Raw genomic sequence first — 267,213 nt, 5'->3', positions numbered from 1 at the left:
GTTGGCCAGCTGTGTGAGCGACAACTCAACAGCACTGATCCAGGCCCTGTGTGTGTGTCCATCTTTATTTTACAATCAATGATGCATGTTGCACAGACTAGTTATGTTTTATAATGTGGCAACACTGTGGTTAATATCTGCCAAAGTTTAAGGACAACAACACTCGGTTAGGGTTAGTTAAACACTGTGGTTTGGGATGAAATGATCTCTCTTTCAACATGCACAGTGGGTTTAGGGTTACTATTTAGAAACGACCGTCACTGTTTCAATAGCAGAAGTCCAATGAAAATAAAAAAACACTGCAAAAATAAATAATTAAGTAACAAGCTGTTTTGATTGACAGTGAAAACTCACATTCTCTCCTTTTCCTGTCCTTAAGTCTTTCCACTCGCTCCACCTATCCTCCTTCCTAACTGCTCTACAATCCTCTCTAATAAGCCATTTTCAGAGGATTAAGGGAGCAGGATAGATGAGTAAAAGAAGAAGAAAAATCACATTACAAACTCTGGGCCAGTAGAGTCCAATACATCTTTTAATACAGGGTGCATATCTGCATGACTGCTATGCGGTCCCTCATTTCAGCACATCCTTTGGGTATTTTAGCAAAGGCTTTTGGCAGTAATACATGGAGTAAACTGCAGCAGGATACTATTACAATCCCAGTGGAAGACTACATTTATATGGCGCAGTGGCATTTTTCAAAGTAATGGCTCTACTTGTGTGTTTAGCAACAGCCACTCAGAGTGTGGAGCCTCGCTGCAGAAAGCTATTATGGCTCAATCTTGTGATATGCAGTTGAAGTGTGAAGGTTTCGGCTGATGGTATCGTGACGGTGGAATTAATTCATTTGAATGCTGGATGGCTTTCACCCTCGAATGCAATACACCACAGCCTAAACCTCAACACTTTCCTTTTTCCTCTGCGGGCCTCAGAGCGGAAGAAATGCTGAATTTCAAGCTGTTTATATATAATCAAAGAACACGATGATGATCTGTGGAGAACTGCTAAGCCTCGGCGCTCCTCGCTCTCACCTCTCCTCTCAGCGATCTGCAGGTAGCCGGTGGACAGGTACTGCTCCATGTCTTGCTGGAAGGCCTCCTCAAAGAACTTCTGCCTCTCTTTCAGCTTCACCTGGGGGGGTGGCACCCCGCCTTGTTCTGCCCCAGGAACTCTCTGTGCATGCTCCGCGTCTAACTCCACTAGGGGAAAAAAAGAGAGGAAAGTTTCTGGTTAGTTAAAGACAAAAACTTGGAAAACTAGAAGAGCATGAAAAGCATAAAATTCCACCAAAAATGGCAATTCTTACAAACATATCCATGAGATTCATAATCATGTCTCAAAAATCATTAGAGGTCAATTTATTAATTGTGGCCATTATAAAGTGTCACTGGCTTCACTTTAATTGTAGCCTGCAAATATTGCTCATAAGTCCTCATGACAGTCTTATGGTCATGGTACAACTGCTAATAACCTTATGCAGTGCTGTCACTTAAAATAAAGATCACAAAGTCATGCTATAGCATGTTGATGTTTATAAGACATTATTCCGTTCGGGAAACCCAGGACAGTTATAATTCTTTATTATAATAAACATTGTTATAAGTTGTCATGCATTATTACAAACATTGATTGAGTTTTATAAAGCCCTATAAATGCATTACAATGTCTTTTGAATGTATTTATAATGCATTATAGACATGACCTTCAGAGTAAGCGTCACCCTTACTTCTGTGCAAATTTCTCTGACCAAACTTCTTTGATCTAAACTTAATTAGTGCAATGGCAGATAGAAATCAGGCTGGAGACAATCTTTACTGAAGCAGAACGATGTTGAGCTCGGTGCTCTACAACATTCACATATTCTGTGAGTCACCTCACTCTCAGTAACTCAATATTCTGTCTCCTGTGTGCTGCACAGGAGGGACCACACTCACTGAAGACTCGAGCACGCAACCCCCTCTGCCGCACACACTTCAGTAAACCAAGACTCATCTCCTGCCGTCTGTGTCCTCTGTCCTGCTGCAGCATTAAAGAGATGCTCCATCTATTCTTTCTTGAATTTAAGGATTACACAGTTGGTCATCAGTTATTATTTAGTCACTGAATTTGACATCCATTAGGGGGTTGGCTAAAAGGGTCTGTTAGATACTGAACGTCTGGCTTTGCATTGTTAAAAGGTTTTGTATTTTCTCCGATTTAAAACATACAATTACAGTATTTTGAATCATCCACTGGCTGGATATAAAAATAAGGGGATGATTTAATATGCTGAACAATGATTCTTAAATGTGCACTGTCTTGACAAGGTATTTACTGGATTCTGATTGGGCCATGAAAGGACTCATTAAGATGTCTGGGCAGTCTGTGTGGACCAGGCAGGAGAGGGAGGAACATATTGAAGAGACGGGGTGATATAGAAAGCATGACCCTGCAGATATGTGTGTGTGTGTGTGTGTGTGTGTGTGTGTGTGTGTGTGTGTGTGTGTGTGTGTGTGTGTGTGTGTGTGTGTGTGTGTGTGTGTATGGGCACGGCTCTTTGATCCAAGTTTAATATGGAACAAAAAAACATCCAATTTAGGGAATGATGGGTCCAAAACATGCCCTGCCAGTTTGAATTTACTTGTTCTTTTTCTCTATTAGACATCAGTGCTCCTCAACAACATAAATCAACACGTTCTTCTGTTGAAGTCTGGCTTTTGCCACACAGGCCATTCTGATTCAAGTGCAGCATTTAAAGCACAGTTGTCGTCAAAAGTTTACACACACTTGTAAACAGCATGTACAGGATATCACGGCGGTTTTGAGCATCCAATGATTCGTATACCTCTTAATTTTCTATGATGGAATGACTGAAACGCGTATCTTTGTCACAAAAAACAATCATGCATTTCAGTTATTTCATACATCTACTGGATCAGAAATATACATACAGGGATGCTGTTACTTGGTTAAATGTCCCTTGGTAATTTTCACCTCAATCAGGCACATTCTGATAGCCATCCACAAGCTTCTGGTTATATTTCTGACCACTCCTCTTGACAATTGGTGCAGTTCAACTAAATGTGTTGACTTGTTTCTTCAGCACAGTCCATAGGTTCTTATCTTCATCTCTCATCCCCATTTTAACAGAGAATATTCTTTTCCTAAACTGAGAGATGTGTTGAATAGAAATATTATCTGGATATAAAACTTTGTTAAAGGATAATAAATACTAATAAAATGTGAAGTGCATCTATTAACATTATTTGGATGACGATTATAAAGGACAGAGCGATGGGTCAGTTGTCTGATGTGAACAATACATCCCTGTGGATGTTTGCGTTTAAATCCCAGGTCATATCGTGCTGCCCGTCTTCTACAGCTCTGCACCATTCTCTTCCTTTCCTCTGTGTTCAGCAGCCCCCCCAAAAAAAATCAATACACAGCTTTGGGAGTGTTAAGTCTGCTGCAGAATCAGAGCTGGGGCAGCCTCACACACACCAGAATTCTGATAAAATAGGCTGGGCCCTAAAGGGGCTCGCAGCAGATGGACACACACACACACACACACACAGACGGGAACAATGAGGTCCCACCAGAGCTCCCTCACGATAAACATCACACCAACAGCCATCGGAGACTTGGAAAAGAAAAGCTGTCTCTGTGTCACTCCTCGCTCAGTGTCCAATTTATCTCCTTTATCTGACTGCCCCTCTTTTTTTTTCTCCGTCACTCTCTCATCTTTCCCTCCTGACTCTGTCCTGCTCTCTCTGTTGGCTGGTGTGTGTGGACGTCTTGTAGAGACTGCTCTATTAGATTAGGGGCCTCGGGGAAGCTTTGTTCAGATTGTCAAGCATTGTGTGGGGTTAGAGAGAGAGGGAGCGAGGGAGAAAGAGGGCACTGTGTTTAGTTATAATTAGGGCTTGCGGACAGACAGCATTAATGATAGAGCTAGATCATGTCTTTTGGATCTCTCTGTCTCTAATCAAATTCTCAATCCATTATTAGCCCGAGCTGTCTATTTCTGTAGACCATCTATGCAGCTTCTGAGTGTGTGAGACCATCTGTTCAGGGCCGGCCTTAGGATTTTGGTGGCCCTGAACGAGATTTTGTCTGTGGCCCCAAAACACTCGCAACAATTGCACACACTGTGAATAAACTACTTGTTTGCTAGCTAACCTGTATTACTATGGCTACACATTGGGCCTCATTCACTAACGTGTGTAGAAAAGTTCTTACTGTGTGCACAAAATAAGTTTCCACACAAAGTCACTGTCTGATTCATGAAACATGCACATTATCATGACGTTTATGATAAAATCCTAAAAACAAGGAAAATAAAACAAGATAAATCAACCATAATGACACTTCCAAGACTCCTATTAAAGCTTTTTTTTTAATGAATACAGTTTTGATATGCTTTATATTTAGTTAAAAGGTGTGTTTCAACATTTTCTCAACATTTTCTCGTTCTTTCTTCGTTTGTACGAACACACGGTCTGAGGCAGTTCTAAATGTGTTTGATGAATCCCAGATTTGTGCCTCAAACGTTCATATGCACAGTTTAAGCACAAATTTGTGCATACACACAGTTTGTGAAAGAGGCCCAATGAGTTATTAAAGCAAACAAGTCAACTTAACTTAAAACTGTTCAAAGTGTAAGAAGGAGCAGCCTGGAATTTAATAATTTTAGGGACGAGGCCACTTGGCCTTTGGTGTTATCAATTTTTTTAGGCCACAAAAATAAAATAAAACAATGATTATTAAGTCCACGGAAATAATGATTGCATGGTCCCTCGTATACAACCGCATAGACTGTCCTATTCTCCATCAAATCTACATATTAAGAGTTTTAAGAGTTATTGTGAAAGTCACGTGCTTCTCAAATTCTTCAAAAATGAAGAAAGAAAAAATTAGTGGTTTTAAATTCATTCCAATTACCACATTAATATAAACCCAAAAAGCTTCTTAAGACATTAAGTATAGATAGTGATGGTTTATGTCAGTATTCACCTCACAGAAGAATGTAATTTTCTATGTTAAATTATAAGCATTTTTTTTAAAGTCACCAGCCTTTTTTAGAACATAAAACCACCTGTCATATAAATTTCTTCTCTTATGCTATATGTCTTTTCTTCCTATAGAATCTCCCCCTTCTTTCTCTTGGTCTTTTCTTCATCATCATCTACCAGACAACCATATCCTGCTGTGCACGTTACTGTAGCTACGGCAAACTATTTTTAGCTCTCGCTCATATTTAGCCCGCAGGATTAAGTTTGTGCTGATGACTTTAGTGTAAGAGTACAAGTCATTAAGTCCACCAAATTCCATGCTTGCCAGCTGTGCTGTTCACACTGTTCTATACAGATGTGTACACAGACAGATTCATGTCACACAGCCACACAAAACAGCTTATTACACACTGTGTGACATGATTCATATGTACAACGTTGAAAGTACATTCACACAGACATACACATCTGGTGATGATTCAGAGGAGCTGAGGCAATTGCATTATGTTAGTCACAGCAGATGACATCATTTGACTCAATTACAAGGACAAATGTTTCTTAATGGCACTCGTGTAGAATAAGCTGCTACGATCTGTAACTAAACCAGCTCTTCTGAAATTAACACAAAGACGAATTTCCTTCATGAGAAAAAGACCAAATCAAAGCATAAATGAAAGTCAGAAAGTCTCTAGCAATGAATTTTCTGTGATACTTCTACTCACTACATGAAAAACAAAATGTTTTCAATTGAAAACCCCCTACAAGAAACACATGAACTGAAAAATTCTAGCGTACTACCTGATTCTGTATTTGCTGTGTTACTTGCTGTGTCTGTCCCCGCAATCATCACGTAGACCAAAAAAAGAAAAGTGATACTGTCCCCTCACAGGCCGTTTCTGTTGCTCGAACGCTCAGCAGGCAACAGCACACACCATGTACTCAAAGTGTTGCCTGCTCTCCTTCTCACCTCTCCACTGTGTGACCCAAAACTCAGGGGAAATACAAAGAACATAAATTGCATTAAATAATCTTGTTCTGCTTGCTCAGATGGCTATTTGCGCAGACGGGTCGATATGAAATGAGACTTTTAATGTAATTACGCTCATATCTGTTTTCAGCCGTAGAAAAAAAAAATGTCTGGTATGCGCTCTACAGATGCAGGAAGCAGAAGCCACAGGAAACAGGCTGGTATGTCAGTGTGTGTGTCTTTGCTTGCTTATGCGGATGTGTGGGTGATCACCTAACATGCACCTGTGCGTGCCCCTTTTTTAGATTTGTTTTCAGAGGTGTGAAGTTGAGTCACATGACTTGGACTTGAGTCAGACTCGATTCATAAATTTGTTGACTTCAGACTAACAGTGTGCCACAAATCCCTTCGTTTCCTGAATGAACTAATGTTAACTGTAGTCATTCCTCCCAAACTGACACTTTTCCCCAGGTCCACTTTGTTTGAGCCAACTAGCGTTATGTTACTGAGCACCAATTGGAAAAATATGACACAAACTTTTGTTCGGGTACAAAAACTACTTGAACTACTCGTTAAAATGGCAATAAAACTTCTTTATTACTAAAATCTCATAGTTTAAGACTTGAGATTTGACTTGAAACTTTCCTTTCTTGACTTGGGAGTCAAGTGCAAAGGACTTAAGACTAATTTTTGACTTGAAAAACTCTCATAAACATGCAATCTGCTTTCAGTTTGCTTTGTGTTTACAAGTGTGCGCGAGTTTGTGTCTGCAACCGCAGCAGAACTGTGAACGTTCTTTTATGTGGCATGTAAATGTGTGTCCATATATAGAAGCGCAGAGACCAGCTTCTCAGCTCTGCCCTTTATTTGTCGCTATTGTGTAGTGAGAGAAGTAGCTGAGAAATGCAGCTGAAGAGTAGAGAGGAAACACGCCATCACGGGCAATTCAAGTCTTTACGACTCAACTCGTGCTTTAGATTTGACTAAATGGTGTCATTTTCTCACAGCTTGTCTCACAGAGCAAAAAATGCAAATCTTATAGTTAAGTGTTCATCATACAAGCTTGGTCACCACATCTCTTTTGTGTAGGCAATGCTAATTTGGGCTCCCTTGAAACAGGAACTAATTTTATTTTTAAGGACATTCAAGACGTCTTTTCAAGCATGTATTTTTTTTACGTGTCTTAATTAGAGCTCTTTCAGAGTGTTGTTTAGTAAGATTTCTTAGATAGAAAGATTATTGAGTTAGAGCACTGACAGACTCATTTGAGTGACCGTAAATAACAAGTAACACTCACAGCCCCCTTTTCAAATGGAAATATATCTTTTTATGAGTCATCAACAGCCAATTCAAGTCACCGCTGAGCTTTGTCCACAGTCATTTACACTTTATAGAGTACTTCACATATCAGGTACCATCATAGGCCGTGCCAATGGAGAGAAGGTTATGTTTGAAGCCTCGGTGGACAAATCAACGGACAGACAGGCACAAGGATGAAAGCATCAGTGGACTTGCTGGACAGTTTGCCTTTAATGCCCGTACACAGGTCTGGGACTAGAGCCAGCGTTTGTGCGCCTTCTGTGTGTGCAGACAGAATTAGACATGTAAGTGGTCCTCTGAGGTTGTTTGTGTACGTGGGGTACACAGACAGGCAGGAAGTGGCATGGATGGTGAGAGGCAGGATGTGTCAGGGGCTAAATGTTTTCACTTGTGTGTCATATAAAGAGATATAGAGGATGGTGACATGGCCGCAAGACTTGACCTCGAACTTGAGGCTAAAGAGGTCACAAAATTTTAAACTCTGATAAATGCATCCTGCATTCATGTGGTGTTGGAATAATTGGAAAAACAAGCTCTTGACTGGAAAAATGTATGTGAAAACTCTCCTAAGCTGGAACAATAACTAGGAAAAGTTGGTGAAAATTTTGCAGTGCAGTTTATACATTTCACTGATACCCAACAGAATTACAGAGAAACCTGAGGCTTCGTGATGAAACTGTTTTTGTATCACACCAACACTTCTGTTTTTATATTTGTTCACTCTCTATTTCTGCTGCAGTCACACTCTTTTAAATAAGCTGACAATGTGAGCACCGTTATCTCCCTCAGGAGTGAACAACACTCACGTTCACATTCATTAATTAAAAACCGATTCGTTTCACCGTTCACTAAAAATATGAGTGAGTTCAATGAAGGCTGGTCTTTTAGCACTTACATGCACAACACTGACTGCATGTGCAGTGCTTTTGCCCACTGTAAACGCCAATCGATGTCTGTGACAACTCCCTTCTTAGCTGCCCGTTTACAGGAAACGTGCAAGCGATGAACACGCAGCTAGTCGTTTCATGGGAACTTTAACAAACTACAATACAGCAATCTGCAGCCCATCTGCTCACCCACTCCCACACCAAATATCACATCACCCAAGTCCTTCAGAACCTCCACCAGGTCCCCATTCAACGAAAAATCCAGTTAAAGACTCTACCTACAAAGCTCTCCACAACCTAGTCCCCCTCCTAACTCACTACATATCCCTCATAATCACAAAGCCAACCTCCTCACCCCGATCCTAGCATCTGGGGTTACAGAGCCTTCTTCATTGAAGCTCCTCACTCTGGAATGTTCTCACCCAACCCCTCTAACATTATCCCTCACTCCCCTCTGTCAAAACTGCACTCAAAACCCACCTATTTAAATCTGCTTTTAATATGTCCATTAGTCCCCATGCTTCTCCTTATCATTACTGTAGTTATTATACTGATATTCCCTATACTGTTTCAATTATTGTCTTTTTTCTTTCTAAACTGTGATGTGCTTTGGATACTTTTTAAAGTGCTATACAAATAAAATATTCTATTATTAAGCATGGATGAAACTCTAATACTCATGCCTCATGACTTCAAATTATCTTTCCTTTTTTCCCATTTTGTTTAATGCTCAAACAACCGATCCACAATCTCATTATAACTGTTTCATACACTTTGCATCACACCGACTCCCCAAACAGATCAATCGTTCCAATATCTGATATAAAAGCCCCCTTGTTCTACCCGTCACTTTAAATTAGCTGTCTGGTCTCAGATGGATTTGTTTCCGTTTGCTTATAAAGGCCTAATATTTCATTCTGAGACAGCAGCGTGCAGCCCTGAAGACCAAGAGGCAGGCTTGACAGTGGAGACAGCCACTGCTTCTTCTTCTTCTTCTTAAGCCCTGCTCACTGAGCCGTGGTATTTTTAGATTCTGTCCGCCTCGCTATATCTCTCAAGTGCTCAGGTTTCCGCCAAAGGCAGCCCCCGTGCTGTAAATAACACACACACACACACACACACACTTGCTTCTTTCTCTCTGTCACATACACGAACACACACCCCATGGTAATGACTTGCAGTTAAGTGACAAAATATGCAGGATATAGTCTCTGTGTATTGGATGAACTTTGTGTGAGTTTGCAAATGAGACATGCTTCAGTGTGCACAGGTGACGAGGCGCATTACACATAAAAACAGAGGAGGAGTGAGTCATTATTGTGCCAAGTGTGACTTAACTGTGTATTCTCCAGAATGAACCATGCAGCCACTTATCTGCATACTTGACTACTAACTTGTATTGACATTTATTGGCTGCAGATAATCTAAAATCACAGTGCATGTAGCCACTTACACTCTGCTGGCCTTAAAGTGACTCAAGGTCCACATGACATGGAGTGCTATTTGCTTTCACATATTTACATGTTTCCTGTAAAAACAAGCATCTGGGGGCAACCTGTCATATTAGCTGATATGAGTGTTAACATGCCAGTGAATATGGAGGGACCCGGACCGAACACTGCCTCAGAGACTGACAGAGGTATAGCGACAGGTAATACACTACAAAGAAGGTTTTCTTGTTGGGTTTCCTTGCCTGGTAACAGCAGCTGGGTTAGGAGGAAAGTTGAAGTTGAGCAGCCGGATCATTCCCCTTTCACACATGCACTGCGACTCTGTAATTATCTGGAAACTTCCTGAAGCTGTGTGTGACCACAAAAGTCCCTATTTAATGCCCCAGACTTAACCCTGCCAGCTCCGTAGTCCAAAGTCCAGGTGAGCTGCATGTGTGAACAGAGCAGCTCAGTGTCCCGTGTGCAACTGTTCATCTGTGAATCCAGTTTTTCTTTCATACAGACAATTTGCTGATCAGTATCAGCCCACACAAGTAAGTAAAGTAACAGTCAAAAAACAGCACACCACAGAGTGTCTCTCCTGCTGAGAAGCATGGCAGGATATGCCTTCGCCATCCTGGGAAAAGATAATCGCTGCCCAGTCACCACACTGCAGTCAGCTGAGCCTCCAATACAGTTTGTAAATTAAGGGTCAAAGGTGGTGAACATCTTTGTAAGACACACCATAATGCTGCTAGCGAGTTAACCAATTAATTTGCCTGAATGTGCTCTGCACCACTTTAAGTTGAAGATTGACTGATAGATGGATGTCATGATGTTATTTTTGAAATAACATAACATACACAACATAATATTTTTGAAATTGGTTAGTTCTAGCTTATGTATGTATGCATCATATTTTCTTTAGCAGAAGGAAAAACTGAACAGATATTCAAAGATTTTGATATGAAAATACAATCAAATTGATTTTTTTTGTATTTTTTTGCATACATTGTTAAATAACTGCACAATGTGACCAGGCTGGGACCCAAAAGGGTTTAAGTGGCATTTTTCATTTCATCTCGATTTTTATCTTCAAAACGATCATTCTTCTCACTCTGTGGCTCTCTCTTACACACACACACACACACACACACACACACACACACACACACACACACACACACACACACACACACACACACACACACACACACACACACAGTACACATTTACGGCTCAAACTTCCCTCACACACACTGTTCTTGTTTCATGGTCTGTCTCTTCTTTCCTGTCGATAACACCTGTCTGTTTTCACTCTGTCTGTCTGTGGCAGCTTCAGATGGTTTCTCTCCAGGCTTTTTTCAGGCTGCACAACATCAGCTGTTCAGTTCGTGCACTCACACAATCACTCAGCAACGCCTGTGAAGCTGTGTGGTGTGCATTTGGCCTTTTGTGCCATCTTTTATTTAGCTCAGGAAACACAAAATCATTATAAGCTCCTGCATTATTAGCACATCACTAGCACAAATTTAAATCTAATTTTAAGCCTCAGACAGCCTTCCAGCATGTTAGTGATATTGTTGTACTTTGCAGTATAAGTTTGTTTTCGTAAGAACTCTTGCCTTGGGGGTGCAAGATTGAAACTGCAACTACAATTATTTCCTCTCTTTGTTGAATAAAGCGACATTTTCAGGAGCAAAACCTATACAGGGGCTTTCTGCAATATTAAAACGTTTTTCAAAATGTTGCTGCTGGCTTCACTTTGCTCTAATTTACATGGAAATAAGAAACCTGTGTGAACTTTCTTGTAAAATTCAGATTCAGATTGAAACCATGTGTGAATGAAATAGGTCACTAATGGATGAAGACAGACAAGAGGAGGAATGTGGCTGTTAGGTTTCTGAAACAGTTTGTGAGCTGCGTTTGAGAATGCAGCATTTTAGAAACAGTAGAGGGCTGTGTTGTCGTGTGGGCAACGCTGCACTACATGGAGTGTGGGTGTCAAACTGAGTTTACCACACAGTTTGTGTTCCTTTCATGTTTTCTTTGGCCAGAGGACAATTGATTTCTTTATGGTTTTATTTATTCATTTTCAAAAACTTGTCATAAAGATAACCTTTTGCCTTCTGATTCACTATTTTGATGTTTTATGGGCCATTGAAACTGTATAGAGAGACCTCAGCATTTGCAACGAGGATAAGCTATATATTTACTTTAAATATACTTACTGGTCTCATTAAATGAGTGCTATGGAAAATATGTAACCATAAAACAAAATAAAATACAATTACAACCTCAACTTAAAATTCACTGGGTTTCTGCAGGTTTCAACATGTTAAATTCAAGACTTTTTAAAACTCTTTTAAGGTTATTATAAATGCAATTTATGCATCCGCTTCATATCCATACTGACAAAAAAAAAAAAAAAAAAAAAAACTAAATATATGATTTTACATGACTGATGTCACTTACTGGAGTTGCACACTCTAAAAACTCAACAAAAGGAACCAGTGCAACAGTTTGCATCAATCTTTCAGAAGTATGACAACTGAGTCAGGAGACTTAACTTTTCCTCTAAAATTAAGGTATTTTTAATTTCCACTTACTTAATAATTGATAGCATACACACAAGTTTTTAAGTTGATTGCTCTTAAAAATTAATTTGTTCCAACTAGTTTTTACATGTATTTAAAAAGATGTTTATAGCATTATGTGCTTAATTACCATAACTGTGAAGACAAGTTTTTAATTTGACAGCTGTTTAAACAATCAAGTTGCTCCAATTAGATTTTCTTAAGTTTAAATTACACACAATATTAAGCTGATGTAATTACAAACATTTTTATGTCAACACAACTCATCTAAATAATGTTTGCATAATGTTTCATAAGGTTTATCTAAATCAATTAATACAAATATTTATCTTAAAACAATGCATTTAATTAAGTTGTGGTTAAAGATCCCCTGAATTACATTTAAGAGTGTAGGGGTTAACGTTTTTAGTGCAGACACGGTCAGACTGGGGCCAGATTCTTCCCCAAAACACATTTAAGTTGAGACATAAAAGTAACATTAGCTTCATAATCCAATCAACTTTCCAGACCAGCTAAAATCATGTTTAAGACATTTTAAGGTGGACGTCCTGAATACATCTGTTTTTCTACTTATACTTATTTCCAGTTATCCTTTTCACTGTACTAAAACACAAGTCTCCAGGTCAGACCTTTCTAACATTTCCAGTGAATTTATGCAGACTAAAGTGTCACAGTCGTGGTTCACAAACGCAATTGTTACTTTCTGTGCCAGACATTCACAGCTGGCGAGCGTGCAGAAACTAGTGTTCACTGGTTTGTAATCACGAGTGTTTGCAGTGACGCGGCGGTCAATGATGGGTATCTAATGAAGGGCCTCACTGAGAGGAAATGAACACAATAAAATACCGAGAATGCTGCAGTAACATGATGCATTTTAGATTTACTGTGACTTTCAGCTGATCATATGACAGATTATAAAGTATCACTGAATCATAGATCTGTCTAGAATCATGTGTTACATCAGAAACAGTGAGTGGAAATGTTCAGCAACACTTCACACACTCTCTATGTCGGAAGCTGCGTTTTGAAGATAAAGATGTGGCCTCTTATGTGAGAAAAAAGTAAGGAGCTTGTTAAATATTCGCCTGGCATGCATCAAGGTTTCTCTCCGTCTCTCTCTGTTAGTAACCATCATCTAATTTGAGTGGGAGTGAAAACGCACATTAAACCAGTTTTGCTAACTACACATGTAACCAGGCAACCGCTCACCAACATGTGAGGCTCAGCTCAGTGGGAGGCCTCCTTCCTGCTAAGTCATTCACTGTCTGAGCACCACCAGAGGACAGAACATCTTTCATTACAAATTAGGACTTATTATATGTTAAAAGATACCATACAGCTTCAGAGGCCCCATACAAAATGTAACAGCCCATTACACAGCCACGAGTGATCCCATTAATTCCTTCAGACTGATTCCACATGTGAACACATTAAACTAATGTGTCAAAACAACAAGCTGCCACTGTTATTTACCTGGTTTACTGTCTGTCAATTAGTCACAGAAACAGAACAAATGGATGGGAAGACATAAATTGCTCAGACAGGCTGAAATGTGCACACACACACACACACACACACACACACACACACACACGACTAGATAGACTTGATGGGTCACGACTCGGCCTCGCAGCAAATCACAGGTGTCAGCTTGCTGCCCGACCATTCAAAATACAAGGCTACAGTGGGAACAGGAATGTTCCAATTAGATGTGAAAGGGGTGAAGGTCACATCCAGTGGTGGACAGTAGTGAAGTACATTTACTTGAGTACTGTACTTAAGTACATTTTTTGAGTATCTGTACTTTACTTGAGTATTTGTTTTTTTGGAAACTTATGACTTTCACTCCGCTACATTTCAAAGACAAATATTGTACTTTTGACTCCACTACATTTCTAGGAAGGTTGTTGTTACTTTTCGACTGAGCTTTGAAGTCAGCTGTTGCTGTTTTTTCTTTTCTAAAATGCAATTGGTCACATGCTGTGTTCCTCACAGAAGGAAACCAATCACAGTAGCTCCTCTCAAATGAAACTGATGTAAAAGCAAAAATACGTCCAGGCGCGCTCTGTAACAATAACAAGCAAGCTCTCCCTCTTTCATTCAAACAAAAAGCAGTAATGGTGACGGCAGGAGAAAGACAAAATTAAATCTCAAGATGTTATTATAATTATTAATTATTCCAGGTAGCTTTTAAAGTTGGATTGTTTTTATAAGGGTGAAAAATACAGCATAATTCATGTATATACTGCCTCTGAAGACAGAAAGAAATCTCAGTTATTTAAATTTTTGATTGTATTTCTATGCTGAAGTTTTTATAGGTGTTTCTATAGACTTTGTGTAGCAGAGTGGTTCTACAAGCAGGTCAGTGCATCATTAGATGGTTTCAGAGAGTTACAAGCTTCTGTAAATGCATCATGAAAACAATACAGCATGTATTGATATTAGAAAATGTACTTTGTAATTTGTACATTTGAATACTTAAGTATTTTTAAAAACATGTACTTGTGAATACTTAAGTATGTTTAAAAGCAAGTACTCTAATACTTTAACTTGAGTAAAGTTTTGACTGAGCAACTTTCACTTGTAGTTGAGTAATATTTGACCAGGAGTATCTGTACTTTGACTCAAGTACTGGGGTTGAGTACTTTGTCCACCACTGGTCACATCTGAAAAATGGGAGGCTAGTAACCTTCCTGAGTGTGTTTGAAGGAGACTGGACACGTTGCTCTTCTAAAATGTTCTTGTATTTTATCAAAAAATTTTAAATTAGAGGGATAGTTTGGAGTCCACCTCATTTGTTCAATATAAGTTTAAGTATACATAATATTTAGAACATTTTCACAACTTTACTGTCAGACAGCCTTTTTCTGACGGGAGACCACTGTTAATTTTACCTCACAAAGCACAGAAGGTGCTGGTCTACTGCTGCCGTGATCTGTTATTTGTGTGACTTTAGAGTTATAAATGGACAGTTCGGATTCACCATGAGTCAATAACAATAACCAATAACACAAACAAAGTAAGTGATCGTGGCAGCAGTCGACCAGCAATTCCTGTGTTGTGCAAGGTAAAATTACTGATTTCATCTACTGAGTATGGCTGGTTTGAAGACCAATTTTTCCTGTTGGTAAAAAGGCTGTCTGACAGAAAAGTAAAGAAATTAAATTATTCTAAATATGGCGTACACCAGTGCACATTGCTTAGCTTCCATGCTGGTGCTCCTCTACTGCAGGTAATACACTGATTCTTGACACGCACCTCATCTAAATAATCCAAACTACCCCTTTAATGCCACTAGTCCATAAATGTAAAGTTGTCATAGTCCCAGCCACAGCAAACAAATCATTTATTAACCCAGTAAAACATTTGTGGTGGTCAACACTGGCCTGGCCTCTCCTCAGCTCTAGTGTTGCTGATGCTCGAACACTGGGGAGATTCTGGCAATTTTACAGTGAATGCACTGCAGGGGATTTAAATGCAGCCTCAGTCTGTATCATCTAAAGAGCTTAAAGCCAGATTTGATAAAAACCCAGGAGGCTAACAGAGCATTTCAACTCTTAAAGTAGTCAAAGCACCAACTATATCAACAGTTTAGACCTTAAGAGGTAGAAAATAAACACAGCTAAGGCGAGGGAAGGTAAAGTCTTAAATGGCCACAGCAACTTAAGGTGAAATAAAGTGTATGATGGGTTATTTAAATGATTTTGTTAAGAAAGTCAGGGTGTAAGTGTTGCAAATGCTCTAACAAAAATGTATAACTCAGTATATGCAAACACACACGTTATCGCGCACATACTCAGTTACATAACATGACACATTGTGATGACAATAGCTGCACCCTGGATCTCAAAGTGCATTTATTATTTTGTCACTTTTAATCTGATTTGACACAGCAGGGAAGCAAGAGAAAATATCTTATGATTTAAAATGATGTGAGATATTCATCCTATTTTAACAAAAGCTCAGAGATAATGGTGTGATATTCAGCCATCTTTTTAGAGAGGACTTTAGAGACTGAGCATGTGCACTTGTACTTTTCAACTCTGGGATGAGTGGCCATGTCTGCCTGTTTGTTTTGTTCTGAATGAGATCAAAATCTAAATATTGTTGGTAGAAACGCCTAAAGCAAAGAGGCGATGGAAGGGAATCCGAGCAAACCTTCTCTATGGAGGCAATGTAGATATATATATATTTTTTTAGCTTTTTGCTTCCCACTGCCAGCTGACATTTACCTCAAAAGATTTCCATTGCTGCGAGGCATCTGGCCTTTTTAAAATGTGTATATTCAAGGGTACACTACATGTGTATGTTAGCATGCAGTCGCACAACAGAGCTGCCAGGAGAAACTGGTTTAAATCAGCAGGGGCCAGATGGTCAGAAAGGTCAGTAACAGAGGAGATAAAGGGAATGGAAGATAACCGGAGAAGGTGGTAATATGAATGGACACTAATATCAAACAGGGAATTCAGCTGAGGAAAAAAATGGTTGTGTATGTTATGTTTGACAAACACCACCTCAGCTTTATTAGAGATAACAGTTTAAAAAGTTTTGTGGACTTCGGCGCGTCAGAGACTGATGGTGAAGGGGAACATTTTTGTTTAAGAGGAGGATATAAACATTTCAGTGCTCAGAAATCAGGCCAGAGCACTTCTGAAGCATGAAATATGAATGCATATACAGATCAAAACAAACTACCACTAGAATATACTGCACATTATATGCGCATGAAAGTGGGCTCACATAGCGAGATCAATCTCCACAGTGCTATCTCAGCCCTGGAGAATGGTCTGACTGCACACATTATCCTTCTGCTATAGGGGAAAAACACTCTGGTCCTTTTGTTTTTCTTTAAACCAATCACAATCACCTTGGGGAGTGCAACGCCCAGGGTGCAGCAGTGGTGAGGTGGAACCGGGTGGGGAATAGGCTTGGGTTATATCTGTTTTATCATACCTTCCTAAAATTTTACCAGGGTGTACAGTATTATGGACCTAGACAATAATCAGCCTGCTCACTAGAGTTACATACTCACTATGATACGCCACTTTGACCAGTCATTGGTCTGCGATGTTTGTTAGCTCACCTTTATTTTTCTTTATTTTTCGCATTTTTCTCTTTTACTAGTTAGTCCTGTAGCTTTATCCCCATGCCGCCATGTTTGTTTGCTCAGCTGTGCCTTGTACAACAGTAGAGTGACTGACCTCTGGTGGCACGACTGTGCATATTAATACATCACCTCAATAGAAGATCTCCATATCAATTTAATAGAAAGTGGAGTGTCTATATTTATGACAATGTTGAAAGTCAGGCTGCCTATCTGCAGGTAACATTACAATGGCTAAATCCCTGCATAAGACAAGGTGATACCTGCGAGCTTGTTTACGAACCATTAGTGACCAGGTTAGGATAATTTGGAACTTTCAATGTGTGGGATATTAGCACTGAGATCGAGAGATTGTTTCCAACGTTGGGCATGTTCCTGAAATTATGAATTAGTTACTCCTCTCAAAGGTACCTGAATTACTTAACCAAAGTAATTAGTTACCCGGAAAAGTAACTAGCAGCACTTCTTAATTCTCTTAATACACACAGCTATATAATTTTAGTGACAAATGTCAAATTTTGATCCATCAATGTATCCATTATCACCGATAATTGTAAGCTACTTGTAAGCTACTCTTTTATTGCCACTGGTTTAGACAGGATTTGGTAGAAGACGACTAGACGGCATTGGATGTGTTTAGAAACCAAGCATTGCTACAGTAGTTAATAAGTGATTAATGAATGGTTTATATACACTACGATGAAAAGCAAGTTCACACTGACTGAACTGTCTTGCACTACCGTAAGGTCAGATAATGTCAGATCATAGGTCAGATTACAGTCTGCTATCCTGTGCAGTTGTCTGCTATTTTCAGGTCAGACAAAAGTAACAAGTCCATTTAAATTTCAGTAACTGTAACTGCGTTATTAATTTGAAAAAGTAATCAGTTACGTCTTGTGTACTAATGTCCAATTAACACCACAAGTAGTTGAATTACAGTAACACATTCCCAACACTGGTTGTTTCCCATAGTGACAGGGACTTTGAAAATGGTAACACGCAGACAGGAAAAGGGGAGGAGTATGCTGTCTAAAATAGGAAGCTAACGGCAGGCTTATGCCCACAGTCTACATCCACTGAGTCAGACAAACATCAAAGTAATAAAAATAGATGTGTAACATTTTTAACTTCTGATGACAGACCGGCTCTGTTCTCGTGTTCACAATGACGAAAATTAAGTAAACACCAACTGTAGTAGCATTCTCATCTTAAGTCACATGCAAATGATTCAGCGTAATGCTTATCTATTATAGCTCTATGGCCTTGAACCTGCATCTCGATAACCGGTGACAGAGAAAGACAGAGAGATAGATGGTAGGTTGTTTTATCTGACAGCGTCTGACAGTACATTGTCAAATAGAGGGTCTATCCATCACAGAGACAGAGGAGGAAAGGGGAGGTCTACATGTTCTCAGAGCTCCTCACGAGCCTGTCAGACTGCCCACCTCTCACAATCTGCTCAAAAATGACGTTCCCGTTTGCCAACAAAATGTGCTGCCCACATGAACCCTCTGATGCCGTTTCAGCTGACTGAATCTGGCTGTGCTCTGCGATTCTTCCAAGGATACTGAACATGCCATGCACTTTTATATTGAGCACCCACTGTAACTAATGTTTGAGGCATGGGTGATAAATGATGTTACCTAATGTGTGGAAATTGAATTCTTGGGCTAATCAAAATTTTGCAGTTCCAGTCCCTGCTTCATTTACCATTCAAATGCAGCTAAACCCATCCTTTCAAACAGGGATTAAACGTGTCTTAATGAATAATGAAAAATTAAATTTCCCATACTCTTCCCTGTTCGCAGAGATAAATATGGCGGAAAAAGATTCCTTGGGCTGCCAAATAAATCAGCACTCAGCCACTGGGTTCTAAGCACCTGACAACGAGGAATCGAACTATGGCGGAACTAGATACAATTTATTACCTCCACAACGGCTTTAACCATATGCACATATAGCAAAGCTGTGTCATGCTGTACTGCTGGAAACAGATTAAAAAAATCACCCTGCTCCCCTGGAGACAATTAGAAAAGCTTACATCACCAAAAGCTCTGTGAACTGTTAATAGCGGCCGAACGTGGAGGTGAAAGAAGGAGGAGAAGAAGAAAAAGTGAGAATGAGAGGCGTTTTCTAACAGGTTAATTGCTTGCCTTGAAGGGAGCTTTACTCACACCGATAAGGGTGATGACTTGTTTAACGATGGGTAGCGTAGTAATGGCTGTTAGCTGCTAAATTGGGAAACCTGGTCAATCTGATCCTCACAAGGAAGAGGCAATTACAATCTCTAAAAGGCCCCGCAGTGACTGAAAAACACCAACAAAAACAGTCAGAAAAAGGAAACCAGAGTGCACACATGCCCTCAGGTGTTCTGTGCAATCTAACTCAAGCAGCTGGGATATTCTGGACACACAAAGGCTCTTCACAAAAGGATATTACTGTGGCACGGCTAAAATGTCTCGAAAAACATGTTGATGATTTGTAAGTGAACATGATGTTTCATTAAACAAAATCAAAACACATCTATTCGAGCTACTGCCAGAGAGGATTGTACAACAAAATATAGAATAAATAACTCTGGTCTGTTGAGTTCTTCCTTTCAAACATACCTGGAAAATACCAGCAGAACTAAGAAACATCACATATCTCAACTTTTAATCCAAATCTATAAGAACATGAGTCTGCGACTCAAGCTGCACACAGTGACATGAGACTTAAGTCAGACAGATTTGGGACTTCTGAACAGTCCTTTTTTTGGTGCATTAACATGGAACATGGAAATGATGAGCTGAATGTCACTCCCTTCCTTATTATCATCAGGTGGAACCTTACAGATCTGGTATGTGTGGGCCATAGATGACTGCAAGCTGCAGCAACAACACATGGCGCGCACACCTGTTGTGCTATTTCTCATCACCTTCTCATCCTACTCTGCTCCTCGCTGGACTGTTACACTGCGTAACCCTTGTCTCAGCTTCCTCACAGCATCCCTTTGTGGAAAGGGTGAGCTATTCTACTGTGCTCCACAACTGGGGTGAATATGGGGTTCTGTGGTGCATCACTATGCATGACACAGCGCCTGGGTGAGTTTCATATTGAATTGCAGCCTGTTTAAAGTGGTCTTACCAAACAAATGACTAATGCTGATAATGTATGCTAATAGATAAATAAGTGATGATGATAAAGTACGTGCAGGAATCAGAACACTGCATTTATCTGACTAAGTAGACTGGCGGTATGCAGTGGATGTTAGGACACCCATTACAGCTGTAAGAGACTTGACTTTGACTTATGATCAAAGACATGAGACTTTATTTGGATTCAAGCGCAAACACTTAAGATTTAATTTGGAAAAAATTACTTGCGAGTAACTGATAAAAACATGAACAGATTAGGACACCACGCATGGTGTCCTAATCTGGGGTAGTGTATGTCATTGTTCTTCTATTTGTCTGTGTTCATGTGCTTTTGTCTGTAGATTGTCTGATTATGTGCTCTTGCACGTTTTCTCTTAATGTTTTACGTGTCATCAAACTGCCAGGGACTGCAGATGAAAATAAGCCTGTACAGCTAAACCTGGCACATTTATATGATGAACCCAAGTGCTCACGTTGTGCGCACCGTTCCCTCTTAAATAAAATAAAACATAAATGAGGAGCTCCATGCATGAGGATATTCACATCCAATATGCACATCCACGCATACACTATGTTTATTTTTAGGAATAAAAATTTTAGATTTCTTGAACATTCATGCAGGCTTTGATGCATTATGCAGGAATCTCCTCTTTTCTCCCCGCCGCAACAAATACAGCCTTACATCAGCAAAACCCGCTGCAAGCTCTCAGTGAAGACGCCTCTCAAGAATGACCTCCTCACTCCCTCCTTTATTTCTTTATTTTACTAAGCGGATGAAAGTGAAGCGAGAGATACAGGAGACAGAGACGTGGGATGACATGCATCTGAGGCGGTGAGGCCAAACTTGAACTTGCAACACTGCAGAAGTTCAGCTCTCCTCACTTCAACACTGACACTGAGTATCTGTATACAGTATACTGTACAGCATGTAATGAATAATAACTGAGTTCTGCAGTGCTCACCATGCAACAAATTATTAAAGATGAGGTCTGCAGTGTTGGAACATCACCTTGTTAGTATACACTATGAGTTTAAAACGCATTCAGCTGTGAATGGTTGCATGTGTTGTGATACAACTTTTATAACAATAAAGAAAGAGACAGTGGGGCACTGTGGGGTTACACAAGCACAGCAAAGACAGGACAAAAACAGAGCATCAGTCCAGTGAAGCATATGCACATTGTGGGACGACAAAAGCATAAAAATGTTAAAAAATCTCCTTGAAAAGAGCTGCAAAATTTCTCAAGTGAAGAAGTTCAGTGACTTTGACAAAGGTAAATGTTTCACAAATGCCTGCAGCTATATAACTTGTGAGAGATATTTCCTTAAATAATTTTGGTGTTCATAAATGAAACACCAACGAAGAAGAGTCTCCTTGTGCATGAATATCCCATGATCTCAGCTAAGAACATGTGTCGTACACAGTAGAGTAACCAGGCCGTGCATAACAGGCCTGCACACATGTTCCCTTTGATCAATCTTTTATCAGTACTCATGTTAGAGCGAGAGCCAGCAGGATGGATGTGTACAAACACTGTATGCAGGTCTTTTCATTTAGGGAAGCTGATAAATGATAGATTAGTTTATATGCAAGGTGTCTCGGTGAACCTGCGTAAATATCTCAAGCAGGTGTTTGGACATATGTGCAATATGGTTGTTTTATTATTTAACGTAAATTTAATCAGGTAGGCTGATTGGCACCAAATGTATTTTTCTTGGATCAGCTGGAAAGGCGGGTGGGAATTAACGCTTCATTCTGTAGTTACAGCATGTTGCTCTCTGTTGTTTGTTTGCTTAGAGTTTAATTGGCAGTTTGTGGATTTCTTTTTTTTTTTTTATTCTAAATTTTAAAGCTTTCACAAGTAAAGCAGATAAAGAAGAAGGCCAACAACATTTAACTGATGGTACATCTGTGTTAAAGAGATAGTTCAGATTGTTTAACGTAGAGTTGTATGAGATATGCATCGATAGTCAGTTGAATGGTTTGCACACCCCCAGTTAGAGGCAGAGAGACACCAGTACAGAAGCTATGTAATAAAATGCAGTAAAAGGTATTTTAGCTACGATTGGCAACTTTAAAAAGGAAAAAATCTGAAAGTTTATGGTATGTTCAGATTATTTTCTCCACTTTATTTCGCTGTCAGACAGCCTTTTCTGATGGGAACCTACTGTAATATAATCCAAATCTCCAAACCAACCAAACTCCACTGGTGGAATCAATAAGTAAGTAATTTACCTTGCAGAACATGGGAAATGCTGGTCTACCACTACCTTGTTAGTTTGTTTGTATTATTGTGTGACTTGGTGAATCCAAACTAGCCTTTATAAAACTGAAGTCACAATAACAAATTATTTTTAACAGTTATAACAATTTCACCCATAGGGTTTTGGTTTGGTTGGTTTTGGCATCATGGTGGCGTGGGCCCATGGTTACTGCTAATATAGCTATCAGAATATTATAAAGTCATTTGCAATCATTTCAAGAGTCAAGAATTATGTTTCTCTGAACTGTTAAACCATCTGTGACCAAATTAATTATTAATTTCTGAACTAGTTTTTAAAATGTTATTATCTTGCTTTGACATATTCATTGTTATATTTTACAAAAGTCTCAAAAGAGTGGAGACTAAAAAGACATGGTGTCTTTGTTCAGTTTTGAAAGGAATCAATGAAGATTTCTTGCAAGTGTTATTTTATCATTCTTGTTAATATCTTGATCAGTCTGTGAAATTAAAGCCATATGTATAAACTTTCTTTCTGCTCTAAAAATTACTACTATTGGGTATAATGCTGAGCTACTTCTAATTTTCTATTTTTCACCTTATCATCTTATTAGAGAATGCTACTCTTCATGTCTTCAACATCATTTTCTCTCTTTCTTCATGCCATTCATAACCTTTGCCTTTATTTAGCAACCTCATTTCCTACTTGCATGGCTCAACAACAATAGAGAAGCTCCCAGCTACAGGCAGTGGTGGGAAAGTGTGTGCATGGAGATTTAGGTTAGGAGGCAGCCATGTGGGATAATGGAACTGTTGGATGAATCCGCAAATGTGATTCCTTCACATCCCCAAGAGCTGGCCTACTGTCATCCTGCGGTGAAAAAGAGGGAGAGACTGGGATATTCTATGTCTGTGTGTGTGTCAGTGTCTGCCTGTTTAAGTATTTACAACTCATATTCAATTTATTTCCCCGACTTGTAGTCTGTGACCTTGATAAATCCACTTTATTACATAGTTTAGACAGCAGTTTGTACAGACATCTCGTTTTACTCCTCCTTCAATTACTATTCCTCTGTTATTGTTCTAGGAAAGACTACAGTAGCCATGCTGCATAATTCAAATTAGTTTTTCCATGGCGTGATCATTAACATGCAAAATCATGCACCTTAAGAATTTTTAAATATTACAGTTAACCAAAATTGATGCAAAACAGTTGAATGCATCCACTTTGTTGTAGTCTTGCCAGTGAAAATGTCTAATTTATGAGACAGGGCGAAGGATAAAAGAATAAATAGAGCTGTTGAATAAAAAGAAGAAAGTTCAGTTAAGGTTGCCAGTATGTAAAAATGTCAGCACAACAGTTAACAATAAAAAGAGGATGCTACAGTGGGCCCATAATTATCTGAATAAAATGTGCAAAGTCTGGAAAAAATGACTGATTTGGAAACAAGCCGAGGGAAAGACCAGAAGGATCCGTCCAACTGGGTGTCAAAAGCACAGCATAATTTCAGTGCCACAGTAAAGATGAAAAGTCTTACTAACCAGGTGATCCTTTCATGGGATTATACTAATCTCTTTCAAATTGCCACCTCCAGCAGGAAAACACACTCACGTATTTCCACATCTTTTCCAGTTGGTTCAAGGAAAGACTTTATGTTCCTCTAATGTCCCGCACAGCTCTGATATATCAAATCGACAGATCGCCTCAAGGTGAGGCTGACAGGATGTTCACAACATTATCCATATGGCTGAAATATCCACAAAACCTCCACCACACCATCAAATCAAGACTGAGCAAACTGGAGATAAAAATCCTGAGGCAAGCACATAAAGGACCAGTGTGTAGGATTTTAGTGGCATCTAGTGATGAGCCTGCAGAATGCAAACATCTCATCTCACTCCTCCAAGCGTGTAGGAGAACCTACGATGGCTGTGAAACTATATCCAGAGTGAGTGTTTGGTTTGTTCATTCTGGACTATTGTAGAAACATGGCGGTGCAACATGGCCATATTAGAGGACCTGTGGGATTGGTAGATATAAATCACTGATTCTCAGGTAACAAAAACACAATAATTCTTATTTTCAGGTGATTATACACTGATTAAAACACACTTAAGAATATTACATTCCATTTCTGCCATATTCCACAAAAGAGATCCCTGCAAATTTTACACATTGGCCCTTACATTGAGCCTTGCCTTGGTCCAAACCTTTTCTTGACTGAAAAATAAATGACCAATGAGCACCGCGGGGGATTAACAGTGTTACCAAGGGTTGTCACGGTGTGCACCAGAACCAAGAGGCGTAATAACAGCAATGGTGACCACTACAGGTATGACAGACACTGCTACCGAGGCTGAGATCAGCTCAGATTGAAATAAAACAACTACTGGACTGTGGTGTTTGCTGGCACAGAAAATAAATAAAAAGTCCCTGTTTATATTATGCATTTATGCAACAGCAGAGCTAGCTGATTAGCAGCCATGAGCTAACTTCATGGCAGTCCATGACCAAAAGAAATGTGGTAAATCATCAGATGGTGTTTGTTACTCTACCTATATCTAGCTTTTCACAATTTCGACCAACTCTGCTGTGAAGGGTACATGAGGACACCGTACTAGCATTAGAAGGACGTCTTATTTCTTTTCTGTTGCAGCAAACAGCACACAGGTGATCTGCTCACTTTATGGCTGACTAAAGAAACATAACCACCCCTAACACACTCACTCTCTCACAAAACCATAGACAGTGGGGGCAAAAACAAAGTATGCTGGCACGGAAAGGCACCAGTGTCAAGTTTAATTGAGGGGAAAATCAAATCCCCCGCCTCCCCAAGAGAAATCAGTTAGAGTGGAGGCAATGTCAGACTAAATATGGAAAGGAGCAACAATTCGGTCTGATGTCAGGCTACACTGGACCTTTAAATGCAATTAAATTTCTAATTGAGAATGGTACAACAATAAACCACAATCAAATGTTGCTCTAATATGCCAGGCAACATGCTGTGGAGGATTTGTGAGATGAAGATGTCAAGTAGTGGAGTTTTTGTTGCTCTACAAACCGACGTTGTCATGGCAAAATGCCTTTGTATACTCTACTCATACAGTAGAAAACATTTAGATGCACAGTCAGCTTCTGTGTGCTTCACTGCAATTTCCATTTCAATGACATTTTGATGCCGGTGCAAACGGGCCATGTAAGCAGCCCCATAAGCAAAAATGAAAGGATCATGTTCCAACACAAAACATTTCTTGTTCAGCCTGAAAGACTTTTATTCTTGAAACATTTATACTTTACTTTTCCAGTTAATGACTTGAAGGTGTCGTAGTAACGATCTGAAAACAGAGAGAATCCATACAGCACATTCAGGTCTCTATCGAACTATCGAGCAGAAAGCTTGTTCTTCCCCTAAATCTTTCCAGGGTGTTTTTGTTCGACCCTGACAGAGACATCAAAAGCTATCAGCAATGTCTCTTTGTTTTGCCAAGCTCCACTTCTCATCTCTGTCACTTCTCACATATTCTCTTCATCCCTCTTTTGTTGCTTCCCCCCCTCCTCTTTCTCTCCCTCATTTATCTGCAGTGTGCCCTCATGTTAGCCCCAGCATGAATTGTAAAAAGCCTGAGCATGGCCAGGGGGAGAAAACGTAACAAAGAGCATTCGCAAAGAGATGAGGCACAAGAGCACATACGCGCACACACACACACACACAAAACACTCATGGTCATGTGTTACACCATGCTGTGCTCCCCACTTTGATATTATCGCATCTTCCCTGTATTATTTCTTTTTTCTCCCCATCTTTCTTTAATGTAGTGTACACTTGGTGCAGCATGTCCTGAGGCATTACAGTACAAGTGCTGCATCATGATAATGGGGTTCAATACTGCTGTCTGAATACAAATACCTAAGCCCTTGTAGCTCCATGATACATAAATTTTCGCCTCTAAATCAGAAACAATTATTTACGCAATAGTTTATTTTCACAGCAGCCATTTTGACATGGAGCAGTAGTGTAAACACAGCTATTATCAATGATGCGAATTAAGGCTCCATTCCATTCAGGTCAAACAGAGTCAGGGTGCTGCTATTGTGCATGTTGGCTCACTGGAAAGGCTCCACTACACAGAAAAAGACCTTAGTTAGTGAGGTAAACACAGCAGATACCCATGATACTGTTTCTTAAAAAATATGACTGCTGTGAAAAATGTGTTTTGTTTTGTACAGTTAAAACTTTGTAGCCAGTATTCAAGAAAGAAATGTGGCAATTTAATTTCTTACGCATAATTGAAAGATGCGGACGAAGGCTATCGTACAAGTTTTTAAAATTTATCCAGTGTTTCCCCTATGATGGAGTAGCAGTGGAGGTGAAGCACATGTGGAAACCTCGAATGTGAAAAGAATTTTTTGCATGCTTTTTTCTCTTGTCAATCTGCAAAGCCACCCTGATGGGAGGTCGCTATGGATCTATGTGTCCCTTCTAAAGACAGGCCCTCTGCTCTCCATTTATAGCTAATGATGTACTCACAAGTGTTAACTGACCTGGAGCATCCATAGGGCAAAATAATATAGTTTGAAAGAGTTAAGTCTAATTGCTTATCTTAGCATCCTTAATATACAATAAAAATCAAACAGTCAGTCTGAGGTAGTGTATGTTTTTTCTTTCCTCAAGACAAGTAGATTTTGCAATAACATCACACCTTGGGATACAACACTTGATTAGTGGCCCAGTGATGATTCTCTATTGTCAATCCATCTGTTGTTTTGTTGTATTGGACTTCTAGTTGGGCCACACACAGTCACCTGGCACACAGCAGGAAAGCCTTCACTCCCCCACAGCAACCTGTCTTACCGTCTCTCCTTTTGTTTGTTCACACACCGCTTACAAATCCGTGAATACACACAAGAGACCAAGATTCACTGATAGTCTCATGTATCTATGTAACATGCACACACATATTCACTCAGTCTTTTCTGCAGAGTAAGGTACAGAGAGTCACAGAGATGGGGAGGAGAAAGATGTGTGTGCCATGACCTCGGTCCAAATGAGAGGTCCTTGAGGGGTTTATCTATCGCTGCCTGACCTGAGTTATTTACCCTTATATAAGTAAGCAGGCAGGGGGTTGGAGGACAGAGGGAGAATGGAAAAGACGGCATATAGGAGGCAGAGCAGCAAGAGACAGCAGTGCTGATGACATCAGCATGTGCACAAGCACAGAAACACTCACTTTATAGTACATACAGCAAATATACAGACATACAGACCCTTGCATAAGTATGAGGGTGACAGAAACCCAAATGCAAAAACATTCAACTCAGGAACGGACAATATAAACTGTACCAGACTCCCTCCCCGTCTGGGTCTGTAAATACTGTCTGTTCAACCATGGACCTAATTAGAGCAACTCTCTGGCTGTCTGACCACACTATTACTTCTTTCTCCATCCTCTCTTTCTCCATTTCCCAGAGGAGTAGGAGGAGAGGAGAGAAAAAAGCGATAACCCACCTGCTGAGGTACATCACACGGGGATGGAAAATGCAATTTCTAAACCATCTGTGAACAGGATTTGAGAGAAAAACACAGATTATATGTGCTTCTTTTTGACTAGAAGATAGATTTTGCATTTCAATAGATAGGTGGCTCTATGGGAATGTACGGTGGTCTTTGTTCATCTGTATATGTATCTGTGAGTGTGTTTTTGTATGTCAACGTGTGCAATATGATTTAAGACAGTCTGTCATTTTTGTCCTCCAGTTTTACATCATCCACAGGCACATTTGAGTGGGTGTTCGAAATCATTTGACAGACTTAAACTCAGATTCCTCCCTCTGACTCTTACTTCACCCCTGCAGTAACTGGGACACATCCTTAAAACAAAACAACTGCCATAACTCTACGTGTAGAATTATATACCAGTCACCATTGTCCCTTTAATTACAATCATTATGCCCCTTGCAGATCTGTAAGAAGTATTTATTTTTGTGTCATGCTGCACAGCTCAGAATATAATTTATCAGCATGATGAGCAGCTGGAGCTTATTTGTAGCTGTGGCACTGAAAAAAATGGTAAAGTGCAGGATGGATGTCTGGTGAAAGTGTAATCTAATCTAATGATCTTTAAAAATCAACATAAATCTCACTGAAGTGTTCAGATACATCAGCGTTTCTAATGATGAAGCAGAGTCCTGGTGTGCCAAGTTATGTGAACTCCTGACCTTATTCTGATTATGATAATCAAGAAAAAGACAGTTTGCTGAGCTCCCTTGGTTACTGTTGCTATGCCTGTCAAGTTTTCCGTTCTCACGTAGAATACGCATTTAAAATAACAACAGGAGGCAGATTCATCGCTTGTACGTACAAGATCAACAATGGAAGTTAATTGATCCTTGATTTCAGACAATGACAGGCTTCTCATTAACCAGCAACCATCACTTTCACCATCTGAAATGACACAAATGTGATCACCTGCAGCTAATTAAGCACATTTTAGCTCCATGATTTGGTTGAAAATGCAGTGTCCAACCTTTTAATGTTTCCTGCTGTCTCATATTGAAACAAAAACCCTGAACATGGCACCATAAAAATGTACTCACTGGCTACATGCATGATATCTTGCTAAAAGACTAAAGTTAAAAGTTCCTGGTATCCTCACCAGGGTTGTTCACACTTTTCACAGCACATTTTCACTTTTCACAGACATGCCATGCCAAGTTGCTGTATGGTTGCTAAGCCATTGGACAGCTGTTCAGAGAAAGGGTTCAGCCAACGGGCAGTCCCAATACTTGCTAAAAATTCCTCTAATAGGTTAAAGGAAAAATATGTAATGTATTTACCGTACCAAATCATAAAATGACCATGACATGTCAACACAGATTAAGGAAACATGTCAAATGAAATACAGGCGCTACAGCCAGCATGTTCTCCTGTGAAATTTCCATTCCAGTTGAGAACATCTGTTTGTTTGTCAATTTCACATTTATTAGAGTTAAAATTAATGCTGAATGAGTTAGTGTCTGTTTATTTGCTACTGAGTATCTATAAATATCTAAAAAGGATTGGAAATTAGTTTTAATCTAAATTTGAAATATTTACCAACCCAAAACCTTGGTATTTGTCATCCTGAGAATGAAGATTCAACAATCAAATATCTGGTGAATTTACGAACCACTGAGACGAATCCTAGTAATCCTACCTTTAATGAGACACTCAACTTTGGTATCACACACTTTTACTGTTTCAAGGCAAAGTACCAGAGGTTTTAAAACAGATAATCAATTTGTTGTGTACCAATAGATGAACCTCCCTGTTAACACGTCTAGTGGTTGATACTTTTTTTTAAAATATGGTGACAGTATTATTAGAGCAATAAGTAAAAATTGCTATTATGTAGTAAACTTGCTAACAAACATATTGCACATTGCAACTGTTGTGGTACTGAAACCACAATATTAACTGTATTAATCTGAACTTAAACCTCACTGACTGCACAGAGCCAAAAGCTCAACCAATATGCTCAGGCTGAAATAATTGCAGCATTTATTGTGTTCAACAAGGTTTCAACTGTCATTATTTTTTTTTAAGAATGAAGTGTCCTGTCTACCAGATAGTAGAGGATAGAGATTCTCTATTGCTGCAGCCTGTGATCTCTGTGCAACCTCTGTACCACCACCACCAATTAGCAGACTCCCAGATAGTGTGCAGGCCTGTCTCAACTCTCCTACGTCTTTTTATTATTCTTTTTCATTATCTGTAATGTGCTTTTTGGTTCAGCTCAGTCTTTTTAATTCCTCCTCTTTACCAATATTCTCTTTCTATTATTCTTGAGTCACTCTCATTCTGTGTCTCTTCACCCACTCTCCTTCATCCTCCACCTGTTATCTCTGCCCACCCCTCCTCTGCTGCGCTGTTCTCTTCTTCCTCTGCTCTTTTCTTCGCTCTGTCATCCTCTTTCCCTGCTCATTGTTCATCTCATTTCCTCATATTGTGCCCTCTTTTACTTCCCTCAACCATCTCCCTCCTCCTCTGTCACTCCTCTTCTTTTATCCCTCATCTTCCTCCCTTTGTCTCCTCTCTTTCTTTCTCCTTCTGCGGCTCTCTTTGTAACATGCTGAATCCCAAAAGCATCTTTGCTGTGAGATTCTTCCTGCTAATCTAATTGAACAAGGATGATCTTAGCATAGAGATTGCTGGGAAACCCAGGCAGTGGTACAGTTGAGTAAACAATATGAGTGTTGGGAGAGGAGACAACATGCTCACGGTTTGCCAGCAACACCTGTTAAGCCAGGTGGACACTGCTGGCAACACAGAGTGGAAGGGAAAGAGGTGGCAATAAGCTAGGAAAGGACAGTAAGCAAGGTAGGTGAAGTAATGTGAGAGATAAGGTGTCATCCATCTCAAAAGACTGTAAAGTCCTGATCCATGGTTGACATTCCTGCAATCCTAGCTTGAGGATGACTGATATGGGACTTTTGAGACCAATACCAATTTTAGAGGGGAAAAAATTCACAGACTAAAGATGCAAATATAGTGAACTTCTGAGCTGTGCAGATTGTGCACCAATTTAGCACTGATATGTCTATGTAAAGGTACTCAGACGGTTTGTTTCTGAATCAAATATCTTTATTAAAAATATCTAAGTTAAATATTCTTAGACATGTCAAATAATCGACAACCAATGGAGAAACTGAGAAATAAAAAATAAAGATTAAATGAAAATCTAAATGAACATCAGTACTGTGGAGTGTCAGTCAACTCCTGAACATTTCAATACTGTAAATAAATTAGAGGCAGGTTGTAAAAAAAAGAAGCATAGCTTCTCAGCATTTACTCCTGCCACGGAGTTCCTGTTGTCTTCATAAATGTTCCTCTTCGTGCTAAATGTAAATCAAACCAAACCGTTTTCAGCATTATTTGATTACACTAATACCAATATATCTGTGAAAGGCCCATATCAGGTCGATATATCGACTCTAATCTCAACATATTAAGTGCATCATACAAAAAAACAAAACAAAAGAATGAATGGATCAACGGACTATTAGAATCACAATCTGCGAGGAAGTTGTTTGCAACTGTGTTTGCATATTTGTGGCAATGTGCATGACTCGACATTTATGCAACTGCACACATGCATCAGGTATGCAGCAGTGGGAGCACACTATTCCAACATTAGATTTTCACACAGAACTGTTTGACCCTTCAGCCCACAGATAAAATTATTTTTTCATGTCACTTGCAGCAAAAACTGAAAAGGTGGAGTCAGTCAAGGTTAAAATGTGATTATTATGTCTTATGCAAATAAAGCTGCGCTCTGCTCTGCCCTTCTCTTTGTTCTTCTGACACCGTAGATTCTTTAATCTCTTGACCAAAATCCATCTCTAAAGACAATTGATGCCATCGTTCCCTTAACCTCCTTTGGTGGCTTCAAAGGGAGCGTGACCTCTTTGAGAACGAGCAGACAAATTAAGACACGTCTGCCTGTGCACACAGCGTCTGTTTACATGCTTTGCAATTAATGTTTGAATACACTCATTAGCAAATTAACTGCATCTTAGTAACGTGAGTTTGAGGTGCCTGCAGAAATGTTTGCATGCACAGATGAAGCACAGAAGCATGCACAGACAGATATGGTCTCGTCTCCATCAGTTCAGAGGACATTGTATTGACTTACATTCATTTCTGGGGGAGTCTTCACCCCAGAATTTCATGATTTATGTTACGGGGACTTGAGTTTGGTCAAAGGGAAGGTCTGTCCCCACAATGTCAGCGTGGGAACAGGTTTATGTCCCCACAACATGAGTAACACATGTCCACAAACTCTCAGTCACAGGAGACACTAGATAAAAAGTCAACACCGCATTCAAACTGTTTCACTTGGCAGCAACTGTGTCACCTAAATAAGTGTTTAAACTTTTAAGCGCAAGTAAATATTTGGTTGAAAAACAAAACACTTGAGCACCTTCTGTGCTGCCGCCTGCTAAATGTCACATCTGAGACACTCTTGCTACCTTTTTCTGTTACTCCATTATTTGCCAAATTCTTCCCAGAATGAGTCGACCGAACACTAATTACCATTTTAAAATGTCAGCCAAACACAGTCCTCTTGACATATCATTAGATTTTCTAACATCAACATCATCATCAACATTTTCAACACAAATATACTGTATGGTGATACTGTGGTATCACTTTACAATATGTCTGCCATTATAAATGATTTATAATTAGGGTGTGAACACTTAATAAACCTAATAACAGTGACTTATTGCTTTCCAAATAGTGCGTCCACATTTATCCATATTGTTAAGCCTCAGATCTCATTACTTACTTGTCTTCCTTTGTCTTGGGTACTAGGTTACTAGGATTTAACCACCAACAGCATATCTTAATAGTCAAAAAATTTCTTTTGGAATATCCGATTAACAAATTACATATTATATTAACATATCATCAGATTCATATACTAAGATTTTAGCAGTTTTATTTACCTTGACATTTGCAGCATGTACCATTTTACTCTTTACAACAATGCTCCATTTTGCCAATTATAAATGGCTGTGAATCACTAATAAATGGTCATGTGTTCTGCACATTTCAGAAAAATATGAATGGTAGTCAGTAGCGAGAGACATGATCCCGTGTTAATTGTGCCACAAATTACACATATGGTGCTTTTCAATTTATAAGATAATTTTACAAGACAAAAACTTTCAAATTTGTGGTTGGTTTGTTGTAGTTTAGATTAGTTTTGTTTTACATCTCCTGTCTCGCACAATATACGTCACCAATACTAACACTGCAGTCGCTTGTAATGTTATCTGGTACGTGATCACTGGGTGTGTAATCTTTATAAATATCTTCACAGTCTTATCCTTTAACTGTTTTATGACAAACAACATATTTTGAAAATGCTCACCACTACCACCAATTTTTCATTTTTTTTTCTCATTTAAGTTTAAGTTTCCTTATTCAACTAATGCCTCTGCTAGACAAAACAATGTCAAATATGTCACACTACTGTCATTTCCAGACTATTGACAAATTACTGATTAATACATATTTTATCTGTTAAATTGTGAACAGTGATTAATTCATTAATGATTAATCATTAACATCCCTACAAATATATGTGCAATTTGTGGCATAATTCAAATGTGGCACAATTCAAACAAGATCAAACCATTATTTGTCTTTCGCCATTGACTGCAATATATATTAATGATTTATAAAGTGTATTTAAACCCTTCTTAAATCACTTGTAAGGGCAGTGTTATTGTAAAGTTGTACCAATATGGTAGCAATGGCCGATTTTAAAACCCATTAAATACCATTTTCTGAATAGAGCTGAACATTTATACAGATTTTTATGCAGAACCAATAAACCTTCAAGAGTAATGACATTCAATGTGTTCGAAAATCCTCTCAGCAATATTTTTTTTCGCTTTATCCCTGAAAACTCTACTCCTTCAAGAAAAAAAAAAGGGATGTTCTTCCGGCGGTATTAAAAGTTGATTTTGCCTGTGGCTTGAGCCGTCCAAGACAGTGCAGGAGCCAGCTACTGTACCATATTTCAATAGTCCAGACCCCACTCATTAAAGCAGCACAAAAGACTAATCACATCTGCAGCGCTTTGATTTACATGCAATTAAAGTTTCATGTGAACCCAGATAAACCAGACAGGAGGAGAGAAGGATGAGAGAGGGAGAGGGGGGGAGGAGTGCTACTGGATACAGAGGAGAGGAGATTAAGGAACAGATGAGACACCAGCAGAGAAGAGAGCAGATGTGTACAGCAACCGGCGCAAAAAAAAAAAAAAGAAAGAAAAGAAAGAAAGGTAGAGACAGAGGGAGGATGAAGGGGAGGGGAGAGTAGACAGGGAGAGGAGAGGAGAGGAGAGGTGAGGCAAGCCATCATTTGGCAGGAGAAGTGATGACACAGCACATCCATCTCAGTGGCAGGTGCCTGCTGTTGCTCCTTTACAGAGGACACAAACTAACAGGCGGCAAGAGCTCTGCACCAGCATTACACTGTGAAAAGAGATTTTAAAACGCTACTGATTGTCTTATCTAAAAATATTACTGCCTTACCAATAAAGAGCTTTAAACACAAGCCCATAAATAGACCGTAACTATGCTCTATTTTTGTATCAACTGGTGTAGCATTATGTAATTACAATATCTTATGTGCTGCTATTTTTAATCACCAAAATAAGCACAGTAAGCCTTTTATTTGATGTCTTAATGACTTTATATCAGAAATTATTCTAGCTAATCTGGTATTGTTTGAGTATGTTCCTTTTATATTTACACCACAAGACTATTCACAACTCATGAAATGAAAAAAATGTGATTTGTTCAATCTACTACTCTAATCACCATTGTTTTCTGTTCTTCAGCTGTTGTTTAGCCGAGACGATGCTGACGTGTTTCCTCAGATGCTACGTTTGGTTATGTAACATTATGGTTAGTAAATCAGTAATCGTAGCTTGAGGCCACTTGATATTTCCATTCGGAGGCACTGCTTTGTAAGAAGGTAACATGATGGATGTGTCTTGACAAGGAACAAACTGGTCAAGTACAAAGCAAAAGCAGCCAAGAACTCGAGCTAAAGATGCAACAGTGAAGTGGGAGTTACACAACAATAAGCCGGCACATTACTCAGCCAAATAATTCAGCACACAATGATGTAATTATTTAAAAGAAAGAAAGCCTACAGTCATAAACACACAAAGGGTGTCTACTGTGGGTGGGTGTGTCAGTGTCTGATCATTAACACATCACCCAGACACACAAAAGGTTTCCAGGCGAGTTATATGCAAGGTTGGGCAGTAAATAACATCGAGAAAATAACAAGGGGGAGTCTGGGAATGAAAGCGAGAGGAGGGGGGATGGTGCAATAATAATGAAAGCAATAAAAGGAGACCCATTTTCCCAGATGTGATCTGTGCCTCAGTCAATGTGTGTGTGTGTGTGTGTGTGTGTGTGTGTGTGTGTGTGTGTGTGTGTAAGAGGGAGATTTTCTGAGTGCACATTCCCACTGAGCTCTCAGATGAGTAAAAATGAGTCACATCATTTTATCAATCACCCACTTACAGTACAGCAATCATTTGTGTGTGTGTGTGTGTGTGTGTGTGTTGCCTGAGGCCAGAATGAAGTCAAACATGAAAACGCCAGTGCAGTCCCACACACTTTCACCCACTGATAACTGATACACACATTATTGCCATATTCCTTTATCATAATCCCTACAGTGATTAGTTGATTAATCAATTAGTTGTCAACTATTAAGTTAATCGCCAACTATTTTGAGAATCGATTAATTTTGAGTAATTTTTTAAGAACAAATGTACAAATTATCTGATTTCAGCTTCTTAAATGTGAATATTTTATGGTTTCTTTATTCCTAGATGACATTAAATTGGACATTCAACATTTTTCACCGCTTTCTGAAATTTTATGTGCGAAACAACTAATCAATTAAATCAAGAAAATGATCAACAGATTGATCAGTGATGAAAATAATACTGTAGTCAACGGTACACTGCTGTTAACTGTGCTGTGGCTGGACACACAGCCTCAGAGACAGACAGAGACGATTTACAGGTCAGGAAAATGAAGACACGACAAGCTCAGGCCGGGAGAGGAGCCGTAAAACGATTGAGAAGCCAATTTGTAGAGAGTTCATTTGTAGAGAGTATACACCATCCATCGTGTTGATAAGTCAGTGAGTATTTGTTTTTGTGAATCTGTTTTTTCCTGTGTCTTGAACAAGGAGGTTATACTGTGTTGCAATAAATTAACAAAATGTTCGGTCTCTAGATGCTGGTGGTTGTTCCAACATTTCCAACATTGGAAACGTGTCAGATATTTTTTGGATAATGGTGCGTTTTCTGCTAATCGTTGCTGGTTGCTATGACTTACGGAAAACACGGGATATGTCAGAGAGTGGGGGAGGAAGTTGGCAAACATGACTACAGTAAACAATGCTAATAAAACTAATTTTATTTCATCCATGAAAATGACTTCAGCCTGAGTCATGTCAGATACATTTTCATCAGATAACTCCAATGATCCCATTCCACTTCACAACATCATCAAATTACATCTTTTCTTACTGTTTTAATGTAGGAGAGACCCCTGGTGGTAGAACTTCTATGTTGTATGTTTAAGTCTCCTTATTAGTCGTTTTCCATCATCGCTGATATTTAAATAACCAAATAAATATCATAACATGCAACGACTAGGATAATCTTAAGTCAGGGTCATTCTTTCTCACTTATCCATGCAGCAAATAGAAAGTATAGAAAGTGACAAACTAAAATAAAGACGTAAGATTAAATCCTGGTTATGGTTAACAGGTTGTTCCGTCTCTCCACGATCGAAAGGAAATACTCATCAGTTCGACAACAGTGAATGAAATCGGCAAGTCATCTTAATCTCTTCCTCTCCCTGAAAAGATGCAGCTGGCTCGTTTGTCAATCGATGCACAACACCTTTCCAATAGATCGACAGCTGGAGGCGCTCCAGGGAATATGTAAACACGCTCATGCATGTTCCCACACACTCCCACATTACACACCTCCCCGAGCTCTGCTCCCATCATGTAAACATGTACGAGTGTGCACATAAGCACACATTACTTTTACTACTCTGCATATTATCCTTCTAGTGTTACACAATCCAACTCATGGTATCTTGACTCCTACTCACCATCTTTCTGCTTCTTCCTACTACCAGTAAAAAACACATTAATATTAATAACAGGATGTACTTCTTGTTACATCCCCTTGAACTACATGTCCTCCTTCTGTCTTGGCCAGGTCTCCCTTCAAAATAAAGACCCTGTGTTTGGATGGACAAAAGGAAGGTTGGTTTCAAATATGCCACACACACGTTCGACACACTGACGCACGCCACCACTCCCAATCACGAAAGAAGAAAAAAGTCACTTACAAGAGTTCCTTTGGCTCCCGTCTGTTGTACCAGGCGAGGTGGACATCCCAGCAGGGTGCTTTTTGCCCTCACGAGATAACCAAATGGGAGGGCGGGAGGGGGAGGCAGGCGGCACGACGATAGTACACCGAAAACTCCACCGATCACAACAACACCTGCCCACCACGCATCCTCACACAGTCTCTCACTCTACACACATGCTCCTCCATACAAAAGATGCTCACACACACATCCTCGCGCAGACTTACACACACACACACTCAAATGGCTGAGCGTTCTCAAGAGCCCGGCACCCAACGAAACGCACACGTGTGCATGTATGGACGGACGCTGCACCAGTGTCTAGCTCCGGTGTGGAGACTGCTGAGGCTGAAAGTGGAGAGAGGGAGGAGAGGAGAGAGAAGACGAGTGGAGCATACCACTGGCTGCTGCTGAGCGAGGGAGGAGGAGGAGGAAGAGGAGGAGGGGGAGCGGAGGAGAGGATGAAGAGAAGGGGTGGGAGAGAGGGTGTGTGCGAGAGGAGGAAGGGAAATAGGGAGCACAAATGATGATGTTTCTATAAGCCATGAACACATTTGCCTCTGACCTTTGTACACACACTGATGCCTCTGAACCCAGTCTGCATACTTCACACACCTCCTTTGTTTACATGAGTCAGTGGCTGCAGGAGCGAGCTATGTACATAAATAGGGATGAGTACCTAATAAAGTGGACACAGAGTAAAGATGTCAGTTTCACTTTTGAAAGGTTAGCTTTCTCTTCTCTGCTTTTAGCATGCACAACACATACACACAAACAGCCTTACACACAAACCACGCCGTCAAAAGTGAAACACTTGCGCCCACACCCACTCGGTCTGCCTCCACTGCCTGAGGGGGGGACATAATAATCCTCCTCATTAGCATGATGCTGTGAAGAGCATCACAGTTCCACCTAGCTCTGTCTCCTTCTGTCCTTCACTAACTCCTCCCCCTTCTTTTTTTCCTTTGAGATGCCCCTTTTTTTCCAATGCATGTTAAGTAGAATTGATGGGAACCAGTAAAGACATGTCCTCTTGCTTCTGCACTCATGCCAGAGCCAGTGAGTAACAGCATTGTGGATTTTTTTCAAATTATATTATTTTAGGGCTGCAACTCAAGGGTTGAATTGTGTTTGGAAGCTTGATTAATAGATAGGTTGTTTGGTCCATAAAATGACAGAACATAATGAAAAATGTTTAATCAGTGTTTCCCAAAGACATAATGACGTCCTCAAATATCTTGTTTTGTCCACAACCCAAAGATCAGGATTTAACTTTAATGTTTTGGTTTTTTTTTCACTTGCCCAACTGAGTCAGAAATGTACTTCTCATGTTTAATCAAGCGCTGTCGATAAAATGTCAGACAATATTTGAAAATGACCATCCCAGTTTCTAAAAGTCCAAAACGATGTTTTTAAATGTCCTGTTTTGTCTAAAACCCAAAGACATTCAGTTTAATATGGAAAACTATTTGAAATGGCGAATTCAGGAATTTTAGCGCAGTTTCTCGTGGCTTCATGTCCTTTGCAATGTCAGTGTTTTCACTCATGCACAACAAAGGCACGTCCCTGCCGCACCTGCTTCTGGGAGACTGGTGCCAACTTTGGTTGATGCTGGACAGTATTTAACATGAGTATCAGTCCAAACAGTTGTTCATAGCTCTATTGTATTGAAAAATAAAGCATTACTTTTTACTGTATCAATTTAAAATTAGTGCAGTGGAGAAGTATCAACAGAAAAATAATAATTAAAGAGTGCATATCTAAAATGAAACAACATGTGACTTAAAAGTCAAAAAAGGGTAGTGAGTCATCCCGAAGAGAAATTAAACCCTCAAGCTTAAGTGTGTTAATACACACACACAGACCAAATCCACATAATGTCAACTCTAGCCTTCATCTTTATGACACATCATAGCCCTCAATGCCTCAGGGGCCGTTGTGCAGCAAAAATAAGATACAAACACCAGCAGCCACAATCAATAGTGTTTGGCTACAGCTGCGCAAGTCACAGTGCAGGGAATTCAACGGAAATATCATAAGCTCCTTAATTAGCTATGGGTGATTATAACTGCAGCACAGAATGAGATGGGAAGGGGGAGGGGGGCGAAGAGCGCACCGGCTGGACTTTAGGGTGGACTACTGTAACATGACATCATGCAGCACAAGAAGACATATAAAAGATAATTGGAGTCCTCAGTTCACATCAAGAACCTGAGAAAAACACTTAAAAATAAGACTACAGACAATAGTTAATTCAGAAATAACTGCACTAATCAACAATATTTCCACAAGTACGTTGCTTAGCAACTACATTGTTTAGCTGCTGTTCAAGAAGTAACTGTTTCATAAAAGCATAATTTTTCTTAGACATTAAGAACAATTTTAAAAAATAGGTGCTTTTATTAAATGGCTTTCTTCAGTTCTCCACTCTAACTGGTCAGTTACGGTACTTTAAGGTGTATTAATTCTGAATAGCAGACTGTTGCTATGGACACAGTTTTGATCACAGTCTGGAGCAACAACAAATTCATTTTTTTTAAACAAAGAAAACCATTTTTTAATTTTGGATTATTATTTTAGATTTTTTTTTTTTTCATTTATTTAAGTCTGTAGCTGTTTAATAAGCTGCATAATGTACAATGACTTGGATATTACTGTGAAATAAATCCCTTCAGGGTGATTCAAAACCCCTCTACTTTTTATTGGGGTCCTCCACCACTCTGTTGGGGGTTATTTTGCAATAATGACCCACTCAATGTAAATTATTCCTTACTTACTTTTCAGTAGTCCACAAAGGCTACACGTTATATAACAGTTTTTATCTATCCTGAATATCTTAACTCTCACTATTCATATTTTTTATGGTTGACAATGGTAAAAACCTGAGAGATTTTGGAATGTGTGACCAGTAGTGCTGTAGCTGCACGAGCTATGGAAACATGGGAAGTGGATTAAAGAAAGAAATTCAAGGTCTTAACCAAGGATTTCACACAAATCTCTCACAAAGCCAGCAACTTCTGACCATGACTTCCCACATTCACTGTTTGAATTTCGCAAAGAAAGTGAGAGAAATTATTTCTCTCCTTTTACTACCTTGCTTTACAAACACTGAAATGTGAGAGATGACCGCACACATCCAAGGTCAGCTCATCCCCAGCACTGCTAACCACTGACTAATGATAATGCCTTGAGCTAACAAGTATGAAAATGTTAACGAGAACATAACATAACCATCGTCTTCCAGCAAAGAAGTGGGAGGCAAATATGTGATTCATCAGCCATGGGATGGGACCTCAAAGCACTTTTTCTAGTCTAATAAACAAAGATTCATTAGATTCAAACATTTGTATTTCTCTGGAATAACTGCAATGAAGACATTTGTAGACAAGACAGCAGAGGTGACATGTGCTTACATTATAGGAATCGTTTTACGCTGTGCCTGACAATTATGAGGGGCGAGAGAAGCTAATTTCCCAGGAGAGTAATCTTTCATATTCGCTTGCCAAGTGGTCTGAGATTGATAGTAACATCTAGTGGCATCTTTTACCATATATCACTGTTTACAAAGCAGCTAGGTGAAGGAAGGGACTCCACACACCTGTGCTTATGCTTTACTATACCCGATAGACCGTGAAAATAACCAATCACACGGGTTTGGTTGCTCTGATATAAAATTCCCTCAACCATTCACATTTTTCACTTCCATTTGAAAGTGTAAGGAGACTGTATTCAATGCTTGCAACTAGACAACACTCTTAGTGGTGTGAAAATGTGTGGGTGTAGAGAGAAAATTAACTTCACTGCATTGGAAACTTGAATATGGAATTTAAGTAAATTGTATACAAAGTGTTATGGAATTAACTACAAATGTGTATCAGAATATTCACTATGCAACCATGTTGATATTTATGTTTTCTGTGCATCTGCCTGCACATTTTAAGCATCTCCAATGTCTCTCTCCTTCTGCATAGTACCCTTCTATAATTACTACAGAATATCATCTTTCACTGGCTGCAGAATAGATTGTTGAAGAGACAGTCCTTGCATCTCTTAATATGGGCTAAAATGTTGGTCATGTCTATATGACAACATATATGTTTTTTTTTTGACTGAACATAATGCAGGTTGTTTTTAGTTGTTAGCTGTACCATCTACTAATATGATCTATCTTTGCCCACTAACACACGTTCCATTCCTAATGTTTTCTTAGTAGACGTGAGATGGTTATCTTAAATATCTGACACCGTCAGAATTTTGTCCCAGGCTAACTTTGGTGGCAAGACCATGAGAACATCTGACTTTGAACCTCTCTCCCACTGCGACGTGGGACCATTTTGGAGTGCTGTGCTGTTGCAGTGTAGTTGTTAGGATAGAAATGTGTCAGTTAAAAGCCTCAAATATAAAATGCACTCACAGAGTACACACAGTTATATAAAAGGTGGGGTATGCAGTATATATTGGTGGAACTATGACATTTAGTTAAATGACCTTTAAGTGCAATGTAATACAAAAGGTCTGTGACTGGTGACGGGAGACTTTCACTAGTCAAAGGTCGGTAAGATAATTGATTGTTGAGTTTCATTCCCAAAATCCAAAGTCAATAATTTGACAACCTAGGAATGGGAATCAACAATAAATATTTTTCCAGAATGGCCTCCTGCACCTTTAAATAAGCTGAAATGAGAAAAAGACCTGGAAACTGTGCATGGGTTTTTCAGGGAACCTAATAGCAACGTTCTAAGCTTCATTTGTGTATTTGGAATTGCACCTCCATGGATAAAGTATAGCAGCAACAACTACTGACCAGCTTTCAGTGCTCACACACGGTTGCTGACCACAATGTTTTTCTTTCAGTCTCATTTTTAATACCTCACTCTTTAATTCAGAGCAATATATTTGGTGGACAAGTTATTAAGCTCCATTGTTTAGCAGATAATTAAATTTTTTCAGCAGTCTGCTAACAACTCAGACTGTCTAGGGTCAGTGTAAAAGTGAGAACACAGTGGAAGATGCATGCATGCATGCCTACACACACACATACTGAGAAGTATATGTAAATATAGGAGGGCAATTAAACATTTTCTCCTCCTCCTCTCTCTCCGTCCTTTTCTGTGGATCATTTCTTGGTTACCACACAACAAGAACTCATTTCCACTTTTTCACTTTCTTATGACTTCTTGTGCAATCGCAGTCTTGAGAAACACGTTTTCCATTTGACACTTAACCGACCATTACTAAAGCTTACAAACACACAGAGTCCTCGATTGACAAAAACTGCCAAGTGTACTGATGTACTGAGAGAACTGACAGATGAGAATGAGAGCAAAGAAAAAATACAGTTGCCTTGGAAACTGACATCTGCGATCCAGTTTTATGTAATCTATGCGGAGACGTGCCAAATTCTCCAGGCCATCCATAAACTTTTCAACTTTTTTGTCCAAAAGCCTAACAAAAGTTGTTTTGCCATATTGTTGATGTCACACAATTGCCCGGGGAGCTCGCCTAATCTACTCTCACGATAGGAAACGAAAAAAAAATCAAAATAGACAGAATACTCATCCCTTCAAATACTTACAGTAAGTAGGGCTATTTGTTATTTTAATCAGTGCTTTTTTTCCCCGACTAACTTCCACTTCATTCTATCCTCACACTAATTAAATCCATCTCATCTCAACACCTGTGACTGATCAGGTGCCGTCTTCACAAAGGATCTTATCTTACAGCTGGGGGTCTGTGTGAATTGTGCTCAAAGCTCAAGCTAAGAGTTTCATTTTCAATCTTAAAAAAAACACAAACAAACAGAAACCCTAAGCTAAGAGAAGGGGCGGGGCTAACTGTTGTGTCTAGAGGGGAACCTGAGATTTGCCAAAGAATTGCACAGGTGCACTTGATTCAGCACAGTAGCACGACGTCACTTTTTTCAGACTTAGCTAACTTATTTTCAGGTTTTCAAAAACTATTTTCAGTTTTCAGTCACTGCTTAAGTGGTTAGGTTTTAGGAACAAAATGATCCCGTTGCTATGGATGACATCATGTTAATTTTAATGAATTAATCAGTGATTGGCTGACAGGTGACTGTGTCTATGTCAGCAAATGTGAAATAAAATATTAATCAATACACAAGAATGGGAGGCACAATTTAACAAGAATTTCATGAGATATATGTAGATTTGATGAGGAAATTCCAATTCAGCGATGGCCATGAAACAATGTTTGTTTATTTGATTCAGTTGGTGTTACCGTACACTTAAACTGTCCAACAAATGGAGATCTGAAAATCACATTTTCGGTTTGATGAATAACTGACAGGCTGAGATACTTCAAGTTCATCAGCGCTGCAAACAGAATTTTTCCAGCAGCCAAGTACTGCAGAGCTGTGTAAACAATCAAATCCACTGTTACTGGATTGTTTCAATTTGTTGCTCGACTTCCTTATTAATTCACCACCATCAAAATAAGCAATTAAATTATTATTACAATTACAATTTACCAAATTGACACAGTGCATTACCCGCAGCAAGTCCTCTGCCTCAAACAGATTCTTAGACTAAGGAGCTAGGTTCAGCACTAAAATGGCGAATTTCTCTCGGTTCAGCAACTAAGGAGTCTTAAATTAGGACTGACATGCTCCTTATTTTTAAGAGGTTCTCCTTAGCCTTTAGATGTTTTGTGAAAAAGGCCCCAGTCCTACACTACCATCATGCAGCGCAGGACTGTAATCTAAACATGATCTAAACTCAATCAGGGTAGTGTCACAGCTGGAGATGCTGACTTTAAATAACATTAGAACTGTAAATCAGCAGGGGCAGCTTGAAAGCCAAAGGACCAGAAACGCTCTGCTTTGATTTTCTCCACTGCTGGGAAAATGTGACTTCAGAGTGCATGAATGACACAATTCGCCCCCTTCATCAAGCACCACTAAGGTGCCCTTGAACAAGGCATCCAACCACCCCTAATCACCCCCCATGGATCTGCCAACTAAAACATGGAAACTGTGGAATCGGTGCTTGTACTGGACACCTTGTGAAAACGTGTGGGTCTGTTCGTGAAACAGGGCAGTATTAACAGAAAGTATACATGCTCACAGAAACCCTGAACTCCACAAATAATGTTTAAAAACAAAAAAATATTTGATTTATTTTGTACCACTGTTGGTGGGTTTATCCTGCTTTTGTGCCATGTCTGCAGTATGGGAAGGACAGGTAACCTTACAGTTATTCTGACTCGGGACTGTTTATGCATTAGTCAAAAAATGGTTACCCCCACTAAGAGCCGTGTGGTCACACCATTTAAGTATGGGGTTCGCCCACTGGACCAATTATTCTACAGTCCCAATAGTCCAAAAATATGTCCCATTAAACCTAAAGCCCATTTGTCCAACAGCCCATTATCCCCCCTCCCCTCTAAAAATGCCCATTGCTCCTTGCGGTTCAGTGACTGCTGGCCCTGTCCATGGTGCTGAATCAGTGGGGCTTTTGCCCTTAATCGGGTTATCTTTCTGGCCTTACACTAAATGACATTTTGAGGGATTTTACTGTTACAGACGAACTTACAATGTCTGAATATAATCATGAGAGTTTTTTGATGGTTGGTGTGGATCTCTGACAACAAAATCATTAGATGGGTTAAGGTTAGCAGGGAGAGTGTGTATTAAGGGAGTAATGAGCAGTTTGTTTTCAGGACAATGGGCTGTAAGACAAATGGGCTTTCAGTCCAATGGGATATTTTTATAACTGTTGGGGTTTTGGAAAGATGGGCCTTTGGAACAATAGCACCTGAATTACATACCAACATGAGCAAATTTTGTTGTGTTTCTTATCTGTAACTGTTTGTTAACAGCTGAGACAGGATACATACTTTGTACACATGAATCAATTGTATTAAGCGCTAATACTGGATAATACAGTAAGCTGATATAACTGCTGATGATGTCAGCTATTTTGCCAGCTGTTGGTAGTTGGAGATTTTGTAGCTTTCAGAAATTCCTGATGTGTTGGACTTTAACTCATAATTCAATTTGAATTTTATGCCATGACTAAAGTTGCTATCACTCAGCTCAGCCAACAGGTGAATACTGGCTGCAGTGTGCTACTTGTTGGCAGCTGATGTCAACATCCAGCTGTGTAATCCACTTATGAGCTCACCAGCTGTACTCCAGTGGCCAGATGTTGGGTGTGGTGCCTGCGGAAAGGCAGAAAACACTGATACTGACACTATGTACAGAGGGCACAGTAACACTGGCATTGTACTGAGCTGTGATGACAGAGAAAACTGAGTTTCTATAGATTTGATGGCCAATATTTTAGCTTAGCTTAGATGCAAGTGGTAGACATGATGTTTCTCCACAGGGGAGGTGACCTCACTTTTTTCACTGAGGGAGATGTCCCACAACTGGAAAGGAATTTTTTCAAACCACCGCTTTTCACTACTGAAAGGAACAGCTTGAGTTGATTCAAGCTGGTGGCCCCCCAGGTGCTTCCATTTCAGACTGAACTAGAAGACACCCTGGAGCAGAGCCGGAGGGATTACACATCCCTGCTGCCCTTTGAATGCCAGAGGGAGCTGGGGGACATCACCGTAGAAAAGTCCATCTAGGCTGTTCAGCTTGATCTGTTGCCGCCATGACCCCGACCCTGGATACGTGACTTGAAACTGGATGGATGGCCTACAATTCTTGTTGGCTGACACTGCAGGAAGGCACCAGATAGTGACTTTATGACAGGAACAAATGCATGTCGCCAACAGCACAATTGCTGACATTCTACATAAATGCGGCCTCAATCTAAAGAAAGATATTGCAATTCATTATTTTTTTAACTTATAGTGATAAAAGTGACTAATTGGGGACAGTGCTCTGATTAATAATATATCACAAAATACTTCTTGATGCAAGCATCTGTCTATAACATATTTATGAGAACGATCAGCCAGGAGTCTAGTCTAATCTTGGTATCCAGCTGAGAGCGGCTGTGCTTGCAATTATTTTTTAAACGTTGTTATCAAGATCACGAGTTCATTATTCGTTATCTCAAGATAATACACACAAATTATCTTGTGATAGCAGGTTAATTTATACTGTTCTCTTGAGAAAACAAAAGGCACACTTCTCAACAAATAACAAGATAATTTGTCATGAGAATGCAACTTTTGTTTTCTCATGATAAACAGGATAATTATGATAGAAGATCACATCTGATTTCAGCGTTCAAGATTTAACTCAGTAGTAAGTTGAGGCATAAAAGTGTATGTGAAAATCACATCCAGTTGTTTTTCACAACAACCATGTCCTCTACAAAATATTTTCACCAACATTTTCTACCAATTCATTAATAATTTCTTGTTCATTTTTGTAGCTGCTTGTGTGGGTGTTGGTGGAACGAGCCTGATACAAGGGTCATAATTACAGGAGGAATTAATCAGATATTTCATGCCAGCAATCATTGGTATCTTTGGATCACGTTAATGTAGTGAAAAGTTACAGCAAAAAAAAATGCTTGAGTACTTTTAGCCTGCCAAATATTAAGATCACCTCTTGCCAACAGAATGCAGTGTTACTCTTTAAGGATATATAAATTATGTAAAAATAGCAAACAGCAAACAGGCAAACATTCCCCATAATTCCCCGCTTAGCTTTTCCTCTTTTGGAAAACATCCACCTCATGGGGTGTCTTGTGTCATCGAGAAATAGTAATTTGTGGTACTTTGACGGTTTATAGTGACCTACAAGGTACATAAAGCATCAAGCCAGTACCGGTATGATTACTGTTGAAATGCACGACACCAGGAAGAAGCTCATATCCCGACTAACAGCAATGAAAATTGACAAAACGATGGATAGAAACAAAGAAATAGGGACCTCACAGTAAAGTCAACAATGATTTTTCTGGGCCACATTTGAAGATGAAATACAATTACCCCAGAAAAAAGGGAAACGCAAACATGGGGGAAATGAGGACAGAACCTCTCTCACTCTTAGAGCAGGGATCCATTATAAATCCTAAGTCCTCCATTAAACCCCCAGGCCATGGGGGATGAGGATTTCTCTGGCTTTGCTGATATTTCTTCAGATTTCGAGAGGGAAAGAGGAGTCAAAGTCAGGAGAGGAGGCATGTCCAGAAGTCCTCAGAGGACACCTTGCACCAAATGGACCCTGCAATGATTCTTCACTTGACCCAATGCTTATTGGGACACAAATAACACATATTCAGTAAGGTTCAATTAAAAAACAGAATTTAGTTGTAAGACAAAAGCTCTGAGATCTGAGGCAGTGATTTAGAAAATTTCTGTTTGTGAATTAAAAATAAACTTTGCACATTGAATGAATAAATTGATCAGATATTCTAGAGCGCTGTTATCTACAAACCATTTTTTAATAGTTGTGGCATTCCCCTGTATCCCTGTGTTTAACGTCACAACACTATGAACTGCGGGTCATTCCCTCCGGCAAAGTCTGCAGAAATTCAGGCTAATGGAGAATAACAAAGCACAAAAAACACAAAAGTCTGCGAGAGAGCCCTCGAGGACTTGATGATTTGACAGAGGGACGGCCCTAAGCCCCAGCAGACTTATCGGGAATGCATCTCAAAGTATGTGAGGGTGGACACTGAGGGTGGGCCCCAGACTAAGATGCATAACCTGTGCCTCGACTAGCTCCTTGTGGAACTCCACAGCAGAGTGACCTGCGGAAAAGTGAAGACCCATCATGCCATCAATACAGTCCTCAACGTCCAAGTACAATCTTGACCCCTGGCCCTGCTCAGAGGAACGAAGGAAAGAACAACATATATTATATATTGCATGAGTCTCTACAGCTACAGAGGAGATTTAAAGAGGCCTTTCCACAGATCCAGTCCAGGCCACAGGAGGTTTAAGCTCCATTATGTCTAGAGTTTGGCTTGTGACCCAAGTGGATATTGACCCTCAGCTGCAAGTCTATCCTCTCCTCTAGCTTTAAGCAGAGGACCACGGGCATTAACAGGACACCCTGTATGGAAGCAAGACGCTACATCAGGCTGTCCAACAAAAGAAGTGGGATGTCTCTTACACTCATATGTGACACTTTAAAAAGAGCACAATAAAAAGATATTCCGTCAGAAGAAAGAAAAAACTGACAAAAAGTTGTTGAAATGAAGGTCATTGCCTATGCTGTATACCCAAAATCAACTGTCAAATTTGGCCACCCCATGTGGTAACACTTTCTTCTTCATCAGTTACTTTTCTCCACCCTCTTTTTTCTTGTTCCTGCCTTTCACCAATGTGTGTAAACTTTTAAGCCGGAGTGTTTCTAAATGTCCTCGCTCCAATCTGATGAAGGCCAACTCACACAAAGGTGGGAAGTTGTTGCCAGGCAACTCTACACCTCAGGCAGTTCTCTTTATTTTCCTTTTTTTCCTTTGTTAGATCACACTTTCTTTGACATCACCACAAAATAAGAGCAGTTTTATGCTGGTTCACAGTCCCAGAGTCTCTTATTGTCGGTGAAGTCGAACATAAAAAAGACAGAGGATTTACAGGGGAGATGCCTCGAAGGTTGGCAAGGACTGCGGGGACTGGATCTAAGGAAAGGTGGGTGGAACATGGGACTGAAGACAGGGACTGAGGATAGATAAGAGACAGAAAAGTAAATGATAAAAGGAAAAGTCAAGGAGAGAACCTTGATAAGAGTCTTTAAACAGTATTCAAATAAAATAACGATGTAAGAATTTACGTACACATTGCCATTCTGATCACATCTGGGTTACAAAATATTACAACAGTACTGCAAAGTTGTAGTACAGTAGCAGTAAAAAAAGGTCAAAGAAGATTTCATTTCTCACATTTGAGCAACTTTCCTGACTTTTTGGGTAACGAGAAAGTAGCTGCTCTGTGAATGTTAATAAGTTAATAAGTTCTGTTTCATGAAATATAATGTAATCTTTCTCTCATCCTCTGACGGGTCTCCATTCCTCCATTCCACCACTGTGTCATTTTGTCTTCTTTGTCTTGTTATAGAATTATCTTTTGTAAAGTTACTGGAGCTGTCTCAACCACAAAATGGACATCAAGACAGTTATTTTATTTAAAATATTCTATGGTTGGGCAGGTTTTTTTTTTGTTTTGTCATTTTATTTAACTAGTTTAATGGTCTGCCATTAAGAACGAATGAGCGAGAGCCCCTGACCAGCAGAGCAGTACGCACACCCACTAAGCTAAAGAACAAGTGGGAGGAACACCGCCTGTACAGCCAGAATGTTTTCACATCTATCTCTCTGAACTAAGAATTTATTCTGACTAAACCAGAATTGGCAATTGTTGGAACACTGAGACCAACCAAGACGATTTTGAGTTTTATTTTGCTACTGTTGTGTTTTACGATGAGTTACAAAGCAGTTAAGCTACAGTCTTAAGGCCTTTTCACACCAGATGCAGATTCTTTTCATGCAGTTAATTCACCGGTTAGTAATATTTTTCAAACCTGTATGCAGTCAAGGCAAGTTTCCACACCAGCGATGGGATTTCACTGTTTCAGCCCCTGAACCGAGCAATGAAACTCAACAAATCCTCCTCTTCTTCTCTATATTGGATGTACACAGCTATGTTGACTTTTTATGATTCAAAAGATAGAAAATAAAGTAGATTTATTCACTGGTTGGATATATAAATGAGAATATTCATGCTGGAAATCGGCAATTAATTTTCTGCATGTTTTTTTTTGTTTCATCCCTGATATAAAAATGCCTTTAGTTTGGTATAAGAAAGAAACTTGAATTTACAAAAAATACAGCTCAATTTTTCCATTTAATAAGGAAATGTGAGAATATTTCCTTTCTTGACATTTTGCAAGTTTATTTTATTTATTTATAGGATGTAGCAAACGTATGCAGTGTAATTAATGCAGCAAACTCAACACTCACACACATCCCCCAGCTGAAACTGTATGGGTATGTGTACATGCCAGTATATGCATGTGAGCGCTTGTCAGAAAGTCAAAAAATAGGTGTGGGGAACAGATGCTGTCTTCAGATGTCAAAATTTTTAGCTTGTTTGGCATCTCTCGTGTCAACAAGTCTCGTCTTGGGGGGGTACGAGCTAGAGGCTAGAATGACACATTGCACAACACCTGTAACTGTTTCTGCCAGTCACAGTTCTGTCAAACACAGGAGAGCGGCTAGCAGACTGCGAGCAAACAAGTAGAGGAAGTGATATAGACAAGAGACCCCTGAGCCTGTTCACTTGCATTTGATGTAGCCGGGGAAAAAATCTACTGACAGGATGTGTGCACATCCTCCCAAGACCCAAGGTAAACTCCACAGACATGTTTTAAGAGTGGTGAGACGTACAGCCATACAATTCTTAAAACATGCAAAGACACTAGATTTACTTATGCAACCACGCTGGCTGACTAAGAGCACTTTCTTATTCAGAGCAATGGCCTGCAGGAGCAAATGTTGGAAAAGAATCACACACATTCACATACACACAAATGTTCATACATAAACTGACTCACGCGCACGCTTACTTTTCAAAGTTGTCACAGGCACAGTGAGCGTGTCTGGATTCCACCCGTGGGGCCATCTGTTCTAGCATTGGCCAATTCGAGTAGACACAAACTCAGGAATCATTAAGGATGCAATATGGCTCCTATGTTAATCACCAGCCTTCGTCATTTCCATTGAAAATGAGCCACTGGGCATCGAGGGAAGTGGGGACAGTTTGTTATTCACAATCTGTTCGAGAACGCAACATTTTTACAGGCCATTTTCAAAACAGTGGGATAGACTGTGAAGAGTAGGCTTTTAAAGGTTTTTGGAGCATTAATGAAATATAAAACAGCTATACAAAATACCAAACAAAGAGACAGTACAATAAAACACTGTGATATTATTAGCTTCACTTTTACTCTACCACATTATTTAATACAGGATCTGACATTTGATTCTGAACAGCTCAAATGCATTTCCATTAGAGAAGTGCAGCATCTGATACAGTGTCTGATGAACTGAACTGATGAAAATCTGCATTAATGTGAAGGATAACAATAACACTGACTTCTTTATCCAACACTCTTCAAGATGAGGAGACATATTTACCATTTCCTTTGTCTGGGTGCTGTAATTTCAGCTGACTTACTTCAAGCACTGCTGGTTGCCTAAGATTTTGCTTGATGGATTTGAGTTCAGTCAATTGCATTAGCATTGTATGTCTGAGACAGAAGTCATGGAAAAAGAAGGAGATAACTATGAATCTGTATCATACAGTTTTCAGATTTTTTGTAGTTATAAAACTCCTGCTTCGTATTTTAGGGCTGTGGAGATCACTTGAAGGTGAAATATGTAGGACCTTTGCATTCAAAAATGATTACAGCAGTCCAAGTAGTGAGTTGGAGACATAGACGGTTTATTAAATAGTTTAAATCCCTATTTAACATACCATCACACCATTTAGGTTGTTCCCCCTCACCCCCTGCACCTTACTGAACCTAAACAAATGAAAGGCAAATGCAACATCACTGGACAATGACAACGATGTGTCCTGCACTGAAAGCTGATCAGCTGTTTATAACTATAAATTGTCAGTCGATGTAAAGCTTAGCTTGTTATTCTCAAAACAGAAGCCCACTGGTCTGAAAATTCACACTCTGAAGTTGGAGTTCAGTCAAGCCCTGTCTTATTGTCTGCCAGACTTCATTAACATATTGCCAAATATAACCATTATAACCTGAAATGAGCAAAGAATAACAGATGTTCTGCACTGTAATGGACATTTCAAAGGAGAACATACTGGTGGAGACGCCAGTCTTTCAACTTAGCACATTTCCCTAATTTCTGTTGACATACAGGGTCGTTTTATGATTTAGTTAAATAAATATATTGCAGACTTCTCCTTTAAGTGAAGAAGACAACCTGGATTATATTGTCTTATTAACATGAAAAGTGTAACTGTCTTCTATACCTCATGGTCTGCCAAGTGAACATGCTGGCATTAAAGTTAAAAAGTTTTGTCACGTCAGTTGCTCCCACTCAACACTTCCCATCACAAGCCTGCTGTTGTATCCCTGCAAAAGCACTTCCTGAACTCAGTCCTGGGCATACAATATCTTCCTCTCATGTTTTTAAAGTACAGTGACCCGACCTTCCATCTCTCTGTTCTGCTACCTACTGAAACTGCTACAGGCAATGACTGACCTGTGCCACTTCCCTTGTTATCACTTTGAATTTTCCCCATTTCATGCCACAGGGAGCCTTTTTGATAGACTACATTAGACCATAAAAAGTCAGCCTTTTAGGAGTGACTTAATTTTCCTCCCTCTTCATGTCGCCTCCCTTTTAAAAGTGGTCTCCTCCACGAGCACAGTCTTCTATTCTGGTAGGAATTATGTTAGATGGCTCAGTGCTGTCACCATTCAGTTAACAAATACAGTTTACAACTTGGATTACAGGTCCAGTTTGTAGAGTTACAAGTAGATTTATTGGCAAAATATGGCAGAAGCAATTAAGTTTTCATTAGTGGATGATCACCTGAATATAAGAATACTTTAAGTATCGTACCTTAGGATAAGCTGTTTATATCTACAGAGGCAGTGGGTCATCATGTTGCACGACCATATTTCTACAAACACCCAGAATGGCAAAACCAAACATTGGCTCTAGATACGGCCTTCCATGTTTTGCACAAGTTTTGCAACCTCCGCTATGAAGGGGAAAGTGAGACAATCTGCAAGCTCAACACAAGATGCCACTAAATCTTACTAGGGGTATGCAATATGACCTAAAACTTCTAACACGTCTTTTTTTGTTTTGTTTCTTTAAACAGTGACTGGATTATATTACAGTATTACAAAAATTTGATTTTCTATTTTGGGGACATTGTTGTGGGGACATTTTCAAAATTTAAAAAATCCACTGGGGAGTAACATCAGATGAAGATGTTTGTGTTGGTTCTTGAAAATGCCATGCTCTGCTCCTTCCACATCTTGTATTATACAGTCTGCAAAATCGTTGTTGTTGTTGTTCTTGTCCTGTAACTCAGGATGTGTGCAGCTCTCTACCTGCATGTTATCATATGTTGCAAAATCCATGTTGACGGTGTACATGACACTGGTGATGGTGACATCTTTGAAATATAATTCTCACCCTTAACTTCTGGTCCTTTAAATCAGAGTGAAACCAGCTCAGTTATCAGATTATAATTATGTGTGCCATTTTTACTGTTATCAAAAGAACCAGTTACAAACACTACTAGAGAAAAGGTCAACAAGGTCCAATAATATATCATATTATTAACAAAAAAATCCCTGATAGCTCACTTTAGAAAGACGACTTTCAACAAAGGGCAACGACTTAGCCCAGTGTCTTATCTGAAAGTGATTTAAGCCTTGCAGATCACAGCACACCAAGTGCTATCTATAGTTTCCCCTAAATTTATACAGAAAGCAGTGAAAAATGTACTCTATAATAGCTCATGTAAAATGCATGAGCTGCATTTTATTCTTTGTCCCGTCCGCAGATAAAACCTGAATAGGCAAATTAAATCAGTGCAAATATCACAATCCAAACAATGTTGTGTGGTAAAATGAAATTTGCTCTTTAACACAGGTCCTGGGTCTGCTCAAAGAAAGCAGAAGAAAAGAAAAAAGGGATTTGGTAATTACTCTCATCGTACGGCTCGCTGCGCCGTGCGAAAATGAGCCCTCGAGGTCTCCTGCAAATTTTAAGGTTTCAACTGAAAAGCAGAATGTGAGGATTATCTCACATAATTACTCCACTTGTTCTACCTTATGCCTCTGAGATGCTACCCAAACAATACTCTGACCTCCAGCACACATTTAATGGGGCACTGGTTTGCTCAGTCTGCTCTTTAGGTGCTCTCTCATTCTCCCTCTTTCAATACATTAGTTTGTGACTCGCACAGCCATTGAACGTGTTTAATTAGAAGTTAATGTCATCAGTTCTGGATGACTTGTACTCGTGAAAGCCTGGATTAATGGCACTGAATTGGTAGGCAAGGTGTTGTATTTTGCTTTCCATATCAGGTTCGGTAATATCACACTGGACACACACACGCAGGCTGTGTGTGTCCATGTGGAATGGAAAAGTCTCTTGCTGGGGAGAAGATGACATCGGCCTATTTAGCTCAGAGATTTGAACAATCAGAGCAGGTATTTTCTTTGTACCTCCAACATAGCGAGGTCCTCTCAGAGAGAGAGAGTGAATCGGCATACTGTGAAAATAAACATGTAGAGACTTGAAGCTCAAAATAGATGATCCATCACAGTGACCGTCATGTCCACCTTTATTATTGTCAGGGGTTATATAATCACTGTGCAGTAATGCAGTACACAGTATTCAAATCAATTCTAGCTGCACGAACACAACGACAGGTTAACTTTGACAAAAATAAAAGCAAACTGCTTTTTTTCACTGCTCACAATTCATTCAGTGATATTAGTTTTTTTAAATATATTTCTTATGTTTGCTACCTGTGATGACTGTAACACTTAATGTATGTTTTTACATGTTGATTTCTGGAGACCATGATGTTTAATTCATGTTCTTAGATGTGTTGAGTTTGTTTTTTGTTTTTTTTTAGATACATATTTTAAATGTATGTGTTTTTAAATGTGGACCCAGTAACTTTGCTTTAGGGCACAGCTAATGAGGATTCTAAAAAATACACAATTAAATTCTATTTATGCATTCTATATACTCTATTTTTTAACTTTAACTTCATTATTATTATTATTATTCACTGGGTTTATTTTCCATATTATGCATGCTATACACGCTATTTTCTTCTTTCTCGTTAACTTTCTTGTACTAGTATTATCAAGTGTTGGATTTTATTTTTAATCTTATTTTACATTTATTATGGCATTCTATTTCCATTTTTATGTTAATTCATTGTCTTTTTTATGTGAAGCATTGTTGTATGTAACTCCTTTGTTTTAAAGCACTTTGGGTTTCATTTCTTGTATAAAAGGTGCTGTGCAAATGCAAAAAGTTTATTATTAGTTGCAAGTATATGGTAGTTGATTTTCAAGCCATAATGAATTGAACCCTTAGCTGCATGAAGGGAAAATTAAAAACAAAAACAAAATCTGGTATATTTCGGACAAAATATCAATGTTGTCAAGCATGCACAATTATCATTTGACGATGGGCTAAACATGCAATAACTTAAAGGGGGTGACTCAGCTTAAAGGTTGTAACAAACACTGCACACTGCCTGGCTATACTGACACTTTGTCATTAGATAGCCCCATCTAGTGTGAGAAAAAGAAAATACTTCAACACACATAAATGATAAGGAGCAACTTGTCCATATTTCCTTGATAGAATTTTGAAAAGGTTCCATATACTATGATTTATATTGATTGACATACGGGACAACATCAGTGGGTATAAACTGTAGCCTTGAAAATGTTTAATGTTTTATACAATCACCAAATTTCCCACAAGCTCAACAGTCACAGGCATATACTGGAGATTTGTTTGCTCTAAAATTAATAAGACCTTTGACAAATTTCCAGAGTTTACCCTGAAATTGTTAAGTAAGATTGTGATGAGAACAGAATATCACTTGACAGAAGATGCCAACAGCAAGAGACACAATTGTGGGAAGATGGTGGCATGAATACAGAACAGAGCGAATGACTGGCTTTCTCTGTTGCTGTCTCAAAATGCAGCATCGTCATTCAGGCAAAGTTGCCAGTCGCCCAGTGAAAAAGAGGATTAGATAATGACTGGCAATGTAGCCTGATAGCAATTTTGTGTTCTGGTACACAGATGTTCAACTTTTAACAATATTTTTACATTTATCCATTCTGTAGGATAGACATTACACATATGTTTTCCAAAAACCACACCTTCTTAGCGCTCATATCCAAGATACAGATATTCTCTCCTGACAAGATTCAGTGTTACATAACATTACTTGTATCTGAAATGTAGGAGTAGGTTCATTTAAACTGGAGCAGCCATGTTCTGTTTGATATTCAAATGAATTTGACGAGTTTTGAAGAGCTGTGCGATCCAATAAGGCATTTCAGCAGAATTGTCTATGAAGTCTTGTGTGGGCACGAGCAGCTCATATATGCACTGCAACGGTCAGGAAAAAGATTCAGACACACAGTGCAGGCTGTCCTACTGATGTACAGCAGTTTGCAGATGATCAGTTTTTCTGATTGTTCAGAAAGAAACCACAATAATAATCAATATGGTACACAACCAGTTACTCTGATAGTTACTCAGGAACAAGTCAAGAATGAATGGGAAGCTGCTTAATAAGTAATAAACAAGTAATTCCTGAATTACTGTGATTCAAGGACTGTATAGTAAATAATACAGGTGTAAATCATAATATGATTCTATATTGATTCTTTGGACATATCCATTTAAAACATTCAGTTACATTTAGTTCAGCCCACAAAAATCAACTAAATTATGATTTGAAATCAAAATACGACAAATTCGAGTAAAAAAAATAACAAAATCACTGAAATGTAAGATAAATGTAATTTGTCTTTCCTGTATTTTTGTTTTAGCTGTTACATTGTCACAATCACGCAAGTAGCACGCACATACGTCATCAACGATTACTGGCAGCTACATGCTAAACTGTGATGGCAAAACAGTAATCCATGATTCATGAAGAGATTGGTCAGTTTGTTGATTCACAGATATTTATGAACTAATTATGACCTAATAATTAATTAATATAGTACCTCACAGCCTGTTCTCTGTAACTCATCATTATTTACTATATGATTCTCAAGTCACAGTTATTCAGGAATTACTCATTAGCGTTCATTAAATATCAAGTTGTTCCTGATTCATTCCTCACTTGTTTATTAGTAACTATCACATTTTGGTGTATTACATTTTTGCTGCCTCTCAACATGTGCTCCTAAACTCGACAGGAGCACATGTCAAATGTGTGGCATTGTTTATGTACATGACATGTGATGAAGCACTCAGCAAAGCATCAGATCTGGTGTCAATCACGTGTTGCTGGTTGATGATACGTCACCCACATCAATAAGCCGGACGTCTCCACTGCACACACTGACAGTTGCACTCAATTTCCTCTGGATGCTTTGATAGTCGATCCAGTTTGATCCAGGGACGGCACAACGTCTGGTGATTTATTGCTGTATGCTAATGAAATATAATGAGGTTCTGTTTGTCTCTGTCCTGACATGCGGGTTTTTGACCCACTTTTGTATTCAGACAGAACAAGGTTTATTTCACTTGTTAATGGTAAGAAATAGCTAGCACTTACAACACATAGGGTTGTCATTAGACAGGTATGCACTGGCCTGAAAAACACTGGTATAAATTCAAAAATGGACTGGTTAAAGTGATAGCTTGCATTTTTTGAGGTGGGGTTGTATGAGGCGGTTATCAATAGTCGGTGTATTACCTACAGTAGATGCTGGTTGATTCACCAAATTTGGAGAAGCTGAGAGAAACGACAACATGGAAGCTCAGCAATTTAATACTTTGGACAGGTTCAGCAGAAAAATGTACTTTAGCCATTTAAAAAAGACCAATCCAAATAAATCAATATTAGCAAACTCAGCAAAATCAGCAATGTTACCCTACAAAATATTGGAGTTGCTGGTCCTTGCTGCCTCAAGTGGTTAGTTTGTTTGTGTTATTGTGTGACTTCTGTGTTTGGAAAGGTAAGCTCAGGTTCAACAAAGTCACACAATAACGCAAGATAAAATTACTGTGAAGTGGAGTACTCCTCTCTGCTTCTCCAATCTTGGAAGCACCAACTGTCATTCCCACTTCAAATAATCCAAACTATCCCACAACGGCAGCCAACTTGAGGAAACTGCCCCGTGCAGCTCCCACTTAAGAATTTGTCTAACTGTGTAAACGTGAAGCTGAATGATGCTGACAAAGAACAAATGATTTGAAAAAGTAATTCCCAACCCGTTTCACAAGGATAAATGCATGAACACGGCTGGCGAAGTCGAAACGCAAGCAGGGAACAGGGAAATGAGGAAAAAAGCAGTGTGTCGGAGGCATGGAATCAGATCCTCATATTCATGTCTTTGGCTTATTGAAGCATTACATCCACAGGCAGCATATTCCCCACTCACTCTGCCTATTGCCACAGAAAGCTCAGAGGGAAGTCAACTCTTTCCTATTACCATCCCCACAGACTGTGTGCAGAGAGGCTGCATAAAGATTCACTCAGTCAGATGGGATAAAGTCAGCGTTCAAAGCAGGAAAGAGATTAGGATAAGGAGTGTGTGTGTGTGTGTGTCTTTGTCTGTGCACACATGTGTCTGTGCATGCTCTCATATTAGGAGAGGATAGAGCGAGTTATTCAACAGACTCCAGCAGAGTGTGTGAGCAATATGACGAAGCAAAAAGAGAACGGAAGGGAAAAAAAAGAAAAGTGGAGTGAGTGGGAAAAATTCTCCCTCGGGCTCTTCAGTGCGAGCAGACTCCATCTTTTCCTCAGCCAGAGAGGGTCTGTCACAGTGTATATTCCACTGAGACTGCCCTGCCACAGTCTGAATCAAAAGCCCTGCAATGTACTGCCCCACAGGGTATCACACACAGCACACAATGCACCACACACACAAACAACCACGCATATAAAACTAACAGGCGGAGAGATTCTGGAAGAAACAATGGAGTTGTTCTATTATGTGATGTACATGTTAGAAGGGTGGACAGACAAAGAGGTTATAGTGATTTTTTTTTGCATTGTGTTTTTTTCATCCTATTTAAATCTTTTCATTTTACCTTTTTTTTAGCAGTGCATTTACACATGTGCCCTCTAATTAACCCTTCCAAAATCCTGTCCCTTTTGAAACCTTGGTCAACTTCTACTAGTTTGTGTATTTAGATCTGCTCTGTGCTGGGCTCGTCTATGTTGAAAAGAAAAACTAATTTTGAAGACAGTTAAAAGATGTTGCTGGGGCACCTGTCAAAGCTGCATGTAGTCACATCTTAAGTTAATGTTAGCAAAATGCTAGCAAACTAGCTGGCTAACCTCTGATGTAGATTAGCTAGTTAGTTAGCTTGCATTTTGCTGACATTAGCTAGCTAATGGCTCTGTAGCAAAATGTGACCTAACTAGCAAGCTAATCTACATTAATCAGAAGCTACTAGTTACACCTGATAGCTACTGTTAGCAAAACACTGGCTAATTAACTAGCTAATCTACATCACAGGTTAGCCAACTAGCTAGCAAGTGTTTTGCTAACATTAGCCAGCTTAAGAAGAGACTACATATCACTTTTACAGGTCCCCCAGCAGCACAAACGGCGAGGGAGAAAGTTGACTGAGGATCCAACAAGCAACAGTCTTGCTCAACTGTCACTGGAGCACAAAGCAAAAAGGAGTGAAACTTAGGACAGGGGAATTATACCTAATGGGATTTTGACACTAACACATTTACAACAGTAGAAAAAAGGAGTTCATTCAATCCATATTCAATCCATTCACCATCACCATTCTTGACAGATATATTCTAATATGACAAGTTAACTGTCATAAGTTAATTTCAAGAAATGTCACGCCTTCAGCTAATGCAAAATGCACATGTATGCTAAGAAAATACAGAAAATCATGGCATATTACACCAATCCTTATGCACTTGCACTGGTTACCAGTGAAACGTAGAGTCTGACTACAAGATTTTACTTTTTGTTTTACTCCTGCATCTCTCAGTGACCTGTTACGGCTCCACTTTCTGACTAAACCACTGTGATCATCAGATAAGCTGCAGCTTTCCACCCCGGAGAGTCATTTGAGGCGTAAAGGTGACTGTGCTTTTTCTGTAGCCGGGCCCAATTAGTGGAACTTCAAATGCACACTAAAAACCAACTTGTTTTCTCTGGATTTCTAACACGTTTCATGTATACCAATATATGTTTTTGTGATTTTGTTTTCTTTTGTTATTGTTTTCACTGTTCAATCATGGGTTGTTTTTAATCTGTGCAATCTAAATAAATGGACTTTAACTGAATTAATGTCATATGTGAATATTATTTGGGACACTACCTGTGTGATCTAAGATCTGACCCAAGGTGGTAATTATCATTTTTTAGGTGTTTTTAGCAATAACTTTGGACAGTCAAGTGTAAAAATCAGCCTGACAGACCCCCACTGACTCTAATCAGCTTTTATCTCTTAAATTTAAGGAAAAACCCAACTGTTATAAATTAACAGGTCATACTGAGAAAAGAGATGATGTTGAATCACTGGATTTAAAAAGATCAATGTCTCCATCTAGTGGACTAATGTTGTGGTACAAAGGGGTTTGTCAGCGTAAGCTTTGAGCAGCAGGGTGTAAAAAGTTCAGTAAAATTATTAGTTTTTAACGGGCTGAGCATTTATTTTGTCTACTATGGAATATTTTTATCTCTTTTATCTCTATCTCGTAGAAGTGGTAAAACTAAAGCATACAGATATAAAGCTGTGTGTTGTTTATGTATTCAGCATCAGTTTGGATAAAAGTTATTTACAATGCACACTACAAATACAAAAACAAACTGCCATAACTCCCTGATTTTTATTAATGTATTTTAACAGATGGACAATAAACAACTGCACCTAAAGGCAGAAGGAATAATAGAAATGAAGTACAAACTAGGAAAAAAAAGTTTTATCTGTAACTGCACAAAACTATTCAGATTCATCAGCTTTAAAGGTATCCCTTGTTTTTGACCACTGCTATATGAAGCTATGTTTCTATGAGTGTGTTCCTGTTTTGTGTTTTCAGAAAACAATAAATGCAAACATACTGCAACAAAGCCTGGACGTTCTCTCAATACATGAGAAGAATTCAAGCCGTATCTGTCAGAGACAACAACTGTACCAGCAGAGGGTGACTCTTTCCCTCTCCATAGGCCACATTTTCAAGCACATCCAGCTCAGTATCAAACACTTTCTTTCTCCCCCATTCAACACATGCAGAGCTTCAGCCACGATGTCGTCCAGTACAAAGCATTTCATATGGCACTTCGCCCAACAAGCACTACCAATCAAATACTGTGAATACTGCTCATAGTCTGTCTGCTCTGCAGGATAAAGACAGAAAAGAATCAGGTCTTCGCTCTGAATCCCTGATGAGGGCACTATAGCTCAGTAAAACCTCTTATTCCCATTCACACCATCAGCTCAGCTCCTCTCATTCTCCTGCTTTCATATATAATACAGGTCTATTATTCGGGATAATCATGCCTCTGCCTGGATCAATTACGGTTCATCTTCAGCTGACAGAAGTCAGTAATGATAGACTGATGGGTCCAGTGGTTTGGCCCTGAGAAATAAAAACAAGTAATCTTGATTTCTAAAACCAGTCACGGTGTGAGCACTGCTTTTCTCTATTTGCATAAAATGTACTTGCTTCTGCAGGTTTTGGCTGTACTGTGTGTTAACACAACTGTAAGAATAAATTCTCAGTTCTGAAAAATGTGAAACACTGAACATCTTATCTTACGTGTGATGTGTATAAATGTCTGGCAGAATAAATACATGTACACCACCATCATGTACACACAATCAAAAGTTTGGAATCATCCGTTATATTTAAGTTTTTCTTCTTTCCTTCAATAACGGCTATTGCAACAGATAAAATATGTATGTATGCTCCAGACACCAAAATTATTTACATTAGAAACACGTAGTTTTGGCCCCAAAAAGTCGATGTCCCAACAAGTGAAGAGCGAGAGGACTGTCGGACATCAGCAGCAGGAAAAAAACAGTGTACAGGGACAGAATATTTTCATATCTAACTCTGGGAATTAAGAGTTTATTTCAACCAAACCAGACTTGATGATTGTTGGAACAGTGGAAAGAACCAAGATTGTTTCGTTGAGTTTTATTTTGTTTCCGTCAAGTTGGAATAAAGTGTGTTTTCCAATAAGTCAATGAGGAAATTAAGCCTGTCTTAGTTACATGAAACAAAACATAATTCAGAACGTGTACAGTTTTAGTTTTCACTTTAACAAGGAAAACAGCTGTAAAAGTATTTCCTTTATTGATATTTTGTGAGATTATTTTGTGTATTTATTAGTCTAAAAAAAACCTGAGCTTGTGGAACATAGCAAACTTGCTGCTCACACACATCTGCAAGCTAAAACCATTATTGAACTATGACCTCTTAAGATACAAGTTCATGCTAACTTCAGTTCTCTCCGCAACACAATACGCCTCCACAGAAATCTTTGGCGTAATGTCAAAACCGTTATTTGTTCATACTCCTACTAGTTTTTGAATGTTTTTGAATGTTTTAAAATATAATTACACACTGGATCTTTAATCTGTGACTTGTCAGTCCAGTGTTTGTTCAGCTGATATTCTGCGATCTAATTTCAACAGCGCTAAAACTAAAATAACCTTCTATTTTGAAGTTTTAAGAACAGCTTTGCTAGAGCAACATGCTTGTTAATTCCAGCTTGTTATATGAATGATTGCACACTTGACACTGAAACAGGAACCTGTTCTTATTTAAATCAGCACAGATTTTGATGATAGCTTCCAGTTTCCTTTACCAAAGAATTGTGATTTCTTTTATTCTAATTTACGTGTTGCTTTCTTTGTCTCTTTCTGCCTTTTCAATTTTCAATCTGGTTGAATCATTGTACGTTTTCTTCTCCATGCACAAACCATTTTTTTTTTTTGGAAACCCTTCATACAAAATACATCTATTTGTAAAGAGAAGTAGTCCTCTTAACCATCTGACAAATGAATCAAGATTTTTGTGGCAGGAGATTCCAAACTTTTGAGTGTGTTAGAAAACCAGTCAACAGTCAATTTCAAGTGTGGTGATCTGGAACATTTTAAATTCACAATACTCTTCTCACATCGTAACAGTGTTTCCTTTGTTTAACTGCTTCATCCTGGCTAAAAATAGAGTTCATTCTGAATTCTTCATTTACAGAATTAAACATTTACCACTGGCATGTTTGTTCTGTCATGAATAAGAGATGGAACATGAAACAAGGACAAGATTGCTCCAATGAGCTGGCAGCTAACCGAGCCAAATTAAGCATAACACGCTCCCTGCCTCTCTGAGAGAGGGGTGAAATCTACAGTACATCTGAAATGTATACTACAACTTGTCTGGTTCACTGACCTAGAAATATCCTCCTGACTCAGTGAACTCGGATCCGAAGTGAAGTTTACTCCATATCTGTCGGAAAGCACTCGCGTTCGGTGCTCATTCTGGGGAATGTGGGGCAGGTGTGCCCACTCGGCTGCAATTACTCACATTTTGAAAAGAAAACTTCTCCATAGTAATAGCAGGATGCTAGTGGAGAGGTCCAGTAGATGTGACAACTGCCTTAGATACTCAGCAGAATGTGGCGGGAAAGAAAAAGATGGCAGTAGTTCAATTTAGCTTAAAATTTTCATTTATTAGCCCACATATTTCTTCACGGGGACAACATCTGAACTGCTGTTTTCTATGCACAATGTGTAAAAAGTCATGTTTTTTTAACTAATACATTCAGAAAAGAATATTTATCAGGTTTAAATTATTCATCATGAGAAGCAGCGTCCTAAATTGCAGTTGTGGCTACAAATTCAGTGATGCGTTAATGTAAGAAGTTGCCATTTAATGAATGTTTGGTCCGTGCTGCATGACTAAAAATGTAACCGCTTCACAAAATAGAATTTTAATTTACTTTCCTAGTGGCACATCACATGCATGAATTAAATATCATGGCTCCACGAGTCAGCCATAATAATTTCCCAAGGCAGCGCTGCTTGGTAAACTCGGTAGACTCGCTGCAAGGAGGAGTTTGACTCCAGTTGGATTCGCAGACTCTAAATAACATCACATGCGAATGCGAGTATGAGAAGCCACTCACACTGCAAGTCATTTGATTTTACTGGTTTAGTCCAGTCTGACAGATTGTGAATGGTTTCAAATTGTGTGTCATGAATGTTTGGTGTAGTTAAAAAGATCAGAACAGCTGGTTGCTTTGGCTGCTTTGCTACTGCCAGTCACGACACATTTTAACAAGTTAGGTGGCAAGTGCTAATTAAACACATTAATTACTTGGAATTACACAGGAAAAAAAAAATACATTCACTTTCACTTATCATGATGGATACTATTCTCTGAACACCATTGTTGAAATGATAAATCATGTATTCATTGATGTAAAAGTTGAGAGAAAACTAGGAAGCTTTGTAAATCTGTGATCATTTAATTTACAACCAATATCCCCTTGTCAGGTAGAAACTCTTCTCATTAAATGAAATCTCATCAGTAGATAAAGTTGGACAAATTGAACTGAAAAGTGACTTTTAAAGGTAAAATAATAGAATCTGTCATTTGCTGTTTGTGAACACACCAGAAATATGGCTGATTAAAGGGCTGCCTCCTAAATGTCACCAAACCGTTAGTGAGGATAATCTTAGCTGATCAAGTTTTCATGTATCTGACAGTCGCAGCTGATGAACAAGTTTGTAGCAGGTTAATTTGTTAGTATATTCAACCATTGTGTTGATAAGTCTGTGAGTATTTGTGAAGTTGGAAATCATTTCTTACAACAAGATTGTGTGAAATTACACAAAAGGTGAAAAAAATCAGTCTGTGTGAAGGAAAGTCAGAGCTTTTCTTCTAAACACATCATACATGTAAGAAAATAGTTGCTGTAAATGTGACAAGACTGAGAAATATGTAGTACCATATTAAGGAGTTAGACTGTTAAACTGCTGTTTCAATCATTTCTGTGCCGAGGAATTTTTGGGCGGGTTGAGAGAATGGTCCCCCAACACTTAAATGGGCCGTGGGTGATATCTGAGAGAGATTATTTTTGTTTGACTCTATGCATTGTTTTTTGGGAAAATCCAACATATTTGGCCTTTAATAGTTCTACTGAACATTTTATCCAAAAACTTTAATATTTAGTACACAATACAGAGCAAACCAACTGGAAATGTGGTAAACAGGAAAAAACTGAGTTAAAGTTATTTCTAATGTGAATGAGTGTTAGCTCTGTGATGGACTGACCTATCATGAATGTTTCCTGCCTTTCTGCCCAACACATTCAAGGATAGACTGCAGATCACAGGACTACAGGCATGAAACATGCTGTCCCTGAGAAACATGTTTTTCCATCTTTTTACAGCATGTAATGAAGCATTACATATAAATGAACATTTAGTTATCTTACAAATTAGCAGATTGATACAAGAAACTGTGATTACATCAAATGCCAACAGAACAGCTTTAAAGCTCTGGTTGGCTTGGCCACTATAACTAGTGTTTCCGTCACATACTCTTAAATAATATTATTTGTAATCTTATATTTAATATTCAAAGGGCTATTTATCCATCAATTTTCTGTATGTACTCTTCGGGATCATGGGTTCTATCCCAGCATGCACTGGAACGCCTGAATGACAAATAAACATGAGGTCACCAGTTTGTTGCAGGGCTCCTGTAAGTCCCAGTCTGAAAATCTAACAGTGTTTACTATCTATTGCCTCATATTTCTTTCATTCAGTCTTTAATTACCAGTAAATTAGCATAGCCATTCCACTGTAATTTGTAGCTGCGATGCGCCAGACAATAGTATCCTGTTGGGGAGATGTGCTGTGGGACTTTAACACAATGTGAAAAGATTGATATGTGGCCTTATGCTTTGTTGAAGCCCACACTGCATATCACAGCAGTAATATGGGCAGCAGCGTTGGCAGCTGTCACAGCCACCAGGAGATGTGCCAATTTGGATCTGAGCCAACACAACACGTCAGACAGGCACAGCACGGCACGGCTACTGTCCCTCTCTCCAAACGCAAGGTGATCAAGTTATGTACGCACATCCGCAATACATCTGGTGAGCTATATATGGAATACAGACTCAACTGTGCTGGACTTGATAATTGCTTTTTCATGGGTAAATCATTTCTCTGCCCAGAAGCATTATTCATCTACTTTGAGTACATTCAGGAATCTCAGCATTTTCCATCCTTTTTAATCCTGCAACTGACCTGGACTTTATGAGAAATTTTGATTCTTTAATGGCCAAAAACATTATATTGGAGGACACAAAAGTGGAGTTCATTCTTTGGGCACAAAGCTGAGACGTTTTCTTAATTAAAACTTGTTCGTTCATGCTTGAAAGGTGCTATAGGAGACACAAATTCAGAATACTGGTATCAGCTCGTTAGCCACATGCCTACTCAAGCCAGTCACTACTGAAAACAGACACATCACATTATGTACCATCAAGTTACTTACAGATCGAAGTGAAGAAAAGCTAGCACTGCGTCCAGTTGGAGCCCTTTACCAGCTCGTAGTTGCACTTGCATGGACGCACAGCCAGCCCAGCTACCAAAACAAAAAACAGAGAAACTCAGATTACAACACAACAAAGAAGGAGTGTAACTTCATTCTCTGCTCTAGATGCTGTTACTCAACTTTGTGCTTAGCAAGTAGTTATTTGCTGCTACATTAATGTTGTAAAATCTCATATATGGAACCTTTAATGGAGACTGGCAGATGTACCTACAGGAAAAGTTAGCTTTAAGTATCTTTCAAGCATTTTTTAACAAATGTAACCCTGTGATGCAGTCATGTTCCTTAAGAACTTTCATTTACATCTAAAAAGCCTGAGATGCCTCAGATGCAGAGCGAATGCTGTTTCCTGTCAATTTCCATATATTATATTATTGATGCAGCAGTTCCTCTCATCACAAATTCACAAAACAAAACCTCGTCTGTGTGTTTCAATGCACTTTATACTTTCAAATTCCTTAGGAAACAAATAGTGGGACAGCTGGGAACAAGCAGAGCCTTTATGTTTCCATATTCCATTAATGACAAAGGTGAAAAGATGCACTCTAACAAAATACAAGGTCAAAGGATGTCGCAGCGAAACTGCATATTGACTGTAAAAGTCAAAGAGACAAAAATGCTGCTGTTTAAGACATAAGAACTGCGAGCTTTGTCGTACCACCATTTGTAACAGGAAAAACTGACTGAAATGAATTAATGTAAATGGATTTGCGTGTTGAGGCAAGTCAGATTGCACAACATGTTTGCACAGAGTTAAACTTTGGTGACCTTTGATATGCAGCTGACCAAGTGCAAACGATCTACCTTTGAGGAAAGAGAAAGAACTAAAGAGAGTCTAAAACGGAGGAAGCATTTATATTAATGGAGCAATATGTCAGACCTGAGCATTCAAAAACAAGCTCTGCTGTTCAAATAGCAAGTTGGAGCCTTACAATTAACAACTTAACTGTTATGAACATTTACTCCCTCTAAAAGATTAATAATAATTTGTTACAACTCATAAACAGACGATCACTGAGCAAACATCCTGCATTATTTTTTAACTCTAATAAACATGAAATCGGCAAAAACACACTGGAATGGAAATTTCAAAGGAAAACACCATGTTTGTAGCGCTGTCAGAGAAACAAGTATTTGTTCTTAGCTTGTTTCCTTCATGTCTGATGACATATCATGGTCATTTTATGATTTAGTACAGTATATCTCTCACATATTTCTCCTTTAAGCCGTTTTTTTTTTTACCATACAAAATTAAATTACCCTGCCACATGGCGCGGTCTGACGTCAGCTGTCAGAAAGCAGAGGATGCAACATGTGTCCTTGATTTAATTGAGATAAGATGTTGCCTGGTAAGTGATCAAGCTCTGCATCACAAAACAACCAGCGCCACATTTTTTTCCGAAGATCCTCAGACTGTAATATTTTTACTGTTCTGTCTTGCTGTGCTTACAATCAAAATATGATTACATGTTGTTTTGAACAACATACAGTATATCCACTATAAGCACATTCTCTATATGGTAACTAATCAGCAAAATTATATGGTTGAAAAGAAGGCATGTAAGCATGATGAAATTACATTAAAGCTCATTAGCCGTGGATTAAAAAAAAGTCTTACAGGAGTGTGGATGTGCTGCCTCTATCACCCATTTCTAATTCCTGCTCCATTTCTCCCTGATGCTCATCCAGTCATGAATATTTCCCCCTCCCTCCCCTCTCATTCTCTTTACTGCGTGTCCTAAGGCAAGGTGACGTAGAAAGCACTGAATAAGCTTTAATGTGTAGCCAGACACAGCCTGTCGGCTTTGAACTGTACTTGTCTGACCATCTTCTCCGTGCCCATCAGCCAGTGTTAGAGAACTCTTATCCTAAATTGATTCTGCGCTCAAAAGATCTATGAGGAGGGACGAGGACAACAAAGCAGGACTGACAGCAGACTTGAAAAGTACTTAGGGCATGTGAACAGAGCCAAGAGAGGGGTGGTAGATAAAGTGGGTGAGATATAACAGCGATGTCTTATTTGGCTGCAGGGCAAAGGTTCATATCATAGATTTTTCCCATGTGTCTTTGCACTTTACCCAGTGTTGAGGCAGTGCTTAATGCAGATGTGCGCCCGTCCCCTGATCCTGCTGCTGGACAAGAAAGTGATGATTCTGCTTTGGATTGAGACATGTGACTGAAAGGTCTCAGGCGCAATCCTGACATCAACTAATGCGATGTGACATGGTCCTTGGGCAATATGCTGACCTGTTACCTGCTCACACACTCGATGAACAGCGTCAGCCAAATGGCTAAAAGTGTAAATGTGAAAGTTTCTTGAGTTTCATATCAGATCATAACTTCTGTAAGAATTTCAGACCTGTCAAGGCCTTGTTTATCTTACTTTGCAGTCACAGTATTTATCTGCACAAATAGGTAGTGATAGACTGGCTGGCTGTCCTTGAAATAGCAGTGAAAGGGGGATTGTCTAAAACACACAGAGATAAATTTGGCTTCTGCAACACTGCCGTCTCTAGATTTTAGAGATGATGCTATTTTGGCAGGGATATGCTTGTTCCACAATTCAAACTGTTGTAATAATCTACACTCAGTTTACGATATCCCGGCTTTACCTAATGTGCTTCTATGGATTTCTGTTTATCAATAAACCTCTTTTGAAAAGCAGTTTAAAGGGATTTCTGTCTGGAGATGGAACGAGATGAGACTGGTGCAAAACACCTACTAACACGAGAACGATGCATCAGTGCAACTATTTAAAGTGAAAGGACTCACTTCCAAAGAAAAATCCCATAAACTGTTGGTTAGTGAGCTGCCTGTATTATACACCAATATTAGACATGATGAAAATTTGTAGTATTTTATCATCATTATTTTATTGCATGTCTGATAATGGATGATCTCTTGCTCAAGCAATGAGTGTAGGTATATGGGTCGCATGTATAATCAGGAGACAGAGACGCATATGCATGCAAACTCAGTTTAGCAGGATTTAACATTTATCATGGACTATGGCCGAATGCCAGATTCCATTATGTAAGTCACTGATGACATGGACGTTGTCAGTGTGCCACTGATACCACTTTATTTATCCAGTGTAACTGCATGTGGACTGTATGTACACGAGTGGGATAGTTACATAACAAAGAAATTAGACTTGCGTACTATGCCCAGGACCAAAATCTTTCTTTAGGGCTGTATACTGTAAACCCAAACCTCAAACGGTAACACTTTATAATAACCATCATTAAAGCTACTACAAGGAACTTTAATATTTTGTTCATTTTGGAGGCACCTTTGAACGAAAGTGGGAGCGTTTCCACCATAATACCAACAAAATAAAATGTCAAAAACAAAATTATCTAAATAAAAATCTCCTGCTTCTTTTTAACTGGATAATGCACTGCTCAGTCTAACTTTGCTTGGTAATATAGCCTCAAGCCACTTTGAGTTGAGCACCCTGTGTTAAATAGACATGACATTGCCCGATATTGATCGCATATCAAGGTAGACTTTGTGATATCAGCTAATACTGTATAAGAAAATATAAGAATCAATAAATTGTATTGTGCTGAAACTTATGATTTTAATCCATAATGATAATACCTTGTGCACTTGCATACTTAACTTTTTCTTTTTTAACCCAAAGTATGATCTTTTCCTAAACCCATCCAAATGTTTTTTACATGTTTATGTTCAAAATCTACCCTGACATTGCATATATATTACTGCTGACTGTACTGTGGAGTCCCCTCACAAGCAAATATTACACTAGAGGGGTACCTCCAGGGACACAGTTTGAAGTGTAGGGCCACTGACCAAGCTGCTGTATTTGACGAGCTGGGAATGAGAACGTGCTGTCTATAAACATTACAGTAAAGCTGCATCTGATGTTTGTACAACTTTACAGTTGCTTAATAAATGGTTTATACAGCATAAATACTCATTATTTGAATGTTTGTTAGCAGTTAATTAATAGTTATTTTACTATCAATCTACCACTGTGTAATTATGGTTCTTATAACCTATAATAACCTAACCTATAATTATTATAACCTAACCTACAAACCTAGAACTTTTTCTCATGCCAAGGACACACAGACCATAATATGAGCCCTGGTTTCACATCAGTTACTGTTAAACGTGAAGAACGACATGAGGATACACACTGGTAGATTGGAGCAGATGCGGCACAGAACACATCAGATATTAAAACTCACTATTCTGCTCACAGTCTGTCTGTCTGAGACATGACAGCTCTGCAGGGTAAAGAAGCAATTAACAAGGAAAATGATTAGTCTGATTGAAGCAGGAGAGAGGCAGACAGGAAGAGCACGTCAGAGTGGGAGAGATAGCAGGAAGAAAAACTTCTGACAATGACTTTGTGACACAGACTTTGCACACACACACATACACACACACACACTAGTGACTGATTTTCCCCAAGAGCCTTCGGGCCTGGACCATAGCTGCCTTTAGAGATAAAACCGGGCTGCTATCTCTTGGAGATTTCACTTTCTTATAAGTTCCATGAAAGCTGTCGCATGCGTTTTTTGAAGTCCGTGTAAAGCGTGCCTTACTTTCGCTTGCATGTTTAAATCCATCTTTGTAGTTCACAGAGTTCATTCTTACCTTCTGTAACAACCAGATTGCTGCTTTTCTAAAAAGTTTTAGCCGAGCTTTCCAATTACCACACGTGTAGGTTTCAAATGTGTCGCATGTGGACAAAAATACACAGGGAACCACACAAAATATGGATTGATTTGCCTCCCCCCGCGTTTCTCAGCCTTGCACAGAACGCTGCTTAGCTGACAGTATCCGACTTGGTGTGGTGACAGCCCATTTATTCTGGTGGCACACTGGTAGTTTTCAGATAGTGAACGTACACGAGACATTTTCAACCGCACACCTGGGCGAGGAACATGTCTCCTAATAGACTGTATCAGCAAGAAACTGTTTGTGCTGATTGTGTAATTGTGTGTGTAGGAGTGTGTGTGTATGCACGCAAATGATATTCCAGCCGCATTTATCACTCACATACACTGATGCTGCTAAGGGATGTGCTGTAACTGCTGAAACTGGAAATATCTAAATTACAGTTGAATTCACTGTCGCAACTGTGCTGTGTATGAAACAGTATTTTTATAGTTCTAGCTTTGGGAATCATAACTGATCTCTCTGCTACACGCTGTCTAACACAAAAACAGACAATACACAAAATTCTTCAATGAAATGAGGTCATTTTGAACAAAGCACAGGATCTCCCTGCATAGATACTTACAGGAACACTTTCCCTTCTTTGCCCAAAGGGATCCAGATAACTGTAACATTTATCTCATGATGACTTGACAAAGAATAGAGAGTGACTTTTTGTTTCAGGAAAATAGAATTGAGTACTTTGTTGTACATTGTTACAAGTATCACTAATATATGGTGTGCACCTTAATTTAGTAAAACACCAAACTACTTGGTTTAATAACTTAAAGGAGCAGTGTGTAGGATTAAGGCGGTGGTTGCAAAATGCAATGGCGTGCAACATGGCAACCTCTGTAGAAAGGAATCCATGTGCTTTGTAGATATAAAGGATCATTCTACGGTAACGAAAACACAACTATTCTTATTTTCAGGTGATTATACACTGATGAAAATACTTATGAATATTATATTCCATATTCTGAAAATTAACCCCAGTACATCTTACACAATGAACCTTTAAAAAACATGTTTAAAATTGTTAAAAGAAAAAAACAACCTTGTGATATATGTACATGTATGCATCCACACCTGCATGCACACACACACACGCAACCACTTGACCTCTATGGCTTAAGTATAAAGACTGGGATTAAGCCACATCAATGGAAAAAGGAGCTCTCTGTCAAGATGCCTGCAGCGAGGTTCTATGACCAACAGTGTATTGGTTCTGAAAGGGGAAATGACTAAAGTACAGGGATTGAGGCAAGCCAGTGCCAATGAAAAATGATGTCTGCTTAGTCCAATGACTCCCACAAGTGTCTAAAACAAACTGTAAATGAGTTATGAAGGGGTGTGGCCAAAGTGTAGGGGGTGTGGCACAAGTCATTAATGATAAGGGAACTCTGCTGAAAGCAATGATGCCTCTAACAAGACTCTACACCAAACAGTTCATGATTTTGGCCATGGTACATGAATCCATTTAATCAGCTGTCTTTTGGCTCATGGTCAACCTTTGGGAAAAATCTTGTGTGTCTCTGAATCCATTTGAAACTCCTGCGCATTTTTGTGGTGGGCCGCTCTAATTCTTATGCCCTCTGTCAGCCAGTAAGTTATTTTGTGGACCGACCGACCAACAGAGCAACTTACAGAGCTGCTGGTTGCAACTAAAAATAATGCCACAATCAACAAATCCATTGTGCATCATCAAGTTTTTGAAATGATAGTTAATTGTAGGGATGTTCTTGTTATTTTGTCCAGTTGAGAAAAAAATTACAAAGATGCATTTTTGGTAAATAGTAAATATATCATGGATTTGAAGAATCATGACACGTCTACTCATTTGGGATATACATTACACACTGTAAAGTGCAGGATAAACGTACTTGACTGGTCCTGTCCGGTTCTCTGAGGACTGCACCTCTGTTGGCCATGTCCTTGCGGAAGGCAGCCCAAATTACGTCTGCCAGGTCATTTGGCCCCATCTGGGCTTTTTCCTCTCCTCACTCGAGGACATCCACATGTTCCATCACTCCGGTCCTCCTCTGTCATTTGATTCTTGGTGTCCTAATGAAGAAGACAAGGCATTACACAACTGTGTACAGCTAAAAATAATAACCACCCCCTCTTGCACGATTTCAAAGTCACGATTCTCCTTATGTAATCAGATGAAACATATGTGTTCAAGTCTTGTAAACAGAATAATTATTACTTAGAGTGGTATTATGGAGAATTGACACTGAACATTATTTAGCCCATACATCTCACTAAAAGAAAGCATCTCATTGTGATGATGTATTTATGGCTGCTATTCAAAGTGCTCAGCTTGGATGCCAGAGTCTCCCTGGGGCTGTGCATGTAACATACTTTGAACTATGCACTGTTCACTGAGGTATGCAGAATGAGTACAGTGGGGCAGATGTTAACGTGTCTAAAGAAGCCCCGGCTGAATTCAGCAGTGATGGAGGAACACACACAGCAAGCATGAGCACGAAGAGGCAAGCAGAAGCACAGACATGCAGATGTTATGTCAGTGCTTGAGAGGCTATAGAAGAATATGAGCCTCTTGTCTGGAAGAGGCAGGGTTAAGATGAACAGTGTCTGCAGCTCAGAACTGGGCTGTATCGACCTTGTGATTCTTCACACATAACCAACTATAACCTCCTGGTATCCCTGAGGCAATAAAGGCACACTGAAAACTCCTGAAAACCCATACAAGCAGACAACTAAGGCCTTCTTTTGCCTTCTAATAAGGAACATTTGTTACAAAGTACTGTGCCTCATTTTTCAAATATTTCATGGGTGTCTTCTCTTCTGCTAAAATTAATTAGAGTGAGCCTGTGTAACTTTGATTTAAGATTTCATACTAATGAGGAGTTGAAATTGGAAGCATCCTCAGTTCACACTGCCGTGTACCTAACTTTCTTCTATGTATTGAGGAGTTTTGGTGACTTTTGAAATTTTCTCAAACTGCTAACTTATTGTTCAAAGTAAAGGCTCAGCATTTCAGTGACTTTTGAAGAGAAGTGATTAGTGAGAAGACACTGCAGCTTGTTAGAAGACATGCTTGTTCCTGTTTCCCGTTCTACCAACTCTTTAAAACAAATGACTCAAGAAAATCTTAGGAAACGTATATAAATTTAATGTGCTACTGCCCTGTGGATAACACTCTTTGTTTCTATGACTTAATTAATTAACTTATTAAATTAACTTGGTACAAGGATGGACAGATAAATCAGATATTTGCTATATTTAATAACTGCAACTATATTTTAGTTGTAAAGGCACTGTTATATATTTGAAGAGGTTTATACAACGTGAAACATATCTGGATATGTTTGAAATGTATCACTGAAATGTTGGAATGATTCATAAACACAAACCATCAAAATAAACTGCTCTTACCAGGGACAGAATAAAGAGCATATTTAAGCTCTTTTAGTATAAAATACACATCAGAATTATTCTTATTTCTGTGTAACTTTTGTTCATCTTCAGCTAAGACTTGTCTTCGCCTGCAATAGTTCACAATCTGATCCTGCTCCACTTTCCACAGCCTGAAAGGTCATCACACAAAGATCAGCCTTCTCTCTGATACTAACAGCCTCACTTATCCTCTCAGAGGAGAAATAATTGAATAACCTAAGGACACTAAACAAAACAAATATTATCATTCCTCTGCCTTCACAAGACAGCTCTGTCCTTTTGCACAATACAGCCTTATTACATAGCTTGTTTACTAGAGACATAAAGACAGCACCTTGGAGTCAGTTTTGGAGTCCAACATGGAAATTAAAGCAGCTACCACAACATTCTTGCTGAAACATCTATCATCCATCATCTAACAGAAATATGATCATAGGCAAGAGAAAATGAAGCATGGGGTTTTGGATGAAGTGGATGAGATCTATGCTACAGCTGGGACAGCTGGGACAGCTGGGACAGCTGGGACAGACGACCAGTTAGACCGGAGGGACGGATCTCCTGCAGGGGGCAGACTTTGTGTTTTCACATCCATGATGCTTTGTGCTCAGACACAGTCACAGTTGATGGACAATGTTTCCCAGATATTAAACTTTTAACGAGAAGATGTCGACCATCTTCACCATCTTCTTACTGCTGTTTACATTCGACCTGTGTATGTGTATGTATATATGTAATTATTTTATTTTATATTTTCACCCATTCTGAATTTAATTAATCACCTGTATCTACATTGTATTTTGTGTGTATTATGGAGGAACTACAACTGTGTGTTGTATAACAATAATAAATGTCCTTGGATCCTTGAATATAACAATCACAATTGCATTGTGGGATTTACTACCAGCATAGTGCCCAGTGTTGGCATACTATACTATTTCCCTGGAAGTAGTGTGCACCTCGCACATTATTGGTTCCTTATTTGGTATCAGAAAAAAATCACATACCGTTTTAGTGCACTAAATAGCATTTTAGTATGGACTTTTGGACGCAGCCATTATTTCTATATGGGAGTAAAACTGATCCACAGGCCTAGACAAAGCTTTTGTTTTTCTGCAAGATAAAACCCAACAAGGAGCAAACTGATGCCACAGAAAATTGACCCTTATTTGTGTTTCTGTATAATCTGCAACCATTCACTTTAACAATTTACTTTTTTTTTTTTTTACCTCTTCTGTCTTGATCAACTGATGAAAAATTGTAAACTAGTGAAATAGGTTGGATCTGAAACTGCTGTAACCAGATGAGAAATGTATCCAAGTGTCTGTATAATGTCAGAAATAATGTACTTTACAAATAATGCCCTGTATTTACCTCTTTCCCTCAGTGTGACCTGACCAGAGTTCAACAAATTACAGAATTTCATGTTATGACTGTGTAGTTTATGTGAGGAAAACTGAGGGAAAGTTAGACACATACCTAAGGAGAGACTGTAATCAACAACGGTGTGTTATGAATGATGAACCACAGAAAATTAAAAATGTCCAACTCACTGCAAGGGTTGCTATGACAGCAAATTTCTATCAGATTAGTTCTCAACTGAAAAAACGTCTCGAGATTAGTCAAGCCTTAAAACAAGGCGCTTATTGTCTTTCATGCATTTTGGAACATTTGTGCAAAGGTTCAGTAATGTCTAGCGATGCATTTCCCTTCCAGAATGTGCAATATCACAGTGTAACACGGGTGATTTTTCACTACCACTTCCTGTGAAACTGGAAAACCTCTTGAGGCATTTCTTAGAAACCTGTGGCTACAACCTGAAAGCAACCCCTGTAAATGATCACCCAAGCACATCAATGTAAATGGTACTCAGTCTCTTCCAGAAAGGCTTCTTTGAGATACTAACCAGTATCGATCGACATGGCTTGACTCATGTCACACTGAACCATAAAATACGACTCGTACGGGGGTTTTTGACCACTGAATTAAGAAAGGTTGACTGTGCCCTGTTTACATTATATAACAGTGAGAGTCTCTACATGTATTACTGAAAGAGTAAAGATTTCTCATCTTCAGCAAAAGCTTAACGTAGACTTTTCCATAAAAGTCCATGAAACTTTCTGCACTATATTAAAAGGGTGTGTGAGCGCTTCAAAATTAAAGCTGCTCACCCACATGGTACAAACTGAAAGTTTCACGGTGGTGTTTTAAAGACTTTAAAGGTTCCCTCCATAAACTATATTTGGCTACACTTATTTTCTTTTGACAGTAATGACAGACTCAGATCAATGACTGGTATTTAAGATTAAATTTCTCACATCAGAGCAGCTTAAGCTTCCAGTTGTTTGTAGAGACATTTTGAATTAAACATTAAAAAAGACTTATGTTTGAATTTCAGTGACTTTTATTCAGTTAAACTGGGGGAAAAAACACTTTAACTATTAGAGTGAGTGAGAGTAGTTTTAAAGGAATAGTTCACCCAAAAATGAAAATTCAGATCATTATCTACTCACTCTCACACCAACTGAAGGTCAAGTTTAGTTTTTTAGTCCACAGGAAAACATTGTTGCAGAATCTCACAAACCATGGAAGTGACTTTTCACTTTTCAGCTGTAAAAAAAATGTAAAAAAAAAAAAAAACAGAATACAAACATAAAATGCCTCCATACGGCTAGTCTGGTGTAATCCAAGTCTTCTAAAGCCCCAGCGTGCCAAGTTGACTAAAAAAAGTCAGAAAAAAGTCACAATCAGCCTGAAAGTGACTAGATAACGAGTGAATTTTCATTTTTGAATGAACTATTCTTTTAAGAATAACTCTTTACATTGTATCTATCTCTGTGGTCAGTAGTTTCCATACTGATCCATTTAGTTGCTTATTACTTTTATCCATTATCAGCATTTCCTCAATTTCCACTATTTCTTTGACTGTCAACTGTAGAGGATCATTTTTCAGCTGAACATAATATGAAGTGATTCCGGAGTCCGAAGGTTTTACTGCAGCTGATACCTTTCATATAGCAGCTAAATCCTGCCCTCCGCTGATTAAAATTTAGACCTTGGAGTAGATTAACCCGTCAATGAGAGGACGTGTTTAAAAATTTAGGTATTCGACTGAAATCTTGAGTCAAGATGATTTAACACTATTACACTGACAACAACTACAGCACTAGAGAGAACTCAAGGAGAGCAATCATCAAGTCTGCAAAATACTTTATGAATGTTAACAGAGAAATGAGTTAAAACACTAGATTTTAATGGATCTTATCATGTGGTTTGTGTTGGATTGATTTAGTTAAAACTACATCATATTCAGTTAGGCATGTTGCGGTTCCCAACCTAAGGGTCACAACATGAATCTAAAGGTTCATGGGATGATTCATGTGGTAAGAAAGAAGAAAAAAGGCCCTGCTACACAAATTTGCATGTTGAATATGACATATAATTTGACGTCTTTGGGCCTTGAACTAGGCCATTATTCAAATGAAACCATGTGGTAAGTTTAGAGGAGACATGTCTCTTTGATAGAACCACTAAAAACTCAGAAAACTGAAATGTCACCAGGGGCCCACAACCAGAAACTGCTATTTTTGCAAGAGGCCAAAAACTAAAAAGGTTGAAAAGTGATAAACTGAACTATATAAGTGTATACTTTTTCCATTATGAAATATTTGATGAGTAGTAACTACAGCTGGTACATAAACATAATGTAAAAAGGACAGTATTTTCCCCAAATGTATAGTAGATAAGTATAAAGTAGCAAAAAATAGTACTTCAAAACTGTTCAAGTACTTGAGTAAATGTACTTAAATACTTTACACTACTGCTTGTATAGCTTTTTACACTTATTTACACTTATTAAAATCTCAAGGCACGCCTGTGTTCATATCTGTGTAAAACAGCCTCTATGACTAAAGGAGGCAATGAGTACCAGCCAATCAGAGGCAGAGCTCCCAGAGTGCAGGTTGGAAGAAATGTTCACCAGATATACCGTAAATCTACCATTTGTTGCTGGGCAGGCAGTGTTCAATGGGATTTTAGCAATGCTTTTGTTCCAGTGAAAACAGTCTGTTGCAGCTGAAAACGACACCATAAGGCAGCGAGAATGAACCAAACAGTAAAGTTGTGGCTTGGACAACTAAGCGATGAGGTGAAACTCACTATAAAGCTCTGTGAAGGTGAGGGGAGCTGCAGATTTGAGTGATAATTCTCTGCAGGTTCATCAGTATGAGAAACCTGTCTCACATTGCACTGTAATTTGATACGTTCTTATTATAATAAAAATTGATTACAGCTGCTTTAAATCAATCATATAGCCCTACTGTGTTTGTATTTTAGTGACACTGGTCGCTGTCTTTTCACTCTTCTAGATACAAGAAGTGGGTACCAATAATGCCAATAAAAAGCAAGATGACAAAAGCAAACGTGCAAAGTTATTCCAGATTTTTAAAAGAAGTTAATTGGGCCAACCAGACAGGTCTTAAGCAAGTTCCATTCATCTCTATTACCAATTTATTTGGAAGTGAAAATTAAAAGGGTCTTTGTCATCTAAGCCATGGAATATATCATTGCTCATCTAAAAGGTTTTATTAGTTCTGGGGAAGAAAGTATGATGAAGCCTCTCAGATGAGAGGAGAAATTAAATTTCTTACTACACAGCAAATTCAGTTGCTTAAGGCTTTCTGGATTTTATGGTTGAGGATGGAAGAAGGGCATTATTAATGGAATTTTTTTAGTGAAAATTAGCCATGCCCACCCCTCACAGCAGCAAAGTCCGGTACGGTTTTGAGCTTGGTAATGTTAACCAAGCAACCAATACTCTGCGTCTTCCACTATATGGAAAGCAAAGAGATACACTGTCAGAAATGCCTGTGTGCAGTTTACACTACTAGCATGGTGTCACAGGAGAGTTTATGTCTGTGTGTGACAAGAGGAGGGAATACTGAGGAGCCTCATGATAGCAATCTATCACACAGTTAAGCAGCTCTGTGCTGTAGCATAATGCCACCTTGGTATTCCACGCACATGTATGCATGCGCACGCACACACACACACTACTGTAGAGTCAGCATGCAGCAGACTATGAGCCCACAAGGACAAACACATCTCATAAGAATCCCAAACAGCCAGTAACATTACCAGAGTACATTTGGCCATCTGCAAAGCCTGTTGGTGAGAGTTTGCACGTGAGTGTGTGTCCGGGGCTGACTAATCTTGGCCGTCATCACAAATGCCCCCCTGGAATAATCTATCACGCTCTTCTTTGTCCTTCCCCAGACACACACCACACACGAAAAACACACACACCGTCGACTCCCAACTCCCAATTCATCATCCTGAGTCAAGCGTTCAACTTGCCAAGTGTCCCCTTTGCCCCTCTGTGCCACTGTTGGCATTATTTTACTTCAGCAGCCTCACACCTGAGCTGGAGTCCCGTCTCCACGCTTTGTACCACACACACATGCGAATGATAAAGTACATGTATAATACATAACAGAAGCAAAGTGAGCTCTGATGAATGGGATTAACCTCCAGTTACTGACAAAATGAAACATTTTTCCTTGTTTAAAAATGTATACACCGGTGCAAACAGGAAATTATCTGCTGACTATGTATCTATCCAAATCTATTTACATTAAGCTGCAGGATACAAACATTGCACTGGATACCCACACTTATATAAGTGAAAAAACATGCATGCAGATATGGCCTTCGTCTATAGATGAAGCAAAACTGTCTTAATTCTGTCAATATCCTCCTTAGATGTACTAGGTTATCATTTTTTGTTTCTTCCATGTTGTTAACCTCATCTGAAAATGCAGTAGGGATGTGGACATGTACCTGATAATGGCATTAAGTGGGCATGTGCATGATTAGTCAGTTAAACAATCAAATGTTGCTACCCTCAGTATTTGGCACCGGACATACTTGTTGGTTAAGCAAATTCTGAATATTTTATTGATGCACAATGCCAGTTTTCTGCCTCTAAGGTGATACACAGCTGCATGCCACTGGCCAGGGTTGCAGCAACAACAGAGGGCAGCACCCCTCTCTCCGTGCTGATGGCCAGATGTTGTAATCCAGTGTGTTAGCAGAAAGATAACATCATGCTTTTTAACCACAATATTTGACTTATTCTGGTCTGAAATTGTCGTCAGATTCAGATGTGGAGGCAGAAACTACAACAGTATAAAGGCTGGTAAAACCTAACCCAGTGCAAATTGGATAGTAAAAGGGAAACACCAGAGCGAGCAATAACTCATCCATCACAGGCCTTACACAAATATACTTGCAGTCACACAGTGTGCAAGAGATTAGAGTCTCTACCCCATCTGACTTGAATGTCAGGGACCGCAAACCCATATGAACACAAACTCTAAGCAAACAAGACTTTGGCTGGAAACTGAACTTGAGACCTAGTTACTGTGAGGTGACAGTACAATCTGATGAGTCACAGTCATGACTCCCAAAACAAACAACTCATCGATATACTCTAATCCTTCCCATCTAATTTACTTGAAGGCTGTCAAGAGGGACAGCCATGCTCAGTTCTCATTCTTCATTCCTAAAGATGTTAAGATCTCAGCAGAAGCCACGGCAAATATTTTCAGTACGTTAAGTATTTTAAGACTGTGGACAGGCTTTGCTTTTCCATATATATTTTAAGACATTGGTCATCAGATAATCTAAGAGAGCAAAGCAGCAGTGGGCTTACATTTGGGGGATAGAGCATAATGGCTTTTCTAAAAAGCTTTAAATCTAATAGAATATAACTAAAAGGCCAAGGAGATAAGGCAATTACTGTCTGGCGAGCCTCCTAAGACCCCAAAATTCCATGAAGTCACATTTGTCCTTTGGCGACTGGAACGCGTGTCCTCTGCCGGGATTTGCAGCCCATCACACCGTTATGTAACTATCTTTGGGGACGGTTCCTTCCAGCACAGTTTACAAACACACTTGCATGACTGAGAGCTGAACTGGAAAAGAAGAACTTGCCGTTCTGTGTCCCTCTCTTGAAGACAGACGAGGAGCACTTGACAATTGCCAGAGTATGATGGTGTCATTTCAAGTCTCCAGCACTTCCTGCCAGAGGAGGTCAGGTTGGTGATAGTTTCTAGTGTAGCCAGCCAAAGACAAAGTCATAAAAAAAAAAAAACTTTATGTTCAGAAGTAAAACTGATGGCAAACAGTTGGAGACTGTAAAAACTCCTCTCTGCTTATAGACAGGGGTCCTTACACTCCAAAGCAGCCACTGGTTAATACAGATTTTTTTTTAGGTGGACCTTTTTTAAATGGCTAAAATACATTTTGTTGCAGATCCTGTCACTAGCAATATATTGCTTAGCTTCTATGTTAGTACTCCTCTTTGCTTCTCTGGTCTGTTGACCACTGTTAAACTATAAAACTATTCCTTTAAATGCTGATGTTACTGAGCTCATATTATCTGACTTCTGCACTTTGAATTGACTTGTTTTACACTTCAAGTATTGCAAAAACAACAAACAATTGCTGCAAATATGAAGCTAACCCCTCAATCAAACCTGCTATCCTAATTGATATTACTGGTTATATATAAAGAATATAAAATACACATATCTGAGTGTTTTATGACTTTTGCAGCTGTGCCAAACCAAAAAAAAACCCCTATCAAATCTAATTTCATTACCTATTAAATCTAGGATGCTGTCCAACACAATTCCCTACTCTAACATCAGATCATTTTAAGTTGTTGAACGTTCAGGGCTTTCAGGAACTTGTACCACTCTGTGGTGTTTCAAAAACTAGTTTCTTCCTACATTTTTGGAAAAGCTCTCCATAGAAATGAATGTGACTTGCACTGCACATAACTTAAAAGTTAATGACAATGGATCTGGTACTTAACTAATAATCGCTTGACTGAATTCGCATATCAGATGCATAAATCGCATAAAGTTATTAAAGTAATCTTAAGAAGCAGGACTGTGGTTACTTATTATTCATGTAGACCCTATTTTCTCTCATTTCAATAGTTTATAATGACTCAGAGATGAGCAGTCATACATCCAGTATATAATTGTGCTTTATCCAAGAGGAATTGAGTTATCATTGAATACTCCCAACAAGACTGTGTCATCGTCAGTGCTACATGTATCATTAGCTTAATGAGGCAGTCATTAATGATGATGGATTGCCAGTTTTGTAGCTTTTGGGGATGAAACTCCTCATTCACAACAGAGGAGACTAATTTCTTCCCTTTTCGTCATCCTTTTCACATACGCGCACGTTGCTTTTTTCATCCCCTCCTCCTCTTTTCCCATCTTCCACATGTTGCTATAGGCCAGATATAAAGTGTGCCGCAGGCTGCACGAAGCTCTCACAGGTAGCATTCAATACTTGAAATTCATAAACTGTTAGCAGGATACACATGAAACACTCACAACATGGATAGCACCTCCATGTTGATGGTGTTTTCAGTATCAGTGCAACAGAATTCATAAGAAATAAGAAAATGGCCTTGAATGGCCTTAAATTATTGGCTGACATTTCCATCTTACTGCCCTCAAACAGGCCATTGTGTTCAGTTCACCCCAAAAAACAAAAGCACATATTCTTCCTCTTTCCTGTACTGCTATTTATCCATCCAGATAGTTTTAGTGGGAGTTGGAGAGTGTCTGAGATATAAGCCGTAGAGATGTCTGCTGTCTCTCCAATATAATGAGACTAGATGGCACTCAGCTTGTGGTGCTCATTTGAAAAACTCAACAGCAATGTGTCTGTTCAGAAATCATGTCCCAGTTACACGAGATAATCCACAGACCTTGTTGTGAGCAGTTTCATGTCAAACTGCTTTCCTTCTACAGTAGAATCTACCAGAACTACTTTCTCTCTAATCGAAACTAAATAGTTGCTACATGGAACTGCTCACAACAAGGATTATCTTGAATAACTGGCTCATGATTTCTCAAAGGAGACACTGCTCTTGAGTTTTTCAAATGTAGTTTTTGGCACGTCTAACACTACAAGAACAGTGCCAACTAGTTCCATTATACTGAAGAGAAAGCAGATATCTCTACAACCCATAACTCCTGGATGGATGAACAGCACTACAGGCTAGAGGAAAAATATGTGTTTTTGATTGTGGGGGTGAACTGTTCCTTTAAAATCCTGTTTATCCCTTATACTCCCCCCCTCCCTCTTCTTTCTCACCTTCCTCTTTCCCCCAGCACTCCTCAATACACTGATGAGGGTAACTGGTGCTGCCAGCCAAGCCAAGCAAATATCTCCACACCCCATGCCAGCTCCTCAATGCAAATATGCTCCATTTTCCTATGGTTACAACAATCAGTCACAAGGCTGAGAAACTGAAAAATGCTCCAGTGATAGAACAATTTGTTGCATGTGTTCGGTTAGACAATATAATTTGCATGATGTACTGCCCACTACAAATGTGTTTACAGAAACAGGATGTAAGTGGAGTAGAAATAAAGCCATGAAATGTGAAAATTAATGACAGTGACAGAATGAGAGTGCTTCAGAAATGAAGAAAACAACGCATACATGTACAGTCTGCATACATTTGCACTAACAATGAGGAGTTAAAGGGATATCTTTATACTTATCGTCAAATGTGATGCTGCTTAAGGAGCTACAGTGTACACATACTGTACGTGACCCTATTCCTAGTCTGTTAGCCTGTGGAAAAAAAAAGTCACGCTTGTGCATGCATGTTGAAAATAGGTTAGAGCCCTGCACACGAACACTGAGGGATGCTCCTGTTTGTGCAATCATAGTCGCACTTGTCATGTAAAATCCCAATTATGCAGCCACACATTGTCATATCGCACGTCATGACTTCAAAAACCACATTAAATCCATTCCTTTTGTCTCATAATGTTGTAATGAAGGGCTGTTAGATTTGAGCATTGATTAAAAACGCCCCCACTCGTAATTTTCTTCATCTGACGGACTGTTAAAAGCCATTTGGAAATGTAGTTACTCTGACAGACATGGACTACATTTAAATAATTCCTGTTCTTACTCACACGAGCCCCAAGAGATTAAACACGCTGTCTGAGACTTTTAAAACACAAATCATCAAATGAATAAAAGGAAAAAAAAGTCAGTGGGATTGACTAAAGAGTGCTGGCACACACTGACCATTAAATTTTAATTTGGGCTTGGGTTGTAATCTGCATTGAATTTCTTCTTTCTTCTTCTTTTATTGTTCTGATGCACAATGGCTATGAATCCTAATTTGCTGTAAAAATTAAGTAAGTGCATGAACTCATTCTAGGCATACAAACAAACCAGAAGAAACAAAATCAGACGCTCCAAATTTGTCTCCCATAGATAATTTGTGACAAATTTCAGCATGATCTGGCACTTTTCCAATATTAGTAGCTATAAACAATACACCTGCATTCATTTTAGAATAAATTAATATTAAAAAAATATATAACCCATATCACAAATAAAGGCTTTTATTCAAGAATACATGACATATTCTATTAGGTCTCCCTTGCCTTCCACACATGGAACCAGCCATGTATAAAATGTTCTCTGAGAGACCCAGAAAGGCGGAAAGGCAAACATTAACTCTGACTGTGCTGCGTTTCTGAAAATAGCCTTTCTAATTAGTTAGCTACAGTCACTGCATTTGTATCAGCACAGTTTGTATCAGCACACCGCAGTTTACACAGCCATCATCATGCAAAACCAATCAGACTGATTATTCACTGAAATCTAGGCCACTTCTAATCAGCAGTCGCACAAACTAAGATTAGATGATTATAATAACCAAATTACTGATGGTTGCAATAACCAATCTATCTTGATGATGGGTGAATAAATAATATAAAAAAAAACTACCCCCATCAAATCTCTAACTTGATAGGTCAATCCATCATTTTTTGGCTTCGAGAGAGCCAGACTCCCTCTGCCAGTTCCTTAGTCCTCTCTGACAGCTTCCACTCTGCCCGGTAGCGTAAATCTTCCCCCTCATCGCCTGAATCTACCAGCTCAATCCTCAGGAACATTTCTTTCTCCAGGATCATGGACGCTAACAGTGAGTCTGGAGTTTGTCTGGCTCTCAGCGTTCTGGGGGAGGACCGAGAAATCCCGCGACGAGGGGGTGGAACGCTTTTAACCCCTCTGCTTTTGACTTCCTCTTCCTCGTGCTTCACCGATGTCACTTCTCTGTCATCTAAAGTGGATGAACTACTTGAAGAGCTCTCATTGGTTGATCCAGAGCTGATGGATGACTGCGTGTCCTCCGATTGGTTGAGGTCCACTTGGAATGCTAGTTTCTTGTTACTTTGTCTGTTGATGGACAGACAAGGAGGCCATCGGAGTGAGAGACACCTCGTCATTGCCAGCCATAATGCTTGAGGCCTGAACAAGCCTGACCTTGAAGGTTGATTTGTGTCACAATAACTGTCCTGCTTCTCTAATCGGACGCATTCTGCTGCCAACTCTGCCTCCACCAGTTCTGTGACAGGTACTCCATTGGAGTTCTTCGGCGACAGTTCTTCTTCTTCTCTGTCCTCGCAGTTTGCTTGCAGCTGATTATCTTCTCCAAAGCTGAAAGAGCTGCTGAACCTCTGGCTCCTCTTCATCGCACGTTCCGCCTCCGCATCTGATTCGGACGATGAGTCTTCAGACGACGAGTCTTCATCTGATGAGCATCCACGTGGTGACGACTGGTCTTCTGAATCCTTTGACCGTGGCCGTGGATTCTCTTCGGACTCAGAGGAGCTGCTCGCCCTCTGGCCTTTCCTCATACTTGGGCAAACAATCCCCTCCGTTCGCCTAATCTGTCAGCCGCCTGGTGCTGCTCCTCTTTCGGCTTAGAGTGAAAAGAGTAAAGGAATGTAAACAACAACAGCCGCAGCAGCTCTGCTAGCATGGCACTTTCTGACATAATCTCTGCTTCAAGAGGCACAGCTTTGGCTACGGAGATGGGCAGTGATGACGCTGTGATGTCATGTGCCCACACACAGACACACACACACACACACACACACACACGCACACACAAACCCCTGCATGGCTATGTGTTCACGCTCCAGTCGAGTGAGCTGTGACTTGCCTCAGAGGGAAGTGATGTCACATTGCATGATGTCATACCTAGCCGCGAACCAGGAGTCTGAAAATGGTCTGTGTTTGTGTGGGAGCACAGATGGTAAAAAAAGATGCCCTACCCCAAAAGATTGACCTAGATGTGCAAAAAGGGAGTCTTAATAGATGAATGTTGATTTTTGTTTTTCCCTATTCATCCTACTCCATTTCTTCTTGCGGTTATTATTGCATTAATATTCAATTCCACATTATATATTTTTTCATTTTCCTAAACAAGTCTGTCTATAAGTATAATTGTGCACTAAGGGAAATGTTAATTTTTTTAACTGTATGTGAGCATCTATAAACAACAGGGTGTCTTTTATCTGTTGTCTGCATGAACAGTGACATGGAGGACAGTATAGCAAATAAAATGTTGCAAAATAGACTAAATATAGCAACACCTGAAATTGTTATTCACGTTTTTTTCAGTGCATTACAGAGAATTGTTGATTTATATTTTTGTCTGTTAGTACTTGTGCATGCTTGACTGTTGTTGCACTTTAGAACAGTGGTTCTCAGGGATCGTGACCCCAAAAGGGTCTGCGAGATCATTTCTGGGGCTCCCCAGGTGGGTGTGGAGAATAAAATAAGATAATGTGGCAAGCAGGATGAAATACAACATACGACACAGGATTTGTCTGAGCTGTTGGCAACAAAAAGTTTTATTGTTGTGTCTCATTCCCAGGACATACGAAACCAACTTTTTGGGTTGGTGAAGTGTCCTGAGCACAACAAAATAATGAGAAATACAAGCAGAGGATAGAAGAGGGTGCAGACACAGACACCACCACACATTTCTAGTGGGTCAAAAGTGATGATTGAAGGGCATTATGTTAATGAGTCTATAAATTGTTTTCTTTGGGAAAATGTTGCATATTAAGCTTTTAAATATATGCAAAATACAGGTCTCCTCAAGAAATGTAAGCTACTTCATTTATGGTTAAAACTATAAACCAACATAATAGCACAGTTACCAACAGAAACCACCATGTTCTAATCTTCTTCAAGGTACCAGTGATATAATGAAGTTTGGTAGCTTCCATGTCTTCTACAGGGATTCCTGAAGAGTCTTGGGCAGATGGGGGGGTCACGACCGCCATTCTCTTTTTTCTGGGGGTCATGATTCGAAAAGGTTGTCAACCCCTATTTTAGAGGACTGTGAGTCAGAGTTAGAAAGAATAACAGACGCCCACCAGCTCTGTATCTGCAAGTGCTCTATGTCCAGTCATAGAGCACATGAGTATACGTGTATGTTGCCTGCTCTGTACGTCCAGCCCCACGTTGACAGAGGACATTAGGTCACTCACTATCTTCCCTGCTTTTCCATTTATGGTTATGAGCTCTGCTCAGACTGCACGTCTGTCCGCTCGTCCATTGTACACCTTCTTGCATCACCTCGGGGCAAAAGGACACTAGCAGCTGCCGACTCCACACTGGCTGACCATATCACACACACACACACACACATAGCTGCAGCTGATAAAATCTGTTGAGTCAACGTTTGTGCACAGGGGGCTGTGAATCACTCGAATGATTCCAAACCAGCATCAGATGTGAGAATATCTTTCCTGACAGTTACATTTCACACAGTGACACTGGGAAATGTTTACCATGCATTTTCTCTCATCTTTCACAGTAAACATGGTGTAGCCTATTAATGTGCAACCACTCTTTGAACCAGTTCAGTGGCAAACATGACACACCTTGCTTGGTGGGAATGGGGCCACAGTAAAAGTTGCCACTGCTTACTGGAAAAAAAAATCATGAAGCACAGCTAGTGCAAAATCAAATCACTGATGGTTTTGAGATTTGGATGTGATACATGAATGAATGCAGGATCCTCCATGGACCAATCAAAATAACTTAGCCTCTAAATCAATGTTACAGGCTTCCAGTTTAGCCAGCAGATATCCTGATAACTGATCATGAATATCCAGACCAAGACTACCATTGTTTACAGTCTGATTAGCAACTTGAGACATGAGAACAGAGTTAGAGGATAATCTCTATTATAAGTTATTGGCATATAAATGCAGATAAATTTTAAATAAAGCTAATAAAAAGCTAAATCATAGGATGATAGCCAGTGGGTTCCATTTCAGTCTATGCGTTCCACCTCTTTTTCTCTGTTTACCTGTATGCAACCAATGCCCTCTCAAATGTTATTTTTCAATACAACTGACTGTAAACAGAATCCAAAACACTTTAATAGCAAAATCTTGTCCCTTGTCTGCAGATTCTGCATTCACATGCAGATATCTGTTTAGATAGGCCATCTGTAAATTACTACCATTTCAATCAAAGTGCGGCAGTCACTTTTTATAGCTCTTATCAGCTTTTTCTTCATCTTAACTGATTGAAAAGAACACCTAGATAGACCCAATCAAATGCACGCACAATGCATCTTCACACATGCAGTATGTAAATTCAAATCTCATCTCTTATTCGAAGTAACTGCTTCAATACAATAACTGAAGTGAGGTGATTGTGTTTAGGAGCTCTATCTGAGTCACTGATAATACATCGGGAATGCAGTGGTGGTAGAGCACAAAAATATGGAGAGACACACTGCTGTCTCTACTCTAAAATGTCCCCTGGCAGGCTAACACAGGGCTTGGCTGAACATCATGCTTCCCTTGTGTAAGTATGAGTGTATGTGGCTGCAGATTTTTCTGCAGTGTCGCCTGGCCTAAACTGTCTCCCACTGTGGAAATTACAACACGTTGTTGCTGAATAATAAACCCCAAAAGAGTGTTTTGGAGGAGATGAGGCTGAATGAACACTGAATTATTAAATGGCTCTCTATAAGTCAGCTTCAACTTTCAATAACCAAACAACACAGTATTTCAGTAGCCTGAGTGAAAACATTTTAAAGGCATTTCCCTAAAGAACAATGTATAGATTCAGAAACATAATCCCTGTCAATCATCACTTGTAAGCCAATAGAAGTGTGTGGTGGTGGCTATATCTGCAGAGACCCTACCTCTGCCTGTTTTTCTCAAGATGTTGCTGTGCACAGGATGCTTTAACAAACAAAAACACCAGTACTTCACATTCTGGGAATGAGACACAACAATAAACTAACTTTGTAGTGCATTTACAAACATCTTAGACAAATCCTACTGATTCTACCTTTAAAGTCTGCACAAAATTAAAAAAAAAAAACAAAAATCAGAGTGCAATTGGCTTCAACATATTTACATGTGTCCTGTACAAACAGGAAGCTAGGGAGGAACTTGTCACAGCAGCCAATAGCATTGAATGAGTGTTAACACAATGTTCCCAAAGCCATGCAGACAGCTACAGACAGCTGACCAATGAACTCCCAGTGAACATGGTGAGTCTGGGACTAATCACTGTCTAAGACACCAGGTTTGACTACTTTAGCAACAAGTAAAGCTATCCAGTCCAGATGCGTTCACTGGGAGGCTGCTGAGCCGAGTTCTGTTATCCGCTACAGACTACAAAAGGCAAACCAGAAAGCATTTTCCCCGTATGATATGATCAATTTCATCCAAATCAGTGAATAAAGTCATTAAGTTGTGTTTGTGTACAGTAACAATCAGTGAGGCCTGGCCCCAGCCCAATTTATGCTCCATATAGCTAATGTAAATTGATGAAGCAGTTCACTGTAAAAAGCCTTAAGCATTATCTATGGTCACAGATACCACCTTCCCAAAAGTGCATAAATTCAAGCCAGCAGGCCTGTAACTATGGTATTTTGGGAAAACAAAACAAGATTTGAGGTCTCAAACATCTTGAAAGACACAGTGATGTGACATAGCCTACTGTTGCTACATGCTGCACCGCTTAAAGTTGAAGATTAACAGGTGGATGTCATAACCTTATTGGTTGAAACTAGTTAGTTTACAGAAAGAAAAAAATGAACAGATTTTCCATGATTTTGATGTAGAAATACAAAGAAATTGATTTTATGTAGAGCAGCAAAGACTAGTCAATTAAATGGCAGACTATTTTGATAATTAATTAATTGTTTTGAGTCATTTTAAGGAAAAAAAAATGTTGAAATTCTATTTCACATTTTTAAATTAAACTGAGTATTGTTTGGTTGTGGCCAAAACAATATCTTAGAGCAGTGGTGCTCAACCCTGGTCCTCAGGGACCACTGTCCTGCATGTTTTAGATGTTTCCCTGCTCCAACACACCTGATTCAAATGATCAGCTCATCATCAAGCCTATGCAGAAGCCTGACAACAGCCTGATCATTTGAATCAGGTGTGCAACACATGACTGGGTATATGATCTAAAAGGCTTTTTTTTCCATTTTGACTTTAAATAAGGTCAGGGGTTCTCAAATGAGTCTGGACGCCAGACAACTTCTATCACAGCAATCTCATTATGATTTGATTACACTTCATATCAGCACTGAAGACAGGGAAGTCACCTTTGTACGGGCCCTTTGTTCCTCACCTCGATAAGGTGCAGCTTAAATTAAAAAATCTGCACCCTGTCATTTTAGCAAACGTGCCTCTGATTCAAGGACAAAAATTACTAAGTTGCTCCAAGTGTTACACAAGCAGGGACACAACGAAAAAGGTGGAACATGAGCTGGGAAACAAAAAGGGGGCCGCCATCATGAAAATTTGATACATTTGGACAGTAGATTATCACGGCTATTTCTGGCAGCATTCCCATACATTATTCACACAAACCGAGTGGAGAACCGTATACAAGCCATTAAACTCACCCCGAGGCCTGCTGAAGTTCGCTGAAATGTCTAATTCATTAGGAGCAGGTGAGTTGAAAGAGCTACTTCAGGTCCCTGCAAAAGGCGAGCCAGACGAGGGCGCAGTGGACTCCTCACACTTCCAGGCACGGGAGGTGAGCTCCAGCCAGAACAGCGTGCCGATGTAACGCGACTTCTGATTCGTTGGAACGTCGCAGCGATTGTGTCACGCTCGCCGTGATTGGACGGCTGTAAGTGGGCGGTGCTGTGCATGGCATTTCATTGATATAGCCTACAGCTGGTGGCTTCAGATCCGCCACACGGAGAGTGGAAGGGCTGAGAAAGTGACGAAGGATTGATGTAGGGTTTTTTTTTAAAGAGGGCTCGAGAATTGTTTTATTATTTTAAATCGAAGGGTGGCACACCAAAGATTTACACAAGACAGAAGCCAAAATGCTCTGCCACGTTACTCGTCCGGACTCGGTGGTGATGGAAGTGGAAGTTGATGCGAAGGCGAACGGAGAAGACTGTCTTAATAAGGTAGGATGTGATAGAATACACATCACATTTTATTATTCATTTTACCCTTTAAAAAAAACGTATTTAAATCAGTGACAACATCCGACGGGGTGGCAGCGTTCTTGTTATCGTACGAAACTTTTAAATTTCATATTTTTTTTAAACTTGAAACGTCTCGTCGTTTTTGTGTGACTCGCATATTCTGGTAAATCAGAATTGAATACAGGACTTAAAATGAGGTGCATTTGCTGCTCGACACAACATTCACTGCGAACTTATTCTGTAAACAACAACAACAAAACTATCGCTGCATCTGCTTTGTTGTTGTGCACAGCCGAGACAAAATGTTCCGAAACGTGCAGGGAAAAAAATGATACATTTGTAGGAACGAAACCTTTAAATGGCTACAAAAGGTCGAAACGTTTTAGTTGAAGTACAAGCAGGAAAGTTTTAATACCGTGGTGTAAAACTGCTGGCTGTCGCTTGTCTACCTGCATGGCTTAGTCAGAGGCAGATGGCTTTGTGAAGGTTACTAGAGTTCATTCTTCTGCCTTTGCAAGCACTCTGCGTTCTCACTCCAGTCAAACTGAAACTTAAAAAACCGTCAGGAACTCTTTATCTTAATGAAGATGCCTTTAATGCCACGACGTGGTGACGTGGGACCCTAAAACAAACAAACAATACCAGAGACATAACGGGGGAAAGCAACTTCAATCAGAACTAAAGTTGTTTAGATTCACACGAACAGGAAAGCATGAACTCTTCCTTTCATCTGTCGCCTCAAGATGTTTTTTTTCCCTTCCTGTAATAAAATGTAGCTATTTCACATGCATGGCATATCCCCAACTTGCCATGGGTATGATGAATGAGTTTTATCTCAGCCTCCCTCCGGGCTCCCTGCAGACGTCCACCAGCATTTTATGTAAGAACCTCGTGGCCGCCGCCGCTGAGGGGGCGTGGGATTGTGGGTTTGATGAGCCCCCTTCACCCCGGGAGAGCCTCCAAGTTCACTACTTCCACCCGATCGTGAGCTTTAGAATATTGATGGGTTTTTATCTGTGTGAGAGTAGCAGCACTGGGGAGCAGAAATCCTAATGAGTAAAGTGATAAAAGCACTCATTTTCTCTAGCTTTGTGCAAATCTTGAGCAACTTTATTGATTCCTGTTGGGTGAATTCTGTTGCTCCTCAAGGAGCCCAAAACTAATATGGATTGTCTCAATAAAGGACATTTTAGCCTTCTGTGACCAGTAGCGCCGCAACTATTAGTCTATTAGTCAATTGAAAGAACATTTTGATAACTGATTAATCGAAATTTGGAGATTACTCATGAAAATAAACAGCAGAGTCCTTGTCACAGCCCCCGCTGTGCAGGGCTGACAGGCTGAGTCAAACTGAGTCAAGCCAGGCCAGTTCCATGTATGGAAAAGGGCCAAAGGTGTTAGGTGCCCCCTCTGTCTGCGTCCTGCTGTAAAAAGAAAACTTTTTATAGAACCTGAAAAGCTCCCTTTGTCTAAATGATTTGCTATGTCCCCTGCCCTTGATACTGTCTCCCATATAGACGGTTTTAAGATCCTGTTTGAGTTTCTTTCTTTTGTCAACTTTCTTTCATCTCCCCCCCAGGTTTGCAGAAAGTTGGGTATAATTGAAGTGGACTACTTTGGGCTGCAGTTCACGGGCAGCAAAGGCGAGAACCTGTGGCTGAATCTGAGAAATCGCATATGCCAGCAGATGGATAATGTGGCGCCCTGTCGACTGAGGCTGCGCGTCAAGTTCTTTGTGGAGCCCCACCTGATTCTGCAGGAACAGACGAGGTACGTTTACCAACTCACCCTCTGCATAGTGTTGTCTAAAATGCAGATTGATCGATACGATATTGACTAATGCTTTTGTAACAGAGTTGGTTGAGTTAGCTTATCGGAAAACAATAACCAAAGACTCACAGCTGCACTGGTACTGGGGTTTCCACAATGCTCATCATTTATTAATGGAAGCTACACATCAACCTTACTAAACTGGCTGTCCAACTAATATCTTATCATGATCAGGATGAGCGCTGCTAAACTAACTCAAGAAAAACATGGTGCCATCTGATGATGCTGCTTTTGTTGTATTGTGGCAGCTCAATATGTCATAAAGATACATTTTACAGGATCAACTTATACAATTGCTGCACTCATTTTCCACACCATCAGTACAACGGCACCAGCTGCAAACGCTGCAGTGCCCACAACACCGCCACTTTTGACTGGTCAGAAGTAAATTAATTTAGACACTGACAGTACTATTAACTTAAATTCTCAGATTAGTTTATTAGATTGTTTACTTATGTTTAAAGGCCTAATCTTAAGAGAAAAAACAAATGTTTCTAAATGGGTTAGGTCTCTTGTTGTCAGGTTATAGGCTTGTTATAGTTATCTTTTAATAAAAGTCTAAAAAATGTTATGCCCTCAAATGTTGTGTCAGTATTTTTCAAGGTATTGTATTGAAATTAGAAATTCCAATATTGTGTCAACACTAGCATAGCTACTGTGTGCAAATCTACCACATTAAATTCATTTGTTTATGGGCATATGAACAAGTATGATAGTATTTAACCACTTCTTTTATGACACATTCTCTACAAGATCACAAGATCTACAAGATCAACTTGTCACCTGCTCTGAAAACATTCACTGAACTGTTCATTATTAAAATATATTTTTATTTCCTTATGACATGCAATGATGAGCACATGGCAGTAAAAAAACAAGGGTTAGTAAGTTCCCCTAGCATAATCTTATCTCTTTGTTTCCAATACAGTGAAATGCCCTGTAGTAACCTCTTCCCTGGGTGCTTCTGGGGTTATTATAGGTCATTCTGACAGAGGACCAGGCAGGAAATGTGATCTAGCAGCTCTGGGGCTGTGTGTTTCTCTGAGCCTGCCCCCAGGGACCCTCTGTGTGACAGCCTGGACCTCTGTCACTGCCCCCATTCAACTCAAAATAACTTTTGTTGTGCTGTTTTTTGTTTCAATTGTTTGTGGTCATTTTTGTCTGAACAAAGGCACAGCCCTCTGTTTGACTTTTCTGCAGATGCTGTTTGGAAACTGTGCGTCAGGTCAGTGTAGGGTGTTTTCATCAGGGTTTTGGTTTTTTCCACAGGAATAAGTCATTATGAATCACTGTAGCAGCTAGTATTCAATAGTTTTTGAAAGCACTGGGATAAAAAAAAAAATTGCTCATTTGTGAGATTTGTAATCACATGTACCCAAAAAGTGAGGTTTTCCCTTAAACTTAATAACTAGCAAAAAGTCTCTGCTGCAAATACTGAGTCGCATCTCTCCCCCATTATCTCTCCTTCCTGCCAGATTGGACCAAAAAACCCAAGTCAGAACAAAGTAAGAAGCCTTGACAAGTCTAGATCCTGACTCAGTATTCCCCAGCACCAGTGATGTTTGAAGTTATAAATAGCAAGTACATTCGCAGCCTTCGGAACCTGTCCAAAAAACTTATTTTACACACAGTGTCTGTCTGGCGTGATACTGCGGATGTTAGATTCACCCTCCAGGCGGTGCCGCGAGTGTTTGATACTGCAGGGTTGGAACTGTAGATGTGTAGGGAGGGCAGACTTGAGGGGAAATTTGTTTGGTGTCTTTTCAAGCTCCGCCACGCTGCTCTTGCCCTCACACACACAGCACGCCACTAGAGCTGTTCATTAAACTGACATGTATCTGCTTTGGCCGGGGTCTGGCATTCCAGTTCACTCTCAGTTGCTCCCCCAGTTCACCCACATCCCCACCTCCAGCTGCTTCTCGCTCCGCCTTCCCTCCCATCAGATATAAAGACATCAACTTTGCTATCTTGCCATATTTTTAATCACTGTCAGAGAGAAACTGTCCCTCCTCACACTTCCTCTTGCCCTGCACACCCCCCCCACGCCGGCCCATATTTGGCAAACCTTTTGAAGACGAAAGTGAAAGGCGGCGGCAGCGGGTAGGGGGAGCGTGTGTGTGCGTGGAGGACACTTGGCTGCCTGCGCTCTGACCTCCACCAGATTAGCAGGGGTTATCAACAGATGGCTGACGTCGGGTGGGGGTCGTGGGGTTGTGAAAAAAGGTGAGATAAAGATGCGAGATGGCAGGCAAGGGGATGCGGGGTTGCTGCTAATAAATACTCACACATGGCACACACCAACAACACGCTGTCAAGTTATGTGTTAGATATTTGGCGCAGCCTTCATGCCATCCATCTGCTCAGATGTGATATCATTTAAGTGGTAGAGGAGCAAATGCTGGCATCCGGTTTAGAGCTGAGAGCAAGATGTTGACACCACACAGCAGTGGCATTTAGGAGACCAACACACAGCACTGGGAAACTGCTGTACATTTACAACACCGCAAAACTGAATGCTCAAATTAATTGTAATAAGTAGTGAAAGTTTAAAATGTCAATACGGATGGCGTGCTTGCCGGGGGCAGTTAAAATGCCATGTTGGGCGAGTAAATCCAGCAGCTCACTTTCTTGCCTGGGCTAGTGATAAAGAATTAAACGAAGTGATTTTACATCTAAAAATGTCAGAAAATGCTGTTTTCAGCCTCTGACATTTAATAGACACTTCAGCCCAAGATTAAACATGGCAATTTGATGATATTCATAAATGCTTATAAATAAAAGTAACTAAACTAAAAACTTTAGACAAGGAGACCTCTGACCCACTTGCCTGAACATGCAAGTGGAAAAAAAACCTTGGAATATGAGGTTTTTTGCTTTGAGGGACCAGGCAGAGACCCATTTCAGTCATTTCATGTGCTGTCACCTTTGACCTACTTACTACCACAGCCTCTGCACAACTCGTTCTGCTTGCAGTCACACCTCATCATAGCAAATGCAGAAAACCTTCCTGTATTGCACAGTTTTTGCTTGCTCATTCTCTTACTCACAGCTTACAGAAGATGTAGTTGTTGGGTTTTTTTTGTGTGTGTCACCTGGCATGTTTGTTGTATTTACCTGTGAGCAAGTGAACAAGTTGATGGAAGAAACTCAACATCAGCCGCTTGACTTGCTCTGTAATCACACAGCATGTTTCAGTAGCTTTGTAAGTCGCAAGTGTATGTGAGCGGGAGTCGATGTTCTCAGCAGCATATGGACAAAGCAAACGGGCCTTTATGGTACCACAACTCTCAGCTGAGCTGCAGGGTGGGCCTCTTTTTCTACGCCCTTCTTATAGGCCTTATTACATAACCACTGGACTGAGCGTGCACAGAGCTGCTTATATAAGCTGCTGTGTGCTCTGCTGCCACGTAAAACCTAGCAGGTCACGCCGATGGTTTGTGCTCACATGCAGCCGACTATTTTGGTACTTTTTGTTAATTTGTGTGCTGCTATGTTTTCATAGTATTTAAATCACAGAAAAAATGGATACTGGCTGCTTATAATACAGTTGGCTGGTCTAATTTCCTACAATCAGTGATAACATTACCTGGATAACCTCTGGAAGGGGTTTTTCCTCACGCACACAACCGTGCAGGCCCTATCTGTTAGAGTTGTAAGGCTTAAATTCAGACTGATTCTGTGGCAGCCGTGTCTCCTTTCTTCTAAAACCCTTTCTTCTTTAATCTCATTGCTTTGGATTCTCCATTTACCCATTTCTCCCAGGCCTGCTTTATAAATGTAGTATTTCCCAGGTTGCTTTGCAAATGGGACACTTTTTTGCAAATGCATAACGCATGCATAACGTGTTAGATTGAACAAAGACTGAGGCAGGGTCATTCAAACCTTCCAGTGGTTTGGCTTAACCATTTCCCCAAAATACGATTGCTTCTAAATCATCTGAATTGCCTTCATCTGTATTTCCGTGAGGTATCAAGTGACGTGATGTAACCGCCTGCCTGAGGGAAGTAACAGTGTTTATTGGTTAAGGGACACTGACCCAAGAGCCTGAACAACAGCCTGTGTTATCTGCATGATTAAACAGCACTTGCTGGGGGGTGTTTCTGGTTTAAATATGTGAATGTTTCCCCTTCATTAGACCCTGTATTTAACATTCTGATCAGGCAAACTTTGGATCCACACAGCTATTAGAGGCTTTATCAGAGGCCCTGATTGTTAACCTGTTTACCCCCTTTGGGTGTTTTTAGATATTTAGCTTAAATCCAAACCAGAAGTCAAACGAGTTTTAACTTTAATCACTGTCTTTTTAATTATGATGAGGCAAGTTTGCCCCCCCCCCCCCCCCCCCCCCCCCATGAAGATCTCATGTCTTTTCTGTAATGTAGCACAGTATTGGAAATAATTCCAGATTATAAATAAAAAACATTTAAATCCAACTTTAAAGACTTTGCCCCACTGATGTAATTTCTCTCACAGAAGAGTGATCCATCCTTCTTATATAATCACAGGCAGTTCAAAGACCTGCTGATCGGGGGAGAGAGGGGGGATTGGTGACTATATCTGTAGAACTGAATGTGTTGCCTGCCTTGCGACAGACTATCGATCCATCCAGGGTGTTTCCTTGCCTTTCCCCCAGTACATGGTGGGATAGGTTCCAAGCCTGCCTAAAGTTTGTGGAATGGATCAACTGAGCAAAGATTTTACAAAACAAAGACTTCACTTTGCATGGATTTACCAAGAACATTTTCACAGCTAATCGTTGATATATCGCAGCTGCACGAACCAAACTAGCAAGTATTGACAGCCCAAACAGCAAGTTTGAGCCATCGAATGTTTCTTTAATCTCTGACATATGGTCATTTTATGATTTATTACATCAAGTATATTACAGGTTTCTCCTTACCTCGACTTAATTCTATATAGTGCACCATTCTGCTTTGTTTCTACAACATCAAATTACAGTTAAATTTTATATTAGCTCACCCACGAAAACTGAGACAAGAAGATTATCTGTCTGAGAAAATTCCTCCGCTGCCTCTTCAGCTGGATGTTCCGCACAAAACAATTTGAGGTAATTTATTCAGGTCACACACCACTTATCATTTCTAGCTCTCTGCGGCAGGCTACGGAGACGATCGAGCCAAAGATCACACAAGATGCCTGTGGGTCTTCATCAAATGTCCCAAAATACCACACAAGTTTTTATCAGCATGCTCCACCGTCTGTGATTAGACGTTTTTACTTTCCCTGTGAGTTTCTTTGCCTCTCCGTTTGTTTTGCACTCGAATAACCCAGCCCTGGTTTGTCTTGTTTGAAGTCATAACATTAGTCCTTGTCCAAGAATGACAGAATTGTTATATTTGTTTGGCGTCTGAACTTAGGATTGATGCTGGGCTTTAATCACTGTTTTACCATCCAGTACAGAGCACCAGCCTGAAGCCCCGAGGCATTTAGCATACAAACAGCTTCTTTGTTTTATGTTGTATTGCTTTCGGTCCAACTCTGCAGAGATAAAAAGGCCTATGTGTTATATTTAGTGCTTGAAATGATCATTTTGCAACCCCCTGGTTAAATTAAAACTACAATAAGCGTTTGTCTGACTTTCCATGCAGCCTACATGTCGGGAGAAGATGTTTAGCGGAGTTTACTATAGTTCATTGACAGATAGTAACCTCTGAGTACACAGCTTCTGGCAGTGTGTTATTTGACTAGCTCACAAACCGCATTGTTGAGAGCCCAACCGATGAGGTCTGAAACTCTTCTGGTGATTGGCTGGGCGAGGTGCAGTCTCCAGGCAGAGGTGTTAGGTTTCAGTTTGGTGAGGACGTTTTGTTCTTCTGTGTGGTGCTGACATTCTGCCGACTGGAGGATCAGACACTGGGGTAGGAGCAGAAAACATAAAAATGAAACAATGAGTTTTATAGATGGGCGGAACAGACTGGAGAGAGTTTAGTTGACTTGGTAATGAGTCTCCAGCTACCAGAAAAAGTGAGACTGTTCTTGTTTTTTCTTGCTCTCATAAAACGCTCCAAACGATCCAACACTGAGGTGCTCAGAACGCACCAACACTGCGTTTTTGGGGATATTTCAGTGGTAGAAATTTGAACAGGTCAAAGAGAGGCCAGAGGAAATCAGCTGAGTTATCTCATCCCCTGTCCCCTAAGCTCGGCTCTGCAGTCAGTGACCCATTTTCAAATATTCTTTCTCAGAGTTTGGGCCTGCTTTAATTTAATTATTCCAGCCAGGCAATCAAGTATTCACACATTCCCGCAGCAGCACCCCACATGACCTCTCCTCCCCTGTAACCACTGTTTTTGAAGAGCGTTTATTTCTCCTTATGCTGCTTGCATTCACAAGGATATATAACTGTAAATGAGTAAGCCTCTTAAGACTATGATTATAGGTTATCTCTGTGAAGGACAAAACAATGACGAGGGTGTATACAGTGTAATACGGTAAAAGTAGGCCAGGAGTCTTTGGTCTCAGCAGCACCTGACTTCCTGGCATTCAGTCTGCGTCTAAAGAATAAGGGGCTGCTGTGCTGATGGCTGCAGCACACTTCACGGATGACTCCACGACACCACGTGTGAATGTGTCTGAATAGTAATGTGTGTTGCTCCTCCACATTGTGAATCAAACTGGCTCATACAAAGGAGCGGTTCCAGCATGAGACAGATTTTAGTCTTGTGAATTCTGTTTGGCCAAGTCACCCTCATGAGTCACAGCAACTTCATTTCCAATCAAAGGCCTGTTCTAATGGTGTCAACAACCTCAATCCAGCCGTTTGATCATTCATAAGAATGAAACAAAATTGTATCACATGCTAAGTTCTCACAATAAACCTATTCAGAATCATTGTGAATTATGGATGTTGTTTATTAGAAGATTATCTTAAGCACAGTTATGCATTTTATTAAAGTTTTAACACAGGATGTTAAGGCAGAGAGGATTTAGGAGAATCAAACTGATACAGGAAATGTGCTTTTTTAAAAAAAAAATCTGGCCCTTCTAAAAAAAAGTAATTCTGCTCGGAGTGCGTATTGGTTGAACACTGGGGGTTATTTATCCATTCTGTTGTCTCTTGTCACCATGGTTACAGGCTTGCGCAAATCTGATAGCTTTATAAAGGAATAACATCTTTTTTTTTTGTGCGTGTCCCCTCGTCCAGTCACGCCACATCAGTTTGTCTCAAATGTTGTGGATTTATGAGCTGTCATCTCTCTCATGCCCTGAATTTAGGATGGACCTTGACATGTGCTGAGGCAGCACTACACCACCTGAGAAACTGGTCTGGTCCAGCTGTCGGAGCAGACAAGGAGGAAGCTTAGATATCAGTGTAGCAGTGTATGACACTTTTTAAATAATAAATCAGGAGTTTATTGGTGGGCATGGGTCAAAATCTAACACCTATCATTTTTATATGCAAAAAGGTACTAAGATACTTTCTCTGCCAAGTGTCACTCTACCTGCCATGATCTGATTATGAAATAAAATTATAATAATGAGGGATCCTATACATATAAAGAGCATTATGCTTCACAAAAATAAATCTGCATTAACAAAGATTCATATTAAATTTCTTGTGTTGCATACAGACTCGGTGCTCTTTTCTGTTGCCACTAGTCTCCCAAGAGTTGCCAGCATAATTTTGTGTATGCCCATAACTGCTATCTGCTGATTATTTCTACAATTAATTAACTAATAACTAGTCTATAAAATATAAAAAAATGCTCATCACAATTTACCACTGCTGAAAGTGATGTCTTAAAAATGCTTCTTTTGTCCAACCAACAGACCGAAACCCAAAGTCTTTTTATTTACAGTCATAAACGATAACGAAAAGCCGCAAATCCTCGCATTTAAGAAGCTGGACCCAGCAAATGACGAATGCAAATAATTGTCTTTCAGTCTATTAATTGTCTAATTGTTGCAGCTCTACCTACAACGAAAAATAAATGAATTAAATTATCTTTAATTTGTTGTGGCTAGAGACTGCAGTCCAATTTTGGCCCACGTCCCCCACCAGCAGCCCTGTTCTGAATAATTATACAGCTGGAAAAATGTATGACTAAAACAGTCAACAGACGAGTCAGCCTGTGTTTAGTATGATCTGTACAAAACTTCTGTCCTTGGTATCATAAAAAGAGTGATGTAGTAAATTCTCACAGCTGTGTGAAGCTGCTGTTTAGAGCAGATACAGTAGCGGTGCAGCTTCACAGGGGCCTCAGTGGGAGAAATTATTACCTTCGGCATGTGAAGCAGCTGTGTGTTGTCGATTTGTAGTCATGTTGTTTTTGTGATGTTTGGCAGGGTGCGTTATCTGATGTCTCTCATACAGCCTCAGGGAAGTCAGTTAGATAGTCAGGCAGGCAGGAACAGCTCTCGGTGAACTGTAGTTACCTTTTCCTACTGTCCGCCTGGTTTACGATCGGTGGTTTCTTTCAATTGATAATTGGAATCTTGGCTTAAGCTCAGCAAGGCATGCGCACCTGTTTACACATGTGGGTGCCCACCACAGTGGGAACAGACGAGTCGGATGTCTTGCTCAGCAGCTTGGTGGACAAAAGTTGCGTGCCACAGGGCACACTGTCACAGATGGTTGGTCAAACAACACTGAGGTTAAACTCAGAATAAGTAACATGAGGAGACAAACTGTCACTGTGACAGGCCTGGACATGTTGACGAAACCTGTTAAGATATTAAATGCCTTGCTCATCGGCACAGTGACCGACAGTAACCTCTCGCCAATCCCCGCCTGAACTAGAGTAACCTCCACGGCTTGCCCTATAATAACCCTGTGTCGGCACCCTGTAGTAAAAAGTCAGCCCTATTGTTTGCGTCGGGCAGGTAGCTAACTAGCAGCGCTCCATCACATGACGCCTGCTGGGCCTGACACAATAGGGTGCAGTGTTTGTGTGTGCGTGCGTGCGTGTGTGTGTTGGAGGGAATGGGATGTTTAACACCATATCAAAGCACTATTTGTTATGCCTGAGGCTAGTCAGCTACGGGGCTTCGTTGTTATGGTCTGGCTTTATCAGGGGCGGTGTAGGCCGACTTTGTTTGTGTGCCTCACAGCTGCTTTTGCGCTACTGTTGTTACTCCTCAGAAGCACCGTGAACGTGTGCTGGATGAGGTGTGTCTGTTATTGCATACTGGAGCAGCTACAATACACGAGTGTGCATTTTCTGCTCCCATTGGAGTCTGGGATTTTAGTCCCACAAGACGACAAAGGAAACGTCACCTCCAGCTCACTCTCCCTTTGTAGTTATTGCAAGACATCTCTCCAAACAATATAAATTGGACTTGAGGAGATCTATATTCAACTCAATACAGTACAAAGACCAGATATTTAATGTTTAAATGAAGAAACCATATGGGTCTTTTGCAAATATGCACTCATTATGAAATTGATTGCATTATGGTTTACGCAACATCCCAACTTATTTCTAAGCGGGGTTGTAAACAAAACACAATGGGTTCATATAAACTTAATAAAAGGGTGATCATGAGTGCTACCTCCCCCCTCCACTCAATTGTCCCTCTAAACCCTCTCAAATATCCCCAAGTCACAGTTTGACCTGATTTGCACAAATGAAAAATGTCTCTGCATCGGGCTTCAAAGAGAACTGTAGCCCAAGGGGGATTTTTTTTTCATGTGGAAATAACAAGCAGTTTCAGGCACAGTCTGCTTTTAGTCTACCACATCAAGATCTAGTAGGCCAAAACATTCAGCTACATGCCTTGAATTGTTCTACTGCTAGAACTCTTAGTCAAAACAGGATGCCAAAGTAGAGCTTTATTCAAGTACAAATTTTTCAGATCAAGTCATTTAAGCAGTGTCCTTTCTTTTATTTACCCAGGAAGGTCCCATTAAGATACTAGATCTCTTCTTCCAGGGAGCCCTGATCAAGACTGAACCACCTGTAGTTTAACACGGTAGAATACATACATTAGCCCACAGAAAACACAAGAGAAAAAAGAAGGCCAAACATTAAAATAACAGAACTGTTAACAGCTAGTCAGCAACACTGTCCAGTGAAAAGCTGTCCAACTTGTTTGTCGCACAGAAGCAGGTGACTACAAGCAGGCTGGTGCCTGTACAATCTCCTTAAGGTTAGTGTGCCATAGGCCATCCCAAGGGAGGATCTCTTTAGGTTACTTTAGTTCAGGGCTTGTCATGCCATCAGGGTGTTAACTCCTCATGACGTCTTGTCTCCAGCTGGTAGAAGGGAAGAATTCCTCACATCTTCTGGTCAAAACAATGGAAAGCACCAGCCGTGGCTTATTTGGTTTTTGAGAATTTTGCTGTTTTCCTTGGCCACAACAGAACTGGGTGTTCTCATTTAGTCTTGCAGCCTAAACAATAACAATTGTTGTTCCTGGCCACCATTAATCTTTGAACTATCAAAGATTAAGTATTACTTCATAAACCCAACAAAAATTCCTGTACGTCAGGCAAAAAAAAGATTAGTGGCAATGTGGTTTGTCCTTTATATGGGCGTATTGTTTAATGAGGGGGTTACTGAATCACATTTAGGCAGGATGCCAGCCATTGTAATTCATTATTCTATTCAACATTCAGACTTATTGCTTAATAACACACAGTGGTGGTCAGACATTGGCCCACAGTTGCCCTCAGTGAAGTACTTCCTCTGCTGCAGAAAACACTGATTCATTCCTGTAACTACTTTCCCCTGTCGCAATTTCCACTTTCAGAGCCTCTAGCGCCTTCGCACTTAAAGGAAGTTCTATCCGCGTGTTTTTAGGAAGAGATTGACAAAGAGAAAGTGAGTCACTGTGGCCTTTCCCGTCTGCTACACACACAAACACACATTCATACAAACACCTGCTGTCTGTAGTAAAAGTCCCTGTAATGACCACCTGCTCTGGACTGTGTGTGTTCCAGACGTCCTGACTCCTCAGTGATTACACATGAAAGTCAGTCGAACAATGAAAGTGACCACTGTATATTACCGACTGCAGATGGAGGTCAGGCACCCTCGTCTACTGCATCACAATTGAAAGATTTCCCATTTGGCAACTATTTTTTTTTTGTCTTCCTCTCCTCTAGACATATCTTCTTCATGCACGTGAAGGAGGACCTCCATAACGGTCACCTACGTATGGGCTCAGAACAAGCGGAGGAGCTAAGTGCGCTACTGGCCCAGGCCGAGTTTGGCGACTACAACCAAAACACAGCCCAGTACTGGTACTCTGAGCTTTGTGGAGAGGAGCCCAGCACTGCCACTATCGACAGGTACAGCACTCTTTGCTGAAAACATGTTAAAACACTGAGAACTGTGTAGTGCTAAACCATGGTGTTAGACTGGTAAATGTTTTTTCACCATTTCTGTGTTCAGGGTTTTTTGGTGGAACTGAAACAGACCTAATTTTATATACTTAACCAAATTTTAATGATTAAAAATGTTATGTGGTTAATAACTAATTTCTGTGGTGTGACAAACTCAGAGCGCACACATTGTTGATTTACAAGCTGTTTCAGCAAACCCAACATACTGGTAGTCTTCTAGATGAGCAGGAAATTGAAATGCTTTAAGCATGATACACAATGAATGTATTCACTGTTTTGCTTTTCCCAAGAATGCTTTTGTTCTACCCACATCTAACTTTATTAAAAACCCAACCCTGACCTCAAACCACCAGTAATGATGTTGGTGTTTCAGCGTGGTGTACAAGACATCTGGAATTTGCCCATCTTTTTAATAGCCTGTGTACATACAAGTTAACAAGCTCTGGCCAATCATTAAAACCTGTTGACTTATTTTCTGTGTCCGTTCTCCTGAAGCCCTGAATATGTCCATATGAGTCCACCCCATAAAGACAGGAAGAAAAGTAAATAATGGGTCATGGCAATCGGCCGAATTTAATGTGGCAGCTGATGTTCAAGGAAATGAAAGGAAAGGGATTTTAATAAATCAAAATGCTATCTTAAGCTACTGATTTGAGCTGATAGTGCTGTCTTTTATATTTTGCATCATTTTTATAAAGTGCATTGTCTTTCTAGTAACTATCTATCTGAGGAGAAAGATTTTTAGATAAGAGTACATCACACTAAGCTAAGTTAATACACACACACACACACACACACACACACACACACACACACACACACACACACACACACACACACACACACACCAGCCAAACAGAGCACCTGACAGAAGGTCACGTAGCGTTTGCACTGACACAGAACCCACAGTACATCTTGGATGTTTTCTCTCTCAACAAGAAGAGGGTGACAAAGTGTCACTCTTGAAAGGTTCTCGACTCCCAGACCGTGGATCCCCTTGTGTAAACACCACACCGCGCTTCCCACAGCAGTGCCCGTCCCTCCCGCAACTGTTAGGAATTGATCCAAGAGTTACTGCAGTGTCTCCATTCTGTAATTTGCAGCCTTTGGCATGCCTACTGGAACCATTTGTTGTACACATGGCACTGTTCCTCAAAGGCTGAGACTCTTAAATTATACATTATCAAGCCCCATCTGCCAAACCTGCTACATTAAACTCTTTATCCATGTGCCGCATGAAGCCAGCAGGCACTGCTGTGCTCTGCTGCACCTACACTCAGCCTTTTGGATGTGCAGGAGCGTGCATTTCCCAGCTCTTACAGCCAACACATTTCATAGAATGATCTTCCTACTGTGGATCATTATGTTATACATATGCAAAAAGCAAGAGAGGAAAGAGTACTAGAATACAGCACTCAAATAAAAGCGCTGTTGTACTTAAGATTAGGGCCTGACCAATACTGGATTTCTGGGGCCAATACCAATATTAGGGACTTACAAAATTCTGATATATCCACAGATATTTTTTATTTATAAAAAATGACAGGGCACAGATAGAACAACCTGAATTAAGAAAAAACATGAACAATGCATAAAAGCCTACCTATATAACTAAAAAATAATAATAATAATACATTCTGCGTTATCTGTAAAATAATATCAAACAACATATACAATTATAGCGAAGAAGCTGTGATAGGCCAATATCAGGCCAATAGTATCAGTCAACTGAGATATTTGTTAGGCTCTATTCTGTTTATCATGACTTCTTCTAACGGATGTGACTTTAAATGTAGTGTACAATACTTGTGATAAGAACTACTTCATACAAGCGAAATTACAGATTTTTGAAAACACCCAAAAGTACAAGAACACAACACCTCATTATAGTAGCAAGGGAGGCCTTTTGGCATTTTCTACCACAGTCTGTAGAAATCAGCAGGCTTCACAGGCAGAAAGAAGCATTCAGCTCTGCTGCCTGAGCATTGATCTCGTAAGTATAGTTGTCAGAAAAGACCCAGTTTAACATCAGAGCTTTCTGCCTGAGGCTGTGTTCAACTCTGACAGCTAAAACACACTCTAGTGGTGTATTTATCCTGCTCATATAATATACCCGTCACCGTGGGTGTTCTTTGATAGAAGATTGTCTATATAATAAAGTTTGTGTCAGAAAAATGTCCTTCCAATCTGAGCTTTAGAGCTAAACAAACTTAAAATGGTTGTCTTTCTTCTTCCCTTCTGTCCCCAACTTTATCCCTTGTGCAGCATCATATCCAGACACAAGGCTCTGGAGGGTTTGAGCCAGGGCTCAGTGGAGTATCAGGCCCTGCAGCTGGTGTCGTCTCTGGAGCATTACGGCGTGGAGTGGCACTGGGTTCGTGATGCAAATGGCCAGCGGTTGGCTATAGGAGTTGGACCTGAGGGCATCGCAATTTGCAAGGAGGACTTCAGCTTAGTAAACAGGTATGTGCAGGTATTATAGTGATGGGCTGTACATCCGTCCAGTTCTTGTGAATGCAAAATCTCAAACTCCTTGACCTTGACTCAAACCAAATGTCCACTCGGACTCAAGGATGAACATATATTATGAGCCTGAACAGACATGGCTGACTGGTTGGTGGAGACAAACAACTGCAAGGCTGTAGTTCTAGTTGTTTTATTGTGATTTCAACAATATTCAGTATGTGACCATTTCTCCTCTTTTGTCTTCTCTTAGAGTAAGCTATCCAGTCATCCAGATTGCCACTCAGTCTGGTAAAACTGTGTACCTGACGGTCACCAAGGAAACAAGCGACAACGTGGTGCTTATGTTCAAGCTGATAAGTAACCGAGCAGCCAGTGGCCTGTACCGGGCTATTACAGAGACCCACGCCTTCTACAGGTGAGAGCCAAAAACATGCTGTATTTGAGCCTAGATCGATAATTCACACACACACACACACACACACACACACACACACACACACACACACACACACACACACACACACACACACACACACACACTGCAGCCATATAGCTCTGCATTTGGATTTTAATAGAAGTGGATTCAGGCCTTTTTAATGACTTGTTCCAAGTCAATACTGCCTTAAATTATTAGCAGTCGACTATAGACTGCAGCTCACCTCATGTGTTGAGCCAAGATAACAATTCAAATTAATTTTAAGCTCCGCTGCTCAGTTGAGTTCTGTTTTTCTGTATGGATGTCTTTCCACCAACTGCGAGTCTCTCACAAATCTGACCTGCTTTAGAACAATCTTCTCACTAACTGTAGCATGTTTTGATGAAATACAAGTTTATTGTTCACTGTCCTTCACCAAAGACTAGTAGATGATTTAAGATGTGACCTAAACAGGGTTCTTTGAACAGTTGTTCTGCTCTACTTGGCATGCAATGCTTACTGCATTCTGCCACATTTGTACATGTTGACTTAACCCTTTTTAACCCTGTGTTGTGGTACAAATACATGCAAAGTGGCACACACAGCCACATAAAACATGTCCTTGACCCAAATGACTGTTGGCAGAAATACAGATGCACAGGGCAATCTTTAGTGGGTTAAGACAGTATTTTTTCTTTCCATAGACAGTGTGCATGTGTGTTTGTGTGTGTGTCTGAAATTTGCAGTGAGCAGGGACAATTCAAATGGCTGAGCTATGAAATTGCTCTCAGTCAGTCACAATAGTACAAAGGTACAAAAGACAGCCCTGTGCTTTTGTTTCGGCGATGGGTTTTAGCTCAGAGTCTGCAGATTTTATTTTTTGCAGGCATGTCTTCGTCCTGCTCACTCAGACACAAGTTTAGTGTTTATCTGACAGTGGCGAATGCGGCATCCGAGCAGGAGGAACATTACGTGTCGCTTATTTAAAGAGCACAAGCAGGGGATATTAAATAATCAGTGACTACAATGATGGGAAGAAGAGGTTGTAAGGCATGTGTCTTGCTGCAGATAACTTTGGAATTGGTTGTTGGTTGTCATTTTTATAATCATGTCTTATCTTCGTTTCTAGGTGCGACACAGTCACAAATGCAGTGATGATGCAGTACAGTAGAGACTTTAAGGGCCACCTAGCTTCACTTTTCCTCAACGAAAACATCAATCTGGGCAAGAAGTACGTTTTCGACATCCGACGCACCTCCAAGGAAGTATATGACCACGCCCGCCGCGCTCTGTACAACTCCGGCGTCGTGGACCTCATGTCCCGCTCTGGCAGCGGCGAGCGCTCCTCTCCTTCACGCTCCCCAAGCAGAGACGACCAGCAGGACGAGGGGCTGGACTGCAGCAGCTGCCAGCAGAGCCGAGCCCTGCAGGAGCGGCTGCAGAAGCTCAGAGAGGCTCTGTTGTGCATGTTGTGCTGCGAGGAGGAAATAGACGCTGCGTTCTGCCCTTGCGGGCACATGGTGTGCTGCCAGACCTGTGCAAATCAGCTTCAGGTGAGACTCATCTTCACGCACTGTGACAATGGCCAATAAACTATTCAATGAAAAATCGAGAGACACAGTGGGGGGCTTTTCATTAGTGTGTTGGCCTTTTTCTTAAACAGAACTATCCTTTTAAGTCATATATACTGAGACATGACAGCGCTGTTGGCATGTGCTATACTGCAAATGCTGATGTCATCTTTTAAGTAGCACTTCATAAAAGTTAATTGGACAACAAGGCAGAAATTACTTTGTTTTTGTTTGGTTCTTAACTCGAGGCATTTCAGCCTCCTTTAAGTTTCTGGCTATACTTAAAACTCTTTAATTATACTTTAGTTTCTGCTTCTGATCCTTTTTATGGTCCTTTAAACAACGGCCGAAGCTTTGCTTACACTCTGCTGACCCGATTGTCCCTTCACTTAATCAGCTAAATGTTGCCCTTCTGTGTGGAAGCAGATGGTGTGTGTGTGTGTGTGTGTGTGTGTGGGAGTTTGTCTTATGAAGGGATTATAGCAGCCAGCCAAGTCTTACTTCCATTAACTCAACTAAGAAACGTGACCCAGCTGAAGGCGTGTGAGTGAGTCAGTAGAAACTTAAGATGACAGAAGTTCCACTGCTTTCAGCATGATTGTGGAAACAGTTTTCTCATTATTGCAATCTTTTAAACTGGTTCATGAGTTAGTCTGTTTTTATCTTTTCCTTAAGATACTTGTCATATCCTTCATTTTCAACAGATGTTGCTCAGATGCAACATCTGAATGCAACATCTTGGCTTGCACCTTTTTTTTTGCTGGCTATGACATCTCCTGGGTTCACAAGTTTAATGCAGTAACCACTTCACAGCTGGCTCACAGCATAAGTGCCCACTTCCAGCTTTGTATCACATCCTACCAGAAGTATGTGAACTCCACTCCTTTATAGTCTTTGACATCAGCACAAAAGATTTCTTCCTTTTTTTTCCTCATGTGTCAGGAGAGGTCATGAACCCCCACATATACATACAATACAATGTCACTGTCATCCCTTCCAAAAAACAAACAAAACACAAATTGGTAATATTAAGGGAGAATAGCATAAAAAAAGACGACACTAAATACATACAATGAGCAGAAAAAGTAACCAAACAGTAAACAACGAATAACAAAGAAATTCATAAACAAAACATGATAAAGTGGAGGGAAAAACACTATGTATAGAGCTGCAACAATTAGCTGTATAATCGATTAGTTGTCATCTATTAAAGTAATCGCCAACTATTTCAGTATTGAATTGTTTTGAGTAATTTTTTAAAGGAGAAAATATCAAAAGTCTGTGATCGGAGCTTCTCAAATATGAATGTTTTCTGATTTCTTTTGTCCTGTGTGACAATAAACTAGCTAGTTACATCTGATAGCTAATGTTAGCAAAATAATTTATTAGCTAGCTAGCATTTGCTATAATTAGCTAACTGAAGCTGTGAATATAAACATATGCAACTTTTACAGTTCTCTCAGCTACATCTTTTTTTAACGGTCTTCAATATTTGGTTTCTTTTCAACAAAAGTGAGCCTAGCACATGGCATGTCTAAGAAGAAATAATTCAACATCTTGAAGCTCACTATTAGAAAAATAAGCTTGATGCTTAATACTTTTTTTTTCTCCTTCAGTTGTGTCCTGTGTGTCGGTCGGAGGTCGAACACGTGCAGCACATCTACCTGCCCACCTGCACCAGCCTGCTGAACCTGACGCTGACTGACAACCACCAACACCGGAGCAGCAGCATCCCCGCACCCATCCACAGAGAAATGGCCTCTCCTCACAGCTGCACTGCCACGGAGTACGACCACAAGATGTACCACACATAAAGACAACTCCACTGAACGCACCAAACTCCACTATGAACACTTTGAAGCTGTTGCCAGCCAGACTGAGGACACATAAAGGAACATTTCTCAGATGACTGCGTTTTCTGCTTGGACTCCACGAACTACCAAACATATATAAACTCCTGAGCATAATCAAAGATCTACACACTCAAAACCACTCCCTCAACTTGTGTGTGTGTGTGTGTGTGTGTGTTTTATTGTTATTTCACTCTGTCCCATTGGACTTTAAGTTTGTCTGGTTGGTTCTTAGTGTTGTTGCTATTGGTTGTGTGCCATTCTGTCCAAATCTTGTTTGTTTTAAACATCACTGACCCCTGCCACAACATGATTTTAGATTATTGCCCTTTAAATTATTATATCAGTTGACCTGATACACAATAGAAACATTTTGTTTTTGAACTATTGAATTTGCTTTGAATTTGTGTGTTGTTGTTTTTTTTTCTTTGCCCCATATCAGGCTCCTGGCCCCAGAACCCGAACCATTTGATGCATTTTAGAATAGCTGAACACTGTACATAATGAGTATTTTTTTATTTTAAAATGCTTTCTGACATTTTTAAGGCTCATCTGTTTCTGATTTGAGAACAGCATTTTATGGTGTAACAGAGTGAAATGCATCGTTTTATTTTATTTCTCATTTCTTTTTCATGTCTCATGTTTTTCCTATGCCAATTAGGGGTTATTTAGAGGCTAAGTAGCTCTGCTCCAGGTAATGCACTGCATGCTGATGAGACACACCGGGCGAAAGGGCATCACAGTCCCATCGGTGTTACATTCGGGTTAAATGAGGATCTTTCAGCTCCCCAGAACTGTGATCGTTGACTTGAAATGCAGTATCTTGCCAACACTCCCTCAACCTCTGTCACCTCGAAACCTCTTGTTGATTTAACTGCCACTTGTCCAAAACAACAAGCCTGGTTTCTTACACTGCTGCACCTTTACATTTTTGTCTCCATGCCAACAGAAAGTTAGAAATTAAGAGCACAAAATGCTCTTCTACTAGACAGAGAACCACATGGTTATAGATAGATATATATTTTTTAAAATGAATTTGTCCAGCAGCAGCTGCTTCCTCTGAAAACCTCAGCTATAAATTTCTTCTCTGGGGTGTACTGGTGAGTTCCTTTTGATATTTTTAAAGGGTACTAGGAGATCTGTCTGTGCAATACTTGCTTGCTTTTTGAAAAACTTTTCATTTTCAAGTTTTATTTAATTTCAAAGATTATTTAAAAAAAAAACAAAAAACGACATCGTCACTTTACAAAGGAAGTTTTCCACATGTCTGTAGGGGGTTTGGCCTTAATGTAGCAGCAACACCGTGTTTGATAAACTTTCCACAGACTTTTTTTTTTCTGGTAAGAAAAGGAAAACTTTATTTCTTTATTGCTGACTCGATTACGCTCAGTCACTGCAGGGGAAGGACTTTTATTTTTCACATCGTACAAGTAGCGATTTGTTTCTGTTTTCTGAAGCAAAAGCCACTATGCTCTGTAAAATAACTCTTAGAATTAAATCATTTTTATATATTCTGTTTTTAACAAAAGAGAAAGTATTAATAAAGTTGTTTTGTAAAAACAAACTGTGTTGTGATGTTTATGCAACATTTGTCAGAGTTTTGTATGTATTTTGTTTAGGTATGCTGATGATTTCAGTGGGAACCTCCATTGGTTCCCAGCGTGGAGCCTGGGAATCCCCAAATGTCTGAAAATAAATCCGAGCGGTCACAGATTATTAAAGGGAAAAGGAAAGTTTTTTTTTTACTTTTCATAAATCTGTGCCTTTTTTAAAAGAGAAATACTGGATACGTTTACCTCTTTAGCTACAATGTATGAATGTAATGAGTACAAATTTGAGGTACTTGTGCTTTACTTGAGTTTATCATTTTATGCAACTTTATTCTTCACTATATTTTAAAGGTCAGTGTACTTTTTACTCCATTAAATTTATTTGCCAGCTTCCAAATTTGGATATTTTATGTTTATGATGAACTGGAGGATTAAAGGGAAAATTCTTTTTCGTTTTCATGTGAACGTCCAGTCAGTGTTGATGGTAAATGTAGTCAATATGTAGTTTATTGCTTCAGTTGACTACATTTACCATCAACACAGATTGGCCATCCACATCCCTTTAAGGATTATGAAAATTATATTTAAGATATATAAACTGTTAAAAAACCTCTTGGATTACCTGGAAAGTGCCTTGTTACAAAGCACAAAGGTCATGAAAGGTTGACCTTTTAGACAGTGACACTGCAAACATGATCTTATACTGTAGACTACACTCCTCAACAGTAAATAAGGTAGTTAAATTTAGCTCAACCTTAAATATCTACACCAGTAAAATGCAACATACACATTAATGCAGCTGTAATAAAAACATCATATAAAATAGTAAGACACTGACAGGGACTATTTTCTGCGTATTTTTTACTTTAAGTTGATTTTGCAAATAATACTTCCTTTTACTTAAGTAAGGTTTTGAATACAGGACTTAACTTGTAGTTAAGTTTTTCACAGTGTGCCATTAGTATTTTACTTAAGTGAAGGAATACTTCTTCCACCACTGCAAATAAAACATGTCAGAAAACTAAAAAATCTCTTTGGTTGAACTGCTTGTAGATCATGTCCACCATGGCCGTGACCTGTGGTGAGGGGTTTAACGGGGTAACCAAGTAAAAATGTTGGGAAGTCCAGCTCTAGGCTGACCGGTAACCTCCCTCATGACACTTTTTACATTCAGGTCTCTGTTCTAGATAAAAGATTTACTGATAGACAGTAAAAACCTGGATTTCCCTCAAATTATGCTGGTGTTAACACCATTCAAGACGCCTGTCCTTAGTTTCCCTCAGCAAAGTTGTCAAGATAAATCAGTAAAACTGTTGTCTTGAAACAATTAGGCTCCGGAGGTTTCAGATGAGACATGGTGAGAAGAGAAAGGTCAAAAGGGGCTTTTGGCCTGCTGTGTGGAGAGAATACCTGCCATGACTTTAGTCCTCACTTCTCCAGCACCACAGGTGTATTGTACACTGAAAGGTCAACGCGTCATTTGTCATTGTCGAACGAGAAAAGGGATTTGAGAGTTGCACAGCCTGTGGTACAACGAAGCTCTCTAGGTTGATGAGAAATGACAAGCTCCACTGGACTGTGATTATGAAGTCTGCAAATACGAGTGAAGTACAGCAGCTATTGATTAGTCAGACTTCATCCCTCTCTCTCTCTCCAAACCCCTCTGTCTTTTTATGACCTTCTGGATGAGAATGCTTCACTCTTTTCTGCCTCCTTTCTTTTGTCTTATCTCTTTTTATTAGCTCTCAGGCAACACTGCCATTAAACAAACTCCAAGGACACTGATGACAGCAGGGGGGAGATGAGGAAGAGTGTTGTGAGTCCCAGTCAGTCAGCCATGCAGAACTCTGCTATCATTGCAGGCTGGAAACAACAACACAACAACCAGCATCAGAACAGAAAACAACTACAGAAACTTCAATCTCAAGCCAGCTGATGAAAGTAGAGCAAAATATATATTTGCAGTGTAACGAACTAGGTGTCTGTGATAGCATTCGCAGGAAAAATGTTGTATTAATACTTCCTTTAAATGAGGTTGTTTACAAGAAGACACCATATGAACGCGCCCCTCTTGTGGTTATTCACACCCTACTGACTGGATATTTTCACCAGTTGTGACGTGTTTACTGACGATGGAGGATGATAAGCTAATATATTTTAGTCATATGGGGTTTTTCTTTGTAATTCTACGTCTGAGGAAATTATGATTTTCCCAATGGTCACATCTTTTCATTAACCCTTTGCATTTCATTACCTGCTTGCTAAAAAATTCTATTAATCGATTAATCTAACTTTGTTTTGAATTATTCAATTAATGTAACAATTAATTTACCTAAAATAAATTTCAATATTTCAATATTTTATCCAACCATAATCCTGAAAAAAATGATACATATAAAGCATATTAAAATAATGATAATGGTGGAAAATTTCCACTCTATTTAATATACTTCACGTCAGGTACCTGATGAGAAAAAAACTGAACCTTAGATTCAACAGGTTCTGTGACGCATATTTCATATAATCACTGATCACTGTGTCCATCCTTTCCCTGAACTGGACAATGAGCGCAGTGCTTGGCTCAAAATTTAAACTGGTCATGACATGCACTCGTACAGAACAGTCGTACTGCTGTAATACCTGTAATATTTCCGCACTTTCAAGGATCATGGCGAGGCTTGCTCTCTGCAACTTGCTCTGGTGTCTTGCTCTGGCGTCTGGTGAATCCATACGGTCACCAGACGCAGCAGTTCATAGCATGTTAGCACAGCAGGCTATGCAAATCAATGTATTTCTGTAATTGATGATGTCATTTACTTTGACAAATCGCTCCATCCCTTTGACTGAACCACTTGAGGACCGAGCATATCGTGTCCACGACTTCCTGTCTCATAACCACAAACTCATGAGTTCCATTTGAAGGCAGCAGCCATTACTGCTAATACAAACCAAACATTTCTTACTGCTGTTTCACATTAAAAAATCATTTAACTGGTGAAACACAAATTAACTTTTATTATGAAGTAGTCACAGGATTTTCAATGTAAGTAAGCTTAGCACTTACTGCTATTGTTCAATTAGCTAACGGTCATTTTGGAGCTTTTTGTTGTTGTTGTTTGTTTTACAGCGGATCAGTTTGAAATGTGTTTGAAATATTGCAGGGCAGTATTAGAACAAGGGGGAGCAGCCACAGTAAGCTGTTAGATGAAGAGCTGCAGGTGACTCATGTCGTGTGCAGCAATTCAGATCACAGAATGATGGGAAAAGGGTAGTTATCGCCTGACTTATGTATTAAAACGACAATAGTTCGTTTACCTGCTCCCAGACTTCTGAGGCCTGCAGTACAGCATTAAACTGCATTCACTGTCGCTGTCAGTAACTACAAGTGTTGCAAAATAAACCAGGACTGAAATCTTAATGATTACAATCATAAAGTTAAACTTTAACGTTAAGGTATAAGGAAGTGAAATGAAAAACAGCTATAAATGGGGAAAGTTGCAGACTCAGAACGGGGGCACATGTTGTCTGTTGAGATTAGTACCAGCCAGTTTTTATACTATCTGCTTTCTTGGCACAGATCACACACACTCTTCATGCACGTGTAGCCATAAACAGGGCTGATGCTTTGCCCTGACCCAGTGACATGTAGCTGAAGCACACAAACAGGAAAACCATCAGTCATGTCAGGAAAAAGGCAGATAAGCTCATGGTATTATGATACACGGCTGAAGACAGCGATGGAAAAAACATGGAAAGACTGCAGGGATGTTAAGCTCTTTGAAACGTGAAAATCTGAGAACATTTTCTTTTGTCGCACTAATCCAAAACTGCATTAATCTCTTGTTGAGGAATTTCCAACAAAATATGGATTTTGCAGTGGGAGGTGACATGTGGAGCCAGTGTCAGAGAAAAATAGAAAGAGAAAACTAAAAAGGCTTAGTGGTTTCATGGGAGACTGTGGATTTTGGATTTGCCTAATCTGTTGCATATTTATGTTCTACTGGAATCGTGTTTCAATAAAACACCCCTGGAATGTGGGACGTCTACAGCCCTTTTAATGATTTGTTCAAACAGTTAAAGGATTGGTTCACCGTTATTCAAAAAAATATGTGTGAATCTCCTTTTTAAGACTAGAAACCTCACACAGACACATCTTCACATGTTCTGCCAAAAACTGTTACCAAACTATTCTTCCTACTTTATCAGGTTGTATTGGCTTTACTTTGCAAATTTCTCTTTTCTACTGTGGGTGCAGCCAAGAGCAATAGTCAATAAAACCCAATAGAAGCGTGCACTGTGACCCATTTACATCACAGGACATACAGATATGTGTGATTATACTAAACTGAAAGCTACTGTATATTTTGATATTGCTAAAAGCACTAAAAATACATTTGAAAAAATCAAAACTAGTGTGTCTTTACAAAAATTACGGCCCAGTTATTCAAGATAATCTAAGCAATTTCATTTAGGAACTACTTTCTTTCTACCTGAACTATTTTCTTTCCTACTAGAGAGCAAGAAGTTCCTACATAAAGCTGCTCACAACAAGGTCTGTGGATTATTTTGAGTAACCGGGTCATGATTATGTCATGTCATAATCCACAGACCTTGTTGTGAGCAGTTTCATGTAGGAACAACTTTCTCTCTGGTAGAAAAAAGTTCTGGTAGAATAAAGTAGTTTAAAGGGTCAGGGTAAGGGTGTTTCAGGAGAGATGTGAAGCTGCTGGAAAGGAGACTAGTGATGACGCAGGCACTTTCAACCATTTCCTATGAATAAATCCCCCGTTTCAAATGTTTTAATTTGTGAAATCCTGACCTCCTCTTAATGTCATAACAGATCCATATCTAATAATTTGCACTGTTGGCTTCCTGTGTGTGTATTGGCCTGTTAGAGTACATTTCCTTTATATGCTGTGTCAAACCCAGGCAGAGGTTTTCCACTGACCTGCCCTGCACTGCCGTCACCAGTGTCAAATGACTTCACGGTCGCACGCTGAGAGCGAATGTCACGGAAACATCTGCTACAGTGATGACTGACTTGGATACCTCGCCTGTGTTTACTTCACATGCCAGAGCCCAATGACAAAGAATAAGAGTTCAATTTAGGACTCGGAGAACCTTAACATTTCATTTCTATCAACTCAGACAGAAGCGACTGATGCAAAAGATGTGAACAAAGAGTTTGTGCCTTGACCAGCACTGACTGCATGATGATTAAAGGTTACGAGCTTGCTTATAACTTAAATGACACACTTACAAATTAGGATTATCATGTAATGTCCCTTTTAGAACCTCAGTCAACTTAGGCTAGAGTTGTCTATGTTGAAAAGAAAAACTAATTCTTAAGATGGTTAAAAGATGATTTAAAAAAGTTGCTGGGGTACCTGTAAAAGTTACATCTTAAGTTAGCTGTTAGCAAAACACTATCTAATTAGCTAGCATTTTATTCTCTAGCAAAAATGCTAGCTAATCTATGAATTAACAGCTTGCTAGTTACACCGGATAGCTAATGTTAGCAAAAAGTTAGTGTTACGGACTACTGAAGTCTAGGGGTTTTGTTTGGAAGTATTGGATGCTAGCCCTAACTTGGAGTGTGAAGAAGAAGAAAACTGGATGGGTTTTGATGATGAACAGACTAGATCTGTGGATTATCTTGAGTAACGGGTAGATGACTTTTGGGTAGATACACTGGTTTTGAATTTCAAATGTATTTTTGGATTTGAATACAACTAGCCAAGTGTTTGAGAAAAGGCAGACTATGGCAAATATTTATAAAACTCTGTAACTCACACACACGAAAGATAAATAAATAGAACTACAGACCAAGGGAAAAATATGTATTTTTGATTTTGAGGTGAACTGCCCCTTCAACTGCACCTCATTATTATTTCTGAGTGAAAACCAGAGAGGTCAAGAGGAGACAGACACCTCTATAGATTCACTCTTACCATTAGCTTAATAGCTAGCTATTTACAACAATCGTTAGCTAGCTAGTTGGCTAGCATTTTGCTAACATTAGCTAACTTAAGATGTGATTATGTTTATATAGGCCACAGTATGTCATGGTTACAGGTCCCTCAGCAACATCTCCTAACCATCTACAAAATTCTTTTAAAGTAGGCTAACAGGACGGGAGAAAGTTCGGGGTGGGGCGGGACTTAGGAAGGGTTAATGATATAATCTTTATCTCAGTAGAGAAGATAATGTTATACACTACTTATGAGGCACAAAGCATAAGAGAATAGATATAAGCAAGTCTGCTCCATTCTACTGCATGTCACAGTGTCTCTACAGACATGCCAAGCTTGCTAGTTAACCCAGAATGACATTTAACCCACTTCTCTGGAGTTTGAGCTTGTTGTTGTTATTTTTTACACTACATGCAATCCACGCAGAAACCACAGCCTACAGAGAAAGAAGAAGTGCTGCACATTTAGCTCAACGTCGTCTCCTGGCTTCAGATTCTAGTTCATCACTTCAAACCTCACAACATAAAGCTGTGCATATTCCCTGACGGAAAAGATTCCTCTTCATCATTACCTGAGCGCCTCGCATAGAAAACAAATAGAATTTTTAAGTTCTCATCATTTCAACTCATGCCAGGAAAAAGAACATCAAAGATTCTCACTTCACTTTCACCCACCCACCTCCATGTGGCTTTCACATCTGCTTAGCCCAGTGACACACTGCCAGGGGAAACGCAGCATCTCTGAATGTGTTTGAGATTCGTTTCCTCAAGGCAAACATCAGCCCACCTCTGCATCGCATCGTCAGCTGGTAACTGAATACAGGGCGAGACAGTGTGGTCTAGTCTCTGTGTGTTCTACAGGAAGTATTAGATGAGTGTCAAGAACATGTCAGTGACAGCTACAAAATGTTCTCCATGCAGAGAACTGATGTTGTCATTAGCACGTCCACTTCACAATGTTACAGTGAAGTCTGAAGCTAACACAGACTGCAAAGTAGGGATGCACTGATACCGATATCAGCATCGGGTATCGGTCCGATACCGTCCTCTCGTACTCGTACTCGTATTCATAAAACTACTCCGATACCCAACACCCGGTACCATGTCACAAAAAGTAGTTGCTCAATACAAGTAAACATCTAAAGAACCGCCATGAGGTAAAATGCTTTAAATGAAAATGAAATATTTATCATAAATAACATCAAGTCCATAATAATGTTCTGAAATTATTATACTGAAATATACACAGTAAACTGCACAGCTTAATAAGGAACACAAAATCAGTAAAGTAAATTACTAGAAATAACCTAAAAATGTACAGTAACCATGGTTACACTTGTAGCACGAAACAGCAACAGTGATTTTTTACATTAAGAAAGTGACCATCTAATGAAAATAAAACATGTTTTAAAAGTTATTGTAAGAACTTTAATGGCATTATTAAGTACTCGTATCAGTACTCGGTATCAGCGTGTACCCAAATGTAAGTACTTGTACTTGTACTCGGTCTGAAAAAAAGTGGTATCGGTGCATCCCTACTGCAAAGGTCTTACATTCTGTGTAGACATGAAAAATGTTTTTAAAAAATAAGTGTAAATCATCATCATTGCCATCATGCAACTGACCAATCAGAATTGAGTATTAAACAAAGTCATGTAATAAGTAAGAACAATAATATCATATTATAATGTTACACAGAGGTCATCCTGTTGCCTAATCAGTACTTATACTTTGATACTTTAAATACATTCTGATGCTGATAAGCTATTTCAATACTTCTACTGAAATATGATTTATTATTTGTGAAGTAATTTTACACTGAGGTATTGCTGCTTTTACTAAAAGTAAAAGGTCTGAATACTTCTTCCTCCACTGGTGCAAGTGCACACCTGAGAAAATAAAACCAACAAAAAACATCTTCAGTGCCAGTGTGAGTAAAAAGGTATGTTTACATGTTTTTTATAGGCCTATAAACCTGCGTAACGGATGGGTAATGAACACGGTCACGTCATATAAATGCTGTAAAAACATGTGCATATGAATAAGACTAAGAGCACTTCCTGTGACTAAGAGTCTGCAGTCATGCTGTAGCTCCATTAGACTGTAGCTGCTTTGATCTAAATGCTAACGTTAGCCTTCCAACATGCTGAAAATGGCCATGCTAACGTGCTGATGTTTAGTAGATATAATGTGTTTACCATGTTCATCATGTTAGTTTACGCTGCTAGCACGCTGGTACTTGTACTGATACTGTACTGTTACTAGTGATACGAATAAAAGGGATTCATTGAGATTCATCATCTGGGAAAAAATTAATTACAATGGATTCGATATTTGTTGAAATATTTCAGTCTGGACAAAAAGGGGTGGAGCAACTGACTTCTGGGACCTCAGACTTCTATATAGGACAAATCTGGACATCAAGTTAAACATTACAGGTAGTGTACAAGTTCATACAGTGAGAGTGCCTCATGCCCTACAAGCAGTAAAACCTGCATGGACATATAGAGACAGCTATTTGTTGCACTTTCACCTACTTCCACACCTCAGCCTGTAGCTCAGACGAACACCTGAGACTCCAGCTGTGGCCACGGCAGGCTGACACAGGATACACGGAGTACACGGAGTTAAAGGCAGACTGTTCTTTTCTTATCAGTTGAACTGCCCTGAAAGGCATTAAAAAGGCCGACCTTATTCAGCACCTTCTTATCAGTGCAGTTCAGTGTGACGTGCACAAAGGGTTAAAGAGCAGTGGGTTTATAGCGACTGCTGATTTACCTCATAGCTATAGATTAGTCGCGTCTCGACAGTTACATAAGGACTGTGGTTAGATATCTGTGGATCCAGTGCCAATCACAATTATAGTAATATTTTCTTTTTTTAAAAAAAAAAAAAGACTAGAGTGCATCAAAAACAAATTCAATGTATTACTGTCAGAATGTGTCTTTCATTTCCATCCAATAAACTGTTTCAGCTCTGTGCTACAAATTTAATTTAATCAAATGATACTTTTACCATACTTGATTCCTTTATTGCTGTTGAAGTGCAGAGTTTACACTGACATGTTCTGATGAATAAACCCCATTCACTTTTCTTTGTTACAAGCTTGCAGTGCGGGAAGTGAGAGTGTGTGGAAAAAGTTCATAATGTTCATGCTTTTAAGAGTTACTGCTTCCTTCATGGACTGACTACAAAGAAACCTCAGTTACACACAATGTACCAGCGCCGTAAAGGCAGTGACAAAAAGACATAAATATCATAAAGGCACCTCCTGTTGCCAGGAAACACTTTGACCCTGGCACTCATTTTGCTCTTTATTTAGCAGCTATTTTCTTCAGCTATGCTGACATCTACTGGCCTCACTTTGTACTAACAATAAACAATAAATGCTGGGAAACTGATGCTTGTGTACAGCACTAAGGGGCTTTCTTATGATGTAAGCATCTGTTATGAAAAAGATAAAACATAATGTCAACTTGACCTACTTTATTGGAATTATTTTGAACAAAAGTAATTACTAAGTACTAATTTAAGCACTGACTTAAAGGCAAATTAGAGTTTCCCCAATGCACAGACTCATAAAAAAACGTTCCTCTCAATCATCACCCTCAACTCAACAGAAGTGTGTGGCATCCGCAGAGACCCTGCCCTCAGCCTGCACCTTTGTAGTTGTAGTAGTAGTAGTAGTAGTCGTAGTAGTCATTATTTTGCTGTGCTCGGGATGCTTTACCAACCAAATGGTTGGTATTTGACATTCAAATGAGACTCATCATTGAACTATCTATCTGATGCATTTACAAACAGCAACTGACAAGTCCTTTTTATTCTTCCTTTAAAGCTGCTCATTACCACCACTGATAAGATTTATTAAGTCTTCTCAGGTGTGGTTGCACAGCAATTGCTTTCCTGCTAACATACAATTATGTGTTCAGAATGACTTTTCAGGACTATATTATAAGTCATAATTAGTAATTTGTATTCATGTTTTATATAAATACCCCACTCAGGGATGTTTTAAGACCTATATGAAAATGAGATTTAAAGGTAGGGTATGCGAGTCTATCCAATAACAAATTCAGGAAATATTTTTGTCACACTGCTTCCCAACTGGAAGTAATGCAAATCAGTGAGCAAGATAACATCAGACTGTTTTTTTCTGTTGATGAGGCAGTCCTAATCAGTCCTCCATGCATCAGCAAACAGGCTAAGTGATGAGTCAGTTATTTGAAAAAAAATTGCTCGCAAAATTTTGCAGAGAATCTTTTCCTCTTCAGGAGATGAATGTTTAAACTGAACCTTCTAATGTCAAACTCTGCACAGTGAAGCTCAATAATCCAAGTGAAATAACAATAAGAAGAACACATTTCTAAGTGAAGGTGGACTGTAACAGTAATCATATTACATTTACTAATTCAAGTAACTCTTTGAAGTAGCTAGGCTAACTTTTGATGACACGTATGTGCGGCGGGTCAGGGCAGGTCATGTCAGCTGCTAGACAAAAAACTGAGTGAAGGATAGAGGCATACTTTCCACAAGTGGAAGTACTGTCATTACTTTGAGTTTGTTTGGCTCCTTGACAGTGAATATGCAGATATGGACTCACAGCTAACAACAAAAGCTTTCCCAGTGTTCATTGGCTTAACAGTTCAACACTGGAAAGTGACAAGGCCACCAACAAGGCACAAAGCTAATATAGTAAAGTAACAAGTAATGTAATTTATTACTTTTGATGCCAACTAATAAGTAAGGCAAGGATATTACTGATCATATGACAGAAAGAATCAGAGCTGTTGCCACAGACTAAAGTTTCAGTCTTTTTCTCTTCTTTGGTCTGCAGATATGACACAATACTAAAGCAGAGCAAAATACAGATCAAAGGATGCATTAACAATTTAAAGATCAAGGAAAGATAAATATAAAAACACATGTAGCAAAACAACAAAGCATTTTGCTCCCTATTGCACACTATGACTAATAAATTACTTCTCTATTTTAGTGTGCTTGTCAGTGCACTAATCCGTCTCCCTCTGTGTCTCCACATCTCTCCTCCTCACTCTGTCTGTCTCCCCCTCTCTCTGTGCTGTCTGCCAGTAGCGGAGGGAGCAATCCCCCGAGTGGACAGCAGGTGTGCTCTTTCGCACTGCAGCACACAACCCACTGCAGTGCTGCCATGTCTGTGTGTCAGAGTGTGTGTGTGTGTGTGTATGCGTCAGGCAGGCGTGCCTGCCAGCTTGGCCACTGCTGCTGCTGCCACTCTGCTGAAGAAGAGGGGGGAGAGAGGGAACGCTGGAGGAGAGGAGGGAGACAAGGAGCCAGGGGGACAGAGAGACAGAGAGAGAGAGGGAGTCCAGGCCCAAATAAAGCCATGGGGGCCGGGGCTGGGCTGGGCCCCCTTCTGCTATAAATACGCTGGCCGCCTGGAGGTTCGGGTTTGGTGGTTGGGGCTTGGGACCAGTGACCACCACTGCTGCAGCAGCCTTCCTCAGGGGATTCTCCTCCGCATACTCATCATCCTCATCCTGGTCATCAGTCTTCTGGGCATCCAAAATGCCTCGCGTGGACGTAGACCTTAAGCTGGACTTTAAGGATGTCCTCTTTAGACCCAAGAGGAGCAGCCTGAAGAGCCGCTCAGAGGTGGGTGACATTAATTAGACGAACTCTGATAATGTAATCTGAATATTACAGCTACAGTTCACTCAGTCCTCAGAGCAGGATATCTCTCAGGAGGAGTGTAATCTGTTTACTGTTGCATTCAGGAAGTGCACTCACGCTTACGCCTCAATGGTGGATGACGCAACACAGATATGTTAACTATTTATACATGGGGGTGAATCGTAGCAGGACAGTATTAACCCTTTTTTTTATTAATATCATGATGATATTTAGACATATTTATTTTGCAGAGCAGCAGCAGCAACATTAATTAATCCCACAATCTTGATAGGACGTCTTACTGCAGCTGAAAAGTGCACGTTCAGTGTAATTCTATATTTGTGCCTTTTGTTTTGTGTACGCCAGTAGGTGTACACCGCCTCTGTACTCTGGGGAGCAAAAAAGCTACCTTAGAGAGACAAGTTACAGTGGGGTGACCTTCTTAAAGGTGACAGAAAACAAGGCCAGCCTGCGCCAGACTAGGCTATAAACACTAACTGTCTACAGAGAAAACAACAAAAGAAAGTGAGAGCCAGAGATTTAAAAAAAAAAAAAGAAGATTTTGATCTGAATGAACTTGATTTTGTTTTCAGTCGTCGTCATTATAAGCAGCTGCAACAGGCCACAGTGTATCCACCACCCACTGATTTGTCTCTCTGGGACAACACAACCGTCTCCTTGATGTTTTATCCTTGCGACTTCCTCTGCTTAGCTGTGTGTCATCAGATGAGGGATTGATACCGATTCAACATCATGATACCGGCGTGGTGGCACCAGATCCAGACTGGAAGGTGGATGTGGGTGGGAGTTGGCTTCTGACAGGTGGCAAGCAACATGAGACACAGGAGACTTCTCAGAAAACCTGTTTAAAAATAGTCCTGTGTGTTACAGTCAACCAGAGCACATTCCATATTCCACAGTGCTACCAGGATAACATTATACACTGACATAGATAACAGCACAGAGAACAGCCAGTACTTCAGACTATGCATTGATGTGTACTGAGTGTTGTAAAAGCCAATATTTTGTCACATATATCTCACCTCATTCTCCACATTTCGTCACATTCATTTTTCCTACAGCAGCTACAGTATAGTTTTAAGAAAACACCTGAAATAACTAACATGATTCCAGATGCCATTGGTTTTGTACAGTATGTCTTCATTGCAGCATACTGCAGCCAATATACCGCAGGCAAATCTAATGGCCCATGCACTCCGAAAGCATCCATCTGTTGACATTCTAACAGCGCTTGTTTGAATTATTGCTGCATTTAGCAGGAACAGAAATCCACCTGCCAAAGCTAAGCTTACCAGACATCCAGAGTTTAGAGGAGGGGAGGGTGTATGAACATCATGGAAGACACATTGCATCAATAACGAGCGGCCACATGGTGAGGTGGTCCTTCATCAAGCGCTGATGCACCGTCACCGAGCAGAAACGTGTCCCTTCAATCTCAACATGATTTTTGCAGATTTTGACTGCACCATTGGAGTCAAAAAAAACACCTGCAACACGCCAATAAATACAAGATGACGGTAAATGCACTGTATTTAAAAACTGCATGGCTGCACATCTGTTCCAACTTAGCCAGGTGTTTGTAGAATCCAAACCCTTGCTATAAATGTGAATTTATTGGTGTATTTTTTTAAATTCTGTCATGGATTAATGCAAAAATGCAGTAAATATCTGGTATATTCAAAGCTAAATTCACATACAAACAACAACACAGCAGAAACCTTAAGCCTGCCACAGCTGGAATTAGTGTCATACTTGTTCATGATTTACTGGTGAACCAACTGGGAAACCCTGAGTCAGCATGCCGTATTAAAAGAAGAGGCCTATATTGATTTGCTGCAGCAAGAAAACGATGGATACGCATGACTCGATGCTCCTCCCTTCTCATCCATACTTCTGTCACCACTTCCTTCTTTCTCCAGCCATTATGACTTACAGCCTCGTTTTTGCTGTGGCTCTGAAAATGATTCCACCGTGAAGGTTATGGCACACTTTGTGCTGTTAGCCTATTTCCACAGCTGCAGTAGTTTTGCATAATAAATGTGTTGGCTCTGCTCAGCAACAGCACTGAGCACTGTGAGACTGAGTGAACAGAATAATTTGAAGGACTAAAATTAGGGTTTAACACTGAACCGAGTTTCACTTTTCATTACAACCCTCTTTATAATAATTTCTAATCTAGTTCACCTTCCCTGTAGCAAATATATGTTTTCAGTTGGGTATAATTGCTTAGAATATCGAGCTCCCAGCAATTTAATATTAAAAACATTTCCTGATTCAGTGAGACAATGTTAATTTAGCTAAATAGCAGAATTTACCATTTTATCATCATGCATTTATGCTAAAATGTAATGTAACAATAGCTCAAGTAGAAAACGGTCAGAAAGTCAATGTAATGACTCAGTCATGTCCGTTAGCAAACCAAAGTTGTAACAGCAAAAAACCCTGAATGTGTGTCCAGTTTGGCATAATAACATAAAACATGTTCCCAGCATGTTAAATATATGTAAACTTTTTTGCAGTTAAACACAAACCCTGTGGGAACGAGTCGCACGTATAAGGTGGTAAATTTACCATTTTACAGTTAGCATTCATGCTAAAAACAGTAGTACAAATAAAAAAACAGTCAGCAGTCAGTTGCCGTTGGTAAAGTTTGTGATAAGTTAGCTAACATTAGGTAACAGTCTCTACCTTAAGCTAGTGGTCATACCACATATTGAATTGAGACAGGGTGTGTTTTATTGCTTATGAATTAAAAATTTTCATTTGTAAGATGAAAAATGTGCTATTTCTTTTTTTATGAGTAATTTTAAGGCCATGTGAGCTCCACTCATACTGAGCAGCTAACAGTCAAGCTAAGTCATGTTGACCGTCAGAAATAAGATTTATTTTTAGACATTTTGAAAAAGAATCATAGCTATGACTTGAATCATCAGTGCAGATAAATACTTTACTGTAAAAGGAGCAGCTAGTGTGTCACAATGAGCCCCGCTTGTTTCATGTAGCTGATCACATTACAGCAGCACAGACTAAGCTAACCTCTGGATCTAAATGATTCAGTGCATCCTCATTAAGACCACACAGACTCTGAACACGAGCTGCTCCCTTTTTCAAGAAAATCTGCAGTGCCCTCAGTCAGCTTCAGACACAAAAGTAATCCATCAGTCATATAAAACACCTTCCTGTAACAGCCGATGATTAATGGTCATGAAACACATAGTCTAATCTAAAATTACTCATGTCTCGCCCCCCAGGTGGACCTTCAGAGGACCTTCACATTCCGCAACTCTAAACAGACCTACACCGGCATCCCCATCATCGCTGCCAACATGGACACCACAGGAACATTTGAGATGGCGCAAGTCCTCAGCAAAGTGAGTTAACGCAGAACTGAATGACAAATAAACAGCATCAATGCTGCCAACGCCTCAGCGTCCTTCCACTGAGACTCCTCTGCAAGTATTTTACATAGAATCACAAAACAAAAACCAGGACGCTGTGGGAAACCTTGGGAATTACATTATTTAGCAACCTTGTCCTAGACGCAGTCAGACATCTGCTAGCTTGATGTTGCTTGCTTTCTTGTGTAACACTTAATGACTCAGGAAATTATGGTTTGGTGTTTTTTTACAGTGTAATATCTAATTTTTTTCTTTCTTTTTAGCACACCCTCTTCACAGCCATTCATAAACACTACTCTGTAGAAGACTGGAAAAACTTTGCTGCTAATCATCCAGACTGCTTAGAGGTAATATCACCATTTTTTTTTAAGTAGGTTGCTCCTAATTAACAACACGAACATAATTACACATATTTTTTTTATCTGTAACGGTCTAAAAAGAAATCGTGGCTCTTCTACACAGCATGTAGCTGCCAGCTCAGGCAGCGGCTCTGCAGATCTGGAGAAGCTGTGTGCCATCTTGGAAGCCATCCCCGCCCTCAAGTACATCTGTCTGGACGTGGCCAACGGCTACTCCGAGTACTTTGTGGAGTTTGTCAAGACGGTCAGAGGAAAGTTCCCCAAACACACCATCATGGTAAGAGAGATGGTTCACCGCCTTGGCTGGCAGTTATGGGATGTACGATGAGATTGTCTCTCGGGGGTTAATGCTGTCTGTCTTACAGGCCGGCAACGTAGTAACAGGGGAGATGGTGGAGGAGCTCATCCTCTCCGGTGCTGACATCATCAAAGTTGGCATCGGGCCAGGTGGGTGGGTACGACTGTCTGAGTGTGTCTGAGGAGTAAGTAAAGATGAAGCTGCACAGGCCTCACATACAAACAGACACAACTGAGATGTGACAGACATGCTGTTTGAGTATTTTAAACAGCTAAGTTTGACTTGTAGTAGTTTTTACTTTTAACTCATGAAGTACATCTGTCCTCCATGTTCAGAGCCGGTGCTGCATGACCCACCTGAAAGAGTTACAACTCTATGTTGTTGTGAATTGAGTAAAACATGGTTTTATTACCAGTAGATTAGATTTATCACGCGGCAGAGCCGTTATAAAATCACAACTTTAACAAGGAGAAACAGCTCTGGTGTCAGTTATTTTATCATTTTTTTAAATCTCCCCAAGGCCTGGCGTTTATATACTTATATTAAATAGCTTTTTCAATATGAGGTGGACATTCTAATTTAATCTGGTGCTATTTTCTGTCTCCAGCCTGTCAAATAGCAACCTGAGCTGACCGACTGCAGGTTCCTGTAGCCGAAGCAGCAGTAATTAATCACAGGTACATGAAGATGGACTTGTTTAATGTGTGCTCTGTGTGTTGCAGGGTCTGTGTGCACGACAAGGATCAAGACAGGAGTGGGTTACCCACAACTCAGTGCTGTGATAGAGTGTGCAGACTCAGCCCATGGACTCAAAGGACATATTATCTCTGTAAGTGCCACATCACTGTACACACCATGGAAAAATACAGAGTTACAAGTTAGTGTTATGTAAAGTGTATTAAGTTATCTTTTCTTCTGGTGGAGAGGAGAAAAATGTAATTATCTATGGTCAAGCCAGGTTAAAGGGAATCCTTCAAAGATTAAAAAGGGGGCCTGGCGTGGATGCAAAACATGTCTCAGTATGGACGCCCAGTTCCGCAAATCCGAGAGGGGAAATAAAAGGTTGTAAGTCGTAAAATTTTATTGACATAATGAGCTAGTATGTAAAAATAATGACTTAGTAGCCTGTGTTAAAATAATGAGAAACTAAAATAATTACTTTTGAGAAAAGTCTTGAGAAAATCTTATTATTTTGAGATAGTAACTCATTATTCTAGGAAAATTACTCATTATTTTTGAGACAAGTAACTCACACTTTTTTTTTGAGGTATTAACTCATTGTTTTGAGAAAGTTTCGCATTATAACTTACAGAATCTCTATCCAATCACATTGGTGGAAATGGGCTTCCACACAGATATAGATGTTGAAATTCAAATGACAAACAAATAAGAACAACAATATAGTTTTAGCATTAGCATTTAGTTGTAAGTTAGAATCTTTTTATGAGAAGCTACTGAATTGTGTGTCCAGCCTGTAAGTGTACAAGACAGGATGCTAAAATTATCAAAGGACCTTTACAGTAGCACCGAATCCAGTGTGTAGATCAACATGATATCCTAAGTGATGACTGTAATCATGGATAATAAGTAGGGATGCACCGATACCGATACCAGCACCGTGTATCGGTCCGATACTGCCCTCTCATACTCATAAAACTACTCCGATCCCACGTCACGAAAAGTAGCTGCTCAATACAAGTAAACATCTAAAGAACCAACAGGACGCAGAGTTCAAGACGTTTGTTGATGCTTACCTTCTTTTTTTGACTCGCTGTCCTCAACATCGTCCACTAACGACCGCAGCTGTCCATAAATGTCCATGTAAGTCCATGTAAAACTTGAATAAATGAACAGAGTGCAGCTGTAGACCGCAGCCAGCCGCTGTCCAGTCAGTCCTGGCGGGTGTAAACTAGTTGAATGTCTCGGCAAATTAATCCGAAAACGAATAAAAACACTTTCTTCGTAATAAACTGCTACAACTTCTCTTTCTGTACTTATTCTTCTCCAAAACGTCCTGACAGCTCAGGACACACAACTTCACTCATTGAGGTTCACAGCGGGGTCAATAAAACTGATGCACACATGGCACCACACTCATACCTGTCCCCCCCTAAACAATGACAGGTAGGAACTAATTATCTCTTAAAAAAGAGGAACATGAAGAATTCTACACATGTAAATGTTACGTTAAAATACTAGTTAAAATGCTATAAATGATAATGAAATAATTATCATATATAACATCATTTAAAATAGTAAACTTAATTCTGCAAGTCCATAATAATGTTTTTTGTACTACAAATACCCTAAAAATGTAATCTGTACAGTAACCATGGTTACACTTGAAGCATGAAACAGCAACAACGATTTGTTTCATTTAGAAAGTGACCATCTAATGGAAATAAAACATTTTTTAAAAGTTATTGTAAGAACTTTAATGGCATTATTAAAAATTTGTATTGGTACTTGGTATTGGCAGGAACTTTTTTTTTTAAAAAAAAGTGGTGTCGGTGCATCCCTAATAATTAGTGTTAATTGATAATGTGTTAGTTAATGCTTATTTTAAGGCCTTTTGTTTTTTATATTTAACATGAGTCTATTTTATCTTGTTGCACAAAGGTTCTACTGTTAATAATAATACTGGGTTGCAGCCAGTAGAGGGCATCCTCAGTCTTCAAAGACTGGTAGAATAATGATCTTTGACCTGTGATTCAGTGTTTATGACTGACTCGGGCCTTTTCTTTGTTCAGGATGGTGGCTGCAGTTGCCCAGGAGATGTAGCTAAGGCCTTTGGTGAGTATTCAATCCACGGTTTTACCTCTCTTCATACTTGAATGAGTCACATCCTGGGGTCATTTATTACTGTGCTGTATGGTTTGACACATCTAACCACCATAACTTGTCTGCCTCTGTTCCTCAGGTGCGGGAGCTGACTTTGTAATGATGGGAGGAATGCTCGCAGGCCACGACCAGTGCTCTGGGGAGATCATAGAGAAGAACGGGAAGAAATACAAACTCTTCTACGGCATGAGCTCCGACACAGCCATGAAGAAATATGTGGGTGGAGTTGCTGAGTACAGGTAAGACTGGGGTCGGACCAGGAACAAAATTCAGCCCTGGTATTTCGTCATCCACCCCACCCACCAGCAGGACTAGAACTCAACATAATTCAAAAAAAATACATTTACAGGAAAGATCAACTACTGACATTAGCAACACAGACCAACCCCTGACAGATATACAGACATGGGAGATTCTCCCAGGATGTAATTTCACTATTCATCACCAGACTGGGACAGGAAAGGAAAAAAGCAATCAGGAACAGGCAAAAGCAGGATGTGGACATCTGACAATAGGTCAGTTTTTTAAGGTGTGTAACGTCGGGTGTGGACTGTGGAATAATGGGGGCAAGATGGAACAGGAATCATTCTTCTGGGGTTGGGACAGGACAAATATTTTTTTAATCTGTCACGGGACTGGGATGGGACAGGAGATTCCTTTGGGGGGTGGAGCAAGACAGGACAGGAGTGAAACTCCTCACATGGATGGATCCACTTGAAGGGGTGGAGGGAGAATCTCAGCTCCAATGCTTGCTCCTGTCTTTACAGCATTGGGACCATGAACACCCCCATCTGATGGACTGTTCCGACATAAGGTGGACAGTGGGGGTGTTGCACCTGGGGTGGCCAATTAAATTTCAGGGGTGGCAAAATGGTTCAGTCTAATTAAAACCACTCATCTACCAGTCAAAACACTGTATGAGAAGTGTATTTAAGTACTTTGCAATTAGAAAATACAAAAATATTTTCTATACACCCTCAATATGTACCCTCGATGATATGTGTATGACCATAAAAGAGCAAAATGCAAGAATTTTAGTTAAAAAAAAAAGCATAGATTATCTGCAGAATGTGAAGAAATAACAGTTTTGACACCAGGGGGGTGGCAGGCTGTTGTACAGGTAGTACAGGTCAGGTACTGGCTTCACATACTGTGCATTTTATCAATGAAACTGATTTCTGTTTGAACTACAAAACGTCCTACTTTCTCCTCTCTGCTCTGCTCTCAGGGCATCTGAAGGGAGGACAGTGGAGGTCCCCTATAGAGGAGACGTGGAGAACACCATCCGTGACGTGCTGGGGGGGCTCCGCTCCACCTGTACCTACGTGGGCGCCGCCAAGCTCAAAGAACTGAGCAGGAGAACCACCTTCATCCGCGTCACACAGCAGTCCAGCCAAATGTTCACTTAGTATGACGTGCACATGTCCGCACACATACACACAGGTTGCATGATATGCATTGTAGGTGTATTATGCAAAGTTTAAAAGTGCAATACGAGGACGGTGGTGTAACACATACAGGACGCAGACACTTCTACATGATCACCCAACCTGTTTCTCTCAGGATATCTGCTGTCAGAAAGCTGTTTGTCTACTGCAGGTTGTGATTTAAATTAACTCAAAGTCTGACTTTACATCCTTCCAGATGAATCACGGCGCTCTAATCAACTTAATCCTGCAGCGAGTGCGTTTACATTGCTTATACACACCATAATATGCTTTTGAATATCGCAGACTTCATTACTGACGGGACACGTGGAAAAGTTCAGTGTGGATAAATTCTTCTCATTTTTGGGAAACAAGAACAAGAGACTACTGAAACATGTCTACTTCAGATCCGGTCTTTAAAAATACTCTTTTAACTTATGTATTTTACAATAGTCGGGACCTTTCTAGATTAACAGCATAAACAAGAATGTCAGTGAACACATCGCATGTAAACACACTCAGCAGGAGGAGGCTGATATTCGTTCTTCCATCTTTTGGGGAAACTGCTGAACTGTATGTTGGAATGAATGTGCAAATCAATATGCAAGATTCAGAGACGTCACCCTTTAACTGTCACTGGAGAAATCATATCGCAATAAATTGCATGCAGGACCTTCTGCTAATTTCCTCAGTGGTGTTGATCATTCTGTGAATTTTCCCCAAGGTGTGCAAATCATCACAGTGTATGTCTCCTTAGTGTCTGCGTGCATGTATTTTGTGTGTGTCGTAAAGATTACACTGAGCCAGACGAACATGAAGACCTCCGGATTTATGTATTCCAAAGATCTGACATATTTGAGACGTTACCCTGCTGTGCATGTACAACACATCACATCTAAGTCTTCCTCACTGACTCCACTGTGCCTGATATTTTAGATCCATGGCGCCTTAAGATTTGTGGCCTACACTGTATTACAGAGTTGCTCTCTTACAGTTTAAGCAATGAACTTCAGGGAAAACATTACATTAAACACTGTTAAATAAAAAATCTAATTCTAATATACAGTATATATAGTATGAAAGAATAGCACTTACCCAGTTTTATTGTTATTGCAAAGACAACAGAAAACTGTGCTAATAAACCCAAATGATCAGAGAATGATCAGTGTGATTCCTCTTTCTGAACAAGATGCCATCTATTTGTTTAGTTTAGAGGTTTTCGGACAAGCAGAACAAAACTATTATCTATCTAAGACAGCTAGACTGGACTTAAGACTGTTCCTTTCCCACACACCTTTGCTGGCAGAGGTAATGATGTAAAAACACAATTTAATTCTGTCAGAGGAGTTGTTAACATTGTGTTAGTGGTTACCTAGTGGGACTAGCTTGGCAATGCCAGACTAATTTGCACATGAAAACATGAGCTCAGCAGATTTGTGTGGTTCCCAGCTACAGTGGAACTATTCTATTCCATCAAATATATAAACCACCTCATGTTTTCATGTCTGCTGTGATTATTCTAATCTAAGGATACACGTTTTTGGGCAAAATGTAGTCTTGACACAGAAATGACAAATTTTACACATCTGACTCCTTCCAAAATGGCAACACTTTTTTGAAGAGGTGCAGTACACGATGTGCTGATGTGTGCATGAAGTTCAACTTTGGTGAACTTTAGATGGGAAAGTCTTGTGTGTGTGTTCGCCTCAGCAGGTGATGGCCACACCCCTGCATGTATGACCCTGTCCCATGACTGACATGAGACTGTCATAACCATGACATGACACCTAATCTGAACATGAAGGACTGTCAAGTGTCATTCAGTCCATTAAGTCATTTCACAAACAAAGACAACTTTGCATCAAAAATTACAGAAATGATCATAGGACACTTGACGACAACAATCAAACATTCGTAAAGACTCATGTTCATGACAGATGTCATGTCGTGGTTATGACAGTGTATTGGAAATCTTATGCACACTCCTTTCAAATAAAGTGTGTTATTTAAAGAAGGACTTTACTATTCATGCCCTTATAATTTATTTACTATATTGCAAAATGAAGTGATAAAAGCACAGAATTTATAGCCTATCATTTATAACCCTTATTTGTGTAACATAGATGAGTGGACACCAGAACAAAATTATCAGACAACCAGAGAAGGGAAATGATTTTAAGACCAACTTGCTGTCAGCTAACTGTGGGTGGTGAGGATGTCATGCAGGATGTTGTACACTAGAGGGAGCCATTATCTGCTCAATTTCAGCACTAAGCCAACTCAATGTAGGACAAATGTCATAGCTAACAGGGGTTTTAAAAGTAGTATTTGTGATTGTTAGTGTTAGCACTCAAAAAAGACACAAGATGACATTTATTCCAGATATGTCAAGGTTTCATTTTCTTTTTCAAAGAGGTGCATTTGTACAGATGTCAAATACATACACCGACAGGGTTTCTCCATCGCTATAGAGGAAAGGGGTGGTGAGACACAGGGACTTGGTGAGTACAATATAGTACAAACAAGTTGGCTGGGAACTGCTGTGGCCCCCTGCAGGCCAGACTGTCCGTGCAGGTCTGTGCTGATGTCCGCTTCTCTGCCCACCGTCTCATGGGCCAAAAGAGTCTCAGTTCAGTACTTGGTGTCACAGGTTAGCAGAGAAACATCTCGACAGACCGGTTGCTAGCCTCAGGGCTGAGTGTTCAGAACAGGGAGGAGGAATCACATGAGCCACAGCTGACAGATAAGCTCCACCCCATCCGTGGCAGTGGGCAGGGTCAGAGGTCACGACGCGTACAGCCCGTCCCCTGCTGAAGTGTTTGTCGCCTCGCACAGAGCGGCAGAACAAAGACGTTCAATACACTGAAGAGTCATCCAAGCCATCTCCAGCATAATACACAGAATATCATAATAATAATTCATAGTTAATTGTCGATAATGACATTTGTTAATCATATCAAATTATATGTAATAAATTTACATATCTTATAACCCATATGAAACAGCCCACTATGTAAATTGATTGGGGTGAAACTAAACTGTTAAGTGGGCCTCTACAAGTTTTTTTTTTTTTCTTTCTGCCTGAGTTGGTTATCCAGCGCTATGGACATTGACGACGTCATACAAAAAAAAAAAAAAAGAAAAGAAAAAAAAAAAGAATGAAAAAAAAGGAATCCTGATCGAATTCTGTTCACTTTTAAAACACGACAAAGTGCCAAAAACACATCCTTTTTGCAAAATGAAAGTACAAACATCAAGAAACAAAGAGCACACATGCCTTATTTTTCTGATCGAAAAGTCAAAGCTCACACACCAACATTCATTTTATTTGTAAAATTGTGCAAGAAGCCAATTTTCTTTTTTTAAAAAAAGACGACATTAGCAGTGTTCCTCCAGTGAGGAAGCTTGTCATAAAAACTCAACAATGACACATTCTCTACATAGTTTTAAGTCCCCTGACATTATATTGAGTGCTACAAGGAGACCAAAAACACAGAAAAAGCTCCTGCACCAAAGATAATGCAAACAAAGCGAAGGTTTGTACGCACCGTTTTCACACCACACGACCACACTGAGCTGTGCTGAACTCCTTACAAACTTATCTGCCAAATCGGAGCTTGAAATCTCAACAAAATAACCTAATTAGCGGCACAGCCCGGTTGGTGCACGGTGGAAAAGATTCCAAACAAACCCAAACACAACAAAAGAAGGGATGCATTCCATGAGAAAAGGTTTTCCTAGTAGAAAAGAACCAAGGAACCACCTAACACCTCGGCCCGTTGGACCCAAGAACGCGCCGGGCGCCAAGCGAGATGGAGCACAGACAGATAAACACAAGGTTACGGCAAGGTGATGTGCAAAAACTTAAACTGAGCCATCTCTCTTTTTCATCCTCATTCGCCCCCTTTTTTTTTTTTTTTAAATCATTCTCATTCTCTCTGTCTGTTTTGAATGAATGTTACCCCTAGGGAAGGTTTCGGTCTGAGACAGAGGGGTTAGACCAAGCCCGTCCTAGGATTAGAAAGTGCTGAAACATTATCAAGTCTTTTAACATCTACTTACATGTGCATCTCTGTTGGTTGGTTGTTTTTTTTTTTTATTTTCTTGGTTTTTTTTTTCTCTTTTTTACAAAAAGTGGTCCCCACTAGCAATGAGGTTTCTTTTTTCTCTGTGGGTCTCACCGTGAACCGTCGAGGGTCAGGGTTTACGATCTCACAGACGATTAGAGGAGAAAACACTCCGTTACACACATGCGTCACACACTCTGACACGCTCATACACATTTAAACACCAGGTAAGCACACACACTACACACACGACATATGGTGCAGACACACACACACACGCCAAGGAGACATGACAGTCTCGCGCGCTCAAATTTAGGAAGGCCGCAAGGACAAAAGGGAAACTCTCTGTTGGTTTTGTTTCTCTTCACAAACATCCTGACTTTTACATCAACAGACAGTAAAATACACAAGCCATTAACAAGGAGGAGACACTGGAGTAGGACTATGCTACATACACTTGGCACAGCAAAGGGAGGGGAAACAAAATGTAAGTATTGCACATTGTGGTACATTTCAAGGGGATAAAAACTTGGGATTATCTTTAACAAAATTAAAACTACACCAAACCTCCAAAAAAATGTTGCTATGATGTGCCGTTCCCTCTCCCGCATTCACAAAGTGTCTACAATTCAGATTGCTTTGTTTCATAGTCTAATATTAAGCATGCATGTCCACTCAAGTATAAACACAATGACCTAGTAGTGAAAAGGAGACCGAATATCAAAAAGATGTTGCGAGGGGGGAACGGGCAGTGCAGGACAGGCTGCACCGAAAGGTAGCTAACGGTTGTTTGAGGGTTAATCGATTGCTTTGCCTCAGGAGGAGGTGCTTGTGAGGCTGGCTGGCTATGATTGGGTACCTGAAACAAAGTTAACGAGGTCACTACGGGAGTCGTGGCAACGAGACAGACGTGGGTGGAGTCAAAAATGTCTGCTTGTTACTTCAGGTGACACACAGTTTGTTCACCCGCAGCATGACTACAGAGTTTATGACTCCGACCGGCTGGGACAGTGGAGGTTTCGGGGGTTATGTTCAGTTACTGCATATATGAGACACTTCCCTGAAAAACTAGCAACTTGTGTTGCAACTGCAATTTTTTTACGTTTAAATGTACTTCATGATAAGGGGAATAGTGTTAACTGGTATATCAGCTGCTAAAAAACATTTTCCAGTATATGACAAAGATTGTATTATCTCTATGGGAAGAAAGTTTTGGTTGTAATGCTAGAAGATTATTATTAAATGTTTATTGCAGAGAATTTGAGTGGAATGACTGTGTGTGTGTACGTATGTGTGTGTTCCACTCGTATGCGAGGAGAGTGCCTGAATTTTGTCAAACTATTGCTTTCTAAAGTAACCAAAGCAAAAAAAAAAAAAAGCATCACTTGGCTTTGGCTAAAAAAATGTTTTTGTTTTCAACCTGACTGACAGTAAAAGTTTTGATGGTCTTAGTGACTGATAGGTTTGTTTACATGTCGTGGTTCTGCTTTTTCATTTGTTGGGAAAGGGGGGGTTGGACAAGAAAAGAAAAAAAAAAGACATACATTTACACAACACACAGACACGCACACACACAGATTGCAAAACATGCACACACACACACACACACACACACAACTATTTGTACTAGTAATGATCGTGATGTTTCAATAGGAAAAGGAAGAAATGAAAATGCACTACTGTGGTGGTGTTGATCTGAGAAACCCTGTTTTATTATAAAAAAATAAAGCATTTTCAAATCTCATACGGGGTCTACTCATTCACTCACCATCGCCATCCGTCTGCCCATTTACTCCCCCGCCACCTCTCCATCCGTCCCTCATCCATCTGAGCACGCATCCATCCTGCCATCACCCTGGTAAACTCCCACCACCTGAAACAGTGTTGCCCCACACGGCTAACAGAACAGATATTATCAGTGGGTTGAAAAACACGACTGATCCGCTTCTTTAGAGGCAACTGAACCAACGATGCTGCCAACTAAAAGATACCTCACACCTAAATACAGAGGCTGAGTAGAAAACTCAACAGATATGCCTGCAGGAAGCCACCTCTTTTCCACCTCCTTAACAACACTATTGTGCCAGCAACCTGCACAACTCCGGTGCCTGATCATACCGTATTGTTACATGCAGCATGAGAGAAACATTTAAGAGTTGAATGGCACCATATAATCAGAACATATTGAATCCCAGACCACATGTGACCACCATCACTGGTAGATTCAAAAACTGCTGCTAGTCCCACCCCTTTTTACTCAGTACTCCAATAACAGTTGAGCAATCTTGGTACCCTGTGGAACCTCGGTCGACTTTCAAAAGCAACACTCTACAAATATAAAACCTCTACGGATCAGAAATTCATAATAGACCTTGTTTGCAGTTTTGGAGATTCTCTTTTATAATGGTGGCTTATATGGAAAATACTTTCTTGCAAGCTAACAACCGATGCAGATTAGGAAGCTAGTTAGTGAGCATCTTCCTAACATTAACATCTTTTAACCATCTTCATCTTCTTTTTATTTCAACGTAGACGAGCCTAACACATAGCATATCTAAAAACTGGAAACAAGAAAGGTGAGAGTTGACTGAGGTTCTGCCGGGTACCAGGATTTATAAAGGGTCTTTTGTTTTTTCTCATATGCCAAAATTTAAGTATGAAACATCAGTATATTTTAGTTACACTGACATTAGAAAAAAAAACTTTCTATAAGCGGCATCATCAGATAATCCCCAGGTGGTAAACACTTCACATTACACCTCAAAAACCATGGTGGAACAACCAAGCAAGCACATCTGTTGAGGTAACTGCTACATCTTAGCAAAATAGGGTTTCAGCTGTCTGAAAGCACAGGCCGTGTTCAAAACTGAACCCTAGTCCCTACTACACCCTAGTTTCAACAGTAGGAAAAATGGTCAAACAAAGTCAATTTTTTCCTTTCACACACTACAAATGGTATATCTTTAACTAAAGTCAGTAAATTCAGTAGGCAGGCACATGTTAAACTTCTGGTTTACAGTTGTGGTTAAAAATTCAAATGTAATTTGACCTTAACTGCGTCGATGTAGAAACTCTTCCTCTACAATGTGCCTGTTGAGGAACAAAAACCCTGGTCTCCTCCAGTGTGTTACGTGGTCTAGGGCTCGTTTCAGGACAGGGCCGTTAAAAATTAGGTCTCCACCCATCTCCCTCCTCCTGATGTGCAAATTGCAAGATTCTCTTAAGTACAACTCCAAGTAGAAACACTGGACATTTAGCACTGTCAATATATCAAGTGAGTTTATCCTTTTCCTATACACAGTATACATACACTTATACACAAACTCACACACGTACACAAACACACAATGCACTTCCTGTACTGTTAGCAGTGTGCACAAATCCAATGTCAGTCAACTAGTGTCTTTGCAGGAGGGACAGAAAGCATTCATCGAAATGCTCATCAACAAATACAGTACATATTATAGGTCATTGAGTTTAGGGATGGTCTGTACTGTTTTGTGTTTGTGTAAGCATGTGTGTGTGTATAGACAGACACAGACCAGCATCATGCACACTCTAGCACACGCGCACACATTACAAATATATGACACCCTTCAAAAATCTGTGGCGTGAGCTTCTAACCAACGCTCTCAGTTGAGTACAGAACATTATTGGGATATTTCAAAGTCTTTTCCTTTTAATCTTTAAGCCAGATCCCAAACTTTCACAACACATTCCAATACTTTTCTCCTAACTTTTGTACGGCTGGCTGACTGGCTGAAAACCACCATATTTCTAATTCCTTTTGTCACCATAAATTTTTCCTCTGACCATCCGGTAATACCTGTCACAATCATCCCTTTCTCCGTGATCCCATGGCACATCCAAACAACCCCCTTCACTTTTCCAAAAAAAAGCTTCACCTTTCCAAAGTGCTGCTGCTACTTTCTACCCCTGTCTAAATTTTAAAAAATCTAAAAACATACAGTACTGCGTAAATAAAGAGACAACAAAAAAGTTTGTCGGCTGTATGGTGAGTGTGACAGGTGTGTTAAGTGCTTTGAAACATCTTGACCCTCTCGGAACTGACGCGCAGATTCTCTCGGTTCCTCTCACACAGCCTCTCGCCGTAAAAAAATATAAAGAAATTCATCAAAAAACTATGAGGATCGTATGAAGTCTTCCTCTTAAAGTGAAGTTTGCCAACCCAGTGTGTTTGCACTTATGTATTAGGTTAGGGTATCTCACATTTATGTATACATTAACATTGACCCACGTAGGTTCAACCTAGGACTAAATGACCCCTGATTAAGGTTTTCGACAATCATTGAAAACAACTATCTGGTGAGATAGAAGATGAGGGGTTTAAGAAATAAAAAAAACAAACTAAAATTAAAATGCTCAAGATGAAAGTAAAGACTCCACCATCATCAACTGAACAGAGTAGTTGTTCCCTCTCATTTGTGTGGCACACCGGCGCCGCCTGATGACATCACTGGCTGGGGCTGGCACTCCCTGATGATGACACTATGAATAACACCCATTTTACTCTAAAAGACAGAACACAGAGAATTTTCACCCCGTTTCAAATGAAAAATTTTCATGAGACACCCACAAAATCTTCACGCTCAGAATCAGCTGATGTTGTATCACTCCTGTGTTCCAGTGTAAAACCACTGGCGAGACGAGGGGCGGTGGGAAAGTTGCACAGGGAGTGAAATCGCTGTCAAGAAGCTAACTGTGAGTTAATTCAATTTCAAATTTACATAATGTGTAACGCCATCCAGGAAGAGCCATCAAGCATTGCTCCTGTGTGCCACACAGCCACCGACAAACATTTAGCACGCCTCACAAATCCCTCGCCATAAGTCATCTCATGGAAACCACCAAAACGGCACCGATTGCTTGTGTGATATCAAATCCATCTATAAAAAAATGTGTTATAAACTACATGGACTTAATGTAAGGTGATACCATGTAGGGTAAAGTTACCTCTACAGTACAGTATTCAAGATTAAAAAAAAGAAAAAAAGAAACAAAACAGAAAACTTTAAAACCAAGACAAATGAAACATTAATGTGGGCATTCATGTTTTTTTTTTGTAGAATCCTTTTGTTTTTTCCAAATCCCAATGGTTATTTAACAGTCCTGCTAGCCTTCACTTGCCAATATTCGACCTTCCCTCAATGCTGACTTTCACCTCATGAGGGATGAAGGAAGGTTTCGGCAGGGTCAAAGGTGGCTCCTCCTCTGATTTTTCTACTTTCCGACCTTCAGGAGCAGACCATCTCCGCTTCCTGCCCCCCGATGGCTTACTGGAGCCGGATTCTGCACTGCCGGCAACCTGACCTTTAGAAACTCTTTCCCCAAACATGACATCTCCGTTTTCGACGTTGGTGCCCCCTCCGCTCCCGTTCCCGCTGCCGCCTCGCTGGCTGATGCCGTTCTCCCTCTCGCTGTGCCTGGAGCCTCCTCCGCTGCAGCCCTGGGGAGCCTCAGAGCCGACTCTGTGGGGTTTGAGGTGGCTGGAGGGTGGGACAGAGGCGGGGGTGGCCAGCTCTAGGGGCTGGGTCTTCTTCAGAGATCCGTTCTTTAGATTCTTGAGGGTGAGTGAAATACAAACATCGCCCACAGAAAGCTTGGTGCAAGGCAGCTCCAAGAGCTGGGTGGTCCGGTCGGGGCAACACGAAGACCAGCCTTGGCCAAAGACGAAGAAGGGGTATTCCACCAGGACCTCCACACTCACCTGAAGCAGAGGGAACAGTGGAAAGACACATCAGGACAAAGACATTCTGGTGCTTTAACAATATTCAAGTTCTGCACATTAAAACAACAACAAAAGACAGTTTAATTATGTTGATATGATTATGACAACAACTACCATTAAATCTGTTTGGCATGATGATGTAATATTCAAGTTACTCTCTGATGAATCCGATGTATCCCGTGTTTTTTCCAGAAGTTATAGCTACAAATGGCTAGCAGGAAATGCACTGTTACCTTGAATAAATTGCAAATTTCTTTGGGTTTGACCATTGGAAACATCTGGGATAATGTATGTACACAACTCAACAAAATATACAGTATAACATAGATCTAAGATAAAAGATTGTTTACAAATCCATAATTTTTTAAAATTACATTAAATGCCTATGATTAGACAAGCAACACGGAAATTTAAATTTAGGGGAAAAAACAAACAAACATTAACACAGGTGTTGTGCTGCTGCAGTGTATGGGAACGCTGCTCCACCGGTGTTTGTAGTGAGAAAAGAGAATAATAGCAGCTCACATAATTATGATGAAATTCATGTGCATTATTTAAGCACTTACAGATGCAATCATCACTAAGGCCTAAGTCATGCAAGAGAGCAAATAAAAATAAATGCAGTGGTTGAAGGGGAGGAAATACCGGAATGCCCTGCCACCTGCTATAAGGAAGTCCGCTACATATCCCACTTTTTAGACGCATCTCAAACAATGGCTTCAAGCAAACCAAACCTTTTCACCAGTGTTTTGTGTATCTGCATTTGTATACTGTCATTTGTAATGTTTCTGCTTTTATTACCTGCCTGGAGATAACAGATGTAAATGAGCATTTCTGCTAAAAAATCTGACATGTTTACATTTTTATGCTGATGCTCAATAGTGTGTGCTATCCCTATCAAATAAACAAAGTAAAGAAGAGTAAATTAGGCACTAAGTAACATGCAAGAAAACATCCCCCCTCAAGAACTGCCAGCAGCTGCCAGTGGCCTTCGAGCAGCACAGTGAATTATTTTTTTTAATTTTTTCTCCAGTCTGCTTACATTAAGTAGTCAAAATGAAAAGGCAGCAACACATCCTTTCATTCATCATTCACTCCTGATCACTCTTCTGACTGTTTATTTATCTGTGATGCATTTGGAAAGAAACATTATAAAGCCAGTCTGTTAAACTTTGCCAGCTTGTACTGCATCCACAAAGCCTACTGCAACTTTTCCTCAGAGTGGATCATTCAAAACACCAAGTACTTGTGTTCATTTTCCTATACTTCTTAATGGCACACTACATTACAATCTACTACATTCATGCTGTCATGGTACCTAATACTTAGCTGGATGTTTGGCTGACTTCTGTAATATTCTCAAATTAATGAAACTATTCATAAAGTGAGTCTACCATTTATTGTGTGGTCAGCTATAGTTGACTAATGTGAATGTAATGTAATGTAAACTTGTCATTATAGTAACTTAAAGTGGTTAGGAACGAGCTGCAACTTAATCGTGCACATCATTGGTGCACTCTGGTACTTAAACAACACTACACCTCTGAATGTTAGGTACTGTTAACTATCATTTATGAAGAGTATAAAACCTGGCTGATGCTTCATCAGGCATCATTTGTGGCCTACACTGGACAGGGAGAATGTTAAAGGCAGACAGGGCATCAGGGGAGAGACAGAAAGTGGTGTACGTCATGTGATGGAGCTTGAGACAAACCGAGGATGTTGCCGTTTTATGGTATGCGCCTTAAACCCTACACTACTTTGCACCCCAAAAATATTGCTAAATCCCAACTAGTGCATTGAAGCATGTTGTTCCTACTGAGCCCCACAGAAAATACAGAAATTTCCCTTGTCACTTCCACAAAATTGTTTGGCAAAAAAAGTGTGTATAAATGTTCATGTATAAGGACAGAGAGATGGCTGCCTGACAGAAACTACAAGGACTTAAGTTTTTTTTTTTCTAAATTTGGCTTCAATGAAAGAACATCCTGAAAATCAGCATGACAATTATGTAATAACTGTGATTGGTTTGTTAGAGGCACAGCTGGATATTGTTGGCATAGCTGCAGAAAAGAAAAACAACCTCCCACCAGGAAGAAATGTCTTTGCGACCAAAGGGACAACATATTTCAAAAGCATTATATCAACCTAAAAGTGCTGTGACCCGTGACACAAAATCAATGAGGAGGATGGAACATATTTATTCAAAGAGATTGAAATACGCCTGTCTGAATTTTGGATTAAATCATGTACTTTGGGGTTTGCATTATCATTTGCATGTGTTACAGAAGAAGAGACGCCTCAGGGAAGGCTTAGAGATATGATGGGTAGAGCGAGGTAGAAAATAAACCTGATGAGAAGGAACGAACGAAGGAATATCTGAAATATTGCGGAGAGAATGAGAAGGTGGAAGTGGAGAAAGTTACTGAGATGGAGATGAAAGGCGAGATTACAAAGGAGGAGTGGATTGAACAAGAAGTGGAGTGAGGAAGTGAGTGTGAAAGAGAACAATGTCAAGAACGATACAAGTGTAAGATGTATCAAACACCCTCTCAAAGCAAACGTCAGGCAATATTTTCCCTCCCGTATTATATAATTTTTGACTTCTCTGAGTAAGTCCTCTGAGTGTGGACTCAAAGCTGCTACCACCTCTCAGGAAAGAAAAAAAAAAAAAAGAAGGAGAAGAAGAGCCACTGATGGAGTACAAGAGAGAAAGATAAGTCTTTGAAAGATTGTCAGCTTTTGTGGGGTACAGTATCAAAGAGCGGCCGGGGGCGGGAGAGATGGTTAGAGATGTGCTGTGTGGGTGGACAAGTCACAGCGTGGACAGATGAAATAGATTAACTGGCTTTAACGCACACCCTCAAAGACAGTGAGAAGAGTGCATGTGTGTGGATGTCAGTGAGTGCAAGTGTGTTTGAAGGAGTTAGAACCAGAGAAGAAAATAGAAGGATAAATTGCAGCATGGTGTTGGATGTTAAGGGATTACTCAGAGATCCAAGTTATAGAAGAGTGAGATCTATACGTGACCTGTCGAACCCTACAAAATATTACAGTCCAAAACATGATCTGAGCCTAAAGACTCATTTTAAATCACTACTTTAGGTATTTTACACGAGGAGACTTAAAGGGTAGCATCTATATTTTTCAAACTTATTTTCCCATGTTTCGGTGTGACTAATGGGACAACAATTTTTGAAATTGGTCCAGTATTAGTCCAGTGAGACCGCTGCAGCCGTCATTCAGAAAACATGGTGCAAAGTAATCCTTATGCGAAATACATCCACTACAGAATAGAGCTGCATGCTGTTCTTTTTAAGCATTCGCAAGTTTGCTTCTATTTTGGCCGTTCAGGGTGAGATTGATTTGATTTCTAATTAAATAAGACTATGGGATCGTTTGCTTCATATGTCAGAAAACAGGGCCATTAAGAAAGTTTTTCTTTGGAATAAATAACACACTTAAAGATAAAGATATTCATGATATTTGGGGGCAAGTTGGATCACATTATATATATAGCAGGGAGGAGGGACTAAGTCGGACTTAAGTCACAGATTTGAGGACTTGAGACTCACTTGACTAAAATTGATTAAAGACTCGTCTTGACAAGTCTGAGACTTGACTTAGATGTGAGATAAATGGCTTGAGAAGACTTTACTTTTTTAAATTAAATATCTGCATTTTTCTCGGTAGGCCTGCAGAGGACAAAACATGAGGCGGCTATCGTTGAGGTGGACAGTCCAAAAATTAATTCAAATTCATTGCAGCAACATGTCAAATGTCAGTAAGATTTATAAAGTGTAAGCATGCTGCAACAGTTGAAAATAAAACTGAACTTTTCACAAGCACTCTGTTTTAGGGTGGCAACTAATGATTATTTTCATTGTTGATTAATCTGTCGATTATTCTCTATCAATCAATTAATTGTTTGGACTATAAAATGTAAGAAAATGGTGAAAAATGTTGATCAGTGTTTCCAAAAATTCAAGGTCCTCAAATGTTTTGTTTTGCCCGCAACCCAAAGATATTTGGTACTGTATTGTTAAAAAGCAGTAAACAAACATTTAAGAAGCTGAAATCAGAGAATTTTCTCATCATCATCAAAATAGTTGGCCATAAATTTGATAATCAATTAATAAACAGTTAATTGATTAATCGTTGCAGCTTTATGGTCTTTTAACCGATTTGAATACGGCAACTGTGGGCAATCATCAAAACCTCATGTGAGTTGTGACTTGCTTGACTTATCGCAGTGACACGATCTGACTTGCTTGATTCTCACCACATTAATGTGGGACTTGCTTGAGACTTGAAGGTTAAGACCTGAGACTTGCACATGTGTAACTTACTCCCACCTCTGATGGTGCAGTAATAATTCAGCATGTAGCATGAACACAAGTAGATTGGTTAAATTATATTTTGTTAAAACCAAAATTACATACATATGAAAATCAAGCACAATTATGGCCCTGAGCAAACTCAACAAGGACTCAGAGGTCTTTAGCTGCACTGCTGAGAACAAAAATCCTCTCCTTGGAGTTGGCAGATTTAAAAGCATCCAGGAGGACAACAGGTCATGTGAATTATGCAAATTAAGAGACAGAATAAATCATATTTTTTATATTGTCCTTTTATGATGAGTTAAGAATACCTGTATTAAATAAAATGTCAAAAATCAAGAAATATTCTGGTGCACTAATTATGACAGAATGGTAGTTTAATTTAGTAAAATTTTGCTTGTAAAAAAACATCAGGATATTTTATTTGCTTAGTATTACCTGTGATTTATGTTGCTACTCTTGTTTCTGGTCTGTTTTTCTAAATAATAGTGTCCTGTAAGTCTGTTTGGGCTGAGAACATTGTTTGTGCTCGACACAATAATAAAATCAAATCAATCAATCAAAGTCTATCAGAAGTGCTTGTTTTGCCACTGACAGAGTCAGATTGTTCTGCCTGACAACATAATTGAAACCCTACAGAAAGAGACCAACCACAAAAACAAAATGTATCACCAAAGCCACCAGACCCCATTTACTGAAACTGTAATTTTATCATCGTGAAACACACTTCATCAAACATGACTGAAACAAAATAAAACACACCAAAACATCTTGGCTCTTATTTTCCCCGTCCAACAATCACCAACTCTGGTTGTTTGGTCGAAATAAACCCTTAATTCACTCTGTTAGATGTGAAAATATTCTGGCTGTACACTCTGTTTCTGCCCTCTCACTTCTATTACAATGAATGAAGGATTTATTTTGACTAAACCAGAGTCGGTGATTGCTGGAGCAGTGGAAAGACGAGCCAAGACAGTTTTAGTGGTTATTTTGTTCTGTCGAGTTTGAATGAAGATGACGATAAAATATCTGTTTCTGTAAATGGTGTCTGGTGGCTTTGGCGAGAGCTGCTTCTGGTTAAACAAAACAGATCTTACACACATGGAATAACACTCTGAGCCTGTCAGTGGGAAAGTGGACATATAACTGCCCATAAGGAACATTTCAGCCTGTTTCACGGCTGACAGCTGCAGCAGTCTTGCTCAATACTGGACCAATTTCAAAAATTGCTGTTCCCATTTGTTACTTAGACACAAAAACATGAGAAAATGGGGTCCAGGTTGAAAAATACCAAAATCACCCTTTAAATAACATCAGAAAAAATACAGATATGCCAAATATTAGATGTAGCAGCAGAAATGTGGTTTTGTATGAGTGCACTGATGGTCTTTGCTTGTCATACCGATGAGCAGATTCCAACAGTGAATTCTTTGAACTCTCTCGTAACCAGAACATGTTTGCTACATGACTGTCATCGCTGTACATTGAACTTAATTACAGATGGAACAGCGGAGTCCTGCGAGATTCACAATTAAAGAATCATTAATAACTGAGCAGCCCATCATTTCAGCAGCTCAACCCGTCATTCAACATTAATAACACCAGCTAACCGTATACATGAAAGCCTTCTTAGAGATCCTGTTAAAGAGGATGAAACAGAAAATTTCTTTCTAGATCACATCTCCGGTCATATTGTACATCTATTTAACAATGTATGCTATATATATATATATATATATATATATATATATATATATATATATATAATCGATTTCTTTGTATTCATATATCAATCCAGCCAGGATTTTGAACCAAACAGTGTCAATCAATACTACACATGAACTCTTCCATCAATCAGTCTTCAACTTTTAGCTGCACACAGCTAAGATTTATTAGTTAGTTTAGCAACAGTAGCAAATTTCTCACAATGCTATGACCTGCCTATCCTCTTCCACTCAGAAATATGTCATGAGAGAAACGCTCTCAAAATCCCATTTAATCTGGACTTTAAAACTAGCACAACTAGGCTTATTAGCAGGGTCCTGCGTCATACTTAGGTAGGTTTAGAGAGGCCTATAAAAATATGTAAACATAAAAATCATCAGCAAAAGACCTGATATAGGAATTAAACTATTCATTCTTTATGAAAATTGTTGTTAAATTTCTGTTGTTCCACTGATCTTCTAAATTAATTTCAGTTGTAATGATGGGTCATGAAAGAAATTACTAGAACAAATCTCGTATCATGCTTTGTAAAATCACACCAAGAGCGAGCTTGACAGGAATAGTTTCACTTTCTTGCATTAAGAATGGAGGCAGCACTGACAGTTGATTAGCTTAGCTTAGCATAAAGACTAGAAGAAGAGGGAAACATCTAAGCTCCAAACTTGAGAAATAAACTACTAACTGTTAAACATAATGTAATTCAGGTGGTCTGAGAGAAAACTAGACTTCTGCTCTACCTCTTGGCTCTGTTTTCAGGTTTTAGAAAATCTAGCCTGTGATGGGACACTTGGCATGTCGGTAAGATAACTGATTGCTGAGTCTTATTCCCAAAACATAACTATGTGACAACTTAGCAGTGAGACTAAACAATCAACCATTTTCAAGCCACCAATCCAAAACTTCGGTAATTTGATGAAAATGAGACTCAACAACCAACTATTTTTCTCCAGAATCACTTCCTGCATCTTTAATTAGTGAGCTTTATAGAAACTAGTAGTCAGATTTCTCAGTTTTGGAGAAAGAAAGTTTTGCGGTTTATGCTAAGCTAAGCTAATTGATAATTAGCTCCGTTGTTAATGCAAAGACTCAAGAATGACATCAATCTAACTCTTCCGATAGAGTGGCAGTGTATTTCCAAAAATGACAATCTGTTAATATAATAAATAAATGTTGCTCCCTGCCTCTCACCTGTGCACGGTGCTCACCAACAGAAAACTGAACCACAGCAAAGTTGGGTGAGGTGTGGCTCCCTTCGATGCGCTCCACTGTGGACGAGTCGATCTTCAGCTCACTGCTGATCTCGGCACTCTGGATGAAGTCCTCTGTCTTCAGGTCCTCCACACGTTTAAGCTCCCCATCGGCCAGCTGGATGATGGAGCCCTTGATGAAATACGGGGGAAGCGAGGGAGGCACCACTGTACTGGATGTAGGAGGAGGAGCAGAAGGAGCGACCAGCCCCGGCGGAGCTGGAACGATGGGGAGATGAAGCTGGGCTTGGACCACTGCGCCTGAAGCGGCCTGGTGACACGAGCCACTGACAGTTTCCATAGTTTCTCCTTTGGGGGCAGCGGCAGCGATGTACGTGTGTGGGAGTGTGGTAGGAAACGGTGCGGGTTGGGTGGATGACGTTACATGGGTGGTTACAGGTTCCAATGTGGTGACACCACCTCCACTAACAGGGATGATGACCGGTTGGGTGCCAGGAATGAGTAAGTGTTGCTGTAGGCTGGTGTGGTAGCTGATTGGCGTGTGCTGGCTCCCGTTGCCCCCTGCGATGTAACCAATGATAGGCGGCTGTGGGTAGATACTGGAGGAGGGGAGCCCCATTGACAGCGACTCTGTGGCATTGTGGGTGGTCTGGATGACGGTCTGGGGCGACAATGTGCTAACAGCAGCTTTCAGGCTGTTGACACTTAATGGGGGTGGAAAAGTGAAAGAGGAGATGGTGTTGGAGGAGGAGGGTGTGCGATTGACAGGCTTGCCCAGGATGATGCCACCTTTCTCCAGGTGTGCGGGGGCAGAGGTGGCCTGCTTCTCAGGGCTGGCTCTCGGTGGTGCCAGCTGGTGGTCCCCGTGGCTGTTGGGCATAAGCATGACAGACGTTCTCAGCCCTGAGGGATCATGGGTAGAGTACTCTGATGGCAGAACCAGCTGGCGAGCCTCGTAGGATGACAAAGAAGTGTCTCGTGATTTGCTCCCTGGCTTGGAGAGGCTGGACTCAGGGGACGCTCCAAACCGCCGGCCCCTTTCCAGCTCTCCATTGTGGAGCTCTCTGGGTCTGGAGCTGACTTCCTCTTTTCTGGCGTGTCCGTCCGTGTACTGCACCACAACCTGGGACATCCCATGTCCCAGTGTATGGTGGGGGTGCAGTGACTGGGGAGGAAGGTGAACGCCTCCTTGGTGATGAGGCGACGGCACAGTCCGTGGGGAGGTTGACATTTGAACGTGGTGAGGGGCGGGGTCTGTAGAAGGCGGAGGCATGGAAGTACGCCCCATGGATGCTCTCTGCTGGTCGTGTTTGGAGGCCTGCGAAGGAGCACAGACTGTCTCTGTGTGTGAGGGTCTCTGTGCGGCCAAAGAAGAGGAGGAGAGGGGGGGAGGAGGAGGAGGAGGTGGAAGCAGTTGAGGGGAGATGTAGCCTGTGTATGGGGCCGTGTAGGGTGAGGCTATAAACTGCAGGTTGGGAGGCAGTTGGGTGTAATGGACAGTTCCTCCAACTGTGGACTGGGATAGGGGGGACGTATACACTGTAGGAAGAGATGAGACTAGCCTCAGTGAGGAAGAGGAGGAGGAGGAGGAGGATGAAGGGTCTGATGAGGAGTAGAGGGATTTATACTGGGGCCCGTCAGACTGACTGGAGCTACGGTGCACGCCCACATCCCTCTCATTCCCACCAGCCACGCTGGCAAGCCAGGCCATGTTCTCTGAGCGCTGGCTGTCGCTGGCAGGTGGCATGTTGGGAGAGCGGATTTCAGATGGTAACGTGCTTGAGGGGATCTCCCTCTTCTTTGGGGGCAGACATTCATTACTGCGTTCCTGGTTGGACTTCATGCTGACTTCGCCTCACGTCCCTCAGCTGTACTTGCGTTTTCTTAACTTTTGGAGTTCTATACCTTTTTCTCTCTCTGACTTTCTGTTTCACTTTCTTGTCTCTTTTTCTCACTTCTGATGATCTGTCCCTTGTCTCACTTTAATTAGCTATAAATTGACTTTCCCAATCTTTTCTCTTTCACTCTCTATCCAGGGCCGTTGAGTCAGGTCTTTTTCTTTTTTGATAACAAAGAAAATCCAGGCCCTAACAAGCAAGGTGAGGAAGGATTAAAGATGGAGATGAAGATGTGGAGGGGTGGTTAGAGGGGGAGGGATAGGGCAATCTGTTTGGTCCGGAGGTCTTTAACGGCTGAAGGGTGAGCTCAGTCTGGTGGGGGAGAGCGTCACGACGTCACACCTGCTGCTGCCGCCGAGGACGACGGGGGGCCGAGTGCGTCGCACTTCATGCGGAATCATTTCCCTGCAAAAGCAAGCCTGCTGACACCCAGCACAATCCTGTGGAAGAGAGAAACGGGCAGACTGTTAGGAAAAAGGTGTGGATCTCAAACAGATGAATAGATATTCATATTTTTTATGTGTGCAGTTTGTTTTCACATAGACAGTGGACTTTGGAGGACTTGATGACAACCCAGTCCTCAAAATGTATACCTCTCAACATTGCACAAATGCAACAGCTGTTTTCATACAGGAAGTACCCCTGGTCTTGGGGTACAGTGCCACAAAGGAGCACTAGTGATGCATACTCTAGATGTGTTTGCACTGTCTCGCAAACAAAACAAAAAATTTAAAAAATGATTGCTCACTGAAGAGTTGTCATCGTAAAGGTGTATTTTTATGCTAAGCAAAAATGATAGTCCAGACTATCTAAGACCATGTTTTGCGACCAGGTGCAAATTAAATTCAAGGACTGAGAGATGCAGACAACACAAAAATAAACTGTATAGGTTTATGTTTACTGCCATGAAGGTTGACAAACACACTGTGAGCACAACAAACAACTCTACTACAAAAACGAGGCCATGGACTAACACGAAGATGCGGAGTGCAAAAACATGTACAAAAGCTAACTTTGTTTGGAAGGAACTGGATGTTTTGAAGGATGAAATAGTGGCCATGAGCTCATAAAATGATGAGGTCAACTAAAAACTTGCGGTATCTCCTTGAAGTGAAATGCCTGCAGATCTTGCAGGTGGAGTCAAATAAGACCTGATATGTAAAAATGTGCATTCAGTTTAGTTACTACACCAACATTTATTCATGGGAAATTGCAGTTTATATAAAATATGCCACAAATCAGTGTTGTCATAATACCAAAATTTTGATTTAAACTCTAGACTGCATAGTAATATTATTTGCTGTAGTACCACCAGGCATCTAGTTGATGTGGTTCAACAGTGGGGGAGTAAAAGAACTGCATAAAAATATTTCAAGCAGTTCCTATGGATTTCCAGAAGCTTCCACCCCTAATAATAACAATCTTAACAATTCCAAGAAGTTTCCCGCACCTGCTGTACTTGGACCTCTGATAACAAGTCTGTGCTGCGCTCAGTAACGAATGTGTGAGTGTGTGTACCACATGTGTGTGTGCCATCTGTTAGCAAGGACCCCCTGCTGCAAAAGATGGAAAGCTTGGTGTGAATCTCATAAATAATGTACAAGCATTTCAAGCACATGCATCCACCCACCTATCCACACACACACACACACACACACGCACACACACACACACACACACACAAACACACACCATCTTGCTTACTCAAACACTGACACTTGCGCATATTCAATTATGCTGACACATGTTCTTTTCCTGACATGCAGCACAAGTTCACACACAAACACTAGTGGACAAAAGCAGCACACACACACACACACACACACACTGGCTCAAGTGTTTGTCCAACTTAAAGACTTCACATTTGAACACTTGAGTAGGCTGAGTATCAGTTGACCAACACACCACAAACTTGCACTAAAAATGCACAGCTAGCAAAGCTGTTGTTACAGCAACAACACACTGACTGCAATACAAGGTTTGTCAATTTATTTCCTGCAAAGTCAGTGAGTTTACTTTGTCAAGGGCTGAGTGTGTTTTATGCAACTGTGAAATATGTGCAAATATACCTAAAGAAATACACGTGCATTGCTGCAACGAGACGAGAAAATGTACTATTATTATTGTTGTAACTACACACCTGTGAAGTTTTGTGGCCAGGAGGTTGTTGGTTCAGTCCCTGGACTGGCAGGGTGAATGTGAGTGAACAGCTACCCCCAAGTAACCCCAACTGCTTGAGTGGAGCTGCAGATCACCAGCAGATCAGATCAGTATTTGTACTGAGCAGCTGTGTGAATGTGTGTAACTGTGCAAATGCGATAAGGGCGTTCCTGCAAAAGAGTGGCTTCCTCTCAGTGAAAGTCCCAAAATGAAAAAAAAAAAAAAAAAAAGTAGGACAGGAACATAAAGGGGGGCCCTTTTTTCTGGCTCGCTTCCTCGACCTTCATTTTGTTCTCAATTTCAGACCACAAACTTTGGTGTCTGCATCTCGTACTGTTGTGATGTGGTGACAAAATCTGTCCATAGGCAGTCATATCAACAACTGACAAAATACTCCACCTCTGTGGTAGTTCCCGCTATAGTTGGTGTCTCTAGGGCCACATTTTGCCATAACTGAACCTCACCTTTTCTCTGTGGTCCCTTCAGTCTTGTTACATCTGTCATGCATAATAGGCACTAATGAATACACCAAGGAATTGTTTTTTTCTACGTGTTACTGTCCCTTCCATTTAGGCTGAAATCAGTCTTGAAAGTGGCACGCCATGATGCAAAATAAATACAGCTTAGTTCAAGGAGTAGAAAGTACCGATTTTTGTGTCAAAAAGTATGGAGTAAAACTAAAAAGTTGTCAGAAAAATAAATACTCAAGTAAAAGACAGATACCTAAAAACTCTACTTGAGTACAGTAACAAAGTTCTTGTACTTGGTTACCTCCCACTTCTGGCAGTAACAATATCTGTCTCCAAATAAAATTAAATTATGATTAGTTTGTTAGTAGTTTCATACTACAGTTGAAATATCTTGACTTAAATATGGAAGCCTCTTTGCTTGACGTCATTAAACAGGATAGAAGCATTTTATTGATCATTTGGAAACACAGAGAATCTGTAGAAGCAGAACAGAGTGCTATAAAAGCAGGTTATAGCCATTTATGTAACTGGTCTGATAACGTCACAGAATATAAGACTGCAACTGTTGCTTTCTATACTCACATTAGAGCTCATAACACAGCCTCTTGTACTGGTGATAGCTCTCATGATGTCTATCTGATCTCTGTGGTAGCAAGGCCACAAAAGATTTAATCTTTTAACCAGAGCGACTGGGTCAGCACCTCCCAGACCTCCTAAAGCTTATTGCTAATTCCTGCAGAGTGATACTAATTGCACTAACTGTGTGTATATGCGTGTGTGTGCTCTGTAAGACGAGGGACATCTTGCATCTCAAAGCAGATTCCCGTGATTTAAGAAGTGTCGCAGTGCTACTACAACACAACTGCAGAGACAGGCGTAGGAGTCAACGCACATGCAAATTCACACATGCACATACAGCGCAAGAGCACCTGCACACACAGTTTTGTGGTAGCGAACACACACACTTTCACAAGAGCACACCATCTGTTCAATCAAGCAGGCATGACTCATAGGTGTGCTGAGAGGTACTGTGTTGATCAGCGAGGTTTTAGCGCTGAGATGCAATCTTCTCCGCCTCTCCCTCCTTCACTCTACATCCACTCGACTCTCCTGCCTCAGCCTGCCTACCTCTCCTTCTTCGTAACTCCATTCTCAATTATCATTCTTCCATCTAATGGTTTTATGTTCTTAACTTATGTCTCCCAACGTCCATGCTTCTTGTCTCCTGGCATCCGTCCACATTAATCTCCTTCTCGTCTTTACTGTACCACACCTCATTCACTGTACTGCTCATGCTGTGTCATAAAATATAGTCCGTATGGATAGATATTCAACAAGCTTTTGCTCAAATGAAAACGTGGAGATAAGAGGAATATTATGTGTCTGAGAGCGCCGAGATTAGAGACATTTCATATCATCTGTCACATCAAACACTGACAGTGTCTGTACATCCAGCCGCAGATCTGTTCATGCTGCCATCTATGAGGGCTTTTATCTTCAGAGCGAGGAGGAACGTCATTTCTAACTCTGGCATGTGAAGAAGGTTTTTTAGATTTCCAAGAGAAATATTATGCATTGTGTAATTGGATATATTGTGGCACTGTTACAGTACAGTATGTGTATGAAGTGTGGTATGGTACAGTTGCTGGGCAGCTTATGCTAGGAATAACGGTGTGTGTGTGGTAAGGCAAGCAACATATCACGATAATATTGCTATAGCAACAGAAGAAATGTAAATTACAAGAAAAGTGGTTTATCATCTTGCTTGGACCTTAAAATTATACTATAGGACTTATATAGCACATACAACATTAACTAAGGTTAGCTGCTGAAGCTGCGATCCCTGTGTCTTTTCATATCAGGATGTAGTCACACTCATCTTGCTCATTCTTTTGCTTCCTGGCTGTTAAAGGGACCAGGAGTCAAAGGATAAAACACATCACATAAGAACAAGGGACAGCATTGTTGGTGTTGCTGATGTGAATTATGTGAGATACAAGAGGTAGTTCACTAAGCAGTTTCACGCAAAACTAAACTGCAACAGATTCACCACAAATTGAGGCGCCCCTATTGCTCAGTTGGTAGGGCGTGCGCACCATGTGTTGAGGCTATCAGTCCTCTGCAGCGGCTGCCGGTTCGATTTCCGCCCGCAGCACATTTGCTGCATGTCATCCTCTCTCTCTCCCTTTCCTGTCATATCTTCAGCTGTCCTATCTGAATAAAGGCAAAAAGCCCAAAAAATAATCCTGTACAATGTGTACAGCCTGAATATTTTTACATCACACACACTGAATTAAGGGTTTATTTCGACCAAACAAGAGTTGGTGATGGTTGGAGCAGTGGAAAGATGAGTCAAGATGTTTTGGGGGAGTTTTATTTCATTTCTGTCTAATCTGAATTAAGATTATGATGCTAGCTAGCTAACATTGTTAAATGTTATCTCAGACAATGAGACAATTATCAGAATTCTCTATAATACACAAAATTATAATATACAAAATGAATGGTAAATACTATGAACAATATGTACCAAGCGATATATATGTATACATATTCACTTTGCCCTCTTTATATCACCACCAATTCCTAAAGGAAATATGTAGCTCTTTAGCTGCTAAATGCTCCATTAGGTTCATCAGTTAGTCTTAGTCTCTTGCTAACTTTGTCTGTCTGCTGTTTGGTTTTGAATGAGTAGCAAGAGTGGCATTTTATAACTTTTTTTCTGAAAACAGCTGCCTGCTGTATGTGGACACTGATAAGAGGTGAGAGTGAACCAAAACAGTTAAGTTGCAGAATGGAAAAAAACAAAACAAAACAGAAAATGAGGTGAAAGATGCAAACGTGAAAATGTTAATGTGAAAATCTTGATTAGAACCGCTTAAACCAAAATACTGCAGAAGCAGATCATCAGATATATACACAAAAACAAACCTGAACTTTCAAACTCGGGTGCTTTTCATTTCACTTTGTCCTGCAGTGTGAAAGACAGATAAAGAACAGAAAAAGACTGTGCTGAGAGTGACGGAGATGAGGGAATGAAAGTAGAGAGAAAGATTCATTCTCACTGAAAACTCCTCAGCTGAGACTCCGCTGTGGGCTATGTTCCCTCCTTATTAACCCTTCCGCAGCACACTAGCTGGGAAACTTTGGTATTTTGAACAAAAAAAAAAACTATACAGCAACAATTAATGAAAGAAGAGCACAGCAAGGATCGAAAAAGGGATTTGAGGGAGGGATAAAGAGAGGCAGGAAAGTGAGGAAGACAGGAACGGTGGAGATGAGAGTGAGGAAAGGCTTGGGACGCATGGGAGTGGCGAGCTCAACTGACCTACATTGCAAAAAGAGAGAGTATTGCTTCACTGAAACTGACACTCAAACACACATTCAGTGAAAAGCTATGTCACCTGAATCTTGCTGAGTTTGCAGCGTGTGTGTGTGTGTGTGTGTGTGTGTGTGTGTGTGTGTGTGTGTGTGTCTGTCTGTGTGTGAATGTGTGCGTGGATATCAGATGACCTGTAACCTAAGCCATCTGTCCTCCATGTGCTTTAGTCTCTCTCTCTCTCACACACACACACACATTCACAAACACAATGATCCACCTTACCAAAGTCTGTGTGTGTGTGAGTCAGTAACCTGAATCATTCACTCGTGCACTATACTATTGTCCTTCTACGGTCAAAACAGAGGAGGTGTGTATATGTCACCCTTTCTTTCTTTCACACTCTAATACACACACACACACACACACATGTACATACAGTATACTTCTATTTCTTTCTTTGATGTATTTAAAATCAGGTCCAGTATGAGCTGCAGCTGTATGTGGTAACAGCAAACATATGGCTTTAAGAATGATTTGTAAAGTACTCATTCTGTCTGATGTTGGTGATTAAAACCCTGCAGTGAGACACAATTAAACAGATCTTTCATGTGTACATTATGTATAAGAATGACATGTTACAGTAACACACATTAAGCCATACTCTCGTGTATATGACAATCTATAATTTATAAACGCTTATAGTTTACTCAGGCTGTTATGGAGTGCTTTGTGGTTATGGCGCCAGTGCTGCAGTAGTATGGCCAATAATGCTGTAAACTCTGGTCAATTCAAAGACACAAACACTTCTTTTCACAGTTCTACAGAACATCGCTGAGCTACTTGCTAAACAGACAAACTTTTTAAACTTCACTGAACAGACAACACAGAATAATAAAGGCAAACAAATCTAAGGACGGGTTCACATCGGCCTTGTTTAGTCCAGCTTAACTGAACCCTGGAGTGTTTACCCCATTGGCTGGGTTCATTTGGGTCGGTATCAATGCTGGGCCAAACAGCCACTCTCTGGAATGCCTTGAAGGCGCGGTCTTGGACCACTGTCAAGTGAACTCTGGAGCCGTTTATTTCTGACGTGAAGACCATTCGAACCAATCATGAAGCATATTGTTGTCTGTATTATTTCACTGGTTAAAATGTTTTCTCTTCCTGTTTGGGGACTGGCGAGTTAGTAACAAGATGTTGATGTAGAATATTCAGGGCCATTTAATGTCTTTTTACCAGTTTATGAACAATAATTAAACAACACTTTTCTGTCACATGACTTGTTTACAATTTTCTGGACTGTTTCAGCTTTGCCTTTGTGAACGCAAACCAGACCATCTTTAAAATTTAAACAATGTATGATCCTTGGTTTGATTCAGGAATCGGACTGGACCAGATGTGAACCTGCCCTAAAAGATACACTTTGGGTTTGAAGGTTTAAGTTTCTTTTCAACTTAGTGAAATATTAAGAGTAAATATATTTAAAGAATTTATTGTATCTGCCTCAGAAGCTTCTATACAGTATATTCTTAGGAACACAATGAGATATTATAGCCCGTTCTTGTCAAACACAAATATCTTGTGTATCTGTATGAGATGCAGCGGGCTTTCATGTAACTCCAGTCTAAATCCATTTATATCAGGTGAAGTGCTATTAAGAGTGAAAGTCAAACTCAGACAAACACAGGAGGCCGGGACTGGTGTCCTGTGGGAAAACAAAAGTCAACCTTACCTAAAGTTTTTAACTTACAGAATGTTACGTGCAACATGTGTCTTAGCTAACTTACCTCACTGACTCTAATGTACTTATTTGAACCCAAACCATAATCTTTCCCTAAACCTAACCAAGTAGTTTTGTTGCCTAGACCTAGTCTTGTGATACCTGAAGGCTGGCGATCAGCGATGAAGAGCTACAATCATCTGGGATTCCTAAATGTAATATAGGTGCTTGAAAAGCAGCGAAAATGACCACCAACAAACCTACACCCCTTACAAATTTTTTATGGACACACCTTACCAGACATGACACGCTCCCCCCATTTCTTCTCAGTGGTAGGCACATGACTTCTGCATACCACCTCCCCAGTTTGAAGGGCTACCCCAAACACTTTGGACTGGTTCTTCAGTGCAGGTTTGTTTTAAACTCTCTCGCTTTAACAATGAAAGCTGGGAGAATGTGTTTAGAGGCATAACTCTAACCAAACTCTGATTGTTTCAAAATGTTAACCACGTATTAAAAGCTTCCTGGCAGCATCTCATACAGACGCTTAAGGGTAATTTGTGCATCAGTATGAGACCCTAAGGGATGTGACAAATATGTTGTTATTTGATGACCTGGGATGAAAACGGGTTGCATCATTATTATATAACATTCATGCCTCTGACTGAATCAAAACCAAAAATATTTGCAACAATGACATTACTTTTCCATTTAATGAATGCAGGTTTTGTTCCTGTAGTTTTTGTTGATGCTATCAACTCTTCTGCATTCAGCTTTTTAACAGCACCAGAATGATCTATAATTATATGCTGGTATGTCCGCTCCGCAAACAAAATCCACTTAAACTTCCCTTAAAACAAGAACCTCCATTCAACTTTGAATGAACAATGCATTGGCTTTAAAAATGGCTTATTACATCAAGGTTCAGCCATGACACTTATAGTGAGCAGGAAAGGTACTGTGGCTGGTTAGGGGTCCTTGAAGTGTGTGTTAGTGTTGCACAAAAATAACACGATGAATATTTGCTCATCAAGGATATTATTTAAGATATGATATATTTGATAATTAAACGAAATATTAACTTTGTGTTGTTTTGCCATCAAGTAACCTACATGTCACTATTTTGTCTGCAGAGGCGTGAAGATAAAAGCTACATTAATATAATGGTGTGTGCAGGCTGCATATGTCAGTTGTATTTGAGTCTGTGTGTGTGTGTGTGTGTGTGTGTGTGTGATTGCCCAGTCATAATCATAATCATGATCAAAGCGATAAGTCCAACGTGATGTGTTATCTCACTGCTAAATATAGTTCTACTGGAAAGTACAGTGTTGCTGCAGGCTTATACTTCTCTGTCTCTCTCCACTTCTCTATTTCTTCCTCCGTGTCCCTTTGTAGCTTTTTGCCTATGTGGTTTTTCATTAGTGTGGGTGTGTGTACGTGTTTGCATATGTGTGTGCATGTGTGTGTGTGTGTGTGTGTGTGTGTGTGTGTGTGTGTGTGTGTGCACATCACAGGGATCCATGCCAGACTGGGAACTCTGACAAGGCTGCCACTCTCCACCACTAGTGATTACACACAAACAACAACAAACACACACACACATGGGAGTATGGTCAGATAGTGAGGGAGTAATGGAGGACAGATGGAGACAGAGAGAGTTAGAGGAGCAGGGGGAGGAGGAGGAGGGGGTGACGGGGAAATAGAGAAGCAAAGAGCGAAGAGGGAAAGAGTGGTTAAGAGTTACACAAACAAAGAGAGACGGAGATGGAGAGAAACAAATGACTGTGAGAAAAAAAAGAGAGTCTCTCTCAGAAAACAAACACTTAAGCAGCGTTGCATGACTTGCACTTTCTCACCCCTCGACAACCCTGAGGTTGTGGTCGGAGAGGGGTGGGGAGGGGGGGTAGACAGACAGACAGACAGCCAGGGAGAGCCTGAGAAAGGAAAGAACCAATGGAAAGAGAGGAATGGGAGAAATGAAGAGAAGCAGGGAGGGGAAACACTTCAAGACGACGGCCGAATGGGAGAAACAAGCGACGTAGGAAAAACTAGGGCAGACGCAGTACGCACTTACAAATGACATACTGTGATACAACAAGACAAGCATTTGGGACACACACATACACATACAAACACACACACTCTCTCCCTCTCTTCCCACACACACTCCATTCAGAGCGCAAAACTGTGTGAAGTACTTACCAGGGTAGCAGGAGTAGCCCACTTCTGCAGCATGCTCTCATTCCTTTCCTCCCTTAACTTCTCTCCTCTTCTCCTCCTCTCTTCTGTCCCTTCTACAGCACCCTCAGTCTCTTTCTGTCTCCCTTTCTCCCCCCCCCCCTCGAGCTGAAAATCCCGAGCAGATTCAGCGTACTTGTGCTACAAACTGCTCCCGGCCTTTCTCACCCCCCCCCAAACACACACACACACACACACACACACACTCCTCAATCTTGACAGCGAGGCAGGAAGCTCCCTCACTACCACTGATACACAGCACTCAGGTGATCTCACACACACACACACACACACACACACACACACACACAAAATTGGTACTTGCACACGCCCACAGGGAGGGAGTCCCGCATGCAGAGCTCCAACGTGTATTATGCAAGGGGCTGAATGCGAGCCAGAGCTCTCACACTGTCTGCCCTACACACACACTCACACACACACACACACACACACACACACTCAGGGCCCCTCCCACGGTTCGCTCGGCCAACTTCATCAGGTATTCATTCAAAAAACACACACACGCCAGCTGGCTGCACGCCCAGAGACCGCTTACAAGCAGCGAAAGAGAACGACAGAGAGGAGAGGGGGAGAGGGTGGGAGGTTGTTTCAGTGAGAAGGGCAGAGAGGGGGAGTGTGGGAGAGATAAAGAGGGGAGGGAGGGAGGGAGGGAGGGAGTGAGCAGTAGAGATTAGAGCAAAAGAGAGAGTACATGAAAGAGTGACACATGGACGACTCATGCACATGCACAGATATGCATGTATCCAGGGCTGAAAATACGATTAATCTGTCCTTTTTATCTCAATTTATTGATTAATTGTGACCTATAAAATGTCAATCACAATTCCCCACAGCCCATGGTGATGTGTTCTAGGTAGTGTCTTTGATCCAACAAAAAGTCTAACAACCAGATATTCTGTTTGAGATGATATGAAACAGAAGAAAGGCAGCAAATCCTGACATTCGAGAAGCTGGAAGCAGAGAATGTTTGGCATTTTTGCTTCATTAATATGAATTTGATTCATTGACAAATGGTTTCACGATCAGGGCATCATCAGTACTCAGCTTTCTAGTTTCTGTTTTGCCGTTTCAATAACTTGTCACAGTTGCTTTGCACATTTCCATATAACTACGCTACCTTGTTGCATTTTCAATCAAAAAACAAACCTTTCAACTTTGCAAATGTGCTTGTATACATTATAAAATATTTCATATTCTGCTACGTCTGGAGTGTATTCTGTCACTCCAGGAACAATCATCATAGCTTCCTGCAAGTTCCAGCAATCATAGCAGTTCCCAATGCACACATCCTACATGTATAAATCAATGTTTGTATAATTTTTTTTTTATTTCATCACTAAAATTAATACTTACTTTTACACAACACAACAACATCCTATATATAAATATATTCCTCTCTTTTGTGTTTATTGTTTCCATGCAATTTCTAGATAACCAGCTGCTGTAACACAAGAATTTCCCAATTTGGGATCATTAAAGTACATCTATCTAGTATGTTCATACATAAAGACAGATATAGACATATACAGGTACATACACTACATACAACCACTCTCACATGATACAAACACACTCCTATGTGTTTACAGGCTCAAATACGCAGGCAACATCAGAGTCACTATCTACTGTAGCCTATTTCCCTCTTTTGCATGATATACAGTGGGTGGTATGCTCAGATCATACAGTCTATGGCTCAGACTCAACAGGGCTGCACTTCCTCCTTTCGACCACTAGATGTCAGGACTGATCACCTCACTGACAGTGTACAGCAGTCTATTTCCGTTAGTTAGCTGACCTAGTTAAAAGACCATTTGGAAGTAAATATAGATGAAATATGCTCCTCAATGCTAAGAGATGTAGCACGCACAGGGAAGAAGTGAGCACTCACTCGTAAGATGTTAAAACACACACACACACACACACACACACATACACACACACACACACACACACACAGAAGAACTGTACAGAATTGTAATGATTCCCACAAGACTCAATGGGTCTAAGCATGCACTAAAAACACATCCTGTTTGTGTTGGTTGGTCTTCCTGTCAGCTTGATATCAATCCTGGTGGTTCAACGCTGGATATTCATGGAGTCTTTAACTACTGCAGGGCCACAGGAGACAGTTCAAAGTTTGCCTTTAATGTGGTGAAGAGAACTAAAAGAACACACAAAATGTGTCCAGAGAAGCTCGGCAGGGAAAGAGGACTGAAAAGTGATAATCTGAGAGTTCTTTGTGCTCTTTTTAATTTCAGTTTGGAAGGCATTTTTGGTGATAAGCAGTAAGAGGTTTGATGTTTTATATTCATTTTTTTACACGTGTCAATCAAGCAAGGTACTGCATGATGTCGATGATGATTATTTTCTTGCACTTTGTGTTTGTGCAGTTTTCTGTGCACTTTCTGCAGGCACTGTTCTGTTTTCTGTCTTTTGTTAGTTGCTGTTGCTTATTTTAAAGATATGGTTCCTGATTTACTATACCGCTGGCCCACAAATCGCAAAATTTCCTTCCTGTTTTGAAATTAAACCATTTACTTTGAGAAATTCGGGGGTTTTAAGTGAACTATTGGAAAAACATTATCAAAGTGTGCGTATTTAAACAGTTAATCATGTTGCAAACAAACTGTTGCTGCACTCTTGTCACTAGTTATAAAAGAAAATTAAAAATGGCATATCTTTAAGTAAGAGAGAAGGACATAGAGACAGAACAAGAGGGATGAAAGCAAAGAAAAGCCATTCAGCTAGAGAGATTCAATGAGCACATAAGCAGAAGACACAGACAGAAGGCCGAGTCTCAGAGACTGAGAGAAAACTAGACTGTTTCTACTTCGTGGTAGTTTCTGTTATGTGAGTTGACCTCAACGGAACAGTAAGACTCACCTGTTGCCTTGGCAGATAATTGAAGCCTCTCGGCATTTAATCATAATTCATTTGTGTGGGTTTGTTTACAATCTGCTGCCAAGTGAAAACAGTGTGAGACCGAGAAAAGGGAGAAAGTGGCGGCGCAGAACAAACACCAAGAATTGAGAGAAGAGAGAATCAATTAAGAGAAATTTCACAGTTGTTGAATGGTGATTTTTGTTCTGTCTCTGTAATGTCTTTGTCCGGCTGGTCCGTCTCTACATCCAAAACCTCCTCGGTCCAGCTAAGGAGGCAACATATCAACGGCCTTCAATCATTTCTGAAAACACACAAGCCTCCGCCTTCCCTCCAACCCAAACTCTAGACCCATATGAATATCCAGTTTCTTCGCATTTTCCTCCATCATCTAACCATTTTGACCAGAAAACCCGTTTTGGTTAGATGTTAGTAACAGCTGGAGAACATTTTATATCTAGAATATCACCACTTGATTGTAACTTGCTTATATCAAGTGTCACTCCTCCACATTTTACTGTCCCTGAGCTTAAAAATCTTTTCATAAACCTGTCAGCTCCTCACAATTTACATCTCCTCTCTATGACTGATGGATTTTATGTGTGTTACATGAAATCACTAAGGTCTCTTAGCTATTTTATAGAGCTGGATCTTGTGAATTACATGGGGAGCTTGTAAAGTGTTTTAGAAAGCAGATAACCCGAACTCTACTCTGTTTTTGATTAACAAAAAATATTGAAATTATTTTCTTATAGCAAACACGAGCTATATTGCTGACCCTTGACCAGGAAAAATAAATGAAAACAAATCTTGTAATGTCTTCACTGAAGTGACCTGCCTGTTGAATTTAGTCAGGATTTAAGGCAGAATGAGTAGGCTTTTCCTAAAAACAACATATGAACTACTGAAAGTGTGTGGCAGTGCCTCTATCTACAGAGACCCTGCCCTCTGCCTGTATTTTCTTCTCTGTTTTCGGGCTGTTTCTGGGTGTCAACCTTTGGCCGGTGGGTCTGAAGCCCCCAGTAAATGAGCATGAAGGTCTTGAGGTCGTAGGAACCAACCGTTACCTTGCATTCTCTGACTCTTTCCTCTGCTCTCTGTCTGTGAGAGCTGCAGAGAGAGAAGTATCCCCACACACACACACAGGCAGAGCAGACTGAGGATCGCTTCGGCTGCATTCACATAAAACCCGGCATCGCGCAGAGGTGTGGGTATGTTAATTTGTGCTTTAGAATGTAACTGCTGTGAAATAATCAGAAAATAACATTTTATTCCTGCCATTCATGGTTTTGTCCACACTAACGCTGCTTTACTCTCTTAATTCACTCTCTGTCTTTCTCCCTCTCTTGTAAACACACATTCAAGAGGAAGCTGCAGAAATGACTAACAAAGCTCATTCCAGACTGAGTGAATCTGAGATTGGCCTTTACCCGCTGGCGAGCATTGAAGGAGAGGATGGGAATGAAGAGCGAAGCTTAGTCGGCCTGTTTTCTGTTGGACAGGTAGGAAATTCATGTTTTTTTGCTAAACACATCATGCATGTTAGAAAACACAGTGGAACTGTTTTCTCTGTTCAGGATCTTTTGGGCGAACCTAAAATATGGTTCAGTGATGAACAGACTCGCAAACGACACCAAAACGGAGCGTCAATCTTTCAGGTCGTATTAGTATTTGATATTTTAGACAGTGAAGCGGCCACGCCCCCAGAACAACTTCCATGATCTTGAGACCTAATTTTACATAATCAGCACACATTTCTGTGGTGTGACAAACTCAGAACGCATTTATTATTGCTTTACAAAGAGTTTAAATGTTTTACTCAGAAAGTGCAACTGACAAATCGCACTTATTCAGCTTTTAAGTCAAAGTTTAACTCAAGATAAAGGCAATGGCTTCTTCACAACTTACTCAGTCAATTATCACCTCATAATAGACGTCAGTGTAATGCTAAATGCAGTAAAATATTCCTCAGCAAATACAGCTCTGTTCGCTTCCTCTTTCATTTCGTCTGTCTTTCGGCGGCAGAGTGAAGAACAGTCTCAGTCAGAGCCAGTCACTAAGGAAACTGATGAAAAGCTTCTATATATACACACACACCTATATACATATCACAGACTTCACTGCTCTCTCTCTCTCTCTCACCCACACATACTGACTCTCCCGCTCTCTCCATCGCCCCCGCAAACTTCACACACACACTGTGGTTATGACAACAGTAAACCCCCACCACCACCACCACCCCTTTCCTACACTCTCTTTACCCATCCATCCCTCCTTTCGTCTCTGTCGGTGAAAGTCTCAGCTCTCTTGTTTATCCATGTCTTTCCATCTGTCTGTGTATGTGTGTGTGTGTGTGTGTGTGTGCGGGAGCTCGTGAGACAGCAGGTGCAGAGCCATCTAATGGTCACACACCAAACACACACACATATGATCACTGTGAGGCAAGGGTGGAGAAAAATTTCTCAAAAGCAATTCCTGAAGGGGAGACAAATGTGCCACCAAATGTACTGTTGTAACCCTTATTACTACCATATACTGGATAATTGATATGGATCATACCAGCATGTTCAAATGTTTTAAGTAATAATATTAAACTGATGGTAATAATAAAATAACAGCGTTTCTTCCAGTCCAGTCCAGTCTAGTAGCTTATATAATTTATTATATGTCAACCAGCAATACCATGAATGGCTAGTAGGTGGCAGTAGTAAACCACATTAGTGCGCTGTTCAGTGTGTTCCCATCAAAGTCCCATCAGAGTCTCCATCAAGAATTTGCCTTTTAATCTTTTTTTCTGATGCATTTATGCAGTCATTAAATATGTACCACTTGTTTCATTTCAGTAGCTTTACAAGAACATAAAACTCAAAATAAGTACAGTTTTACAAGCAGAAGAAATCCTTCAGTTAATTACCCAACTAAATCAAACAAAAATATTCATTAAAAATATTTATTTCCTGTTGAGTCTCTCAAAACAAGTTATGGGTAATTATGGCACTAAATGTAGGACAGGTAAAATAGATATAATACTTACTAAATTTAAATTATAAATTAAATGTAGATTACAAAGTATTGTGGTATGAAAGCCAACATTTTAAATCTATTGAAGTATCCCAAATGTATCATAAATACACATCTGGTATTTGTAATGAAGACAACGCAAAGTGCACGTTAAGACTTGACTTTACAAAGCGAAAGCTTTATATCAACATCATCCAGAAACACAGCTGACTTCTCTGGGCCTGAGCTCCTCTGAGATGGACTGAGGGAAAGTGGTGCTGTTGTCTGATGAGTCCACATTTCAGACTGTTTTTGGAAATCATGGACATTGTGACCTTCAGCCTAAAGAGGAGGAGGATCATCTAGATCGCTACCAGCTTGGTATCATGCAGAACTGAACACCACTGATGCTGAAAGGTACAGGATTTGGAGCAACATATGCTGCCATCAGACATCTTCTTCAGAAACTGCTCATTTCAGCTACACAATGCCAAGAAATACTCTGCATGTGTTACACCAGCGTGGCGTCATAGTAAAAGAGTTTGAGCACCAGACTGACCTGTCTGCAGTCCAGACTTATCACGCACTGAAAAGCGCAAAACACAACAACAAAGACTCAGGACTGTTGAGCACCTGAAGTCGCGTATCAAGCAAGAATGGGAAAGAATTTCACTTTCAAAACGTCAACAGTAAGTGTCCTCAGTTCCCAAACACTTACTGACTGTTACAAAAAAAAAAAAAGAAAAGAAAAGATGATGTAACACAGTGGTAAACATGCCAGGTCCCAACTTTTTTGAAACTTGTTGGAGACATCAAATTCAGAATAAGTGTATATTTAAAAACAAAAAAATCAATTAAGTTAATCAGTTTAAACATTAAATATCTTGTCTTTGTCTTGCATTATAATATAGTAGAAAAAGTATATAATAATTTCTGTAAGTTCTGCCCTTGCTGTGAGGCTGGTTTCACGACGGCACACCCTTATTACAACTTCTTCTTATCTTAATCATGTCATACGCATGTCCTATTCATAATCTATTATTCATAAACTTTTGTAATCATTACATAATCATGTTAGCAGTGCCCTCTGAACCATGGGACATTTACACACTCCACAAATATCTTTCACTTTCAGTACCCCTTCATCTCCCTGTCTGTCTCGCTCACAAACCCTCTGCCAGAGCTGTGTTAACTTGCTGGCAGTGTAGTGTGCTACTTCAGCCCAAGCCACATCCCATTCACAAACCTACTAATCCACACACATCATTAGATCCCTGCTAGTCACACACACACACACTCACAAAGAAGTATGCATGTGTGTGTGAGTGCAGGATTAGGGAGGGACTGGAATGGATGGGCAAATCACTGCTAAGCTCCTCTATTGCTGTATAATCCTACTGAGTACACACACACACACACATACACACACGCATGCAGATGCACAAATATGTAAATATGAAAAACATGCATTCAGACGTGCACATGCGCAAACATGAACCGATGCTCTCGCTCTTTCATTTTCACACACGTACGAGGCACGTATTCGCACACACACCCACACACACAAACAATAGCAGTCATCATCACAGACATTCAGACGCACAAATATGCAGGCAAATGTCCAACACACTCATTCAAGGGCAAACGCAGACATAAACACCCAAATATTATTTCAAAGACAATATACAGTATAATCCTGTTCAGGGAGTGTGTGTGCTGCTGCACAAAAGGGGGTAAGAGAGAAATGTAGGAGGGAAGGCGGCTGCTGAGAGAAAAGAGAAAAGTAAAAAGGCAGAAAAGAGGATTGAGAGAAAAGGGACAGATAAATGTAATTCAAACTGCATTCATCATTACACCATCCATTCATTCTTTCTACCCACACAACTGTCGCTCCTTTGTCCAGCGCTTCAACATACAGTAAGACCTTAACAAATATAAAAGAGAATGTCACTCACTTTGGAAATTGGACTATGGCGAACTTGCCTGTTTCTATTACATACTAGAACAGCTCAATTTGCATTTAAGAAGAGGGGAAACAGGCTACTACTACTGACTTGTCACTGGTCACCTGAAGTATGAGTAGATAGAAAAATACAAATGAAACTCCTTACAACAGCAAGGTTAATATCTTGAATGTATTTCACATTTTAGGAGGAAAAGGAAAGGAAATTCCTTTTTTGATAACAAATTTAACTGAAATTTGAGCTTCACTGTGATATTTTAAACCAATATGCCTTGACTTTTTACGTTATTTTAAGCATTTTATTCATTATTATGATGAGCCATAATCATTTTCAGTGTCTGATCCATGTAGTTTTTATATTTGTTTCTGCAATAAATGTTTTGTATTTGGTTACTGTTAGTTGTCTGCACTTTTATATGAAACATTTTATGTTTTTTGCTGCCCATCTTGATCAAGACTCCTTGGCAGAAGAGATATTGTATCTCAATGAGATGTTCCTGGTTAAATAAACTATAAATATATTTTTGACAATCCCTGTTGCTTTTAGCTTGACATGACTGGTTTCTCAAAGACCAAGTTCATATATTCAAGTAAACTCGTGCAACCAGCAGTCAAAAAGCCAAAAATCTTTTAGCTATTTTAATAGAGAAACAGATCGTTGATTTTTTGCACTGATTTACTGAAGATAGCAAATCGTCTCTATGGTCTCAAGTGCGATATAACGGCTGGTAAGATAAGCTACATCATCTTTGAAGTGTTGTTTTTTTCTTTGGACATGTCCTGGATGCCACAAGTAGGCGGGGGTGGAGAGAAATAAAGTACTGGGAGAATTGTAGATTCTGTCTTTGAGTTCAATAATTGAAATTGATAACTCGTCTTTTGTGATACAACCACTCACAGAGGTTTTCAAATTCTCCACCTCCTACTTTGATATAACAAATCTGCTCCACATTTTAAAAATATTATCTATAAATACAGCCTTACTACATATGCAGCACACCCATACACTCCATACATAGGCTGTCAGTTACTGACAGAGGACAGTGTTTTTTTTTTTTTTTAAATGATTTCCTCCTCACTATTCACAGAAAAAGTCAATTAGCAATGCTAATTTAAAGCAAATCCTCTTTAACACCTCATCACACCTCGTCTTTGTGCTCCCCTGATCTTTTCGTGTGAGTGGGACATGGTGAGAAATACAAGCAGCCAATCAGACTCCGATGACGCGAGTGTGATCGGTTCTTAGCTGAAGTTGGGTTGAGGATGGGCTGACAGGTGTGGGATGTGCGACTCTGAGGGGCGGCAGGGAGCACGGCGCGAAACAGAACGCCCGTGGAGACAAAATGGCAGTACACACACAACTGTCAACTAATGTTGCTGTGTATGCTTGTTACCACACACACAATACACTCTTAGAAATAAAGGTACTCACTGGAACCCTTTCTTCCAAAAAGGATTCTCTGGGTAAAAAGGGTTCTTAGTGGAAACCTCAGTCTTACAAGGAACCCTTTCTTCAAAAATAGGGTGCTTCAGAGGCAAGTGATTCTGGGTAGAACCTCAGCTCTTCAAGAAGAACCCTGCCAGAACCGTTATTTCTCAGAGTATGTGTCAGAGTGGAAGAAAAAGAAAAAAACTGTTTTTTTTTCCTGATGGTTCCTGCCTGCGTCCACATCTAGGACAAAGAACCCTACTGGTGTGTGCGCTGAAGGTGAATTGCCCCGCTGTAATGGGCATAGGCAGGCAGACTGGCACTAATTGGCATGAATGGGCACGGCAGCGGGCATTGTACGGATGAAGGAGAGGTGGGCGACTGCTCAACATGTGTCCTTGTCGGTGAATAATGTGTTCCACCTTTTCAAAGGCACACGGACAAAAATGTCAGACAGGCGGCAGCGCTGGTTGTGCATGCAGACAGATCATCAAAGGCCTCTGCTGCTCTACACAAACACACATCCAACACCCCTGAGACTCAACAGGACACACACGCAGTACACACCGGAGCTATACAGAATCCAGCCATCATCCAAACAAACAAATTCCACAGCCAGACAGAAAAACACACACACACACTCCACAGGTGTCTGCATGCTGCCCAGCAGTGTGTCTCCTCCTGAGGCCAAAAGCTGCCTGGTGACACAACAATAAACTTTGATTAAATACAGAAACCCATATGCATGTCCATTCATGCCATACAATAAAATATACAGTATATAATCATCCTGATTGCTGTCAGGCTCCCAGAGGCGAAAATGGCTCCAGTCAATTGGGCAATTTCTGCAGAGTGATGCATGTATTGTGTGTGCTGATGGCAAAGGGACAATGTTTACAACAAATAAAAAGAAACTGGGGACAAAGACTTTACATCTGCGCACACGCACACACACACACACACACACACACACACACACACACACACACACACACACACATACACACACAGTAAGTAAGTAGACCTACAATATTTTCAACACAGTAAGTCTTAGGGCTTAACAGATACTGAATTAAAATTAAAGCTACAGTAGGCAATATTATTTATTATATAAATAGTCTAAATGATCCAGGGACTACAGATGAGAATTACTCTAACTCTGGCACATTTATAATGAATTAAATTGAACTGAATTGCAATATCTTGAATTGTTGGTTGATGTTCATTGTCCCTAGTAAATAAACTATTACACTGAATGAAAGGAATACTTAAAAAAAAAAAAAAAGCATGTCTGTATGCGCCTGCCCCTTTTGTTGCTTAAAACTGGGCCTGGTCCGAATCAATCAACCAATCAGGGTTAGCTAACCACAGTGACTCTCGATTACTCAATTAGATAAAAAAATAAACATGCTGTCATTTACATCTTTCTTTTCTGCCTCCATTCAGGCCGGCATCGATACACATCTAAAAGAACCCAATATTGTCTGGCAACAATGGCTGCCAGTACATAAGTTGGACTCTAATACATACATTTGTCATTTATTTTCTCATTCATTACAAAATACTGTGACGAATGACATGTTGGGCAGCATTAGTTTTAAAAGTATCTCATTACATTACAAGATTACTGCAATTAAAATGTAACTTGTTCTGTCACAGCATTATCTATTAAGAAGCAGTTTTGTGTGATTAAAAATAAAAACCCCTTTATGACTCCATGTGCATGTTAGTTATAGAGTACTGTCCTGATGATGCGACAGCAATCTGGGCAGGGACTTATGAAAACAATAAATCACATCGCCTACAGTACATCAAGTTTCAACATGCAACTAATGAACCAGTTAGTTTCTCAAAACGCATGCCTACATACAAACTAGAAAAGTGCAGAGGCTTTTCAAAATCACGTAGACTCACCCAGCCAATGTTCTCTGTGGTTTAGCCTTTTATAACACAGGAGAAGGTTTTCAAAACAGGAGTTGGACAGTCGGTTCCTGTGATGACATTTCCGAGGCTAAAAAAGCTCTTCGGAGGTGCACCAGTCTGACTCGAAGAAAGTTTTAATCATAAGAAATGTGTGTCTGGACGTCCTGACTTGGATGTCAGTGTCTGTCTCAAATGCAGAACAGTCACCTCCAGAGTCTCCACTGACTGGTGCAGGCAGCAGTAGCTCTTACAGTGGTTGAAATGCGGTAAAACATTTTTACATAACAGATTACTTATTGGAAATGTAACTAATTAACTGACTACTTGAATTGCAAAACAACCGTGTTACACTGCTTGCTGCAACAAAAAAGTAATCTAAGTGCTCTAATGTGTTACCCACAACAATGCTAACTAAACTCTTTCCAGCGTCTCCTGACTTAACAAACCAGTTTACATAAAAGGCTACTGTTAAAACATTCAGGTACACACTCACACTGCTCATGCTAGAGACAAAGACGAGCAGCTTCACTACATTTAAGTGAGAGTTTGCAGAGAATCAGACCGACTAACTGCACAGGCGTCTCATTGCTTGTCTCACTTTTCCAACTAGTCTTTCACTTACTTTCAACATCATTATTTTCAGTGGTTGTTACACACACACACACACACACACACACACACACACACACACACACACACACACACACACACACACACACACACACATTGAACACACAAACACAGATGAAAGGAAATTCCATCTCAGTGACATTCTCTGGGTGGGCCTTTTCAAACTAAGGAAAGTGTGTGTGCTATTACCAAAAAAAACTTTTGGTGTGCAAAATTCTTCTGCATGCATGCAGCTGCCTCATGGACTGAAAATAACATGTTTTAGAAGCTGTGGCAGTCATACACACACACACACACACACACACACACACACACACACCCAGAGACACACAGTTATCTCAACTGGTTGTGTCCTTACAAACGCAGAGAACCCTTTGACCCTGACACAATCTCAACGCCAAACCCAATTTCAATTGCCTTCAAGACCACTGACACTGTGCGTGTTCATAGTTTGACAGCAGTTATGTAAGGATTCGCAGTGTAAGGGAGAAGCAGAGAAGAAAAAAAAAAGTGTGAGGAACAAAGGAGGGAGGGGCAGATGAAAAGAGGAGAAGAGGACAAGGAGAAGAGGAAAGGGAGAGCATAATAAAATAACAAGAAAACGATGGAGGAGCAGGAAAAAGATGGAGAGAGACGGTGATGTCACCTTGTAGTGGCACTGCAGTGAGAGGGACAAAGAAGGAGAGAGAAAGAAAAAAGGGACACCGAAAAAGAGACATAAGAGATCTATTAGCTGATAGAAGTCATGCAGACAACCTCCCACTCCTTAGGCAATTGATTCAAGGATATTGTGGTGTGTGTGTGTTTGTGTGTGTGTGTGTATGTGTGTGTGTGTGTGTGTGTGTGTGCGAGACAGAGAGAGAGAGAGAGAGAGAGAGAGAGAGAGAGAGAGAGAGAGAGAGAGAGAGAGAGAGTGACAGTGAAACTCTGGCTTTGGGCCTCGGGGCATGATGTAGTACTACTAGAAATCTCTCTTTTGAGACTGCACTTAGTCTTTCTCCTGTCAATGTGTGTGTGTGTGTGTGTGTGTGTGTGTGTGTGTGTGTGTATGTGTGTGCAGACCTGATTGTGTGCATGAATGTGTCTGTGAGAGACCAACAGAATGAGAATGAAAAAAATGGCAGTTCGCAACTAAAGGAGCATGAAAATGTGAGCTTTAGTCACTTTGGTGTTTGTGTGTTTGTGTGTGTGCGTGTGTGTGCGCTCTTAAATTGCTTATGCTGTGTGTCCTGCTCACACAAGGTAAACCATTACATTTTAAGGTAAAGTCTTGGTTTTGGTTTATGTAAAGGTGAGATTTAACAACATGTCGAAGTTATGAAGAGAAGGCAAAAGTACACACATTCTTTACTCAAGCAGAAGTACGGATACTTGTGTAAAAGTACAAATACTTATGTAAAAGTACAGATACTTGAGTTTAAAAAAGACTCTGATTCAACTTCTTTATTCAAGTTAAAGTGAAAAAGTAGTGGCTCTGAAATGTACTCTGAGAATAAGAGTTAAAAGTAGCTCTCTGAAGGACAATTCTAGTCTTGCTATGTCTTCTTCATCCTGTTTCGCTGATTAAATCTTTACATACAATATGTCGTGTGATATGCACTGATGGATACACCAAGGAACTGCTCCATATTGTGTGCTATTGTCCCATCCATTTCAGTTGAAACTCAAACATGCTAGAAAATGCATTAGACAGTACAGATATTTTGTTAAACTGTAGTGAGTAAAAGCAAGAGGTTGTCAGAAAAATAAATACCCAAGTAAAGTACGGATACCTGAAAACTCTACTTAAGTGCACTGACAAAGTATTTGTAATTAGTTACTTCCCACCTCTGCAGTTATGATCAAGTCTCCAGAGGATGAATACAAGTCAATGCAACGTCCTCTCTAAGTGACCAAAACAAGTTTTGTGTATGTGTCTCTGTGTGAGTGTTTCAAGAGGACAGCATAAAGGAATGCCTCGGTTCAAGACTTGCCAAGAGCACTTTTCCCATACGCCAGAGAGCCAAGACTTCCCCAACCAGCCAAGAATAGCACCGACTCTCTCTTTTTCTCTCTCTATCACCCACACACACACTCACAAGTACTCACACTTTTTACTCTTTGGATTCAACGAGAAAGAGTGTGATGGTGTGAAGGAGGGAAGTACAGCCTCACACACTTCAATCAGCACGGTGGGAGAGACGGAAAAAGAAAACGAGGCTCTGAATCATTATATTTACTTTGTACACCTTGTACAACATGCTTTGGCAGTAATGTACATATGGCCATGCCAATAAAGCACATTTGAGGATTGGAGAAGAGAAACGCTGAGGACTGACTTTCTGGTCAGACGTGTGCTTTGGAAACATGGTTTTGATCAAAATGTCCGCAAAAAGAGGGAAGACATGGAGAAAGAAAGAAAGATACAGAGACAGAGAGAGACACATACAACATACAGACAGATTCCAGCAGGGAAACTGCAGCTCTCTCCATACTGACTGCTCCCTGTGGGGTAAATGAGAGTGCTCTCCCTCCCTCTCTCTCTCTCTCTCTCTCTGTGAATGTGTGTGTGTGCGTGTGTGTTCATGTACACTTAAACAAGCAAGTCTGTTTAAGTCGAGGACCAGAATGCACTTCACCTACTCCCATTGTGAGGCACCAAATGTTGAGGCAACATAACAACAGGCAGCAACATGGCTTCTGCTCCAAATGCAAGTAAATACTGTACAAGAAAGACTAAAACCTCCTCATTCACAAAGAATGAGGTACACAGTTTTTCTCTTAAAAAACTGGCAGTGTTCAAATATGAATGACTTGTATCTTTCTTAAAAAATTTGCATCTCAAAGGGCTTTAATCCAAATTTGCCAACCCTCCTCATTTGTCCTGAGTCTCCTGTTCATTGCCCTCCTCATCTGGTTTTCTCCCAGGGTCACAAGTCTCCGGTATTTCTCTTGATTTATGACAACTTTTATAACACTTTTTTGATTTTTTTCATTATCACAACCTATTTCTGGCACAGTACAGCATATATAAGCCTTACAACTCTGAAAGGCTCGCGGCCGCTGTATCTAGTTCTCCTTAATACATCCATGCTGGTGCCTCATCCTGCTCAGTGACTGAGAGATGAAAAGAGAAAGAACTACTCAAGAAAAACTGAGATGTCCTGGGAAGAGGAGTTCCCATTTCTAAGAGCAGCCTTACATACATAGAAAAATAGTAATCAAATTTGAAATGGGTAAGGCTGAATGCAGTGATAGCATTGGGCTCTAACTAAGTCAGTTACACGTCACCTGCAGGAATCTCTTTGCAAAAAAAAAGTTATTAATCTGTTATTTCCATTCTTAAATAATTACCAGAATGCAGAAAAGTCAGTGAATCCAGACGTTTTTGTTTCAAAATCCTCGCCTTTTTTTTTCGGTCTCAAAATTGGCAAATAGGCCTCAACCAACAATTGATTTAAAAAAAAAAAAGAATAGTATACTATGTAGGATTTGTCAGTTGTTGTTTGTAAATGTGCCGTTCAAAGTGAGCCACTCTTCCCCAGCTCAACAAGCGAGAACAGCTAGAAGCAGTGAAATAAAACATTACCTTCTGATTTTTCACAGCAATTAAGTTCTTAAACACAAATAAACACACCCACCGCCCACACCTTTGCACAATCCTGCAAGAAGGAGCCAGATTAACGACTTTCGTGTGAATGCAGCTGAAGTGAACCTTCATCCAGTCTGCTGTGTCCTCAGTCAGCTCTGCCAAAACGCGCGAGTAGTTCAACCTCACCCTTGGTTGAACAGACTTTAACATGATAAGCACTACCTAAAGTGACATAAACCACCTCTGAGAAAATTTATTTGACGTGTACTTTCATTTTGTAGTTTGGCCCATGTCCCGTCCCCATCATGACCTATACTGCAGCCAGCCACCAGGGGGTGTTGGATATATTTTGCATTCACTTTTGGGGCACTGTCATGTTGTCCATCTTTATACGTCGATCTCTGCAGCTCTTTCACAGACAGAGTATAGAGAGACAGCAATGTAACCTGGTCATGTGTTTTTTTTTTGTGTGTGTGTTAGTGACTGGGGGAAACACACCACTGCCCAAAGGCTACGACCCATAAACAATGCAAAATAAGAAAAAGCTGAGGGCAGGGTCTCTGCAGATATAGACACTGACACACACTTCGAGTGGGTCATAAGTGAAGTTGAAATTTTGCATGAATCTATGCATTGTTTCTTTTTAAGGAAAATCCTGCATGGTATGCCTTTAAGTTACCCACCATATACCAGTGAAGGCTGTAATGATATGTAACATATTAATCATTATCATCATCATTATCATATTCAATTTAACTGAAACAAAATGTTACTCACTAATCTTTGTGAGGTCAATCTGAGATAAATAATACAGTTACCTTGATTCCTTTGGGTAAAGCAGGTTAAGTGTTCCTGTATGTATTTGTTATGTGCTTTGTTCAAATGGGCTTTTCTGGATCATTTTTGTAAAGAAGCTATATATTTTATTAAGTGCATGTTGCGTTTTGGTCTTGGTCAATATGTAGCAGAGGGATTTGTTATGATTACCAAAGCTAGAAAGAAGAAAATACTGATTCTGAGCAATTTTTTTTTTTTCAGCAGTGACCTTCTAGATCTTTAAGCTTTCTCTGAAGCTGAGGTTGTTGCTCAGAACACACAGCGCTGTCAGTCCAGTATTACTTTTTAATGTCTGCACTGTTGATGCATGTGCTGTGCAATAATGAAATGTTTTTAATTAGCTTGCGATGCATATTATAACTCAGAGCTGGACAGATCAGTGCTGCCTCGAGACTTAACCTGCCAATTAGTATCCTGACACTCTAGTAAAGTCAAACATTAATCTTCCACTCTGCGCGCAGAGTCCTGGTGGAGGTCGGTTAGTGTTTGTTATTAAAGTCACCCATGTCCATTGTTTATTGCTCCTGACAGCAGTAAACAGACATGCAGAGTATCCCACAGGGAAAGAGGCGAGTGGAAAATAACACAATAACACTCATCTCCAAACTCGCAATGCAATCTGGAGGGAGAGAACTTGCAAAACTTTGCTTAAATGTTTGCTCATATTGATTTCCTTGGACTCACTGGAAAAAATGTGAAAACAGTGAGTGGAGAGACTATCCATCAACCAGAAGGCCCAAGTTCAAATCCTTGACCTCAAGCATGAAATGTCTGCGAGCCGGATAATCACCAGCAGCTCCAAAGGTGCTACTCTGCAGCTGACCCTGCGGTCTTAACATCCCAGTGTAGGGGGAGAAAGTGAAAAGAGAATTTCTCCTCTGGGGATCAATATTACCACAAAAAAAAAGACTGCATTCAAGCTGCAAGTAATTCACAAAAAATCAAAGTGTAGCTTGTGGTTCTCTAGCAATTTAAAGAACAGCAGATTTGTTTATATAGAGCTTTATCAATGAAAAATTAGATACCCAAACACATAAGTAATAAATATAAACAAAGTGATAAACTACAATAGATTCCCTCTCCTCAGGCCTCACAAAGAGATTATTTATAGGTGTTTTTCGCACTCTCAGCACTGCCAATAAGGCCTCCATTCTCACAGGAAGACCCCTCACTAACTGGTTCCTGAAGGTGTTATGCAAGAAAATATACTGCAGCTCCAACAGAGAGCACAAATGCAGCCTCATAAACAAATGCAGAGTCTATCACTAGGCAGACTAGCTTTCCCTTACCCTAAAAATGCCTCCCCTCCAATCACAACGGAGGCAGGAAACAAATTTAAGCTAGCCAAGGTCCACTGGCTTCGTTTCAGTTGCTGAAAGATGCCTTCTTATCTTTCTGACTGTTCTTTAACCTTTACACAGAGGAAGTCATCTACCATATGGGATTGGTAAACTCATTATATTGCATGACAGAAGCGGAGGAGGATTAAGAGAGTAAGCCACTCATTTTACCATGCCATACATTTACAGTAAGGCGTGCTGTGGCTCAAAGCAACAGCGAGGAAAACCCGAGCTGCCACTTTCCTCACATTAAAATCAAATGCACTTTACTTAACATGCATCTGTGCTGCGACCAGGGTGACAGGTTTATCAGTGAAACAAGGCTCTTGGCTATGGAGAAAACACAGAGCTGGAAAGTCCTTGATGTCGGAACTAATAACATCAAATTAAACATGACAGTCACACTCGCAGCTTTTGGGTCGGACTCAGTGAACCAGTGTCTTCTAGCTTATCAAACACAACCCCAATTAGGAGATATGGATCTCCTTTTTACCAACAAAACTAGCTTAAAGAGCAAAAAACTGCTGAATTTTTGTAAATGTGATGATGTAGGCATGGCACATGTTAACGGCAGGGACAATCTCACCTCATTCAACACAGCTCCTCCAGACCCCCCTTGTTTGTCAGCAGGTGGTACAGCCCATGGAGAGGGTTCCAGACTATCCCAGAATGCAGTTTGTCGACTCAGGGACTCAGTACTCCCTGCCGGATGAAAACAACAAAAGTTGAAACGAACACAGAGAAAGGACTTTTTATCTTCATTGCAAATTCACTCAATTATCACCTATTTTTTTATTGCAGCATCAACAAACTCGACAAGACAGGATGCTGAATGCATTTTGGATGTTTAACCCAAATACACCTGGGGACACACAGCTCGTGTTTTCACTGTTCTGTACTATGATGATGACAGCTTAGAGCTGAAACATGTTTGTTTTTCTCCCCACAATAAACAAGAAAATCATTAAGCAGTGAATGCCAGTATTGTGTATGCTCTCAACAGGATAGTAAAACCAACACAGGCAGAGTATCCTTATTCAGACACCAGATCTTTCAAGTTAGATATCAAATTTGCAAACAGTAAAACTGTGATTAGTCGTGCATCATTGACTCTTGCTAGTTACAGGTAAGAAATGTCAAAAAAGCTCAGCCGAAAAGCCGGTGAGCACTCGAAATGTTGTAAGTAGGCCTCCAGCACTGGACTACCATCTTCTCAGCTGCAGAAAAGTCTGCCAGACTGACTTTGCCTGTGTTTTCCGTAAGGAAAATGTGGGAGTAATAATTTAGAAGATGTACAGCAAGGTCTAATGGTAATTATCAAAAAGGATAACTAGAGTGCACACATTAGATAATGCTCCCACAACCATTTATTAGTACACTAAAATGTGACGTCTCGGGTGCAAGCTCTTTTTCAGATGTTCAGAAGAACATTATTTTTCCTTTGTAGACATGTACTTCTGTTTAGCACTTAGTATTTATCATGTTTGGATGTGCAGGAGGTGCAGTCCGACTTGCTATATATGTGTTTATAGCCAAAGCATTTCTACACCAGTCCCTTGACCCTGGACACCGACAGTCCAAACAACAGTTACAATCATATGTTACAGTGTAAAATATTAAAATCAGCCCATGTAGTAATCAGGAGCAGGAACAACAACCATCCATGACAACAAACAGACAAATTAAACAAACAATAGTAATAACCTTCTCCCAAAACTCAAAACCCAACTTTCCCTGCATTTTCTGAATGCCACATCTACATTACAACATGGTGAGACACACTCTCATGTCACTGTCATTGTAAGCATCAGCAGGAATTACACACGGGGGGGGGGGGGATGGGGGGGTGGCATCACAAGATTTATCTTACAAAGCAACACATGTAACTTTGATCCATAAACATAAACAACATTATGGGATTCTCACATCTTGTTTCAAACAGAGTTGCGCTTCAAATAGAGCAACATGAAAAACATTTGTCTTTCACATCCGAACAACAAAAGAACCATGATGACAGTTACTGATGATGATGATGATGAAGGTGCATCTAATCTAGTGAAGAGGAAATAAAGAGAAGAATTTAAATGAAAAAGGATCATCATGCATGTACTCAGACATTCAAGGTAGAATCAGCTGGAGTTATCGGAGCTGTTTGTAACACCACTCTCATTTCCAGGACGTCAAATATCGACATTTTGGGTCAAAAACATCCCAAGCATAGCAAAATAATGAGAAAATAAGGAAACACAAGCAGAGGGCAGGGTCATACAGTGGCCAAAATATACTTACAGTGGGTCATAAGTGATGATTGAAAGGAATTATGTTAAATGTTGTTGTCTACAAGGATAAACCACACGACAACCTCTGGGGCTGAAAAATAAAATACCCATTCATGACTTTAAGGGGGGATCATTCTTACATAAATCACACGTTTAAATGACATAAATCACATGAATTACAAACTATGTTACAGGTGGGTACCGTCACAGGTGGCGAGCTGCAAGGTAGCCACTTCAATTGGTCACCTCAGCTTCACTCATGCTCCACCTCTTTGCCAACTTTGGATTATCTGTGAGTCAGCTGAGCTTCACAATGGCTCTTCAGTAACATATTGGTGATGTCACAGAGACAATGCCCATGTTTTATACAGTTTATGGGATAAACATTTTTAAACATTTAATGAAAGACTAATGACCGATTGTATATACATTTTTAACAGACTTTTAAACATTTCTCCCTATTCTTCCTGCTAAATGTTTTGCTTTTAGCCCTTTAAATCCTGCTCTTGTTTGACATTCTCACTGTGTATCTTTTCGATCCGCAGCTTTCATTCGCTACCATCTACAAAGTGTTTTATTCTCTTAAAAACTGTAATGCAAATACAGGTCATCATTATAAACAAGGACCTGTCATATTCTTGGGGAAAAAGAAAAAACTCCAGTGCATCTTTAAAGACATTTAATGTGCAACAAGCTGACTTAAGCAGACACCCACACACCAGCATAAGAGACAGACCGGCTGATTGTCGACAGCGCGCACACACTCTGTGGGACTAATTAGGCAGGTTGTGGTGGAATGATGGGGATGTTACAGGGATACAAGAGACATGTTCCCTGCTGTTAGTCAGCTGCAGTGCATGTGAGTGCGTGTGTGTGTGAGTGCTTGTGCGGAGGTGTGTGGGACGTCAAACATCCTACTGACCCACTTCTTACATGTCTGAAGACAAGGAAAGAGGTGGGTAGGAGTGTGTTTATGTGAGTGTGTGAGCGTGCAGCTGTCTAGTTGTGGGTAAAGTGTTTTATTGCATCCTGAAGGAAGACAGAAAGGGGAATTACAGTATATGGCTGGTTTTGTTTGTGTGTTACATTAGTAATGGTAAAATATATCATTCCGTGCACACTTTTCATGTTATGCACGGTGACTCTATTCTGCAGGGAATTGAGAACCACGGTGGAAATGAGATACGATAATGGGACAGTGGGGCTGATGCATAACGAAAGAAAGAAATGGAGGAATGTCTGGTATGGCAGACATGGGAAAATCAATAGGCTTCCATAGTGGGTCATGGCTCGTAAGCACACACACATAACACAGGCTGCACACAGGAAGCATCAGGGGTTTTGTGTACTGAGGATGTTTGTACTCAAGGGTCCTTCCTGAAGGACTGAGGTTCTACCAAGAAACATTTGCTTCTGAAGAAGCCCTTTTCATTCCATTAGGAACCATTTTCATCCAAAGAACCCTTTTTGGAAGGAAGAGTTCTTCAAGGATTGTTGAAATCGTTGTACTCTTTCTCCAAGGTTTCTTTGTACAATAATATGAAAGGGTGGTTTCGAGATAAAACCCTTGGAATGTAAAGGGGTTCTCACTAGAACCCACTCTAGATGAAACCCTTGAAATATAAAAAGGTTCCCTGTAGATAAAACCTCTGGAATATGAAAGGATTTTGGCAGAACCTCCTGAGTGGGTTCAAAATTTAAAAAATGTAATCTAGAAAACCCTGGGTGGGTGCTAGATAAAACCCTTGGAATATAAAAGGGTTTTTTGTCCAGAACCCCCTTGACAGGTTCTAGATGAAAGCCTTACAATATAAAGAGGTTCTAAGTAGAACCCTCTGGGTTGATTCTCATTAGCACCCCTCACAGATGGAGAGGTTCTGGATAGAGGTTTCTCCAGTGGTTTTTGGGTGGAACCACTGTCCTTTAGAACCTCTCATGGGGGGTTCTGGGCAGGCCCTTTCACAGACGGTTTCAGGTACCACCTCTTATGTAGGGTTCTAAGTAGAACTCTCTGACAGGGTCCCAAAGGGAACATTTATAGAGGATTCTACTAGAAATCAAGAGCAGTAGTTAGTACCTTTATTTCTAAGAGTGTAAGAGTGTAATGTCTGTATTTAAGGCAGAAACAGAATAAGAAAGAATAGATGTGCACTGAGGCCACGGGTTAGCAGACACCAACTGGCACAGGAATCCATCATATGGCATTAAAAAGGCGAGGGAGAAAGAGGGATGGAAGTAAGAGATGACAGAGAGAAAAGAGACAGCAACAAAGAGAGAGAAATAGCAAAAGTTTAAAGAAGAAAGAAAAAGTGGGAGAGATCCAGAGGCGACAGGAAGGAAGACAGATGGAGAGAATAGAAAGGACGCCGAGGTAAAGCAGACAGAGAGAGGGAAAGAGGCGATAGGAAGACAGAGAGAGGGAGACAGACAAAGAGAGAAACAGATGGCAGTGGAGAAGAGGCAGATAGAAACTCGCTGGGAGGACAACACTGGCACAGCCAGCGAGGCACAGCAGGGAGCATGGAAAGCTGAAAAATGTCAGCGGAAAAGGGAGGAGGAGGATAGTGAGAGGGAGGGCAGAGAGGGACAGAGAGGGAGGGCTTCATTACAAAACTCCACCAACTTTTGGAGCAAATACTACGATAACCTGCTCGTCTTTAAAGATGTCAAGTTTAAATACGCCACCTGTTACACCCCCGATCTGAGACCGTAGAAAATAAGAGCTGCATAGGTGATGGATAAATTAAAAGAACGAGGTAAAAGGCTCACCTAAAAATGTCAGTATATTTAGAATATTCTTGCTGCTTTATCTGAAAAACCTTTTCCGACAGCACGCTGCCATTACAGAAGCCAATATCAAACTCTCCTCACCAACCAGACACCGTAGACGAAATCAGTCATTTTACCTCGCAGGACACAGGGGTTTCTGACTCAACCACTGCCTACATCTGTTAGTTTGTTTGTGTAATTGTGGGACTTTGGTGTTTTTAAAGGACAGCTGGGATTCACCGAAGTCACAAAATAACACAAAAAACTACCAGATGGAGGCAGCATTAAATCAGCAACTCCTGTGTTCTGCAAGGTGACACGACTGATTTCACTTACAGAGTTTGGTTAGTTTAGAGAGAGCAATATTTGGCTTATATACCAGCGACCTCCTGTCTGGAAAAGCTGTCTGACATCAAAGTAAAGCAGTAAAAATATTCTAAATATAGTGTACAATTAAAACGAATATTGATTTTTTTAGCTGGACCTTTTTTTGAGTGGCTAAAAAATGTTTTGTTGCTGCTGACTGCAACCTGTTCCTTTAATTTAGTTGAACAAGTCCAACATAAATGTTGAATCTAACAAAGGAGACAGGAAGGGAAACACACTGTCAGATAATGCTAAATAAACTACACAGAAAATTAAAAAGTTAAAAAACAAGGTGGTTCCAGGGGAGAAGGAGCTTCAGGATGGGGCAGGTCTTTATGTAATCAGGCCTCCAGCTCTTTTCAAATATAATGAAAAGACACAAGTCTGCACGATCATGAACATGTTGTAAAGACAGTAAAATAGATGCTCAGGTTTAACATGTATAACTGGTCCTATAGCGCTGTAATTTGACTGCTTACGAAAAGAATGTAACACAAACACGACGTGACCTTAAATGCTCAGTGCTGATATAAATGCCGTATAAATGCTTTTCAGCCTGATTAGAAGCTTTTCCTTACACCACACACACACGGCAGCCCTCAGCGTACACTTCCTGTCACACACACAACTACAGACACTTTGTCTCAATCCATCATGTCCAATCCAGAGATCAGGCAGGCTAAATTAGTCAGGAATGGTTCAGTGTAAACCACATTAAGTGAATGGCTGATTGAATTGCAAAGCACAGCGGAGCAGCCAGGACCCGCAGTGAACCGTGTGTGTACGTGTTTGAGGTTTAGTTTGTATTGTACCTACAGCGCAATACATCACATTACATTCATTTAGCAGATGTTTTTTGTCCAAAGTGACCTACAGTAAGAGCGTTCAACATCCAGACAAGCAACTAAGAGCATGTTTAATGCCACCGTGCTCTCTCAGCCAAACACAGGGGTCAAAGAGGTGTTTTATGCATCTACCTGACACTGTCATCAAGGGAAACTTACAATCATTTTACAACAAAATTAATGCATATATGCAGGCTTTGTAAACAGGTAAACCTGCTAAAAATAGGCAATCCTTTTCCATGCTTTTCTGATGTTTTTTTGTGCCACATTCAACATCACAGACACATGGAGAAAAATGTTAGTAAACAGTAGAAAGCAGTATGGAGGCCAATGACAATTTTTGGTGGTTCCTTTTTTTAAATATCTTTTACTTTGCCCACTAATTTGCAATGATGTCCGAGCGCTGCTTGAACAGAGACAAATGGAATTGGAAATGGAAAACAGATGGAAAAAACAAATGGAAAACAGAGCTGGAGTCCAATGACAGTTATTTCACCTGGAAGCAAACGCAGATTGTAGTATTGTTTGTCATTATAATTTACAAATCGATGCTGAATATTTCAAGCTGTTTCTATACTCATGTGACGCAGTATTGACACTGATGCATTCAACAAGCTCAGAAGGTCAGAACATTAACTTAGATGCTGTTGTGCTTTACCTTTCAATAAAAATCTCAACTTTTAAGCTCTCAATATTGATTTTAATCGAAGGCAAGCCCCTTTTACGCTGGACAAAAAAACCCACTAATACCGACTAACATGTGGCGTTTGCCTTCAGTGGGAGAGGGTACAATCGACATTCATTCCGGCAGTGATATAAACACGACACCCGGGTGGAAACGCCAAATTTTTTCTGCAACGGCTTTTTTCTCTTCATTGGTAACTTGCGCTGCTTGGTTTGACCCGGTGCATCAGCGGAGCTTGCACACACGTGAAGGTGTGCATTTGCTGATGACGACGGTGCTCGTCTTTAGTCATGCATCTGTAAAACAGTGAATAAATATTTTACTTCCTAGAAATTCTGGGTTTTCATCAGCAGTAACCTAACAGGACTCCTAACAGGATGACACAGGAGAGAAGCTAAACTTTAAACCTCAGAGCTTCAATTAGAAACAGTGAGAGCTGAACACAAACAGACACTTTAAAAAAAAACCTCTTTCTCTCTGCTGTTCTGCAACAGAAAAGCAAACTCATCTACTTGCAATGGGAAAAGAATCAATCACCTGTTTTAGTGACCTGCATGTAAGTGTTAATTGCGGTGTAAAATTGGTATTAGAAATTCCAGTATCGTGACAACACTCAATTGTACCCTTTTCTAGTGAATACAAAAGCCGGACGTTGGTGGGTGACACTGGGTTGTTTATCCGGTGTAAAAGGGACTTTAGTTAACAGGTAAGAATATGGTGTCTTGCTCTGGATGTGTTGCCAGTACAGCTGAGCACTGCACAGTGTTCAAGTGACTGAATGAGTGGTTCACAAACTTGAAAAAGGACAAAAGTACCAGCTTTCATGTGTGTGTCCTGCTCTTGTATTCCGTCACATTGGGCGAATGAGTTCGCAATTTTTGGCCATTTATGCGTCTGTGTGTGTGTGCGTGGTGATCCAGTTCAAAAGGCGATGATACTCGACATGTCTAACAAGTGTTCTCTGTGTGAGTGTTTCTCTGTACTTAACTGCATGCTGGTGTGATTACACGATAAATACTTTTGTCCACACACTCACTCTCCATCACCTCATCTGTTTTGAGTGCTTGCATTCTTCCCATTCTCTGTTTGGCCAAGTTTAGTGAAAAAAAAAAAAAATGTTGTCCACCCACAAATCCTTTGCCTACTGTACATGTTTTGTCTAACAGTGCGGCCGTTTTTTAAAAACACACGGCTGTAGACTGTGGGACCACAAGTACAGGGTTCAAAGGCTAACATCAGCAAAAGATTTAACCAATAATGCCTCTGAAGGTCACTTTAAATACAGAGCTGAATGCCAAGCTCTTGCTGGATGAATGTAAGGGTAAAGGTTAGAGTAGAACTGCAGAGGACAATGAATGAATGACTTTCAAATGCTTGACAGTTGAGATTTGTCTCTCTAATTATAAAGGAATGAATCTTTGTCTGTCTGTTTGACTGTCATTTGCATAGTCCTTCGTACACTTCACACTTGGCTGGTGTACTGCTGGAGACCCAGGGGTTTGCACTGTCAAATTTGATGCAATTTGGCCAGATGGTGCCGCTTTAACAATGAACTTTACATTTTGGCCTGCAACTTTGGAAATGAAAATCTGGGTTCAGTGTCCCGACAAATCTATCCATATATCTATGTATCAGAATCTGTTTTTCAATACCTCTACTAGAAATTGTGAGCAATCATCACCAAATTAGGTGAAGATAAACCCAGAAAATTGATATTCCATACAGCTTTTCTATAGTTGGCCTTCATAGTTTGCTCAAAGGTTATGGGCAGGGATCATATCATGAAAAATGTCATATATATCCTTAATGCTTCGTGCTATTGCAACCACATTTAGTACACACATGTAGATATGATTTGGCAGCATCATCTAACTATTAAGGAAGGCATCTTTGTAGGCATGTATGTCCTTCACATATCTTGAGTACTGTTCATCCAATCAGCTTTACACTTGGCTGATGTTTTGCTGAGGACCCAACAAAGTGCAGAGTGGAGTGTGAAGTCAGTCTAAAGAGAAGATCACAGCAATGTTGCAACGGCACGTCTACAAGCGATCGGACTGCTCCAACAGGCACCGTACTAGCAAGGCAATTTTTACTTGCTACTGTACAAATTGTTTTATTGATTTGCAGTTCAAATAACAACAAAGACTGTCACATTTGTCAGTCTAACACCCAAAGATATTTAGTTTAATATGATGACAGATGAAAAAAGCAGGAAATCTCCATATTTGGGAGGTTGAAAACAGCATTTTCTGCCATTTTTGCATGAAAAATTAGGTTAGAAAATGTTAAAATTTTAGTAAAAGTAACATCCGCTAGCCCTGTGTAGAACAAAAAGTCAATGTTGAGTTATTGTAAGTTTTAAGTTACTTATGTTTAAGTAACTGTTTGCACAGGGCTCTCATATGTTACGTATCTGTGATTATCAGAAGAAAAAACATTTTTGCCACTTCCTTTCCTTATTGTTGAGCCCTGAGTAATTTATTAATAATTTTACTTTTTTCTAAAGAACTGTTGAAGAGATGTGTGGGAAAATCTCAGAAGCCTCGAGTATTCAGTTTCTCTTTCCACTTGCTTAGATCAATTACATGTCCTGTAGTACACAGCTCATCATTTATCACAGATATGACAGACAACCACACACAGGAACACACACTCACACACTCGCACACACACACACACACAGACAGAATACTTTGGGAGCTGACGTAGTGTCTGACAGCTGTTTGGTTGGTTGCAGCAGAAGAATGCAGTGAGTCTTTTTGTGTGTCTGCACATGTGTGTGAGTGTGTGTGTGTGTGTGTGAACCGAGTGACTGACCATTACTGTAATGTAAGGGAAATGCCTTCCTCAACCACAACCCCATTTTCCTAGACTCCAACATATCTGCCATACCACAAGTGAGGAGTGATCAGTGCTGCGAAGGTTCAAGGTGCTCAAAGCAGCCATGGAGGAATGTTATCTTGGGTGCACACATGTCTGGAAAGACCAGTGTCCTTTTACTTATCTCCATCTTTTATCTACCATTCCACACTCTCTTGCTGTATGGCTGTGTAAGTGTGTACGTGGCAGCTGTGTAAGATTCAGTGCCATAACAAAAATTCCTGTTACTGACCTGAGCTATTTTTAATATCAAGTTTTATAACGAAGGCTGCTGAGGGGAAGGAAAGAAGAAATAAAGAGAGATCACAAGCCAGGAAGCAAATACAAATCATTCAGCAAGGAGAAACATCAAAGAAAGGTCAGCATTTCCAGGTTTACAATACTCCCTCCACTTCCCAGCTCTTTCCAATCAAATGCCATTTATAGCCATTCCCTGCTTTGTAGCTTTGCAGTCTGAAAGCTCATGCGAGTGACAATCAGGGATAATTGCAATCAAACCACACTGTAACGAGGAATGTTGCTACTACAAGCTACCTGAGAGGTTTCTACAGCCTACTGATGCATTTCTACTGTAGTTCTTAGTCTTTCTTAACTGAGAATTGACCAAATTCAGCACATTTTCATAGTATGTGTATTAGGAGTGTGTACAATCAATGCATGATCGGTGCCTATGCAATAATATGGATGGCAGTTTAGTCCACTCTTCTAGATCTGCAAGCACAAACTTCATGGTCAATATTACTGCAAGACAGTTAAATTTATTGCAGACAGCTAACATTTGGATATCAGTATAACTAGTTGCATGATATGTGTATTTACATTTCCATCTTTGACAATAACGTTTGGTGATGTTACAATTGCAGCGATTTTCCCATTTTTTCAGTTTTAACTGCTCAATTAGTTCAGTGACAGTGGGATCAGGTTGTGGTCTCTTCATACCCTCATTATCAATAAAGAGGTGATAATTAAAACAAAATATGCACTTGTTGACCACGACCTGAATGTCTGATTAGTCGACTAATCAGCTCAAGGAGGCAGCTGCTGCTTTCACTCCTTCTACACATTCACAGACTGTCAGCACCCTTCATCATAATGTCTCTAATAAAGTAGTCAAGGTAGAGTGTGTCCCGTCTGAGGTTATACAACTTCACTGTGGGTGGAGCACACACACACACACACACACACACACACACACACACACACGCATGCATGCACACACACAATCATAGAGAAAGGACATGCATTCATTTGTCCCAAATAAAGACAATGGGGGTAAGACAAATCCGAGGCTGTGTGTGTGCGTGTTTGTGTGCGTATGTGTGTGTGTGTGAGCTTCTGTGTTAAGAGGGCATGCTGAGAGAATAGGAAGCATGCTTTCTGTGCCAACCCTCTCCTTGGCAGTCAAACAAGGACACTCACACACATAAACACACACACACACACACACACACACACACACACACACAGTCCTGAGCGTTTTTAATTGGCCACTGATTTGCCAGTTAGTGTTCTTGCCACTCTCTTCACCTCACTGTGCTGGCCCTCTGCCCTGGAGCCTGGCAGAGACACAGCTGGACCTGGAGAATGTGTGCATGAGTGTGTGGTGGTGTGTGTGCGTCTGTGTGGGTGTGGGTGTCATCCTGAAGTGATTTGTTTCACAAGAATGAGTGTGTCTGTGCATGTATGCGTAGTTATAGGACGGTGTCGTTACAAAAAAATTTTGTGTTTGTGTCTATGTGCAATTGTAGGAAGTTCAGTGTCATGGTCAAACTCCTCAAACGCTCCAAGTACCTACAAAATCACAAGTTGACCTCTGAATTCTCCACATTTTAGCAGGGTTTTACCTGGATTTTCTTGAGACAAAGGAAGCAAAGGCTGGTGTGTGGTATGTACAGCATAAACAATTTGAAGGTGCAACTTTAGAGTGCCCTGCACTTAAATGAAAAGCATCACGATTTCACTTCTTGAGGGCAGACAAAGAAGCTGCAGAGGAAAAGGATGAAAGGGCACAGAGCCTGCCATTGAAATAAAACCATTTTCCATAAATATATTAATATAAAAAAGAAGCTCTAAAATCCATTAAAAAGAGATGTGTCTTATTTTTCCACGCTGATGTGCATACTTGTTTTATAAATGATCTGTCAAGAACCGACTCAAAAGGGTACTGAGGTTCAATATCCAGTCCTATTTACTTCTGGAACTTAAGCTAACCTCGCTTTCATTACAAATACATTCCATTCACGATTACCTTGATCTTGGAGAAACTGTGAATGTGTCATTCAACCGTTGCATACACACTCAAGTGTTTGCACATAATGTGCACACACTTGGTGTAAATGCACCAAAGCAGGTATTGATAAAGATAAAAAAGCCTTTCAGCCTTCATTTTTGTCAGAATTTTGAAGAAAAGTGGTGGTTAAAAATACAAAGTTGACCGACCTTTAAGTCAGATAGGTCTCTAAGTCAGAAGTGTACGGTTCATTTTATTGATTTCACACCGAGAACAAAACATTTCCTACATGAGTGTACTGCAGACAATTGGTTAAACAAAAGAAATAAATCATAGAAAAGAAATATCAGAGTTCAATTAAAGTTTACAAAAAACTTGCCATGGATTTTCTGAGGGACAACTAGTCTGTGCAACAGGGTGTGTGTGTGTGAGTGTGTGTGTGTGTGTCATAAGTAGATTGCGTCCTCTGCAAGGCAGAGGATGCAATCTCACCACTCTGCACCCACTGACACACACAAACTCAGACAAGCACAGACACACACATCTACAAGCAACCCAAGGTCAAAACAAAGGGGATGAGATAAGTGTGTGTGTGTATGCATGTGTGTGTTTGTGTGTGTGGTGACATCATTACTAGAGCAGAGCACTCGATATCTGATTGATGGGGAGAGGGGTTGTTATGGTCGACTGCCGTGAGCTCATTGCCCGGCAACCAGACAATTGGTCTTTGCCACTGTGCGTGTGTGTCCATGTGTGTCCGTGTGTGTGTGTGTGTGTGTGTGTGTGTGTGTGTGTGTGTGTGTGTGTGTGTGTGTGTGTGTGCGTGATCTCAGTCCTGCAGTTCACAGGATGGACGGGTCCGGCTATCTCACACAAACACACACAGAACACACAGATACTTGTGTCATGCACACATGTGTACATGTACTGTGCTGCTTTACAGATAATCAAACAAATAAGCAGATTGCATTCCATGTACACACTCACACTCACACACACACACACACACACACACACACACACACACACACACACACACACTAGTAATGAGACAGTGTGTAGCAGACACTGCTTTGTAATTACTACTTCTAATGCAGCAGCAAAGTTGACTATAGCGTACATACATTTGGAATTAGAACAGTGATTATCTACAGTGTGTGATTATTACATAACATATGTGTTGAGTGAAGTACTGAATAGGAACAATTCATTCATCATTTTCATTTTTGGCTTTCCTTTCAGCATTTTTGGCCGTTGATTTCCCTGTTTTTGTCCTGCCCTCTCTTTTCTCTCTTAAATTTGGTCGATGGCGCAAAGGCAAGACTAATATTAATCACAATGAAAGATGTACATTAGATTGTCAAAACATTAATTACTGTTACTATAAATAACTAAGCATCAGTGGGCTGTACAGTATAATATCCAGAAATCTATGTATGCATATGTACAGCATATACAGTAGAGACCTGCATATAGTACTATATGTAAGCTATGATGTACAGTTAGCGGCTCATTGTTGTTAAATAATCAGAGTGGTGCAGGAACCCAAAGCAAAGCGGAAGGGTCTGTTCATGACATTTTAGAAAAAAAATATTTCTTAAATTACATCAACTGTATTTCAGCAGAAGTATAAAAACATGCCGCTCGTTCTCTGCGTGTTCTAATTGCTTCTTAGTTCCTCTGTTATCTGAAAAGCCACGGTTTCCTGGCAGCCAGTTCCTATGGATTATTATTGGTGTTTATTATTATATTTTATTATTGTGAATTTCTTTGGGTTGTGGGACTCTGGGTGGTGAAAAGGGATTTGGCTGTTGTTTGTGAGCCAGCTGTTGGAGGGGGGTCATTCTCTGGGTTCTGTTATTCCACAGAAAACTTTCTACTGGTAGCAGTCTGGATCACTTCGGGACAAGTTGCTTCAAAATTTCACAGCTCTCTTTTTATATTTGCAATGCAAGCAGCCACCTTACTGGTTCTTGCCTGAAGAATAAGTTTTATGAGGATTCTGGGAATATTTCTGGTGAAATTAAGAGGAAGAAGAAAGAACAGAGTTTTCTGTTTTTCCTTGTTGCTCTTTTTACTAGTAACTCTGACTGACTTGTAAGGACATAGTCTGTTCAGCCTCTCACATGTTCCCTATCAGTTTACTAATCACACACACATGCACACCAACACACTTCTCAGATGACCACTCATTGAGAAGCAAACAGAGGAGACACAATACTATCATGTCACACACACACACACACACACACACACACACACACACACACACACACACACACACACACACACACACACACACACAAACACACAAAAAAAAAACAATCGTGGCTTGGCTTGCTCTGATTACACAAGAGCAGCCGAAACTTATCAGGCTCTTCCGCAGGAACTAATAATGGTTAACACTAGTCATTAAGACCTTTTTTAAATTCATATGTGCAATATATTTGATGAATTAAAAATACAATTCTGCTGGTACCTGACTGTGAGCAAGTATAAACGGCAAAGAAAATTAGTGCTGCAACTAACAATTATTTTAATTGGCAATTATTCTGTTTATTATTTTCTTGATTAAACAATTAGTTCTTGTTCTGGGTCCACAACCCAGATATATTCAGTTTAACGTCATGGATCAAAATAGATTGCAATTAATTTATAATTGATTCAGAATTGATTAATTAAAAATAAAAAGTAGTAATAAAAAGTAGTCTTACTTTAGACAAACAGCAATGATTCCAACCCTTTTTTTTTTATTTTTTGTACAAACAATTCAGACTCTACCTTTACTATATATATCCCAACAGAAAAAATGAATTAATCTCTTAACTGGGTATTTATCAAGAAAGATTATAGATATTCTGGCACTTCTAGTGTTAAACAGAAGCTAAAAGGCCTACAAAAACAAAACTGATATTTTTTCTAGTATTTTTAATAAAAACAAATGGGTCAGTGAAAGTTGCCATTATATACCATGTGCAAACATCTGTTCTATCATCATTTCCATGTACTCAGAAGAGGAAATGCGTTATTTCAGCCACTAGGGGACGAATTTGGAGCCCAGGTGTATCACAACCACGAGGTGTGAAGCACTCGCCACAGCTGGAGGCCCTCTCATACTGCACTTTTGGTAGCTTTCAAAACAGATCAGAACAAAATTTCTATGTATTATTTGTGTCTTTAAAGAAAAGGGAAACAAGAAAGGTGTTTTGTTGTTAACAGTGATTTGATGGTTAGTTAAATGTGGCTGAAATAAACCACAGCTGAGAAAATGACAGATATGTCTGAAGTAGTAGTCTATGCCTCTAGTAGCCACTGTATAGCTCAATGAATAAAACATCTCACTGCCAAGTTTTTTATTTCCACTGAGATCACATACTACAAGATGAAATATCTAGTAGGTAATAGTATGAAATCTCTTGCTGATTGTGGCCCAGTTTATAAATGGGGCAGCAGTGCAGCCTCACGGTGAGACTGACCGTCTCATGAGGAAAGGTCACAGGTTAATGTGTGCTTCAGTGAAAGAGCAACGCCCCATTAAGGCGAGTCATTCTCTTTTTCTTTTCCTTCTCCATATGTGTGTCAAACAAAATGTAAAGTAGGGTTACTGGTTGCGTGGAGGGTCACATTTTTATCAATGAGTATTTAATAACGTGGATGGTAACTCACTTTCCGTCTGCACAAGAAGTGAGAATATCAAAAGTAGTTAAACCCGGACTCAAACACAACGCACGGTTGCAGAATGAAAACAGAGCATCTTTGAACCCACGACAGATCAAAAAAAAAAAGACAGAAATGAGAAAAAATGCAGTGGCAGATGAGGGTGGGGTGATAACAGAGAGAATGAATAAAAGAAAGAGACGAAACACAAAAGAAGAAACGCAGAAACCGAGTTGAGGCCGAGTGTAATAAAAGGAAAAGGAACTCGTCTGTGTATCTCTCTCCCTCTTTCATTCTATGATGTTCAAAGACTAATGCAACACTCCTGAGACGCTGCTACCAACACTCACTGGTGGGACACACACGCACACACACACACTAGTACACCCTGCTGGGAAGACAAGCTCTGTGCTACCCTCCTCTGAACCAAAGTAATGATACACTAGAAACTCAGGCAGACAGATGAAGGGAGTGACACAGGCTGAGTAAGAGAGGAAAGAAAAACGGATGATAAAAAAAAAAGAAAGAGAAAGAAATTAGCCAAAATGTGTTGGGAAAACAGCTGCAGAGGTAATATTAGTTGGATATGTTTACAAAACCAGTATACAATGCTGCTCTTTTAGCAAATATCGAAGCAGATAGAAGCACAAAACTCAAACTACGGGATTTCAGGTTTGGAATTACGATTGTCGCCATCTTTTTTTGGAGCAAGAAGTCACCAAATGGAGACAAGAGTTTGGAGCTTCGCCTCTATCCTGACTGGATCTGACTGAGAACCTGAGCACACACCACGGTAGCAACCTGTCAATCATAACGTAGACACACCCTAAAACATATCCTGCTCCATTGTCTATGGGACCAAAATGGACATCATGCTTTATTGAAGAAGACTAAAAACTAGTGGTTGAGACCATAAAATTATTAGGAACTGTTTACTGAGGTAACAAATCAAGCAAGAAGTCACATCATTTTCTCATGAGCATACAATTGAACTATTTGGCAACCAGTGGAGTTGCTCCCTACTGGTAACTACTTACAGTCTATGATTTGGACTCAGTTTAGTCAATATCGAGTGAATGCATGTGTCAAGCCGCTGATAATTATTAGTCCTTTATGCCGCTGTTTACTTGCAAGACACAGGTGTACATGCACCCATACATACTTTGATATCATCATTGTCTCTTGGCGAGTGCATACAAGCTCGATCTAATTTCATCTTCACTGACATCGTTTTTATTATCAGAATCATTTCCGTTATTCATCAATGAAATAAAAGCGATACAATAAAGAACGCTGCCTTCTACAAATAGCTGAGAAAGGTTGCTTTTACTCCGCATCTGTGCCCTGGGAGAAAATTCCCAGCCTAACCTAACATCACTGTATTTCCTCTCACAGCTCAGAAGATGAGTCTCACTCAGCGGCATGAAAATGTGTGCTGTACACGGCTTTATCACCAATCTGCACGGCTGATAAAGTCGGACTCATTATTTGCTGTGGTTGTTACCGGGGCTGCTTGGTCTGGGGAAATAATATTCTTGCACGCCTTGTTAACTCTGTTTCTCTTCAGTTCTTTCACCCGCCCTCACTTTCTCTTTGTCTCCGTCTTTCTCTTCACAAACCGCCTAATTCTCTCGTCTCCCTCGCTGCCTTTTTCATTGTTGTCTTGCAAACTCTGTCACTTTGTCTCTTACTGAGGCTGCAGGCTGAGCATCTATCTTGCTCATTTGACCTTCCTGCTCTCCTCTTTCCTTTAAATGCCCGTCCTCCACTCCCGTACTTGTGGGCTGTACAATATTGTGGCCCCTGAGTCGGTTTACTCATGTGTGGCCTATTGCACACAGAATACACTTGTCAAATGAAGACTCAAAGGATGTTTTACACACAGCTCAATTCCACGCTCAGTTGGTTAACTGACAGAGCGTTTTGATGAAAACTACTATGTTGATGGTGAAGATGCTCAAAGTTACTGCACAAATACAATAACTTCCTCAGGTTATTGTATTGCATTGCAAGGATGTGTCATTTTATGTGTGGCAGCAGTTTTTAACCAGGTTTCTACAAGATTTCTAGCACCTTAAAAGCAGAAATGTGTCTCCTACAGTCTCAGGCATTTTTTTTCAGCTAAAACTGGGTGAAACAGGTAAAATTTAAAAAGAGCAAAAGAGGAGATGAAGCTATAAACAAAGACATGGACAGACATGGGAACAAGCCAGCATAAACAAACGAGATGTTGGTTTTTAACTTACTGAAACTCCACAGAGCAAGCACCCGACTCTAGCCTCCCTTTGCAGTTAATGTCGAACACATATAAACATACAGAGGCATGTTAATAGGCGTAATATTCCTTTAAGAGTGTGGGTTTCTTTTTGACAGTCACACACTGAGCCACGTCTATTTATAAACCTGCTGTTTTTGAAGACTCTGCTGCATTTACATGGGAACTGTGCGTACACACACGCACACATTCAGAGATGCCCACACGCTTGCATTCTCACACACATACATTTGCATACGGGCCACACACACTGGTTGAAACCGAGCATGCTTTTCCTGTTGCCTGTGGTTAGATGTGTGTTGTTTGACACCACTCTGACAGTAAATGCATGGTGTTACTCGGCGTTAGAGAACAGTTTGGTCGCTCAGTCTAAGTTAAGAGACGTTTAAGTTTATGTGTGTAATCTTACAGCGTGTTCAGGCGTACATGATTGTGTGGAATGGCATATTTTACACCAAGAAAAAGAGTTAATAGACTTCACAGACCTTTTAGCATACAGTGGACTTGTCATGGCAGGTAAAGCACATGTGTAATTAATCCAATTAATCATGGCTCCATTTCATTTAAGAGCGTTATTAAGCCACGCTTGTGAGGAAGCATGCATAATAGGCCTTTTCACAGCAGACATTTTGACTTGTCATAGTAGGTAAGGCACAGGTGTTACTAATCACATTAACAATTGCTCAGTTCAATTCAAGTGTCCCAGTAAACCCTGACAGTGCGACAGTGAGACAGTATTAAGGTTGTGCCACTGGATGAATATATCAGCCATTGTCAGTTGGTTAGTTTAGTCCATTTCTCAGCGATGCGCTCCCATCTGGCGGCAGAGTACACACCCGCTGACCTCTCATTGAGTGAGAGGAAAAGTGTGTAGCGCCAGAATATTTTCATATCTAATGCTGTGAATTTAGGTTTTATTTCAGCCAAGCCAGGGTTGGTGTTTGTTGGAACTCTGGAAAGACTAACCAAGATGGTTTTGGGGAGTTTTATTTAGTTTTTCTGTTGAGTTAAGGGTTCAGTTAAAGGGAGAAACTTGGTTTCAGAGGGTGTACTGCTGTATTTTACTGTTTAATAAGGAAAATATGTGTGAGAATGTTTCTTTTCTGACACCAAGCGACAGCCAGGCAATATGTTTTGGGGTCATGCAATTCATGTAAATGCAAGAAGACAAAAGGGAACTCATTCAAATTTGGTACAAACGTCCACTTGTACTTCAGGATGAATTGCTTAGATTTTAAGGTGATCTAAGGTTGCTGTGACATCACAAAACACATTTTTGGTGGCAACTCAAGAATTCATCTGCAGGGACGCCCCCGTGGCTCAGTTGGTGGAGCACGCGCCCCGTGTACTGAGGCTGTCAGTCCTCTGCAGCGGCCGCCAGTTCAACTCCCACCTGTGGCCCATTTGCTGCATGCACTACATCATCCCTCCTCTCTCTACCCCCTTTCCTGTCATTTCTTCAGCTGTCACTATTGCAGGAAAGGCAAAAAGCTCAAAAAAGTTATCTCAAAAAAAAAAAAGAAAAAAGAAATCATATGCTAATTATGACAAAATTTCATACAAGGGGCGAGGTGCTCCTGTAGCTCAGTTGGTAAAGCGTGCGTCCCATGAACTGAGACTGTCAGTCCTCTGCAGTGGGCGCTGGTTTGACTCCTGCCTGTGGCCTATTTGCTGCGTGTCATCCTCTCTCTCTCTCTACCCCCATTCCTGTCATATCCTCAGCTGTCCCTATCAAAATAAAGGCAAATACGCCCAAAAAATAATCTTAAAAAAAGAAAAGTCCAATAGGATACTAACAGTGCCGAAGAGTAACTAATAAATGGAATTAAGCCATCATTTATTTTAGATTTTGAACCAATGCTCTTCCTGCTGTGACATGTCAAAATGTCTTCAGTTAAAAAGGCCTACATGGATGCATGTTTTCTGTGCTTGATCAACAGGTAAGAAATCTTTCGCATTTGGATATAAATTGCAACAAAATAATGTTTCTGCAGTACAATAAAATATTAATACATACAACATATAAAGAAAGTGAGAAGACACTGGTCTCGCCCAAAGTCAGCTCGGATCGGCTCCAGCCCTCTGCGACTGGGCAAGGGATAAGCGGTTATACATAATGAATGGGTGGACATATAAAAACATATATACAGTACTACACCTCAAAGCCAAGAGTGTCATGAAAAGAGAGAGCATACACTTATCAGCATATATATACAGCAGCGTAGAATGAAATCACCCATCCATACAGATATACTGTTCCTAGTGATTTTCCTACTACCGCAGGTCAGAATGTCTGCTGTGAGAAGGACATAATTGAGTGTGTGTACATGCATAATGGTATGTACAGATATAGGCCGGCATCACAGCTGCTCTCTGTTTGAAGCCACGTTCACTGTGCATGACTTCAATTGTAAAAATGACCTTGTAAAACCTTTCAGAGAAGACGCTCTGTCGATGTTAATCCCTTGTTTATCAAAGGATACTGGTCATGCTGAAGGTCTGTGGAGTGCTGAACACTAAAGTGCTAATATGTGTGATGCTTTGGTTTCTGTGTGTGTGACAGAGAGAGAGAGAGAGAGAGAGAGAGGATGACATCATTACTATGACTGGGCGCTGGCCGGTGGAAGGTCATTATGGCTTGCTGCCATGAGCTCGTAGTTTGTGGACATGTGTGAGTGTGAAAACCACTGTCTGTGTGTGTGTGTGTGTAAAATGTCCTTTTCATTGGGATAGTGGGGATATTTTATTTGGTTCATAAACATAATGCAAACACCCGGATAGTGTCTCTCTTTCTCTACATGCATGTCATGACGGCCCTATAAAATTCTTTCTTTTCCGATCCTTTTTTCTTCTCTTCCTCTCTTTCTCAAATCCCCCCTTTCTCTTACAACCTCTTTCATTCTTTACTTGTTTACTTGCAACTTACATGATATTCATCCCTCCATCAATTTGTCCTCCTCCTCTGTTCTCAATATTGCATACAAAAACATAAATCAAAGACAATATCAACCTCTCAAATTAGTAAATGTAACAATATATTACTTTTAATAATAATCATAATGATAATAATATATGATTTAATGGGATAGTCTGTACACTTCAATAGTTTATGAGGTACTTAACGAAAGTCAGTATATTACCTTCAGCAGATGGAGGTCCACGCGCTCCCAGTTTGGAGAAGCAGAGAGGAGGAGTAGTCCACCTTAAAAAACACAATACTAGTTTAAGTACATGCTAGATTTAGAATATTTTCACCACTTTACCCTGCTGTCAGAGAGCCTTTTCTGAGGGAAAACCACCGTTACATAAGCCAAATATCCCTCTCCCCAAATCAACCAAACTCCCCAGGCGAAATCACTAATTTTACGTTGCAGAACACAGGAGCTGCTGGTCTACCACTGCTTCAATCTGCTAGTTTGTTTGTGTTATTTTCTGACTTCTGTGTTTTAAAAGGATAGTTTGGATTCACTAAAGACACACAATAACACAAACTAACTAACAGATCGAGGCACAACTCTCATGTTCTGTGAGCTGAAATGGCTGATTTCACCTGTGGAGTTTGGTTGGTTTGGAGAGAGCGATATTTGGCTTATATAAGAGCTGCAACAACTAATCGGTTAATGAATTATTAATTGATTATTCCATTATTTGCCAACTATTTTGATAATTAATTAATGGTTCAATTCAATAATAATAATAATAATAATAATAATAATAATAATAATAATAATAATAATAATAATAATTTATTATCATTACTATTTTGATAATTCAATTAATGGTTTGAGTATTTTTTTAAGAGAAAAAGTCAAAATATTCTAATTTCAGCTTCTTCAATGTAAATATTTTATTATATTTATTTTATTTATTTATTTTTTTTTTTTTTAAGTGGCTAAAATACTTTTTAGCATCCCTGACAATCAATAAGCACCTCAAACCCATGTCAAATAATCCAAACTATCCCTTTAACCAAGTAAATCAACACAAATGTTCATGATTCATGTCAGACCGAGAGACAGAACAACATCTTCTCATCTCTTCCTCTTTTACTCCCTCTTTTGAACCCCCACTGAGCTCTAGTCTAAATTTTTCCTCCCTTATCTCACTCTCAGCATAAATATCTCCCTTCCTCTCCCTTCTCCCTCCCCATTCACTCCCTTTCAATGCTGTGCTTGTCCTTCTTCCCCACTTTCTTCCCTCCCTCCCTCCCCATCTGCTCACTGTCCTTCACCTCTCTGTATCTGCACTGCACACCTTCCATCCACCCCGACTTCCTTCGCTGTCTGTCGTTCGGTATAGGTGAGGTAATCGCAATTATAGTCATAAAGTCTCCCCGCACACACACAGATGCTCTGTTTGAGCATAAACAGTGTGATCATAAAGCTGACACCGCTGTCATTCAGACTTATAGTGCTGGGGAGAAACACACCCAGAGATAAAGCAGAGGGTAAATGTGTTTGCAATGTGTGTGTGTGTGTGTGTGTGTGTGTGTGCGTGTGTGCATGTGTGGGCTGAAGGCTAGAACACAGAGGGGAGCCACTACAACAATTTATTGCAGTAAATCCAATGAAGAGAAAACTCAGTGTTTGACTGGAGGGACTTTCCTATATGCTTCATTCACTCTTAGTATAACAACCTCGGTATGTGTGTTTGTGTGTGTTCGAGCGTGTGTGTGTGTGTGTGTGTAGGGGAATCCGCAGTTTGCTCTGCTCAGTTTCTCATTACATCATCACATGGTGCTCTGGGCTCGCTCACACACACACACAAAGACACACTACGCACACACTCACACAGAAGCTGGTATACACACAAACACAGACAGAGATAAAACGTGTGCTAAGCGTAGCTGCATGTGTGTTTGTGTGTGCGTGTCAGTGTGGATATACTGCGATGAAGTCATATGATTGCACGGGCGCCCTGTTTGACTCACAGTGAGCTTTTTAAATACCTTTTCAATACGTGAATGTGTTAATGCTTGTAAAGAGAGAAACAGGAGTGGCAGCCAGAAAGGGAGGAGGGAGCAAGGGAGGAGGAAGAGAGAAGAGAGGTGGAAGGGAAGAGTGAAAGGTTTCAAAAAGTAAGCTTGTAAAAGAAAGAAAGACAGAGGTTGAAAGTGACATTAATACAATACAGCCATTGTACTCAGTCACCAGAAGACTAACTAAAACCTGTGAAACTAATGACTAGAAAGAAAGCGAGACAGAAATAAAGAAAGAAATTCACAGTGACTCAAAGACACAAGAGACACAAGAGACAGACAGAAAGTAAACAAAGTGAGGCTGAGATAAAACAGAGGAGCCAGTGTGCGAAGCTGAGTCAAAGGCAGACAGAAAAAAAAAAAAAACAGACAAAAGCAACAGCGAGAGAGCAACAGAAACTGAGCTCACACCATGTTTCCTCCCTATCTTTGTGTGTTGCTGTCAGATTACCTGACAAAACCACACAACACCATGAACTGTATACATTTAATGGATCTGCAAGCCTGATGCATTGTAACTGTGATTCATGCTCTCTTCTGAGAGTTACTATTTAAGAGTGACTGGACCTAAAGGGATAGTTTGGATTATTTGATGTATGTATGTGATAACTCCTGTGTTCTGCAACGTAAATTTGCTGATTTTGCTTATAGAGTCCGGTTGGTTTGGAGAGAATAATATTTTGGCTTATATAACAGCAGTTTCCTGCCAGAAAGGCTGACTGACAGCAAAGAAAAGCAGTGGAAATATTCAAAATACAGTGTACACTTGGACTGATATTGATTTTTTTTTTAAGGTAGACATTTTGTTAAGTGGCTAAAATAACTTTTGTTGCTGATCCCATCCACAACAGATCACTGCTTAGCTTCCTACAGCTCTTTTTCACCACACTGGGTCTGGCATCTACTGTAGCTAATACACTGACAATGGATAAGTACCTCATACTACCCCACTTAAAATAATGTGAATTATTCTGTAAAAAAAAAAAAAAACTCTTTTCATTCTTCAATCACTGGCAAAAAAAATGCAATAAAGACCGTATTCTTGCTAATAAATGTCAGTAAGAAGTATCTTTTACTGTATTGTAATATAACAAAAAGTCATTTAACTGGCTAACACTGCAAACTGTTTCACACACACAGCCTAATTCTCACTAAGTACAGTGAATACAGTGTCTGACTGGCTGACTGACTGCACAGCTGTGTGAATGGCTGGCGGCCTGGTTACCTGAACAGCTGTGTGACTCACACACACTGCACAGCTGTACAACTGCCTGGCAAACAGACAAATTGATTATCCGTCTCACTGGCTGGCTGCCTGGTTACTAAACAGCTGTCTTGCTGACTGGAGGTTTACTGACTGAATAATACGCGAATGACTTAATAGCAGAGGGACTAGCCTACTGACTAAATACCTGCATCATTCATGCGCCTGGTGACTAATATCGGGCATACATACTTTTCTATGTACATGTGCATAGAAAGAGGCTGAATCCATGTGTTTACTGCCTGTGTTTGTGACTGACTGACTGAATGTGTGTGTGTTGGTTCTCCATGCGCCGGGAGGGGGCCTGTTGCTCTCTGCTGTTATACAATACATATTGTATAACAACTGGCAGTGTGTGGGCGGCTCCCGCCATCTGGAGAGATGCAACCCCTGCTGTGCCTGACACTACACGCTGTATGTGTGTGTTTGTGTCTGTGCATGCGCTTTTGTTTGTGTGTGAGTTAGCGTGTGTGTGCTTGTGCGTGTGTTTGTGTCTACCCTGCAGCTACAAATAGATAACACGTCATCTACAGTAGTTAGGTTCCTGAGTACATGTACATGATGAATTAAAGAAAGGTAATTGAGTTCATGTTTTGCTTTGTATATTAAGACTGTTCATCCTGATAAACGCCACAAATGTGTTATTGCAGAAAATACATGCATCCATAATTGTATACACATACAATCGGAGATGTATGTGGCAATGTCCTCTGGGGGTTTGACAGCTGACAACAGAAAGTGAAGACTTCATTATCTGGCTTAGCAGGAGCCGGAGTCTGCCAATGCTGTTTCACTCCTCGTTCTGGGTTTCCACAGAGATGGACTCAACCAAACAAACAACGTCTTGGAACCCTTCGTCCACAAATAAACAAAGACACGCTAGAGGAAGACATACAGCACACACACACACACGCACACACACATGAGAACACACACACAGAGTAAATAAGGTGCTGAGAGAATCCACTCCATCAACTCCAAGTCAGTGCTCAACAGTGAACTGTTGCTATGGAGAGGAAAAGCATGGCTTTCCAGTCTATTTTAAGGAAACCAGTGTTACTTATTTTTTTCACTGCATGTATCAGAGTCAAACAAAATGTGACAGAAAACACTGTATATCAACTGTGAGATGCTTTTTAATTACCACACTTCATTATATGCCCTCCCCGCTGCTGCTGATCTGTAACTAATCAGAAGATAGAGGAGACGAAGACATCGCACCACAAATCAAGGCTGCAAAATGTCCAAATTAGACCGGAGTTTGTACGAAATTATGATCACAACAAGGTGACAATCATGCACAGCTGACAATCAATACTTTCTATTCTGATACAGGTTAAGGGATAGGAGTAGACTGGTGATGGTTGCAACAGGGGACAGTTGCATCAAGCTTTATTTTCCCCATCAGTAACATGCTAGAGTGAAGACATTCATACTGCACATGCTCAGATAGACCCTGTCCCCAAAAGGAAGACAGAAGACACATTTAATATCTGCTGCTTTTTTTGTAAAGTTTTATAATGATCGGTATTTTTGTCAGACTGGTCTGATATTTTATATTAATTAATTTAATTAAAACTTACACACTCACCAGTAAGGTTGCATTTTTGTACAATAAATATATGTTTAATAAAAGATTGTAAATTGCAAATTGTTCAGTTCTTCCTGTCTTACACTGAAATATAGAGAGATAAAATAACATCTGTAACATCTGCATTTGGACTCAGTGTAGGCCTATATTCAACATATAAACAAACAAATCTCAACAACTGTTATTTAATTTAAATAACATAATTTAATATTATTAAATAAAATACATGAAACTATAGTATATTGTAAAGCAATTATTATTTTCACAATACTATGCTTAATAAGGAAATAACCAGAAGTCAATTAGGCAAATTTGATATATTTTTTACATGCTGCAGCTCTCCCTTGATTGTGTTGCAACTGTCTACAGGGTTGTGGTCAGTTGCAACATCTGACTTCTTCAATTCAAATAAAAATTGTGAACAATATGTCATATGTAATCATCTTTAAAAAGTTTGTGCAGTTAGCAGGTATTAAATGTAAAGATTTGCTTGGTCTAGTCCAAACAGTCTCCGAGAAACTGAGAGAAATGCAAAAAGTGTCCCAACCATCTCCACTCCCTCGTAGGCACAAGCTGTTATTGGCTAATTTTTACTTTCTACCGTGAGACTGTCCATGACAACGTCTTTATTCAGTTTTGGTTGCATGAAGCAGCTTTGCGTGTGCCTGTAGAAGCGTGTTCTTGTATTTCTTTGTGTCAAGGTGAACGTGTAAGATCCACACAGTAAGTGAGGTGTTACATTGCCTCTGTTTTTAGCAGATGACTTCTCACCTCAAGAGGAAGTCACTGGCGCTCACATCCTGCCTGCTGTAAAAGTGAATCCCAGTTTTCTCTTCCAACCATCACCTAACTCATTGCTGCTAATTATTTCCTGAATATAAAACTTCATTTGGCACTCTCATGGCTGGGAGTATTACTGTGGGTTATATGTGTATATGGTTGATGCTGTTAACACTACCTAGAAAAAAAACAATATTTTTATTCATTAAGTTTCACATATCGACAAAAATATTACACAAGGGTTATTTTGGTTTACAAGATATTTGCACCTGATTCATAATTAAACGTTCAATGGAGCCCGGTGTGGTTGAGGCCCTGGACAAGTGTCGTAATGACAACTGACAAACAGCACATTTTAATATAAATAGAATGAATTAGAATAGGTTTGGCTGTCTTGAAAGCCATAAAAAAAAGATCAAAACGCATATTTTAATAATGAACCCCAAGGTTCAGGTGTTAGAGATGCTAATTTTATTCCTCCTGCTTGTCAGGTAAGAACCAGCCATGGTGTTAAAAAGCAGGAAAAGTGTGAAATATGTAGACCTAAATAATGAATAAAAAGTAACTGCTCTCAGTGTGAAGTTATGTGGTCTACAATAAGGAAATGTGTCACCTCACTACCTCCATGCTCTCACCTGCCAAGGCATTTTTACATGCGTTTACACACATGTATACAGATCCGTGCATGCAAATGCGAACCTGAGAGAGCTGCAGACAACAGTACAAAGAAAAGCCAATTCCTGAATTACAGTAACACAACGGCCAGACTCCTGCATGGGTCAAGTTTTGCAAACCTACACCCGTCTGCACCCACAAAGCTGAGCACCAGAACCGACAAGTCAAATCCAGACAAACCTGGACTCGCTGATTTAAGTTGCACGACCCAACCCGTGATTAAACACAAATCACTCACTTGTCACTCACTTGTGTTCTTGGAAAAGTATCTGTCAACTGGCACAGTACCTGTACTCCTGCAGCTGTCGATGTGTTTCTTCAGGAACAATGTGCCTAGACTGCAGCTATCAAAAAGTGATACTTTTTGTCACTTTTTACAAGCAGCAAAGTTACTGACTAAGTTATTCTAACAGTCTCTGATCACACCAAATTTTTCCCAAACATCCCTCTTGGCCTTCGACGATGTATCATCAACAATTTATATATATACTCTATGTAAATATAACTTTTTCTTGTAACACACAGTAACTGCCCATTGCAGGACATGGCTGTAAACACATTTATCAAACTCTTATGTGGTCAAATAGGGTTAGTAACATTTTGAAATCTTTGAAATATTGTAACAAATACAATAGTGTCCTAATCAATTAAAAAAATGAAATATAATATTCATAAGTATATTTTCATTGGTGTAAAATCACATGAAAGTAAGAATCATTGTGTTTTTGTTACTTTAGAGTGAGCCATTTAGGGCGTGCATCCTCTTCCACAGAGGCCGCCACGTTGCACCGCCGTGTTTCTACAGTAGCCCAGAAAAAACAAACCAAACACTGGCTCTAGATACTTTCACGTTTTTTGCAAGTTTTGCAGCCACTGTAGGGTTGAGGTGTTTGCAATCTGCAAGGTCACTGCAAGACGCCACTGAATCCTGTTTCTTTAGCGCCTGGCACTTTTATACAACGGTCGCATTTCTGTTGGTACACTAAAACTACTTAGCTTTGATATTCGGTCATACAGCATCATTAATAAATGAATGAAGTGAAAGCAAGTGCATTAATGTCTCGAGCTGAGGACAACTAGGCCTCTCAGCCTTTTCACAACAGGCAGGCCAAGTTCATAACATACAGTAAACCTGGAGTGTGTTTAAGCTGCAATTTGCATAATGCTGACACGTCTCACGTATTAAAGCAAACTGCATACCGGAGCATGCAAGAGCTCTGTAGTACTCCCAAATTTATTTGCAATTTACGATCTGTGTGTAAAAACTGCAAACAGCTTTTGTGAAACAGTCCCAAAGGATTAGTGACCTCGCTGGCCTACTGGCAGCTGTACACATGGTCAAATTAATGACCATGGAAAACTAAACTCTGGGTAACACCCAGGCCCGAGTAGAGCACACAGGAAGACCACCGCTGGTGTTACGTCATATTTCATCCTCACTACTTCCCCTTTCTCCCTTGCCCCAAACAGGAAATAGTTCTGACACAAATCCCTGGGGCCTGTGTGTAATGAGGCCTGTACTGTACATGTGTGTGACTAAGTGTGTGTATTTAAGTGCACACACAAGCGGGTGTGTGTGCAAGGCTTGCATGTGTTTCGATCCGTCTCTTGTTTAGGACTTCTGTGCAGAAACACACACAGACATACACACACAGGTCTGAAAAGGTTATGGGAAAGAGTCTTTGGCTGCAATTCTAGGAGGCAGGGAGCGAAAGAGCAAGAGAAGAAAACAAGAGAAAGCAAGAAATAGAGGCTGTAAAACAGTCATACGTGTACATGAGCTGAAAACATACCATTCTTTTTTCTTTTTTTTTTCACATCCGTTCAAAGGCACATTCTGTTTTTTGACTCAGCCAGGCTGTTGTACAACCGAATATCAGGCTGCTCTGGATTAGATTTGACTAGAGAAGAATTTTACTGTCGAGGCAGAGCCAATGGAAAAATACCAGGGAGGGGCCTCATAAATAACTGGACCAATGACAGCTCATATCAATATTGAAGAGCAGAGAGGACAGAGGAAGCAGTGGCACAGAGGCAGAGGAAACATACAGGGAGATTAGTGGAGTGGGAAAAATACAGCGGTCCAAAGACACACAAGATTTCCGTTGATTGTCTTGATTTTGGTTTATTTTAATTACAGAAATGTTTACAGAGACTTTTTAGCATTTTATATGATAGTAAGACTGAAACAATTATTTCTATTATCAATTAACGTGCTGATTATGTTTTCAGTTAAGTAACTGATTAATTGTTTGGTATACCGAAGCTGAATTGAACGCTTCTGCTTCCTCATATTACTCAGCTAAGACCTTCACACTGAATGATGCACTAACTAACTAACTAACTAACTAACTAACTAACTTAGAGTAAGTAAGTATTAAATTTAGTGTTAAATCTGGGCAGCTGGATAATAACTGAATTATAGTTTAGTTAATAATCTGTGGGAAAACAAATAGATAGAGATAAAGACAGAGATAGTCAGTGATCATATAAAAAATTGTGGAAAGTAGCCAGCAGTTGATATCCAATCTGATATCTTTGAATGCACCATTTGCACTAGACCCTAATGTAACCAGAAAGAAAGAAAAACAGTCTTCAAAAAGCCGTCCATACATCATCCGGGTGCAAACCTTCCTTTAGTTTGTATCCATGCAGGCTGTCATCTCTTTATTTTTCTTTAAAGCTAAAACATCAGCAAAAAAGACACGACTGCTGCTATTTGACATGCTCAACATAGCGTGCATTCCCTGTGGAGCACGCTGGTTATTAGTGCACCATTCATCAACTCCTGTCATAATAACAGGATAGAGACCTGCCAACACTGAGCCACACTATACATCTACCCCACATTAATATGCATTTCAAAAAGCACCAGCTACTGATACACGACGACAAATCTATACAAACAAAAAGCACGACTACGCTCTGTTCGGGACGTTTATCCACAAGTGTGTGTGACAGGCAGGGAGAGATTGTAGAGGGCACAGCGGCTGTCAGCGATAAGCCCTGGGTGATAAACGACAGGGTGATGGAGGAATATATGTTAAAGTATTTTCTCACTGGTTCCTACATGTCTGTGAATGCTGATCAGTCATTACCAGTGGGTGGTATACAGTATGGTGTAGTAATCTGACCTCTGCTGGGTCTGTTTGATAGTGGGACACACAGTGTGATTTACTGTCACACTACATAAATAAATGTAAATACAGTCATCATGCCTTCAATCTAAAATTACCTCTCTCACTTTCTCTCTCTGCCTATGATTATATATAATATAAATATATTTGTACACTTATGTATTTGTTCTGTTTCATCAGTGGTTTCTAGACCAATCAGGAAAGCCAATCAGGTGAAGAAGTGGCAGGTCAAATATAGGTAGATTTTCCATTTGGTGAGTAAATATTGGAAGGCAATCTGCCACACTAGTTGGTAAATGTTTGCCCCAAAATAATTATGTAATAAAAAACTATGCTGAGAGTTTCTACCACATTTTGGTGTCATTTCTTCTCTGCTGTCTCTGTTGAAGTTTAACACACGGAGGGACCTCTTGGTGCATTAAGGTGCACCTCGTAAACTCTGAAAACCACATCACTTTGTATGGCAAAGCATGTGGTTGCCAGCAGGAACTTCAGGTCGCATCCAAGTGCACCTTGTAAACTCAAAAATTTATACCCGAATGGCCACCAAGTTTGTTTAAAAGAGGAAAGTTTAGTTTTTTTCTTATTTTCGTTTGTTGGAACAGGATACATAGAGCTACACCTGCCATTACTTTCTTGTTATTTCAGGACAGTATTTTAATATTTAGATGTTAAAATCAAAACAATATGCCGTTAATTTCTACATAGGCAGATGATAAATATTTTATTTCAAAAAATCTAATTCTTATGAGCAAACTCAACCCTATCCTTGTGCAAAAGACCCCCAAGTAGCCCAAATCTGACAATTTTAAGTTGCTTTATACATATATTCAATATACAACAATGTTGAATAGTTAAATAAATAAATAAATAATGCTACACGATAAATATAGGGTTTCAAATTGGCCCTTGATTGGTCTGTGATACCACTTTCAGCGAGTTCTGCTTGAAAAATCCTGATTGGAGCACCCCCACTTTAACACATTTGAACAAATCAGATAATTACTACTCGATGAGAAAATTCAAAGGTTAAATCAGATGTAAAGCATGTATGATTACACTGTTACGTGCTGATTCCAAAGTCAAGAATGAACATTCTCACCATTCTCATTTAAACATCTCTTCAAATGTTTAAATGAATGGGTTTTTTATTTATCCTAGGAGAGTTGTGTATAAGCTGTGAAATGAAATATATCAATGCTTAAGATTCAGTATGTTAAAGGTGCTGTTCTCTTTTTAAATAATGATGATAGCATAAATTGTTTTGCATTGATGGAGTGCACATTTTGCCGGTGTGATTCTAACTGAATGTAAAAGTATTGTTTTAAATCTCACCTCTCTGTCGGTCTGTATTTGCCGTTGCAGAGCAGGGTGGAGCCTTATGAAAAAAAAAAAATGCTAGTGAGGGAGTTGGGACGACGCGCGGCAGTAAATAATGACTGTCTCAATGCACACGAGATTTTAGATGCAGTAATAGCAGGCTGTAATATGGGCCAAATCTGTCCCCAAGGACAACACTGGATTAACCAACATCACTCAAATCACATAAACGTACATACACACACACACACACGCTGAACTACTGGTCCACAAATAAAGCTGACCCTCCTTCCCGCTTATCTAATAGAGGAGACTAAAAGAGGAAAAAAAGGAAGGAAGGAAGGGGCAAGGGAAGATAAGAGTGTGTGTGAGAAAAATGAGATCTAAAGAGCGAGAGATGGAGAGGGAGCAGAGAAAGAGGACAGGCGTTTCAATAATTCACAAACTCCTGCTTCATTTAGAATAGAATCAGTGCCCAAACTGGACCCGTGTGTCCTCCACACATGGCACGTCATCCACAGCGGGCTGGCTGGCTCGCTCATAAACCCTGCGCCTGTTCTGTGTATCTACATTTGTGCAAGAGCCTGCAAAAGGATGAGGGCAGCGCTGCCAACTATAGCAGACATGGATTTCTATTAAAGGAGTAATGTAGATTCATTAGTACGGCTGGTGCAGTGGGAGGAGGAGAGGGAAGAGGGCTGAGGAACAGACTGCACTACATCTTTACATTAGAACTCTTTTACCAAGTTTACAGGGTGTTCGGCACCTGAGTCCTCCCTACAACGCACAACAAACAGACCACAGCCACAACACCACTATCAACACAGTCTAAAAATACTCACTTCCACAAAGCTGGCAACTCCATGGCTCCTGGGTGTGTGTGTGAGTGTGTGCATGTATGTGTGTAGCAACAGAAGTCAATAGTCCTGAACATAGAAACAGACAGATGGATCCCTGTGTGTGTGTAGGTGTACTGCGTATGTCTCTTTGCATGTGTGTGTTTGTTTGTCTCGCTGCCGCAGTTAAGAGCCATGGGCCGTATTACAGAAACTTGCAGATCCTATCTTGTTTGGTAACCATGGTAATTAGGGTTAGGACCTGTTTTAGGAAAAAAGCCATTACAGATGAACAGTTCCGAAGTCAAGGTTTCTGTTCTGACTGAAAATAGGAGAAGTGTATTACGTAAGCACCCTAACTTCCCAAAATTTTAACTAACAATAGGTAATGGTCATGTCTAGCTGACTGATAGTAGCTATTAGACAACACAATTGATGCCATATACGGAGGAGACTGTCTGCCATCTTATCCCACTCTCTTTCTTTCATCTCCCAAGTTACTATTGTTGTAAATCTTCTAAAAAGAACATATTTTCATTCCTGATTTAGGAAAAAAGCTATTACAGACAGTAATAGCTATTACAACGGTTCCCAAGTCAATGTGTCTGTCAAAACCTAAGATAGGAGAGATTTTGGGAGGATGCTCGTGTAATACATTCCTAACTCCAAGATAACCTTCAAGCTGCGCTGACTTTTATATTTTCCACCTGTAGTAATAGCCAACTTACCAACTGGCTAATGGTAGTGTTACTGGAAATGTTTGCAAATAACAGCTAATGGTAGTATTTTTGCTAACTGTAGTGATCCCTAACAGCAGCTAAAAGTAGTGTTCGCTGTCAGGAGCTAACAGACAACACAATGGACGTTGGGTATGGTAGAGACTGTGTCTGCCATCTTTCTTTTATCTTACAAGTTAGCATTGTTATAAATTTCCCAAATACAACATCTTTGGATCGCTCTGCGGATGTTACCAAAACCTCTAACTCGACGGTCCTGAAGTTAAGCGCGTGCTGTTGTCCTTGCTCCATTTTTTTTGTATGTTTCAATGTAACTTTCAGTATGTTTCAATGATAACAGCCAACAGTTTCACTTGTTAAGCTCAGCGAGAAGAGAAAAGTAGTGTCAGTTGCTAGGTAACAAACATAAAAGTTGATAAGTGATGTTGCATTGAGTTTCTAACTTGAGGAGATGATGGATGAAATAAAATAAGAAAACTTTCTTAAAGTTAGCTAGCATTTGCCTCTGCGATCTAAAACTGGGGGTAAAAAAAACTATTTAATAAGACTCTTCTTAAGACCTGGGAAGTTTCTGTAATACGGCCCCATGTCTGCATGTTCATGCATATTCTCATGTGATGGGGAGATTTGCATGCACTGTCGCTTGCTTAATACTTTCCAGGAATTGTGTAGACTCATTTCAAAATACAGTGAAGACACTGGGAGGGAAACAAACACAGTTCTATGAAAGCTATTACTCGAAATATCGACCGGCTGAGGATAACAAGCAGAAGAATCTTACTGTTTTGTGGGTAAAGATTTCATCATATATAAATATATATATCAAAAAAACTTTCATTTAATCAGGCTGCAGCTCAAAAAGACCAGATGGGGACAAAAGAGAGCAAGAACACTTAAGGCATACAGGGGGCGTGTGTGCATGTGCATGTGTATGTGTGTGTGTGTGTGTGTGTGTGTGTGTGTGTGTGTGTGTGCAGCTACGACACACGTTTGTATTTGTAATGATTTACATGTGTGCCTGTGTGTGTATTTGTGTGTCTGCTCTTGTCATTCACGGTGACCTGCAGCAGCAGGCATCTCTGTTATGTAATCCTCGCTGTCAAACGCATTCACACACACCTCCGCACACACACGTACTGTACATACACATACACCTGCCAGCGCCTTCAAACAGCTCAGAGGTTATTCTCGAGTCGTGGTGAGAAAACCCTGCGCGCTATCTCAGCACAATCGAGACCAGAGGGTTCGTCCCTCCTGCAGCAGGTAAATAACTAACTAGTGTAATTAATGCTTCAAGTCTGAGGTCCCCTACTCATTCCAAGGGTGTTTTTAGAGATTATTTTAACTAATAACCTCTACAAGTGACATACAGCAGCCTGGTAACAGAATACCAAACATGCTTTTGATTCATGTCCTTTTTATCATGTTTTTTGCACATATTTATGAATGTGACATTATGGCAGTTCTCCTCTCTCACTGTGTATGTTTATGTAACCTCCCACGCGACAGTCAACACAGCCTACAGTTATGTACAGTGGCAGGCTCATGGCATTGTGCTGCTGTGTGATGTGTACAGCACGTTCCCTATCTGCGGCTATCACAATACCACATGAAGTCCCACCAGAGTGTAGCACCACACAACGGCACTGAATTATTGCTCGAGAGTAGCTGTGTTGTAGAACGGCATTCATGAAAGGTCTGGGGATTTCTGGCCAACAAAGACATTTTATTTATTTATTTGGTGAAAATATGTAAAGGACTGACAAGATTTATTTTCCTGAGTGTAGAACTTCTTCAGAGGCCAAAATATTTTCTACCAGATAAACCCCAACAGAATCGGGATGTGAAGATACATAAGGGGTCACAGAAATGTCCTAAATTGCAGATCTTAACTCTTTAGTAATGATGGTAATTAGGGTTAGGACCTGATTTAGGTAAAAAGCCATTACAGATGAACAATTGCTAAGTTTCTATCCTAACCTATGACAGGAAATCCTCTAATCTCTCAGTCTTAAATAAACTTTTAAGTTTAGCATTGTTGTAAATTTCCCAAAAAGGACATCTGTGTATTCCTCTATAATTGTTACCAACATCTCTAACTCATCTGTCTTGAAGTCAAAGGTAGAATCAGTAGGATTTGTCCAAGCTGTCTTTAAACGCACCAAAAAGATAGCTGATTGAGTCTCATTCACAGGATGTCAAATACCGACATTTTGGGATGTAAAATATCCCAAGCACAGCAAAATAAGGAAATACAGGCAGAAGACAGGGTCTCTGCAGATATAGACACAACCACACACCTCCAGTGGGTCATAAGTGACGACTGAATTATGTTTATATGAGTATACATTCTATTTTTTTAAGGAAAATGTTGCACATTATCCATTTAAATACTCATCTTTGTTGCTCCGTGCTTTGTATGTTGCAGAATATATAAAAAATACATATAAAAAACAGTTACAAAGTTGTTTAGAGCAGATTTCTGATGAAAAGCATTACTTATAAACATAATTCTGTAACTGTCTCTCAGGTATCAGCGTTGAACAATGTCTGCTGGCTATCACCCTGGACCACTCCATCAAAATCCCTCAACTGAAGCCTATGTGCCACTGTTACACCATTCAGGAAACCACAGGGCTCTACATTAGCCCCAAGTTCACTCCGTTCCCCCAAGTGAAGGAAAACTAGTTTTGCTCAATGGGCTATTAGCTCACACCTCTCTACGCATAAAAGGATTGAGCAGGGGAGCATAAGTGGATAGTATATAGGGATACTGGTAAGTGGCCATCCATCAACACTGCTGAACAGACTGCGCTGACAATTCTGTGATGGCAGCAGGACCTGATATGTATACAGCCCCATACAGTACAAGAATAATGGTGGGTTTTTTTTAGATAGCCAACCAGAATCCCAAAGCAAAACTTTTTGTTTTATAGCTGTTGTAAAAAGATCTAGACTAATCCTGCTGAGCACCAGACACACCGCACATTTCTACAGAAGCACGGCAGTTATGTTTGTGCGTGTATAACTGTGAAACAGCACATCATCCATAGCTGGCTCAAATCTGGTTTTAATAGGAAGTTTATTTGCCTCCGTGGCCCCTGTCAAGCCAACCTGACTGGTTTTCTCAAGGTAATTATCACAGAGGGTGGGAGGTAGTGACTGGAGCTAACAGCTCAGGTATCATATCATCAGATCACAAGCGCAAACCAATTTGCCAATTAGAAACACCACTCAGTGTCTGCTCAGCCATGCCAGCCACAAGAGAAAAAGAAAATTGACATAAATAGCATTAAAAAGCAATGGCTGCTAACTATTTAAGAGAGGGGGAGACAAGTGTGGTAAAGTCAACGGCAGGGAGTTAGAGAGAGCTGTGCAGAGAAAAGCAGAGGGAATCTGACAGAGAAATAAGGACACAGGGAGATGAGAGGGGGGGAAATGAAGGGAAAGTTGACAAAAAGAGAACAAGATAACAGAAGCATGAAGGCACAGAGACGGAGTAACACACAGAGAGAGACAGTGAAGTATGGAGAGCAAACGGTAGGTGAGCGAGTGGGTGGTCAGAAAGACGGCACTTTATCATAAAGCCTGGTTGTAAAAGCAATAAGCCCTCTATAGGTCTCAGCATAAGGACTTCCCAGGCCCCACAAAGGCCATCCCCATTCATCTTACTAAAAGCTGAAGTTGCTGAACTGAGCTCAACGCCTCCCGGGGGAAACTGTTTGTCATCATGAACTCCTGACTATTTCAGAACATCCAGGCATACAATCCATAAAAAAAAAACATCTGAGAGGACCACTTTTATTTGTTGCTTTTGAGGTGAGGAGACCATCTGCTTCTTTCGTTTCACCATTTAACAAGTGAAAATAAACAAAACTTTGGAGCTGAACTGAAACAGTTCCTTTGGGCTTTTTTGACAGCTTGAAGTCCAAACTATGTTCTGAGCCAAAGTTTGCGTTTTTGTTACACTGTGTGCATTTGATCTGATGTGTTTTGCTTTCACCTTGCAGTAATGTGAGCCTACTATACATACCTACTCCTTTTGTCATTATCTACTGTACTAGAGCTGTGCCACCCTATACTTGCAAGACCTTTTTTAAGATCATTATAAATGCAATTGAAGACCTACTTCATGTCCATCCTGGCAAAAAAAATTACTGTCGGTGTAGATTCAAATATTGTCACTAGGTTGCTAACCAGAGTTGCAGAAGTTAAATATTGTTAGTGGGCCACACTGGACTTAAGTGATGCTCCTAATGTGAATACAGAACAATACTGGTGATCACAAGTGTTTGGGGGACTTTTTATGACGTGACTCTAATGCCTCTAAAACCAAAGCTCCTAATTCGAGCATTTTCTTGCACAGGGTGCAGCGGGCTTCAACTTTGTCATTTTCAACAGGCTTGAACCGAGCACACATTTAAAAGCAAGACTGAAAACTGCAACTATATAAAAGTGATGTTAACTTCACTGGTCCAATAAATTTTGAAGACCTGACTTTTTAAAACTTTTTAAAACCCTGTGAATGCCCTGTGATTGGTTTGAAGACAGTGGCATGTTGTCAATTGAATTCAATTCAATTCTCTCATCCCTTTGGAAAATTATTAAAAGATGTTGAATGTTTTGAGAGTTTTGTCCTACTGACACTTCATGAAGTTGACGGATCAAACGTCAACTAAACATCTGCTCTCCTCTTCTCTCCATGTGTTACTGCAGGCCATTTGGCTTACAATGGCCCGCCAGAGCTTCCTGCAATTGGTCTGAAACCAAACCATGGCTCAGTTTGATCCCAGATGAGACCACCTCTTTCATAATTGGACCAAGGTTCAGCTGTTTGGTCTGTTTCACACCTGCAATTTTGGTTTGGGTCAAACTGAAAAGTCCAACGTCTGGACCAAACATAGTAGGTGTGAAAGGGCCCTAATGTCATGCATGCACTTTGTTTTAATTGTATGTAATTTGTCTTTTTTTCCCTGGAAATTTGACTTGATTAGTTCAGGTGTGTCATGATTGGTTTTCACAGACGATCCATGCATACCAGCCTTAAAAACTATCATAAACAAATTAGTAGGTCCTTGATTGTACAGATGACATTTGTGCCAAGAAACTACACAGGCACCTTGACTGACAGGAGAACCTGTAAATTATCTAATTTGCATGACTTCTCTGTCCCGTCTCCAGGTAATTATCATCCTCTGATGTGATCACTCCTGCCAGTTGCCACCCACCAGTCCCACTGCTGTATCTCCCCATACTTTCTCATCTCTCCTCGATTGTCTCTCTCTCTCTCGGTGCACTTATACCAGAGGTGTGATTGCATTAAGCCGCTGAGAGCGAGGGCATTCCCGGGGCTGCGCTAATGCACAGAACAGAATGTACAGAGTGGTGACTGTGAAGGAGAGCAGGAGAAAGGTTGGAGTGGGGGGCATCCATTACTATAATCATTTTACCTCACTTGAAAAGGTGGCTCTTAGAGTGGCTGCTGCGAAAGGGGGAAGACAGAGAAGACAAGAGAGCGAGAGAAAAGAGAGATGAGTGGAGGAAAAAGCCTCTCATGGCTGTTAGTAAATCTAAAGCGCAACTTCATTTTTCAACCTTTATTGCTTTCTCACATGAGCACCCAGAGCACCCACACAATAACCAAACACATTCCAGTAGTGTATTATTGTCCCCGTAGCGTGTTTGTAATATCCTTGAGGTATCCTGAGACACGCATTTTCGATGATAGCAATTAACACAACCAGTCAAAGCTCGACAGCAATCACAGCATTTAACATTATTCACTTTTCAGGTTAAAATGCACAAGCAATAAATCAAAAGAGCTAATCTCAAGACCTGCTTACAAACCAACGAGTGTATTCATACTATTAATACAATAAAACCAAAACAATAAAGGCCACACAAAAGCAATATGTTGCTCCATGCAAACAATGAGGGATATCTTTCAAAGCGGGGGCGGAGGACAGGGAATACCCTGAAGGAATAACATCTAATGCAATCAGATCGCTCGGGCCAATTAGTCGGCACTAGCCGAGCCAGAGATGATGTCAGTCATCATTACTCATTGCTTAATGCTATAAAGCAGAAGGGAATCAAGAGCAAACAAAGAAAAGAGCAACAAAAGTGGGTCGGAGTTAGGAAGGACAGTGGATTAATCACGCCAAAGGCAGACAAGCACTCTTCTGTGAATAATGGCACCCACACAGAGTAGAATTACACAAACACACACTGTTTTAAGTTCTTAAAACACACACTTTATCTACCTCTCAAACAGGAATTTAAGAGTAAATGCTTAAATATATTAAGTCACAAAGATACAGTACACAGCACAAAAATGCAGACACATGCATCCACCCCCATTCCCTCGCGTACACACACACTCATGCTCACAGACACACACAATGTTCCAGCCCATGTATGGCTCATTAGCAACGACCTACAGCAACATGTTTTTCCATGTTGATGGCTGAATTCCAGTCAATACCCCACAGCTCCACATGACATTTTGCATTTCACTTACACATGCATTACGCGCACATACACAAACTACTGAAGGCTGTCTCTTAATATTCACATGCCCACGCTCTGTACAGCGCACACACACACACACAGATGTAGACATGTACAGATGAAAGTATATGCAGACATGTTGAATCACAATAACACACTTGCAGAAAGACACAGAGTGATGTTTACGAGAACAGAGGAATGGAACAGAGTTGGTTGAGCCAAGCAGAAGTACACATGCTGATTAACTCCTATGGGGGAAGCCATTGCGCTGCGTACGGTTATTAAGCCTGACTTCAACATCGCTCCTTTGTAACCAGGCGGCAGCTGTATGGAACATAAGAAGCTTCTGCAGAGGTTTACTGTAACAGAGTTATTCTACTTCAATTGATTTTTATTTTGTGGTTCTCAGAGAACAAAGAGCAGATTTTATTCCCCCTGAAATTATTTTTTTACGACTGTATCAACCGTGGAAAAAAAAAGCTGTTTTTATCAATAGTATAACAAAATTGCTTTGTTGGATGATATTTGGCAGAGTAAGACAGAAGATGTATTGTGCTGCATTACAACCTTGCAAAAACGTTTATACTATAGTTTTTCAAGCTTTGGGTTTGGATCATGTATGAGATGGCTTAATATGGAAAATTACCTGTTTGAATGTATATCTTTTAACTGATACACACCTGTCTTGAGTTGAGTAGCTGTAAAATGGTGGAAAAATAGGTTTCCTTTCCTAGAAATTCTTCACAATAAAACTCCCCCGTTATTTTATTATATAAAAACTTCTATTATGAAGCAACAAATGCAATGAAAGAGGCGCAGGAGAGAAAGTAAACCTCAAACCACAGAGAGTCAGTCAGAAGCTACGTAAGTACTGATAGCTGAACAAACACTTTTAAACACGGCTCTCTCTCTGCTCTCCTACATACACAAGCTGAGCCTCACAATACATGCTTGTTTGAGTGGTAGAAGCCGGGTCATCACGCCATGGTCGACGTGCTACCTGGAAGCCTACACCAAGAGAGGTTCATCTGTGATCTGGCACAGCTCAGGGCATTATAAATAGTAATGAATGGTTTGACTCAGCAAGGCAGAAAGTGCCAATGGAAAAGCTCATGAGATGAATATGCTAATTTGTTAGATACACTTTAAATTAAATCCAATTAAGAAATATTAAGCCTAAATGCTTCATGCTACTTTTGTAACCCAAAAAACTCCAATGTATTTAAAGTGGAAACTGACGACTTTACAAATCCCCTGATCCTGTTGCAAAGACAACCAGATTGCTTTCTGTTTTGTGAGCCCAGCTCCATGAAGAAATGATCAACACCACTTTAGAAATAAGAGGGAAAAAAAAGAAGGATGCTCCCCAAAGAGGTACACAGAAATTGTCACAATTTTATATTAAATTTGGAAAGAGACATTGGTTGAAACATTCAAATAAATCCTATTCAAAAGCACTTTTTGTGTTCTTCACTTCTCTCTTGCTGAGAGTTTCTAGTACCTGCACAATAGGCAGTCTCAGGTCAGTTGAGAATGTCTCTCTTTTCATTCACTTCACTCCTCTGCTCTCTATCTCTCTTTTTCCCTCTTAGTAATTCAGAAAAACCAGCAGTCTGGATGAACTCAGCGACACTGGGCAAGGTAATTAACTAATTGCTTAGTGTGCAGAGACGGCGTGTGTGGAGCGTGTTTGAGGAGAGTAAAGACGGTGAGACAAAAGTGAGACTGAGACATGAGAGACTGGGAGGCGGGCGGGGATAGAGGACAGAGGAGACAAGGCAGAGAGAAGTCACAGAAGGAAAAAGAGAGATACAGATTAAATGCGTCGTGATTTAATTAATTCCTTCTCCTTGTCTGCGTCCGGTACCATATTAGAAGAGAACACTTTCATTTTACGATGCAAATTCTCTTGGTTCGTTCCAATAATCCACCGTCTCTTCTCTTCCCTTCTTTCTTTTTTCGCCACCTCCTATCCTTGTGTATCTTACTACTTTCCCACTGCCCCTCTCCTCCTTCCCTTCTTCCCCCTGCTCTCTGTCTCTCTCCCTCCTTCGTTCTGGGGCAGCTGCTGTAGCAGTTGGCAGTCTCAGGTGTGTGTATACGTGTGTGTGTGTGTGTGTGTGTGTGTGTGTGTGTGTGTGTGTGTTTCCCTTGCTCTCCAAACCCAATTCAATCCTACTATGAGAGCGGGGGCCCAGATCAAATAAAGCAGAGCGCAGCTATTACAAGAAAACAGAGAAGGGGAAATCCATGCTCACACACAGAGAGGGAGACAGGGGGACCTCTCCATTTACTCAGGTTGTTTAACCCTCTCAGGGGTGCAATGTGCACAAAATGTTACAGGTTTCTTACTACAGGAAACTTATTCGAAGTTTAAAGTAATTTCTTATATTGATGCTAACCTTAAGCTGGCTAAAAAAACATGTTTATACAAAACTCAATTCCTAAAAACTTGGGATGCTGTGTAAAACATGAATAAAAACAGAAAATCCTTTTTCCAGTTCTCAAATGTTTACTGAGTGTTTCTAAAAGAAAAGGTGATGTAACACAGTGGTAAACATGCCCCTGTCCAAGCTTTTTTAGACATATTGCAGGCATCAAATTTAGAATAGAATTCAGAATTCAGGATCCACATAAATAAGTTTTTTTTTTACTGCAATCTAATGTCAAGCAACAGGGACAGGTTCAGTTTACTTCATACTGCGTACTTTGAATGATACCCCCTGGCGTTGCTGGACATCTTAAGGCTCCTCTGAAGCTTTATTATAGAGAGCATTGCTGGGTTAATTGGTAATTTGACATCTTTGAGATTACTGTGAGTCGTTGCTGCAGGCTGCATTGAGTCTAAGCATGAGAGAGTGGGTGGGAGTCATTTCAGTTTCAAATGAAAAAGGAAAATCAATCTCTGAAAATATAAAGTTAATATAAAGCTGTCAGATTTCCCCTGCAAGACAAGTTTAGCCTTTCTCTTGGAACATTAAATATCACAGCCTGGTTGTGCAATATTGAAATCAGGGCCAAGCATATTTTACAAACATGCCCCAGGTTTTATCTGAATTTAAAGATACAGCCAACCTGTAATGTAAGAAACTTAATGAGTGGATCAATGTGATGCTTCCAGCCCGGTAACAGCAGGCAGGAGGCTGATCTCGTTCCTGATTTCAGTGAAATCTGTACAGTGCTAGAGTCAGTAGAGCCTGAACAGTAGAGTTTTATGTTTATTTTTTGGGTTGGTAATTTAATTTTAATAAATTTCAGGGAAGTTTCCTGGAGAGAAGTATGTAATTTGGTATCAATTGAGCAGAAAACCCCACATAAGTATTTGCTCCTTATTCAATTATTGTTGTGAACTTAATTTTCCATATAAATAGAATTGTATGCTTTCCAAAATTTGCCATGATTTGATGACCTACTGTGACAAAAAGACTTACAAGTAGTTCACTGGATTTACTTAATGGGAAGTGGACCAACTGAACACTGCTTCCATTTTGCCTGTAGTACCAGTACCTAGCACCAAATACATATTGTTTTGTTTTGTTTTCAATAAACTTAATAGGAAAGTATAAATAAACCATTAAGAATTTACAGACCTGTAAGATAAAGTTGTGTAAAATATACATTTATGTCTCCACATTCAGAAATTACAGATGAGTAAACCTGTCACTTTGCAGCAGAGTACTGATTTATAGTAACATTTCTTGTCACTGTGTCTTGAGATTTTATTTTAAATATGACAAAACCAAATATTCAGAATCGAGATATTCTTGAAGACACGCCTGGAGAAAACAGCGGCCAATAATTCAACTTGAAATGATTTTCATGAGTATATAGTCAAAGAAAATTGGTGACAGCGACCTGTCGTAGGAGTCATGTGCAGTTTGTCTGTTGTTATCCAAACCTATTTGACTCCGTCTTCCTGTTGCAGTCATTGATCACTTTGCTGTGGGAATACTTCTTGGTAACCATTTCCATATCAAAGTGCTTCTTCTTTATTCCAGTGACAGTACGGCACTCAGGTTACATGGCATTAACAGCGCTTGTTATTTTTTTCCATTCGGTGGTTTTAGCAGGTTCCTAAATTCTGCTGCTGATGCTGTTGAAATTATACACTCTTCTTTATGGATCTCTGAAAGCAGGTATTCTCCGAACTCGTAAAGTTCTTCTTTTACTCTTTGATGTCATTTTCATGAATGAACACATCCTGATGAATGGGACAGGGCATGTAGCCTTATATGGTATTATCAGGGCATTTATTATGCTAATTCACAAGGCTTACACACATGCCCTCAAATATGCACAGCTGGATCATTTCCCCAGTGATCTGAAGTCAGGAGCGTTTTCTAAATCTGACATGGCAAACTCTAATGAGGCAACCACACGACAAAAAGTGTGAGAAAGTCAAGATGGGAACACAAAACTGTACTTGCATGAGGGCCAAGGTTTTAAAACAGATCACTTAAAAGTTACGTAGCTCAGACCTGTCAAAAACAACGCCATGTATGGTAAGCCAACCAGGAGCCACATTAACACCATCTTAATAACTCACATTCATAAGAAGTTTATTATTCATGACTTGCCATGTTAGCTGTCTAGTATCATGAGTTTACTTAACTGTAAACCATGCAGGATACAACACAAGGCACATGCCAAACAGCTTAACACACATGTCAAGTCTTGGGTGACTGGATTCTGACTCCACATCCTTAACACACAGAACTGGATCCATCCCCTATATAGATGATGAGTGACAGTCTGTATATGGTTCCCCCATTAACAGCTATTTTCTGACATGTGTTGATCACCACGACTTGCCGCCCAGCGTCATTGTTTGAGCCTCGAGACTGTCAGCCCTCCATCTGCTCATTTCTGAGGCTTTCTGCTCAGAGAAAGGCAACTGTCAACAGCGATTTTATAAAAGAGAGAGGAAGCAGAAAGAAAGAAGGAGGGAGTGAAATGTGTAATTTCCATTCAGCAAGACTGATGGGTGAAGAAAGGAGGAGACAGGGAGGAGAGAGGAGAGCGGGAGGGAAAGAAGGCCAGGGAGAGGTTTAATCTTTGTGAGTGAGTGAGAAAGAAACAGCAAAATCCACTTAAAAGCCTACTTTATATGCAACATTTTTGTTTAATTATCTACATTTTTTTTTGCATCTGTTTCATCTAAATCTTACCTTTCCTTTATTTTTTTTTCTCTAAAAAGCTCTACTGACTTTACAGCCCCCCTCGCTGCTCTGCTCTGAATTGGTACAAAGTTAAATTAATAAACTAATTAGTCTGCACTTCAAAACATATTTGTATAGTTACACAGCAAGTCCCCAAGCACACTGAAGTACCTCACAACAAAATCTAATGATGCTTTTGGTGAGTCAAGTATAACTGCATGTTGCTGAAGGGTTATAAACAGTAAACTGTTTAGTCAAAAGTCAGGAGGTACGCTGCGAGAAACAAGACAGATCGCTTTGGGTTTTTTGTGTTTGTGTGTAATCTCTTTCCCTTACTTTTTATCTGTGAAACAGGGTAGACTGGGGACAGCTGCAACAGAGGCAAGCATATCTTACAAACACGCCCCAGGTTTTATCTGGATTTAAAGTTATAGCCGACCCGTAATGTAAGAAACTTAATGCATGGATCAATTTGACGCTTCCAGCCCGGTAACAGCCGGCAGAAGGCTGATCTTCTTCCTGATTTCTGTGAATTTTGTACAGTGCCAGAGTCAGTGGAGCCTGAACAGTAGAGTTGACCAAGTTTTATGTTTATTTTTAATAAATTTCATGGAAGTTTCCTTGAAAGAAGTGTGTAATTTGGTATTTATTGTGCAGAAAACCCCACACAGGTATTTATTCCTCATTATTATTATTATTATTATTTTAATTTGTTTTTTTAATTATTATTATCATTATTATTGTGAACTTAATTTTCCCTATAAATTGAGTTGTATGCCTGTATCAAATTGAAATACAGAGATAGATTAGCAGCTGTAACATCTGCACATTGACTCAAAGCAGGCTTTTGTTCTAATATTATTGTAAAACAATACATATTCAAATAAATATTGTGAAAATATGTCGTATGTAAACATCACAAAATGGTATGGGTAAGTAGTTTAATATGTAAAGATTTGGTTGGTCTAGTCCAAATAGTTTCTGAGTAACTGAAAGCAATGCAAAAAGGGTTGCAAACATCCCCAGTCTCCCCTATATCTTCCTTAAAAATAATACCCCATCTGAGACGCTGGGAACAGCAAGCAGCAGGAGACAGAGGAGACAGGATTGGTCACAGCAGAGTCTAAGGACAGAGGAGAGGACAGGAGGGGAGGAGAGGAGTAACAGACGTGTTCAATGAAACCAAAGGCAGGGATTGGCTCCCTCACTGTTCTCACTGTAAGCTCTTCTATTCATTCTGCGCTCCCTCATAGGAGAAAATGGAGCTTCAACACACAGCTGGTGAGACGAAGATAAAGGACTGACGGAGGAGCTTCAATAGATACAGTGGAGAGGAAAAAGAGGAGGGAGGGAGAGGAGACGGGAGACAAAACTGAGTGGAGAGACATCAGTGGGAGGGTCAGCGTGAAGAATAAGACAGCAAAGAATGCAATCAAAAGACAAATCACGTGAATGGAAGAAGAGGGGTAGGAGCTCAAACAGGCCCCAAAAAAGTTTATCCTCTGGGTCACATAAACCCGAACACACAAAAGCACATCGGTTCTTCTGACTATGCTTTAATACAGCTATAACAAACACAAAATACTCAACAACCCTATTCTAGTAAAGGGTTTTCCAGCCTGGTGTCTGGACCCCCCCAGAATTAAGTTCATTTTTTCTGATTTTTTTGGTAAAATTCTGAATTCTCTTCTTCAGGCTTTTTAAAATCTGGAAGACGAAACTGTAGATCAGATCATCAACTGGTCACAGGGTCAGCGGTTCACTCTAAGTGTCCTTGGGCAAGACACTGAACCACAGTTTGCTCCCCAGCCAGTGGTAGACAAATAAGGAAGCGTACACAAAATCAAACATTTGTCGCCTTTTAGTTCTGGGCCACTCTGTGTTCTGACTGTCTTTTAACTAATGAGCCAAGGTGTACAAGCATGAAGCTTTATGGCCTGACAGGTAACTAATTCTTTGGACAGTTTTGGTGACTTTTCATCCTGCATCATCATACATCACATGGACTCGAGTGTGAAAATCTAATTCTGGTGACAGAGAGCAAGTCATGCTCTATCATATCCAGTGTCATGTGAAAGTCGAAAAAGAGCATTATTAGTCAAGACTACAACTGGAATTGGTTAATGATGAATTATGACAGACCTTTAGAAAATGGGTGCCTTGTCCTGTAATATTATGAGCATAATAGTTACTCTGTGGTCACAAAAAACAATGAAATAGAAAAAAAAAACTTCAATCAAAAAACCTCTCATTTTCCTTTTTAATTCCTTTCTGATTGATCAGGAGAAATCCCAGCAATCAAATGCTCATGCATATGTGTTGCTATGGTTACAGAACGATCTTGTATACATATTATTATGCAGACTTAACAGTTTACCATCAGCAGACAGATTTAATTGTAATTTAGCTTTTGAATTAATGCTAAAATAACAAATCTGCTATCACAAAGCTCCACTTCGGTGCAGTTTGTTCGACTTGCGTCCTACCTGAGCAGAGGAGGCAGAGCTACTTGGGCGGAGTAGGTGGAGCCTGCTGCTCAGTTGAGAGCTGACGACCGACTGGAGCTGCAGTTCCTGGTGTGAAGTCTGGATCTCTCCACCGTTGGGAGGGAAGCGTTCCGGGTGCCTGCGCCGTCTGTCCACGTCTGTCTGTCTGCAGGTGCTGTCACCATTCCCTACGGGAAAACACAGAGAGAGCGTTATCACAGTGTTCCTCTATCTTATTCTACACATCAGCCGGAAATAATATTTCTCCTGATATGATTATTGTTCGTTCTAGCTCAATTATCACTGCATAATAACCAAATTACCTGCCATGCAATTACAATCATCAGCTTAACCTTCAGCCAAGTGTTATTTTCCACAAACGATTTGCTTTCAGTTTTAATGGCACTTGTGAAGACGTGCATCCAGACTTTACTGATCTTTCTAGTTAGCTCTCCAAGTCAGCTAGATAGTTAACTAATCTCTCAGCACTGACTTTGATCAAAGAAAATGAAAAACATCAAAAACATCATAACATAAAAAGAAACATAAAAGCAATATTAAGGGGCGAGTTCAGATTATTTGAAGTAAGGTTGTACGCGATACTCATTGATTGTCTGTGAAAATATCCTGCAGTAGATGAAGGTCGGCATGAAGAGGCAGAGAGGAGTACCAGCACAGAAGGTTGTCAATGTACTTCTGTGGATGGTGTCTGCAAAAAGAACATATTTTAGCCACTTAAAAAGGTCCACCTTAATAAACATCAATGGTGGTATGCTATATTTAGAATATATTCACTGCCTAACTTTGCTGTTAGCAGGCTTCTTCCACTGTTGTATATGCCAAATTATTGCTCTCTCCAAACCAACCAAACCCCAGTGAAGAAATCGGGTCATTTTACCTCACAAAACCCCAGAGTTGCTGGTCTTCAGCTGCCTCAGTCTGTTAGTTTGTTATGTTTTTGAGTGCCTTTGGTGTTTTTAAAAGGATAATTTAGATTCACCAAAGTCACACAATAACACAAACAAACTAACAGATCAAGGCAGCAGGAGACCAGCCACTACCGTGTTCAGCAAGATAAAAATACTGATTTTGTCTATGGAGTTTGGTTGATTTGGACAGAGCACTATTTGGCTTTTATAATGGTGGTTTCCCATCAGATAAGGCTATGTAGGTGGCCAAGTAAAGTGGAGAAAATATTTTTAATATAGCATACACTTAAACTGACATTTTTTTTTAGTGGATCTTTTTTTGGGTGGCTAACATAGCTTTTCTTATTGACCCTGTCCACAGTAGTGCAATGCTCAGCTTCTGCTCCTTACTTCCATTTACTGCAGGTGATATCCTGACTACCGATAAGTACCTCAAACAATCCTGCTTTAAATAATCCAAACTATACCTTTAATGTGGTGATATCTGTAGTGCTTTGCTGCTACATCAACACATCAACACACCAACACACAGGTGACAAATGTGTATCTAAAAAAATATTCATATAGACAACCTGTTGATTTGGATGCGTATTGACTGCCACTCCAGTCTTCTGACAGAGATTTGACAGAGCCCCATGTTCACAAATTACATCATGCAAACAGTCGCTCCTCCTTCATGAGATCTTAATTTGTGTACAAGTCTGTAAAACTGCAAACCATCTGTAAATGTCTGCACTTGTGATTTTACACAGTGGCTATCACTGTCTGCCTGCTCTTCCCTCCCTCTCTCTGTCTCTCTCTCTCTCTCTCTCTCTCTCAGGAGTATTCAGAACAAACACCCGTGCTATTTATACACTGATGCCCCATCGGCATGGCAACCACGCTTTGTTTACCCGCATGAGACACTGGTTTGAGGCGTGTGTCCTCCCTTTTTTTTTGTTTAAATAAAAACATAGTTATTTGAAGGCATTTAGGTCTCTTTCATGAGCTCGGCTGGCTGGCTTTCCAGTGGACAATGTTTCACTTTGACCAAATGCCTCCGGTAAACTGAGAGCTATTATGATGAAATGGAAAGCTGGTAATAAAAGTAGTGCTTCTGTGGAAACTAAATTGCACTTGTTTGTTGGTTTTCTCGTGTTTTTGGGTCATAGCCTGACAGAGTTGTTGTTAAAATGTTAAAATAATTTTATGCTACAATGGATATGTGACTGAGTACACGCTGATTCAATGCAGTTTCATAAAACTCTATCATATAAACGGATGTTTAACACGATAAGAAACATATTAGTACAATGTATATGTATCCTGTAACATCTACAACAACACTACGAGTATATAAGCTCCTCTCCTTTTCTACTCTGCACATATATCTTTCAAGGAAATAAATGCTATTTTAAAGTCCCATACACTCTAAGAAAAAAGTTCTAATTAGAACCATAAAGGGTTCTTTGGCTTGGCCCCCACTGGAGAACGCTTTCTGGTATATAAAACTTTCACTGGGAACCCTTTCAGAGGGTACTACCTTGAACCCAACGTAAAGGGTTATACCTAGAACCATCTCTGAAAGCTTTCACCTAGAAGGCCCTATGAAAGGTTCTACAGAGAACCCCTCTATGCTGTAATGGTTCCACCCAGAAACCTTTCTGGGAATTCTATCGAGAGCCTTTCCACTTTCCTCAGGGGATAGCAAGAACTCAGGCAGGGGGTTCTACCAAGAACCTTTTTATATTCCAAAGGTTTCATGTACAACCCGCCTGGATGGTACTACAAAGAACCATCTTACATTGAGACCCAGACCATAATGGGGTTTTTTGCCAGGCCCTATAGGAGAATAATTTTTGGTTCTTGGTAGAACATTTTCTAAAGGTTCCACTTGGAAACCTTACAGAAATAAGGGTCCGTACGGGCTGAGGTTCTACCCAGAACCATTAGCTTCAGAAGAGCCATTTCTTGAAGATAGGGTCCATCAAAGGTTCTTTGTAAGACTAAAGGTTCCATTAAGAACCATTTTCACCTAAAGAACCATTTTAGACAGAAACAATTTGTCAAGGGTTCTTTGTATCATAGTATAAAAGGGCTCTCAGAAGATCCTCCCATGTGGGTTCTCGATAAAACCCTTGGAATATAGAAGGGTCCTTGGTGGAAACCCTGAGTTGGTTCTTGTTTGCACCCTTAGAGGGTGGAAAGTTACTGGCTAGAACATCATATAAGGCTTCTCCTTTGGAACCTCTCATAGGGGGCTCTGGATGAGTTCCAAGTGGAGGTTCCACCAGGAACCACAAAGGGTTCACCTATGGGGATGATCTGAAGAACGCTTTATGGTTCTAGTGACCTCTTTATTTCTAAGAGTGTATCTAGCTCCCAACATACAGGGTTATACCTAGAACCATCTGTGTTCCACTTAGAACCCTCTATGAGAGATTCGTGAACCCTCGTATGGTGCAATGGTTTCATATTCCTAGACTTGTATCTGAAACCTATCTAGGCGGGTTCTTAATTGAACACTTTCTCTTACAAAGAACCCTTTATTCAAAAACAGTTCTGGGTACAACTTCAGCCCTTCAGGAGGAACCCTTATGGAACCCTCATTTCTCAGAGAGTACAAAAAGACTTACAGATCCAGCACTGTTCAAACTTCTGTTTACAGCTACTGTGCAAAGCAGTTAATCCCAAACTACTCCAGTGACCCTGGAGCTGAAGGCTGTGGTATCATGTGTCACCCAGGCATCAGTATAACCTTGTGAAAGTGTTGCAGACTAAGGGGTTAATATTCCCTGGGTGAGTAAATGTGGTAAAGTGCCTAATTTGATGCACTAGCACAGAGAAGAAATGCTCAGTTCACCCATCCAACACACTCTTCTCATTTACAGTAACCCCGGAGGCTGTTACCATAGAGACAAACACATGTCCCAAGGTCATGAGGTTGAGCTGAGCATTAAGTTGAACCCTGAAACAAGGCATCGCCTTGGCAACGCAAAATCAGGTCAGATGATCATGTGACAAACGAGGCCCTGGGGACAGAAACTGATACTAAAGCACAGTTTTTCTTGTTTGTACTAAGTTGACACAAACTTAACAAACATACAAACAAAGGAGCATGCAGGCGTGTCAAACCTGTAAGAACACCAGGTGTACACATATAAATACATACATACAGTGCTCAGAGTCACGTACACAAACTGTATAAACACAAAACACTAGAAACATTTGTCACGCAAAGACAAACACAGAGTCTAACATATTGTATAAATGCTATTGGAGAGTCTACGCACATTAAGCTGAGCATCTTTAAAGGAATAACATGTAACATTTTTTGCACTGAAATTCGACATTTGCAAAAGTTGTGCTCCTTCGTGTAAAAATGTCTAAAACCAACCAGAACTGTGATTGCAGTATATATTTTATTATGTATTTTATAATGTACTCTGCTAATCGGGAATCAGGAAATTTACTGGATGCTCTATGCTTGATGCTACAGACACATTTTGTTCAACACTTAAACAGTATTGAGGTTCTATTTGCACTTTAGCTTAACAACTTTTAACTGTAGTCACTGTATACAGTACTATTAGCGTAGATTAACGGCTTAATTTGCACAGTAAACACACCTGACTCTTCACCACATGCAATGTGAATCTGGAACAACAACCTGCAAAAATGGTGAGAAAGGTCTGGAGTAGGGATCGTGAAAATGCAGTATGTGAACTTTGTGTGTGAACAGAAGAGGGGGAGAGCTTATGCATGAGCAGAACCCTAAGAGCTGATGTGGAGGCTCTAATAGTCAAGCCACCAGACTAACAATAAAGCAGTACATGGAAAAGTGTGAAAATGTGTAGAGAGCAAACTTTACAAAACAAAAAAACTGTTGAAAAGACTGGACATGGAGACACACGTGGCACATGAACTACATGTTTCCTGGAAAAGAGTAATTTAGGAAGTCATAACCTGCTTTAAAAAAATTTACTACCACCAATAAAATCATCGCTTCTCATTCCTTTCTACAATATATTTCAGTTATATCTAAGGCCCAAAAGATGCTGGATATTTGGGGCTGATGCGAATAACGATATTGAAAAAAATAAAGTCAGTGAGGTCAGTGAAACACTACACTTCCAATTTTGTAAGAATTATGAATAATAAAACAGAAAATATATACATTTATTTATTAAACTTCTCTTAAAAAGGAGGTCATAAATACATAAAATGCTGGGTTAAAAAAAAATAAATTAATAAAAACATTAGAATTACGCTCTGCAAAAAAATTATAGTCGTCAGTTAGGATTTGCTTGTAAAAGATCATCCCATATGACAAAAATGGCACTGTGACATTCATCAAGACTTACTGTTTGCTTATTGTTTATAATTATAACAAAGTAGCTATCATTAAAAATATTATGATGTACTAATATTTTTTCAGAGTTAGACTCAGTAATAACTAAAGTTTAATTTGCTATAAATAGTTTTTACATAGTTTTTTCCACGAGCAAAGAAAAAGAAATGGCAATATACAAAACACAGTACAACAAATCAGTACTGGAAAAAACATGAAAGAAATTTTCATATCAGCACATATATAGTAACACCGATATGGAGTGAGAGAGCTGTGATTGGCCAATATTAGCCCATGATAATGGCCCACTGATATATTTGTCTGGTTCTAGTTGTGCCAATGTGTTAAAATCCTCTCATAAATCAATAGATACCTTTGATCGGTTTTAAAGTTAAAATCAATAGAGAGACAGAGCTTTCACCTGGATTCACCTTGTCGCTCTGTTTCATGGAAAAGACAAAGAGTGGTACCAATATTGTGAAAAGTGTACACATGCACACAGGTTTGTAAATACACACACACACACACACACACACAACTGCAAGTTTTTCCTCCTACTCAGCAGGCTAGGATTCAGTTCCCTGTCTGTCGCACAACGCTCTCAATAATACTGGCAGCCTGAGTGTGCGTGTGTACGTGTGTGTGTGTGTGTGTGTGTGTGTGTGTGTGTGCATCTCCATGTGTGCCTATGAAACCATGCCCTGCCCCTTTCAGCCTGCTCTTCTATTGGTCCCCTGCCTGCTGTCCCTCTGTCACACACAAGGTTGGACACGCACGCACGCACTAACACACACATTACACACGCACACTCAGAGACACAGCAAGCACAGCTGTCAACAAAGAGCATGGAACCATTGGTGGTGTGTGTGTGTGTGTGTGTGTGTGTGTGTGTGTGTGTGACAAGGAGCAGAGCAGTATCTCCTGCAGGATTACACCCTGACCTAGCTTGTCTGGCTAATGCTTCTGTTACCATCAACAACAACAACACCTCTACAAGAGACTTGACTTTACAGCTATTTATAATATAATAATTTTCTTTCCTTCTTTTCGATTTAAGTTTTGTCTATACATCACATTTCACGCCAGCCTCTGCTTTTACACATTAGTTGTTTTTTTCCTCCTATTTATGTGATTAAGTTTATTCAAATTAAATATGGAGTGCTACGAGGGCACTCCACACTCCCTCGTGGGCTTGTTTGGCCCCATAAGCATGTCCTCCCTTATGCTGCCTTTGTTCTTTATTTGTATCTTTGTATGTTGATGAAAAAAAAAAAATTAATAAACCCTTGAATAAAAAGGAATGGACCAAATGCACCAGAAGGCAACTGGCCTCAGAGGGGAATTCCACTGAAACTGACTTTTACTTGGCAATTCTGCAAAAGATACCCAGCAACAAACAAGCTGTTTTTCTGGTTTTAAAATGCGTCATAAGTGTTGGCGTCCAAGGACTGAGGAAAGTGCAGCATTGCAAAGTTCTTGGATTGCACTGCAGGCACTGGGTTCACTGGCTGCACACAACAGGACAAGCAACTATCTGGCCAATAATAGGCTGTTTAGTTCAACACAACAACACAACCCAGCCTACACCAACCTACATGCCTTCATGTATGTGATGGGGTATAATTATCACCCAAATTATCAGAGACCTAAAAAGGTCATGCAGCATCTCTCTTTTTTAACTACTCAGTTTGTATATGAGGCTATTTCATACCTTTATAAGACTATAAATCACCAATAAGTCATAATTCTTCCTATAGATGACAACAATTCACACAAATGAGCCAGAAATAAACATGTACCCCACATTCATAATGGCTGTCAGTCAACAATATTAAGTTTGAAGATGTGAAACAGAATATTAGATGAACACCTATTCAACTTGTTTAGCTTAATATAACTCAATATTATGACATATAAGCTATTTGCAATAATTCTCAAAGTCTGCATATCAATTGCATGTTTTAAATTGTTTTATGTTCTAAATTAAAGAGGTACAGCACACTCAAACATGAATTTGTAAATCAAATTATATTACTGTATTCAGTCAAAACACATTAATGTTGGTGTTACATTTCTTAACCAGTTTATAAAAATAGGGATTTCATGGGTTGAAAATGGTTAAAAAATGCTCCCTACTGCTTTAAATTATCCTGAAACTTGCAAGGCGCATGCTGACATGGAGGTGAGTGTTTGGGGCTAATCTACACTGTGCAAAAAGCTTACAAAAGTGCACACTTCCAAACATGATAAATGCTAGGTGCTGGGCAGAAGTGCATGTCAAAAAATGGAAACATACATTAAGATGGACATTATTTATATCCATCTGTGGAGAACATGACGTCACATGATGGTATAGAAACAAATGTTCATGGGAGCATTATCTAGTGCGCAGACTCTACTTGGCCTTTTTTGACTAATCAGGACCATGAATTTAAGTGGAGGTCACTCATTTTCTGTATTTTCTTGTATATGTTAATTGAGATGCATAGAATATTTTTGCTAACCTACTTTGTATTTATCAATTCTGGCTAAATGGTTTGGACTTTTCTGCTTTCGACAGCTGCAGAAGCTCCAATAAACTGTTTTCTTTACCTCAATGATCCCATGATAAACAGCAGGGCTACAGTAATGTACTGACATTTCCCCAAAGACATTCACAAACCGGAGAACCTCTCCGTCTCTCTGGGCAGCTAGCAGTTAGCGCAGCTACAACACATGTATCCTACCACACAGAACCTCTGGGCCATGATTCCAAAGTGCTTCTAGTGACAGTCAAAACTCCAGAGGCCTCATTATAAAATGCACTTACAATCAATCTTAAGATCACAAGTATGACTTAAGCAGAGAACCAAATATAAGTAGTTATTTAGAAAAACAGAAATTTATCTCTAAGCAAAGGCTTGACTTGACTTAAGTGAATTTCCTGGTTATGTCAGGGTATTGCAGTTTGGGATGCATGTATGCAGTGAACTCTGCATTAACTTAATGAACAATGATAGGAATGATTAATTAAATAGTGGCACCCTCCAAAGAAATGTGTTCATCTCTGTTTTGTCAGTATTTAGCCCACCAATGTGATCTTATCTTTGAAAAAGTTTGTTTTTCTATTTTGGTCAGTGGCTGTTCCTGACTAAACCCTCATTTGTGCTGCATTATATACATATGAGGGGAAATCACTGACAGTAAGGCAGGTGCACTCGATTTTAAGTTAATCTGAGATTTATAGGTCACAGGTGCTGAAGTTAGAAAGTCTTTTCTCAGAACCTGCGTGAGCAAGGTTTTTTAATACGTTTTATAAACCAAATGTAAGCACAACACGAGAAATCTTCTTAAGACTTCAAGTTCAAGTACAAATCTAAGAACACTTTTAGAAATGAGGCAGGAGGTGAAGTTAGACTTTAATCATGTCTAACTGCTTTGAAAAGTCTGTTGTGAACTATTATGCTTCTAAGGCTCAATAAATTGAGAAAACCATCGAGAGGGCAAGAGAGAAAACAGGGCTGACACATACAATGAGACGCAGAGAGAAACATGAACTACTTAGTTGTGCAACTCAGTCCCTCGCTCAGCCTCGGCATTATCACTGCAGGTCAAAGTTCAGCACTCTTAAAAGCTGCCCAAATGTGCTTCTGTGTATCTGATGATGATGACGCTTTTTCCTGCAGATAAACACAGACACGTCTCCACTACCATTCATGCAGTATGCTTACATGCACAATGCAACAGCAAGCCTGGCAAACTAGATAGCGGAGATAGTGCTGCAGCTACACTCTGACACTCTGTATACAACATAGATAAGGCAGACTAATGTACAGCGATAAATGAAGACAAAAACACACTATTGAGACATCTTCAGGAACCTGCTGTCTAGTTAAAATGCTGCAGAGGTTTACGCCCATGTTCACTCTCTGACTCCCCTCTATTAGGCCTTCACAGGTGGGGAAGATAATTGAGCATCTCCAGATGTCATTAAATTTCTTATAAAATTATAACAGCTGGTTAATGCCATGGTGTGATTGCATTACTTCACGCAGGAATTTACAAGGTCAACTCGATGACAAACTATCAAGGTTGTGCTTGTCATCTTACAAAAGGAGTAAAAGTAAACAAAGAAGGAAATTCAGTAGTGAGGAAAAGCTATAAGCAGTAGTGCATTTCTTACACATTGCTGCTACACCATTAAAGGGATTGTTCAGATGATTTGATGCAGGGTTGCATGAGATACTTATTGACAGTCAGTGTATCAGCTAAAGTAGATGCTGGTCCACCTAAAAAAAGTTAATATCATCTTAAGTGCATGCTGTATTTAGAATATTTTCACTGCTTTACTTTGCCATCAGACAGTCTTTTGTAGTGGGAAACCACAATTATATGAGCCAAATATTGCTCACTCCAAAACAAACAAACTCCATAGGTGAAATTAGTCATTTTAACTCACAGAACATGAGTTGTTGGCCTTCTACTGGCCTGGTCTGTTTGTTTCCTTGTGTTGGCTGTGGTTTTGGTGTTTTAAAAGGATAGCTCAGATTCGCCAAAGTCGCACAACAGCACAAACAGATCGAGGCAGCGGTAAACCAGCAACTCTTGTGTTCTGTGAGGCAACATTACTGATTTTGCCTTAAGAGTTTAGATGGTTGTTAGAGAGCGATATCTGCCTTTCATAACTGCACTTTCCTATCTTAAAAGGCTGTCTTATGACAGAAACTATTCAAAATATAGTGTACACTGAAACTGACCCTACTTTTTTAGGTGGACCTTTTTAAATGGCTAAAATACTTTTTGTTGCCGACCCCGTCCACAGCTTTCGTACTGATTCCCCTCTCCAAACTGGGGGACACAGTGACTGGCATCAAAACTATACACCGATTATGGATAAGTACCTCATACAACCCCACAACACTCTTTCTTTCTCATTTCTTCTTCTCCTCTCTTTTTCACTTCCTTTTTTCTTTCCTAAGAGCTCGCATCTCTACTCTCTTCCTTTCATTTCCTCATCTCTCCTCTCTGATACTAGTATTCTCCGGGGCAACACATCGCAGCATAACAACATCACCATGACACGTGACAAAGAAGTCACACACACGCTCTGCACTGTGTGCAGCAGTGAAGAAAAGTGTGTGAAAGAGATAAAAAATTACAGAAAAAAATGACAGAAAAAAAGAAAACCGTTCCTCTGTGTGTGTGTGTGTGTGTGTGTGTACAGTATTTACCTCTGAACATATGCGCATGTAAGGAGTTAACGTGTGTAAGTGAGACTGACAGAGTGCACTAACACTGAACATCAGAGCATGAGCAGCCACCTGAGGGAATTACTCAGCATTCCTCAGTCGAGCCGCGTTAGCGCAGAGGGCCTGGAGATGCAGGAGTCGCAGGGAACCCGGCTTTGATCGGCCCCCTAAGATCCCAACACTGGGATAAGGGGGAATACACCGGGAGGGGGGCCTGCAGGGAACACACACAGAATCACATCTTCAAAGGTATACACATGTGCACACACAAACTTCTTCAACTTAAATTCTTCAAGTTACATTTTTCCAAACATTCAAAAGACATATATGCTGCCCACGCATGCATAGTAATAATCTACTGCTTTTGATCCTTCCTCAAGTCTTTTTCTCCCCTTCACACACACGCTTTACACGCAGTACACAGTCTCGAAAACATTAATATGGAGAGCTATCGGTGTCATCTTTACACAAAGTAAATCATCTCTCCTTCACTTAAACAGGCAAACTTTCCAGCCCAAAAACACATATTTTAAGTATGAAAGTGTGTTAGCCACAGTCACAGCCAAAGCAGCAGCACGTAAGCTAAACGAAATGAATAAATGATCTGTTAAGGACGGGGTCAGCAACAAAAAACTATTTCTGCAAACTAAAAAAACAATATCATTTTAAGTGTTTGCTATATTTAGAACATTTTCACTGCTTTACTTTGCTGTCAGACAGTATTTTCTTATGAGAAACAGCCGTTACATAAGCCAAATGTCTCTCTCTCCAAACCAACCAATCAATCACTTTACCACGCAGAACATGGGAGATGCAGGATGACCAGCATCTACTGTAGGTAATACAAAGACTATATATAAGCACCTCATACAACCACATTAAATAATCTGAACTATCCCTAAAAGTGTACAAGGAGGGCAAACTGTGCTTGTGCGAAAGGCCTGCTCTACAGCTGTAATCTGACAGTAAAGCAGACAACAGGTATAATGGCCGGATTACAGACGTTCTGCCAGCGTATTACGGCGAGGGGATACAAGCTTCTGCTGCGAGAGCAGGTTTCAGGAGACCTCATTCTACTCCCTGACACAAACTTTTAGTCTGACTCGCCCCCACGACGTCATTCCCGTCAGAGTGTGCTGAATGACGCGTCAACCTGTAATCTTTTTCTTGTCTGTCATGCTTTTAACGGTGGCGAGAGAGCTGTTTTCTTTTGATGCCTTGAATGCTTACAGAAATCAAAGTTAAAGTTCACTGGTTAAGGACAGAAAGTGTTCTGCAATCATCGTGGCAAACTTTCCAGAAGAGTGAAACCAATGTAAAAAATATATACTATATTTTTGGAACTTGTCTTACCCAGTTAAGTTCAAATTTAACATAAAATAGTATGTGTAAGCTTCCACCAACCAGTCAAGTTGCAGTTTGCAGTCTGTCCAGACTCATAATATATTTGTTTTGAAGACTCTGAAGGAATTCAATTAAATGTATTCAGTGTATTTTTTGGTGAAATGGAAGTTATCACTATATTTGTGAATGGTTTCAGTGAATAATATCCAATGACAAGCATGCTGTCTTCACTTAGAGACTATTTTGACAGAGAAGTACAGAGGACTCATAGAGAGTTTTGTCACATGGTGCAACAACAATCACCTGAAGCTCAAAATCTTTAATACGCCAGCATGTAAGATCTACACAGTCACCACAGTTTCACAGTAAACAGCCAAGATTACACGTGTCATCTATTATGTATCTCACCAAATGTGAAATATGCTCCAAATCTTCCCTTCTGTTCCTCGGTTACGGTGTCATGTGAATAACGGCCAGAAAAACTCATGATGTCACAGCAAAATTGACCTTTGACCTAATCGTTTTGTGCTATTTGACATTTCTCTGAATCTTTTGTCATGATTAGAGTATGAATTCTTGGGTTATGGCCAAAATGTGCCTTGAGGTCCTTGACCACCAAATGCTAATCAATTCAACCTTGAGTCCAAATGGACATTTTGGGACAAATTTAAAGAAATTCCCTGTAGGTGTTCTTATCACATTCACAGGAATAGGAAAGACTGACAACCCAAAAGAAAGAAAATGCCTCCAGCCACAGCTGTCGCCAGCATGGAGGCATGAAAAACTGCAAACAAACGCTTTTCTGTTTCAAGGCAGATTTAATCAGACAGACAGCACACAGTAGAGACTGATAGGGAAGATCAGATGGAGCTATTACAAGTTCAGCAAAGAACATTACCACAGGACACTGATGCAAAATGACAATAAATACACTTTGACTGGTATAAAGTGGACCACACACTGACTGGAAGATTAACTTTAAGGAGCAAAATGTAAATATCTCATAAGAAAGACCTGAAGGCAACACCTTGAATCTTCCTGTTGTACTGCTTCTCCTTCACAACTCTGCATGTGCTGACCTAGTTTAAGTTGTTTTTAAATGGTGGGAGAATAATTAACCTCAAAGGAAATGAAATATTACAAATAAGCATACACTATTAGTTGTTGGGAAAGTGGCTAGATTAATGCTACTTCATTTGCAGTGATAATAAAAGCCTAATTGACAGATTTTCCTTTTTGTGAACATATTAGTATTGATTATGGCTGAACAATTAATTGAAACATTATTGAAAATCAAATATGCCAAAGTGCAATAACCAAGTCACCGGACAGGATTCCACAATACGATTGTGGTATTGTGAATACGATACGACTGTCCACTTTCCTGGGGCAAGTAAAACACAATGTCAGGCTAGTAGATCTAGCAATTTGATTGGCTGATTGGGTAAGTGGTAATTAAGAATTAAACATGTAGTTTTTGCAGAGCTTCAAACCTGCTGATGGTATTCGAGCTGATCCTCATGCTCCCACTATCCGGTGCTGTCAGTGAGCGTAGCTTCAGTGCCATGAAGTGCATTAAAACCAGTGGTGGAAAGAGTACTGAAAATCTGTACTCAAGTACAAGTACTATTACATTGCTAAAATATTACTCAATTACAAGTAAAAGTACAAGTGTTAGAAAAATACTTAAGTAAAAGTACAAAGTATTTGTCAAAAAAACTACTCAGAGTATTAGTTACTTTTAACCTCTCCAGAGTAGGGCTCTAAATTTTCTGTATTTTGCTGTACCAATAGTTAAAACACTAACAATCAATTAATCATTAATAATTGATTTGATACAAAACAAGTGTTTTTTTCCCCCTCAGTTTGATTGGCTGTTTTTTTTTGTCTTTTTTTTTCCTCTCATTTCAAGTTTTTATTTCCTTATTCAGCAAATGTCTCTGGCACACAAAACAAAGCTAGATGAGGTGCAGTTACTGCCACAGTGATTGATTAAATATCCATGAATACATTTTGAACTGGTTAAATTCTTAAGGATAAATCAATTAAAGAACAGTTATTAAATATACTTTTTTTGTTTTGTTTTGTTTTTTGTCCATATGTCCTAGTTTTCATTAGCTTTTTTGCTACCAAATCACTTTATTGACAAAAATGCAGATAAAAGGTCTGTATATTAATTCAAATTGTACTCAACTATGATTTTAAAAGTAACTAAGTAGATTACATGGCATAATGAATACTTAAGTACAAGTAAAATTACAGACTTGAAAGTTGAAAGTACCCCAAAAAACTACTTAATTACAGTAATTTGAGTATTTGTAATTAATTACTTCCACCCCTGATTAAAACAGACAAAGCACTCTTTCAGCTGCAACAATAAGTCAACTAACTGCCAACTATTTTGATAACCGATTAATCATTAAACTAAATTTCTTTTTTTTTTTCAGTGAAAATGAAATGCAAAAAAACAACCATTCCTTCTAAATCATGACTCTTGATGCAATCACAGTATCTGTTAAAATAACTGCAATATAACTGCCAGTATCTGTCATCTATCTGTAATGCACCAAACACTTTAACATCCTCCTCTGGATGCTGAAGCGAGTTGACTTTAAGAAGATAATAGTTATTATGGGGTTCACAGCACGACCTTAGGAAGTCACCAGCATACGTCACGAGGCACCGCGGCAGTGGCAGGTTCCTGCTGGCAGCACAGGTGCTCACATGCACACACTTAACACACACACACACGCATACACAGACACTTGGCAAGAACACTGCAGGTACCCCCACTGATGTACATAACCACACACATAAAGACGCACACACACAGTGCAGGTGCTCACACTGCCCCACCAGCTGTCCCTTGAGATCCTGCTACAAGGTCTGATGGCCAAGACAGAGAGGACGAAGGTACAGAGAGACTACAAGAAAAAAGGACTGAGCAGACGCCAACACTGACAGGTGTGTGTACTATATGTGTGTGTGTGCGTGCCTGCGTGCCTGCGTGCGTGCGTGCGTGCGTGCGTGCGTGTGTGTGTGTGTGTGTGTCAGGCTCACTTCCAACATGCTGCACTGCCCTTAACCCAAATAAAGTCCAGTTATCTTTGTTTAACCTTGACTGCTAGTGCTGCGTGTGTATTTATGTGCATGTGTGTATGTGTGTGTGTTTTTGGACCATGCCCTTGATGGCCTTTGACAAAGTACGACTGCAACATACAGTAGGCGCTCATTTAAATCTGCAGAATCATCAAAAAACAAGCCCATGGAAGAAGAAAAAAATGTTCTAAAAAGAAAAACTTTCAGACCTTCAGAGCTCAGAGAGCAATGTTGCACTACAGGTCAGCGTAGTTGCTTCTTGTGACTTTAGGTTGCGTCACCGTCGTTGTTATCTGTCACTCCTACAAAAAGTGACAATCGGTTATATAACCGAGGGCACGGGGTCAGAGCAGCTAACACGGCGTGGCCACACCCTGCCTGCCTGTTAGCATTCCATAGTGAGCTACGCTGTCGATACTTGACAGGCTGGAGACGTACAGCACTGTTGTCCCGGCTCCAGAGGCCAGGCTCTAACATGTCGAGTGTGACCTCTCCTCTCCCTGCACTTACACGCAAAAAGAGCCACCAGAAAAAGCAAAACGCCCCACGCAGATTGTGGTAAAAGACAACAAATGGCAAGCTTTTTTTTTCAGTGGGAGCAGCTCACATGTCTGCCAACACTCAACACAAAACAGAGGCCTGAGTAATTATCAGTATCCACTGAGATGAAACATTTTATTGTGATAAACTTTTCAGTTATACTTCTAGCCCTAACTTATCATTCACTCAAAATTAATTTAAAATCATGTTTAAATGACTATATGCCATACTCTTTAACTTATTCAAATAACCTGAGGCATACTTTGATTTATGTTTTATGTATTGCTATCCTTTTAAAAGGTATGTTGTGTTCTTACTAAGTGTGCTCTTCTCTGTGTGCAGTATTTCAAAGTATTTTATGTGTCTTTTTTAGCTGTAGTAACACCTGCGCCTGCAGCTGGAAAAAAAAAACAAGATGGCTAAACTGGCACATTTACAGGAAAGTCTATTCACGGGCACCTTCCCTGTAACTTTAAACTGCATAAACTCGATAAAATCTAAGCCGTGCTTTGAATTTTCTAGTGTTGTTTTATTCCCATGACAAGGAAATGTACAGATCCGTTGTTCATATGGTGTGCAAGGGAAGAAATAGTAAGAGCACGATCCCCCCCGAGCCAAATAACAATTTTCAAACATTTTGTAAGAGCATTGCGTACCTGCAAAGAAACTGCATCTTGTAAGGTGTTATAACCCCCGTGTCCTTAACTGATCTTTCAGTGTGCTACTGTTCTGGCAAGGACACCCATGGCTCAAATACTTCCAGGGCGTAAGGACTAAATGCTGCTCTATTTTTAAAGATGATCACTACCTTGAGGCGACAATAGTGGCCACTGAGACACGGTATCACTCTTAAATAAAAATGTCTCAATCAAAAATATTTGGCATTTTTGCTACCCATTCGTACATCACAAAATACAACATACTGCTCCACACAAAGAGGGGAGGCTTGCTGGAGCCTGCTGCCCAGCTATACATTGTGTTCTCTTCAAGTACTGTACAATGGCGCAGTAGCTTGAGGCAGCTTGTTAGAGTGGGTGTTAGTCACAGGGATGGGCGCCGTGGGGCTACAAACTGCTACAAGGTCATACTGAGATTACACTGTTGAAGGGTCCAACAAATAAAATGTGCACTCATAAAAACACAAGCATACACTCTGTCACATAGAGGTTGTATTTAGCTGTTTATGGCCACTCATAATATACTTATATATATAATATACTAAACTGTATACAGCAGGCACTTAGAAATTAGGAATGCTGAACATTAGGGCCTTTGTCATCTATCGTATCTTAAAGCAAACGTCTCTATTTCAGTATAAGAGCTTGAGAATTTTTAACTGCAAACATCATATTAAGCTCTTATATTCTGTATGTCTTTGTATCAAAATCTAAAAGTCAACTTAAAAAGAAAGCAGGGATCAGCAAATCATCATCCTTATTGGTCAGATATCAGCCAAAATCTCTTGACTGGATATCAATCCATTAACCTAAAATGTTACGTAAATGTTAGCAGTAACTAAACCCTGAAAAACGTGCTGACAGATGTGTCATGCGAACAGTAACTAGAACATGAGTGATATCTGTCAGGAACCCTGTCATCATGTCAGCTGTGTTATGTCAGAGCTACTGAAGCTCCAGGAAGAAAAAGGCAAAACAGGCGAACAATTTATGTCTTAGATTCTCAAACTGTAGTACGAATACCTCTGATTATACCCAAGCTCCTTCTGGGTACGTGGAATAATGTCTTTTTTCAAATTAAATTAATTTAAAAACATATAATAAAAAGACGGAAAATTAATGCTTAAAAAAAAACACAGCAATCTATTTCCTGAGTTGGTACATGATGCAAAGGGTTTGAGAAAAACAGATTTTTAAATTAATTTAAATTTAATTTTGAATGTTTGAATGGTGCTGAACATTTAAAAATGCTGCTAAAACATATCTGTGTTTCAAAGTTTAATGAAGTAGCAGTATTGCATAATTGAGTCATGTTTCTTCATGGAGCACAATATTTGTTTCAAAGTTTGAGCATAATGTTTTGTATCCATACTACCTATACGTATTATTACTTGGAGCTTGCAACGAGTGACACACAAAGAGCCCAAAAGTTTAAATGAGGACAGAGTGGTGACTATTCCTGCCTTTCTATGTAGAAGAAAAGACATATGAATTCGAAAGTACACACACACGCACACACACACACACACACACACACACACACAGGGTCTGCGGTCAGGGAGTTCTAAGTGCAATCTCTTCTGACACATACTGTACCGAAATCCCTCTCTCACACTCACGGATTAACACGGATACAGTACACATACATGTGCACACACACAAACACACACACGCTCCGACACACAGAGGAGTGCCCCGAGTGTCTATACATGATTAAAAGACTGAAAGTGGGGCAGACGCACAGTTCTAGCTCTAGTGAAATTACTGCAGTTCCTTTCAGCCCACCTCCACCACACACACACACACACACAACAAGCTCTATGTCCAGTAACCACGCACGGCTACACACACGCACTCACACTCAATAATTGAGTGATTCCCCCAATGAAGCAGCAGGGGAGAGGCGAGGCAACCGGTTATTGGTGCTGGCCAGACCAGAGATTTTTAAATATCAGTTCCTCGGTGCGTCCATTCATCTACCCGCTGAGTGACTGTTTTCTTGGTGTTTTGCCCTTGACAGGATAGTGGACATTATTATTTCATAACAGCACTCTATAACACTCCAAATATTAGACATTACGCTCCTCACCATGGACTGAGTGGAAGTGCACAAACTGTTCAAACAAAATACTCATGTTGCACAAAATATGTGACTAGGATGAACTGAATTGCATGTGCTTTTAATATAGAGAAGTTAGCTGTGAATAGACTCTGGTTTCACTGTGTGGTATTGCATATTTCAAAAGTAGCTTAGAGAAAGCTTTTCAGCTGAGCACAAATTAAAGGATCAATTTAAAGGATTAAAAACATATCCCGGGGAATTCAAAGGCCTCATTAAAGTCAAATCAGTGGTCACGATGCTTGTCTTGCTGTCGAAGCACAATTGCAAAGTGCTGCTTCCTGAGATATTATATTTGGAAGTAGCATGGTCAAACATTAAAACTGTGCAGGAGCACTTGCCTCACTATGGTATTCTGTGCCAGAAGACCAGATTTTTTTTAGCCTCTTATCTCCCGTGTTGAGGGATCAAATGGACCTTTAGTTTGTGACCTCTGACCTTTTCACAGAAAACAACATCTGCAAACTTTGCAGGCACCAAATGCAGCTCTCGCAAAATTCAGGTGGTGGTTTGCTTTTGCAGTACTCTGAACCGCAAATATATTATCTGTTAGCAGGTATGTCTGGAACAGAAGCGAAGTTCCTACTTCCATACTTGAGAAAATAAATATGTCGTGTCACACAATTCTAATGACAGAAACTAGTCAGCATCAAAGAACTATTTAAAATAGAAACATATATTTGAAAGCACATCATTAAAGGAGTCTCACATATTTTTTAAAGTGGGGTTGTATGAGATACTTCTCCATAGTCACTGTATTATCTACAGTAGATCAACAAGCCCCAGTCTGAAGAAGCGGCACTGGTGTGGTTGTACTGGTGTAGGAAGCTCAGCGATGTACTGCTGTGGACAGGGTCAGCAGCTAAACATGTTTGAGTCGTTTAAAAAAAAGGACCACCTAAAAAAATCAAGATCAATGTGAGTGTACATTATATTTAGAATATTTTAGAATATTTAAACCCAAATATCGCTCTCCCCAAACCCACCAAACTCTTTCATTCTACCGTGCAGAACACTGGAGTTTCTGGTCCACTGCTGCCGCGATCAGTTAGTAAGTTTGTGTTATTATTTGACCTCAGTGCTTTAAAGGGTTAATTCTGATTCACACCTCAACACTGACTAACAGATGGAGGCAGTGGTAAACCAGCAATTCCAGTGTTCTGTGAGCTAAAACTACTGATTCTGCCAATTTAGTCTGGTTGTGCAAGAGTCATGAGAGAGTGCGATTTGGCTTCCCCTGTGGGAAAAGGCTGCTTTGAAGCGAGGTAAAGTGGTGAAAATATTCTAACCATCGTGCACTCTTTAAATGATCTTGATTTGTTTTCAGGTGGATCTTTTTTAACTGGCTAAAATAAGGTTTGATGCTGACCCTGTCCACAGCAGGACATTGATCAGCTTCTGTGCTGTTACTCCTCTCTGCTTCCCCAAACTGGAGGTGTGCCAACCACCACCTACTGTAGTGAATACAGTGAGCTACCCTTCAACACTTCAACACTCAACTGGACCTCAGATCTCTTTCTTGGTGAAAATGGTCAGACACGGACATATTGTCTTTTAGCGGAATACAGCTCACACTGAGTCATTCGCACAAATGTTGTGAATCCGGCTGGAAATCTTCCATGACTCACAGCACCTTGGTCTGGGAAACAATGCTGAAATAACTTCTGTTATGTTCAGTTAAATGGATTTAAAAGAAAAGGTGTACGCTGTAGTACTTGCATTTGACTAAAACTGGCATTTGTATGATTTCACAACTTCATGTTTGTCAATTTACCCCAAAACTTATCCCTTTAATGCTGTTCAGTGAAAAGCAACTGATATGACTCGTTCTTTGTAGTGGAGACGAAAGACTGACACTGGTGCATGTTACAAATCTTTCACTGTGTGCGCAGCCGAAGGTAATTCTCAGAGAAAACTAGACAGTCTGAGCTGAGCCACATCTGCTCAAAACCTTTCTTTTCACGTCTCGTGAGGCTTAAAAACAGAGAAATCGTATAAATGAGTACAGGACACAAGCTTACTACTTTTACGAGGCATTATGAAACTGTGCCTCAGTTTTAAAAGATTAGAGGTAAACAACAACAATATAAACCCTACAAATCTCTTCTCCAAAGCTGAACCAGAGGGGACTGTGCAGTAATACTATTGGTGGACTCTAATCATGTGTTGCGCTTGGCAAACACACTTAGGACGGAGAAAAACCTTTGCAAAAAGTTCAAATAGAAACCTGCAAATCCAGCAGCTTCTTAGCAGCCTTGTGCAAGGTTTCCCAGAATCAGATCATAGGGTGTTTTGTGGGAGAGGGGACTTGAGCTTCTCTGTTGTGATTTGGGGATTGAAAGAACACTTTTGCAATGTGGATCTTTGAACTTGTGGATTTGTCCAGTTTTTGATTGATCATTCAGCAGAAAATGGGTGTGTCGGTTTCAACATCGACACCAGATAAACAGAAAAAGTGAGCGCAACACTGCAACCGATCACGTCCAAGGGAAGCTTTTATGAAATACAGATAGCCTGTAGGTCATGTTGATAAAGACTAGAGTTGTTGCAAGTCAGCAGATAGGAAGGGAAACATAATCACACACACACACACACACACACACACACACACTAGGGCTGCACAATTAATTGAAATTATTATTATATATTATTATCAAAATCTCAATATGGCCAAATGCAATATCCAAACCACAGAAGCTGCAAGTTTTTGATAAAGGAAACATCTGTGACAAAACAGTATTTTAATTAAGTCTACAAGTCTGGTCTACAAATCTTATTCTGCAGATGTAAGAGAACAGATTTGTTTGCTACAGACTCCAACAAATATCACCTCATCATGATTTTAATGTTTTCTTTTTTTTTTTTTTTGTAAAAATGCACTTTTTCCAGTAACAATTAAAATTTTGATACAAAAATAATCATGAACAAACCATTCTCCATTCTCCATCTTTATCAGGATTTTGCCTATTTTTCGGTGCAGCACCTTCTCCCGGACTTAGAACAACAAAATGAAGCATTCAAATAAGGATTTGCACATTGATTACCACAGTAATAGCAGAAGCTTTGAAGCATTCAGTCAGCCCTAGTACTGGGTCATGTTTCTAATATAGCCCTACTGTAGCCCTCTCTGAACAGGGCAACTGACCCAGAGCAGTATTTTGCCAGACATTTTTTTTATGGTATCCATGACATCTGTAGATATAAACAATAATAAACACAAGCAGTCAGCATCACTAAACAAGCTGCAAGACAGTATCAACTATCTTATAGTTAACAATGCCTCATCAAGGCCCACCTCCAAAACAAACACCCGTCTCGTGCTCATGTGCAATTACAACATCTGCTATTGGCTGTAGGGTTTGAAAAGCTCATGACAGTTTCTCCTGCACAGTAACCAACATGTCAACAAGTCTGTCATATCTTGCTATGCAGAGATGCAAAAAGGAGTGAACCTATTAAGCCTGAATCATGTGGAGGATCTGTAATCTGGCTTTAAAAATTAGGGCCTGTTTGACAGCACAGTTCTTGAACATCGCATTAGAAACAGAATGATCAGCAGCAGTAAGTTCAAACCAATCCACAATTTATGCTGCTGTTAATCCACCAGGAGGGTATTAGCAGATGTTAGCTGATGCTCACTGTCACAGTGAATCATAGTATCCCTCACATGGTTCAGGGTCACTCCGGTTCTGAGCCAAAGGTCATGGAGTTCAGGTCAGCTTGACCAATCCACAAATCCAGCAGTGTGTGTGTGTGTGTGTGTGTGTGTGTGTGTGTGCATGTTGCCGCTGGGTTTTCATCAGAAGCCAAGAAAACCTGGTTTGCCCTTAGAGAGAGACATTGTGCTGTTTCATGTCCAAGAAAAGAGAGGCTGTAGCAAGTTGCCAAAAAGTTTTACCATCATTATCGAACAAACAGCCTTGAAGATCAACTGCACATTAGTTCTCTCTCCTCTTTAGTGTGTGAGATTACATCTCAAGTGGTATGAGTGTTTGAGAGTGTTTGAGCCAAAGTACTTATAAACCAAGCAAACAACTTTTCCATTTATCTTGCTTAGAATTTATCAAGGCATCCAATCGCTTCAACATTGGTGGTATTGAACCGTCAAACATGTCAATCCAAGACCTGAACTCTGAATTTCACAGGGGCCATGACACCCATGGCAACCATGCCATTGCCGCAAAGATGAGAAAACTTCTGAGAAAAAAAGGCAAGGCAAAATATTTATATAGGACCATTCAGACACAAGGCAATTCATAGTTCTTTATAGGAGCCTATAAACTGTTAAAACAGAAATTGCATTTAAATGACAACAAAAACAAAAGCAAGGCAAACAAATAAAAAAGTAACAGATTACAGAGTTACAGAGGCTTCTTCAGTTCTGCAACTGAAGAATCCTCTTGGATGAGAGGCGAAAGTTCTTCAAGAACTCTACCAAGTCCAATTGCTTATGACAATCTTTTCTATGAATACCATGACCTGGATGACTGAGAATCTTCACAGACAACTTGCTGCCCTGACACTTGGTCTTTAGTTGGTCTGCCCTTAAGAAACTGACAACTCAAAAGGCGCAGTGACCTTGCCTCTAGATGATGAAATTCCATGCCATCTATGACAGAAAACCACATATTTGCAGTCTTTCACCTTCAAATGTGATAATTCAATCAAGAAGTCAGCAGATACTGCAGATGCACAAGCCACACAGTCAACTGTTGGTTTCCTCTGTGTGGTATCTCAGTAAAGTACAATTTCAAAAAATATATACTTTGAAATTCATATACAGCAAGTCTAAGTGTGCTACATTAGTGATGACAGGTGTATTTTGTTCAAAGTCTGATGACCTGAAACAACATGAATTTTTCATGCTCTTACTCATAATGCCCCTCACCCTTGACCTATATGCACACAGAAATTCTCTTTCCGCTCCTCACACACCGGTCCTCTTGCTTTAAGTAAGTGTTAATGGTGTCCATGAAGTGCCTCCTAAAAGGGTTATGCTACCTCTGTACTTTCACCCCCCCTACATCACCCCCAACCCCCAACCTTTCAGCAGGAGTCTACAGCTAGGTAGCCCGTCCTGTCGGGTCGCAAATGCACTCGGCTATCCATCTCAGGCAGCCACGCTAGAGGTAGTGTGGGGGCAAATCCCTGGCAGAGCTAATGGCACGTTATGTAGAATTAAAGCAAGCTGACTGGGCGCTCGCCTCAAAAGCCAAAGCACCGGGCTGGAAGAGGAAGGGGGAGAAAAGCATCGCTTCACTCAAAAAGATTGTCTGTTGTTGGGTTTGAGGCTAATTGGTGGCGAGATGTTTGATAGGAGGCGGGGAGTTCTACTTTTTTCTTTTCTTTTTTTTTTTTTTTTTTGAGGTTAGTGGTTAACACTACACATCTGACAGGCACGCGTAGTAGGAGCCCATTCAGCATCTGCCTTGATGCAGGATGTCTTCAAGTGCTGTGGGAAATATTGCACTTTCAGAACACATTACCGATCACACAGTATAGTGAAGGCGGCGTGGAAACTCAACATTTCTTTTTATCTGAGCTGCACTGCTGTGACATTTATGGGGCACGCTATCAGAGGAAAATAGTGGAGAGCACCGAAGCAATGTCAACAACTGACAATAAAAGTTGTGTCCAGTCAATTTATTTGTAGGGCCCTTCATCACTATTATGGGCTTACAGCACTTCACAAAGCCCCCATTGTTAACAAAATGGAGGCAATATCCAAATGTTGCAGCTTGAATTAAAACCTCAATATGAAGAAGAAATATTAAGATACTTTTAAAGCAGCATTTCCAAAACTTTATAGGTTTATGCTTATTATTATTGCAATCGCTTGCATGTGTGCGGGTGCGTGCATGCATGACCAACAGATCTTTAGCTTGTCCACAGCTAATCTTGTATAGGAGGACATCTGCGATTCACAGTTTTTGAAAAACTGGAAAACCATTTTTTATGGCTCCACACCAGCGACAGCCCTGACCAGAAGCATTATGTTTTTGGGTCATCCCATTCTTGTAAATAAGATATCTCAGCGCCTTGAGGGAAACATTTGCTATAAATGACCACTTGGACTCAACGTGTTTTGGCCCTAATTCAAGAATTCATACACAAATTATAACAAAAATTCACAATAGGATACTTGCAGTGCTAGAGAGTAACAACTTTCATGTAACCATTTACATGCAATTGCAAAATAAATGCAATGTAATTATAATCTGCTGCAGTCACTGAGAAAAATTATTAAAAATTAAATTACACTTGCTTATCGAAATCCATATCGTACTTCCTCAAATAGTGAAAGGCAGCAAGGAATGAGAGACAGAAAGCAGCTCTCATCGATGTTAAAATTTTAATGTCATGCAACACAGGGGACAAAATTTTTTACACAGTTCTAAACTACAGTTTAGTTTAAGAAATGTGACCCAACCTCACCAAAAATGACAATTAGGCTACCAACATAAATCACCATGGCGCAAAAACAAACAAATTTGTAATCTGAAACATAAAGCAGCAAATTTAACAGACCACTCAGTCCAGACATGATGGGAAATGAGGAATTTCACTGGAACATTTTGGCAAAAAGCCTTGTTTTGATCTGCTCCTATCTGCCCTGTCAAAGTTGCTGCATTACCATGTTAATACAACCTCAACCCTTCCTGCATCACTTTCAAATTGAAAGCCAACCAGCCCACCTCCTGTCCTCCCACGTCTCATCTAGGAGATATGTGTGAGCAGCTAGTTTGCTACATTACATATGCTACATATATCCACTGCATCCAACAAACAAAATAAATTCACAAACTATCAAGAAACAAAACATTTTCCACCCATTCTCCTTATTACAGATCAGTGATCACTTTTATTTGTCCTTGAAACAGAAAAATACAACCAATCACCTTCTGAATCTAAGTCTGTCCTTTTTACCAAACTAAGACAAGTTTAATTGCCTTGTTAACTTATCATTAACCATCACAATTACAAACTTTGGTTTAGTCTAAACAAAAATCCTTAATTCAATGCTTTACACTCACCTTAGTGGGTGTGTACTGTGCATCAAATGTCACTCTGCAGATCATTAAATGAGCAAAAAGCGATTTTAAAGCGATCTACCTATTACAATGGCTTGTATGAATAAGGTTGAAGCATTCAGATCTACATGGTTTCTCCAGCGGCCTGTCAGACCATCAGTGCATACGTGTTTATTACAGTAAGGAAACATGTTTGACTTTACTGGCTGAGTCATTTATTTCCTTTTTTTGACGGTTAGCAAATTAGACCTCTGGTTTCTTCATATAGGTTTAGATACCTGTTTGTTCTGAGATGATGATGATTCCAAAACCACCTGATACTCAAACTGCGGCTGACTGAGATCTGAAGTTTAACAGTTCCCGTAAGAGCCATTAACGTTATGGAATGTACAAATTATTTTGGTCTGATGAGGATGCCTGTAATTTCCCATTAGGTCAACTTTCTTCTTCTACCACAGGTATTTTCCCTGGGCAAGCCCCTGCAATGGGTGTGTACTCATAAGCACAGCTGCACCAAGTGTGTCTGTGTTGAATGTCCATGCAAATATCTGCTCTGAATGTTGGTATATTATGTAAGTCGTGTATAAGCCTGAGTAGGACTCGTGTGAAATTTGAGATTCTACACGGACACATTTCTTTCTTGTCTGTCTGTCTGTGTGGTTATGTACATGAGTGTTACAAATGTGGCTCATGCAGGGCAGGCATGACGCTGAGCCTTTTTGCAGCCAAGTTACCTCTCCCACTGTGGCAGCTGATAGTAGATGACAGCGCGAGGAGAGCAGACCTGTCCAGACCACAGTGACACCTCACATTAACCTCATTTATCTGTGCTGTAGCTCATCACCTGACCCTGCTACGCGGTCACTCTCTGATTAACACGCTGGCAAAAGCACAAATCTGAGCGGTGGCAGACACAAACACATGCACGCACACTAAAATACCTGACTTTAAAGGGAAAATTCTGCACTTTTTGTGTGGGTGTCCAGCTAACTTAAGCATGACCCAGCATTCCACCTATGCTGCATGTCTTAATGTAGCACAAGTTGTTTTTACTTATTTTACAAATTGTCAGTACGCTTTAATCAGTGTTAAACTCTTTAACCCACCTTCCATTTAGCTAAATGATGGGGAAATAAGTCGACAGGAACATCAATCCAAAATACATGCTGCACACGTGTACAGCCAACATACAGACTTTGATCAGTTATTTTATATTTCTTAGCAGAAGTTGTCACTTAACAGATATCTTAAGCAGCTAATGAAATGTGTGACAGTAACCAGCATTTTTATTTACAACTTTTAAAAGTGTAAGAGCAGTAAGATATTGAGTTTCTCTTTATGTTATCAGTTCAGCACCATGCACAACACTACAAAAATGAATTCCATTAGGCGTGTACTTCCATATTTGTCTTGCACTGTGCTTTTGTCACTACACTCAAAGCAGGAGTAATGCCACCATCTTTGACCGTGTCTTCGTAATTTATAGCTCCAATTAAATTGCCTCTCCTCAGCCAAAAACATATAATCCTGTTGCTTTCAAGCAGTAGTAGCAAGCCATTGGATAAACTTTATTAAAATAGAAAATGATCAAAGATTCTAGTCTATAATGGTGAAAGAAAAGTAGAGAAAGAGATACTCTCTAAAGAGATCTTGATACTGTAATTGGTGATGGACTCGTGGGGCTCATGGGCAGGCAGGGAACATCCTGGCTCACTAGGTCTTATCTCTGTCAGCAGTGTTTTAGCACACCTCCCTGACTGTCATAGCCAAATGTCCCTGCTCCAATGTCATGAGCTTACTACATAGCTAAAGGAAGGGCCAGAAATAATAGCCAGTCAGTCAGGCAGCCAGCGAGTCAGTCAGCCAGACGGGTATCCAGAAAGCTCATCAGCTAGCCAGCCTGCAGCCAAGTATCCAGTCAAATGTCCAGCCAGATGAGGCTGATCCATCCAGCCTTCCAGCCGTCCAGTCAAAAAGATGAACTGGCCAAGCCACAACTACCAGCCAGCCAGCCAGTTGGACAGACGGACAGACAGACAGAAAGAAGAAGCCAGCAATCCAGCAACTTGCTCTGTTCAAACCACACCACAGCTCAGGAAATAGTTTCAGTCTTACAGCCACTGTTTTAAATATTGCCTGTGGTTTGGTTGCACAGGCTTGTCATAACCTGTCCTCCAGTGCCCACCCATGTGTGCCCCCGACCATATGGTGACCCGAGTCCACTGTTTTCATACACCAATGCACTGTCAGAGAGAGGGGGACAGTGATAACAACAGACTGGAATTCAGGACTTCGCTGCACATGCCACATCACAACCCATCAATGAAATGAGATGTCTGAGGGATGCATTGTACTTGGCATCAGCACGCTGAGGAGTAAACAGTAGTAATGGAAAGTGAGCTGGTGCCAAGAACAACATTGGTGAAGGGTGGGTTTTGGTATTCCAGGGATTGTTTCTATCACTGGCCATTTTCCTGTTATTGAATTCCTCTCTCTAAATGCATATCCTCCTGGCTCAGGCGTAAGTTATTGTTGATACCCACACACCCACCTTGCTGCTTGCAGGGTCTGTGGGCTTCAATCCCAACAACTGAGGTAGAACCACCAGTATAAATAGAAAAACATAAGGGACTTTTTTAAACTTAAAAATAGATTTTTAATATATCTAGCCAAACAGGTGCATAATGGGTCATCTTCAGCCTGCGAGCAAACATTCTGATCTAACATAAAGCTAAATATTATTGCACTTTAAGCTGAAAGTTCATATCAGATCTATTACAAATACACTATTGCAGAGACCAGGGTTCAAACAGAAATGCTTCCATTTCTAATTCATGATTCGGCTAACTCCTAGCTAATCCAAAAATGGGCAAAGAGGTGGCGCATGAGTGGAGCTAAGGCATCCAAATGAAGCAACTATCTAGCAGCTAGTCTACTGTGATGGTACCCACTTGTCACTTGATGTTTGATTATACAGTATAGTTCCTTCCTAAATGAACTTAAATGACCTTAAATTACAGTTTGAATTCGCACGAACTGATACGTTAATCATAATCTTTACAGAGACAATACCTGTGAATGTGATGCTAATGTCTGGGTAACAGAAGATCATTACATGTGTGCACCAATATATGTGCATGACCCCAATTCCTAGCATTCTTCTTTCATCTTCATTCCTCATCACTATCTATCTGGCTGTGTCCCAGGTTGTCAGCTTATCCCTGTCCCAGGCCTGGAGCTCTATGGGGAAGAGGAGAGTCTGCAGGAGCTGTCTGACTGCCAGTCAGTGTCAACTCCCCACTGTAATCCTCTACTGCCTCTGATAAGGATAAGGCAGGGGAGAAGAGAAGAGAAGAGAAGAGAAGAGAAGAGAAGAGAAGAGAAGAGAAGAGAAGAGAAGAGAAGAGAAGAGAAGAGAAGATGTGTAAAAACCCAGCTGCAAGAAATCATGGAGACATGGAAGATCGAAGAAAAACAACAGAGGTCGAGGTTACAGGAGACAACAGAATGTTTTTGAAGTGGGAAGATGATTGGAAATATAATTTAGAGAAGGGACTTGGGGAATAATCACTTAAGCAACAAAACCGGATTTAAATCCTCCCCAAAAAAATGCTGTGGCTTTGTCACCGAGTGAGCCACAGTTGAAAGAGCTCAAGAGACAGAACTGCACTTTATAATACCATTAAAGATGCAGAAAATATCCACACACAGGTTTGGACAGCAGACAGGCCAGTCTAGTATTGTTTTACTATGAGCCCACACTGTTGTAACACATGCAGAATGTGTCACGGCATCGTCTTGCTCTAATAATACGGCAGCATATATTGCTCACAATCCTGTATGTACCTTTCAGCATTAATGTGGCCTTCACAGATGTGACAGTTAGTTACAGAGGTCTGAACTGCAGGAGGGCCAGTCTAGCAGCATCCAGACTTTTTCACTGTGAAGCCACGCTGTTGTAACACACAGAATGTCTTGAAATTGTCTTGCTGAAATTAGCAGGGACGTCTCTGAAAAAGACACTGTCTGGATGGCAGCGTATGCTGCTCCAAAACCTGTATGTATCTTTCAGCATTAAATGGGGTCTTCACAGTAGGGTGGGGTGGTATGGCCTAAAATATATATAACAGTATAATTTGAAGCCCAGATGGTAAAAGTGTATCATGGTATAATGTTTTTACAATTTCAATGATCCATCTGGAGAACACTGGTATGGAAACTGCATGGCAATTATTACTGAACTCTCATTACTAGGACATATTTCACATGGTATAAAGGTATTTTAAGAACATTTAATGTGCAAAACTGGAACAATAAATTTATAAAAATACAAAACCTCTGACCAAGTATATCAAATATTACCACCACTTGTAAACACTTTCCTTGGACATAATTTGTAGATTATGTTATTATTTGTCCTGCTCATTGTGTCATTGCCACTTTTTTTTGGGGTTCAGTAAAGTGACGGTTCTTCCTGTCAGCATGGTATAATGGTATGATCAAAATTTATACCGGTGTACTTTCTATTTATACCATCCACCCCTACTTCACAGATGTGACAGTGAATATGCTCTGTGATGCACTATATAATACCATTAAAGATGGAGAAAATAACTCCAACCACATTTGGATGTCCTATAAAGAGTGAGCTTTTATCAGTTAGGTTCTCCCTCATTTAACTTGGCCCTCAAAAGACCAATGCTTAAAACCATTTCCTCTCACCCAGGCTCTGCTTGGAGTGTGATCAAATATAAATCAAGGCAGAGAGTTCAAAGGAGCAGCATACTGAATCAACTATTGCATGATGACTTACATGAGGCATCACATTTTATGTATAGCACAGGCACAGCAGCTATCTTTCTGGAGAGAGGGGATGAAGCAGCTCTGATGATTTTAGCCGATTTTGATGAGTTGCCTGGATACAAATCGATGCAGGGAACTCAAATTTGTAGCCTAAAAGCTTGTTTTCTTTGGCCCATAAGAGCACTCATGTCATCATTTAGACACTCTGGAGTTCAGTCCAGTTTAGCCTTTTACAGCAACTTGCTTGGCATATAGACAGCTGTATATCATGTCAGCTACACTGGCAGCCATTACACAGCCAAAGCCAACACACGGCTGAACTAAGTCCCAAAGCCAGCTTCCCTTTTTCACATGGTTATTGAGCCATGCAGTGGCTTATCGACCCGACAGTGTAACACGAGTTTGTAGGATGGCTTCAGTCCTCTCTCCTTCTATTTCCCTCCCTCTGTGTGTGTCTCCCTCTCATTCAAACGCTGGGATTACCTTGGCCATTCAGAAGATTGGTATTGATTAGATTGCCTCTTCAAAATAAAGATGGTAAGCAGGGAAAGAGGGTCATGAAAGACTGCAAATTTCTACATGCACTTTAAGGCTCACACACCAGTGTTTCCACTGGGCCAACTGGAACCCCTACCAAGCCAAAAACAGGAAAATGCCAAAACAACACCAAATATCCATTCATTCGGAAATCACTGATTTGCATTTGTGGACTCCTCCGTGCAGCACTGTTCCAAAACATGAGTCAACCTCAGTGTCACTGCCTGGGAAACTTTTGGATGCAGGTGCCACTGCCATCAGAGTTCCTTTCAATGACTGTGGAGTGCAAGCGTATGGGTTGCATGTTAGCCAATGTGAGCATGCGGCCGCCTAAAAAGAGCTCTACTGCAGAAGACAGACAAATATATTCATGTTTTTCCTCCAAAAATCCAGAGCAGAGTGCTGCACCTTGTTGGGTACCCACGCGCACCTGCTGGGTGACCCGCAAAAACACTGTGTAACAGGTATATTTCTATAAATTCACAGGGGTGGGCATGATTAAAAATAAAGTAATTGCAGTCAGGCAGCATGTGAGAATATAACACATACAATATAATAATATACGGACTTGACTTAGAGATAACTGCAGGTAACAGGTTAGTTCTGGTTCTCAGCTTTGCAGGTGCAGGAAAGGACGGGTTTGAAAAACTCAACCTGCGCATCTGTGTAATGTTTAAAACAAATGGAATTTATTTAACTCAAATTTTTTGTTCTAATTAAGTTTATTTTATACGTAAAATCTCCATATCATGATGACATGGTGAAATGTTTCTCCAAGCACAGGAGGATAAAGAGCAGCAATGTGTTCATGATGTGCTAATGTTTTGCAAAGCTCATAGGACACACTGCTTAATTTATTTGCAATAAATGCAGCTTATTAAGTCATCCTCTCCTTGTGATCACTCTGTTTGAAGTCTTGAATATAAAGAATGAACAAAAATTTGAACCCAAATACAAATTGGAGACCACCTGCTGTGCCATCTCACTAAAGCCGACTGTGTCAATATGCCATCCTGCATACCTTGTCTGTTTAGAGTTTTACCACCAGGCCTGAAAAACAACTAGGGGAAACACAAGTCTGGATGCTGCACGTGCGCACATCTGCATGCACACACACACCAAGTATAGATCCGAAAGTACTTTAAAGTGCTAAACACAACAGAACCCCCTCTGAATGTGATAATGAATGCTTTGATTGAATTATACATTTAAAAAGGGCTAAAGGGACTTCAACAAGTGTTTCCATTGACCCCTATATTACCACAGTTTTCACTCTTTATACATGAATTGCAGATTTAAGTGCTTGCTATGGCATCTCCATTGAATTACTACTGCTGTGCTGTCCCATACAGACAGACAGCAGCCTAAGAAACACAAGACTGTGCACTAAAGCCACACACGATCACAAACGGTGGAATGTTCTTTTACACAAAATACAAAAAACTCTCATTGATCCCCTTTAAAAGCAGTATTCTGTGTGTGTGAGTGTGTCCTTTCTCTTGTGTGCATGCACGTGTGCTCGTCGGTGTGCTCATGAATAGAGGAGGATGAAAGGAAAAGCTGAAAAGGTCTGAGCGCACTGCATGGTTCAACCAGACAGCTCAATCTCTTGATCTGCCCCCACCCACATCCACCACTCTTTTATTTTTTCAAAATCATTTTTCTCACACACTCCCTCTTTTTTTTTGTCCCACTTCGATCCTTTACTACCTACAACGCTGTTCTCCTCTGTGCAGCTCATGTAGCTTCTTGTGTAAAAGGAGACGAGCAGGGATTAACCTGTGACAGCAGTCTGAAGTGAGTGCAGCAAATAAGGGCTGACATCATTTTCAGTATCCTGCATCAAACATAATGTTTTTGTTCATGTGAAAGTGGTTTAAAACGCAGGCAGGGGATATGAAGGAGAGAAGGGAGGAAAGAAAAAAGGAGAACAATATCTGGGCTACTCAATATGCTGAACATCATGGCTTGCACTTTGTGTGCAGTTTGTTTGTGTGCATTGCTTTGTCTCTTTTCAATGTGCATTTACATTTGAAGACCGAGCAGGTATATACTTTTCTATGCATGTTTACATTATTAAGACAAGAGTCTGTTTGTTATGGCTCCTTACAGCGCACTTGCACTATGTGTACCTGAGAAAGAAAAGGGTACATGGAGAAAACTTTGACTACACGTTAGAGCTGACAGCTTCTTATTAAAGTGGTGTAATTTGTTGCAGAATGATTTATATTTTTGAATATCTATTCTGTCTGATTACCACAGCCTGCCTCAATGCTTTTGCAGACTTCAGTGCAGAGCGGGGTTTGTCTGTTTTTATCAGTGCTCACATGAAGTGAGCGCGATCTGGCAGAGGATTATGCATGCCAATATCAAGGGATATGGGTAAGTGCTAGAGCTGCAGCTAACAATTATTTCTGTTGTCAATTGAGCTGCTGATTATTTTCACAATTAATCAATTAGTCTTTAAAATGTCAAAAAATTGTGAAAAAATCATAATTTGCCAGAGCCCAAACTGTCGTCTTCAAATTACTTCTTTTGACCAACCGACAGTCCAAAACCCAAAGACTCTTCATTTACAAGGGCAGGGACAATAAAAGTATCCCCTGACTTACTACCGTCATGATACCTGGAAGTTTTGTTTAACACTAGACCATAGGAAAAAGTTGAATCATGCAGACTGCATATCACACCATAAGTTATATAGGAATAAGTAAAATAAGATGTTATGCCAAAATGAAAACTGCACAAAGAGCCTTCAACATTCAACTTCAAAATGGTGAATTTTGTGCTTGACTTTTGACCCTTTGAGGCTGCTGTAGTTGATCAGTGTGGAGTGTTGAAGCCAGAATAACAGACTGCGTGAGGTCAGGAGCTATTAGCTTCCACAGATCAGAGGCAATATATACCTGAAGGTATGAGCACACACCTTTGTTTTCTGTTTATTAAGATATTATGCGACTGCAATGCTAATTTCTGTTAGCAGTCATTCCCATTATGTGTTACCATCAAGCTAACGGGCTAAGTGCTAGTTATTTATATGTAAAAAAAAAAAAAAAAAATCAATTGAGCAATCAAAAAACATTTAAAAATAATCAGAATACTTTATTTACTGTCATGAATGGTAAAGAAAAGCAGAAAATCGTCACATTTAAGAGGCTGGAATAGCAAATGTTTGACATTTTGGCTTAAAAAAAAGGACTGAAAAAATTAATAAACTATCAAAACAGGTGGCAACTAATTTTTTTTTGATCAACTAATCATTGCAACTCTAGTAAATACTATTTCAGGTTTCAGGGTGTGTGTTTAGCTTTCACTACACCTCTGCCTACAGTGTGTAACATGTCAAAGTTATTCTGTAAGCTAATGTTGAGAGTAAGTGCTGTTGATCCAAGTAATTCTCTACAAATACACACAGACACACACAGACACCTGTTTCAGCCATTGGTCGATCCATTTGCCCCGCCTACCAATCGTTCACTCTGCCTGTATTTGCAGGTTGGAGCATAGAGCCATTTCTGTCACTTATTCATTCAGCCATGAAACCTCCGCCCAATCATTACCTGTAAATCTCTCGCTGTCTCTCTCAACCACACACACTCACTAATGTGCAATTTTCCTCTTTCCCCTTACACAGGCAGCAAATTCCAGAGACAAAGACAAGACTCTAGCATGATCCAGCAGATGTGTGTACTCATGTGTGTTTGAGTGTGCGGGTCCGTGTGCACATATGGCTCTGACAAATGAGCCAAGCTCAGTTAAATGGCTTGTGATTAGGACACATTGGCTTCTAATTGCCTCTCATTACCATTTGAAAGTGAGTGGCGGCTGGAATCAAAGGCTATGGTGGCAGTGGTAAGTATGTATATGCATGTGTGTGTGTGTGTGTGTGCGTGTGTGTGTGGTACGTGGGTGGAACAGCAGAGACGCACAGTGACATCTGCACAATAAAGCACTATAGTTTGGTGTTTCCTCATCACAAAGCCTTCACGTTTACCATTATACTACGGCAAAGCCCCGACTTTAACAAACGCAGTGAACGTTGAACGTACTATTCCACTAGACTTAATCAAAGCCCTTTCTGCTCCAGTCTGAAACCCCATGAAGTCCAACTGATGACCAACTACAACTACTCCCTCTACTGTTCCCTCAACAGCTAAAATACATTTTAGCATAGAGGGATGCAAGGATCAGGTATTTTTGTAGGGCAGTCTGGAAGATAGCATCGCTCTGGTTCCTGCCACAAAAAGCCAATCAGATTTTTCCACTGGAGTTTAGATTAGTGCAGAAAACAAGCTCTGTGACAGTTTATAAAACTTAGACGTTTTGTTCAGCAAAATAATCTTCACTATATATCGCAGGGTTAAAAAAAATCGCAATGTCAGTTTTTTCCAACATCGTGCAGCCCTAAACTCTACCAATATCTAACCAAAAACCCATTCAAAATTCCCACTGCCTTTGAGAGGAGGGAACCTCAGGTGTAAAAGTGCTAACTCAATTCTGCAGCACATCTCCTCATGTCAGTTTTGAACAAGCTCAGCACCTGTTTAAGCCTTACCTCCCTACCTAAATCCCAACAAGACTCTCTGTTTATCTACCATGCAGAAGCATGTCTATCTTCACTCTCCACTCTTTGTATTAACATCTCTCCTCTGGTAATGTTTTCAACCACCTTAAGACTTGCAGGTGTTAGCTGTCAACCACCGTACTGACAGACTCGGAGCTGACCGAGTTCAACTTTTGCTCCATCCTAACCCTGAAATTCTTTTCTAAAATCAACCCTGGAACGTGCCGTTTCCACTCAGTTTCTCTCACATCTGCGAGGCAATAAGTATCACAGCACCAAAACTTGGCCTATTCAAATTCAGAGTGTAGTCAACCCACGCTCCAGCACTTCTCTGCCTAAATACAGCTTTTAACATGGTGTTTCAGAAAGTTAAACAATGCTGTTCACCTTCTGTTATTCTCTTAAGCAGAACAGTTTGTCTCCATTAAGACCAAGACCTCAAAGACCTCCCCATGGTGTTCCACAGGGATTAAAACTGGGTCCCCTTGACTTTATCATCTGCCTTCTCCCCCTTATTAGACATGAAGGCAGGGGATCTGTTACAGACTTTCTGCTCAGTTACAAATTTCAGTTTAATCCCTTGTTTACGACCCATCTCCCCTCTCTGAGCTGCTGCTTCTACAGCACAGAGGACCAGACGAACCAAAGTCTTGGTAAAAGAAAGCATAGCAAAACTTGAAATATGCCCCAAATATGACTACAAATACCATCGTCTCAATCTCTTTATTGCTCACAGTTGCCTCTCTGCTTCCCTGTCCCAAGTCATCATAAAAATACTCAACAATAGTCACCTCCCTGCATTGTTGTTGTTGTCACTGATGGTATGCTATCCTGACATTGCGGTACATAAGTAATGCTACACTGCAAAATCTACACTCTAGTTGCCTTGGACCATTAAGATATTGAAGAAGAAAGGCGGAAGCAAGTATATTTCATGATTTTTTTGCGTTTCTGCATTTGTGAATATATAGGCAATTCATACTATTAAATATTAAAGATCACTTCGGCCCGATCTGTGAAAACATATGGGCCAGGCAAACCATTAAACTCGAAAGATCATTCATCGCCGTTGTCTGAATTATTCACAAAAATATTTACATTTTGGTTCAGCTCATAGAAAACACACTATATAATAAATCTATTTAATCATTCAGGAGGCTATATGAAATGTCAATGTGGGGATTTCAGTGAGATCTACTACCACATAAGGTCACAGATTTCTTTTACTACTGACAACTCAGACCCCTTTCACAGTAAGATTTGGCAGGAAAAATTAAATCTTACTTCTGGTAAACAGACCTATGCTAAATGAAAACTCTTGTGTGATGCAGCTTTAACTGGACAACTTTTGTTTAGCACATCAATAAACACAAAAAAACGCAATGATTCAAAGAAGTGCACAAGACCTATGGAAAACAACACATGCAGCCAAATTACACTACAATCAATGACACAATTCTTTACCAAAAAATTGAAATGTTACAGTCATGCCGACTGTCTAATTAAGTGTCAAAAATGTTATATTTACAGGATGAAACCAAAGCAAGTAACCACTTCAATCCATCAGTAAAAGCCTTAAAAGTTTGTACTCAAATACTTCACAGAAAGGTTTTATCCATTCCTCTTACAATGATATACACTGGAGACCTGCCGTAACAACTGCAAAAATACAATTTTTAAAACCAAATCAATGTTGAAGCTGATCAAGACATTTTAATTGAGCTGTAGACTGTATAAGAAGCACTCAACTCTAATGCACGTTAAAACACTGCAAATGCTCTCTAACACATAATATTGCGGCCGAGTGAATCATAAAGCAGCCGGAACAAATAAACAGCAACTTGCAGTTTCATTTCATATCTAAATAGACGTTGTCTGTCAGAAATCGGTGTGATGAGCCACTTGTAACAATTATTTATTTCCAATAAATATTGACTTGGCAGACACTCAATTTTAAAGAGCTGGATAAAAAAAAATGGTGTTAAAAGAAACATGTTTGCTATTATGTAAAATGTTCATTAGATCAAATACTGTACATGTATTTTCTAAACAAAATTCTGCTTAACAAACCAGTATGATTACTGGTTAATGGTGACGCTGCAGGGTTGCATAGCTACATGTTCCCCATATTTTTTAAAGCAATATTTTGGCAAAAGTACATGTAATGGGGCATACTGTGCATGCAAGGAGTACCTGAGCATAGAAATTTTAAAAGTTTTTATCAAGTATATGGACAAACTTGCAAACGTTTTTGTGCAGCAATCTAATAAGGGGTGACGAGCTAATACAAAACATATCAATCAAAACTTCTTTTAAACTGTAAACTTAACTCTGTCAGCAAAACATTTCTATATGGATACTTTGTTGTTCCTGGAGCAGCAGCGATTAATCAATTAGTTGTCAACTATTAAAATAATCAAATATTTTAGTAATTCTCTGATTCCAGCTTCTTAATTATGAATGTTTTCTGCCTTCTTTAATACTCTATGACAGTAAAATTTGAGTTGGGAGACACTGATTGACATTTTTCACCATTTTATGACATTTTATAGACCAAACAACTAGTGTAATTGATTATATGTCAAAATATTCAACAGATTAATCGACTATTAAAGTCAGTTGCAGCCCTAGTTGTGTCTAACAGTGTTAATAATCTTGGTGCATCACTATCAGCTGTCATAGGTGTGAGCTTGGATGATATATTGGTACAACAGCAGCCCTCTTTAGGGTGAATAGTTCATTCATTGCTTAGGGTAGCTCACCTGATGGGCTAAAAACACGCCTCAAACATGGGAAGACATATATTCAACAAGTAAAGCTGCTCAACTTTTATGCTCAAATTGCAAATAATTACACAGACATCACGAGAAAAGGTGAAGACGCAAAAGTGCAAATGGAGCTGGTGGGGAGAACAGCAGCTTTTTCCTCTTTATAAGACGCATCTGTCCATAAACCCGGTCTCATTTGGATGCCATATTAAATTCATAACGCGAGTGAAAGCATAGGCTACCACTTGGGACGCATAGCCTACCCTGAGTGCAACTCCGAGGTGTAAACAGAGTAAAAATAGCCCGCTATCACAGGCTTCCCTACAGTCCCGTTATATAATGGTCCAAGCTCGGATGAATGACATCACGGGTAGTCCAGCAATCACAAACCCTATGTCCTTTACAACCAGCTGGCAATGTAAAACACTGTGTAGTATCGTGATACATATGCAACAATACATTTGATAAACGGTCGGAACATGCAGGATAATGTTTTCGCGCACAGTGGACACATTATGAGGACAGCTTAGTTGTTCTTCGTCTCTTTTTCGTGTGGAGAAAACACTTCCGCGATGGTGAAACGTAGATAAAAAATGTAATGCTCGCCTTTGACAGTCCTTGTCAGTGAGAAAAGAGTTCAAAAGAAGGCACACACTGCCCAAAGCGACGTTATTCGGCGGTGTGTGTCAATGTTAAGCGCTGAGAAACAGTCTGCAAAGAGCAAAATGTGTGAGCCGAGGTCGAGTGGCGCAGTTAGTGGAAGTGCAGCGCCTGCCCGACACCCAGCTCGCCCGGCGGACGCGCTCCTCGCTCGGTCACAATCCGGCCGAACCTCCGCTCCCTTTCGCCCCACTTAAACACTACTTTGCGTTGACGTCCCGAAATGACAAGTGTACGCGCGCAAACCCCGCACGACCCCGCGGTGTTTGGCCACTTAAGAAATAGGTCAGAGGGCGAAGTAAACATTTTCCAAGGCTTTGAAGTAAACCGGAGCGTCAGCGCCACCCTGCCCAGTTCTTCCAGCCATTTTCTCCTCGGAGCTTCCACAGGAGAAAAGTGGCACGGCGAAAGCAATGACAGCTTGGCGAAACGAAGTATTGAATGAACAGTTTTGGGTGACTTACTGTAGGGTGTACCGGGCTGCTGAGTTTGTGTCTCTCCTTGTTGCCAGGGCTCCCCTGCTGCTCTGCTCCGACCGGCGCTGACGGTGGAAAGCGTCTCCCCTCCTAATGATGTTTGCAGCGCACAGCTAATAGCTCTCTGCCCCCACCTTCAGAGAGACTGAGAGGCAGGGAGAGAGAGAGAGAGAGAGGGAGAGAGGGAGAGAGAAGTTCAAAAATGGAGCAGTTTGTAAGCTACTCATGCAAAAATATGAGAGGAGCAGAGCACACACAGCAGAGACAGAATTACAAGGGAAGTTCACTGACAGCACTAGGGCGTGAGAATACACAGTAGGCCTACATAATGTGCCATAATCTGTTCCAAGTGTCTTTGGATATATTCATAGCATTGCAAATTAGTTCTGTCTGTGTGTGTGAGAGACAGAAAAAGACTTGTCTCAATGTTTTTTTTTTTTTTTAAGTAGGGTGGACTGGGGTTGTTTGCAACAGGGGGTGGCTGCGACAAGTCTTATTCCTCCGATCAGAAACGCAATAAAATGATGATACTCATACAGACAAATGCTCAGCTAGACTTTCTCCCCGCCAGAGAGACAGAAGACATATTCAGCATCTGCTGCTGCATTTAATGGAAAAAACAAAGTTGTTTTGGAGATATGAAAGGTTTTTTTTTGTTTTGTTTTGTTTTTGTGAGCTGTATTTTTGTCATGCTGTCCTAAACTTTTGTGTGACTTCATCAAAATTTACCTGCCACACCATTTTTTCAGCATTTTATAGACCGAACAACCAACTGATTAATCGAGAAACTAATCAACGGATTAATTGATAATTAAAATAATCGATTTTTGTTGTACTCAATAGAGGTACAG

General features: G+C 40.1%; 5 protein-coding genes and 1 long non-coding RNA gene across 8 annotated transcripts in view; 2 read left to right on the top strand and 4 right to left on the bottom strand.

Moving 5' to 3' along the window:
- The window catches only part of dtnbp1b (dystrobrevin binding protein 1b), a 53,205-nt gene extending 15,230 nt beyond the window's left edge, over window positions 1-37,975 (bottom strand). For both annotated transcript variants that reach the window (XM_084738299.1, XM_084738300.1), the window contains exons 1-2: window positions 37,609-37,975; window positions 1,032-1,199 (exon numbers count right to left, since the gene is read on the bottom strand). In XM_084738299.1, the coding sequence (XP_084594425.1) occupies window positions 1,032-1,199; window positions 37,609-37,654 (214 nt within the window). In that variant the 5' untranslated portion in view covers window positions 37,655-37,975. The remainder of the gene's footprint in view (window positions 1-1,031; window positions 1,200-37,608) is intronic.
- Window positions 37,976-85,359: 47,384 nt separating this feature from the next.
- On the bottom strand, window positions 85,360-86,955 carry LOC146313061 (uncharacterized). The gene has a single exon (XM_084739383.1). It carries the CDS (start codon window positions 86,757-86,759, stop codon window positions 85,875-85,877), a length of 885 nt encoding a protein of 294 aa, XP_084595509.1. The 5' UTR covers window positions 86,760-86,955; the 3' UTR covers window positions 85,360-85,874.
- A 5,148-nt stretch (window positions 86,956-92,103) lies between these two features.
- mylipa (myosin regulatory light chain interacting protein a) lies at window positions 92,104-111,898 on the top strand. The gene is made up of 7 exons (XM_084739170.1): window positions 92,104-92,326; window positions 93,927-94,117; window positions 105,246-105,431; window positions 107,751-107,948; window positions 108,202-108,366; window positions 109,496-109,919; window positions 111,554-111,898. Exons 1-7 carry the CDS (start codon window positions 92,240-92,242, stop codon window positions 111,749-111,751), a joined length of 1,449 nt encoding a protein of 482 aa, XP_084595296.1. The 5' UTR covers window positions 92,104-92,239; the 3' UTR covers window positions 111,752-111,898.
- Window positions 111,899-124,614: 12,716 nt separating this feature from the next.
- Window positions 124,615-133,995, top strand: gmpr (guanosine monophosphate reductase). The gene is made up of 9 exons (XM_084739373.1): window positions 124,615-124,942; window positions 128,233-128,352; window positions 128,643-128,726; window positions 128,842-129,015; window positions 129,104-129,185; window positions 129,759-129,865; window positions 131,787-131,829; window positions 131,957-132,116; window positions 133,106-133,995. The coding sequence occupies exons 1-9, from the start codon at window positions 124,856-124,858 to the stop codon at window positions 133,284-133,286; spliced, it is 1,038 nt and encodes a 345-aa protein (XP_084595499.1). The 5' UTR covers window positions 124,615-124,855; the 3' UTR covers window positions 133,287-133,995.
- Window positions 133,996-140,104: 6,109 nt separating this feature from the next.
- Window positions 140,105-152,423, bottom strand: atxn1a (ataxin 1a). Its single transcript, XM_084738656.1, has 2 exons — window positions 150,374-152,423; window positions 140,105-143,099 (listed from the first exon to the last, which is right to left on the bottom strand). Exons 1-2 carry the CDS (start codon window positions 152,234-152,236, stop codon window positions 142,512-142,514), a joined length of 2,451 nt encoding a protein of 816 aa, XP_084594782.1. The 5' UTR covers window positions 152,237-152,423; the 3' UTR covers window positions 140,105-142,511.
- Window positions 152,424-152,431: 8 nt separating this feature from the next.
- Window positions 152,432-266,725, bottom strand: LOC146313057 (uncharacterized). 2 transcript variants are annotated; one of them, XR_014772024.1, is made up of 5 exons: window positions 266,351-266,725; window positions 227,258-227,445; window positions 200,925-200,986; window positions 180,382-180,497; window positions 152,432-152,731 (listed from the first exon to the last, which is right to left on the bottom strand). It is a non-coding gene; the product is annotated as an uncharacterized LOC146313057 (long non-coding RNA). The 2 variants fall into 2 exon arrangements; XR_014772025.1 differs by lacking the exon at window positions 200,925-200,986.
- Window positions 266,726-267,213: the final 488 nt, after the last annotated feature.

The sequence above is a fragment of the Lutjanus erythropterus genome, chromosome 16 (genome assembly GCF_056507025.1).
Source record: "Lutjanus erythropterus isolate fLutEry1 chromosome 16, fLutEry1.hap2, whole genome shotgun sequence".
NCBI classification, from domain to species: domain Eukaryota; kingdom Metazoa; phylum Chordata; class Actinopteri; order Lutjaniformes; family Lutjanidae; genus Lutjanus; species Lutjanus erythropterus.
Note: the sequence above shows the minus strand (reverse complement) of the source record. Positions and strands in the feature narration are given on the sequence as shown.

What these genes read in the sequence shown, in the direction of transcription:
- LOC146313061 (XM_084739383.1), bottom strand. Translation starts at nt 86,759, where the DNA reads ATGAGGAAAGGCCAGAGGGCGAGCAGCTCCTCTGAGTCCGAAGAGAAT.
- mylipa (XM_084739170.1), top strand. Translation starts at nt 92,240, where the DNA reads ATGCTCTGCCACGTTACTCGTCCGGACTCGGTGGTGATGGAAGTGGAA. An exon ending in AGCACTGCCACTATCGACAG is followed by an intron (nt 105,432 to 107,750) that starts GTACAGCACTCT and finishes TCCCTTGTGCAG; the next exon opens with CATCATATCCAGACACAAGG. An exon ending in GAGACCCACGCCTTCTACAG is followed by an intron (nt 108,367 to 109,495) that starts GTGAGAGCCAAA and finishes CTTCGTTTCTAG; the next exon opens with GTGCGACACAGTCACAAATG.
- gmpr (XM_084739373.1), top strand. Translation starts at nt 124,856, where the DNA reads ATGCCTCGCGTGGACGTAGACCTTAAGCTGGACTTTAAGGATGTCCTC. An exon ending in GCCTGAAGAGCCGCTCAGAG is followed by an intron (nt 124,943 to 128,232) that starts GTGGGTGACATT and finishes CTCGCCCCCCAG; the next exon opens with GTGGACCTTCAGAGGACCTT. An exon ending in ATCATCCAGACTGCTTAGAG is followed by an intron (nt 128,727 to 128,841) that starts GTAATATCACCA and finishes TCTTCTACACAG; the next exon opens with CATGTAGCTGCCAGCTCAGG.
- atxn1a (XM_084738656.1), bottom strand. Translation starts at nt 152,236, where the DNA reads ATGAAGTCCAACCAGGAACGCAGTAATGAATGTCTGCCCCCAAAGAAG. An exon ending in TTGGTGAGCACCGTGCACAG is followed by an intron (nt 143,100 to 150,373) that starts GTGAGAGGCAGG and finishes CCTCTGCTTCAG; the next exon opens with GTGAGTGTGGAGGTCCTGGT.